The 243793-nt window shown below is 35.0% G+C and overlaps 3 long non-coding RNA genes and 1 pseudogene across 5 annotated transcripts; 1 reads left to right on the forward strand and 3 right to left on the reverse strand.

The window, feature by feature from the left end:
• Positions 1-87813: 87813 nt before the first annotated feature.
• On the reverse strand, positions 87814-160859 carry LOC141450820 (uncharacterized). 2 transcript variants are annotated; one of them, XR_012456340.1, is made up of 4 exons: positions 160500-160859; positions 124955-125087; positions 110027-110091; positions 87814-88786 (listed from the first exon to the last, which is right to left on the reverse strand). It is a non-coding gene; the product is annotated as an uncharacterized lncRNA (long non-coding RNA). The 2 variants fall into 2 exon arrangements; XR_012456341.1 differs by lacking the exon at positions 124955-125087.
• Positions 116684-225362, forward strand: LOC141450819 (uncharacterized). Its single transcript, XR_012456339.1, has 6 exons — positions 116684-117609; positions 192019-192137; positions 219098-219208; positions 219291-219381; positions 224219-224954; positions 225077-225362. It is a non-coding gene; the product is annotated as an uncharacterized lncRNA (long non-coding RNA).
• LOC141451575 (U2 spliceosomal RNA) lies at positions 118827-118949 on the reverse strand (annotated as a pseudogene).
• Positions 220966-240377, reverse strand: LOC141450818 (uncharacterized). Of its 2 annotated transcripts, none has more exons than XR_012456337.1 (5): positions 237922-240377; positions 233663-233875; positions 233471-233586; positions 233252-233393; positions 220966-224004 (listed from the first exon to the last, which is right to left on the reverse strand). It is a non-coding gene; the product is annotated as an uncharacterized lncRNA (long non-coding RNA). The 2 variants fall into 2 exon arrangements; XR_012456338.1 differs by lacking the exon at positions 237922-240377 and adding an exon at positions 234878-235058.
• Between the last annotated feature and the right edge of the window lie 3416 nt (positions 240378-243793).

Below are 243793 nucleotides of genomic sequence, written 5' to 3' on the forward strand. Positions count from 1 at the left end.
CATCATATGGGGAAGATGCCAGTTGATGCAGGGGAAGATGCAACAATATATTAAGATATTAATTGAGAAAGAAAAAATTACAAAATTTAATGTTAGGTAAACTGCAAAATATTCTCATTAATCTTTAAAATTTAGGAAGGAAGAGAGAACAGTGCTTACTTGAGTCACTCTTGTAATGGTGAGCACCCAAAACTAACTTTAACCCACAAAATGTTTATTTAATATGATCTTAATCGTTGTAGAATATTAAAATTTAATTTTGTCGAAAATATTCCCTGTTCTAGATTGTATAGAGGGACAGTGAACCTGATTTGACCTAACAGAACATTTGTTTCAGAGTTTGGGCTTAAATTTAGTAGCGAATGTAAAAATATTAAATATGGTTCAGGTTTTAGCAAATTTTTGAATACAAATTGCGATAATTATAGATCTATCAATTTTTTACTTGAACCAGTTTGATTAGATACTTCGTTTAATGTGGACGGAGCTTTCAGGAAAAGATTAAAAGTTATGCTTGCCTCTAACGTGCTATTTCACTGTGACATAATATCATTTGTACAATAATTATGAGAAGGAAATTATGTAAAGAAAATTTCCAAATTGGATGTAAGTTCACCTGCATTTTTCTTATCGATCGCCAAATGGTTTAATCTCGAGGTCTAGAACATGAAAGTCCTACCTCCTAACGAGGTCCAGGGTATTACCCTGTATTCTTTTCAAGATATCATCTAATTAGGTTTCAGGATGCCAAAGATCTCATTCTATTTACCTAGACTTTTTTTTTGTATTCTATTATTATTATTATTTATCTTTTTTTTTTCCGGCGCATCGTCAGCTTGGTCATTAGAGCCGTCACGTTACATAAAAACCTCTCGTACTCGGATGGCACCTCCTCCTCCCCCCCCGTTACATCCTTTACAGCTTCCATCGGGAAGCTGAGGGACACTGGTTTATTCTATTATTATTACTAATATTATTTTATGCAAGGAGAAATCTCGTCCTGAGGAAACTGCTGAGGAAACAGGTAGCTGCTTCCTTTCTAACTTGGACATAACGTAATTTTGATTTGAAACTTCTGAAATGAACGCTTATTTACTAGTAGGGTCCTAGAGGAGCTGTGAAGTATGCTTCTTTTAATAATATTATTCTACAACAGTGAAGATGTTGAAGTCAACTATCTTTACAGTATAAATTCTGAGCTTAAAGAGAATTTAATTACGTAAAATATGAGATAGTTGTTTTGTTTTAAGATTTGAAAAAGTTTTCTGAGAGTTGGCGCCAGATTTTTGGTTTTCATTTTTTAACAAAATTAAACTGCCATTCAATAATACGCCAACCTCTCTCCTAATAAAGGCTCGGAAAGAATCGAAAATTAAAGTAGGAAATTAGAAAACTTTGTGCAGCTTTTTTTTTTTGGATAAACTAAAAAGTCAAGGGTGGACATTTTTGTAAAGTACAATTAGAACTTACCCTAAATTCTAGGTAGTGGATAGTCAGTTATGTGGGGGGGGGGGGGAAGTCTGGAGGAGACGAACTGCAGGATTAATGAAAGATGTCGCCTCTTTGATTTCCCCAGACGACCACCAGCCAACGATATCCTCTTCGTCCCCTCAGTCACACCCGCACACACCTGGCAGGTATCCCAGTTTCCTGCACTAGGCCGCCCAGTAGGCTAGTGTTATTGCGGAAACTTTCATCAACTACGACCACTTGCCATGCATAAACTTAACCCTAACTCGGAATTGTCGCTTGAATGAGAATAACCCCATCGCTAAAGCTCAGCCTATTCGCTAAGTTATTTTTTTACTCTCTCACTTCAACGAATACTTTTTGATTGGTAAATACGAATTAAAAGTGTTATACTACGAATAAAATTCTGGAATAATCTCCGTTTTGTTGATATGATTAAGCATTCCATGCTAGATATGTTGAACTAATATTAATTGCATATTAGAAGCATTGCATGAGTGAAAATGATTGCCTCATTTCAATAACTGTATGAGTACAATTAGTTGTGATGCATCTAACTATTCGTGCAGATGTTTTGTTTCCCATAGTAACCACACACTGGAGTGTAAACAACGCCCAACCCCAAATATTCCAAATTTGGCGCCCCAAATTAAGTCATTTCTACGGGGCGGCCATACAACCTCCAATCTCATCCTTGATGCAACATTTGCTTCCAGTCTATTATTCCTTCATCAGTTATTCTTACACTAACTATATTTAGTTCATATTCCAGGTAAATGAATGTAGCTATGTAGTACATCTAAATTCTGATCTCTCTGAAATATTTGACAATAGGTTAGGAAATATTTCAAACAAGTACTTAAACAAAACTTCATATAGTTTTGTATTTGCCCCAAATTTTAATTTCACACATAACTGCACTGTTGAAAACTATAAGAATGTGAATAAGCCTTAACAACCCTTTGAACCCACTAACAGATAATTCATATATCTGAATTAGATATTAACCAATACCACTAGGTGTCTTGTAACTTCTAACTTCTCTGATCTATTAGACTTGCTTCTTCAAAATTTTCTACTCTACCATATTTGAAACTAAGCAAATTAACCTTCGATTACAAAAATAGCACTTGTTTAAAATATTTCCTAACGTTTTCTCAAATATTTCAGAGAGATCATAGTGAGTGCAATTTTGAAACCTTTGACTTCCTTATTTTAAGACAATCTACTTTAAAAATTGACTACTGGTCCATCTAAAAGAGTTTTCAATGAATTAAACAACTAGATAAACTAAGCACTCTTGTTGAGTGTTCGTGTACACGTTTTCTTACAAAACAAACGTAATTTCTCATACGAAGATAAAAGGAATCCTGGAAAATGATATACCGTTTGAAAGCCCATTAGGCAAGGAAACTTTTATAAAAAGTGGCCAGCACCTAGGTTTGATAATGATTACGTAAGGGCTGAATGAGTTTTCTTAAAAATTTCGATTACTTTTATTTTTCCAGCATTCGGAGGAAGATTGAGGCTGTTTGGAGAATAACTTATGCTTCAAAATGGTGTCAATTTTTAGAAAATTTATCTGTCTTTCTAACCGTGTCATCGGAATCGAATTCGGACTAAAATTTTCTGAGTAATAACATTTTTATCTCAAAAAAGTAATGGTTTTAGAAAAAAAAAAAAAAATTAATTGACGTCACTCAAGAACAGTGGAAAATATGAAGTTGGCCAATACGTCATTGAACTCCACTTTAGATGTACTACTTAGGCCTATGAACATTACTTACTGATTCACCCTGTACAGATATACTATCCAATGAGTAACTATACTACCAGCATAAGATCTGTGCCTTACAGAATTCCCGAGAGAGAAAATTTTTCTTCTATAGCACAGGATACCTTAAAGAGAATATAATATAAATAGCCCTTATGCTAGCAATATAATACATAATCTTGGAAAAAAACTTCACTTAATGTTTCATAACATTAAGCATAAATGTATGTCAAGTTTTGAATAAAAGAAATCGCAGAAAATGGAAAAATCTATTATGAATGAATGATCGATTTGGGCCTTAATAAAAAAAGATCATCTAAATATATACATTCTTTTGCCTTCCTATTAAAATGTATATTTATTTTACTAGAGCCTAATGTAGTTGTTTTCTGTTGGTATACATTCAAGGAATAGACATTGACGCTCCAGCGTAACAGATGTGTCAGCTAAAAATGGAAGGTAATAAAAGAAATGCTCACCTACGTCATAAATTTTAGTTATTTTATATGCAATCGCCTAAAAATTCGTAAGGCGCTATAACAAGTAGGGTTTTCACTATATGCTACAAAACATTCCACAAATGCATTGCTGACTTTTGCGCCTATTTGTCTCAACATTAAGGATACAAAATGCAGTTAGTAATAACTAAATATCGTTTTATATTAAATGCAGAAATTTAATAAATTCTGTGGTAATATTTTATAAGTAGCAAAAAAAAAAAACTGATTTAAATAAAAAAACTCTGCAGTTTTATTGAATGATGTTTGTAAAATAATAAACAATGATGCGGTGATATGTGATTTAATTGCACCAGTTGGCAGTGCATTTTCCAGCTAGGAACCCTTTATTACTTGGTAAGACAGAAGCTAAAAGTTTAAAGTAAACTGAACAATCACTAGTAAACAACGGTGGCAATAAACGGTTGACGAATAGGGTAAAGTCGGGTGAGATGGCCAATCGGGAGAGATGGCCAACAGCCGAAATTTAACCGAAATGTCGTCCGACGGCGCTGCGTGATCTCTCAAGTGATGGACCTTCATGTCTGACTACAGTGAGTTCATTTTGGTCTGCGTCAAAGCGTTATTAATTAACTCAGAGAATAAAAACATTATTGTCTCAACAAAAAATTTTATGATAGTTGCATATTGCGTGCTGCAGTGAATGTATGTGTAGAAATTTGGTGATGTTTTCCTCATATTAGGGAAGTACAATATACATTAATGAATCCTAACCTCTAAAACTGTCAAAAAGTATGCGTTGAGTTTTGTTTATCATGATGGCCATCTCTTCCTAGCATAAGTTAAAAGAATAGTTAAAAGAACAATGTCCGCCAAGTAGTGAGTGGATTTGGGGTAAGAGTAAAAGTGTTTCCTGAATTATCCTGAAATAGTTTTATTCTAAGGGTTCCACATTCCATTTCCTCCTAAGCTCCAAGTTGAAGCCCCCTCTTAACTATCTCAGAAACGCCAATATTCAGTAAGTATTCAATAGTTCAATTCCCTCGAAAGAGGTTTGAAAGAGAAACAATAAGTATTATAAGTGAAGTAAGGACATGTTATTTCATGAAGGCTTTAAGTCCAATACAGGACGAAGGCATCATTTAATCCAATTGGATACCGTGCAAATTAATTTATTGATTAAATAAATTAATAATATTACTTCCCCATATAATTATAATAAAACAGCATTTGCCCTGTTTAAAAAAAAAAGACAACTGAAACTTAATTAGAAATTGTCTGAAACCCTTCATAGATTTTAGCTTCCCTTTTGTAACACGCGATACATTGTAATTTCGATCCAGTGTTGCCCCTAAACCCTGTTTACCCACCGTCATAATTAAAAGTGGGGATCTACGCAGTTGGTAGAGGAGATTCTGTTTGCTAATGTCAAAACCGTTCCTGCGGTATTGCGACATTGCAGCCTAAAACCATACATCCCTAATAAAATTGCCTCTCTGTCAGATCTACTGTAGGCTTTCATGGGTTATTTAAAGCCGCAGGCAATCTATTTAATATTGGAGTTGTTATAAACTGATCATTGTTTATTATCTAACAAACATCATTCAAGAAAACTGCAGTGTTATTTTTTATTTCAATCAAATATTTTCTTTATTTAATAATAAATTATTAGCTCGGAATTTATTAAATTTCTGTTATAGATATACAGGGTGTACACCGAGGAGAGATCGAAACTTCGGGAGGTGATTCAGCAGCTCGAATGCAACAAAAAGTGTTCTATTCACTTTGGCCCGATTCTCAATAGTGTCCAAGATATTCGCGTTTTTTCGCCCATAAAAACGGCCGGAACTATTCTATCCTTTATCCTACAACAAATCTGCTTATTCCAAACGAAAGAGCATTAAATTTCCTGTAAATCTGCTTAACCAAACGCATCAAAACGTTTCTTATAAACAATGAAATTTTTCTTCTGTCTTAATGATGACTTCTGTTTAAATTTTCAACTATATTTTTTCAATGATTAATGAATCAAGGAGTCCACCGAATTTAAACAGAATTTAAAAGTGTAGAAAATGGTATACAACTGCTGAAAGGGATACTCAAACTTTATAAGCGTCACAATATAAGGATATAGTCAATTCTTTAAAAAGTTGTACGTAGGTAGTGGCAACTGAGAGATTCTCTGAGTTAATCTACTGGAGAGATCTGGAGGTTTCGTGTATCGCTGTTAACATTTTGGGGAAATTTTTAGAATAATTTGGACTAATGTACTTTGCTTGATGCATAAATTATGAAAATTTAGACGCCCGCGATTAGATTAAGAGTTTCTTAGAACACTACAGAATCTACGTAAAGACATATTTTGCTTAAATGTAAAAAGTTATCTTCATATCAAATATGACTTCTATCTTTCTACAATATTCGCGCATAATAGTTAGGCTAGCTGAAGAAACAGAACAGTTGGAGAAAGAAAAAGAAAAATACAGGAATGGCGGGACAGAAAGAGCCAGCAGCAGGAGCAGCAGTAACATCAGCAAGCCCAAATCCTGCCGCGAGTGTACGAGCATATAAAAGGCAAGACAGCCTACTCGTTATTCCAGACATAGCCCGTTATCGCTAAGCCAGCACCCGGACCGCTCCCGTCGCCACAAAAACCCGAACTCTACACCGCCCCCGTGCTACTTATCTCGCTTTGCCTTTTCCTTATTTCTTTCTTTTTATTGCCATAGCAACACTATCTATGTCCCTTTCACTATTAAAATATACAACTTTCATATTGTATTAGAAAATATTGCGGCCATTATCTCATATTATTTTTATTTTCCTTTTCTTTCTAATGACCGGTAGTTTATTAGTATTACAGCTCCTTTTTTTTACGCGAGCTCGCTTGTTACATTTTAACGGGATCCATTCAATCCTAACTAGTAAAATACCTGATCCTGACTGCACATAATTGCATAGATCCAACAAATCATCCCAATTTAATGCTCTCAGCAATAATAACAATGAGAAAGGATATTTCTTCGATAATTTTAAATACATTAAAAGACTTTCCTGTTTTATGATCAACTGCACGATGAGGTCCTCTCCTCTTTGCGTAGATTGCAATGAGGAGGAAGATTTCAAACATGTAATAATGATATGTCCACGTTATGTGGTGAAAAGGAAACGAATGTTTGACGATATATACAGGTATTTAGATGCACCATTTCGCTACGAAGACATTATATTCTCCACCAACAGTTATGTGCTTAAGTCGATAGCAGAGCTAGCAATGAAATATGAATGTATTTAAAAGCTATAGCCGAATTAGAATGAATGGAACAAAATGCTTAGAGAAGGATTACGTGATTTTAATTTCGGTTAAGCGAGAAGGATGGCAGGAGCACAGAGTGCTGCTCCATCCATTAGCAGTAGTTTATGTAAATAGCGGTACACAGTAGATGGATGAAAGTGTGAAGCGAATGTATTTGTAGGTAAGAATGGAGAGTGAGTGATATTCTAGTGATAAGCACCTAGACGATGCTGGCTGTATGGCGGAAGACAATGCCAAAAAAAGAAAACAAAAAAAAAAAACTGCACGATGCGTTAACTTGACGAGTGCAACAGTACAATTAGAAAACGAGTCAACAGTTAAAAATTTACTCAGAATCACCGAAGACAAATTATTGCACAAATGGTACTTTAATTAGATAAACTAATTAATTAATAGGTAATTCTAATTAAATCACTAAGATTTAACAAAGCAATTACTTCGTGTAATTAAAGTATTTACAGCTAAATTTTCAGTTATAATTACAAATTACTGTGATTACAGTCAGGGCCAAATTTTCCTATAGGCTAACTAAGCTTCAGCCTAGGGCCTCAAGAGGGGCCTACATAAAAAATTGTTAGCAAAATTAAAATTACACTATTCTAAAAAAACAGTGAACACTAAAACACTGAACCGAAAATAAGGAGAAATTCTACGCATATCACTTAATAAACAAAGGGCCTCCTCCCTCATAAGTGGAATAGCCTAGGGCCTCTTTTCATCTAAATCCGGCCCCTGATTACAGTAGAATATGGAGGAAACTGTGATAGTATCACGGTAATGAAGCGTCATGTGAATTATCTCTGTAATTAAGCAACTGATTGGTTGAAATCATTAAAATGGTGCAAATTGATTGGCAGTTTATTGGATTTGTGTGAGAGAAATTATCGTATAATAATCTACAAGGGAAGAGATTTAGCTATGCGGTTAGCGTATTGGATGCCAACGCTGAGGTCCCGGGGGTTCGAATCCAGCAGCTGGCCCTAAGATTTTTCTGTTCTTAGGAGCTTCTTACAGCTCTCTCTTCGGTGACTAGTGATAAATCAGTAACGCTCAAATTTTTATAAAATTTATCACTTAAAAGATGAACATTAAAAAACTTATAGCTCATTAAAATTGCTCCCTCTTAAGAGTCAAATGAAGAAGGAAGTGAAAATAGCAAATTAGATGCAACTTTAAAGAGTAGGCGATATCTATGGATCAGTGCAATGGAGCATTTTTCTAGAAGCCAACAGTCCATTGGCGTAACCACTGCAGATAACAACTCACTTACATCAAAAAGAATTAAATTGAAAATAACAGTTTTACAGTGATGACAGACTTTTCCTTAAAAATGAAAAGGCTTTAAATATTTATTTGTGGAGAAAATGGCAATTAAAAAAAAAAACCTAAGGTCAGCAATAATTACTTTCGAGGCCTCTAATTCCCTTAAATACGTAAACGGAAAAGAAAGTAATGTAGACAGATGAGAGCTGTATAAGGAATGTTAATTTAAAATTAAAATTACTCAATAAATTCTGCTTACCACGTATTTATGTTACTTTTCCATTTAAATAAACCTGTTTTTCCTACAAAAAAAATAAATGAAAATACCATCTCAATTTCCAAAGTAAAAAATGGAAATGTATGTAATAAAAAGTAGAATATAATATTCTAATAAATGAAAGGCATAAAGAAGGATAATGATGGGACCAGGCGCTATGGCTGCGGAAAAGTGTACCATTTTCTTTATTCATTCAAGAAAACCAATGTGGGAAATGTATCTGTCATACACACCTGAAGAAAGTTGTAGAGGAGCTCCATTTTTTCTGTTCTACATAGTCACAATGAAATATGCGTTTATTGTATTAAAATATGTTTTATTTCTAAGATGCTTCCTTTTTCATAAAAAATATATATCTTTTCATTGTTTAATGAGATGTATATAAACCCACTGTAAACCCCAATCAGTAATTTTCAGCTAACCTAATCGTATCCTTAAAATTGGGTGACTTTATTCTCACGAAAAATGCCCTTAAAAAGTCAATCTATCTTTAAAAAAATCACGTTTCTCTAATTACCAGTGTTGTCCATAGGAATGTTATTCCCATGGGAAACGTCCATTGGGATGGTATGGGATGGGACAGCACACATTTGTATTTCCCATGGTAGTCGATACTTGATATTGTAAAATAAATTTAGGCTGAAATTTGCAGTTGCGTAAGTGCAACAAAATAGAATTCATTCATCATCTATGTCATCGTCAGCAATAGAGCGTTTATTTAGTGCGACTGGATTGTTGTTGAGTAAGTTACGAAAACGGATGTCACCAGCTGTCGTTATAAACTCTGTGTATATCAGATTTGCATGTAAGATGAAAATTGTGGAAATGGTTCAGGGATTACCTGGATTAACTGAATTATTAGAAACGGTCGATGAGCAGGAAATTGATAGTGTGCTGAATGAGCAGAGTGACTCAGAAATAGAATGAGAGTGTCAGAATAATACTGAATTGTCATACTTAGATTATACTTTTGAGTGTTAAAGTTAATAAAGTTAATAAATTTTGTCGTTTTGCATGTCTCTTTGTACATGTAGTCCTATTTAGTAGACACTAAACGTAAACTTTCATAAATTTAATAATTTTATTTGAACTGTATTCCATATTAATATTATAACGGGAATCCCGTGGGATGGGATGGGACAGAAAAATATGTCCCATGGACAAGCCTGCTAATTACTAACGTAAAGAGGAAGTACTACTATCAGATCAAGTTTTTTTGACGTCAAATTACCACCGGAAATGTCCATTTTGATCGTCTTCTGAGTTCAAAAGAAAGAATGGGTTTTTCACAAACTGTGGTCTGTCTGTCTGTCTGTCCAGTGGTCCAAACTTTATCACGTACACATGTACACACAAAATTGCAGATAGTTCTAACTGTAGAGAAAATTCATGTAGTGTGGACAAAATAAGCTAATAAGAAAAGTGAATTTTCTGTTATCTCTTGACAATTTGTTAACGTTACACGATCAATGTAAGGTCTGCATCATTTGAACACTTATTTTTTTATAACTATCGTCTATTTTAGAAGACGTACCCATATTGAAGCACATAAAGATGTACGGGAACACATTGGACCTTCTTTAAGGTCAAATTATGTTCTCCGCAATAATAACGCATTAATTGTATATCTATAATTGTAATCCATAATAATGCTGGGTTCTATTCCCAGGTCTAGGCCTTGGATTTTATTTAATGGTTAATAAAAGAAATTTACAGTAAAGTGTGTTTGCTAGTCGCCTCCGTCCACGACACCTACTAATTTGGTAGTTGGACGTTAAGACCCGCCTGAAAAAATAGGCGATTACTTTACTTGTTTACTTTACTTTGTTAACGTTACACAAGAATGCAACGAATTGAAGAGGTTTTATTGATGTTATACCCCCTTTTATGGTAACAATTTCAGAATTTTCTACTTCTTTTTCTCCAATTTTCAATGATCAAATCAAAAAGTGAAAATTAGTTTCCATCTATTGATTCATATCTTTAAAACTATTCAATTGATTTTTAAAATAATCTATTAAATGATTAATCCAAATAATTGAATCAAATAATTGGCAATTAAACCCAGTCACTGTTTGTATGCCAAACAGCATCGCTTACTAACGAGATGTTGTTAGTGAGCATTAGTATTCATGTACAGTAGTATTAGTGTAAGCCTAAAGTAGCGGCTCAGCAATAACTGTCTGTCACTATCACCTAATTTTGTTCGTATTACACCTGAAAATTATTTACTTTTGGTAAATTTAAACTAAATCTAACTTTTTCTAAACACTAAAAGTTTTATCACTGAAGTTATAGTTACGCACACAGACATTGAGTGTAGTTTGAGGCGTAAACATAGTTGAAATCAGATTCTCTACATACAAACTGAATAATCAATTTAGAAATGTGATTGAGGGTCCCCAGTACTGGATAATCTCTTTGATTTTATCCTTCTTATCGCGTCGGATACCGGATATCGGATTCGGTGTTTTAATCCAAGCAATTAGTTTGGTGTAGTTTAGTCAGCACTTTTATTCGGAACAATTTCCCCCGAAAATATTATTAAAAGTACTTCTGGGAAAAGGAAAGAATAGATTTCCCTTTAAAGAACAATTTTCCGAGTTGCTAAAATCAAATTCTATAACTGGAATTTTTTTTTTTTTTTGGATTTTACGCATTTGTTTTGAGTTATGCTATTAGATACGTACAGACTGTCCCGAAATCTTGAACAGGCATACCCAAAATATTTACGGAAATCTTTCTTTACCCTCCAGAAAAATCAAAATGAAAAATATTTTACTTCTTATAAGCTTGAGAAATACCGAATTTTTTAAAGGCGGCTTTATGTTTTTGTCTACGAAATTTGGGGTGATGGACGGATACGACTTACAAACATACTTAACTTAATAAATTCTCATAATAACCATTTAAATAAAATCCAAGGCCTAGACCCAGGAAATTGAACCCGCAAACCAACAATTTATTTATTTATTTATTGTCTCACAAACCAACAATACGTCTTAACTTTACGGGCTTATAAATGTTCCAGAAGCAAATTTAACGAAAATATTTGGAGGATGAGTCCAACAAGAACAAAAAGTTAAACTTAATAGCATAGAACAAAGAACAATGTAGGAAAAGGTACAGCTAGTAACAAAAAGAATTGAACAGAATCCCATGCTTGTAATCCCCAAGGCAGGATGCCACACACTACAGCTTCCTGATTCCATTGATTGACAGATGGATCGAAACAAATTTCAGTCTGAATCGTGCGTGGTCTTTTATTTTAACATACACCATGGTATGTGCCAGTGATTTTTTTTTACTTGTTTTAAATTCGTTTTTTCTCCCCTCGCATGGCTTTCCCAACCTGTCTATCGCTACAAACTTGCTATCACAGCCTCCCAAGTAATCTTTGCCTCCCTATTTATTTATTTTAAACAAACCAATGACACAGAAAAAATTCAATATATCTGCAATTTCGAGTTCACCCAAAAAAAAAACCATTAAGTAGACAGAAGTGGTTCTTCCAGCTCCGGATTGTTTATTTATTTTTCTTTGCTAGATTGAAGGAACAATTGAATTGTCAACATAAGAGTGCACGGAAAATTGCACAACCGTTTTTGTTTTTTTCCATGCCTGCCTAACCATGAGATGCACAAAGAAAGAGGGTCGTTGATGGAAAGAAGTAAAGAGCAGAGGGTTTGTAACCAATTGGGAATGAGAGGATCTCTATTTGAGGGGAAGTGTATGTATGATAACACTCTTGGAAATGCAACGAGGGATGCAGTGAAAAACGGAGGGAGTCCCCGTATTGCTCGCCCTAGATAGTGTCATATTATAGGGATGGGACTAAATCTGTTTTTAACACGGAATTGACGAAGATTCAAGGTGTAAGCGCATTGTCACTACAAATATAATACTTTAGACATAAATATCCCGCTGGAGATTTGCGACAAAATGGAATACAAAGAAGTACAACGGCACAAATCTAATGTAATTTCATACAAGACTTCAGGTTACCACAAGTTGCGAAATTAAAAGTATTTGGAAATTAGAATTAAAAAAGATAGTTAACTTTACGATAAATTACAACTGTTGAAGGAAAGATAACTTCTCAGCATCTCCTGAACCATCTTATACTTTATTAAGAAAAGATTTCAAACCAAACTGACTGGTTTGTCTACAACACACGTTTTTATCCATCAAATTTCTATCCAGCATTAATTCATCAAATATGTCGCATTATCGAGACAAGTGTGGAAGTAATCGCATGAAGTCAACAAAATGCAGTCGCTTTAAACAATGATAACAAAACTCTCAACTGAGCAGATCTACCGGATACGAATAGCTAGACTAGCGATCTGTGTCTAATAGGAGGACACTTCCGTATTGAACAGGAATATACTAAGATTTAGCAAGAAATTAGTAAAATGTTAAAAAAAAGAAGAGTTGGCTGAAGCAACAAAATGCAGGTAAATATGCTGGCACTTAAATATGATAAACTTATTGTGAAAGATTTACAATCAAATACAAGTCAACTCAAAAAATTGTTAATTATCAAATGTCCCAAAAAACAAAAAGACTATTCGAGTTACATCAAAGGTTGTTAATTTGAGAAAGAAGATGAATAAAAAAGAACAAGGACCAAAGAATAATTAAATTTAAATACAGATGTCGTCAAAATGTTCGGAGAGCGGTTTAAACTTGAGAAACAAAGTGAGTAATGTAGTGGCAGACGCAGAATGAGATTAGATCATTAGATGAACTGGCTTATAACATCGCAGGTTTTAATGGAGAAATAAACAACCAGGACTTTATCATTTGCAAGTGTTTCAACTTTTCGGAGGCTATTATGGAAGAAATAGGCGATAGAAGTTGTAAAAGACAACTTATTTCGAGAGTATGATCTATAACGGATCTACCACCAGCGGTACGAATGAAGACACAGGGGACTTGCTACAGGGATACGAGTGTAATGCATCAAGGACGGTCATGAAAATTTTTATAACAATTCAGTTATCTTTCAAATTATAGTACAATTAAAATTTTAATCGTGAAGCACTTTACATAATCCCGATATATTTTATGATGTCATTGTTGAAAATAGTAATCTTAATTTGATTTATTGCAGAACTGGCTGCGAGCAAAGATGTGATTGTTTAAAAGGGAATTTAGTTCTAAAAACCAAACGTAATTCAAACTTATGTTAATGCTGACGGCAGAAAAATTATATTTTCTAAATAATTTTGATCTTTATATTTTAAATGGCCGAACTAATAAATGGTGATATTGAAAGCCAGTTCTGTTTTAAACTGTACGTGTGTGAGCCTAAATGATTCAACCAATGACCAACCAGAAGAAGAAACCAAATATGAAAAAACCCTACAAAATTTTTACAAGATCTGATTCAAAGTTTTCTCACTAGAGCTAGCTTGGATTCAGGCAATAAACCCTTCTTTAGGTAAAGTTGTTACAAAAGAGCCAAACGTGGAAATTAACTTTAGCAAATCCAACAGGCTTCCTCTGTTTTAAATGATCTAATAAAAATAAAGAAAAAAGCTGAGTCTAAAATAAATAATAAATTAAACCAATAGATCGCGGTTCAAATAACAAATTTATCGTTCAAGCAAGTTGCAAAGCAATATCCGTATTTTTAGCAACAACCAGCACTGTAAGTTCACTTACATACAAAAGTAAATTTTTAATGTAATGTAAAAACTGTAGATTGTGGAAATCAGTTACAGATTATCTAAATTATTTAATAAAATAAGAAATAATAATCCCACAAAACATGAACTAAGAGTAGACGTGTACAATGGTTCACTTGTTAAGGAGAATAGTTCAAGAGACTAAAAGTTAGTGAAGCACAAAAATCCTTCATTAAAATCTAACAACCAACATGTTTCCAATAATAATAATAAGGCCAATATTTTTGCCAAAACATAGAACTAATTACAACGGGATAGACAAACAGACCGAATAACTTGGACATTTAGACAAAACTATGATAACAACGACCCACAAAATTACATCTCTTCATCAGATAAAACTAATTAGAAAAAAAATCTCTATAAAACAGAAGTTTTCTTGGAGCTGATAAAAGAAATAATAGGATATTTAAAAGAAAAAAAATCTACCAATGAAGGCCGCGGTGGAAGTAATTTAAAATGTAAATACTAAAACTCAGTTAACGTGGAAATTATTTCAACATTATTGCCTCGTATAAGAGCAAATTATTATGCCAAACCAATATAAGACCATTAAATAATCTAATAAATACCGACCCAATTAGCCTTCTAAACACATTGTGTAAGACAGTGGTAAAAGTTATTCTTTATATTAATAAATCAACACCTAAATGAAAAACAAATAATTAATAATGAACAGTTCGAAGTCAAACAAAACTCTTGCACAACTGACAACAGTTATAAACAAATAATTTCAACAGCAAAAACCAAGATAATAATGGCAATACTAGATGTAGAAAAAGCATTTATAACACTGTTATGTTACGTTACTGTTTGTGATAATGGGCTTAAGTATAAATTAATATTATTAAATTTCCCCTTTATGTACTAAGTTGTTCTTTTGTACATAATAAATATTTTTAACAAATAATGTTAGAAGATACTAATTCAAAATATACCTAAATATACTTATATTTTTATATAAATGATATACCACAAAAAAAAGAAGTAATTTTCTTACTTCATATTCACAATATGATACTGCTGCACCTTTACTAAAAGGTTAACAAAAAAATTTAAAAAAAAGGCCACAACAAAATTTGCAAATATTTCCACCAAAATGTAAAATCAAAATCAATGAAACCAAGGCACAAGAAATTCTATTCAAAATAAAGGTAGCAATAATTCAACATAAAGTTCAAATGGTGTACTACTTAGGACTGACACTAGGAAGAAGACTAACATTAATCTCACATGAAAGCAACAAGTTCAGTAAATAATCTAAGGAATTGATTATTTCCATTTCAAAAATCAAAGTTCCAAATTAAGACTCTAACAATAAATATTAAATATATTCAATGGCAGTAAGATCAACTTATACCACTTCAGCACAAAATTTCACTTATTTAACAAATATGTTGACACAACAAAGAATATAGAACAAATCCTTGAAATATGGCACTGATTCTAAGTGCACAATCGCACAACAAAATAAGACAGGTGTGTCTTATATTAAGAATTACATATATAAAGAACTTAACAATGAGGTTCTTTTCAAAAGTCCGAACTAAGCGAAGACGAGCTAATAAAATTAAGTGTAAGTAAATTCAAGCGCTACAGATAAACCCAAAAGAATTATGAATATTATTGCAAGCTAATTTAGTTTAATAATTTATTTTGAATTTTAACATCCTAGTATTAAAACAGTTAAATCTTAATTCAGAAATACATTACAGTGTTTGAGATAAAAATCTGGCACACCAGCTTTTATTTTATATTGTAAATATCTATGACTTAACAGAATCAAAATAACATGAACAATACTGGAAGAGAAGAGTTTACTCAATATTAAGTAAGGAAACAGAGTTATCAGACTGTAATCAAAGTAAGTTTGAGTTGTGGCCAATATTAGAGAGTAAAGAATGAATGAAAAGCATGCAATCAACAAAGCTGTTGTTCAATTCTATTAAACCTTATGATCAATTAAAAGCAATTCCTTTGAAAGCTTCAATATCTCATTAATTACTTAAATGATTTTAAAAACTCTCGAAATATATTCATTACTCAGAGAATATTTTAAAAGAACAAACAAAGTAAGTCAACGACAATTTCTCTAAACTTTCAATTGTCTTAGTAAACGTAGCTCATAGCTTTTATAGGGATTTTAAGAAAGCAAGGTCTGTGATAATTGCAAACAATTACATGCTTTAGCACAAGAGTGCTGACATTGTGGATGAATGTTGAAAGAGTAGAACTGTCAATGGTTTTATATTAAATATTATAGCAGATAAAACTGTTGTAAGATAGTTGAAACTATTTATAAACCATCGAAATAAACGTTACAATTAACTATTTCTGATCGGGTTTTATAAAACTAACCATTGTTAGACGGGCTTAACAATGCAGCTTTTATGTTAATCTGAATACAATATTTTTTTAAAAAAAAAGAACCGCATTTCCCACTTTATAAATTAACGATTACCATTAACTATAAACTTAACCAACCTTCATAATAGAACAAAAGGGCAAATAGACCCAAAACATGCAGCTATTTATATTTCATAGTTTACTGAACTTACTCAGTTATGTTTCGGTTAGTTGTTGAAGTTTTCTTTTTCTCCTCTTCACGTTTCAAACTCTGCTTTGTTGGGCATAGATCCGTACGTAGATAACTCGTCGTAAGTGAGGCACGAACTACGTGGAGTTTATGTACACTGTTGTATTTACAATCAGGTGACTGAATTGGTGGCTGTTGCCATTGTCATCTAGATCAAATTATTATTTATTTGGTTATAAATTTGGATTAAGTTATTTGTGTCTGTTTTGTAATTAATTATTGTAGGATCTTTGAATAATTAATTAGTAAAGGATCTTTGTCGATGGGTATCATCTACAAATGGTACAATAAGCCACTGTGATTAGGGCGCCTGGAAACAAGGCCCGCCCCTTAAATCAAATCTTTAATATACTAACTTTGTGATTGGTAATTTTTTTTTGACTTCCTCAAACCAAGTAAATATTTTAATAAATAATAAATATTATAATACAAATTGCAACTATTTTAGGGAGTAAATCAACTGGCGTATTAAAAATATCCAAAACCAAATATGATGTCTCTTGAAATACTGTACTAAATAGCCAAATAATTAGTGTAAATTGTAAGCAGAAAACTACAGGCAAATCCGAATAGTTTTTTAGTAAAATATCAAAATCATTTGCCTACTTTATAGAAATAATTGCTCTTCATACTTATGAGGCATTCGCTCTTACTGTGTTAGTGCCAGCAAGTAGTTATTCTCCCTATGCTACAGTTTCTTTATTTTATTACATTGATAGTGCAATGAAGAGGTAGCAGGGACTAAAGCAGATAGTTTTCAAGTGTGAGATGCTTTATACTTAATTTCGAAGCCGATGTGACGTAGAGTACTCTCTGTAGCGAGGTAGTCATTCATGCATTCAGCCCAGATGTTTCGAGAGATAAGCCTCTGCTAATCAAGATACGTTACTAAATACCTCCTTGTAAACCTCCCTTAACTGGTCACAGGTCTTGTCCCGGATTATGCTCATGCCATATTAATCAAATAACGGGTTAGGTCCACTCAATTAAGTAGGAAGAGCGATTGGTGGATCTCACTTTGTTCTTCTAAACACTTCTAAGTATTTGGCTAAATTGTTTCAGACAATACCGCAATTTAATAGCTTCAACTGTTTTAATATTAGAGAAAATTGACTGTTACTAATCTTGATTCTAAGGCACAAGAAATGTGAATGCACTTTTAGAATGTAAAGTGCTCTAAGTGCAAGGTGAGTTGTATAAATAGATTTATTCGAATTTTGTTGCGGTTAAATATTCCGCCTACTGCTGGTAAATTGTTTCTTATGCCTTCTAATAAGGCATAATAGGTCAGAAACCTCCTCTGCAGAATATTCTGCCATAGATGCGTGCCATCATTATGAAGAGAACGGAAGAAGAAGTAGAAGCGTTTCTTATATCCGGTCAGATTGTAGAGCAATCGGCATTGTTGGTGGATAGTGCGTTGTATTTGGAGAATAGAAGGTACAATATGCAAAAAATGACTGGTAAGAATGCTTGGGACTTTTGTAACAAGGTAAACAATCCTGAGGTTATAACCAGTGCGGTTACAATGAGTTGAAGTGCAGGAACCGGAGATAATAGCATGCCTGTTTGCTGGTGTTACAAAGTGAGGTTGTGGCATGAAATCTTTGTTATGCTTAGACCAGAGGGGGAGATCATATCGCGAAAAGGAATACTGGGCAAAATCCTGGGACCTTGTGAAGAGGACAGGCTTTATACCTTTAATAGCCTAATAGCTTCAAGAGAGTGGTACAATAAGCCTCTTTGGCGATTTGCTAAATCATTCCTCAAGCTTCTGTAAGTGGATAACACTGTATTCAACCATTTTATGTTTCTCCTAGAAGTGATTTAATTATTTTCCGATTTTAAGGGGTCCTATTTTGTTTTTGCTAGTTTTCCTTTAGGATTATTTTAATCCAGAAGTAAGTAATATCCATTAGCATCAGATTTTTGTTTTAATTATTCCAATTTTGTAATCAGTATCCCATGGGAAGGGAATACTATAAGTAGAACCAATTCTTTTTTTTCCCAAAAAAATTTCCCGTAAATCTTTGTACAAACGAAGGGCTCAAGTCATAATTCCATCAATTTAATCCAAGTGAACAATTTCTGTTTCCACTATATGGCGCTTTCATTCATAAACGATAATTTAATTAATGTCCACCTTGATCTGGCAAACAATTAGGCCCCTGTCCTACCTCGCTAAGTCCATTTAATTAGAAGATAATTGACAAGGAAATTTTACATGTGATTTGGCAACAGACAGGTGTGAATTAATTATACGAGACGTGCTAATTAACGGAGAACGTTATCTCCTAAACATTTTAATAATAAAAAAAGTAATAATTAATTTTTTTTAAAAAAAGAAAAAGTTTAACGGAAGTATTAAATAGATGGCTACTAATGAATTTCAAACAATATTAATCCTTGTTTTAAATATTTTATCAACCATCCCTTCAATTATTTTTTTTTTAGAGAAACAATAGATTAGATTAGATTAGGGCGGCCTCAAGGCCTACGCCACTGCGACCCCTTTGGATCTATTGTGGCTCCCCAACTTTAGAGCTCGCCCTCCCAGACCCGTCCGTTTGATCATTCTCCTAATTCTGGAGAGCGACTCCTGGGTAAAGCTCCTCAGGCCTTGGTTTTTCCTCCCCGAGAAGTAACATTCTTAGCCAACTGAATCTATCATCTACCAGGTCCATGCGATGCATGTGTTTTCTGAGCCTATAGTGCCCTGGTTAATAGGCCTACAATCATCCCCACGGCCTTGGAAGGACTAATTCTGCAATCAGTCTCGGCGAATAGCCTCTAATGAACTCCTTCGCCTGTCTCTGCCCAGTGGTGGCGAGCCACCACTCCTGAGACCTACTCTGCACCCACAAATTAATGGCCGCAGTCTTAACACATTTCGAAACCCCCAAAATAGGGCTCCGGGCCAACGAAGTGTCCCGCAGAGCCTTCCCGGGCCAAAAATCTGCCACTTCGTTTCCCTTGTGTCCTGAATGACCAGGTACCCAAGTCAGAAAGACCTTATTTTGGTCACTAATTTCCTTCAGAGCACCCAGACAGTCCCAAACCAGCCTTGAGTAGGAACTAATAGCTCGTAGAGCAGCCTGACTATCCGAGAAAATTACGACCTTAGAATTAATAATTCCTCGCCCCTTAAGAAACAATAACAAACTAATATTCTAATTCAAAATTTAAATTGTCGATAATATTAGAGTATAAGTAAATGATAAAGTTTGTAAGTGCAAGGAGAATTGAGAATGTTAAGGCTGAAATAGCAACTCTGTTAATGTAAAGACGTATGAAAGTAATAATTCTCAATGCAGTAATTAACGAAACAATTATATATATTTATCCTACACAATCTTACACAGGAGAAGCATGTTGAGCTTATCAATGAACATGCTTAATTGAATAATTAAGATGAGAGCGAAGTCAGTAGGACAATTCTGAATTGGCAAAAAACTGCCGAAAATACTCGTACATACAGATCCAAACGCTACTTATTTTAGTACCCATGATATCAACATACCCTGGGCGACCTAAAAAATGTAACTATAGTTAATCACGTGCTACTACTTTCTGCCGATAGAAAGTATGAACTAAGTTGGGAAATATGGTTCGTAAGCTGGATAATATCTACGATTTTATCCGACTTAGCACGAATGACCGGTTTCGAACTTTGATCCATCATTAGTAGGGGATTAATCAGTTAGATGTATAGATTTCGAACTCAATTATGTTTCTGCCTCACTCTACGATTGCAGACTCACCAAAACGAGATAGAAAAAACATAAGTGAGGTCAAAATCTTGGCACCAAACGGATGAATGTCCGAAACTTGGCGGAATATGATAAACGTGCGTGCTATGGTGGATAAAACCAACGATTCGAGCCCAGTGTTTACCAGTTTACCATTCAACAGTTAAGTTCAGACTTATTAATTCCTTTAATAGAGCCATTTCCATATTATGTGCAGCCGTATCATTTATACTCAAATAGGAAGTGATTAAATTTACTACTGAAGTTGAAATTTTGAAGAAAATTTAAGATTTAGACTCTCATTGAAAAATACTCCGAATTTTTTTTGTTTTCACAATTGAATTTTCTAGTATTTCCTCTACTTTATTTCGTCTCTAAATAAATTAATCATTTATTTAGTTAATTCAATGTAACAAGGTATAATTCACTTGTGTTATTTGTTACAGAATTAGTGTAATAATTTAAACTAGACCACACAGTTCATAATAAATTCTCCTTAGTGTAAAATCTTTAAACCAACACTAATTCTCTTTGATCTGTGCTCCGGTACCACTAACTAAACAGAATAAGTAATCTCTTCCAATTTAATTAAATATTTAATGCGGATGGTTAAAGTTTATTTTTCGTTTATTCAATTTGTGTTGGGTAAATTAATGGCTGAAATTTCCAGCATCATCGTTAAGATGTTTTGGCATTAAGTAAGATTTTCAGAACTAATTATTTCAGTATTATCTTTATTATTATTTGAATAAATAATTATTGTTTTAGATTACTCTTTCAATTTAAATGAAAGAAGAGTTACTTATCTTGTGAAATATTTAATTTTATTTTTTACCATAAGATGTAGATAGTACTAGCAGTTGTTTTTAATCTGCCCACTCAAACAATCGTAAGCCGGAAAAACATTTTATCTTTTCTTATACCAAGTAAAAGGAATTATTTTGAACGCGTTAAATTTTCTATGTTACGTTTTTCTTCTAGAACTCTTCCTGACAACCTAACAAGATGTCTTAAAAGGCAGTGGCTTAGTGATCTCCTCTCTAGTGAAGAGAGTGACTAATAGTTCGGTGTTTTGGAGCGTTACTGCTGGGTAATTTCTACTAGAACTCTTCCTGACAACCCAACAAGATGTCTTAAAAGGCAATGGCTTAGTGATCTCCTCGCTAGTGAAGAGAGTGACTAATAGTTCGGTGTTTTGGAGCGTTACCATTGGGTAACTTCTATTAGAACTCTTCCTGACAACCTAACAAGATGTCTTAAAAGGCAGTGGCTTCGTGATCTCCTCTCAAGTGAAGAGAATCACTAATAGTTCGGTGTTTTGGAGAGTTACCATTGGGTAACTTCTATTAGAACTCTTCCTGACAACCTAACAAGATGTCTTAAAAGGCAGTGGCTTCGTGATCTCCTCTCAAGTGAAGAGAATCACTAATAGTTCGGTGTTTTGGAGCGTTACCATTGGGTAACTTCTATTAGAACTCTTCCTGACAACCTAACAAGATGTCTTAAAAGGCGCTGACCTCGTGGTCTCCTCTCTAGTGAAGAGAGTGACTAATAAAGTTCTGTGTTTTGGTAGTGTTACCACTGAGTAACTTCTCCACTCGTTTGTATCTACTATTCAGGGTTGTCATTGTTACTTATAAAACGCCAATACGTTGATTTTAGCACAACTAAATGATTAACCATATGCACGCTAGATGATGCTAGTGAGCCTAACCACTGTTTTGTAAACTCAAAACTGAAAGGTTTATTCAAGTCTTGTTCGCACAATGTACACAATCATAGAGCCAAAAATGTAGGATATTACAAAGACACAATGTGGTACAAAAGATATAAAACACAATAGACTGAAGCACAACATGTTATAGAGTTACTTTCACGTTATTTATTTTCATTGAATTTTCCTTTAGAACTTGTAAATATGCTTAATATTTAAGAAAATTTTCATAATTTATTGTTTAGTGTATATAGACAGTTGACCAGAAACATTTCTTAATACTGTATTTGTATCAATACATATTTGTAAATAAATAAATTTTACTTTTAACGAGAAATGAAAAAGAAGAGTTTTCATCGTAAAAACGAAAAATTGAAGCGATCTATAACGTTTTCCCTTTGGGATGACCAGTCACAATAACTTGGCGATGAAAATCACTCGACTGATTGTAAAGTTTTTCCACCATTTTTTTTTTTATCCCATTGTTCGCACATTGATTATGTTTGGGAAATTGTTTTTCCACCCAGAAAAACTCAAAGCTGAGGGAAGATATTGGCTACGCAACCTTCTAAAAACCCATTTTAGTAATCATACTTCGACGCATCACTCTTCTTCCTGTCTTTTACAATCTTATTCCTTTACCAGTTGTCAATGTAGTCCGCTACCTTGGGCTTTACCTTGACAAAAGACTTACATGGAATCCTCATACTCGACTTAAGAGAACAGAACTCAACAGACGCTTCTGACAACTGAAAAAAATACTCGACAACAGATCAAAACTCAATCTGGACAACAAAAGACTTAACTATATATGTAAGTATATTAAAGCCAGTCTGGGCTTATGGCATCGAACTGTGGAGGTTCAACCAAACGCATAAATCTGCAAAGGATCCAGTCCTTGTAGTCTAAAATTCTTCGCTCTATAGTAAACGCTCCTTTCTACGTCACCAATCAAAACCATTCACACAGACTTGAACATTCCTTTCGTTACACAAGTTGCAAAAACACGATACAGAAAATTCCATCTTAACATTCAAACACATCACAGTCCACTTGTACAACATCTATCTTCCAGAACATTTCCAGACAACACTTCTAGACGTCTTAAAAGGCAGTGGCCTCGCGAATTTAGAATGTTATGGAGTGTTACCGCTGGGTAACTTCTCCACTCTGATAAGTGTCATATGTTTGTTTATTGATACCCTTGTTGCTTATAACGCAATGTGTTGATTGTAACTAAATAAATGTTTAAAAAACAACTCATAAATGGAAAATAACTATTTTGGCATTATTATCATTGATATTATTTCTCTAGAGTATGGAGAAATTTAGAAGAAGAATAGATAGATGTAATCTTTACAGCGAATATGTAAAAATGTAGTTCCCTTATTTAAGGAATTATTGCAACATTACTTCAGTTCACAAACCATATGTTTTTAGTAGAATCACTGTGTACACCTGGCTTATAATTTGGTCCATCGCTCGCATCACCTAAAGCATTCATTTTTACCTTCCTCTTTTACACACACTCACACACACCCTGAGGGAGAGAGAGAGAGAGTCAGAATATGACTCTGGACCCTGACCGTGATCAGATCTGATTCATACGAACACCTGTTCAACCACCTGCCCGCATCGTTGGTCCGTATTGAACAACACCTGTTTCTGTAGTTCTGTGGAGATCTTTTATTTATTTCATTTTTTAAATATACTTATATTAAAACTGTTTTTAATAATTCATTGTCAGAATTTTAATCGAAGGAATGTTCACAATAAAAGAATTTAATTGGTTTTATTTGTATGACTTTCAGCCCTTTATTTAGCATAATTTAAAATTGAAAACTGTAGAGTTCAAATTGGATATTGCGTTTAAAAGCCCTTAATAAGTTTATGGTCTAAATCGATTATCCAAGCTTTTCTTTGATTTTTCCCCGAAATGACTTTATGATTTCCTTTTTTTTTTTTTAACCCAATAAACTTATGGCATCCTAGTCGATCTAAGTTCATAATACACTTCCAGTATTGCAAAATATTTTTAAGCACGGTGAATTCAAGTGTTATGCTTTTATACTAAAAGGGTTGCGCTGTTGTTTGGAAAAGTGCCAGCCTTAGGGCTTACATCTAATTAAATTAAAATTCATAAACGAGAGAATAAAAAAGGGTTAGGGTCTTCATAAAGCTAGCTTGAAGGGTTTCAAGTTTTTTAGTCCAAGCTTATTTATTTAAAAATGCACTTTCTATAAAATACGCATTTATTTATAGAAAACATTTCTTTTTTTTCCAGAACACTTTTCGATTAGCAATGAGAATCTTGAAGTAACATGCTTTTTAAACAACAATAACTTATTAGAATCCAACTTCTGTGTAATTTTATTCGTAATCTTGAAGTTATGCCTATTTTAAATAAACTGAGGAACTCATTAAAATTTTTCTAAGCAGAACGCCCCTTAATACAAGATTTTGTGTTTTTATTTTTATTTTATTTCTACTTTAAGTAAAGTAAGGAAAATTATAATATATTAATATATTATAGAAGATTCAGGAAACTAAGTAATTAGTAAAAACATAATTTTTTATCTGGTTTTACTTTGGCTTCACTTAATCATCTTACAATTTATAAGATACTTCTTTATGACTGTGACACCTCCGTTAGAAATATTAAATCTAAAATCAGTACGATCGCAATATCTTTTTTTACAGGCGGAAGTAAGGGAGAGTGATAAGACGTTAAGTGTAAGTAAGTAACAAGCTTGTAAGTGTCAATAAACATAAATAAATATTAATTCTCTATTACTAAAAGACTATAGTCTAGTGAAACAAAAAATTTTATAGTGAAATTGAAAGAAAAAAAGTTATAGTATAAAACCTCTCTTTACATGAAATACTGACTGTAGGACAATTTAAGAGCACCAGAGAGGATGCTGAGAATTTACCAGTAAATGTAGTAACTTACAACGGTTCTTAAAAGGTTTAGAATTTACGACAGTTACCGTTGGAGTTACACCCCCAAATAAAGACTTACCATTTTCTGCACATGTGGTTGCGAGCTTATTGCCAGTAAAGTCCGTGAAGTTACAGCTTGTTAACAAATTTCCTACTCACTAAAGCTCAGTTATATTTTATTTTATACTTTTTTTTTTGTGCGCAAGTTAAAAACTTGATTACAAATACAGACAAGATAAAATATCTGTGTGTACGCATTATTGTGGGCTATTTTTTTGAATATGAATCTTACTACAATTGAATATTTATTGTGTGTGTCTTGTAGAAGCATTGCGACTTCTTACAAGTTTCGGAGGGAAAAAAACTCAACTAGTATTTGTGGGAAGGTGGATAGAATTCGAGTTTAAGGCATTGAATATACCAAGCGATGAATGAATATAGCGTACTTCGACCAAATCCAGGCTCCCGTATTAGGCTGGAAACATAGTGGAGCGGCGAACAAAGCGGCGATGATAGCTGCTTCAGATCAAAGAGACCGACGAGCAGCGAACAAATAGTCGCATGCACATAGTGACGAGTTTAGACGCGTTTCTCCATTCGACGAGACTTGATGGAGGAATTAGTAGCAGGAGGCTGCAGTGTTGATGATATTATCAGGACTAGACATGAACATGGTGAATTCCGTCACTTGTACCAACAACTTCGAGAGCATCTTGGCAAGTTTCATTCGTATTTTCGAATGTCTCTTTCAACATTTGATTACATACTAGCCCAGTGTTGAAGGCACGTTAATCAAGAAAAGGACGGATTTCAATGTTAACCCCATTAATCCTGTCCCATTCCTTATCCAACACAAATCGGTTGTGATGTAGAAGATCCTTTTGGTCTCTCAGAGGTTTTTTTAAAAAAACTACTCCAATAAATGCAGCAATATCCATTTTAACCTAGAAAATTGAGCGCGATGAGAGCGAAGAATTCAAACATGCCATAACGCGTTGCTCTATCTTCGCTTTGCTCCCCACTATGCGCGGTCCCATATGCTACCTTGTGCTTGTTTTCGCCGCTTTGCTCTGCGCTATCATCGCCGCTTTACTCGCCGCTCCACTATGTTTCCAGCCTAACTCAGCGGAAGAGAACCATTTTATTTTATTTTTTTTGAAACGGTCAAGCTTACTGTCAATACTGTTTGATGCGTAGTCGAAGTACAACAAAAGATGGGTGCTTCATAAAAATTGCCTATTGCGGCCAAATTACCTATTTCAAAATGTAGCCGTCGCTCTGTTTCGATTATTTACTAGTTAGGACTAACTTCAAACTAGTCTCTAGGTGGTAGGAAGTCCGGAATGTGTGACGGGTGCATTTCTATTGGGCTGCACGGAGGATCAATGGGGTACAACGATTTCACAGGACATTGGAAATAATCCATAATACGCAGAAATCCCAGGCTCGAATCCAGCCCTTAGTTTTTAAATGTTATTTGGGTACTAAAAGACTTCCTTAGTGTTGGCAGTAACAATAGAACCTATTGGTCTCCTTAACAGGATAAATTACCTAATTATATCTAGATTTAGTCTCGCTAAATTCTTTCTAATATTTTGTATAAACATTGAATTTGATTACTTTTTTCCCAATTTACTTTTTTATGGAGGATAAAGATGCTTAGCTTTATGGCAACTCTTCACGTCACGCTATTGGTTGTCAATAATTTCAAACCTTAATTTGAATATGAATTTTTAATTTTGAATTTTAAAATCTCTTGTGATCTCTAGTTTTCGAATATTATATCTTATTTATGGCAAAAATATCCCTAATGTAAAATTTAATGTATTTATTCTGTGTGAGCGAACATTTTCTGAATTTAAAATTCACATCCCAAAATTTTGTAAAACATCTGGGGTAGGTACAAATTATGAACCTGGGAGAGCAGCTTATGGATCCCCATAACTCTGGACGTGACCTTAACATCGAAGCTCATCTATTGTCCTTCTCTCTCCCACCCTTCCTCCAGGCTCGCTATATAGCTTGGCTAGTAATGCATAAAATAATTCTGTTCCTCGTTTAATTCCCGTACCTCTGCCGTCACTACCAGGAAAACGTGATTGGCTAACTATGTTTGTTAATTATGTGGTAGGCATGTCAATGAATATCCAGTAATTTCAAAACATTGCACCCACACAATTTCAAATTTTACAACTGCTCGCTAATGTAGAAATAATAATATTGTTTTCTCGACAAGTTTTCTGAATAAATATTTGGTAATTTGTAATAAGTTGGCTTGCAAACTGTTATTTGTAATTGATGAACCAGAATTGACCCTGTTGTCATAACATTATTTATTCGAATTCTACCTATGAATTAGAAATATTGTTTAAATTTAGTGAAAATTTGGGATGATAAGTTGAGGTATGTTTAAATATTTACTTTGTATGGACATTTTGAATACATTGTCGCCAGCAGGAGCCAAAATCTGAACTCTACTTCTTATAATACACTCAATTGGCTTAAGACAATCTGAGATTGGATAGTTTTTGAAGCTTATAACTCAGTACTTTGTTATTAAGAGGTGAGCAAAAGAAGCCATCCTTAGAAGGTGCTAGAGAGGCAGTATTCAAGGAACTGTTAACCCAGGACTGTCCTAGACAGTCCTAGCATCCTAGAAATTTCCTGGAATGCTTGGGAAAGTGGTTTCATCATCTGGGAGTGCAAACCTGGGGATAGACCTCAGAGGGAAGTGGCCTTCTACAGCAACGACCATCAATTTATTTTTTACTTACCATTCTCCAGCAGAAGAGTCGCATTCCGGGCCAATGGGTGAAATTGGGCAATTTTTTATTTTTAATATCATCAAAAATGCCTTGATCGGGACCAAAAAAAAACTAATAATTATATTTATAATGATGATGGCAAATCATCAATCTCATAGAATCAGTTTCAAGGCTCTCAAGACTGCGAGTAAATCAGAGCCTTCTTTTTCTAATATTAAATATATAAATTGTCATTAATTTATTTTTAGGCGCGTCAAAATGTGAGATCAATGATGCTCCAAGCTGCATTCAGTGCAGTGCCGGACTCTGACAGTGATATCTCGTTGCAAACACTATTAATCATCAGACATTGAGCTGTAAGAAGCTCCAAAGAAGAAAAAAACTCTAAGAGCCAGGAACTGGATTCGAACCCAGAATATTCGTGCGAGAATCCAGTGTATGCTAACCACTGAGATGATTCCCTACTCTCATAAATTATTATTATAATAAAATATGATAGTTTTCCTTATTTGTTTTTTAATCAAGTAGTCCATCTTTCAAAATAATTGCTACTACATCTTTGCTCTAAGAGTTTCAGTAGTATTTCATTTCTATTCTAAAATCGAAGAAGCACTAGAAGAAATAAACGAAGAAATTTTTTTTTTATTTATTATGCATTAATCAAATTATTAAAAGATAATACATAATGGACTTACATGCTAGTGAGTTTTATGCATGCAATAAATTTACCAATCCTCCATAAAAAAAACCCACCGTAGAGCAATTGGTGCAGCTGAAATAAGTCTGCGAAGGCGGAGAGACGCCTTAAAAAGAATGGCTCGTGAAAAACTGCAGATGAAGTAATTGGAAATTTATATTTGGTCCCGTTAATATTTATAGATAACCAATATTGGGAAAATCTAAATAAATAAAAAGTGCTGAGAGGAAGGTTTCAGCTAATTTAAGGTTTTCTCAATAAAATGGGGGGGGAAAAAATCATAGAAATCTCACAATTTATCTGAGGCAATAAAAATAATTCTCATTAAATATAGTGGAGATCTCTGGATTAAAAAAACAGAAGAAAATCCTATAATCCAGAATTGTAATGATTCCAGAAATCTTCCATCTAACCCCATGAATTTGTAACTGAATTGTAATTTAGACTTAACTGGACCTTCCAAAAATATCCCTATTATAACAACCTTGTAGCCCTTGAAAGCAAATAAGTGGCAAAAAAAGTCAAAGGAGAAAGTAAGGAGATATGGTAGCGTGGGAGTTTGAAGATGAAGGATTCTTCTACAAATAGAATGAAATAATTGGGAGAATTTGCGCGGAGGAGATTGTATAAGTGATTAGCGACTGACTAGAGACTGCAGCGCTAAGTCTTCTTGTATGGGAAGTGTGACTTGCGATGAGAAAGCATGTGCATCGCATAGACCTGGCAGATGATAGCCTCTGTAGGTTCTGTCAAGAGAAGGAGGAGGAAACGGGCACTGCACGTGTTGCGTCAGTGTGAGGGGCTAGTCTGGCTAAGGATGTTACTTCTCGGGGAGGAAAAACCATGGCCTGCGAGCTTTACCCAAGAATCGCTCTCCAGAATTAGGAGTCTGATTAAACGTACAGGTTTGGAGGACGACCTCTAGAGTAATGGGAGCCGTAATAGATCCAACTGGTCGTGGTGGCGTAGGCTTTGAAGGCCGCCCTACTGGAATCTAATGCTCTTTGTTCGTTCATTTAAGGGAATTGTTTATCGGAAAATATGTCAGCAAAGAAGTACCAAGCCTTTGGCTGCAAAAAAGGAATAAAGTAATGCCTATTTTTCCGGGCAGCAGTAACATCCAAATTATGTTGTGGACGGAGGCGTCTAGCAAACATACTTAACTATTCAATTATCATATTAACCCATCTGGGCGTATGGAATAGAGCTGTAGGGTTCAACCAAACGCTCCAATCTCCAATGGATTCAATCTCTTCAATCTAAAATACTTCGAACTATTGTACACGCTCCATTTTATGTCTCCAACCTGGACTATTCACATTGACCTTAACATTCCTTTTATCACCGAAGTTGCTGAAAACAAGATACAGAAAACTCCACTTCAGCCTGCAATCTCATAAAAATCCTCTTGCTCAAAATCTTTCTTCTAGAACTCTTCCTGATAACCCGGACAAGACGTCTTAAAAGACAGTGGCCTCGTGATCTCCTCTCCAGTGAAAAGAGTGACTAACCCAAGAGTTACTCTCCAGAATTAGGAGTCTGATTAAACGGACGGGTTTGGAGGACGACCTCTAGGGTAATTGGAGCCGCAATAGATCCAACTGGTCGCGGTGACGTAGTCTTTGAAGGCCGCCCTACTGGAATCTAATCCTCTTAGTTCGTTCATTTAAGGATGCGGTTTATCGGAAAAAATGTCACCAAAGAAATATCAAGCCTTTGGCTGCAAAAAAAAAACTCTGCAAGTGAGAGTTTGGGAGTGTTACCACTGGGGGTAACTTCTCCACTCGTTCCATTATCATTTTTTTACTCTATTATCACTGTTACTTATAGTGCTAACGCGCTGATTGTAGCATAAATAAACGCAAAAAAAAAAAATTATCATATTATCCATTAAATAAAATCCAAAGCCTAGAGACCGGGAATTGAACCCTAAACCTTGATACATCTCTTCTTGGTCTTTGACTTCTTTCAGCGGAAGAGATCTCGTTTATAACCACCTAGATTTTCCATGTAGAAAACTGGCATGTTTTAAAACTATTCATTCTTAAATTATCATTCATTTCTGATGTCTATGATTTAACTAAATATTTCCTTAGAATATTTTCGATTCGTTTTTATTAAAGTAATTTATAATAAACAAATAACTAAAAACTAGGAAGTAAATAAAGTCAAAACTGTTTTGTAAAGTAAATATACTTTGTATATATCTATATATTTTGAAAATAACTTGAAAATGGAGACGTTTTGATTAGGTTTTCTGACTAAATGGTTGGGAAACATGAAACGGCTTTGTACTTTCTTATTCTAGGATAGATGCATGGAGATTAATAATTGTGGGGCACGCAATCTAGTGATCTTAGACGATGACTTTCATCAATTTCTTCTTATTAATACTATATAATACGTATTTTTCTTTATTTTCAGTCAATTATTCATAACTTTAGCAAAAAAAGAGATTTCTTTATGTTATTGTAATATTTTAACTTTATATAATAATAAATTATACATTTTGTTATAACCGGCTGAGAATAATTCGTGAACATCTTAATATTCGTTTATTTATTTGCAGTTAGTCAGATAGACAGCAATGGAAAACTTTCAATTTTTTTTTTTGATTTGGTAGTAAAAAAGTTCGTTCTTATTGTCAATGGGATAAGAATGACTAAGTTAAGGTTATTGTTTTGTTAATGTTAGGGGCAGAGATATGATATTTGTGAGAATTTACATGTTTATTTACTTTCCTAAGGGGCCAATTACCGTACTAAGGGGAGGTTTCTTTTAGTAAAGGGACGGGCTGTTTGGTTAAACAAGGAAAGGGAGAAAGATAATTCTAGAAGGGTGGCCACGGCGTTTCCACCCCTGAAAACTCCCTAAGGGCGTATCCAACTTAACAAAGAATAATAACCTAGCTAGTAGTTACCACAACAGTAACAAACCTTAGCCGATGAACATGCGTACATACATACAGACACACAGCATGGTAATGTCGACATAGCCTGCAGGCTCTTACCAACCAGCGCATCAATTAGCATGGACCTCTACGCTAGAGCGACACAATGAGTATGCCCGCGGCTACAAGACAACTACAACCGCAACGTCCGGCAATTCTGGCTCTTGTAGCTAAATCATCCGCCACAGACGAGCGCCCAACAGCTAAAGGAGGAGCACTCTGCTTCTCCCGTCTAGTGAAAACCAAGTCTATTTCCCCCCTTTTGCTATTTCCCAGTTTGCCCCAGGAAGGACGACAACTCCAATGATAGGAAGCTGTAGCAGGAGCCAACCTTGTGCTGTATCATCCCAACTCACTGATTTTTTTTTTGCTTTAAACTTTACAATCATTTTGCTCCCCTCTCTAGAGTTACAATCTCATTTCCCCTTCCCATTTCCATTAAAATAATAATGGCAATTCGCTGTGAAATCTAGATCAAAATAACTTTGTACAATCCGATGGTGTCATCTTTTTTTAAGGATTGTAAAGATGTATTTTATGTATACCGCGAATTAAATTATTTATTTCTAACAAGACCCTTAAAAATCTTTAACAAAATCATGTATTTCCATGATAACATCCACCGCTGAACGCAATGTTCAACACCAGTTGCGGTTAACACTGCACGGTCGACCACAAACAAAAATTAAGAATACAAAAAACTCTGGAAAAAGTAAGCATTGACACATAGTTTGACTTTCTTTAGTTTGAATTTCTTTTGCTTACATCTAAATTTTAAGCCGTACAAACATGGTAACTTACATTGAGAAATAATAGCTTCAAAATAAAAAAAAAAAAAAATGTAATTGTTTCACAGAATAGCCAAGGATTTTATTGCAAAATTATGGTTTGTTAGGCAAATTATAAAACGAGATTTATGAAACATTGTATCCAAACAAACGTTCATAACTACTGCTGTTTCTATCGTTCACAGACCCAACATTGAATAATGCAAGCAATGTCGGACTATTTATTAAAAGAATCCATTTCGCTACGAAGACACAATATTCTCCACCAACATCTACGTGCTTAAATCTGTAGCAGAGCTAGCACAGAAATATGAGTGTATTTAATAGTTATAGCCGATTAGAATGAATGCAAGAAAATGATTAGAGAAGGATTACTTGATTTTTAATTTCGGTTAAGCTATAAGGATGGCAGGAATACAGAGTACTGATCCATCCATTAGTTGTAAGTTTGTATGTAAATAGTTGGATATAATAGAGGGATGAATGAGTGAAGCGAATGTATTTATAAGTAAGAATGGAGAGTGAGTGATATTCTAGTGATAAGCACCTGGACCAGTGCTGGCTGTATGGCGGAAGTCGATGCCAAAAAAAAGATTCCATTATCCCTCACAATTTGATTAGATTCATTTTATTGTAATTAAAAGTTATGATAAAAAATGTACAGCAAAAGAAGACAGAATGAAAGAACAGCATCAATTTAGGATTCAAGATTTGCGAGGAATCGGTCAAATAAAACAACTCGTCTTTTTGCCAACGTTTCGACAAATATATTGTCCTCTATATACGAGGGTCGTTTGAAAAGTCCGTGCAAAGTCAGAGAGATAGCACTACTGGCGCGTATCGAGGTTATGTTTAGTTAGTAGCATCTCTTGGAAGAACACACACCAAGTTTCAGCCAGATCGGTCTATTTCTTTGTGTTTGGCATTCGTTTGAATCGAGGAAGTCGAGTGATTTTCAAATTTTCGAAATCGTGTGAAGTGTTGCAAGGACGGTTTGCAGCTGTTCCAGAAGAATCCGCAGGACTTTAAGCGTCGTTTCGTCACTGTGGATGAAACATGGATACATCACTACACTCCTGAGACCAAAGAACAATCTAAACAATGGGTTACCAAGGGGGAATCTGCGCCAAAAAAGGCGAAGACCGTTCCTTCGGCCGGAAAGATTATGGCGACTGTCTTTTGGGATTCGCAAGGAATAATCCTCATCGACTATCTGGAAAAGGGTAAAACTATTACAGGTGCATATTATTCATCGTTATTGGACCGTTTGAAAACCGAGCTGCAAGAAAAACGCCCACGATTGGCCCACAAAATAGTCCTTTTCCATCACGACAACGCACCAGCTCACACCTCAGCAGTTGTGGTCGCAAAATTAATGGAAATAGGGTTCCAACTCGTTTCACATCCCCCCCTATTCTCCAGACTTGGCTCCCTCGGACTACTATTTGTTCCCCAATATGAAGAAATGGCTGGCGGGAAAAAGATTTTATTCAAACGAGGAGGTGATTGCAGAAACGAATGGCTATTTTTCAGACTTGGACAAATCCTATTATTCGGAAGGGATCAACAAACTAGAGCAGCGTTGGACGAAGTGTATAAGCCTAAAAGGAGACTATGTTGAAAAATAAAAAAGGTTTACCCCAAAAAATTAAGTAGTTTTTATTTTTGCACGGACTTTTCACACGACCCTCGTATATAGGTCCTCAAATATATAGGCCAGACAAGTCAGTATCTCAAGGCAGGGTATACCAGCATCAGTATGATTGTAAGACAAAAAAAGACTACAATTCCACGGCGCTACTTAGACACCACATTGACAACAAACACAACTTTGACTTTCAGAATGTGACAGTACTCGATAGGGAAAAAAACCAGTATAAGCGAAATTTTCTTGAAATGTGCCACATAGTAAAACAGAACAACACAGATAACTTTAGGACGGACACGTCGAATTTGGCCAACTGCTACAATTCTATCATTAAAAAATAAATAGATATCCAAATTTTGTACATAATTATTGCTGGGTTTGTTTAAATTTACTTCAAATCTTTTGGTTATTTGTTATTTAGTGCATAAGGGTTATTTGGTTTCTCCTGTGTTTTGTGTTTAACGGTTTTTGTTGTTTAAAGGAATTTCCCAATATTTATTGTATTTACTCTTTTGTTGTAATTAGTCTATTGTATCTGTCCAATTGTAATTACCAAAATTCCCGTGTAAGTCCCGCTATATCTGTATATACCTGCTTCTCCATTTCTGGCTCTTAGTTTCTGTAACTCAACCGACCCGCAGAGCCACGTAAGTTTCAATAATTATAAAGAATTTATTGTATTTTACTGTTTATTTTTGTATTACTGATTTTTACTGTTTTTTCTATGTTACTGACTCTGTAAATTGTTTTGTATTTGTAATATCCAGGCCCTGAAAAAGACAATATATTTGTCGAAACGTTGGCAAAAAGACGAGTTGTTTTATTTGACCGATTCCTCGCCAATCTTCCATCCTAAGTTTAACAATTTGCGGTCACGAAAACTATATATTCAGAACAGCATAATTTTAAGGTTATTCTATGTAACGTATTTCTTGATTATATTATTTGGTGTTTAATTCCAGTGATTAAGTGAATAGATTGAGCGAAAGTGGCCAATTTATCATTCAAATTTTGTGTTTTCTGGCAATTTTACCGTCCAAATTCTAATTTTAATTATGTAAATTGTGTAAAAGTCAAAGAGTATTTCAAATTTGTTATAATTTCTTACATAGTCAAAATTTTGATATATATTCAAGTTTTACCGGCCACCGACAATCAGTCTCTTCATTCTTGTGGCTTTATTTTCGTCCATCGTGTGAAAATCTTGAGCAAATGGATGCTTGGAATAGTTGCACTTCCCATGTCAATATCTTGGTAATTGAATCAAAGTCATATCCAATCAGAGTACCTCCAACAATATTCACAGCCGTCCTTTAAGTGCCATCAGAATTATATTCTGGCTGATAACGTCAATCTTAATCTATATTTTCTCTTAGGATAACAAGTTGTCATTCTTCTTGAAAATACCCTGGGATTAGCCAGGATGCTGCTGCTGAAACTTGAATAAAGAAGTCATAACATCAAAAAAAAATTATAATTTTAGATACAAAAAATAAAATAATATAATTATTTGAACATGATAGTTAACACCTGTTAGTTTTGTGAAATATTGCCGGTGAAGATGGTGAAGGAAAAGTGGAACTCTCTTTAATTTTGTGTAAGTATTCGTAAATATTAAACTTTCCTTGGCAATCTCTTGAGGAGATCTTAAATTTTATGGTGCACTTAAGGTGGCCTTAATGAAAGAGGGCAGGGCACTTAACCGCTCGTTAGCACTACTTAACCTTCTCTGCTGAAGTTTTAATAAAAAGCATTGAAGTAAACTGTAAACGGCAATAGAATAAATAGAAAATCTGATTTAATAAAATTATCCTAATTTCTTTAGAATTTTTAAAAAATTATAATTAACAATTTTTTTTTTAAATAAAGAATTTTTACTAAGTTTTAACATCCTTCATCAGCTTCATACAAAGTTACAGACACACTTACATAAAATAGAATCCTGGGCCAAGAAGTGGAGGATTAAAATGAACCCACAGAAATGCCCAGCATGCCACGTTTACTCTAAGGCGGGGCTCCTGTCAAACCTGTCCTCTTCAACACAGTAATCCTCTACCTTGTACAGATCTGGTGCGCTACCTTGAGGCTCTACATAGACAAAAAGACTCACGTGGAACCCACATACTAGACTTAAAAGACAGGCAATGACAAAACGTGCGAAACTGCTTTACAGACTACTTGGACGACGCTCCAAATTACCCATTGAACTCAAACGTTTAGTATACAATACTATTCTTAAACCTATGTGGACTTACGGACTAGAGCTGTGGGAGTTCAGCCAAACCTACAATCAAAACTCTTCAGACAGATAGATGACGCTGCTTTCTACGGTGACTAGCCTCACTCTTCATGAAGACCTCAACATTCCCTTCATAGACCAACTTGCCAAGACTAAATACCAAAAATTCCATACTGCTCTCTCTACTTGCTCAAATCCTCTTGTACATCCCTAACAATCCACCTCGCAGACTGAATCGCCAGTGGCCCCGCGACTTCCTTACAGTCTGAAGAACTAAATCTCTCCTCTCTCCTACTCATATTCTCCTCTTCACATTCCCCTATCTCATCTAGAGAGTGCTACCGCTGGGGAGCTTCTCTCCTCCTGCTCTTCCCGCTCTCCTGTCCCTCGCCTCCTCTGACAATCCTCCTAACAATCCACCTCGCAGTCTGAATCGCCGCGACTTCCTTGAGGTCTGAAAACCTAAAGATCATTACATCCCGTAGAGAGTGCTGCCACTGGCTAGTTTCTCTCCTCCTGCACTTCACGTACCAATTAATCTTAGTACTTCCTTATTTACTTATTGTATATATGAGTATACAGATTGTAGATAACTTGATAAATTATAAGGGAAAAAAAAGTTTTAATTAACTTCACAATAATGGCATTTGAAAACGTATTGCCTAGCTTCAAGGTACACCAAAAAAAAACAAAACTATTTATCAAATTTGAAACTTCAAAATTGCATTTACTAATTTTAAGTGCCCATTAAAATATAGAAATGCAGGCGCATCCTTGCAGAACAATTATTTAAATTGTAAACTTGATTACCCCGTGAACAGTGAAAATCTAAACGATCGCAAGCGGAAAAAAAAATCTCTCGCAAAAAAATTGAAGTAAAAAAAAGTTGGCCAAAATGATAAAGAATAGTGTTTAAAGGAGTTCCTATCTATTTCCTGTGTTAGATAAAAACAGTTGCAAATAAACAGGAGTAAAGGAAATGAATCAATTGCTAGAGCGGAAGTAAAGATATTTAACTCTACTTTTAGTTTTACTCCCTCTAGGAAGAATGATAGTGGAAAGGCAGTGTTCAATTTCCTGCGCCTAATAAGGAAATGTGGTTTTCTTAAATAATATTCCTTATTAAGGAATTAATTTGCCTTTTTCTATTTCTCAGTTTAGTTAATTTTCTCACCGGATATGTTTGTTAAACTTAATAATGCCATTATCATTTCATTGCAGAGATACCGGAATAAACTTATTTCGTAATTATAATGATTTGTTTTGATCTATAAACTGTTCCTTTCTTTAAAAAAAAAATAAAATGCTTAAAGATGTTTAAAAGTTTAGAAATCTGCTGTTTTGTGATCAAAGAAAGGGTCCATCCAGCAGCTGAGCGTCTTTTTTCCGTTTTCTACTTTATTTACTCTTGTCACCTTCAGGAACTTTTTAGAATTTACAAAAACTAAAAGCGATCGAAGCTTCAAAGAAGAAACTTCGAAATGTGGCTCTTGTAAACGCCATCGGTGAGAATTAATTAAAAGCATTTAGTTTACATTTAAATGCGTTCAGATTCATTAAAAAATTCTAAGATATTCTCGTTGAAATTTCACTTACTTTTCGTCTGCACATCGATTTCCGGCTGGTGGGTAAAGTAGTTGATGAGTTTCCATGTATTACTATTATACTAACTTTTGGTAGCTGTCTGCACCAGGAGATCTGTCGATTATTATTGGCCAGTGACCATTCTAGGCCTTAAGTAGGTGACATAGTCTCTCTACGAAATGGTACGACGGGATCGTGAGCCACAGCCCGCTGTGGAGTTCTGTCTCCAGGCTCACCAGAGTTGAGGAAAGGTTTCGGTGGGTGGTCGAGGTACTGCAATGATGATGGTACGAGTCCACATGATCTATTGTGTGGGAGGAGGATGGTTGGTTTGCCTTCAGTAATAGATACGCCACCTTCTAAGTCTCCACAAGAACATGTCGATTATTATTCTCCGTGTGGGACCGGGCGAGAATAGTCCCACGGTATCCCCTGCCGGTCGTAAGAGGCTCGACTAATAGGGGACGTGTACGGAAAAAACCGTCTCACCTGGAATGGTGTAGTAAGCCAAAGCTGACACCAGGAGGGTGTTTAGAGAAACCGTAAGTCATGAGCTGGGCATGACTGGGCTAGTGACCATTCTAGGCCTTAAAATGGGAGACAGAGCCTCCATGAAATGGTACCACGGGATTTGTGAATCGACCCGCTGGAGTTCTGTCTCCAGGTTCACGAGCTGGGGAAGGTTTCGTGGTGGTTGTGGTAAAGCAGGGACGATGGTAGTCCTTGGTCTAATGTGTGGGCAGAGGATGGTCGTTTAGCCTTCAGGAATAGTTGCCCCATCTTCTCATTCACCGCAAGAACATGTCGATTATTATTATTGCCAAAAAATCGGGAATTCATTTGTGAAGTTTCTAGTGATTCATTGGATGAAGTTTTTAAGTTACAGGAACACATTGGTGGATTACCGGTCCTAGAAAAAGGATGCAATCAGGTTAAATTTTTATAGAATTTTCAAAAATTTGTCAAATTTAGGTACATTTTGTTCTTTTTCTAGCTGAATAACCTGGATATGACTGGAACAAGGAAGGATGAGTAGTTCGCCCGAAAGATTAGATTGTCTGGTCAACAACTTGCAATTTTCTGGTAATATCTTCCTTGTGGCAACGCCAAACTGGGCTTGGTTCTGCGTGGGTTCAAACCATAGCGGTCTATAAGGATAACTTCCTTAACAGGAGAATTTGGAAGGCTGTTGACAGCTGATAGCCAACATCCTACCGCTGGCGGTTTACTTAAGATTGTCTCCAAGCCAATAAGGTAAGCTAGGGGTAAAGCTCTTATGTAAGCTGGTTACCCCCAGCTTTGTAAGAAGATAAACAAGAATCACTTAGAAAGCTGGATAGAGTGGCTAGAATATGTTCGCAAGACGTAAACTTGCTTAATCAACTAATTACGAGTCAACAATCACAAAACTGTAGGACTCTATCTTATTCGCACTCAAGAATGAGAAATATTCTACACCCTTCTTTAGGACTGGTGCGGTTCCAGAGACTAGCGTCTTCCAATGAACCTGGAAACTGAACAAATTGTTCAAAAAATATTTTGAAGAAAAATAAAGACAAAAACATTTTACCTCATTATATAATATCAATTCCCTTCTTGGCATTGTACTTCTGAAGGAACGATATTATTAACCAAACTAAAATAATTGGGTAAAAATATTTTGTAATGAAAACAAGATGCAGCGGCATAGATTTTCCCAGAACTTGATGGAAACTCTCGAGACAGAGATCTATTTTCACCTGAAACAGGAGAACATTTTTCTTTCCTCAACCTAACTTTCTTTAAGATATCCTTAAACCCTTATTCTCAAGGGCCAAGGGTTCTCGTTTGCTGCCAATTATACTGCACAAAGTCTTCCGTCTTTCTTTTCTAAAATATTTCTCCGAATGTGATTTGTTTTTCATTGCCACGAAATTTTATTTTAATTTTTCTTTTTGGCGACCGGAGATTTTTTTCCAGTGCTCTGCCGACTTCTGGACCGTGTAATCTCGTTACAGACTACTATGTTACAGACAGTGAGCTGTAAAGAAGCTCCTAGAAAAAGAAAAACTAAGGGCAGCAACTGGATTCGAACCCTAGATCTCCAAGTGGGAATCCAGTATTCGCTAATTACTCAGTTAATCTCTTATTGTTAATCATTCTATCCTCCTAACGAATAGTATTAATTCTTGTTTACAAGTATTTACTCGAGACGCTCTAAAAGCACCTGTACCTTGATTACCTTGATTTACTGTTTTAACCAGTCTTCTTAATCAATTCATCCTTGCCGATCCGCCAACATGACATTCTTTATCGATCTATGACTGCTCTACTGCACAAAATACGATTTTTTAGTGTTTTCAAATCGGAAACATAATTATGGATAACCATTCATTGGTTCTATGTTTGTACGTACCGTAATGATTATTATTGGTTACAAATCTAGAAGTTCTATAAATAATTCAAGGTTAGAATCAGTTTGTTCATTATATAAAATAGTAGAACGGAAGGGTCCAGTTAAGAAATAATTAGAAGCAGAGGTTTAATCACTTACATGCGATATACAGTGTGTGAATACTGGAAACAGACAGGTGTGGGGAATGTGTCCCCAGTGTAAGGCTCAGTGCCTCACCGTCTCCCCAATGGAACAGTTCATTTGTCCACTCCGGTGTCGGCTATGAGGATCCTGTATGAAGATAGTCTTTTCAACTTCGTGGAAGCGGCTGTAGAGTGTCTTTCAAAGGCAACTTAAGCTAGGTGAGACGCTACAGAGCAAAAAAAAGGGATTTACGTGGATTTCACCTCTCTTTGAAAGAAAGAGAACTTCTAGCACAAAAATCAGGTGAGCATGGTACAAACAATAAATTGTTAACAGTGAGGTGAAATGAGATCAAGTAAAACGTTGTAGCATCGTTAAACCCAAATAGTTGCGCACACACTAAATATTGTGTATTGTGAGTTATGTTTTAAGGTGTCACGTGTAAATGTTGTTCATGTTGTAAGGCTGGGGGACGCCTAAAATCCCTGAAGAAATGGCTAGCCCACTTCTCCTCTACGTGGTAACTAGATAGCACAAAAAAAAAAAAAAAAAAAAAGATTTCATGAAAATCCACTCCAAAATTCCCCTGAAGAAGCCACTCGGTTTTATTTTTTGTAAACTCTAATTTAAGAGAACTTGGAGAACACCCTACTTTGGAGCGTTGAACTCATCTTTGTAGTAAGTTCAGTTATCGACCGCAGCTGAAATATTTGTTGGAATACTGAGGGGCGATCATAAATAATATAAGAATTATTAAACACGATTGTCCCCAAAAGTAGCCTCAGTAGAGCCCATATTTGGTTCGACTGAAACCTTGATATAGAATTTGAGTATAGTACTTAAAAGGTGTACCATGTCTTTGAACATATTTCTTATTTTATTTTTTGAAATGTCTATTAAAGCTCGCGAAACTTTTTTTCGTTTTATAGAGTTCTCAAAAACTTGAATTTAAAAAATAAAGCTGGGCCTAAGGGCAATCTAAAAATAAAAATAAACTTCACCGCGATCTGATTACAATATTCCATTAACGAGAGCTTTTTTTCCCCCGTATTTCAAATATTTATTTGCGTATATATATAAAAATATAATACATACAGGATATATATATTTTTTTTTTAACGGAAACCTTATTTTTTATTTCTTCAGTGTAAGCTTCCTAGCCACTTCTTGGGAAAGAGATTTCCTTTTAACGAGCAACTATATAATCCTTAGCAGGAAGCCTTAAAGGCATTATGCATCCTAATGTCTTCATTATCACATATAATGTATAGCTTACTTCTTTGGTTAGCTTTTCATATTAAAATGTTAATAAAGTTCCTGTAGGCTTGAAGAAGGTAGACCAGACCACTCTTTATTCTCTAATTTTGTATTATTTAATGATTTCTCTTTTTTATCATGAATATTACAATTTTTCTCTTCCACCCCTTTATCACGGTTCCTTTTAGTAATAAAATGATTCTCGCTAGTTATAGCAATGGAGTAATCTATTTAATAGCCTTGATGTTGTGAATTTTATTAGGTCACAAAGTTGTCGGCGCATTCTGATTTTAATAACTAATGCAAATGTCTCAAGAAAACTTTTTCTTATTGCAACCTTTACAATTCTAACATTGTCTATTTTCTTTTTTTTCCTTTTGCATTTTAATTAAATTTTAAGAAATCTTACGAAGTGAAATGAAGTCTTAGCGTAGGTAACTCAAGGAAACCATCAAGTAACCAGTTTCCATAAAGGGTCTTCCTTCAAAATATCATCTTTCTTTAGTTCTCAAAAATATCTTGATAAAGTAAGTACAGCTAACGTTTTGTTCGTTAGGCCCATCATTTTCATATTCTGAGCAAATCATTGTATAATTACATCTCTCAATTAAGTTTAAAATTTTTAACTTAAACACTATTGTAAAGTTAATTGAAAGGTGTATAATAGTATGATGGTTTAGGTTATGAGAAAAAGACCGGGCTAGCGGTCAAAACCTGGAACTGGAGTACTTACTTCGTAGATTAAGCACTCAGAACTTACAGGACAATTTCCCATCAACTTCCAGGCGAAGATTCAAGCAATAGGAAGATGCTACCAGTTTAAGCTCCTCAGAAGATTTCAGAACCACAAGATAATCATCTTTTCTGATAGCCAGGCTCTGCGGCCATTAAAACGTCGAGCTCAAACGTTATCAGCTCACAAATAGTTATGGATATGCATTAAATGTAAAAGTAAAGTAAAGTAAATCGCCTATTTTTTCAGGCGGGGCTTAACGTCCAACTACCATTTACTAGGTGTAGTGGACGGAGGCGACTAGCAAACATACTTTACTATTTCTCATTTAACCATTAAATAAAATCCAAGGCCAAAACTGGGAATCGAACCCAGTACCACAATGCATATTAGCTTTGTAGGTCTCGCTATTAACCCGCTCGGCTACCGTGGCGCCAATGGATATGCATTAACAAACTCAGTTACCCGGGAAAAAGAAATTACAGCCAGTCTACCTTTAGGTTCCAGAATATGTTGGCACGTTTGGGAATAAAGAAGCGGACCACACTAGCAAGACAGAGTGCTGCAGCATCCTTGTCTTTACGGGACCCAAACGCTTTTTGGTGTACCTTTAAGGAGAAGCTCTAAAAGTAGGAGCAAAAGTTAAGAGAGCTAAGCTCTGGGAGGACCTTCCAGGAAACAAGAAGACGAAGAACTGACTGGCCAATTATAGCCGGTAAGTGCCAAAACTTACAATAATTTATAGCTATCAATACAGACTTGACTTCAGCGTCTGACAGATGTAAAAATTTAATATTCAATAACCGCTATAAGAATAATCGTTGCCATATTAAAAAAACAAACACAGTTAAACTGTCACTAAAAGTTAATAATGGTTTTAGTTGAAAGTTAATACAGATAAACAGATGTTTGTACTGATTATTTTGTGAACAGGACTGACTTGGGAATCCTGAATCCCCGAGGCAGCTGCCAAAGCTTACATTTTCGTCGTAGGAGCAAGAGGCTCCACGATTCTTGCGGTGTCATACTTGTTCACCTTTTTGGTGTAAATAACCAGCATGTTTTGTAAATAATAAGTGACAATATGGTAGGATTAAATGGAATAGTGTTGTAAAACAGGCTTATACAATCTGTAGGCGTTAATGCTGACAGATGTTGAACGCGCCTTATTTAATGATAATAGTAATAACAAAATAAAAAAAAGGTTAACAATACTCTACAGTAAAAATAATGTTAACTTTGTAAAATTTTGTAATGAACATCCCTAGACTTCCTAATTCAACAAATCGATCGAAAACACTTCCCTCTGACAATAAACTAGGAGCTGAAGTATTTCTAAATCTCATGGGCTTTGAAACAGGGCAACGATCCAGAAAATGAAACGTATCTTGAATTCATTTAAATTGCACATGAAGTAAAAGATAAATCTTGTCTACATCCATGGTGTCTATGCCAAGGTTCATTAGTTTTTCCTTTAATTTTCTCTGGCATTAAAATCAAACTCTGGAAGTTAAAAATTAGTTATTTTTATTAAAACTAGCAAAGATTTCCCATTTTTTCCCTGTTTTATGAACTGCAAATTCCAAAACTAGTCGACCTAATGTATAAGACCTAACCCTGGCATAACAATCAAACTGAGGAAGTTAAAAATAAGGGATTCCTGGTAAAACTATCTAAGGTTTTCTTTTCTTACCTTCATTTCTGGACTTCTCTTTTTCCAGATTAAGTGTAGCACAACATTTTTACTGCAAAGATTAACTAATCCGCTAGATGGTATCTGATTATGATAAACTTTTATGTGTAATATATTAAAAAGAATATATTAATGTCAATAAAAAATATACTAGTTCTGATCACTAGCAGTAAGAGGAAACTGAGGAAGATTGCTCTTCCCTTTGTGAAGATTTTTTCTTCGGCTGCGATGGAGCTGTAATAAGCACTGGCTCCATTTTGCCGCATTCTTGGTTATATGTGGTCCCATATAAGAAAGCTTATAAAGAAATAATAAAAATAGGCGTACATCCCCCTTAAATAATGTTTCTCTCCCTCAGTCCTGCAATAAGAGCCTGTCCATATATTGACAGACAGACACTCTTTCAGCAAAAGTATCAGTGGTGAACCCCTCAGGGCAAGCATCTCTTCCTGTCACCGCCAGATCATACTTTAATGCGATTGAATGTTGAAGTATGATTCATGTGTCACACCATGCGCTCACCGTTGATGTCCTCCACAACTAGCCGGGGCTACTGAATAAACTGTGGTAATACTTTTACCATAGGAGGGGTGGCCCTTCTGTGACGGAAATTTTCTCATTCACATTTGCTCGCTTATTCCTTACTCGAATGTTTTATTTATTTAAAAAAATCTAGTGCGACTTTAGAATTGAGACTTACTCTTGACGCAATTTACTCAATTAATTTGTTTTTGACTCTTATACTTTGTCCAAAAAAGATAAATAGTGAAGTATTAGCGCATTGGGATAGTGTATATGTTATACTGACCTCTTTCAGCTCACTGTCCGGTAGCGGAGAGAGTTGTACGTAAAAAGAGAACGGAAGTCGACAGTGCACTGAGAAAAAGCACCATGCGCCAATGACCTCATCTGTAAGGTCAATGACGTGCCTTAAATTTGAAAAAAAAAATACTAATATTAATTTGAGAATTCGTGACATCACTCAACCATAATCAATATTTTCCGCACCAAAGGTTTTCTTTTTAGACCAAAATGATTGGCCCTACACATTCTTTTATAAATTTATTTTGTAATTTACAATCTGTATAAATATATACAATAAGTAAATAGGAGGTGAATGAGATGAACTGGTGCGGGAAGAGCAGGAGGAGAGAAGCTACCCAGCGGTAGCACTCTCTAGATGAGTGGGGGAGAAACGTGAGGAGGAGAATATGAGTGGGAGAGGGGAGAGATTTAGTTCTTTAGACCTCAAGGAAGTCGCGGAGCCACTGGCGATTCAGTCGGCGAGGAGGATTGTCAGGAAGGGAGAGACTGTACTAGAGGATTGGAGCAAGTAGAAAGAGCAGTATGGAATTTTTGATATTTAGTCTTGGCGAGTTGGTGTACGAAGGTGATGTTGGGGTCGGTGTGAAGGGTGAGTTTAGTCACCGTAGAAAGGAGCGTCAGCTATCTGTCGGAGGAGTTTTGATTGAAATGTCTGTACAGTCCGTCCGTTTGTTGGTTTGTCTGTACCCTACAGCTCTAGTCCGTAAGTCCAAATAGGTTTGAGGATAGTGTTGTATCGTATATTAAGCGTTTGAGTTCAATGGGTAATTTGGAGCGTCGTCCAAGTAGTCTGTAAAGAAGTTTTGCACGTTTTGTCATTACTTGTCTTTTAAGTCTAGTGTGTGGGTTCCACGTGAGTCTTTAGTCTATGTAGAGCCCAAGGTAGTGCACCAGATTTGTACAAGGAAGAGGACAGGTGGACAGGAGCCCCGCCGGAGAGTAAACGTGGCATGCTGGCATTTCTATCGGTTCATTTTAATCCGCCATTTCTTTGCCCAGGATTCTATTTTATGTAAGTGTGTCTGTAACTTGTATGCAGCTGATGAAGGATGTGTACTTGTGGCTAGTATGGCTGTATCGTCTGCATATGTACAGAATATTGTAGAGGGTTGTACAGGTGTATGTCTGATGTGTATACTGTGTAGAGAACGGGGCCAAGTATACTCCATTGGGCCTTACACAAATTTATTTTTGGCCAGCAACTCAAATTCAAAACAATTGTAATATTTATCGATCAAAACACTTAAGTTTACCTTATTTCTGCTTGCAGCATCATCAAGTGATTAATTTAACAATTGTTAAAAAACTTTCACTTCCACGTAGCTCGAAAATTCGTTAACAGGTTAGAAATATAAAAATATATACGTGCTACGGCAGTTATTTTTAACTAGCTTTGCGCACGTTGCTACGTTTTTTACAATAATTTTTTTTTATAAATATACACATTAAAAATAAAGGCAGAAGTAACTGACACTAAAAGTCACCCTCAAAGACAAACATAAATTCTTTGAAACAAATGTGAATTAAAAAGAAAAACAATAATTACTAATGTATTATTCATAAAGTAAATTATCTAAAATAAGAAGCAAATGCAAATAAAATGTTAGAATAAACAGTAATAGCAGTAATTCTACATTCCAAAAATGAGAGAAAATAAAGATAAAAACTTCAATGCATATACGCAAAAATAATGAATGAATAATGTATATATACGTGTATATACACAAATATTGAAAAGTAGTATTACAACATTCATAATTCATAAATTTTAGTTCATTTATTCATTTAAATTCTTTCAGTGATATTTGTCTGTTTGTTTGAGGGGAAAAAATATAATTTTTTTTCATCATAATTAGGCAAAAATAACTCTGAAGAATAAACAGGCAATAACAATTCTCGAATATTTCCTTTTTGGGTTGATTTGTTCATTTTTCTGTAATGGAAGGTCTGCTGGGGTGTTCAAAAATAAAAAAAAAATAGAAAAATCAATGGAAATTAGCAAGCAGTTTGATGATACCCGCTCTTGCATCAAGATTACTAACTAAGAAGCTTCAAAATTCAATCAAAGAAATGAAATTTATTTTCCTGGAAGAACCAAAAAGTTAAGTAAACTTAGGTAAACGGAATATACTTGATACTAAATTAGCTGCAAGTCAAAGAGGGAAGCAATACGACTTTGCTGAGAAAGAACAAGGGGTCAAATTGTATGAAAAAGATCAGATATACTTTTTAACAAATAAAATCCAGAATGGCCGAAATAGATAATCATGATTCAAGACTGAATAGTGTGGGCTAAACTTTACAAGAATTAAATTCAAATTGCTCTGCGGTGAAATTCACGCGGATCACTTCTCTCAAAATGTACATGGAGAAAGACTATACAGCGCTCCGTCTAAATTAGTAGTAAATTAAAAAAGTAATGCCTGTTTTTTTCAGGAGGGCTTTACGTCCAACTACCAATTAGGAGGCTTGGAGAATGTTATCCATCTCCTCCTTGGACCCACATCTATACCGACGGTTCAGCAGAAGGTGCCACTAAAAATGCGGGAGCTGGAGTGTATGGTACCAACTTCCAGTTCTCAAAACCTGTTGCAACGTGGGCATCAAATTTCGATGGGGAGATTCGGGCTATCCTGATAGGTCTAAGATACGTGGTTGAAAGAAAATTGGCCCAAGTAGTCTTTCTTAGTGACTCCCAAGCAGCGTTAATAGCCGTAACGGGAGCTCAGAGTGGAGTTTCCGCTGATGTAAGAGCGTGCCAGGAAATGATTGAAAAGATACTTATAGAAGGGAAGCACCTGGCTTTCCAGTGGATTCCGGCACATTGTAGATTACCAGGGAACGAGCAGGCCAATAAACTTGCGAAACAGGGAAGTCAATGCGATCAGCCGGACCACGCAGTGTGTTACGCATCGGCTAAAAGAGTTATAGGGAACCACATAATGGGGAAATTATACGAGGAATACAGGAGCATGGCCGCTGGAAAGCAGTGGGCAACACTGCTAGAAAAGAAGATACCTGCCGGCCTCCCAAGAAAAGAGTCTGTCGTGCTCTTCCGAGGAATTACAGGGCACGACTACCTACAAGCACACCTCCACAAGATAGGTATTAGGGACTCGCCAGTCTGCCCATTGTGCAATGACGGCTTAATGATTTTTAACCATTTGAACGAGTGCCCGGCACTACAGGGCATGACCACTATGTATGAAAGATATTGGGCTGCCAGACAGAAAATGGCTTAACGCCTTTGTCGCGGGATAAGAAAAAAAAAAAAATTAGGAGGCGTGGACAAAGGCGACTAGCAAACATACTTTACAATTAAATTCTCATATCATTAAATAAAATCCAAGGTCTAGAACGGGGGAATCGAACCCACTAACCAACAATACATATTAGCATTGCGGGTATCGCCTCTAACCGCTCGGCTACCGTGGCGCCTGGTAAATTAGTAGTGAATTTATTTAGAGAACAGTGACTTTAAAAACTGAGGTCTGTTTCCAAAACGAAGTTCTGTTAGCAAAAAAAAAAAAGCAAAAGTTATATATGTATCACGCGATTGTTGCAGTGCACCTCAAGTATTGAACAAAGATTTTGGAACGCTGAATCAAGGACCCCCCCCCAAGAAAAAACCCTGTAAGGTAGAAGAAGAATAACGAATGTGGTTCATGTTTAGCCAATCCTGAACCTACAGTATTAAGAACGTTTCGAAACCTCTTTTAAATGCTTCAGGAACATTCCTACTGTTTCGCGAGAGTCCAAGTGAATATGTAGATCATCCAAAAAAAAGATTGAGCTTGCTAACAATTACCATTGTGAACGATTCCTTCAATATTTAGACCACGGGGCCACCTCACTATCCCTCAGACCATTGGAGGGCCGGGCTATAAAACAAAACTATTTTAAATAGAATATTTCAAATAAAGAACAAGTAAATTTAAATCAACAAACTGCCCAGTATTTCTGTGGGAATTATGGACCTGCTTTTGGCTGAAATGAGATGATCAATGTTCGGTTTAGTTATAGTGCTTTGCCTTTCTTCCTACTTCGGAGCCGTGACGCGTGCGTCCCGCGTCATCGGAAGTAGTACTGTACATGAGCGATGCAGTGCTTTGCGGCACCGCCACATATAGTGCTCCTCTCACTGACCACCAATAAAAGAGATGCCCCTTCCGGAAGTGCGACGGGAGCGGGACAAATGTCCTCAAGAGGTCGTGAAGAAGTTTTAAAATCCTTCAGCTCCTTTAACCAAAAGGGTTTTCACCGTAAGGCAGCAAAACCAAGATTAGGTTTCTGTTGATATTTCCTGTTAAGTTACATCCTTAACGGGATGTCCCATTAACTCAAAAGAATAAGATGCTTCTTTTCCTTCAGTGAACTGCCGGCCTCGTGAACAGTTCTCTCGTTGGACAGGAAATTGGTCACGAATGCAGGATCTTCGCGTGTAAGATGCTGAGTTGATTTGATAACATGCAATCGCAAGTAGAGGCAGGAAACAGTGTGAAGTTTGTTTGGCTTCACTACACAATATTCGTAAGGAGGCAATAATAATTCCTTAACAAGGATATATTTCCTAAATTTTCATGTTACAAAATTAAGTTTTGCGTTTAGCTCAGTAAACAAAATATATAATACTTGAGAAAAGGAGTTTCTAATCAGTTCTTTAGAGATTAAAAAATATCTCTGCTATTCTTTGAAGAATTCAAGTTCCAATGCTTTTGATGCTGACCAATGATTTAATCTGAGTTTAAATCTAATTATCTAACTCAGTTCTCAAAGGAAAAAGAATTTGGGTTTTTAATTTTTTTTTTTATTATGGTATATCACCACCTCAAAAAAAAAAGGAAAAAAGAAAAGCATTTTATTCACAATTTCCCTCTTAAAAAATCTTACGTTTTAAAAGGAAATCTAATGCTTTTTTCATTTTAATTCACTACCCTGAGATCTTTTACTAATTTATTTCAAAAGGGAGTATTTTTCTTTGAAATTTTAATCTGTGTTTACCCTGACAGAAGTAGAATGAATTATTAAAACTCTCCATATTTGGTAAGAGTACGTAAAATATATTTCTCATATCTACATAAATATAATACGTATGCAATGATTTTTACTAGAGAGATTAACCTAATGGAGTGTACGTATTTGGAGATTGAAACATCAAACGGATTTACTATTTTGGAATCAGAGACTGATAAATCCACCGGTTGCTAAAGTTGTAATGTGAACGACATAAAAAAGTAAGGATTTCTGACATCACTTGAAACTGTTGGTTTCACCATGGGCAACATTCTTAGCTTCCGTAATGAATCCCTCCTCTAGAAGCCACCTTCATTGTCAGCCTAAAAAGTAGTGAAACCTATTTTGCGGGTGGCTTTACGATGAACTACAAGAATTAGATTTTGTGGATAGATGTTCAAAACCAATTTTAATGTGATTCTTGCCAGGAACTACATAAAAATTGTTGTTCATTATTTTTGGTGACTGATTCATAGTTACAGTAGGATAAAAAGTAACTGCCAATTTCAGTCATATTTTGTATTTTTTTTTTATTATGCCGAAGTATAATGATGTAAAATATTATATTGTCAAAGCCCTGAAGATGACCTTGTTCCTGAGGTCGAAAGCTCGGCATAATAAAAATATACAAAATATGACGGATTAATTTTTTCATCTTATAGATTCATAAAAATTGTTACAAGTCCTCAATTCATTGCAAAACATTCGTTTTAGGCTAGCACTCAACTACGTACGGTTCAGAATCTTGAGTTCTGTCCAAGTTAGACGAAAAGAGGCTTCAGATCCTCGAGGGAGTTGAGAAAAAAATAAAAAAAGATTCTGCGGTTTATCTATAGTTCTGTGAAAAATGTTAGGACTTGAAGACAACGGAAAATTCTAGGAATTATGTAATAATATAGTAATAATAATAATAGGTCTTTTTTTTTAGGCGGGGCTTAACGTCCAACTACCAATTAGGTGTCGTGGACGGAGGCGACTAGGAAACATACTTTACTGTAAATTTCTAGTATTAACCATTAAATAAAATCCAAGGTCTAGAACGGGGGAATCGAACCCACTAACCAACAATACATATTAGCATTGCGGGTATCGCCTCTAACCGCTCGGCTACCGTGGCGCCTAGATCTAGGAATTAATGTACCTATTCCAAGAAGTCGATGTAGCCAAAGGTTTGCAGACTAAGTTGGGGGGCAGGCTATGTTATCAAAATATCATAGGCAGAGTTCAGAGGTTCCTCAAAATGCTACTGAAAGCTGGGGAAGATCTGAACACTTCGTAGGACTAATGCTGGCATCTGGGATAAGAGAAAAATTAGTGAGATCTGGCGGAAGCTAATTCTAGATGCTAATTAATGGACTCCAGCGCCTAATAATAATATTATAATAACAATTTCAGTTCCTGCTGTAGTTGGTGAGATAGAAATATTTCTTAGATCTACCTAAATTTAATGTGTAAGAAACCTTATTTTGCAAGGCAATTAACCTTTGTCCGAGAATATAGAGCGCAGCGAACAGGTTTATTATAGAAGTGATCAGTGACTGATAAATCCATCAGTGGTTGCCAATGGATACCAGTAATAAGCTTACAAAATGAAGACCAACCCCTCTAAACAATCGGGGATGTCTGACCCCTACGCTAGTTGACACTAACCCAAACCGCTCGTTTCAACTGACCACAATTTCCTTTTGCAATCCCATTCCTCCATGAAGAATCAACCCCATACAGATAGAGGGTAGCCCCTGCTTTTCCCCCTGTAGGGTTTCTTTTTTTTTATTATTATTTTGCTTTTATTTATTTATCTGGGACCATATGAAAAAAGAATGGGTCGCATTAAATAATCATTAGGGCAAACGTTCTCCTTGCACCCCATTTATGGGTGAAAATTTTCTATCTACAACCAGTTTGTTTAGGGTTTAATGTTTCCCCCCTTTTATCATGTTTACTTTTCGTGGGTGTCCCCCTCTAGCTTTCAGTTTAGTGCTGTGCACACCCCTAGCTTTTCCTTCCAGCAGGAGCGATGAAACAGAAAAAGAGCAGTAGATGGTGAAAGAGCGAGACATTGGAGAAAAACCACCAAAAGTCCAATGTGTCTTAGTATTACCCAGATAGAAATTATAGCTGGAGAATAGTATTAGATGGTTCTAGCCAGGAAGTGGGCAAATGGAGGGGAGGCCACATTTGGATAGAGAATGGTTTTATATGGGAAAAAGTTTTCTACTGTTATACAGGGTCGCTCCAATACTGTTGAACATAAAATTAAGGAAAGGTCGAGTGAGATAGTAGGAGCTCTCCCTTTTTTTCCTCCGTAATGACTCTGGGAGTCAGTAATCTAGTTCTAAAAAGGAGACAGCCTCTCTGGCCCTTTCCCATAAACTTAGATCTTCATCGTCCCCAGAAATGGAGTTTTTTTTTTAATACAATACAATGATTTTCTAAAGCTATTTCTCTACTTGGGGGGGGACTCAGTTTTCTGGTTATTATCTGCAGCCACTTTTTTTAATGGCCAAAAATACGCTGTTATCTAAAGAATTTAAAATTCAAATGCCATAAAACAGAATCATAATTATTGAAATTATTCTAGAAATGTAACACCCACGTTAAGATCTGGGGTCTCGTCTAAAGTTATAACAATAACTTGTTTTTCTACAGAAATACTATTTAAATAAAGTATTCTTTGGTATCGTGAATTTTTTGACAATTATGTATATTAGTGTGAAAATATAGGCGCCATTTTCTGCCGCCGCAATTTAAATAATTAAATTTGATTGATTTTTCTATCCACTGGTATTTATTTGCATCGTTCACGGTAGCCGAGCGGTTAGAGGCGAGACCTGCGAAGCTAATATGTATTGTGGTACTGGGTTCGATTCCCGTTCTTAGGTCCTTGGATTTTATTTAATGGTTAATAAAAGAAATTTACTGTAAAGTATGTTAGGCGGTTATAGCCTAGACCCGCAAAGCTAAGATGTATTGTTGGTTTAGTGGGTTCGATTCCCGGTCTTAGGCCTTGGATTTTATTTAATGGTTAATAAAAGAAATTTACAGTAAAGTATGTTAGGCGGTTATAGGCTAGACCCGCAAAGCTAAGATGTATTGTTGGTTTAGTGGGTTCGATTCCCGGTGTCTAGGCCTTGGATTTTATTTAATGGTTAATAAAAGAAATTTACAGTAAAGTATGTTAGGCGGTTATAGCCTAGACCCGCAAAGCTAAGATGTATTGTTGGTTTAGTGGGTTCGATTCCCGGTGTCTAGGCCTTGGATTTTATTTAATGGTTAATAAAAGAAATTTACAGTAAAGTATGTTAGGCGGTTATAGGCTAGACCCGCAAAGCTAAGATGTATTGTTGGTTTAGTGGGTTCGATTCCCGGTGTCTAGGCCTTGGATTTTATTTAATGGTTAATAAAAGAAATTTACTGTAAAGTATGTTAGGCGGTTATAGCCTAGACCCGCAAAGCTAAGATGTATTGTTGGTTTAGTGGGTTCGATTCCCGGTGTCTAGGCCTTGGATTTTATTTAATGGTTAATAAAAGAAATTTACTGTAAAGTATGTTAGGCGGTTATAGCCTAGACCCGCAAAGCTAAGATGTATTGTTGGTTTAGTGGGTTCGATTCCCGGTGTCTAGGCCTTGGATTTTATTTAATGGTTAATAAAAGAAATTTACAGTAAAGTATGTTAGGCGGTTATAGGCTAGACCCGCAAAGCTAAGATGTATTGTTGGTTTAGTGGGTTCGATTCCCGGTGTCTAGGCCTTGGATTTTATTTAATGGTTAATAAAAGAAATTTACAGTAAAGTATGTTAGGCGGTTATAGCCTAGACCCGCAAAGCTAAGATCCAGAGACCAAAGAACCATCTAAACAATGGGTTACCAAGGGGGAATCTGCGCCAAAAAAGGCGAAGAACGTTCCTTCGGCCGGAAAGATTATGGCGACTGTCTTTTGGGATTCGCAAGGAATAATCCTCATCGACTATCTGGAAAAGGGTAAAACTATTACAGGTGCATATTATTCATCGTTATTAGACCGTTTGAAAACCGAGCTGCAAGAAAAACGCCCACGATTGGCCCACAAAAAAGTCCTTTTCCATCACGACAACGCACCAGCTCACACCTCAACAGTTGTGGTCGCAAAATTAATGGAAATAGGGTTCCAACTCGTTTCACATCCCCCCCCTATTCTCCAGACTTGGCTCCCTCGGACTACTATTTGTTCCCCAATATGAAGAAATGGCTGGCGGGAAAAAGATTTTATTCAAACGAGGAGGTGATTGCAGAAACGAATGGCTATTTTTCAAACTTGGACAAATCCTATTATTCGGAAGGGATCAACAAACTAAAGCAGCGTTGGACTAAGTGTATAAGCCTAAAAGGAGACTATGTTGAAAAATAAAAAAGGTTTACCCCAAAAAATTAAGTAGTTTTTATTTTTGCACGGACTTTTCAAACGACCCTCGTATATGGGGGAGTGAGTTCACGGCAGGGGAGTTCACTTGATGCCAGCCTCTTATACTGTTCACGATCAGTCCTTACCCAATCGTCCACCTGCACTTCTCAGAACAATGTGCAAACGATACAGCCACACTTACAGCAACAAGAACATTGGAGGAAAAAAGTGGCGAATCAAAATTGTCATGCAGAAATGTCAACATGCTAAGTTAACTCTTAACAATGCTCTTTCTTGTGCAGATCTGGTTGCGTTTATGCCTATACGCTCTTTATGGACAGATGACTCTTGAGTTTCAAAAAGGCAGATCGGACATATTAAATTGGAATTATACTGTAAACAGAAGTAAAGATTGATGGTTTTGTTCATTATGTAATGTGAAACAAATAGAAAATACGAATCATTTTGTTAGAGTTTGTCCCGTGCTAAACAAATCTAGATTTACGTGTTTCAAAAGCAAAAGTTTAAATAATCAAGAATTTATATTGTATTTAAATGGGAAAAATTGGCAGGCATTGTATAAATTTATAATTATCGCGGGTGGTGGTTACAGACGCTTTAAGAGAGGAGAATTCAATTATGAATTAAGGAATTTTATACACAAAAGTAAAGTAATTTAAAGTAAAAATCTGTATAATTTTGTATAACTAATAGCTTAATGTTTTGTATCTATCTAAATTATAATCATTCAGTTTTTGTAATAGTTTCTATTTGATTACAAATTTAATCATTTAGCTACACCTTCTAAAAGTATTTAATTTAAGTTTAAATTTGTTTTAATTAAAGTCGGTACCTCTCTGATGGTCAATCGACCAAGAGTATTGCTTTAATTTGGTTAAAATTCAATTATATAATCTGAAATTGTATATTGATTTTAATATAGTATATTATTATAGACAAACGATTCACTTGTTACTCAGACAAAAGACTTAAAAGGCAAGCAGTGATTCAACGATGAACTTCTTAAGCGATTTATCGGAAGACAATCAAAATTATCAACGGAACTTAACGAACAGAACAATTCTCAAATCTACGTGGACTTTACAGGCTAGAGCGACAAACGTACGGACCATAAAAAAAAAAACAACAACATTTCAATCTAAGTAATTCTCCTTTCTACATTACACAGTCTTACTCTTCATGCTGATCTCAACATTCCTTACGCACAACAAAATACCATAAATACCTTTCAGGAATCTCTCTCTGTCTCACATACACTGTTATAATCCTTTCATACAATCTCTTACCTCACTTACCATTCCTAGCAATCCAGCTAGCCGACTGTACCGGGCAGTAACCCGAGATTTCCCTCGGGACTGCCCAGTGTCACTGGATCACTTAGAGTGTTACCACTGAGCAGTATCTCTACACTTATTCTCCACAACATACTTCCTTCCTTACATCTTCTTTAATCATTGTATCTCTTTTACAGATTGAGAATTTTTTCATAAATTAAAAATAAATTACTTATCCCTCATCTTACCTCATTAGAGTAATGGTTCAAGAGATGGGCTATTAAGCTTAATGAGACTAAGTCGCAAAACATCACCTCGACTCTTCGTAGCATTACTCTTCCTCCAGTCTTCTATAACCTAACACCTCTACCAGTAGTAAACGTTGCCCGCTACCTTGGGCTTTACTTAGACCGAAGACTTTCTTGGAATCTCCACACTAGTCTAAAAAGAACAGAACTAAACAGACGCTATCGACTACTTAAAAGACTCTTAGACGATTGATCTAAACTCTCTCTGGACAACAAAAGACTGATTTATACTTTTATTTTGAAACCCATCTGGGCGTATGGAATAGAGCTGTGGGGTTCAACCAAACGCTCCAATCTCCAAAGGATTCAATCTCCTTCAATCTAAAATACTTCGAACTATTGTAAACACTCCATTTTATGTCTCCAACCTGGACTATACACACTGACCTTAACATTCCTTTTATCGCACAAGTCGCTAAAACACGACACAGAAAACTCGCACTTCAACCTACAATCTCATTTAAATCCTCTAGCTAAAAATCTTTCTTCAAGAACTCTTCCTGATAACCCGGACAAGACGCCTTAAGAGACAGTGTGGCCTCGTGACCTCCTCTTTAATGAAGAGAGTGACTAACAGCCTAATGTTTTGGAGTGTTACCACTGGGTAACTTCTCCTCTCGTTTGCTTCATTAGTTACTCTGTTATCATTGTTACTCATAGCGCCAACGCGCTGATTGTAGTACAAATAAACGCAAAAAAACTCTTTCTTATTATATTCTTATTAAATAAATTCTTTCACTCAGTTACCTACTTAATGCGTGTGATTCCTGCATCAACATAACTACAACAACCAACCTTCTCCATAATTACAAGTGAAGATTACACCAATAAACAGAGAATTCCACATTAACCTTTATTTGACCAAACTGTTAGTTTCTGTTAGTTACATCTCCTCCGGTCTTCATAAACTGCCATCCACATCACACATTTGGCTAGCCAACACTCTTTAGAAGAGTGAACTTGAGGACCTATCTAGGAAATCTATGATAGGTTTACACTTCGTCTAAATATTATCGTAAAACTCGTAGTGAGTTGGAACTTATATTTTTTTTTTAAATTTATTTTGTAATTTACAATCAGTATACATTGTATACAATAAGTAAATATGGAGAGAGTGATGAACTGGTGCGGGAGGAGAGAAACTACCCAGCGGTAGCACTCTCTGTAGGAGAGAGGAGAATGTGAGGAGGAGAATATGAGTAGGTGAGAGCGATGAACTGGTGCGGGAGGAGAGCAGGAGGAGAGAAACTACCCAGCGGTAGCACTCTCTGTAGGAGAGAGGAGAATGTGAGGAGGAGAATATGAGGAGAAGAGAGCGATGAACTGGTGTAGGAGGAGAGAAAATACCCAGCGGTAGCACTCTCTATAGGAGAGAGGTGAATGTGAGGAGGAGAATATGAGTAGGTGAGAGCGATGAACTGGTGCAGGAGGAGAGCAGGAGGAGAGAAGCTACCCAGCGGTAGCACTCTCTATAGGGGAGAAGAGAATGTGAGGAGGAGAGAGGACAGATAGGAGAATAATGACGTTTAGTTCTTCAGACTGCAAGGAAGTCGCGGGGCCACTGGCGATTCAGTCGGCAAGTAGGATTGTTAGGGATGCCAGAGAAGGCGAGAGACTGTACAAGAGGATTAAAGCTAGTCGAGAGAGAGCAGTATGGAATTTTGGGTATTTAGTCTTGGCGAGTTGGTCTATGAAGGGAATGTTGAGGGCGTTGTGAAGAGTGAGGTTAGTCAACGTAGAAAGGAGCGTCAGCTAACTGTCGGAGGAATTTTGACTGAAATGTTTGTACAGTCCGTAAGTTTGGCTGAACCCCACAGCTCTAGTCCGTAAGACCACATAGTTTTAAGGATAGTGTGGTATATTAAGCGTTTAAGTTCAATGGGTAATTTGGACCATATTTAATTTTTAAATAAATAAGATAAAGTTGTAGTAGGCTAGAAGTTGCAATTAGATTTATAATAATTATGGTAAGAGAATCAGATTTTACTGTAGACTCTAATTCCTTTGATGCACAGGTTCTTAACTGATTCAGAAGTTAAAATCTGAAAATTTGTTACGTATAATCGATAATCTCTCTTCCCCTTCAGGAGATGGGAAGATTGTCCCACAGAATCAAAATATTTCTATGACTGTTGCACTTTGCTTTTGACTTTTATTTTCCAGATCTCATGTCGAGAAATGCAAATAGATACAAATAAAATAAATAAATTATTTCATTTGTTACCACTGGACTTTAATAGAATGTATTATTCTAAACAACAATGCGTAATATCAATTGTATACGACGTGCGTTCTGTTCAATGTGTGCAGAAGGCCTTTATGCTGCTGCCGTTCCCCTAAGGAATACACTCGACGGCTCCCTATTTAATAATGGAACGTCGTCCAGTTTTAACAGCCACGTGTGCCAACTTCTTTCCTAGTCAAACTCTCCCCGCTCACCCTGTTATTCTAACTTTAATTCCCAGCGCCCGTTTGGTCTGATAGTCGATGATATACTAATAATAATCGGGGTTTCTCTGTCTCTCTCTCTGTATGTGTGTGGGTATATGTGGGCAGTAAAAGGGAAGAAAAACAAATCCTAAGGCGATATCGCTAGCTCTTAACAGTGGCGATATTCCAGTGTGCACACGTTCTGGACACAAATGTTTCTCCGCACTCTTATCACTTGTGTAAATACCAACTCTGCTCATTCTACTCCAGCTTCCATCTCTTCCACCCTCCCCATGGACCGGTCCATATCTCTTGTTTATTTTAACCCTTTAAAATCACACGCTTCAAAGCACGAGCTTAATGTTATTGCAGAAGTTCTATTTATCACTCCTCCTTTTTCTTTTTTAATGCAATTATTTATTTAAAATACGTAGTCTACAATTATTTAAATATTATTTAACGTATAACTTTTGTTAAGAAGTTACAAATAATTTAAATATTAATTCATTTTGTAAGTATTCCATTAATAAACATCGTTAATACAATCTAATTCATTAGAGGAACATAGCTCTTTGCTACATAAAATCGCAAATAAACCTACACAGCTTCTCTGATGTGAAAGTACGTATATTTTAATGTATGAAGTATGTATGCTTATATATGTGGGTTTGTTACATGTATTGTATTGTCTGACTAACGGTTTGAATGTGAAGCTAAAGTTTGTTTGTGGATACGCTAGTGGATACAAATAGTTGCACAAACAAACTATTCTTTGTAGACCCTATGTGCCTGTTGAGACTATCTGAGTGTGTTAGACTAGGAACACTCGCAGGGACGCCAAAAATCCCTGAAGAAGTTCCCAATAATAATAATATTAATTATCCAATAATATTAATCGTTTCGTCAGAATTTCTAGAACGTAGCTTCTCTTGCTTTCTTATCTTAGACTGTCCCATAATACAGTGTGATTCAAGAGAGCTGTTCCCTGGTCTAGAAATCTAACATCGTTTTTGGATTTTACCAAACCATAAATACCCATCCCAGGTCTTTTTTTGCCTTCCTCTAGGTTCCCAGAAAAGCTGTGGTAATATATTTCCTATCATCTTGTTCTTAGCACAATTTACAAACACAATAATCTTTCTGTTTTTGGATCAATGAATCAGTCACCAAAAAAGAAAGAAGAATAATATTTTTTTTATTATTGTTATTTCGTCCTTAAGATGTCATACATAACTGACGAATCCAAATCTAAATATAGAAAACTCTTTGACTCTCATCCTTTCTGCACAAATCCTCTTATTCAAAAGCTTGCCTCCACTAGATTCCAGATTATCCTCCACTTCGATTCAAACGCTGATAGCCTCGTGACCATCTCCAGTAATGTGTTGCCGGTAGGCACCTTCAAGATGATCCAGTCATGAAGTCTTCTATCATATTCACGTATTACATTTTATTCTGTTATAGATTGTGAATAGCAAAAAAATAATATTTTAATGTAATTTAACTAACTTTGAGCCCATCTATTGCGGTGAATCGTATCCTAGAAGCAGAACTTAATAAATGCATGTTAATCAGTAAAATAGACGATGATAATTAGCTACTAACAATTAATCTTACGCCAAGAAAAAGAAATAAGTTAATTACTTCAGCCGCGGGCTTAATAAAACATCATGATGTGCTAGGAGATGATGAGAAGGTTCGGTTACCTCTCTAGCTTGAAATTGAATTGACTTTTGGAGAGCAAATCTCAGAAGCGTTCCACTAGTTCTTCAGATCAATATCTTCGTCTACTAGCTTTTAACAGGAAAAGGAAAAAAAAGTATATATCCGGTTAGAAGCTTCAGGCGAAATTTCTTCCGCTTCCTACTCTCAGGACATTCATAGATTCTTGCTATGTGTATTTACACTTTTCTTTTAAGAACCTGAAAGTAATTACTTTTCAAAAAAAAAAAAACACTTTTATTTGTTAGCAAACTTTGTAGAAGAATCATTAAATTGATAATTTTGTACTTGGATCAAATATTGAATGTTCAACTAAAGGATATCCTAGACAATCGTCTTTTATTATACTTTTGGTTCCACATTTGCACTTTTTGGTGGAAGGAATAACTTTTGATTGCCATCTAGCAGGGCTTTCCATAAAACTTTTCCACTTAGAATTCGCGTTTACAATAGAAAACTCTATCGCAACAATGTTTTTCCTGTTTTTAGGTGAATATGTTTGAATTATTTTCTAAAAGTGAAATTTTTTAGTTAAAAAAATGAATTTTCTGCTCGGTTAAAGATGTTCAGCTTCAGTTAAGTGATTTTAGAAGAGGGTTTCGTCCAGCTCAACCTGAAAACTTTGTTGGAAGCAAAAAAGGGAATGGGATAGAAGGTTCGAGTAAAGCAGGGAAAATAATTTATTCTTGGAGTGAAGTTATAATGTAAGAAGCCTAACTTTTTGCGCGACATAGATTCTAGGACAAAGAAGAAGTCAAATTTTGAACGTTAATATGTCTGATGTAGGGTTTCCCTTTCATCTAAGGTCCAGTGTTCAGATTCTAATTCAAAGAAAAAAAAAAGGAAAATTATATTTGAAATTAGAGCAGAGACCTAACGTTTTGTAGGGAAAGTTAAGATATATTGTGGTGTTGGGTTCGATTCCCGGTCTAGACCTTGGATTTTATTTAATGGTAAGTAAAAGAAATTTATAGAGAAGTCCGTTTGCTAGTCTCCTCCGTTTTTAACTCTTAAAATTAAAAATTACTATCAAAACTAGAGAGAATATTATTTTCCCGCAACTAAGATGGTACTTTTCTCTTTTTCTAATTTTTTTGTATGCAGAAACTATGTCCAACGATCTTTAAGATCTATTGTACCCACTTACCAGGCGCATATCTAACAGCAACCCAATCCAAGACCCAGCTATCGAAGAAATCCCAATATCTGAGGAGGTTCCAGATAGGATAAGTCCTCCTTTAGCACCTGGAAGTTTGAATTTACTTGAATAATGATCGCCTACTACCGAGTTGTCTCCATCTGTCAACAGAAATTGCAGGTACCTTCAGATTCTAGAACCAGCTTCTTCAATTATCTTTTGTGTTGTTAAGGCTCTGTATTCATTTTAAACAAAAGCAATTTTATTGTAGACTGATCAAAATAAATGAATTCTAACCTATAGTTTTTTTTCTATTGCACTAAATTCTCTAAATTGAATTTTAAACAAGTTTTAAATTATAATGTAATTAAATTAATGGAAAATATTAATTCAGATATATTGTCTAACAAATTAATTCGGAGGATGAATTTGTTTGAAGCGGAGATAAATCCTTAAATCCTTGATCCCTTGCCTAAATCCCTTGACATAAGGCTTTCAATTCTCTCTCTCTTGCACTGAATTTCCTCTTTCATTCCCTGCCTCAGGAGATAATTACAGCGGAAGGCGGCATGTTATTTCCAAGAGCCCCGGTTTGTATCACACAACAACAACAACAACTAGGGAGAGTACATCAGCCATGCCGACATCCAGACTGGGAAGGTTACCCGTTACTGGTGCTGGTCAAATCAGATTCCCTAAATGATGGTATTAGCCCTTAATTACTGACAGACCTTGGGCCCTTTTACAGATAAACTTTGTATTAGTCTGGCCGACTTCTCACAACCATTACTTAAGTTTACTAGCACGCCCACAGAGAAAATAACAGACGCACTGAATCTTTTGGTCTGCACTGTACAATCTCTGTTCAACAGACTTCCGAAATAACTAACCTATGTTTTTCTAAACAGCTCATTTAGCACTTCCCTTTCTATACTTTATTTCGCACTACTGTGATTCAGTTTTCATCGCACGAACGTTATTTGAGTGTAATCCTCAGATTAATAAGCTTCTTGCTTATTTTTGTTTTATTCTAGATAAAGAATTATTTTGTTCGTTGAAATTATATTTAATCAGTAATTCTTAAAGATCTAAAGTACTGATATTAAACGGGGAACCAGAACAAAGTGTAACAGAATCAGGTGGAAAAGAGAAATAGTGAGAAAGATTTTTTTTGGAGTAGCAAAAGAATATGTGACGGCTACAGAATAAGGGCAAACTGAGAAGTTGCGAAACTGAGAGGAAAATGGTTTTTCGAGAATAAAGACACTTGACGAAGAAGATGGTGAAACAGAGGATAGAAATGTTTGTAAGATTTAAGGAGATGTCTGGAAGAGAAAGGTTGGCTGGGATTAGGATCCTTCAGAATCCCTATAAAACTTTAAAATGTGCTATTTTAAGCATCTCATCATGTGATGCCTACCCAAGAAACACGAATCACATTCTGGCAACAATGGAAGTCTCAAATCTTAAAATTTGTGTGATGATAGATGGACTTTGATGGAGGTGGACAATAGCTCTAAAATTTCGGAGAAGAACGTAGTAATCTAAAACGAGAACCTCCACTCATCATCACAAGTGATTCTTTTCCGAGCTGCGTAATTCGGATAGTGTATACTGTAATAAGAAGTTCAAAAAGTGATGGTAAGTGGAAACAAAAAAAAAAATTTCAGGAATTAGGATACTAATTTTGGCAGATATTTTTGTTTTTTTTTTCCGTTGCTTGCTTTTTTTTTTAGGATAAACTTGTGACAGACAACAATTTAAATGAAAATTACCATAGATCGCCTATATGACCATTCCTTGACCCACATTTAGCGCTGCTTTTCATTTTATGACACTAAAACAAGAATCTAGCTACACAAGAGCAGTTCGCTTAATCATTCATTTTATATTTCATGGCAGGATTTAGGTAAATTGACAAAATAAACTGAGAGGCCGGAAATATCAATTTCAGAGGATGAAAACCCATCATAACTTTTTATTGATCTACCAATCAAAATCTTTTTTTTTTTTTTTTAAGAATAAAAACTCATTAACCAACTCATCATACCATTCTAACCAATCAAAAGAGAGAGAATTGTTCTTGACTGGAGAAATCACCTAAGCCTCTTAAAAACAATTTGGAAACATATTAATTTAAATCATAACAACGTAATTCAAACATTTCATCTAAAGTACAAATCTATACTTTGTTGAAATATCACGTGACGTCTTACTTTGTTTTGTAATTATAATGAGAAATAATTTTGTAGTCGAAATGATGGCAACCAGAGAGAGAGAGAGAGAGAGAGAATAACATTACATGGGCCTCTAGAAGTAAGAAGGAGAATAACAAATCGTTGAGGAAATAACGCTCATCTTGTTATTCAGATCTCGTACAACTGTGCTTACACCTCCCCAGTCCTAACAGATCTACACAATCTACAACTGGAGATAAAATATAATTTTTATGTGAATCCTCACCTTTTGCTAAGTGTTATTGACCATAGTCTTTTTATTATTTAAAAAAAAAACAAAATGACTCTAGTCAAATATTCATAACTATCGGCTTATTACCACCATTTCCTGAATACAATAAGCGCCTCCTTACCTTTCCCGCTCATCCTTATTCCCTCCTTATTACTTTGTCCTAATTTCCTATCTTTCCACGCCCATTTTTTTTTTTGGGTGTGCTTGTGTGTGAAATTCGTAGAATTCTACAAGTACAGCGTCTCCCAAGATGGGTAAGCTTATAGCCCTACTGTTTACCATCTTTTTGTAATGATAATTTTCAGGATTTTTCTCAGACGACACTGTCATAATCTAAAGCAGTAATCCGCAACTTGTTTTTCTTCCCACTCACGGAACACCAAATTCTAACCCAGTTTTCCCCTCTATTGAAAGCTCCAGGAAGTTAGGTCAGTTGGTAAACTGGAAAAGATACAATGAATGAATGATATGAAGTCTTGCTATTTCCGTAACTTGGAAATGAAATGATTTTTCTGTTCAAGAAATTACCTGAAAAACTAACGGAAAACATCTTTCACCAAATAATAATGGTACACCGTTTGTAGAACTCTGAACTCTTTAGATCTAAAATTTCATGGATTTATTATTGCTACAACTTGGAAATTTTTCGCTGATGGCTTAGCTATATAACGACCTAGGTCAATAAGGCGCCACGGTAGCCGAGCGGGTTAAGAGGTGAGACCTGCAAAGCTAATATGTATTGTGGTACTGGGTTCGATTCCCGGTCTTGGCCTTGGATTTTATTTAATGGTTAAATGAGAAATAGTAAAGTAAGTTTTCTAGTCGCCTCCGTTCACAATGGTAGTTGGACGTTAAGCCCCAACCTGAAAAAATTAGGCGATTACTTTCCTTTACTTTTACTATTGCTACAAATATAAACTTCCGATTTTCTCCGGATTTAGGGTTTTTATAAAATGAATGAATCCAACTTCAGCTAAGTACCTCCCTAAGAAAACACTTTCCAGTGTAGATTTGTGAAACTAAAGTTAAGTAAGTGAAGCTGGAAGTCACCTAACCATATCCGTCTAAGTGCACAAATGCAGTGAATCCAATTTGTCTGACGAGAGGCGCCCTTTTCAGGGTACGATAGATTCAAAATAATAATAATAATAATAATAATAATAATACGTAGGGTGCCCCATTTGCCTGTAATATTCTTGGTCCAAATGCTACGCAATAAATTTTTGAAAGATGTGCCCTTTGGCACTTCCAGATCAGAAGATATGATTTGCTGAGTGTAACCCTGGATCTTATAAAAAGGAGAAGACGTTTTCTGACAGAACAGCTCAGCACAGTAAGACACAGTGTCTAGAGAAACAGGACTTGGCCCCTTGGACTTAATCTAACCTAATCTCACCGTAAGGTATAATAAAAGAAAATTGCTGTGAAGAAGAAGAAGAAGAAGAAGAAGAAGAAAAAAAAAGCATCAGATCTAGAGGATCCAAGCTTATTAATGCTTACCTCACGCGCCGGCTACTGTGCTTAACTTAAAGTCACTTTGTAAAATGTGATTGCTTATTAGGCTTGCAACACTTTAAACGCGCAACATAACGCTAAAAAAAAAGCTTCGCCTGCACATTAACAAAGCTCTCTGCTTAAATTTATAACTTAAATATTTAAAATTTAAAGGCCAGAATTAAGAATATTTCGTAAATCAGGTAAGTAACTTTTTTTTTTAATTTTGTGTCACTTTATTTTTTATTTCTTGAAAACTGTTTATTAATTTAATGTTTATGTGTGAAACGAGCGTATATGCAAATTTAGGAGGACGAATTCATTTTCATTTACTACAGCTAGTAATTAGAACTAGGAGCTTTAAGCTCAACATCTGCTTTTATAAGTTTTATTAACCTTTCTAACTGGTAATTTAAAAATACCATTCTCTGATCTCAAAAGCACCAAAACAGATTTTGAGTCATCTTTCCGCACAGTAGCAGTCAAAAGGCGGTAGTTTTTTGGTTTTTTAAACTCATTTTGATGTAATATTTTTTCCCTCTATTTTATTTGTCATCTTGGTGTTTTTTTTTACTTGCAATGTGATCGAAAATTTTAATAAAATTAAGCTATAATAAGTTATAATTTGCTGAGATTATCAAATTCTTTATTTCTGCACCGAATCTGGAGAAGCGTTTACAGAAAATCTCAATATTTTCGCTATTTTGAAATTTGCTTTTTTTCTATTGCATTTTTGAAATGAAAGACCTAGCTAAAACTTCTTCTTTTTTTTGCGTTTATTTATGCTACAATCAGCGCGTTAGCGCTATAAGTAACAGTGATAACAGTGAACAGTAGAAGCAAACGAGTGGAGAAGTTACCTCCAGTGGTAACATTCCCAAATATTAGATGGTTAGTCACTCTCTTCACTTGAGAGGAGATTACGAGGCCACTGTCTTTTAAGGCGTCTTGTCCGGGTTAACAGGAAGAGTTCTAGAAGAAAGATTTTGAGCTAGAGGATTTATATGAGATTGGAGGCTGAAGTGGAGTTTTCTGTATCGTGTTTTACAGCAACTTGTGTGACAAAAGGAATGTTAAGGTCAGAGTGTATAGTCCAGGTTCGAGACATAAAATGGAGCGCTTAACGATAGTTCGAAGTATTTTAGATTGTAGAGATTGAATCCTTTAGAGATGTGGAGCGTTTGGTTGAACCCCACAGCTCTATTGGGTTTCAAAATGGAAGATCAGTCTTTTTGTTGTCCAGAGAGAGTTTTGATCTATCGGCTAAGAGTCTTTTATAAGTAGTCGATAGCGTCTGTTTAGTTCTGTTCTTTTAAGTCTAGTGTGAGGGAAGCTAAAACTTAAAACCTCAATAGCCTCATCGGAGGACTCAAATGTTTATGTACGATTAAAAGAATTCCTTAGGGAACGGTCGTACATTATTGGCAAAGGATATGCTAGTATTATTACTGTAAAGTGTGAGGAATTCTTTAAAATATCATCAAGATAATATTTCAGAATCTTTATTTTTTCCAAATAAAGACGTAAAATTTCCTGAGGGATGTCCTCTAAAAACGGAAAATCCATCCCAGTTATTTAATTAGTGAGTTCCAGATGACCTGAGATATATTGAAAGCTATCCTCTCTTTATCAGATACTTCGTTTTTCCTCCACCTAGGTTTCCCGCTTTTTTTCCATTTTCTTTTTGTTCTAATCCAATAAAAACACCCCGCCGAACTTTTAGTTTATGTTAGGTCCCCCTATCATCTCCTATCCTCACTTAACACTAATGGAATATTTCTGAATTAAAAATAAAAATAGATGGGGCAAAAAACATAGAAAAATAAAGACCTGCTGTTTGGCTATCCAATACTGTAAATTGGTTTTCCAATCTCCTACCATTTTACCTCTATTTCCCAAACTGTTTTTCCCAAAAGTTAGCTCAGAAATCATGAAGAACAATATGAACAAAGAAAATATTTACTTTGTTACAAGTGGAAAATTATAATTGGTCATATTTTCCTTAGAAAAATAAACAGATTTATGGTTTTCCTTTTTTACTTGCTCATGATTCTACAAGAAGAAGTATTGCAATCAATTTTTACCAAATTTATGATTTTTGTGGAGTAATGGTTGGTTCAAATGTTTTGTAGAACATTGACTCTTTCATTCTGCAGCTTTTCCTCTTCCGCACAGTTTGCAGCGGAAAAACTGATAGTTGATGAGGTGCATGTTGTCACTTAGGTACCAAATCAGCAGCCCCAATCTAATCACTCATGAACTAATGAAGTTATACTCTATTATTCTGATAGTTCCAACAGGAGCTGACTGGCCAGTCTGGAACTGAAACTTGGCCCAGGGTTCTCACAGACCAAGGACTCTGCAGGATCATGGTCGTCCAGGCTGAGCTCATTGGAGGATTGGCAAGGAGATTAGGGTGAGTTTTCTAGTTTTTTTTTTTAAAAAAAAAGAGTTGAAGGCGAAACAGATTAGTTTCAGATGAAAACCGCTTGCTCAACAATCGCCCCGAGATGGCCACAAAATGAAAAAGTCAGCCTATTTCAGAGATTTCAGAGATCAGCGGCCTAGCTGCCCTGCCAAGTTATAATCTCTCTAATTCACCACTATTTTTCTTTAAAGTCAGTCTAAATTTTTGTGCAGCCTATTGCTACATACTGGTATACATGAAATATGTAAAATTAAAAGCGACTTTAAAGACATAAAAATTGTTATTTCATTCTCGCCCAATCTAATTGGGAATTAAAAATCAAAAAAATTTGGAGTGGACATTCTGAATATAGTCAGTATAACTTTAGTCTCACGTTTCCCAACTGTTTAATAAAAAGAGTTAAGTATTAAACGTGATGCCTATTTTATTTTAAGGCAGGCTGTACAATAGGTATCGTGGACGGAGACGAACATACTTGACTATAAATTTGTCGTATTAATCATTGGGAATATAGCCAATACGAGGGTCGTTTGAAAAGTCCGTGCAAAGTCAGAGAGATAGCACTACTGGCGCGTATCGAGGTTATGTTTAGTTAGTAGCATCTCTTGGAAGAACACACACCAAGTTCAAGCCAGATCGGTCTATTTCTTTGTGTTTGGCATTCGTTTGAATCGAGGAAGTCGAGTGATTTTCAAAAAATGGACGAAAAAGAATTTCGTGTGTTGATTAAACACTACTTTATGAAAGGCAAAACGCCTCAAGAGACTAAAGAGAAGCTTGATAAACATTATGGTGACTCTGCACCTTCGATTAGAACAGTTTATAAGTGGTTTCAAAATTTTCGGAGTGGCCATATGGGCACAAGTGACGCTGAACGTTCTGGACGCCCTGTTCAGGTTACTACTCCAGAAATCATTGATAAAATCCATGATATGGTGATGGATGACAGAAGAGTGAAGGTGCGTGAGATTGCTAGTGCTGTGGGCATCTCGAATGAACGGGAATGAACATAATATTTTGCATCAACATTTGGACATGACAAAGCTATCCACAAGATGGGTGCCGCGATTGCTCACGCTTGACCAAAAACGAAATCGTGTGAAATGTTGCAAGGACGGTTTGCAGCTGTTCCAGAAGAATCCGCACGACTTTAAGCGTCGTTTCGTCACTGTGGATGAAACATGAATACATCACTACACTCCTGAGACCAAAGAACAATCTAAACAATGGGTTACCAAGGGGGAATCTGCGCCAAAAAAGGCGAAGACCGTTCCTTCGGCCGGAAAGATTATGGCGACTGTCTTTTGGGATTCGCAAGGAATAATCCTCATCGACTATCTGGAAAAGGGTAAAACTATTACAGATGCATGCATATTATTCATCGTTACTGGACCGTTTGAAAACCGAGCTTAGCAGGTATTGCCTCTAACCGCTAAGCTACAGTGACGCCTTACAGTATAATAATATAGACCTAATGGTATCAAAACAGTTTATTCTGGGTTTTGCCGAAGTTATTACAAACTTTAATACGTATATATTGACAAGGCCAAGTGCTACGAGAAGCTGTATTTAATATAGATTTTTAAAAAATAGATTAATAGTTCTAAAACCCCTTCTCTTTCGATTGCAGCGTCTCACGTGTTTGTAGAGAAATCTGTCTGACCGGAACCGTCATTTGTGTAAGAAGTGTTAGTTTCGTTTTGCAGAAAACATGATACTACACATGTAGTAGAGCAACGAACTGTCGTGCAATTTCACATGAAACTTGGTGAAACCGCTACTGAATCTTATCTTCTATTAAAAGAAATTTATGGCGATGAATGTTAATCAGGTGCGCACGTTTTTGGGTGGCTCAAACGTTTCCAAGATGGCCTAGAAGATGTCGGAGGTGATGACCGCCCGGGTTGCCCTTCCACATCCAAAACGGATGAAAATATAGATTGGAGGTGCTTGCTAAACTTCGTGAAAAAGTAAGGTAAAAACGACCCGATTTGTGGAAGAACAATTCACGGGGTTCTCCATCAAGACAACGCGCCGGCACCCACTGCATTTTCTGTCAAGACATTTCTAGCCAAGTACAACATCCCAGTTTTAGGCCATCAGCCTTATTCGCCTGACCTGGCCCCATGTGACTTTTATCTGTTCCCAAAAATCAAATCTGCATTAAAAAGAATCCCGATTTCGGTCCGTTGAAGCTGTGAAAGAAAAAGCGGCACGCGTCACGCAGGAGCTCACAGAAAATTACTTCCAGCACTGTTTCGAACAATGGTAAATTCGCATGGAACGTTGTAGGGATAGGGGAGGGGTGTATATTGAAGGTGATAATAACTAAATATGTATAAATTTAAAATAAAATGTTTTATAGCAATAGTCTCGTTATTTAATAGCCACACCTCGTAAAATGTACAATCTTAAGCAAGATACAGTCTCTGCAGGCGAGCTCTATTGTGACCTTTCCGGTAAGGAGCAATTAAAATAAGCGTATTTAGAGTAAATAAAATCCAGCGAATTGGAGCATGAATTTGTAACCAATCAATTTAAAACTATTTTCAAATTATTGAAACTCAAGAATGAATAATGGCTTAACCATTTTCCTAGTCAAATAAATAACCAGTTTTAATTGAAAATTACAAAATGCCATAAAGAAAACAGTGAATACTTTACACTAAGTTGAGTTTTTTTATATTGTTTTTTCTAATTGAACTCCCACTATGTACAAAGTGTGGATATTCATAAAAGTATAAGAGAATGCTAGTGGTTGAATGGAATTGGAGCTTTAATTAAAGCTAACACTTTACAAAGCTCCATCCAACCCACACAAGCTCTGTCACTTACGCACACGCACAAGCACGCGCACAGACGGAAGGAAGGACTAAGCAAGCAGGGTGGTATGCTAATCGGCCGATTTAATCACAGTTGGAATAGTTGCGATCATGAGGCTTTTAGATTAGTTTGCAATATCCGGTTCTGGGCCCAATGAGAGTGTCATTGTGCCATGGTTTCCTTTCTAGACTAAATAATTAAATAAATGAATTAAATAATAAAAACAAAAGATTTTTTTTGTTTCATTTTGTTAGTTTAAGTAATTGTCTTGTAGTGATCTATATACTGAAGCTGAGGGGCTTCAGTTGGTTTATTGAGAGGATTCTTCAGAAGGAGGATACCCATCAGTAGTAGGCTTTGGCTTCGCGAACACCTGAATACTTTCTTAAGTTGATTTACTTAAGATTAGTGCAGCAAGCAGGGGAAACCTAACTTTAATACTAGTTGTGGATCCAGATCAAATACACGAGATAATGTTCAAATGAGTTTATTCTCACATAACTCGTTTCTGTTAAAACAATAAATATTTGTATATATGTGAATAATAAATGCTTATAAATATTAACAATTTATGTACAAATTGTATTTATATAAATATACAATTTTGTGTATTTACCACAATTTATCTCTTTCTAAACCCAAAACCAAATAACCAAATTAACCTGCGAATTAAACATACAAGTCTAAACACACTAATGTTTTTAAAAACTCAAAAAACCACATGTTAGGCTCTAAAACCAGGCTCTATAAAGGGTTACAGTTATTCCAACGATCTCTGAAGTACTAGAACAAACACTAGTCTCTGTCAAATCTTCGCGAAACCACCACTGGAAATGAAGAAAATAAAATTTGGTCGTAGAAAGAGTTTACTAATATTTTTCTTAAGTTTCAAGGTTTTTTTTTTGGAAGACTTAAGATTGTAGTAGAGGAGAAGGTGGTAATATGGGACGGGGTTGGAATTTGGGACACCCAGTAGTGCTATCTGTTAGTTTTTGGTTCCTTACTACTCTTTTGGGATAGGCTTTGTCTGCTGCAGAAGGCAGCGCCATCAATCGAGTGGCAGCTTTGTCCAAGAGAGAGGACCGTGATGATTTTGTCGATGCTAAAAAGTTTTCTTAAGGTTGATTTTCCTCTGCTTTAGGTTAATACCGAGGAAACTTAGAGTAATTTCCCACTGGCATTAAAAATGTAGAAAGTAGAGAGTTTTAAATGCCACTATTATGGATTTCAAATATGAATGTATATTGGGGAAAAAAATGAGGTTATATTCTACGCGGTTTATGGTGGTATTATGGGACAGAGTTGTCCCATATAACAACCTCGTTAATCGTCTGCCGAATAAGTGTGAAAAGTGGCACTGAGGACGAAACTAGTGTCTTATAAATATTTTTCTTTCTACAGGGCTATAAAGGGCCTAAGATTTCTTGATATTTCTCTAAGAAAACTGATTACACCCTAATTTTTATCCTTAATGTACGATAATTGTGTAAAATATAGTTTTGTGGCCATATTTGAAGGCTTATTTTTACAATTCATGGAGAAACGAGAACATTAACTATAATTATTATATGTGTGTCCCATATTACGACCACATTGACTGAAAATCCAATATTGCACCACAACAGACTCTTTCATTATAACTCCAGACTCCTTGCTGGTGGTGATCCACACAGGACTCCAAATTTACAAAGGCAAATAATGTATGTCTATGATTTCACTTTAGAGTAGATTTTGAATTCTGTAGTGTTCAAAATATGCAAGGTAAAAAAAGATATCCATATTACGATCTTCTCATCAATTTGATGCCGCAAATGCAGCATCCAAAAGTGGTTTTTCTCTCATGTAATTTTTAAGTATTACATTCTTTTAGCCTTGCTAGAGTCAGAGATATCGCAAACTAATGATTGCAATAACAGGATATAAGCTTCTTTCCTCCCTAAATTTAATTGGCACAATTGGCACAGTGGATCCTCCCGCTGAAGAACATTGAGGCTGCCTTGCCTTGAAAAATGTATAAGGATAGACAATTTGTGCGCGTAGCTTGAATCTCGATCCACGTCAAGTGATACAGCTACGAGTCTGTCAAATTGTCTTTTACTTGCAGAGGCTTGTAGTGGAGGAAAAAAAAACAAAAAAAATGGGCATTACTACAGGAGAGAGAAGAAATCTGAACCCTGCCAAAAATGAGAGAGAGAGATTTTTCACACAGAATTGCAAGAGATTGAATCAAAGAACCACTTTTAGATACTGCGCTTTGTGAGACAGGACTACACTCCAATCTGAAACTTCAAAAAAGCCACTTCTCTGCAAAATATCGCAGCCCATATTCTGCACAAAACAAAAATTTATCTTAATTATAAAACAAACATTCATTGTTACAAAATTAATCACTAATTGGAACAGATTTCAATTAGATTTGCATAGGTAATTTGATGAAATCAGTATGCAAATTAATAATTGGTTTTTATAACCGATATGATGATAACACTTTTACCTTTAAAAGTTGCAACCAAAGCGACTAAAATGGGTAATATTCCTTTAGATTTCGAATTTTTATTTCTCATTTCGTTTTATTTGAAGAAATCAAGTTAGCTTTGGAATCATTGAATTCCAGATATTCCTTGCTACATAATCAGGTACAAGGAAAAAAAAGTCCTGTATTATATTCCAATATTGTGAGTTCAATTACTTTGCCTTTTTCTTTCTTATTTTTCTTGTTCTTTAGTAGAACTTCCTTTTACCAGCGAAGCCTATTTTTTAAGAGCGAATATTTCTATAGAAGAGAAATGAAAAACGCTGACGTTTCCATATAACACCTCATTAAGAATAAAGTATCTCTTCTTTCAGAGCAAAAAACCTGAACATTTTTTAAAATAAAGAAAAATAAAAAAAACGTAATTTAGTAAATAAGTAATTAACAAATCTTCAATTAAGTTTTGTGCTTTTTAAGCAGTTTCCAGTTTTTTTAATCAATCTGTAAAATATTGGAAGAAATAAAAAGTAAGTTTGGGTGAACTTTTGCTTTCTCTTAGTCCAAAATTTCTCTTAAATCTGAGAATGAAAAAGTAGTTTTTACTTTGTATGTGTGCGTCTGTTTACTTAAGCTCAAAAAATACAACAAAAAAGTTGCAGAAAGCTTAAATTTTAAATTTATAGTAGGTTACGATAACCGGAAGACCCGATTCTAATTTAAAGGAAATCATTTTTCGACCAGAAGTAGTACTTTTTTTATTAAGGGAAGTTTTAACATTTCTGAGATTTTCTAAAAAATGAACACATTTTTTTTTTTGTTTGAATATTTCCATGAAAATTCGATGTAGGATATTTTGTGTGTGGGGGGGGGGGGAAATGAGTGGATAAATATCCCTCCACATATCCATTTCCTGGGTAGATAGATTGCCGGAAAGGCTAAGCTATGGAACCAGAGGGTTCCACCTCTATTGTTCTAGTTACATGTCGTCTCATTGTCAAGCTAACCAAATAGAGTTAGGATATTCAAGATTGGCGAGGAATCGGTCCAAATAAAAAAACAAACTTTCGTCTTTTTGCCAACGTTTCGACAAATATATTGTCTTCTTCAGGGCCTGGCTATGCGGGTTGGTTGAGTTACAGAAACTGTGAGTTAACAATTTACGGTCACGAAACCTATATATTCATAACCAAATAGACTTGAGGAGACCTAAGCAGTTTATTTTTTCTTTAAAAATTATTTTTTCTTATTCATGGATTTTTTGTTTAATAATAATAAAAAAAATAATAATTGTATTTCCAAAGTTAAATTCGTGAATTTAACTGCATTTTTTTAAATACGAGGGTCGTTTGAAAAGTCCGTGCAAAGTCAGAGAGATAGCACTACTGGCGCGTATCGAGGTTATGTTTAGTTAGTAGCATCTCTTGGAAGAACACACAGCAAGTTTCAGCCAGATCGGTCTATTTCTTTGTGTTTGGCATTCGTTTGAATCGAGGAAGTCGAGTGATTTTCAAAAAATGGACGAAAAAGAATTTCGTGTGTTGATTAAACACTACTTTATGAAAGGCAAAACGCCTCAGGAGACTAAAGAGAAGCTTGATAAACATTATGGTGACTCTGCACCTTCGATTAGAACAGTTTATAAGTGGTTTCAAAATTTTCGGAGTGGCCATATGGGCACAAGTGACGCTGAACGTTCTGGACGCCCTGTTGAGGTTACTACTCCAGAAATCATTGATAAAATCCATGATATGGTGATGGATGACAGAAGAGTGAAGGTGCGTGAGATTGCTAGTGCTGTGGGCATCTCGAATGAACGGGTACATAATATTTTGCATCAACATTTGGACATGACAAAGCTATCGGCAAGATGGGTGCCGCGATTGCTCACGCTTGACCAAAAACGAAATTGTGTGAAGTGTTGCAAGGACGGTTTGCAGCTGTTCCAGAAGAATCCGCAGGACTTTAAGCGTCGTTTCGTCACTGTGGATGAAACATGGATACATCACTACACTCCTGAGACCAAAGAACAATCTAAACAATGGGTTACCAAGGGGGAATCTGCGCCAAAAAAGGCGAAGACCGTTCCTTCGGCCGGAAAGATTATGGCCACTGTCTTTTGGGATTCGCAAGGAATAATCCTCATCGACTATCTGGAAAAGGGTAAAACTATTACAGGTGCATATTATTCATCGTTATTGGACCGTTTGAAAACCGAGCTGCAAGAAAAACGCCCACGATTGGCCCACAAAAAAGTCCTTTTCCATCACGACAACGCACCAGCTCACACCTCAGCAGTTGTGGTCGCAAAATTAATGGAAATAGGGTTCCAACTCGTTTCACATCCCCCCCTATTCTCCAGACTTGGCTCCCTCGGACTACTATTTGTTCCCCAATATGAAGAAATGGCTGGCGGGAAAAAGATTTTATTCAAACGAAGAGGTGATTGCAGAAACGAATGGCTATTTTTCAGACTTGGACAAATCCTATTATTCGGAAGGGATCAACAAACTAGAGGAGCGTTGGACGAAGTGTATAAGCCTAAAAGGAGACTATGTTGAAAAATAAAAAAGGTTTACCCCAAAAAATTAAGTAGTTTTTATTTTTGCACGGACTTTTCAAACGACCCTCGTATATATATATATATATATATTTTTTTTCTAATTTAATGAGAGGTGTAAACTTCAACAAATGAACAATCTCATCGTTGCAGCTGAAAAAAAATAAAATTCTGTCAGCTGACAAGATCCATCTAATGTGCAAATCGTGGTGTATTATTGTCCAGTCACACATATTCTGCGGCGATGAGTGAAATGTGTGGTCATTCTAGCGAGTGAATCCCCATGCTAAATGGTTGAACGAACGCTTTTTCTATTCAGCCAAATTATGCACAAATTAGAACCAGCCATTTTATCCAAACAATTTGATCTCGTCTGCTTTGCTCTATTTCTGACTTTTGATGACTTTTTCTTGTACAGTTTTTTAGAGATCTCAGGTACATTTTTGAATATATACGTATATCTCATTAACTTTGCTTGGAAACGGTCATTAAAAGATTTTTGAGTGATAATACATTAAGTGGAAGGGAGGAAACAAAAAGGAAATCTTAAGAACAAAAGAAGGAAGTTTGAAGCTAAAGAATGCGGATTTTTTTTTGAGCCCATTTTGTCCCGGATTCACATGTCCCATCGGAACTTATTCCCAATAATTAATTCCTAATTTACATAATAGATTTTCCAGTTTTTTGGAGGTTCTGTTTTTTTGGGGGAAAACGGCTTTTTCTCAAGGGATTCTTTCTAACGAGAATATTCTTCAATAGGATGAAAAATTAATGCCAGTTTCAGTCCATTATAAACTTTATTATGCCGAGCTTTCGACCTAGGGACTATGTCATCTTCAGGGCTAATTTACAATATACTGTTTAACATCATTAGAGGGTTGGTGCGTCTTCTGTCTTGTCAGTTCATGAAATCTTTGATCATGGTCTGTCCAAAAGCCCTGTAAATTAGCCCTAAAGATGACCTAGTCCCTAGGACGAAAGCTCGGCATAATAAAGTTTATAATGACTGAAACTGGCATTCATTTTTCGTACTATTGAAACTATGATTCAATCACCGAGAATATTCTCTTCAAATTTTAAAACAAATTCCTCCTCAAAATCACACTTCTCAGAAAAGCTCCCTTGAATTATCGCCACTGTTTGACTTTGTACTCTGGATCTAATGTCTCTCTTGAAACTTACAATCTATGCTGCTGGCAAAGAAAATCTATTTCTTGTGTGGGCGAATATTTTAATTGGTTAAAATCATATTAATTATTAAATAATTATAATAATACGGACAGATGATAAAACATATGTGTGATATATTGAATGTAAAAAAATATTGAAGCTAGAGGTTTTTGTTTTATATTCATATAGCGTTGTGTTCTTTTTGACTGCCTTAACCCATGTTGATGAGAATAAAATAAAATAATAAGAATTCATCATTGTAGTGGTTGTTCTTATTTCTCTTAGTGGATCAACTCCTTCAGCTTCAGGTGTGGGGTTCGAGGCAGATCAAATTGGTACGAGGCAGATAAAGTTGATCAGAGGCAGATAAAGTTATATTGCAAAGAAAAGGAAACGAATTGAACATTGAAAAATAGTGAATAGTTGTCGTATAAACTAATTGATTTGCGAGGAAGTAATAGCAATTCAGATTGTTCATCGGCCGTAAGTAAAACTCAGTTATATACTACATTGGTTTAATTTATTTGCAAATATGACGTCGTTAGGAGAAATTGATAGAATTAACAAAAATATTAGCAATTCTACCATTAACGCTATTCGAGCACTCCACTTATTAATTTTTGAGTGCGAAGGAAATCGTCAGAAAAGGGCTAGACTCAGAAAATTTGAAGGATTTAGTTTTTTGTTGGATTCAGAAGAATATAAGGTCAAACTTAAATTCATACATGAAAATTTAACTGATGGTGACCTTACACTAATCTGCAATATTCTTAACATTGACCATGACGGAAATGCGGACGAACTATCCAAACGTATTTGTACAAGTCTAATGAATTTAGAAAATTTAAAAATATTAAATGAAGAGGTTAATGAGCAAGAATATGAAGATACTGAAGAGCAAGATGTAAAAGAAGAAGAAAATAAAGAAGATGAAGAAAGAAGTAATTCAGAGTTGTGTTACCATCCCAAATTTTTATTAAGAGATATAGAAGATTCTATTCGTCCTTTCACCGGTAGTGACAATTACACCGCTAATCGGTGGATTAAAGAATTTGAAGATATGAGGAAATTATTGAAATGGAACGATTTGGAAACTTTTATATATGCCAAGAAATCGATAAAAGGATTTGCAAAAACAGTAATTAATTGTGAGCCGAATGTAAACAGTTGGGTTAATTTGAAGAGGGTCTTAAGAGCTGAATTTCCAACTACGATAAATAGTGCTACTCTACATCAGATGCTAGTTAACAGAAAAATGAAAAAAGAAGAGACACTTAAAGAATACTTTTGTCACATGCGCGAACTGGCAGGAAGGGGTAGTATCGAAGATGATGCATTAATTAAATATACAATCGACGGCATCAATGATGACATTAGAAACAAAGTTGTTCTTTTTGGCTGTTCTACGGTTGCAGAATTTAAGAAAAGAATTGATATTTATGAAGAAATAAAGTTAAGCAGTAAAGTACATCAAGAGAAATGTCAATCGTTAGCATTCAAGAAATTTCCAGAGTCAGTGCAGGAAAGAAGAGTGAAAAATGCAGGTACTACGAGTGTGGCGAATGTTGTTCGATGTTACAACTGCGGGAAAATGGGTCATGTTTCTTCAGCATGCACGGCTCCGAAACGAGAACCTAATTCCTGTTTCAAATGCGGATCTCAAGGACATCAAAGAAAGGACTGTCCAAGATTACGTCCCACATCGAGAAAGCTCACGGAAGGTACTACGCATAAGGAGATTGGCTGGATTGCAGAGAGCTCATCGTTAGCACCAACCTACGAAGTAAAAATTAAGCTAGAGGTAAACGACGTAGAAATTAGCGCTACTTTAGACAGTGGTAGTCCAATTTCTCTAATTTCTGAACATATTTTGCCTGTCAATGTTATTATAAGTCCGTATACGCGTAAATTTCAATTTGAAGGAGTCAATAAAAGTAAATTAAATATATTAGGAGAGCTTAAACAAAATGTATCTGTTAATTCAATTAAAATTCCAATTACTTTCTATGTTGTTCCGGAAAATACTATAAATTCTATCTGTTTGTTAGGTCGAGATTTTCTTTCATATGATGGACTGCAGGTTAAGTTTCAGGGTAATAATGTTTGTATTGATGTTAAAAGAACATTAGTTGAAGAACCGATACGTGAATGTATTTCTGATATTTTAAATATTGATATTTCCAATAACGTAAAATTTAATGAACCTGATTTGGATATAAATAATGAATTATCATGGGAAATTCAAAGTAAAGTTAAAAATATTATTAAAGAAAATTATAATGATGTTGAAAAACCTAAAGAGCCCGTAACAAATTTAGAGCTAGCACTCACAGTTAAACCCGATTGTCACTTGGGGTATTTAGTGGATGATGAAGGGATTTGTCCCTCCACAGCAAATGTTGCTGCAGTTGCAAATTACCCAATACCCACAAATTTTAGCGAATTGCATAGCTTCCTAGGATTAATTTCTTATTTCCGAAAATTTATTCATAACTTTGCTATTGTCGCCCAGCCACTATATAAGTTGTTGAAATCTAAAATCAATTTCGTATGGTCCGAAGAAGAATCAAATTGTTTTGAGCGACTTAAGAATTTCCTAATATCAGAGCCGCTGTTAGCTATTTATTCACCCACTGCACTTACTGAGTTGCACTGTGATGCAAGTGCACAAGGCTATGGTTCAATCCTTATGCAGAAACAGTTCGACAATAAAAGTTATCCAATGCGTACTGCTAACGCTTATGAAGTTATTAAATGGCAAGCATGCTACTCGTTTTTTTCCCAATACCACAAGCCAGTTAAGTTAGTTTTCGATGGGGGTTCTGGCTTCAATCCCAATGGATTTACTAAATTCCATAAAAGTTCACCTATGAACATGAAACCGTGGTTACCTAATAGTTAGCCAATTGCAGACTATTGAACTTATTTGTTTTAAGTTTGCTTAATTTTTCAAACTTAATGTTTTGTACTTTTCTAATTTCTGTTTTGGATTCTAATGTTATTGTTATTTATTTTCATAATTTTAATTTTAATTTTGCTAAGAATTACTGTTTGATTGTGAGACCAATCAAGGTCAGGTTGGACGAGCTGTGGGCGAATATTTTAATTGGTTAAAATCATATTAATTATTAAATAATTATAATAATACGGACAGATGATAAAACATATGTGTGATATATTGAATGTAAAAAAATATTGAAGCTAGAGGTTTTTGTTTTATATTCATATAGCGTTGTGTTCTTTTTGACTGCCTTAACCCATGTTGATGAGAATAAAATAAAATAATAAGAATTCATCATTGTAGTGGTTGTTCTTATTTCTCTTAGTGGATCAACTCCTTCACTTGTTAGCGTCACTCTCAAGTAGAAATCCCAAATTTTTCCACATTTCATATCACCTTTGCTAACTAAAGATTCGTGTAATCCGTTAATTTAATTTTTTCACTTTATTTGTATATTTACAACTGCAACAATTGTTGCATCAAGTAAATTTGATCTTATTGGTTCAGTTCACTTGTAATGTCATGGTTAGAGCAATCACCCACTGGTGAAACTCTTTCACAATGATTTAATCACAGTAATAGATCTGCAGGCCACTTCCGCTTTAAACGACGAGGAGGATTGTCGAGAAGGTGAGGAGTAAAAAAAATGAAAATAAAGATTTGTATGTAGAATTTTGAGAATATCATTATTTAAAAGAAATTGCGCGAGTTGTAGACACATAATTGATCCCTTGGAATTAATGAAGTTATCCCTAAAACCTTTGAGTGTAAAATAAAATAAAATTTAAAAAATTAAATGTCGCCCTAAAGTACAGAATGGTTGCTAAGTGACGACACGTATGATGCATTAATTATATTTCTAAAAAACTTATGATTGTTTACTGATTCAGTAATGGACGACAGCATTGAGACAACAAACGAAATCTTTTTTTCTTTTCCACCACCTTCAATTCTTGTATTTCTGAATTTAGGAAGCAATCTTCACAATTGTTGTGGGTTTGTGCAAAAGGAGCTTGCTCGCTCCTCCCACTTGAAGTTAACAATCGTCCCAGTTTTATCTTGTTACCAGGACTTATTCGACTAGGAAATCGTTCAGTTGAGGTAACAAGGCTATTCAATGGGTTACATTCAAGATCACACATATAGTATTTTTTTTTTACTTACCTTATTCACCGAATAAAAGGAACGTAGGGATAAAAATATATAGATATAACAATAATAATAAATAAAAATAAAATAAAACTTAGTTTTTCCAGCTGATGTTTGTAAGCGTTGACTTTTCTCTCTCACTGCCTTCGTTCAGGGCATTTCCCAGCTTACATCCTAACACTTACATTGAAATTCAGCTAGGTGCGGTTGGTTGTCTGTCTACGTGACCCAGAGTACAGTACCATCTTCCACTCTGCTGCGACCGATGTAATATCTAATAGCGGTAATTTTGTGCGTACAAATGCAGTAAGGCACGCTATACAATTTCTGTGAACACGTAAACCATTTACAACGCATTACCTTCTTCTTCACCCTGTTATTCTTTTTTTTAGTTTAGTTTTTTTTATCATTTCTTTATCTATTTTTAGTTTTATTTAGACAATAATTTGCTTCCAGTAAACACGATTTATGTCTTCTTTTTCTGGAAAGTTTGCGCTTCTAAAAGTATTTTGCGTGTAATTTATTGCTATAATCAAATCTTTATTTGGAACAAGAAAGAGAAATATTAATCTACAACTTTTCCCTTACTATAATTATTAAAGGGCTGTGGTAAAGGGGCTAAGCCCAACGCTATTCAGAGCCCCTCCAGGATCTTAGAGCGTCCACGTGGCAAAACAAAGGCAAAATAAACCCGAGTTTGGATACAAAAAAAATTCAGTCCCATACATGGAGCCACTTACTAATCACAGCTGTACGAAGAAATTGAACAACAACCATTAATGGAAACAACTTAAGCTCTTTACAATTACTCTGTTCGGAAGTTTTTGAAACTTATTTCCATATACCTTCCCCAAACAAGACGGGACTGGTGTAATTCTCATTTTACCGGATGTGTAATTAATCCTCCTTAAAAAGAATGATGTCAGGTAGAGGATATCCGAGAGAAATATACATGTAGGCTAGGGATGGCCAAAGCAGAGCAGAAGGGCAAAATCAAAGCGAGCCCTTGCCGCTAGGATTCCCTCACCCTTTTTTTTAAAGAGACAATTTAGTTTTAAGCAAGCACTTTCTGTTGTAAAAACAAGTTCTAGTGCATTTACTAAGTTTGAGTGAGGTCCTCTCCTCTTTGATGATATGTCCACGTTATGTAGTAGAAAGGAAACGAATGTTTGACGACATATACAGGTATTTAGATGCACCATTTCGCTACGAAGACATAATATTCTCCACCAACAGTTATGTGCTTAAATCTGTAGCAGAGCTAGCAATGAAATATGAATGTATTTAAAAGCTATAGCCGAATTAGAATGAATGCAAGAAAATGATTAGAGAAGGATTACTGATTTTAATTTAGGTTAAGCTATAAGGATGGCAGGAATATAGAGTACTGATCCATCCATTAGTTGTAAGTTTGTATGTAAATAGTTGTATATAGTAGAGGGATGAATGAGTGAAGCGAATGTATTTATAAGTAAGAATGGAGAGTGAGTGATATTCTAGTGATAAGCACCTAGACGATGCTGGCTGTATGGCGAAAGCCAATGCCAAAAAAAAAGGCAAAAGCAAAAAGTTTGAGTGCTTAAATTTTGGGTCCTTATTACTTGAACAGCTCTATTTACTTTAGGAATTCCCATTAAGATGTCACACTATTGAAAAATGTCTCACAGAATCTACTGTGCAAGCATTTAAGCTACAAACTTAATAGTCAAAGTTTTTCCATCAACTAATCACATTCTTTTACATTGCTATTAACAAGTCTCTGGGCCTAAGCTACTTCAGCCTAGTTAAAGAGGCGGATGGAACCTAGTTAGTCTATAAAAGAATTTAAGGCATTAGACAAGTATTTATAGAACTTAAAGTAACAGACATGGATTTCACCGTTTAAAAGAGGGATCGCAAAAGCAGCACTACAAAAGTGACGGAGTAATGGTAATAAAGGAAGATTCTATAAAACTATGGCAGATCATTTACCTAGACAACCATGGTTTATAAGGGAACTGTCCCTAATAAATGGGTTGTTACGACAATAAGCAGGCTGAGAGCGAACCACGCTGTGTGCGGATCGTACCAAACAGGATCAACAAAAGGTCCTCCTCCTCTTTGCGTAGATTGCAATGAGGAGGAGGATTTCAAACATATAATAATGATATGTCCACATTATGTGGTAGAAAGGAAACGCATGTTTGACGACATATACAGGTATTTAGATGCACCATTTCGCTACGAAGACATGATATTCTCCACCAACATCTATGTGCTTGTCTATAGCAGAGCTAGCAATGAAATATGAATGTATTTAAAAGTTATAGCCGATTAGAATGAATGTAAGAAAATGATTACAGAAGGATTACGAGATTTTAATTTCGGTTAAGCTATAAGGATGGCAGGAGCACAGAGTACTGCTCCATCCATTAGCTGTAAGGTTTATGTAAATAGTTGTATATAGTAGAGGGATGAAAAAAACAAAAAAAAAAATAGAGGGATTCATTGCATGCATTAAAAATATGCATCTACGATTTTGTTTAAAGATCTTGAATTGGGCGATTTGGATGAGAAGTGTGACGGAGCGCTTGGCAGTATCCCATGAGGTTGTGAGTGAGCTTTTGTTTAATTTACATCCAAGAGTTATCACGAAGTCAGCGATTGATGGATTGATGGTGGGATTAATGGCAGGACATGCCCGTTTGCGTAGGGAAAATTTAATGCATATAGGTTTTTTTTTATAGCTAACTTAATACTTTTCCCTTCACCATTTCTCTAAGAAGTTGCGATGTTCCTGTAGACTTCAACAATAAGTGGTCTGAATGAGAGGAAAGGATTGGCTGTTTCATCGGCAAAAGTTGGACTATGTCAATGTATATCTGATAGGAACAACACCAAACAGAGTTTAATAAGGATATTGTATCCCCTGCAAACGCGAAAACCATGAAAGTACTTGCCTTATGTTACGTTACCATAACTTCGATTGTCATAACGTAGTACCAAACACGCTTCTAAATTGCATGCTTTTAAGATCTCAAACCCAGAGATGTTGTTTTCAGACTCTCTTCAATTCATTATGTGCAAACATTTACTCCAAACCAATTTGACCATAATTGCTCATCACGATAACGTTTAGTACAAGTGGAACTTTTGAGCTACTATAGAGAATGAAGACCTGTAAATTTGAATTAAATTGGATTAGGATATAAACAAATTTAGGAGGCATATATTCCAGGATTTCCAGAGAAGATTACAATAAAAGAGATAAGATGTGAAAAAAAAATTAGCCGGAGATGTGACTAACACAATAATATTCCCCCCTTTAGGAATAGGATGGCCAAGATAACAATGTATTTAGCCATAGTAACTAAAAAGCCCCCTTGTAGGAGGATAAGATTTGGGTTTTGTTTATAGAGGGAATTGTACAAAACGAAATGGAGCACGTGTTGGTAATGAAGATTACTAAGCAAGAGGTTAAGGATGTGGCTATAAATTAGCGGAAATGATGGCCAGCTTAAGACAAGCAACCTGGGTACCGCCCCACTATATACATTCAGAAACAGACTACACAATAATATAGTTCACAATAGATGAATATCTTCTGGTATCATTATGGAAATACTCCTCACCCCCCCCCCCAAATACCCTCCAAAATGATAAGGGTTCTTTACAATTTACACAATCATAACTCATGTCTGCCGACAGTGGCTGGGCGTATACGTTGATGAAGTTGAAGAGTCTTTAAAATGGCGGTTTTTTTTCCAAGATTGGCGCTCTTGTATCCAAATAAAATCACGAAAAAATGATTTGTTTCTCTACGATTAAAGAACTACGATATTCATCTCTTATTGGCTAATCAAATATTACATTCATGCTTTAGTTTCTCTAGTATCTTTTTGAAACGGAAACAAGCTTTATTATGAATACTTAGGATTCAAGATTGGCGAGGAATCGGTCAAATAAAACAACTCGTCTTTTTGCCAACGTTTCGACAAATATATTGTCCTCTTCAGTGCCTGGATATTACAAATACAAAACAATTTACAGAGTCAGTAACATAGAAAATCAGTAAAAATCAGTAATACAAAAATAAACAGTAAAATACACTAAATTCTTTATAATATAAGTATTGAAACTTACGTGGCTCTGCGGGTTGGTTGAGTTACAGAAACTAAGAGCTAGAAATGGAGAAGCAGGCATATACTCGTATATACAGATATAGCGGGACTTACACGGGAATTTTGGTAATTACAATTGGACAGATACAATAGACTAGTTACAACAAAAGAGTAAATACAATAAATATTGGGAAATTTCTTTAAACAACAAAAACCGTTAAACACAAAACACAGGAGAATCCAAATAACCCTTATGCACTAAATAACAAATAACCAAAAGATTTGAAGTAAATTTAAACAAACCCAGCAATAATTATGAACAAAATTTGGATATCTATTTATTTTTTAATGATAAAATTGTAGCAATTGGCTAAATTCGACGTGTCCGTCCTAAAATTAACTGCGTTGTTCTGTTTTACTATGTGGCACATTTCAAGAAAATTTCGCTTATACTGGTTTTTTTCCCTATCGAGTACTGTCACATTCTGAAAGTCAAAATTGTGTTTGTTGTCAATGGGGTGACTGAGTAGCGCGGTGGAATTGTCGTCTTTTTTTGTCTTACAATCATACTTGTTGGTTGTACCAGCATCAGTATGCATTCACAATTAGTTTTAACCTTTCTGTAGGCGCGCGAAGACGCCTACACCCAGAAGCGGAAAACGCGAGAGTTTTAGAGAGGGTTAATCTCTAGTGCCCTTAGTGCGTAAGCCCCACCACCTCGTCAAGGTTGGACACCAGGTGGGGTCAAGGCCTGAAGCGCCAGGGCCATAAAGAGGGCAAACACAAAAGACACCGAGACAACCCTCTGCAGTCGAAGATGGAGAAAAACTGATGCTGAAGAGAAGAGTAAGAGTGTGTAATGTAAAGGATACAGGAAGGCGGTTGTTGCTCCTTCTTCTTGCCGATGACGAGATGCACTGTAGCCAAGAAAGAAGAGAAGTGAAAACACTAAGAAGGGTTACAAGATGCGAGGCTGCAGTAGTTTGGCGGGATCCAAAACGCGGGAAAAGCATGGCGCGAAAATTTAAAAAGAGCGGGCGCCGAGAAAAGATTCGACTGAACACTTTCCATTTTCTTTAGGAATAAAATCTCAGCTAGGCTTCTACTAACGGAAGTCACCTTGGTCCTTCTTGTTTTTCCTTCAACTTTTTTTTTGTAATTATTCTATCTCTTTGTTCGGATTTTTCTCTTTTTGTTATGGAAGACTAGGTCCAAGACTAGGAGTGCTAATAATAGGTAGAAATGTTCTGTGTCTATTATTCTTCGTCTGCTTTAATAAATACTTTTTATTGGACTTAATTTTCTACATTATTTTCTTCACTATTTCAGGAAGTTACGTAAATTTTAGTCCCCTTCAAAAAAGTAGAATGAAAAAATGAAGGTTTACCTTTATTTACAAATAAAAAGGTTCACTTTTTTGACTGAAGAACAGTTACATACAAATAAAATTACAAAAAAACTCAATCGATTTAACGAAAAAAAAAAAAAATCTCATCGCAATTTAGACCCGTCAGCCTATATATTGTGCTAAACAAATTAAAGCTTTTGCACGCTGGATTCACTAACACGAACAATATGTTTACGCACTCATATATGTAGATATATATGTAAAAAGAAAAAGAAAATGCACACATATAGTATGTAAAAAAATATATGCAAAATGGGTAATGTTGGCGCGCGAGCCATGTGAGCAATTGCAAAATTCTCTCACCATAGACATTAGTTGTATACATATGGACAAAACGAGGGTATGTTGTCGCATATACATGTACCATTGTATGTATATCTACATAGAATATATCCAGTTCCAGTCAACAGCTGTTTTTCAAATTGTACCTTTTTTTTCGTGTGTGTTTTATGCTATTATTTATTTTCTCTTAGCTTTAATGTGGAATTCTACAATTTTTATTTACTATAGTTTTCATTTAATATATCAAATAAAATAAAAAACACAATCTACGAGGGTCGTTTGAAAAGTCCGTGCAAAAATAAAAACTACTTAATTTTTTGGGGTAAACCTTTTCTATTTTTCAACATAGTCTCCTTTTAGGCTTATACACTTCGTCCAACGCTGCTCTAGTTTGTTGATCCCTTCCGAATAATAGGATTTGTCCAAGTCTGAAAAATAGCCATTCGTTTCTGCAATCACCTCCTCGTTTGAATAAAATCTTTTTCCCGCCAGCCATTTCTTCATATTGGGGAACAAATAGTAGTCCGAGGGAGCCAAGTCTGGAGAATAGGGGGGATGTGAAACGAGTTGGAACCCTATTTCCATTAATTTTGCAACCACAACTGCTGAGGTGTGAGCTGGTGCGTTGTCGTGATGGAAAAGGACTTTTTTGTGGGCCAATCGTGGGCGTTTTTCTTGCAGCTCGGTTTTCAAACGGTTCAATAACGATGAACAATATGCACCTGTAATAGTTTTACCTTTTTCTAGATAGTCGATGAGGATTATTCCTTGCGAATCCCAAAAGACAGTCGCCATAATCTTTCCGGCCGAAGGAACGGTCTTCGCCTTTTTTTTGGCGCAGATTCCCCCATGGTAACCCATTGTTCAGATTGTTCTTTGGTCTCAGGAGTTTAGTGATGTATCCATGTTTCATCCACAGTGACGAAACGACGCTTAAAGTCCTGCGGATTCTTCTGGAACAGCTGCAAACCATCCTTGCAACACTTCACATGATTTCGTTTTTGGTCAAGCGTGAGCAATCGCGGCACCCATCTTGCGGATAGCTTTGTCATGTCCAAATGTTGATGCAAAATATTATGTACCCGTTCATTCGAGATGCCCACAGCACTAGCAATCTCACGCACCTTCACTCTTCTGTCATCCATCACCATATTATGGATTTTATCAATGATTTCTGGAGTAGTAAACTCAACAGGGCGTCCAGAACGTTCAGCGTCACTTGTGCCCATATGGCCACTCCGAAAATTTTGAAACCACTTATAAACTGTTCTAATCGAAGGTGCAGAGTCACCATAATGTTTATCAAGCTTCTCTTTAGTCTCCTGAGGCGTTTTGCCTTTCATAAAGTAGTGTTTAATCAACACACGAAATTCTTTTTCGTCCATTTTTTGAAAATCACTCGACTTCTTCGATTCAAACGAATGCCAAACACAAAGAAATAGACCGATCTGGCTGAAACTTGGTGTATGTTCTTCCAAGACTAACTAAACATAACCTCGATACGCGCCAGTGGTGCTATCTCTCTGACTTTGCACGGACTTTTCAAACGACCCTCGTATATTATTGAGATCTAGACAAATGGTGGATACTACATTTTCATTGGAACAGATAATTAATTATTACGCCAAACATGTTTTAGCTTGTGAAATTTTTAAGTCTACGTGAAGATAGTAAAACATATTATGTAGTGTAAGTGCCTTTAAATGTGAGTATGTGTGTGTGTGTTAGTGTGAGTGATGAGCTGGAGTTTGCCTGTGGGTTCGCTAAGCCCAAATAGTTGCACACAATCAACTATCTCTGCAGGCCCCCCCCTGTGAGGATAGTGGAAGTGTTTTTTTTTTTGTTGTGTGTGTTGTTAGCCTGGGATACCCACAGGGACGCTAAATCCTCTGAAGAAGTGGCTGGTCCTATTTTGGTTTTCGGTTATGGACCAGATTAAATCAACAGTATTGTAGTAAGATTGCCAACATCCAACTAACTAGTCAACAACCTTTCGAGAAGTAAAACAAAATTGTGATTGGGTTTGGGATGCTTTAGATGTTGAAGAAGATCTGTTTTTCCCCCTAACTTAAAAAAAAATCCTCTTTTTCATCTTCCCAGTATTTTACCACCTCCTGAAGCAAGCGTTTTGAGCCTCCATAGTACGCCCACTAGACGTTCCATGCCACGGCAATCCTGTTCACCCTTCAAGATTCTGTAACAGCCACAAGAAGTATCCAATTTAATTGATGTAAAATCAATTTAAGTTAAGATTTTTTAAAACATTGATTAACTTCCGTTTCCGCCACAGCTCCCCCTACAGCTTTGACGTTATGGAGTTGGCCTAATTATAACAATTCTAATTGCCTTCACGCATCATTCATAGGATGTGCATTTCTACTGTTCCAAAGTTCTTTAAACAGAATTATTAATCTAGGGAAGGAACTTCGTTTCAAAAAATTAAGCAGACCTTAAGATTGTATCTTCAGGCATTCTTTCACCTTCAGTAGTTTTTTTTTTTTTTTGAGGAGAGCTCAATGAAATTGTCTCATTATTATAATTATTCCTAATCTAACTTAGTTATATTTTTCAAATGAAATAGAAGCGATTACCACTTCCCTAACTAGCGTTCATAATGTTGACCCATGTTAGAGTTCAAGGTTGGGGGAAGGATGAGGTTGACAGGAATGGTATGAAATAAATTACCAGCAAACAGATGTTGTCCAGACTGAATTTAGTAAATCTCTTAATCTTGTTCCTCTGACAAGGTTGCCACCACTGTTCATCATCCTTCCGCTCCAAGAATGTTCCTTCCCAAATTACTCGTACAACACCAATGCCATGAACCATCATTTTGTTATCAGTGAAAGACGTTAAAATTTATTTTTCCATCATTTTAAAAAAATGTCTTCAAATTAGTCCCACAAAAAAAAGAGTCAAAAGAAATAGATTTTCTCTGCGTGCCTCTGAATGATATAAAGTAAAGTAATCGCCTATTTTTTAAGGCGGCTTTTACGTCGCAACTACCTAATTAGGTGTCGTGAAAGGAGGCGACTAGCAAACATACTTTACTGTAAATTTCTCATATTAACCATTAAATAAAATCCAGGCCTAAGACCGGGAATTGAACCCACTAAACCAGCAATACATCTTAGCTTTGCGGGTCTAGGCTATAACCGCCTAACATACTTGACTGTAAATTTCTCATATTAAACATTAAATAAAATCCAAGGCCTAAGACCGGGAATTGAACCCACTAAACCAGCAATACTTCTTAGCTTTGCGGGTCTAGGCTATAACCGCCTAACATACTTTACTGTAAATTTCTCATATTAAACATTAAATAAAATCCAAGGCCTAAGACCGGGAATTGAACCCACTAAACCAGCAATACATTTTAGCTTTGCGGGTCTAGCCTATAACCGCCTAACATACTTTACTGTAAATTTCTCATATTAACCATTAAATAAAATCCAAGGCCTAGTCACCGGGAATCGAACCCACTAAACCAACAATACATCTTAGCTTTGCGGGTCTAGGCTATAACCGCCTAACATACTTTACTGTAAATTTCTCATATTAAACATTAAATAAAATCCAAGGCCTAAGACCGGGAATTGAACCCAGTGCCCCAATACATTTTAGCATTGTTGTTGCAGTATTTCGGACTAGCGGATGAAGAGCCAAATGCGACAAAAAAAACATCTTCTGTGACTTCCTACTTTAGTGTTCGTTCATGTTGGTGGGAGAAATGTGAAGATGAGCTAAGTTTACAGTGTGTTTACTAAGCCTGAGTTTTTACGAACAACAACTCTACAATCCCCTAAGTCAAGTTGGAGCAGTGTAAGCGCATTGATGGTTGGCTCCCGCTAAGTCCTCAAGACTTCATTCAGATTCAGGAATGGTCAATGCACTTCCTGATAAATGGTACGTCAAAGCTAAAATCAATAGAAACGATCTGATTGTTAGCCACCTTCAGTAATTCAAATTCCTTTTAGGTACTCCAGTAAATATATGGATTTAGGAAATGAGGAATTGGGTTGGTTGGCTAAATTAGGCCACTTCCTCTTTCTCATTTCATGGATCCATACAGGAATTTGGTTCATCTCTGGAGCTATACCTCTCCATGTGTTCGCACCATTCATCTGGCCTAAAGATTAGTGAATAGTTCCAACGTGGGGGCGGTTGTTTGTGTAGTGGTCAAGAGCGTCGCTTTGTAAGTGGGAGATCCCCAGTTCGAATCCCGCGTATGACTACTTTTTATTTGTTAGTAAAAAATTGTTTATTGTAAAGTTAGGACCTGTAAAAAACCGGCAATTACTTTACTTTTACTTTTGTTGCTATGTATTTTTCAGGCTTGTGATTGGATCCTTAATAGGTTATTTAGTTAAAAATAAAGACTCCGCCTATTGCATTAGAACTCCAGATTCCTTGATTGAGTTTCTGAAATGGAGCAAACATCACTAATCCAATATAATGGTTTAAGAGTTTAATTTTTCATTTCTTACGGATGATTTAATCTGAGTGCTTTGGTTCTTAATGGGTTCTAATTTGGGTACTTAATTTTTGCCCTTGATTAGGCTTTATTGTGTAGGCTATATTTGAATAGGTTTGGTCAGTAATAATAGTAAGTAGAAAGACAATTTTTTGGCAATGCAAATTGAAACATATCCACTATAAATTGGCGACTGGATAGCAAAAAGTGTCTTTTTTTTCAGCAGCTTAATAACCCACCTGGATAGCCTTTAAATTCTCAAGAAATTTGAATATAAGATGGTAGATTCTTTATCTACGGTTAGGACAGCCTATTGGGCGGACCATTGATACAGGAATTCAAGAACTCCCAACTATTTGGTCATATCAGGATATCTGGTAAGTAAATCTACTCTTACTTTCAGATGGTAATCTACATTTTGATAAGCGGCAGTGAATTTCAAATTTCTTGAATTTAAATTCTGACATCACTCAGTGTTAGGTGAAACTTGTTCAAAGTTAACAATTTAAGTAAAACTGAACTTTCTGTTTCAATTTGAGCTAGTACACCGATTAACTTATTCTCAAAGTAAACAATGCAAATTTAGTAATAATTACATTAATGTTAGTAAATTCAATCAAATATCAATAATTAATTGTACAATACTAATTGATTGAATAATTGCATTATTAGATGTAAATGTTTATTAATATTGCATGATTCAACTGTCAACGATATATTGGTAAGGGTTGTAGATTTATATGGCAAATATACTCCCATGCTGCATAATATCCAGATAGATTATTTAGATAAGTGATGGCCGAGCATTCAAACTGGTGGCCAGCTGTTAGTCCTCCAGCACTGAACAGTTCAGCTCCCCCAGCGAGCAATTGTCAAGGCTGAACAGCTCGTAGAACTCCGCTGTGCAATCACTCATACATTTGTCACGTTGCAGCAGAGGCAAACAACAACATCAACGCAGGTACTTTATTAGAAAAACATAGCATCTAGGAGCAAACCTTTGGATCAACACACTTCTACTTAGTGAGCTCCACTTAGATGCTATCATGCTCTTGTACTGTCCTACCTAATTGTAGCCTCTGATTTAATCAGTGCTTGTCACTTAGACGGGCGCACTAGCATCACTGTTATTTAAAGGATTCAAACACCCGCATTCGAGACGCCCATGAAGATTTGGCCGAGACGCCTTCTGCCCGAGGCGAGGCCCAGTATAGGATTTACCAAATTTTATCAAAATCGGGCTAAGATTTACAGAGTAATTAGTAATAATAATTTTGGAGGGGGCCTTACATAAAGGGGACTAACTCCTCCCCCATTCCATGTACAGGATCGAGACCCCCAAAAGGCACATCTACATAAAATTCCGAATCGAATGACACCTCATTCATGAAAATCGGTTCGCGCGTTTAGGCGCTACGTTGTTTACAAAAAAGGTAACAAGAACAAGAAGAAGAAGAACAAGAACATTTTTTGAAAAAGCCGTTTTTGCTCATTTTTGGCAACTTTTTTCTCGAAACCTATTAGATCTAGGTTGTTGCAAAAAAATTATAGTTATAAAGGAGGGTTTGCCCTTTATTTTAAAGAAAATTTGGGAATTTTATCTTTTATAGAAAAAGAGAAAAAAATTGTCAAAGTTGGGTGTTTTTCAACGTTACGCTTTTTCGTGCAGTTTTTGACGATCAACCCTTATACAACTGTCCTACCGGACAGTTTTAATCATCTCGCTTCACTCCTTTATCTGCACAGAACTGACTCGACACCACTAATTAACTCACTCTACCATTTAGAGTTGTTCAAGAGCTGAGCTATAAGGCTTTAAGGTTCGAGCTTTGAGCGCTCGAGATCTCAGGTTTCAGCGGGTGGCTCGAGTCAGAGCTCGAGCTGAAGCCTCACAGAGAGCTCGGTGAGCCTCCAAGGCTCGGCTCAAAAAGCTCGAGCTTTTTTTTTTTATATATGAAGCATTTTATTTGTACTATTAATAAATTCATTTATATTTTTGTAAATTAATACTTAAGCTTCACGGCTCCAGCTTCGAGGGCTATAAGCCCTCGAGCTCTGAAGGCTCAAGCCGTAAAGGCTCGAGTCGAAGCTCGACTCGGTTGAACCTTCAGCTCGAACCTCAACTAAACAACTCTACTTCTACAAGTATTGTAAGCCATGGCTACGCCACACGGTACCTCCCAGAGCTGTATCTGTAGAATGTCTACAGAGTTCTTTGAAGTGATAAAATTTGATTTAATTGATTAGAATAACTGGGGGAATACTTTTTATTTGTAATAATATAATATTAGTCATAATAGCCCATTATAGTTCAGGGAATTATTATCACTCTTATGAAAATGATCATTTTTTTAGTTGAACTACAGCGACTACAAACAAAACCTTAGGGTACGTTCACAACGGAGCTGTGAGCATAGATGATAGCGGAGATGATAGCAGTGATGCATCAGCGCTTATAGAATAACCTAGTACATTCTTATGTGAGCGTGCACAACGAAGCTTCGACTAGTGACTCATACGCGCTGCTATAAACGAGCATAGATGATAGAATTGAATTTTTCATTTTTCTGCTAGCTGAACTCCAGTATCGGAGCTTCAAAATGGACGTCGAAAAATTATTTAGTGCTGTCTTTACTCATTATTTTTGGTTATTATTTTATTATTTACTTTTAAACAATATTTTGTTTTTTAAATCGTGCTTACATTTATTTTCATGTGTATTTATTTGTTTTTTTTCAATAAAATCATTACCTAAGAGTAATCACTAGTTTTTCTTCTATGGTTATAGGATTTCCATGACAATTTTTCCAAAGTTTTCATAATTTTGACCTTATTTTTTCTAAAATATAGTCGAATGTGGGTGGACCCATCCTCACATATTCAAAAAAAACGATCCGGATAATTTCTAAGTTCCTTATATAAATGGTGAAATTCACCCAACCCAAAGTACTTCGTTTTTTATTTATGGGATGTACTTGATATTTTCTAAAGCGTTTTTTCTTTAAAATGTACCTTTTTGTTGCTGGTGAACATAAAAACTCTTCTCCACTTCTCGGACATGTTGCATGTATCACAGCTCCGTTGAGCACACTAATCAGCGATTATATTTTACTGTATCAGTTATCATCCCTGCTATCATCTATACTCACAGCTCCGTTGTAAACGTACCCTTAGTCATAAAGAAATAATCTTCAGACCAGGTTATAATTCCGCTTCGCCACAAGAGCACATAACTAAAAGTTTGTCCAATAAAAAGAGATTTTATTTTTTTACTTATTAAAAAGTGCCAACAGCAGGAGACTTTTTTTCTGTATTATAATTTTATTTAATATTACTCAATTGAACCTTTATTTTTAATACATTTCCTTGACTGAATGTAAAATTTAAAAGGACTATTAAAAAAAAGAAGTGGAAGATATTTTTAATAAGACGCAGGAAATATTAAACTGACTCCGGAAAACTTGGTCACAACTATAACTGCAGTTTTACATCATGGTTAGAATAATATCGTATTAAAAGGAAAACTTTTTTTTATAGTTTTAGAAAATCAATTAAAGAAAAGCAGTAGTGCTGTAAAAGAAATGATTTTCAACGCTGCCAACGTTTTTTCTTTGTATAAAGCATTTACTAAATTCCAGTTTATTATTATTTACAAAATCGCCTGCTCTGAATTACGGTTCGTAAAATTAATAAATGTACCCACCATTAATTTTAAAATGAAATAAAAATATTTAAAATTCAATTGTATAAAACGTTATAAAAAATTCAGCACTTTTTTCTGATCAATTTCAGATTAGATCTCGTGTTTCAGATGACCAGCAGTTCTTACTTCAGATCTTGTTTTTAAAGTCTCCTTGCTTTTATCTTTCCTTTCTATCTTTGCTGACGATTCAACCTGATTCTCTTACCGCTACAATTGTACTTGAATCGGTTACAGGTTGAACAAGTGGCAAACTATAAAGCTAACTAAAATCAAATTCTATATTTACAAAAAAGGAAACAGCAATAGATTTATAAAAAAAAAAAAACGTTTTGGCCCAATTTCAGCAACATTATTCTCGAAATGTACTTTTTGATCTGTATTGTTGGAAAACAAAAATTACTCTTATAAATGAGGATTTGCCCTATATTTTTTAAAGAAAATTTGGGAATTTTATCTTTTATAGGGAAAGAGAAAAAAAAAAATTGTCAAAGTTGGATGATTTTCAAAATTCTGCTTTTTTCGTGCAGTTTTTGACGAACAACCTTAAAGAGCAGTTCTTGATTTATTTACCCTGCAACTATCTATCCTACTTCCCATCTTTATCAATCAAACTTCTGTACCAACTGTGGGCAAACTATCTTGGTCTATCCCAGGACAAAACGCTTGGCATAGAATCTCAGTATTCCTTAATAGAATTTCCATACAAGTAACTAACCAACACCACTTTACTACTTCATAGTCTACTCGACAAACGATCAAGCTCAACTTAAACAACAAAAGATTTTTTATATCTTCCATTACGGTGACCAATTTGGTCCATATATCATTGAAGAATGGGGATTGATTAAACGTTTAAATTGTTTAACCAATCCAATCAAATCATGCTATAGCCACAACAACTTCAAAATTCATTTTTGACATTGAACTTGCGCTATACCTATAAGTCGTTTTCCCAAATTTATATTCTTTCCAGCAGCTTACCCTTAATCTAAGGGACATTGATGATGGCACCCTTTCATGTGTTATGCAAAATTTACTTCGTCCAAACTTTGAAACTTATGGTAAACAATTCAGCTGTACTAATTTTTCTGCCTTTGTCTGCAGCAAAAAGAAGAAGTCCCCCTATTAATGGACCTGATTGAAATTCCATTATAATTATCCAAACCATATAAAGTTGGGGCTTAAACAAGATTTTGCTCCTTTTTGAGGAAGCCGTTCACATCACCAAAGCTTAAAAGTCACACTTTCTAATCAAGTTTTTAAGAACATTTTATTCCTTTGCAATATTTGTTATTCCTGAACGAATATGTATGATGAATGCATTCTCATGAAACAATGCAATTCTCATTTTTTTTGTTAATAAAGTTTGTTCTAAATACCTGGGATTTGCGATGCATAAGTATTTGTTTTGTAAAAGTATGCATCTGTAGTAAAGTTTTAAGAGTACAGATATAACATAACCAACTTAATATGAGGAGGTTAGTAGTATCTGTTATAGAAGTTTGAAACAGTGCTATGAGTATTATTAAGCATTAGAACTAGGATGAAGTTTGTATTGGAGTGATATGTAAGTACGCATGTACCAACTTACAACATTTAATCCTGTAACAATTTATAGGAGGAAAATTAACTGAATTTTCAACCATTTAACAATAACAAGTTTTCTCTAGAGATGCAGCTAATAAATAATTATCCTGGAAAAATCATTTTCCAAACATAAGAACGTGCTTTTCCTTTTCCGTAACTTCCTTGGAGGACTTCCTTTTATTGTTAGCCAGAGGGACTCTCTTCTCGTCGTGGCAAATATTGTGATCACGCCAAATTTTAGTATAACTATATATATATTTTTTGCACATACTCTTAAATGATTGTGTGCAGGTAGAACTTAAGATGGGTCCTAAAATTAAGGTGCCAAATAAATATCAGACATTGAAGGCACAATGAGTCGCAGAAATGGAAAACTCTTTCACAGAGGCAGATGTCAAACATTTAATTAGCGACCACTCCCTTTAGTTTTTCTAAGGAGCAACTGAAACCACAGCAGACTGAGAAGAAGATAGATTGCATCGAACGAGTCTGCCGGCAAAGATCTTGTGTACGTTTTCTTAGATCGAAGAGGTTTGCTTCACGTAATTAATTAATTGCAAAGGATGTTGATTGGTTTAGAGTTCGAAACTTTGGGGAAAAAGGAAACTGTTACCTTCATACTTTGCCCGTCTTTAGCTATGGTTGAACTGCAGGTATGGTTCCAATTAGTGGTAGATCCTTTGGGTTGAGATGGCATAGGGTTCCTGCCCAATCGGCAACGGATTGTGTGTGCAACAAGCAGAGGTAACGGCACCGCTACTTCTTATACGGTAAAAGGATGTTACGACTGACTATTCCTACTCTTCAGAAGACTAAAACTCATGCTTCCTCACCGAATTCCCATATGACACCTAAATCTAAGCATGAAAATAAGATGTTTCTCTTCATGGGTGCTACAATGATCCAAAGATTCGGTGGCATAGACTAACTTAACTTGGTCTTATAGGCTAATACAGCAAAACATTCTAAAACTTGGTATCTCTTTTATGCCTCTCTACTGTTACCATACTAACGTTTCGAGAGTAGTATAAAATGAATGATTCTTTCTCAAATTCTCTACCAAAAGTGCCTCCATTAGTAATAATACAGATCTGTACACAATCATTGGGTATTGTGGTGGTTGCTTTTTTGTTTTCTAAGCCTCTCACGTTTTGTTTGATTAAAACAAATTATGAAAACAGCTCTAGGGAATAATTTCCAACTACATGTAGTGAATAATCAGTAAACTATAATATAAAGTAAGTTGAACTTGATTTAACGAGCTAAAATTTAAGTTATAGCAAAAAAAAATTACTATCTCAAACAATAATCTAGGTTTTATTATCAGAATAATAAAACCCCAAAACTACTGTTCACGCTATAGTATACAGTAGTCCAAACAGGTGTTGTGCTACAGTTAAAATATGTAGCTAATTATTATTATTATTTTTTTTGGCATCGTCTTCCGCCAGACAGCCAGCATCCTCTAGGTGCTTATCACTAGAATATCACTCACTCTCCATTCTTATCTACAAATACATTCACTTCACACATTCATCATTCTACTATATACCGCTATTTACATAAACTACTGCTAATGGATAGATCAGTACTCTGTGCTCTTGCCATCCTTATAGCTTAACCGAAATTAAAATCACGTAATCCTTCTCTAAGCATTTTCTTCCATTCATTCTAATTCGGCTATAGCTTTTAAATACATTCAGCTAATTATTACTAAGTGCTGAAATATGCTGTTATAAATGTGTTAATTCCATTTCAAGACGAAGATTTCATCCTATATCGCGTACTTTATTTTAGATTGACTTGGAATTACATAATTTGGAATTCTAAATCATTCCAGTAAATTCATTCTCGCTAAACTATTTCTCAATAATTGCAGTTGCATAAAGTAGGTACATCTTTTTAATTAAGAAGGTGAATTCTGAGAGACATTCTTTTCCACTTCTTGCATTCTTAAACAGTACACTCATTGCATCTAAAAACGTCTCCCCAATTCAGATAAAGTTCCAGATTAAATCTTTCTTGGATTTATTTGATTACATTCAGATAAATTCAACTGGCTAGAAACTCCTCTCTATAAAACAGTGCAGATATCAAGTTTTCCATTTCCCCCTTTTATCAACAGAACTCTCCATTATTTCCTGTCTACCAGGAAGTGCTGTATTAAGGTAGAATTAACGACGTCAAATGAAATCTGATGATTCAAAGTCCTTTAATCCTTTTGAGTAATTTTACTCATCAATGAGCCCACCTATGGATTACATTGCAAACGTTATCACTAAATTAAATGCACAATTTCTCACTGTAGATGATTCAGTTTTGCTATAACTGACAATCTAGAATTCAATCAACATTTATCACTGCTTGTCAGAGGATATTAGAAGTGAATTATTAACATTTAGGTGCACTTTTATTCAGTGATGCAGAGAAGAAAAGTGCACTTAAATGGAAATGCATTCTATGGCGAAACACAAAAATTAAATTTACTACATTATAACAACAAATAAAAGGAGAACTTGACTTAATCATAATACCTGGAGAGGCAATCCCTTTGATTTATTGTAAACCTTTAACAAAACTTAAATCTGAACATAAAATCTATCAAAATCCACTCAATTTTATTTTACGCCAAAAATATTTTACATAAACATGATCTAACATGAATGCTCATAATGCCTGTATCATACTGGGCGGACCACGTTGTCATATCCACCAGAAGATGAACAAAACTCTGGAGCTTATCTCAGGAACCAAGAATAATGTTGAAAAACGTGAATTATTAAAGAAGATCACTTGAACTTTGAATTCTAGGTTAGCGAGGAATCGGTCAAATAAAAAACAAACTCGTCTTCTCGAAACCAACGTTTCGACAAATATATTGTCCTCTTCAGGGCCTGGATATTACAAATACACAAGTACAAACAATTCAGTAATACAGAAAATAAGTAAAAAAGCAGTAATATAAAAATAAAATACAATTAAAAATAAATAAATAAAGTAGGTAAGTGTTTTCAATAATTATAAAGAATTTATTGTATTTTTATATTACTGTTTTTTTACTGATTTTCTGTATTACTAAATTGTTTGTATTTGTGTATTTGTAATATCCCGGCCCTGAAGAGGACAATATATTTGTCGAAACGTTGGCAAGAAGACGAGTTTGTTTTTTATTTGACCGATTCCTCGCCAATCTTGAATTCCAAGTTTAACAATTTACTGTCACGAAACCTATATATTCGAAGATCACTTGTTAATTTTGTTCAAGTCCAGTTGTAAAGCTTGGCAATTTGGTCAGAGGCGAGTAAGGAATTGAGTTTACGAGAAGAGAAGAAGTTGTTCCTTAGGGCAGGATGATTTCGTCCTATTTGTACTAGGGGACATTTCTCATACTTCTGGCACTCCTGAGGGAATGATATTTTCCGCACAGTTTACCCAGACAGGTGGAGGTAATTGATAAATATTAATGATTTTGGTCAATATGCCCATGAACTTACTGGTTGTACTGGGATTCATTCTGAGTTTCCATGTGCAAGTACTGTTTTTGATTATTTGACTAGCGATATAAACCCAACAAATTGACAACCTTAACAGAAACAAACATGAATTCCATGGTTGCAAATGTCGCCCTGTAAGTAACAACGACTAAAACACTGACAGAATTAGATTATTCTATTAGACCAATGGGAATGTGTCACAGTAGGTTTGGAATGAGAGTACGTTACACCCATTAGATGGTTAATTTAGTTGGAGTTGTTTATTTTTCTTTTAATTCCATTCGCTGCAACCCTTTTTTTGTCCCTATAGGTACGATTTTAACAACACAGGGATTGTCAAAGTCTAAGGGAATGTAAATTTTCAAGGTAACCTTTTTAATGATTTTTGATTAGCAAATGCAGAGTAGCCAAATTTGTATAAAATTTAATCAGTTACGCACTTATTTATTTTTATATTTAAAAAGATTAAATTTGAATAAATAAATTCAAATCTTCGTTAAGCGTAGGTTTTGGTGGATATGGAGACTGCAAACAGTATAATCTGAAAAGATGAACGAGTGTTTACTGAATTCAAATAAAAGCACGCTTCAACTTTCATTTTAGGTCCTGTATTGTACATATTTAGATGCATAGATAGAAATGGATATTTAAAAAAATAAATAAATGATACAAATACAAATTTACAAAACTTTAATCAAAACATCGTAGACAATTTTAATCAAACAGTCGGATTGTAAAATAATTCATAGAAAGTACAAAGTGTGGCAAAACCAAACGAGAAAACATTTTAAATAGATAAAAAGAGGAAATAAATCAATCAATCCTAAAAGCTATCAAACCGGGAAACATTGCACAAATACCCGTAAGTAGAATTGCCCTTTATGTAACATAAATAAACTTAGTGTAGAGATCAAATCAAAATACCCCATTAAAACTGTTTAGGAACAGCAAGAAAGTAAATGAACAAAACTAGTAGATATGACTGCTAGTGAATTTCAGTTATATAAAAAAATTAAAAACTTGAATGGTAGTTATTTTTTTAAGAGGTAAGGGTAATGAAGGGAAAATGGCGAAGAGATGCCTAGAATGAAGTAGATGAATGGGAGTATTGGAGAATTACGAAATATTATGTACCCGTTCATTCGAGATGCCCACAGCACTAGCAATCTCACGCACCTTCACTCTTCTGTCATCCATCACCATATCATGGATTTTATCAATGATTTCTGGAGTAGTAACCTCAACAGGGCGTCCAGAACGTTCAGCGTCACTAGTGCCCCATATGGCCACTCCGAAAATTTTGAAACCACTTATAAACTGTTCCAATCGAAGGTGCAGAATCACCATAATGTTTATCAAGCTTCTCTTTAGTCTCCTGAGGCGTTTTGCCTTTCATAAAGTAGTGTTTAATAAACACACGAAATTCTTTTTCGTCCATTTTTTGAAAATCACTCGACTTCCTCGATTCAAACGAATGCCAAACACAAAGAAATAGACCGATCTGGCTGAAACTTGGTGTGTGTTCTTCCAAGAGATGCTACTAACTAAACATAACCTCGATACGCGCCAGTGGTGCTATCTCTCTGACTTTGCACGGACTTTTCAAACGACCCTCGTATATCGGAACGATTGTCGCAGGAAGATGCAGAAATGCAAAGCAAGATATGTTTAGTTTAGGTAAATATCAGAGTGGAAAAAACAAACCTGAATACAACTCAATTTCAAATGGTTATCAATACCAAATATTTTAGATAGATTTGGATTTACTTAGATAAACTGAATATAAAGGTAATGTCACTATAAAGGCAAAGGTCAATTACTCCCTTCAAAGACATTGTTTGTTGATAGAGTATGGACGCCTTAAAAGTTGCAACATCTAAATGTGAATGATTATGATGTGGGGCTCCAGTTTACAAACAGGATCCTTAACTGTAAGTACATCAACTATAAATGTTTGTTACGGATGTAAGTAGAGTATAAGTTAGTAAATCAATTTCTATTGGCGGAACTTAACGTCCAAGTACCTATAATTTTAGGTGTTCTAACAAATGAAAAGAAGCTACTCGCTAAATTCGAACGGGTGACCTCTTTCACTAGTTTCAAAACCACAACCCCTCCAAAAGTGTGAAGGATGTTTAATTCAGGTACTTTTGGCACCAACCTAAATGACTTGAACGACACCAATTTCCTTTTTAAAAAAACCTATTAAGGGAAAAGGAAAAATACATGAATCATTTTCCAATAAAGTTCAGTTGACGTCAAAAATCTTTTCTTATTTTTCTCCTGTTCCAGCGTCCAAAACGAAACATCCAAAATGCTTCTATACTGTTGTATCCCAAGAATTACCAAAAAAAAACAGTCTTTACTTTGACATTTAGAATATTTCTTTGAAATTCAATAGTTTAAGGAATTTAAGAACAGTGCAAGATTTAACAGGTTCCTATCCTAGATTATTTCACAATAGATCCAAAAGGGTCGCAGTGGCGTAGGCCTTGAGGCCGCCCTAGTTTAATCTATCTATCTATCTATCTATCCTAGATTAAAATTCAATTAGGATGGAGTAGTAAATAATAGATTAATCAAACTAAATGGCTAATGCGAAGGGAAAAATCCGACATTGCCCATTAATTAACGAAGAATTTCATCTTCAACCTTAATTATGATAGCTGAGAAAATGAAACGACAAACTAATGCTACAAAATTTGTGGTCATTGGTTAGCAGGTGGTTGTTTTCCTGTAGCCGCCAGTTAGATTGAGGAATGAGGATTTCCTAGTTCGAAGATCTGTTGGCTACCTCATTGTTCTTTCCAGAATAGAATGCGCCTTTCAAATAGTTGTATCTGAAACTGTGAACAACTTTATGAAGCGTACTTTGTATTGTTTATCATCTGTCCATCCATAATTAGAAATGACTGTCGAACTTCAACGCCATTGTTGTGGCGCAGAGGTCTTTTTCTTTTAGACCGTCTTATTTGTCTAATACGCTTCTTCTAATATTACAATATACCAGCTATTCATTTATTGTGTTACATTGGTTCTCTTTTGCCTCCCACTCGAAATATCCATCGCAAATCCAATTAATATTTAAAATTAATGACCTCCCAAAATTTATACTTTCAATGATATCCATGATTTTTCCTCTATCTTCAGTTATTACTCTAGCCCTGTTTACTGTTTTCCACATTACGTAAGAGATATTTGGATCAATACTTTAGAGTCGCAAATTAATGACGTACAACGAGATTATATGTTATACCGGTATACCACCACATACTTCTTCATAAACACTTTTTATTTAAGTATCTTTTTTCTGCTTTCGCAAATCTTTTCTCATCATTTACGTCTTGAATACATTTTATAAATTAATATATTATTTATTTGAAATTCGCTTTTCAATGTTTACTGTTTGATAAATTGTTTTTGTTTTTTTTTATCTTGACAATATTAAAATTCAAAAATTCCCAATAAATATTTTATTTTATAACCAAAAAATAATCCTTGATTAAAAATAAATAAATAATATTGACGAAACGTTGTGGAAAATAATTGTTAAATTATTTTTGGCTCAACCTTTCAACATTTTTTATAAAAACCTCTTCCCATGTTCATTCATATTCCCACATTTTCATGTTATAAAACTGCGATATAATTATTTATTCATTTTTGGCGGATTTGAATCCTTTTACATAATTTACTCTTGAAATTTTTACAAATCTGTTAAAAATATATAAAAAATACATACCAAAAATTGTGCTATCACTAGGGAACGGATTCGTATGTATGTATTTACATATTTTTTTCTAGGCAATTTACAGACGTTTTTCAACTAGAAGTATTCATACTGACACTTTTTAAGCCGTTTGAGTCTACTTTTATTTCACATATTTCCACATATTTGGATGTTATCGCATATTTATACATATTTGATTAAAATAAAAAAATATTTCTACATACGAGGGTCGTTTGAAAAGTCCGTGCAAAGTCAGAGAGACAGCACCACTGGCGCGTATCGAGGTTATGTTTAGTTAGTAGCATCTCTTGGAAGAACACACACCAAGTTTCAGCCAGATCGGTCTATTTCTTTGTGATTGGCATTCGTTTGAATCGAGGAAGTCGAGTGATTTTCAAAAAATGGACGAAAAAGAATTTCGTGTGTTGATTAAACACTACTTTATGAAAGGCAAAACGCTGCAGGAGACTAAAGAGAAGCTTGATAAACATTATGGTGACTCTGCACCTTCGATTAGAACAGTTTATAAGTGGTTTCAAAATTTTCGGAGTGGCCATATGGGCAACAAGTGACGCTGAACGTTCTGGACGCCCTGTTGAGGTTACTACTCCAGAAATCATTGATAAAATCCATGATATGGTGATGGATGACAGAAGAGTGAAGGTGCGTGAGATTGCTAGTGCTGTGGGCATCACGAATGAACGGGTACATAATATTTTGCATCAACATTTGGACATTACAAAGCTATCCGCAAGATGGGTGCCGCGATTGCTCACGCTTGACCAAAAACGAAATCGTGTGAAGTGTTGCAAGGACGGTTTGCAGCTGTTCCAGAAGAATCCGCAGGACTTTAAGCGTCGTTTCGTCACTGTGGATGAAACATGGATACATCACTACACTCCTGAGACCAAAGAACATTTTAAACAATGGGTTACCAAGGGGGAATCTGCGCCAAAAAAGGCGAAGACCGTTCCTTCGGCCGGAAAGATTATGGCGACTGTCTTTTGGGATTCGCAAGGAATAATCCTCATCGACTATATGGAAAAGGGTAAAACTATTACAGGTGCATATTATTCATCGTTATTGGACCGTTTGAAAACCGAGCTGCAAGAAAAACGCCCACGATTGGCCCACAAAAAAGTCCTTTTCCATCACGACAACGCACCAGCTCACACCTCAGCAGTTGTGGTCGCAAAATTAATGGAAATAGGGTTCCAACTCGTTTCACATCCCCCCCTATTCTTGGGGGACTTGGCTCCCTCGGACTACTATTTGTTCCCCAATATGAAGAAATGGCTGGCGGGAAAAAGATTTTATTCAAACGAGGAGGTGATTGCAGAAACGAATGACTATTTTTCAGACTTGCACAAATCCTATTATTCGGAAGGGATCAACAAACTAGAGCAGCGTTGGACGAAGTGTATAAGCCTAAAAGGAGACTATGTTGAAAAATAAAAAAGGTTTACCCCAAAAAATTAAGTAGTTTTTATTTTTGCACGGACTTTTTAAACGACCCTCGTAAATTAATTTCTTTCAAATCCATTCGTTGAGCTTCAGTAATCTAGCGAAGAAGATGGACCCATCTTCTGTTGTCTGATTGAATTCTCTTCTCATTCATTTTTGCATGATTTGGATCGCTGGAAGTTCCTTCAAACCGGAACCACATGCAAGCGAGAAGAATCTAAGAGAACTTTACTCTAGCTGCATTAGATTTTATCTCCTTACTTGGCAAGCCGCTGCGCATGCCAAGTGTACTGCAAATGCACGACAGTAAATTTAGAAAACAAAAATAAAAATCTTCCTCTTTTTAACCCAATCAGTAGTAAATACGGAGAGAAACAGCTGAGTTCATAGAAAAATAAAAATAATAATAATAATATGAAAAGGGAAGGGGTTAGCTATGCGGTTAGCGTACTGGACTCCCACGCGGAGGTCCCAGGTTCGAATCCAGCTGCTCACCCTTAGATTTTCTCTTCCTAGGAGCTTCTTACAGCTCACTGTCCGGTGATGGACAGTGTTATCTGTAACGAGAGAACACTGTCCGGAGGCCGGCAGTGCACTGATAAAAGCTCCGGGCGCCAATAACCTTAGATGTTTAAGCGCCTTAAATCATAAAAAAAAAAAAATAATAATAATATGAAACCTATTGAGCTTAGGCATAAGAAGGTAAATTATGAATTTAGAGGATTCAAAATTGATGTAAAGCGTCAATTTGAACCAAAGAATTTGAACTGTTACTTTTATTTTTGTAAATAACTTTTCTTTTCTTCAACAACTAGATGATTCGAACCCCAGTATCATAATAAATAGAAATATCTCACTGTAGTGAATAAAAAACTCTTAAATTTCTGTGCACTATATACCGCCCTACTTGCCCCAATATGGGCGTATGGAATACAGCTTCTACGGTAGCGCCAAAAAATCGAACATCAACCGATTTCAGACCTCACAATCAAAAATTCTGAGAACAATAGTTACAGCTCCCTTCTACGTCTCCAATCACACAATACACTCTGATCTAAATATTCCTCTCGTCTCTGAAATACCCCTATCTCGCTGCACAAAACTCCACTCAAATCTACACAGTCATTTCAACCCTCTGATCCACAGCATGTCCACTACAACACTTCCTTCAAATCCACACAGCGCAGACTAAAGCGGCTTTTGGCCACGCGATCATCTCAACATATAACGCACTAGGATGGTTGCTGTGTAAGCTTGCCAATCTAGCGAACTAACGGCTTCCATCACTGGATGGTCGTCGTTCACTCCACTCATGTGTGGCACACATGTATGTACGTGCATGTGTATTTGCGCTATCCCTATCTCTCATCTCTTTTGCTTGTTGTAATGGATACAGTTGCAAATTAATAAATACAATTCTGTGCATCTCGTCTCATTTTTTTGTTTTAATCCAACTTTTATTTGTTTCCTGTTTCCGTTAAATATTAAGTAGAGTACGTGGAACGAAAAATAAGCTTAAGAGAAGAAAACACTAAGATAACGGATACAAAGATCTGTCATTAAAAATGGAAATAAACCAAGTACTTGTCGGTAAACAAAAAAGAAAATTTGAATAGAACAATAACTTGAGTCTGAGAGAGATACAAATTAATGTGCTTCATTGCAGCATTCTGAGAGAAATGATCTCGGAGTCACTGGCTAATGAAGTAAAGAACAAGTTATTAATAAAAAATAAGACTGCGACTTTGAGTCATAATTGATCATAATCCTCATTAAAAGGGACCTTTGTCTGTGCAAAGGACACGAAGGAGAAGCAAGTTGACTGAATCTTAGAAATACTAGCAGTTTTAATTAGTGTTAATCTTTTTTTCTTTTTCATCTCTGATATCCATCATATATTTTATCAAACATAAAAATAAAATCTAAGCAAATAAGCTCTAGCGAAGGTAATCCATAAGGTAAATAAGAAAGTAAATATAAATGGCCCTCCTTTCGGAAATGTCAGTATATAACTCTTCGGTCTAAAGTTGTCTTCTGTATCCAGTTTGTTACAACCAGACAGAACTTCTTTGCACCGACACAGTACCTCAATGGAATACACATACTAGCGTAAAACGACAAACGACAAGAACTCACAAAATTACTGCACCAGATTCTTATAACAGCCGTTCAAAACTGACTTTGAACAACAATGAACTTATATAAAACGCGCTACAGGTACTAAATTTAACTTAAGGACTTTGAGTTTGTCAAGTATTTCAACATCTGATTTCGAACATTTGAGTAGAAAATTCTATGCCATATAACTATAATTTCTACTGTTTCTGTCACTGTCATCTACTTTTATGGCCAAGGCCAAAGTAATACAAGGGCTGCCTTCATTTGGAAAATGAAAGGTAAAGTACAAGAGAAAAACATCGAAGTGGCTACCAGATCGTCTAGATTTCTACGGTTTCTGTCCCTGTCACCTAATTTAATGGCCAAGGCTAAAAGTAACACAAAGGGCAGCCTTTTCGATTGGACATGTATTCCTGTATACACATACACCTGTGTTTGCAATAACTCAGATTCAATTTTAAATGTAATAACTGATGCTTTAGAATTTAAATGCATTAACTGTGGCTATAGAATTAACCTTATGCTATAGAATTTACATAAAATCTGCCTTTCAACTTGTATTAGTAACTACAAACTTGATAGTTGTTGTCACCTGGGAGATGATAGGTGCAGAACGCCTTATACGTACTACAATGTCATCAAACTATCTCCGAGTTGAAATGTCTTTTCACCTGAGTCTAGTCTATTCGATGGCAATGGAACTTTGCAATTGGTGAGTGCAACATATACAATACCATGAGTGATATATATTTAGTTGCAAAGTCATCAAATCTATTATCAGATCCACTGATCAATGTGTTATCTAGTGTCTTCTTTTCTTCGTGGTATGGTTTGACAATAATTTGTTCCAAACTAAAATAAAAAATATGCACATGTACATGAAAATATCTATGATACCGCAGGCATGTTGTAAACTGAGAGATGTAAATCACATTTCTTAATGATCTATTCCAGAATTTTCGTTTTTAATAAATTATAATGAACCTTTATGAAGAACTAGAGTTATCAACTAACCTCCTGCAACCGTTTACGTTCGGTACCACCCTTGAAAGAACTGCTCCACGATTTCCAAATGCCATTGTCTTTAAATACATCTTCCAGGAGTAATAGGAATCAAATAATATTCAAAGCTCTGTTTAATCATCAATGGAGTCTAAAGAAATACTTTATAATCGCTACTTTTCATTGATTTCTGATGATGCTCTCAGTTTTTGTTAGGAACCTTCTTCGCAGATAACAAAAGTTATCCAGTTCTCTCGTACAATAATCAACTCATTTCTTAACATTGTTGAGGCCCCAAATCTTAAGCGAATCAACCAGTGTATACGTCAAGAAAAAATTAAACCTGAGTGAACATGTTGGAGCAAAATGTAGTAAAGTCAGATATTAAGATGTCTCCAGGTCATTCCAGATGCTCTGGAGTTTGATCACAAATCTTATTCTAGCAATAAAGTTCTTTTATTGAATAGATATAGTTGATCTAAGGCGCCACGGTAGCCGAGAGGTTAGAGGCGAGACCAGTAAAGCTAATATGTATTGTGGTACTGGGTTTGATTCCTGGTCTTAGGCCTTGGATTTTATTTAAAGGTTAATAAAAGACATTTACAGTAAAGTATGTTTGCTAGTCGCCTCCGTCCACGACACCTAATTGGTAGTTAGACGTAAAGCCTGGCCTGAAAAAGTAGGCGATTACTTTACTTTACTTATAGTTGATCTATGAGAAATTCAGCTCGTCATAAGGATTTGCTAATTTAGTTAAATATCTATAGGATGCAAAATAACTGCCAGTTTCAGTCACTTGTATTTATGTTTTATATTTATTTATGTGTCAAACTGACATGTCCATGTACAGACAAGTCAGAAGACACACCAACCCTTTAACGATGTAAAATATTACATTGTCAATTAGCCCTGAAGATGACCTAGTCCCTAAGTCGAAAGCTCGGCATAATAAAGTTTATCATGACTGAAACTGACATTAATTTTTCATCCTATTGTAACTATGATTCAGTCACCAAAAATGATGAACAGTATAGTTGAATATCTATTTTACCTAATACCTTGTTTAAATCTGTATTTGATAATTAAATTGTCTAAAGGGCTTTGTGGTAATCACTTAGTTATAGACAATTTTGAGGGCTAGTGGACAATTATTCCGAAATTTTTCAACCTAATTGTTGATTTAGAATCAAAAAAGAATCTCGGGCAATCAGAGAACATCCAGACAGAACATTTAAAGGGAACATTATCTTCAGAGTAATTACGTAACAAATGTTTAAGAGTTATTTTCACTTAACTTAAACCATGTACTGGGAAATTCTGCCAGTAAAGCTAGACAACTACCCAACTTGAATTCATTACTTACAGATTGGAAGTTTCCTATAACACAATAATTAGTTTTCGATCGTAAGCATCATTAATTCCCCCTCTCCACACATATAGGAGAATGGTTATTAGATGTTTCATCACTTCAGGCGTATTACTCAAGATTCATGTATGAAATTAAACTGAGAATGCTCTTGTCGAACAATGCTCTGTGAGTTTGGGCCTTTATATCAAAACCTAAGGGAGAACATTCACGAAATTAACAATATCTAAACTAATTTACATAATTATAATTAACAAATTTAAATTGTTCCTTAAATTCGATAAACTGCCTCTCATATCACACTCTAAATTGTTTCTTAGAATCAAATTTAAAAATAAAAAAGATTTAATATTAAAGCTTAAAAAGCCTTGATTAAAAACTTTTCTTGTACCCATATTAAAATAAAAAGTAATGTCCCAAAGTTTCAAAGTGCAGCTTCATCAGAAGTAATTGCTTTTGAAGCTCTCTGTACACGAAAAAAAAAAATTGTACTTACATTTCCTACTGATCTTCTCAGTGTCTTCATTTGGTTTTGAAACATGTGCGTCGCCAGTCTCCAAGCTAGAAAAAAAAGTAGAGATAATAAATAAGATTATTTGAATGGCTAATTAGGATAATTGATAATATTTATTGAAAACTTATAGAAAATGCATCCATAGTTAAGAGCAAATTTTCAACCACTGATCAATAAAGTTACATTTGGTTGTCAAACTACGAGTTGACCCTTTGTTTACTCAGAGCAGCCGGCCCGTTTATCCCAGGGGTTGGTCTACACAACCTTTTGAAGTCAGAGGGGCCAGAATTTGCACACAAATACGTACAAAGGACAGACTATCCCGTCATCCAGTATAACAAAGTTACTAGTGATCAAATAAATACCTAATAATCGATTAATAACTGATAATATTTAAACAGTTTTTTTTAAAATGGGTAGACCATTTTCATTTCTTCGAATGCAATAAGCGAAAGAAAAGTGTGAAAGTGAGAGGAAAAGTGAATGAGTTTGGCGAGGGAAAGCTTGTTTTCCGGTATAGACAACGGCCATTTTAAGCCAGCAGTAAATGTTACAAATGGGATAGACCTTTTTCTTTTCTTTAGGATTTTATGTGAAGTGAAATTAATTTTGAATGCACAAGGCTCCTGTAAATTGTGAGTTCCACACATGATATACGTACACATCAAAGACAATAGCTAGAGATTGAGATATTCGATCGCTGCTGAATTCCGGTATTATTAGAAGATAATGTCCAACCAGTTAACCCTAATATTAACCCTAACCCATTAAAAACTAATCTCAAACATAAATTAAAAAGTAGTTGACATTCCTTTGAGAGTAATTAAATCTCTGTCATTCTTTTTCATTAACTTACATTATCGTTTTTGTATTGCTTGGTTTGTTTCCTAATAAATTAGTAATTTTTTTCTTCTGAGTCTTGGGAAAGATTAGCGTAGAGTAATTACATCTGTTTACACTTTGAACATAGTCAATAAGAAATTAAACAGGATTTAGCTTGCCCGAATTTCTTCTCTCAGATCTATGAAAAAAGCTTTGCAACCAAGTCCATCCTAGTAACTGGCCAAGGTAAATGGTATTCATCCTGTCAGACTGGCAGGTAATTTTACTTCGTTTCTTAAGCCCTAGACTCAGGACACCCACGCTGACATTATCCAGCCTCAGGTCTTTTTATTTATAGAACAGTAAAAGGCACAGAAAATATCTCCAGAGAAGTGTCATTGCAGGAGGATTCAGCCACTGAGTAGGAGGAGATTGGAGGGAACAGATTTAAATTTTTTGGTCTGTTTCTACATAAAAATATTTATGGGTTACTTTGAATTTTGATTAACTACACATTCTATCTTTTTTCATTTACAAAATTCTTTCTCCTGATTCACCTGATTTAAAGCGGATTTTTTAAAAGAGGCCGCAATACTTATATTGTATTTTTCTCTAAAATAACTTTGTATTAGAGAAACCTTTATAATCTTAAAAAGAATTAGTCAAAATTTGGAAGGAGTTACATAACTTCACGAGAAATGTAGCATTTCCCTTTAATTTCTGTTACAGTTCTTAAACTATAGATTACCTAGATGTTAGGAGGTATAAAAATGATAAGTGGAAAGCTCTGAAGAATATTCTACTCAGGAGAGATTGGAGAAGCAAAAACAGGGTGCATTTATCAGGAATGTCTCCTGGAAAGGGCATTAGATACATAAACATGGGTAATCATCCTTGAGTAAAGATTGATAACATCTTTAATCCATTTTAGGTACGATTTGGCCCACACAGTTATCATAGTGGTGCCTTAGACAGTGGGCAGTAATGGAGAAATCTACTGGAATTCTTTTTTTCTTTCTCCAGATTACATTTCATTAGTTAAGGTCTTTTTTTTACTCGGAAAAATATCCGAGTTTCGCATAAGTGATATAACATTATTCAAGGAAAACTCCGCCAACTGAAGGTCTCTGTTACTCTAACGAGCTAATATAATAACACTACAACTTCATAGTCCTCTAAGGTATCCTAATTGCACGTTCTACTCTCTCCTATCCCAGTAATTCCTCTACCTTAGCAAGAACAAAATTCACAACAGAGAAACGTTTTAAAGAAGCTTATAGCCAAAGAAGCTTCGAGTGACTGAAAAGGAAAATCCCTGCATAATTATGTTCATTAAACGAAGAAATGCAAGGATCATAGATGTATTTCTGGATTATGTATGAACAAAATGAAATGCAGAGATGTAAATCATTAAAAATGATAAAAAGTATATAGTCTGTCGCAGCTTATTCGCAAAGATTCTCAAAAAATTATTGAGAACTCACATTTCTCAAATTTTCCCCTTAAAAATAATAAGAGAAAGTTTTTTTTCTCAACAAATACTTTGTATCGATCCCCTAAATTGGTAGAGAATAATCCTAATTTACATTATTTACAGTCACATCAAATATGTAGACATAACACATGGGCTTTGTGAACGATATCAATAAGGGAATGATAGTTTGACATACGTACGTACCTAATAAACACCAAATCAAACAATAAACATCTATTTGATTATTGCGATCAGAAGGACATCAGGATCCAAGCAACAGTGATTGACATCAATTTCAATATCAATATCCATTAGTCAAAATACATTTTAGTAAGATATTCCGCTGTTCGTACAGGCAAATCCAACTACAAGCCCAGAATTGTCTAGATAAGAAATATCACAATTTCAAATGAATACAGCTTTTTTTTAGAGACAAAATAAACTTTAAAAAGAGCAAAAGTGCCCAGTGAGTGAAGGATTTGTGAAAAGACTGAGGGACAATGTGTTAGACTTTCCTAGGTAATTTGGGAGAGCAACACAAATAAAATAAAATAACAAATTAAAGGAAAGGGAAGGGTGGGGGACGCCACCAACACCCAGAACACCTTCACTTAAAAAGAACAAATAGATTTATATTCTCAATTTGGTAAAAGTACAAAGAAAATACCATAAGGTCTAGATCATAATTACTTATTACAACTTACAGTTCAGAACCCTATAACCATACACATAGCTCACATTAGCACGTGCTTGGCCTTTAATGCTCTACAATTTAAACACTGTTGGGAATGACACAGAAAGACGATGGCCATAAAATTTCAATATTACAGTCAGATACAGAACTCTTGGCAGGGAGAGATACTTCGGCGTTTGCGGGGCCACATGGCTTGACTTGGCTGCAACCGTCGTACAAAGTGACACAGACTTTGGATCCTGTGAGAAGCCCCAAGGGCAACTGGCTCGAGCTCCCAGGCACACGCTGGAGCCCCCTCTCCGTTGACTTCTCCAGTGCTGCCAACCGGACAATGCTGCGCTATTAGCACCAACAGATAAATTATATGCCGGGGGGCCGCACATCCCTTTGAGGATCGAACAGTGAGCTTGGTTAAGAATTATTTTTGTGGTGGTTCTTTCAACTGTTTTGGAAGCATATTGCTTCATTAGATGATTACTGAAGGAGACTTGATGTGCGATCTTGAAGAACATATCTTATTGAAGAAGCATGTTTTTAATTAAACAGAGTGATTCCAATAATCGATGATTACTGAAGGAGACTTGATTTGATAAGTGAGACCTTGAAGAACATATTTTATTAAAGGAGCATGATTTTAAAGAGAACGATTTAATAAACATAGTTATATTTCTATCAAAACTTAGTGTGTGACTGTTCTTGCTGAATGGAGTAGAGTTTAGAAGTCAGTGGCTTTATTTTAACTTGACAAAGTCCCACACCTTCGAATAACGCTCATTCGCGTTTTTGCCCACTTAGGGGTTCCACGATGAAGAATATCCCATCTTGTGGAAGAAAGAGAACAATTGTGTGTAGTTCTAATAGAACAACCACGTCTTCTTACAAGGTCTTTAGTTTTCCAACTAGCCGTTTTTGTTCATCACCTTCACTGATTTCTAACTAGCATTTGTAGCATAATCTAACATTTATTCTAAACTTTATAAGAGACGTTTGCTATACTTCTGTCACACGGTGACAACAGGAAATAGTTAAACCCATGCGTACGGTAAGAACATTTTGTAAAGATTAATTCGGGTCATGACCGCTACCAATTAGTAGGACCGCTACCTTGGAATAATCTTGCGAGCCACAAGAAAGCCTAAGTAACCACCATTCTTATTTTCTTCTGAGTAAAGTACCTCTCTACTTCCAAAAGCTCTGAGAACCAGGTGTCACTGGCCAGCAGTAGCTGGCAGTTCTTCGCTATTGTTTTTAAGTGAATGTCTTCGCCCAACGCTAAATGCTCAATGAAATATGCAATGAGAAAGAGACATCGGTCAAAATCTAGGCAACATCCTAGACTAATAATCTAAATCTAAATACATACTAGTTCCTGCTACCTTGGTTCCTTGATACTGGAACGCGGCAAGAGCTACTTTATAGCCTACATGGATTTAGAGATCATTGGAATTTAATATTCAGTTTACTATTGAAGCTGCAATCCTGGATAAAAATAAACAGGATTACGCATGGCAAGAGATAAAATGAACAGTTTAATAATATCTTAGACAAGACTGCCTAGTTCTTTTTATCTACTTTTTTTTTTTAATTCTATTAAAAATCTTTTAAGGTTTAAGGGCGAGTCGAAGAAACCTTTATAATAAGGATGAGCCCTAAATTATTTGGAGTGGATGCGCAGGAGAACAGATTCTTCACTAAGGGTCAAAATAAGAAATTATAGTACAATATTTTTTTTTCTAGTACAGAGGAACAAAACAAGCATAAATAAAATAGATAATATGGTAAAACCCATTTCCGTAAATATTAAATTTTGCAGTACCTATTCTTACTAGATAAAGGAATAATAAAACTTAATTATAGCGTAATAACTTATTGTAATAATGTTTCCGTAACTTAATATTATATTATAAAGCTCTATTGTATAGCTCTCTATGTATACTCTTTCATAAAACGACCCAAGCTGAACAAAATGGAAATTTATCTTAACTGGAATACTTAATTCAAATTGATGATGATAATGCTGTCAGATATATATATATATATATATATCTAGTTAATTAGTTAAATGCTATTGGGTATAATTAATCTAAGAAGGAATTCCAGCTAGCACATGTATGAGAATGGACTTTATAACTAATACAAGCAGAGCATGTAGATCTCATGGGCTTACTACAGCTGCCGCAATACGTTATCAACTTAGAGAAATACATCCTCACCCGGCTAGGATTATTTAATTCTACAATTTGTAATTTGTAAAATAAGCTATTAGGGTAAGGGTATAATAATAGTTATAAACTTTTATTTAGTATGTTACAAGTAGTGGTTTACTCGTAGTTCTACTGGATATTTTGGGTACTGTTGTACCCAGTGATCAGCACCTAGAATCTGGAATCTAAATTTCTCTAATTCTGAGCAATCAAATAATAGAAAAGTTGGTGTTTTCTTCCCATTATAGTCATTGACTCTATCTGGATGAGGCTCCACAAAGATGAGATGCTTCCTTAATACTAAAATAGAATCCCACAGGAGGAGAGATATTCGAGACAAGCTCAGAATTATCTTATTAACCAGGGGATTCCAATTCTACTTCTTGGGTTGACGAGAACTCATCTCATGTCATGCAGAGTGACTGAATGGGTGGGGTGGGAAGAGAACATCATTGCTCTTGAAGAATGTCACCGAATTAATCTTAAATTAAATTTAGATTTTGCGAAGAATATCTCTCATAAGTAAAGTCAATTTCAGAGTTAGAATCTGAGGACAATAGACTAAGAAAATAAAAGAGGATAAAAAAGGTTTATCTGCTGGCTTTTCCCAGTTTTTCTCCTACAGCTGCCAAAAATAAACAAATAAACCTGAAACTCGAATTTCTCTTTTCAGTCAACAAACGTGCAAAGAACTTTTTATATTAGATTAAAAATATTTTTGGCGAAATTAAAAAAAAAAAAAAAACAGTATCAGGGCGTAGAAGGCTCCATATATCAGAACTATTATATTTTGCTGGAATGGAAGGCCTGACTGATGTATAAAAACTTTTGTAAAGAGAGAGAGGCTGAGATGAAAAGAGAAACGTATTTCTTCATTTACTTTACATTAGGACTTTTACGCCAAAAGCTGTCATTATTTTGTATTTTAATTTGTATTTTTTTTTGTTTAAACTTAGTAATTCTTAAATAAATGAAAACTTTACAAAGAGAGAATATGCAAGGATTGCTTGGGGTTTTTTTGTGAGACCAGCTGTGGGTTAATATCCTCGCACCCTTCCAGCACGTGGGAAGCTTTCAACACGGCTTTTCAAGAAGCTGCAATCACGTTCTGTTGCCCTAACAGATTTCTCTCCGTGAAAATCCACGCAATGAGGGCTCCTCCTTCATGTTAGCTTTGTCCTGAAGTGTTTCGGATGTGTCCTTCTTTTTTTGCTTTTCGCGTACTAAGTGAAGCATAAGCTTAAGTTCAAACCAGAAAAGCAAGAAGCTACATTTATATATCTTGCTTAGTCATAAAGTTCAGTAAACTCTAAAACAATATACGATACGTGCAGATTGTTTGTTTTCGGGTGTTTTGGGATAGAACAAGAATTTTTGAAACTGAGAAAATGAATGAAAAATCTACAGCTTGAAGAAGATTTTTTTTTTTTAGATTTTGAAAAGACGGGGCGGGACCCTATCCCCACGGCACCACAGCCACACGAGGCTTATTGTGCCTTCCCCTTAAACCTAATAGGTGAAACCTCCCCTCCTAAGAAGGTCGAGAGCTTTCCCTACTAGTTCCTTCTGCGCTGTTATCTCCTTTGGCCTCAAGGTTCCAAAGATGTCATAGCGCAGTCTCTCAATTGCAACGCAATCGAACAACAGGTGAGAGGCCGTTTCCTCCTCTTCCTGGCACAATCTGCACAAAGGTTCCGAGCTAATAAGCCCTATCTTGTGCAGGTGCTTTCTGAACCTTCCGTGCCCCGTGAGTAGGCCTGTAATCAGAGTAATCTGATTGCTGCCCAAACCTAGAGTCACTTTAGTTCTTTGTTTGCACAACAAGGGCATAACCCTCTTGCTGTGTTTTACCCCTGGAAGCATCACCCAGTACTTTTCGTGTTCTCTCCAGATCCAGTCTCTGAGTGCCTCACGAACTGCACCCCTAGTGATCCCCAGGACTGGTTCCGGACCAGTGAAGGGAGTATTAGCTCCATTCCTGGCCAACTGATCAGCTTGAAGAAAGAATTAAACTCTTTTATCTCTGCAAAGATTAGAAGTTTTTTTTTTTCATGGCAAAGATAAAGAATTAGAATGACGTTTTAAAGTGTAGAGGAGTTTTACTGGATAGTTTTGGGCGAAAGGAATATTGGATCTAGAATGTGATTGGCCGTGCTTAAAAACAACATTAGTGTTCCTCAAAACATTTTTTGTAAGCCTAAGTTGTTTGTTCTGAGAGTCTACAGTTTTTTTTTTATATATATATTTCTGTTACAGGTTAGGCGATTGGTGGAGCAGGAGTAATGTATCATTTACCAGGAAGCGAGAAGGAGTTTGGTTTTGTGAGGTCACCTTGAAGTAGCGAAGCCAATAAGCGGTGGTACTTGCCGTGGTAAGTTCAAATATCAAATAATTGTGTATACAATTTTATCGTGAATGAATTTTAAGGTTTCACTTTGTGCTTTGAAGGAGTGTATAAGAAGACTGAGTAATCCCAGAATAGAACCCATAAGAAACTACCGCTGCCACTAGATACCAGTTATCAGAGGCCTAGTTTAGGTAAATGATTCGGCTTTCTATTAGAGAGAAATGAGAGTGTCAATTTCAAGAGGTAACAAGGTATAAGTTGTAGTTGATTGAGACAAGAGTAAGTTGGCTACATCAAACCAAAACTAAACTGTCATCCTTTGCAAGATTAACAGTAAACTCCCTGATGCCAAATATTATTTAATGATATGATAATCACGACGTGAAGTACGTGGCAATGAGCTAGGTTCGATTTGTGGATGCATTAAATCCAACTAGTTACCCACATCAACTAACTTTGACCGACATTAGAGCTGACATTGAACTCTGAGGCCGAAGCCGCCGCAGGAATGCTAAAGGTCCTTGAGGAAGAAAAAAGAAAAGAAAAATTAACTAATTAATGAGAAATTTTAAATTACCTTCAATTAATTTAATAGCTTAACAAGTAAAACAAATAATTACTGCATATCATTAACTTCATTACCCACAAGTCTGGATGTTCAGTAATTGATGGATAATACCATTTTCTGTATTCAATGTAATGATTAATTATGTAGCATCATAATTAACTATGTATGCAGTATGTTAACAAACATATCAATTATTAATCAACTTTACTAATTGTTGGAATATATTATCTGAAAACCTTCGATTCCTAGTACAGAATCATTCCGTATTTACAGAGTTACTCGATGTTGAAGTTGTTCGTCTAGATGCACGAAGTAGATTAAGGAATGTCCTCTTCCAAGCAGAGACCTTTGATTGTCTTTAACTCACTAATGAGAATCATCCTTCTTGATGTTGAAGATCAATCATATAAAGAACAGAGAATTGAACACTTATACATCAGCAAGATATTATAAGTTATGTAGCAAAGAAAGAAAAACACAATGGTTTTACGTCCGATGACCAAATTAGGTGGACGTGGACGGAGGCGACTAGCCAACATACTTTAACATGGGTTCTTTTATCAACCATTAAATAAAATACAAGGCCTTAGATCAGAAATTGAACCCAATACCACATAGTGAGCCTCGCCTTCAACCGCTCGACTATAGTGGCCGTCTTTTACGACTGAGGTCGAGCAAGTTACTAGCACTCCGTCAGTTTAATCTTCTGGGTCTCCCCAATGGAAGCCGTAACAGAGATTAAGCTGATAAGAACAGATAGTATCCTTTGATCTTAGCCAAAAAGAAGAGAAACGCAGTAAAGAGTTTGCTTCTTTTTTTTTTTTTTAATTTATTTTGTAATTTACAATCTGTATAAATAAATACAATAAGTAAATAGGAGGTGAATGAGATGAACTGGTGCGGGAAGAGCAGGAGGAGAGAAGCTACCCAGCGGTAGCACTCTCTAGATGAGATAGGGGAACGTGAGGAGGAGAATATGAGTAGGAGAGAGTAGAGATTTAGATCTTCAGACTGTAAGGAAGTCGCGGGGCCACTGGCGATTCAGTCGGCGAGAAGTATTAGGGATGTCAGAGAAGGCGAGAGACTGTACAAGAGGATTTGAGCAAGTAGAGAGAGCAGTATGGAATTTTTGATATTTAGTCTGAGCGAGTTGGTCTATGAAGGGAATGTTGAGGTCGTTGTGAGGTTAGTCACCGTAGAAAGGAGCGTCAACTATCTGTTGAAGGAGTTTTGATTGAAATGTTTGTTCAGTCCGTATGTTTGTAGGTTCGGCTAAACCCCACAGCTCTAGTCCGTAAGTCCACATAGGTTTGGGGTAACGTTTAATATGCAGTACCAATAATACCAAAACGCTTTTGTTTCTGTCAAGGCTTGATGGAGAGTGTGTGTGTGAGTAGCTTTTGCAGAATCCCTTTAATGAGATCATTGATGAACTTGATGAAATAGTGACTTAGTGACAAATCTCTTTTGCAAGATATGGCAGTGTTATCTTCTGATTCCTGATTATATCCGGTTGCAGTGTATGCACATCTGTTTGTTTCATTAGACAAAAGTAATTCAGTAGGAAAGAAAATTCAAGTATTTTTCTTTTACTTAATTTAAAATTCTAAAATAAAGTACCAAAAACTTAACAAAAAAAACAATGAAAAAGGTTGTAGTTCGTTTAAAGTAAGTTTTGAACATTGTTGAAAGATAGTCTTGCCCAAAAAATAGAAATACACACAATATTTATACAAGTTGCCGCTAGTATAATTTATGCAGCTAATTACCATAATGAGGTGTATGTATAAAGGGCAAGGATGGGTATTCGGCATGAAGAGCAAACTCGCTTTTCCCCTCGGGGTCATACAACAGACCCGTTTTTCTTCCCATATTCTCCATTCCTTGTTACTAAGAAAACCTCTGAAAACAATCCACTTCCCGTACATTATTAAAGCTTATTTAATTTCCTTTTCTACCCAGTTAATATTTCTTTGGTATCTTTATTAAATTTCTTGGCAATAGTTTAATGTATATACAAGAACTTCTAGACTATGAACTTACAAAAGTTTTTCGAAGTTATTTAGAACTTTATTTTATATTATTTTACTAGGCGATACTAGTTTATGTATCAGTGTATATACTGTGTTCCTCAAGGTTCCATCCTGAGTCCCAATAATGCTCCTTGCAATCAACTTCGTCCTTTCTGCTCATGATGTGACTTTGTATACGACTTATTTTGGCATCAGGCAAACTGACTAAATACTTCACTAAATAGAAAAATCGAAATAAACCAAAGGAGGACCAACACCACACCCTCTACTAAACGTAGACCTAAACAGACAAATTAGACCCAACCATACTCCGATTCCGTGGCCTCTCTCGCATCTCTGCTTAACTTTGGACAAAAGAAAAAAAAAACACCTTCTGAACACACACTCAGGGCTAAGTGAACTCCGCTAACCTGACTACAAGACTAGTTTTTTCCCTTTACTCGAACTTGACAGACTGAAGAACAAACAGTTCCTCTACCAAGTGGCTATTAGGCCGATGTTACTCTTCGCCTAGAACAACAAGAAACAGAACGAATCCCACAGATTAGCGACAGACATCTCCTCGACGTACTCAAATCGACTCACACCATGAAACTCTAGTACACTCCTTTTTTCCAAAACCGTCTGCTGAAACACCTCTTCACTATAGATCAGGGGTCCCTAAACTTTTTACACAGGGGGGGGCCAGTTCACTGCCCCTCAGACCGTTGGAGGGCCGGGCTATAAAAAAAAAAAAAACTATGAACTAATCTCTATGCACACTGCACATATCTCATTTTAAAGTAAAATAACAGAGCGGGAACAAATAGAATATATAAATGAATATATATATAAATGAAGAACAAGTAAATTTAAATCAACCAAACTGCCCCGTATTTCTGTGGGAATTATGGTTCTGCTTTTGGCTAATGAGATGGTCCAATGTCCGGTTTAGTTATAGTGCTTTGCCATTCTTCCTACTTCTGCTGTTATTTTACACTGCTTCCGGAGCCGTGACGCGTGCCTACCGTGTCACCGGAAGTAGTACTGTACGTGAGCGACGCCGCCACATACCACCAATGAAAGTGGTACCCTTCCGGAAGTGTGGCAGGGGCCGGATAAGTGGCCTCAAGGGGCCGCATGTGGCCCGCGGGCCTAAATTTGGGCACCCCTGCTCTAGATTGTCATCCTAACCCCCACGGCCACAAAATAGCCACCATCAGACACTTTCCATTCCTTTGGGCATGCATGTTTGTGTGTTTCTGCCCTTATGTAGGTGAATAAATTCTATTAAATTGTGTAAATATGAGTAAAAGTGAGCTCAAGTTTGCCTATGGGTTCCTTAAACCCGAAAAGTTGCAAATTTCAAAACCACCTTAATCTGCAAACCTTATATATAAATATTGTGCCAGTGCTTGAGGAGACTGTGGAGATGTTGTTCGTATTGTTAGACTGGGATACCCGCAGGGACACCAAGATCCCTGAAAAAGTGGCTAGTCCACTTCTCTCTAAGGGAAGCCATAAACTCCAGAACCATCTTATCTTAGACTAATAATTTCTTAAGACCCAACGCATTGTCTACGAAAATTTTACAGAGTCGTTGGAAAAGTCCGTGCAAAGTCAGAGAGATAGCACCACTGGCGCGTATCGAGGTTATGTTTAGTTAGTAGCATCTCTTGGAAGAACACACACCAAGTTTCAGCCAGATCGGTCTATTTCTTTGTGTTTGGCATTCGTTCGAATCGAGGAAGTCGAGTGATTTTCAAAAAATGGACGAAAAAGAATTTCGTGTGTTGTTGATTAAACACTACTTTATAAAAGGCAAAACGCCTCAGGAGACTAAAGAGAAGCTTGATAAACATTATGGTGACTCTGCACCTTCGATTAGAACAGTTTATAAGTGGTTTCAAAATTTTCGGAGTGGCCATATAGGGCACAAGTGACGCTGAACGTTCTGGACGCCCTGTTGAGGTTACTACTCCAGAAATCATTGATAATATCCATGATATGGTGATGGATGACAGAAGAGTGAAGGTGCGTGAGATTGCTAGTGCTGTGGGCATCTCGAATGAACGGGTACATAATATTTTGCATCAACATTTGGGCCATGACAAAGCTATCCGCAAGATGGGTGCCGCGATTGCTCACGCTTGACCAAAAACGAAATCGTGTGAAGTGTTGCAAGGACGGTTTGCAGCTGTTCCAGAAGAATCCGCAGGACTTTAAGCGTCGTTTCGTCACTGTGGATGAAACATGGATACATCACTACACTCCTGAGACCAAAGAACAATCTAAACAATGGGTTACCAAGGGGGAATCTGCGCCAAAAAAAAAGGCAAAGACCGTTCCTTCGGCCGGAAAGATTATGGCAACTGTCTTTTGGGATTCGCAAGGAATAATCCTCATCGACTATCTGGAAAAGGGTAAAACTATTACAGGTGCATATTATTCATCGTTATTGGACCGTTTGAAAACCGAGCTGCAAGAAAAACGCTCACGATTGGCCCACAAAAAAGTCCTTTTCCATCACGACAACGCACCAGCTCACACCTCAGCAGTTGTGGTCGCAAAATTAATGGAAATAGGGTTCCAACTCGTTTCACATCCCCCCCTATTCTCCAGACTTGGCTCCCTCGGACTACTATTTGTTCCCCAATATGAAGAAATGGCTGGCGGGAAAAAGATTTTATTCAAACGAGGAGGTGATTGCAGAAACGAATGGCTATTTTTCAAACTTGGACAAATCCTATTATTCGGAAGGGATCAACAAACTAGAGCAGCGTTGGACGAAGTGTATAAGCCTAAAAGGAGACTATGTTGAAAAATAAAAAAGGTTTACCCTAAAAAATTAAGTAGTTTTTATTTTTGCACGGACTTTTCAAACGCCCCTCGTATTTTAAGTAAGAACTATATCTAGTAATGGAAAAGATTTATTTAATCGCTTTTTTATTTTAATTTTCTAAAGGAAGAGTAAAAGCTTTCACATTTTAAAGAGGAAGAAAAAAAATTGGGTTAATTTTTATTAAAAAAGTTAAGCTAAATTCAGGGATTATAAAGAATTACAAAAAACAAAAACGAAAGTTAGGTTAATGTTTCAAACTTTGTACATAATCTCCTTTTTTTTTCTCCTCTAAACTCCTGAGGGCAGGCTTTTCTACAGGAAAAAGGGAAAATATGAGCAATCACGTGTATTCGAAACATTGTCCTTAAAAACAAAGAAGAGAAAGATAGAAAATATATATAATTTAGTGTGTTTAGGAAGATTCAGACGTAGTACATAAAACATCATTATGAAGGATTGCTAAAAATGTTTCGTAAAATACATTATTAGTACAAAACATGTACTCAGAATTATAATAATTGCAATAAGAGGTACTTGTGTGCTTGTAACAGCTAAGTTAGTGCTTTCATGGAGGAAACAGAAGAATTTCCAAAAAAAGATTTCTTATATTTTTCTCGAAAACCCTATTTCCTGTTTCCTTTAATTTTTTTTTATATTAACGTAACTAAATGAAACAGTTGACAGTAAAACATTATTTTGGTGAATTGTACGAAAATTACGATCTTGTTGTAAAGTTAGGGAGAATATGTAGCAAACATGCCGAGCGAGTATAATAATCGCTTTAGTGGTAGAGTGAGCACCTTAAACGATCTCTCTTGTTAGCTATACATTTCATGCTCATAAATATTAAACAGGAATTGGCATCGTAAAATATATATGGAATTTGCATTTTAGAGAATTGTTTAACTTCAAAGATGCTTATTAAAAAACAAGGAAAGTTATTTGAAAAATATTACAAATAAATAATACATAATACGCAAGTATAAAGTGTGTTTACAAAGTCCAAAGAGGAAGATTTCAAACATGTAATAATGATACGTCCACGTTATGTGGTAGAAAGGAAACGAATGTTTGACGATATATACAGGTATTTAGATGCACCATTTCGCTACGAAGACATTATATTCTCCACCAACAGTTATGTGCTTAAGTCGATAGCAGAGCTAGCAATGAAATATGAATGTATTTAGAAGCTATAGCCGAATTAGAATGAATGGAACAAAATGCTTAGAGAAGGATTACGTGATTTTAATTTTGGTTAAGCTCGTAGAAGGATGGCAGGAATATAGAGTACTGATCCATCCATTAGCAGTAGTTTATGTAAATAGCGGTATATAGTAGAGGGATGAATGTTTGAAGCGAATGTATTTATAAGTAAGAATGGAGAGTGAGTGATATTCTAGTGATAAGCACCTAGACGATGCTGGCTGTATGGCGGAAGCCAATGCCAAAAAAAGAAAACAAAAAAAAAACAAAAAAAAAGTCCAAAGAGAAATGATTAGAAAATTTTTCGCAAAAACAGAGAAAAACTGGAAAAAAAAATATGAAAAACTGATTGAGAAAAATCGTTGAAGTAAGATTCGAGAATTACCTACAATCTGAAAAATTGATACATTAAAGGTGACATTTCAGGGCTGACTGATTTTGCTCAAGTTTATTGTCGCGTCTGATTTCAGCATCTTAATCTAAGTATGAAATTTGAATGTTCAGTGGTACAAAAAAGTAGAGCTTTGCAAGTTGTTGGATTTGAGAGAGTAAGAACACTCATCTCTGAGAGTGTCAGATCACATATTGCAATCCCAAAAGGGTTTTTTTTACACATTAGCGAGGAAATAACTTAACCGGCGGTGGTTTTGTAGGTTAATCCATATAAATTAAGTACGCTCCATGAAGTCCCTAATAGTACTTTAGATAGGACGATTTTTCATCCATAGATTTTCCACTTACTTTATAATCTCCTTACTGTAACCCCACTGATGTATCAGAGGATGATACCTCATACTACAGCAGTCCTAGATGTTGAATTTTTCAGCTAGAGCCTAGAGCAATCAGGACTTCCCAAGATATTAGAGCAGTTCCCCTGCAATTAGAAAAAAAACAAAAATTAGAAGATTCTAGGGTGTATTCCTCTTTAACATCTGGTAACTACCTAGGCTCTCCAGTGGAGCTCCAGGAAAGCCTAGGTAGAGTAAGTAAAGTAAAGTAATTGCCTATTTTTTCAGCCAGGCTTTACGTCCAACTACCAATTAGGTGTCGCGGACAGAGGCGGCTAGCAAACATACTTTACTATAAATTTCTTTTAATAACCATTAAATAAAATCCAAGGCCTAAGATCGGGGAATCGAACCTGCTAAACCAACAATACATCTTAGCTTTGCGGGCCTCGCCACTAACCGCTCGGCTACCGTGGCGCCTACCCCATTGTCATCGTGTGCAACATTATGATTCATCCAGGAAGGACAAATAGTTGGTAATTAGAGATAGCCATCACACGCCCTCATTCTGAGGATTGTCTAAGCTCAGAGCTGCCTGAAGCTCATCAAGCTAACTCAATGCCATCCACTTCAGTTTAAATACTAGAATTGATTGTATATTCTACCATTTCAAATCTACCATGTCACTGCTCCGCTCAAAATTTCTTTTAGCCGGCAATGACCCATCTGAGAAACCGATTCACTCTTGTTAACTAAAATTAGGGAACCTTTGAGCTAAACATGAGGGCGATTAACTTTTGCTAGAATTCTTTTGCAGAGAAATGTTACAACAGAAAATTCATCATAGCCCAAGGCACGCTGGTTTTTTTTTTGGCATTGGCTTCCGGTATACAGCCAGCATCGTCTAGGTGCTTATCACTAGAATATCACTCACTCTCCATTCTTACCTACAAATACATTCGCTTCACACATTCATCATTCTACTATATACCGCTATTTACATAAACTACTGCTAATGGATGGAGCAGCACTCTGTGCTCCTGCCATCCTTCTCGCTTAACCGAAATTAAAATCACGTAATCCTTCTCTAAGCATTTTCTTCCATTCATTCTAATTCGGCTATAGCTTTTAAATACATTCATATTTCGTTGCTAGCTCTGCTATCGACTTAAGCACGTATATGTTGGTGGAGAATATAATGTCTTCGTAGCGAAATGGTGCATCTAAATACCTGTATACATCGTCAAACATTCGTTTCCTTTCCACTACATAACGGTGGACATATCCATTATTATATTGTCCTGAAATCCTCCTCCTCATAGCAATCTACGCAAAGATTCACGCTGGGTTCATGAAAGAGGTATTTTTTTTTTAAATTTGTAGCCTTCCCGAGCCATTTTATCAGCCCAAATATCCTGCGAGAACATTCAGGACAAAATAAACTTATGCTGCTACCTGCTAATCTCGGTGAAGGACTAATAAGAGTTGTCTTGGTTGGCATTAATAATGATTTTGATTGCTGCCAGACTAGATTTCGTAAAACCTCTTCACAATTTAATTTTTTGTTGTTCTTTTGTTTTAACTTTACCAAATAAATTTAATAGAACAAAACAGGAGTGTTTGTTAAAGAGGTGTAAACAAGAGCATGTTATAACTTGCAGTAACGATGCATGCCTGGACTCTAGCCACAAATAAAGCTGTCTAGTACTGGAATTAATAAATCCTCCAGTAATATATTATATATGTACTGAATAAATATATTAGATACACCCACGTAGAATGTGGCGGAATGAAATGTATCTTCATTATGTAATACATCATTCTGACGCTATCTTTAATGAACACTGAGGTCATCAACATCACACGGCTTTGGCACCGCCCCCGACTGGTGACCATGGATGCCCATTCTTAGAGCCCTTGTTTGGCGATGAAGCAAGAAAGAGGGCATCAACTGTCTGCTGTCTAACAAACAAGAAATGTAACTAGGGTTTTCTATACTGATAATACAGTATATTCAGCGGGGGGAAAAGAACCTTTTTAGCATAAAGGGCCTGTAGCACTACGATAAGTTGCAAGTATGAATTGTAAAAGGGAATAACTCTCCCTTGCATTCGCTCGCCCTTTCTCACCCTATCAGCCTCTTTTGCTTTCTCTTTACTATTTTCAATTTATCTTCGACCTTCACCGGCTCAGTCCAGCATTCCATCCAATTATACTTAAACATCAAAAACTTCTTTTAGATTAAAAACTGACTGCGAACTTTTATGAAAAAAAGAAAGAAAAGTAGATTATATTCTTCTTCTAAAGAGGAAAATATTTAAAATTGCATTCTTTGGTTTGTTGATTAAAATAAGAATATTCTACCAATTATGATTCTGAAAGTAACGAATTCCATTTCTGTTTTTGCTTCCATCCAGCTGACACAATCCACGATTTAGAAAGAAGAAAGAATGAAAATAAATTTATTATCCTGGGACTATTGTCCTCTTAGAATAAATGCATGTACAGTTTGGAGGCCCTGTTGGTTTGGCCTGTATTCTAGATATTTATATACAAAAAAATAGGCAAGTATTTATAAAAATAAGAATCAAAATTATGGAAATAAATGAATTCTATTAAATATTTCGGAGGAAGGTGGGTAGAAAGGAGGTTGAACAGAACGGATTTAAAGATGGAAAGGGTAGAAGCATGACGGATAGATGATGGTAAGAAGTTCTAGAAAGAGGTAGCGCGTATTAGGAAGGATTTATCAAAGGATGTAGTACGGTGTGAGGGAAGGAGAACAGAGTATCAGAGATCTAGTATAACGGGAATGGATCGAGGATTTGGAACTTGAAGAGTTGGAAAATATAAGATGGTCTCTTTGAGATTGGATAACTTGGAATAGGAAATGAAGCCAAAAAAAAATACTGGCGGCGTTAGACCGGGAGGAAAAAGCCACTTTAACTCATCGTAGTAGTGCGAAATGCAAGAGTCTCTGGGAATAAATCTTATGAAGCAGTTTTTACATCACTAGATTTAAAAAGAAAGAATTTCAAAACGCTGCCTCCTGCATAAACGAAGAGCCACTGTTTCTACACAGGATCACTCAAACAAGGAACCCAAAATTTAGGAAGAGTCACAAGATTCTGGGAAGTAAATTTAATGCTCAATCATTAAATTTAAATATTTCCTACGGCCAGTTATGAATTCTTGCAGCAGGATCAGAAAACATTTAGACGGAGTAGATGTGTATAAATATAACAAGAAATGAGATAAATTGTTACCAATTTGTCTTGTCTCATTTTTGTATTGTTTTTGGCCAAGGATTTGGGCATCTGCAGCGCTTACGCTGGTTAATCTTAACGCTAATCGCTTTTTGATTTTCATTTTTAACCAGCACTTCGGCATTGTATTTTTTACATGGTAGCTGATTTAAAAAAGTAAAAGTAAAGTAAAGTAATCGCCTATTTTTTCAGGCGGGGCTTAACGTCCAACTACCAATTAGGTGTCGTGGACGGAGGCGATTAGCAAACATACTTTACTGTAAACTTCTTTCATTAACCATTAAATAAAATCCAAGGACCTAAGACCGGGAATCGAACCCAGTACCACAATACATATTAGCTTCGCAGGTCTCGCCTCTAACCGCTCGGCTACCGTGGCACCGTAGCTGATTTAAAAACTTCATTAACTTTAAATTTTGTTGCAGGTAAATTTCTATTATTGGTACAAAACAAAAGCAGTACTTATAATAGGACCACCGAACTATTACATCATCATTTAAAAACAATCCATCTTGATTTCTTTAAAGAATTCTTTAAACTTTTGAGAAAAACCTGTCACCTGTGCCAGAAACAATTTCTCTAAAAGAAAACTCTAGTGAAATGTTTAACGTCAGTTTTCTCATTTATACTTTATGTAGTTCCTTATTTTGGCAAGAAGTTTCTGTTAGCCCAATAATATTTCTTCAGTTGGTTCATACAGATATTGTATTTTGGAAGACGTGAAAGAGAAGGAAGAGGATGAAGATAAATACAAGAAACGTATGTTAAAAAAAAAAAAAAAAAAAAAATGGCAGATAGTTGGGTGGCACTAAGAAGGCAGTACGATATGAGGAGGCGGCTATACTAAACTGCTGGGTGAATGGAGACGGCAAAATTCTTTCACGACACTCTCTTGGAAAAATAAAAAATAAACCATGCGGAAAGAACCGAGAATCTGTCTCGTGGCTCCATTCCAAGTTATAAGAGAGAAATTTAGAGCAACAGCGTTTTGGAAGAAGGAAATAAGATATTTACCATTTTTTGGCATCAAAAGATGATTTACACCCGCACTCAAAATATATATATACAAGTATATTATAATCTATATAATATAACGTAGAAATGTTAAAAAGATTCGGCTGTAAGGCAACTTTCAGCAGAAGTAAATTTGTTAATATTTAAATTTACAGTAATTCACAATGAATTTTGCAATATTTATGGTTTACGACATAACTGCATTTATATGTATAATTTTCTCTAAAGAACAAAAGAAAAATTAAGATTTCTAATTTCTGAGAAGCTCTCCGAAAGACGAAATCTCAGAATTGTCTCTGACTAAAATGGCAATTCAGTTCATGTATTGTAATTTGTGAAATTGAAATGAATTTGCAGATTATTTTAATTTTAATAGTTCCTCTTATTGCTTTTGCACTGTTCTAAATTCAACGATATTGTGCTTCGTTGATTCGATGGTCGAGAGTTTTTATCTCTCTCACTTTATAAAAAAAATAATTGTTAGATATCTTCAATTCGAAGTTATTCAAATATTAAAATTTCTTGTCTATTTGTAAGGTAGTGATTTGAAGTTGTTTGTGCTTCTTTAATAATTTTTTTTTTCTTTTGCGGTTATTGTGCTACAATCATCGCATTAGCGCTATAAGTAACAATGATACAATAGAGTAATAAATGATAAGCAAACGAGTTGAGAAGTTATCCAGTGGTAACACTCCAAAACATTAGGCTGTTAGTCCACTCTCTTCACTTGAGAAGAGATATCACGAGGCCATTGTCTTTTAAGGCGTCTTGTCCAGGTTATCAGGAAGAGTTCTAGAAGAAAGATTTTGAGCTAGAGGATTTATATGAGATTGCAGGCTGGAGTTTTCTGTATCGTGTTTTAGCAACTTGGGTGACAAAAAAGAATGTTAAGGTCAGTGTGTATAGTCCAGGTTGGAGACATAAAATGGAGCGTTTACTTATAGTTCAAAGTATTTTAGAATGTAGTGATTTGGAGATTTGAGCGTTTGGTTGAACCCCACAGCTCTATTCCATACGCCCAGATGGGTTTCAAAATAGAAGTATAAATCAGTCTTTTTGTTGTCCAGAGAGAGTTTTGATCTATCGTCTAAGAGTCTTTTTAGTAGTCGATAGCGTACTTTAATAATTAAAATCAAATTAAGTATCCTTCAAAGCTTGGTACCCAATATTTTTAATGGTAATGTCCTAATACTAATACTTTTTAATTTTATACGTGCCTTATTTCTGCACAATGTAACTTAAAAATTTTTCTTTAGCAAGGAATATAAAATGGATGGTAATCTGTGATTTGTTTCATCACTTTTTGGAATTGGTAAAGTGGTGTAGCCTCACTTGTTCTTGAATGATATTTCTTTTTGGTCTTAAAGCCGAAAGATACCTTATCAAGAACAAAAACAAAAATGGAAACACAAATGTTATTTAAACTACCCTACAATAAGAACCTATTATTTTTCTTAGGATTTAATAGTTCCAGAAAAACTGGACTAGGTTCTGTACTCTGAGAAGGATTGGACTATCCCGCATTAATTTATCTATCCATTATTTATTCCTATATTAGAACTAGCTGTTCCACATTTATTTGTAGGATCTCAGAAATATTTGCCTTATAAAGGTAACTAACTGAACTTTTCACGCGTGTCTACCAAGGTTTTTTGGTTTTCATTTACAGTGGATCCAAAAACTACCTTTTATTTTAATTTTAATTTTTTGAGGAGGACCTCCAAAATTTAAAATATTATCTTCTCAGAAATTTGTTTTAGAAGTAATATCAAGGAACTGGTAAGCAAAGGAGCTCTAGAGTGGGTAGATAGGTAACATCACACCTGAATAGAGCCTAAATAGTTCACTCCACTCAAGCTCCTACTGTTTTGAATTTAATCACCATCAGTCAAAGCCAATTAGAGATTTGCGCCCAAAAAAAGAAGAGAAACCATAATACCGCAACTTAAAGAAGTAATAACAGAAGTTTAGAATAAATATTGTTCAATAAGACACTGGTACTAGTTAAGTCAACTTAGGTACTGTTTTTTACTTTCTCTTGTAATTACTCTAGCGAATGTTAAGAGTATTATACAGGCGGAAAGACAGTAAATCCTGGAGTGCCAAAGTGGGAGTGAAAAGGATTCTGTTCATAGTGAAGACAACCGCAAGACAATGGTCGGCTGAGAATTGGCACACTTGTGGCCATTTCCTTAACCGATCGATGGACTGTAACTACTCAGTTCTTCCTTTGTCTCTATAGAAATTTTCTCTTATCACTTCCTGTATATTTTATATAGTAGATATATCTTTCCGCTCCATGCAGCACAGTGAAATTATCACACATTTACTTTGTTATCATTCTATTTAATTAATAGTCTTCTAAAATACTTAATTCATGAAGTATTTCTGGAAGTACAATAAAGTTTTATGGCCTCTTAAGATTCGAAATATTTAAAAGCACAAAAAGAAAGCTTCAAGATACCAATCATTAATAGGTGAAGACCCATAAAACATCTAATCAAAGCTCTATGAGTCCGTACTGAAATAAAAATAAAACAAAAACTACACTTAAGCCCAATATAGAACGAAAAATCTCCAGATCCGTATCAAAACACCATCATCATTGTCCAGTTTCATACTGGAGATTCAGAACTGAATCCTCTCAAAAAACCCAAACAACTAGACATGAAATGAATAATTATGTTCAGGATATCATTACGTAGAGAGGCGTCTACACTCGTGATCCGTCCAGAAGTCTTAGAGACCTGAAAGATGGGTGTTAATATTATTGTGATATCTTGATATCAATCCTGTGCAAATCCCTAACCAGGAATTTAGATTTTCCTCATACCTAAAGATGAACGCTGAGAAGCCTTTGTTCTCTATCTCTAGAGTTCTAGAGACAGGCTCCTCGATAACTGAACGGTTTAGAGGCGAGGCCCGCAAAGCTAAGAAGTATTATGGTACTGGGTTTGATTTCCGGTCTTAGGCCTTGGATTTTATTTAATGATTAATCAAAGATCCAGAATTTGTTAGTTGGACGTAAAGTCCGCCTGAAAAAAGAAAAAACGGCATAACTTTACTTTAGATTTAGAGTTCTAGAGACAGCGTATCTCTGGCTTCATTAGGTCTCTCGAGATACAAACAATCTCGGAACCAGATAATTCCCTTTAATCTGTTTTCCAGTCTAGTTCAATCAGTACTTGCAATGGAAAGATTCTTAGTAAAAAGATATTGCACTACCGGAAACTATAATTCTATTCATGAATCATTTTAATCAAAAGGTTTTCCAGCATAAAAGACCTAGGAAAACAAAAGGTTTTATTTCTTATTAAAATATTTAGAAAAAAATAAAATAAAAGGAAAACGGAAAAGCTATAGAAAAAAGGAAAAGCATTCCTTTTTTTTTTTGCTCCTTACAGTCGGTTTCTTACAAATGGGAGATGTCAACTTGGAAATAATATTTCATGGGACTCATTCTTTCATCCGGTCGCCGACCCATTCCCAGGCGTTATATAACTCCCGATCTTCGCTAATCTAAAGTGAATAATGTCCTTTGCGCGACTACCTATTATTCCAGAGGAAAGAGATAAAAAGAATTTCCCCACTTTTCCAAATGATTCAGATTTTTATTTTACATCTCCTTTTATCCTATATATTTTTCCATGCTGACTTTTTTCTTTTCTCATTCTTTAACTTGGGCAAAAATAATTTGAAATATGTTTTCCTTTATTTTACATTATCTTACTCCGTCAGTATTTTTTATTCTTCTTAGTACAGGATCTTAGTAAGGATTTGAAGATTAAATTTTTTCAAGAATTTCAATAAAAATTGGCTTATTGAAATTGCTATTTTAAAATTTAGTTTTTAGCCTTCTTATTTATTACGAAAAATATCGCCCAAAGTTCAAATTTGGTTTATCCTAGAGTTTATCCTGATGATAAACTTTCGGAAAACATCAGTTTGCCGGAAGTGCCACGTTTTCCCGTGGTCCGGTTTCCGCTTAAAATTCGCATCATGATGCTTTTACACGAAACAGGTGCCTGGAGGCTTCTTTTCTCTAGTTCGCATTTTAATGTAATTTGTGAATATTTCCCATTATATTATTATAAACAACTCTACGGAAGCGCCAAAAAATCGAACATCAACCGACCTCAAACCTTACAGTCTAAAATTCTAAGAACAATAGTTAACGCGCTCCCTTCTACGTACGATGTTAGATTTTGAAACTAAGCAAATTAGCCTTCGATTATAAAAATAGCACTTGTTTAAAATACTTTCTAACATTTTGTCAAATATTTCAGTTTAGATTTTTTTTTTTTTTTTATGTGCAATAAGTAACCTTAGACTACCTTATTTTAAGACAATCTACTTTAAAAATTGACTACAGCTCCATCCACAAGAGTTTAATGAATTAAACAACACAATACAATATCACTGCTGTATGCTCGTGAATACGTTCTCTTGCAAAACAAACGCAATTTCTCATACGAAGATAAAAGGAATCCTGGAAAATGATATACCGTTTGAAAGCCCATTAGACAAGGAAACTTTTATAAAAAGTGCCAGCACCTAGGTCTGAAAATGATCACATAAGGGCCTAATGAGTTTTCTTAAAAATTTCGATTACTTTTATTTTCCTAGGTTCCGGTGGAAGATTGAGGCTGTTTGGAGAATAACTTATGCTTCAAAATGGTGTCAATTTTTAGAAAATTTATCTGCTTTTCTAACCGTGTCATCAGAATCGAATTCAGACTAAAACTTTCAGAGTAATAACATTTTTATTGGAAAAAAGTAATGATTTTAGAAAAAAACTTTAAAGTGACGTCACTCAAGAACAGAGGAAAATATGAAGTTGGCCAATACGTCATTGAACTCCACTTTAGATGTACTACACGCAGTAGGCCTATTGACAATACTTACTGGTTCACCCTGTATATATTATTAAGGTAAAACAAATTGTACTATAATTCTAAATTTAAGTAAAACTGGAAACAGGAAATACATTTTACTAAACAGATTTTATAGTTTTATGGCGATTTCTAGGGTACTGTTTCCTTTAAAGTGAACATGCATAATATTGAAGTGAACTACTTTTTATTACAAAATTTAAGTTTCAATAAAATAAAAATTACCTTAACTAAGTTTAGAGACGTGGAAATTTTCCCACCAATGATGAGGAATGTATCCTCACCTAATTGAAAACAAATTAAGTGAACCTTTCCTCATGATCAGGTGACCTCATATTTCGGTGAAAACTTGTACACAGAACTTCGCACGAAATATATATCTTAAGTACCTACTTAGCCTGCTAACAATGAAAGCTTAATATTTATTACTGACTCGCGTGAGATTTGATAATTAAAAATAAATAAATGAAAATAAAATTTTGCATAATTTGTTTAGAAGACTAATAGATATTAGACCCTTATTTGTTAATTAAGGGGGAAAAAAAAACTAATATGTCCATAACAGCTTGCTCACTTGGGAACAATAGGGTTATTTACTCAATCAAAATGTCGTGAGTCATGCGTGACTCTAAGATGTTACTCATAGTAGAGGTTTTTTTGGGGGGGGTACTTTGTATTTTTTCCTTGATATAATGCACGCACGCAAGTCGTTTGTAATAAGAAACTTGGGTCTTTGTCTACAATGTATATATATATATATATATATATATATATATATATATATAGTGTTTGTTGTTAGTCTATGTGTGAATATTGTGTTTGTAGTGTTTAACCACACACAGTGGACGAACTCCAATGAAGTGTTTATATTTGAGAGTGTTGGAAAGGAATAGGAGCCCATTTTAACCCCCAAAGTAAGCGGGCCGGAAGTAAGTAAAACCTTCACATATCCGGTTCTATTGTTTCTATTACAGTTCCATCCCTCTTCTTTATACAGTTCCATTGTTAAAAACCATTAGCCCAAGAAATGTCTCTTAGCTAAGAGTCTATAACACTTCATTATCTCCTATACACTTCTAGGACAATATAACTTTCCAAGCACTGTGTCTATTCATCTGGCATTATCATCCAAACCAATTAAGAACCATTTAGAAAAGGGGTTAAAAGTGTTTGTAAAAAGTAATTTCCCACTAATCATGTTTCTAGTTCATTTTTTGGCTGCAAGTGAAATAATGGTGCTAGTAGGCGCCACGGTAGCCGAGCGGGTTAAGAGGCGAGACCTGCAAAGCTAATATGCATTGTGGTACTGGGTTCGATTCCCGGTCTTGGCCTTGGATTTTATTTAATGGTTAAATGAGAAAATAGTAAAGTACGTTTGCTAGTCGCCTCCGTCCTAGTAAATGGTAGTTGGACGTTAAGCCCCGCCTGAAAAAATAGGCGATTACTTTACTTTACTTACTTTTATAATGGTGCTAGTCTAAATTGTAAGTTAAAAAAACATTACTCAAGAACAGGTATGATCAGCAAATCGATCGCGTAGCTTTTTGTTCGATCAGAGCCGACAGGAGACGATCTCAACGCGCAGTAGTAACGAAGACTATAGATCGCTCTCTACTGATTCATATACTGATGATTCCTTGCCATTATCTTTGTCTGGGTACACACCAAATTATGATTCCTTGGTTAGAAACAAGCAGAAACAAGCTTCTCACTGACGATAGGGCAATAAAATAAAATATAAATCTGTATTTTTCCAGTATGACATATGGAACATCAATGATTAATCTCACAGCAGCCAAAGCAGGCTTGACGGCATGAAATCCAAAAATGAGAAGATCGTAAGATACTGATTGGTGGTTTGCCTAGGCTGATGGTGAAATCCTGGTTAGAATCTCAGGCTAGTTGTTGGACCCTTATCAGGATGTTATGATTTTCGAAAGGTTTAAGCAGGAGGTTTTGTTTTTCAACAAATAAAATGAAGGAAGAATCTCCCATCCATCTCTGGAGAAAATGGAGTAGAAATTAAGTAGATCATCTTTAGATGGGGCAACTTATCTTTCTGGAATCTTAGACAGCTTTTAAAAGTTGTTGTCTAGATCAGTGATGGCGAACCTATGACCCGCGGGTCAGACACTGACCAACGCAAGCTTTTTCACTGACCAATTCAATTGCTAGGCAACAATTTGTTTGTTTGCGCGGGTTGATTTAGTTTTTCTAATTGTGGTGGATAATTTTATATTCTATCTGTATTTTTTCCAATCACGCATTGACACAAAAGCCATTTAAATGCTATTTATAACCTTTTAGTTTGATCATTACAGTTCTAAAACGCAAATAACGACAAAATGCTTTTGTAGTAATTTGAAATAAAGCAAAAGTGTTTACAAAATATCAAATAAAATGTATAATTTTACTCATATTTTGTTTGTTAAAAAAAAAATCGACAACCCAAAGCAAATAACCATATTTAGATTTTTCTTCAGATAAAACACACTTTTGTAAGGTTTTGTTCAGTTATGTTTTGTAAAAAGAGATTTCCATAGCCACTGGTTTCGTCCCGTTTTATCCCGTTAAGCCAACTGAATTTTTACAGATGTTTAGTTTTTGAAAATATTCAGTTTAAAATTTTTAAACTTAACTCTTGTGTGAAATGGGCATTAGTGACCCATGAGCTAGTACTAAAAAAAAAAAAAAAATGAACAAAATTTGACCCACGTCTCAAAAAAGGTTCGCCATCCCTGGTCTAGATCATATAGACTTTTTTGAGTCTTTTGGTGAAGTGTTACAGTATAGTTATCTGTTCTCAACGCCCGAGTGTATAATCTTTTATTTAATTAATTACCCTCTCTGGAGCGAAAACAATATTGCTGTGGGGCCTTTCTCGACGTGGCTCAGGCCTTTGATCGTGTCTGCCACCCAGGACTATTGTGGAAGTTAAAGAGTGCTCTTCCATCAACTTATTACTTGATTATACTATCATTTCTTACCGACCGCTTCTTTAAGATAAGTTGTGGATCTGCCTCTTCCGACTACTCTCTGGCACGGGCTGGTGTACCTCAAGGTAGTATTCTCGGACCGCTTCTCTATACTGTGTACACATCTGACCTACCAACTGACTCTGCACAAACTGCTCTGCACTTACGCTGACGGTACTGCTATTCTCTCTTCTAACTCAGACGCCACTATAGCTTCCTCTCATCTACAATCTCATCTACACAAACTAGAACCCTGGGCCAAAAAGTGGAGAGTCAAATTCAATACACAAAAGTGCGAACAGATAACTTTTTGACTCTGCGTCGTAATTCTTGTCCCTCTATAAGTTTTAACTCAATTCCTCTTCCTTCTGCTAATTTAGTTCGCTACCTTGGGATGTACATCGACAAAAGACTAACGTGGAATCCGCACACTAAACTGAAAAGACTTGAACTCAACCGACGAAACACAATTTACAACTGCGACTAATTGGCAGACAATCTAAGCTGCCACTGGAACATAAAAGACTAATATACAACTGCGTACTCAAACCGATCTGGACTTACGGACTCAAAGTGTGCCAAACTTTCCAATTCACAAAAGATCCAGGTCCTTCCAATCCAAAATACTCCGTCAGATTACGAATTCTCCATTTTATGTCTCCAAACTCCACCCTCCACAACGACCACAAAATCTCATACGTAACTGACGAATCTAAATCTAAATCTAAATATAGAAAATTCTTTGACTCTCTTCCATTCTGTACCAATCCTCTTGTTCGAAATCTCGCCTCTAAAACGATTCCAGATCGTCCTCCACGACGATTAAAACGCTGTTGGCCTCGTGACCAGCTCCAGTAATGTAAGAAATTCCAGCGGGAGTGTTGCCGGTGGGCAGCTTCTCTCCTCAAGCTGATCCTGTCATGTTCTTTTATCGTACGAGGGTCGTTTGAAAAGTCCGTGCAAAGTCAGAGAGATAGCACCACTGGCGCGTATCGAGGTTATGTTTAGTTAGTAGCATCTCTTGGAAGAACACACACCAAGTTTCAGCCAGATCGGTCTATTTCTTTGAGTTTGGCATTCGTTTGAATCGAGGAAGTCGAGTGACTTTCAAAAAATGGACGAAAAAGAATTTAGTGTGTTGATTAAACACTACTTTATGAAAGGCAAAACGCCTCAGGAGACTAAAGAGAAGCTTGATAAACATTATGGTGACTCTGCACCTTCGATTAGAACAGTTTTCAAGTTGTTTCAAACCTCGGAGTGGCCATATGGGCACAAGTGACGCTGAACGTTCTGGACGCCCTGTTGAGGTTACTACTCCAGATATCATTGATAAAATCCATGATATGGTGATGGATGACAGAAGAGTGAAGGTGCGTGAGATTGCTAGTGCTGTGGGCATCTCGAATGAACGGGTACATAATATTTTGCATCAACATTTGGACATGACAAAGCTATCCGCAAGATGGGTGCCGCGATTGCTCACGCTTGACCAAAAACGAAATTGTGTGAAGTGTTGCAAGGACGGTTTGCAGCTGTACCAGAAGAATCCGCAGGAATTTAAGCGTCGTTTCGTCACTGTGGATGAAACATGGATACATCACTACACTCCTGAGACCAAAGAACAATCGAAACAATGGGTTACCAAGGGGGAATCTGCGCCAAAAAAGGCGAAGACCGTTCCTTCGGCCGGAAAGATTATGGCGACTGTCTTTTGGGATTCGCAAGGAATAATCCTCATCGACTATCTGGAAAAGGGTAAAACTATTACAGGTGCATATTATTCATCGTTATTGGACCGTTTGAAAACCGAGCTGCAAGAAAAACGCCCACGATTGGCCCACAAAAAAGTCCTTTTCCATCACGACAACGCACCAGCTCACACCTCAGCAGTTGTGGTCGCAAAATTAATGGAAATAGGGTTCCAACTCGTTTCACATCCCCCCCTATTCTCCAGACTTGGCTCGGACTACTATTTGTTCCCCAATATGAAGAAATGGCTGGCGGGAAAAAGATTTTATTCAAACGAGGAAGGTGATTGCAGAAACGAATGGCTATTTTTCAGACTTGGACAAATCCTATTATTCGGAAGGGATCAACAAACTAGAGCAGCGTTGGATGAAGTGGATAAGCCTAAAAGGAGACTATGTTGAAAAATAAAAAAGGTTTACCCCAAAAAATTAAGTAGTTTTTATTTTTGCACGGACTTTTCAAACGACCCTCGTATTCACTTATTACATTTTATTCTTTGTAGATTGTGAATAGCAAATAAATTAAAAATTAATTAGATAAAACATTGTTAAAAAAGAGGAAATTATTTATTACGTTATTTTAATGAAACAAGTTATTTATGTTCATGTTGAATTCATTATTTTAAGGAAACGTTAATTTTATTATAGCAGCAGCAAACAATATTATTGTAGCGGTTACAATTCATCGCTGAACTAGGATTTCAGAACGAATTCAATATAAATAAATCTGATTTTAGAAGCATTTAATATTTAGAAATAGAAAATTAATTTCTCTCTAAGCCTGCTTACATTTCAAGCGTATTGTTCCATTAATGTTGACGCATGCGTGTAATGATGCTTACTTACGGCCCGACTGAAACAAGATAATTCCAAAATCGACCATCACCCACCTTCATCAAAACATTTATTATCAAATATTTAATGAATATCATTTACTTTGTATTTATAAATAAAAGTTTTGTTTAGAATGGATAGTATATTATATAACATTTGTATGAAAATTAATTTGAATTCAATGTTTATAAATTGCATTTTGCGCTGCATTTGTGCAATATATTGTTTAGTAAGTTTAATTAATGCAATTTATGGAGTATATTTCTAGTGTTTATGGCTACCTATAATATGATTCCCGAAGAGGATAGAGTAAAAAAGTCAGTCAATAAACATCATGATCATGTAGCAGATTCTTGCAATTTATGATTATCATATTGCCAGAAATAAATACGTGGGAATGGATATAAATGATGGAAAAATCCACGGGAAGTAAATAAGAGGTATAGCTTTTGCAGGAGGGTTCTTAAACGTCTTGAGAAAAGAATTTACAGGCAGAATGTCGAAGACATCAGCAGATGTAGGCTAAAGAATATCTTCGAAGAAACAATGATAACACTCATTAAGTTCGAACTAAAATAAACTGCAAAGGAAGTATTCAAAACTCGATTTGGTTATCTGGGCTGCAGTTCCCTCCCCCCCCCTTTTTTGTGGGAAATCTATCCCTTTTTCTCAGTGCACTTAATGGAATTTTCCGGAAAAAGGATTTAAAAGAAAAGTGGTTTATGTTTGTATTGACTATACAGTGATTCAATAAAAATTGTAGAAGCCATTTCTGGAATAATCCTAATAAACTGGGAAATGTAAAATGGTACTTTTGATTGATCGATTTCGACTCAAAACCTCATTTTGTAGACCCACACACACAAACAAAATTTTTCCAGACTCAGGAATCCTTAAAAAAAAACAAAAAAACCCTGATATTTCTAGTGAATACAGAACAGAAAATTGAAAACCTGCAAGATTACAATATCTTCTCTAAGGGAAACTAAAGAACGTAGACCCAAGATGCTAAGAAGGATGTGAAGTGAATAAAAAGAAGACAGAGGAGCCTTGGGAGGGCACCATTAAGAAGGACTTTACAATATGGAGTTAAGACTTGGAATTGTAGGAATTCAAGGAAAGCTGGAAAGAATGTAAGGAGGTAACTGGACATTCAGAGGTAGAGAAAAGGACATATATTAAGAAAATAAGAAGAAGATGGACCTTCCACAACAGAGAGCATAATCAGAACCAAAAATAACCACTGCCGACTAAATGAAGTAGCTCCCTAAGTAGAGCATAAATGTAGCCATCTATGAATTTGCTAAGATCGTAAGATGAACCATTATCTGTAGACCCTATATTGTGTGTCAGTGAAGATTTTTTTTATGCTATTAAAACTGGGATATCCGCAGGGAATGCCAAGATCCCTGGAAAAGTAATGAGTCCACAGTTCTCCCCGACGGAATAACCTAAACCAATTTTATCCAGTATCTTAATGCAATGTGTTGTGAAAAAAAAAAAAAAATGTTAGCGAGCGTGCAGTTTGTAATGTTAGGCTGGGATGCACGTTAGGAAGTGACTAGTTCAGAGACATATGCTATTTTGTCTGTATTTTGAATTTCCTGCTACTAAAATGTAGTGCCTTTAATGCCTTCATTAATGCAACAACTTAATGTTCGTTCAGTTGATTTGATGCAAATCCTCTACGTAAAAAAAATAAGGTAAAAGTTTATGAACATATAATCGTGCAATGTGATTTAGTCTCGTGAAAACTACGTTGTTTTCCAGTCCTTTGTCTTTTCCAATCTGCTGTGACGTCCCACTTTTTGTCCCATTTAATGAGCTGTTTTGATTGGATCGCTCATAACTTTAACGTAGAATAAATTCTAAAAGATTGCAATTAAAACAATCTCCGCTGCACATGAGTTATGATTAATTTCTCTTTAACTATACGTACATAAGAGTTTTAATTTTTAAGTAACAGTTAGTTCTCTTCGTAAGATCACAACTTACTAAATACTAATCATGGCAGAAGCATAAATAACGAGCATGAAAACAACTATTAGATTGTAATCAATTTGATAACACTCATCCGGAATGAATATGCAATGACTATAGCATGTTTTAGTACCATTAAACGGCAATCTCCGCATGTAGGAAACCACAAGTGTCAGCTTATTTCTCTTTTTCTATGACAAACGAGTGATACATACTCGTACATGTATATGCATGATTGAGAAATAAATAGAAAACTATAAATACGTGTTAACGTTAATTTATGATCACGTCACAAACTGAGGGAAAAATTAAAATTAACTTTTCATTAAATTCATACTTGGTCTTGTTAGTCGGAAAAAGATGTTTACAAGACGGTGGCCTTTATCTGTGATTTGGTCTTGGAAAAACTACATTGTATTTCCAATTGTTTGTCTTTTCTTACGCTACTTTACTCTTTGTCTCATTTAATGAGTTATTTTAATTGGAACGAGAGAAGGAGGGAGAGAACAAATGAAGCTCAAATCATTATTTTTTTTGTATGCTTCAGCTTATCATGATTTTCTCAAAGCTATAACGTAGAGGAACAGCGTAAAGTTCATTAATATCGCTTACAAAAATAAAAGGTTACAATTGAAAACTTCATGAAAATCAATTAACCATAAGTATGTAATTGGCTGTGAGGCATAGGTACCTTTCCTTTCCTAATTCTAATGTATCGAAATTTGAGAATTTTACAGAATGCTAAAAGACAACGGAAAGATAACTAGAAAATAATAACGTGCAATTACACCAAAAATTTACTTAAAAACAGAAAACTAGGCAATTATAATACAGTTCCTTTCGTCATCAAAGTACAGGGCACCAGAAATTAGTATTAGCCCTTGAAATTTCAATATTCCTATATCCTGGTGAAAAAATTAAAAATAAAAATCTAGGATATCAAAAATTTACAATTGTAAATATTTACGCAGAGATAACGCCAATAGGACCGGAATTACAACAAAATCGAAAAATGAAGGAAATACAAAACGACCTAACTTTATCACACTTATATCTCCTACAAAAATACATATAGGAAGCTGCTATTACGCTTAATTGTAGAGGTAAACGAGCACTACAGCTGTATGTATTTATGCGGACTTAACACAAATAGTAAGAGAGATACAGCAATTCGAAATTTGAAAGAAATGCAAAAGTGTCTAACATTATCTCACTTATATCTCCTACAAAAATACATTAAGGAAGCTGCTATTATGCTTAATTGTAGAGGTAAACGAGCACTACAACTGTATGTATTTATACGGACTTAACACAAATAGTAAGAGAGATACAGCAATTCGAAATTTGAAAGAAATGCAAAAGTGCCTAACATTATCTCACTTATATCTCCTACAAAAATACATTAAGGAAGCTGCTATTATGCTTAATTGTAGAGGTAAACGAGCACTACAGCTGTATGTATTTATGCGGACTTAACACAAATAGTAAGAGAGATACAGCAATTCGAAATTTGAAAGAAATGCAAAAGTGCCTAACATTATCTCACTTATATCTCCTACAAAAATACATTAAGGAAGCTGCTATTATGCTTAATTGTAGAGGTAAAAGAGCACTACAACTGTATGTATTTATACGGACTTAACACAAATAGTATAAGAGATACAGCAATTCGAAATTTGAAGGAAATGCAAGTCCCTAACTTTTTCCGACTTATATCTCCTACAAATATAACGATAGCAACCTGCAATTATGCTCAATTGTAGAGGTAAACGAGCACTACAACTGTATTTATTTATACGGAGTTAACACAAATAGGATGAGAGATACAGCAATTCAAAATATGAAGGAAATGCAAAAGTCCCTAACATTATCTCACTTATATCTCTTACAAAAATAACGATAGCAAGCTGCAATTATGCACAATTATAGAGGTGAACGAGCACTACAGCTGTATGTATTTATACGGACTTAACACAAATAGTATGAGAGATACAGCAATTCGAAATTTGAAAGAAATGCAAAAGTCCCTAAATTTACCTCACTTATATCTTCTACAAAAATAACGATAGCAAGCTGCAATTATGCTCAATTGTACAGGTAAATGAGCACTCCAATTGTATGTATCTACACGGAGTTAACACAAATGGGACGAGAGATACAGCAATTCGAAATTTCAACGAAATCCAAAAGTCCCTAAATTTACCTCACTTATATCTTCTACAAAAATAACGATAGCAAGCTGCAATTATGCTCAATTGTACAGGTAAATGAGCACCCCAATTGTATGTATCTACACGGAGTTAACACAAATAGGACGAGAGATACAGCAATTCGAAATTTCAACGAAATCCAAAAGTCCCTAAATTTACCTCACTTATATGTCGAACAAAAATAACGATAGCAAGCTGCAATTATGCTCAATTGTACAAGTAAATGAGCACTCCAATTGTATGTATCTACACGGAGTTAACACAAATGGGACCAGAGACAGCAATTCGAAATTTCAACGAAATCCAAAAGTCCCTAACATTATCTCCCTTATATCTCCTACAAAAATAAAGATGGCAAGCTGCAATTATGCTCAATTGTAGAGGTAAATAAGCACTCCAATAGTATGTATTTATACAGAGTTAAGATAAATAGTATGAGAGATACAGAAATTCGAAAATTGAAGGAAATGCAAAAGTCCCTAACATTATCTCACTTATATCTCCAACAAAAATAACGATAGCAAGATGTAATTATGCTCAATTGTACAGGTAAATGAGCACTCCAATTGTATGTATTTATACGGAGTTAACACAAATGGGACGAGAGATACAGCAATTCGAAATTTGAAGGAAATGCAAGTCCGTAACTTTATCCAACGTATATCTCGTACAAATATAATGATAGCAAGCAGCCATTATACTCAATTGTACTGGTATATGAGCACTCCAATTGTATGTATTTATACAGAGTTAAGATAAATAGGATGAGAGATACAGAAATTCGAAAATTGAAGGAAATGTAAAAGTCCCTAACTTTATCTCACTTATATCTTCTACAAAAATAACGATATCAAGATGTAATTATGCTCAATTGTACAGGTAAATGAGCACTCCAATTGTATGTATTTATACGGAGTTATCACAAATGGGATGAGAGATACAGCAATTCGAAAATTGAAGGAAATGGAAAAGTCCCTAAATTTACCTCACTTATATCTCTTACAAAAATAACGATAGCAAGCTGCAATTATGCAGAATTGTAGAGGTGAACGAGCACTACAGCTGTATGTATTTATACGGACTTAACACAAATAGTATGAGAGATACAGCAATTCGAAATTTGAAAGAAATGCAAAAGTGCCTAACATTATCTCACTTATATCTCCTACAAAAATACATTAAGGAAGCTGCTATTACGCTTAATTGTAGAGGTAAACGAGCACTACAACTGTATGTATTTATACGGACTTAACACAAATAGTAAGAGAGATACAGCAATTCGAAATTTGAAAGAAATGCAAAAGTGCCTAACATTATCTCACTTATATCTCCTACAAAAATACATTAAGGAAGCTGCTATTACGCTAAATTGTAGAGGTAAATGAGCACTCCAATTGTATGTATCTACATGGAGTTAACACAAATGGGACGAGAGAAACAGCAATTCGAAATTTGAAGGAAATGCAAGTCCCTAACATTTTCCGACTTATATCTCGTACAAATATAACGATAGCAAGCTGCAATTATGCTCAATTGTAGAGGTAAACGAGCACTACAACTGTATTTATTTATACGGAGTTAACACAAATAGTATGAGAGATACAGCAATTCGAAATTTGAAAGAAATGCAAAAGTGCCTAACATTATCTCACTTATATCTCCTACAAAAATACATTAAGGAAGCTGCTATTACGCTTAATTGTAGAGGTAAACGAGCACTACAACTGTATGTATTTATACGGACTTAACACAAATAGTAAGAGAGATACAGCAATTCGAAATTTGAAAGAAATGCAAAAGTGCCTAACATTATCTCACTTATATCTCCTACAAAAATACATTAAGGAAGCTGCTATTACGCTTAATTGTAGAGGTAAATGAGCACTCCAATTGTATGTATCTACATGGAGTTAACACAAATGGGACGAGAGAAACAGCAATTCGAAATTTGAAGGAAATGCAAGTCCCTAACATTTTCCGACTTATATCTCGTACAAATATAACGATAGCAAGCTGCAATTATGCTCAATTGTAGAGGTAAACGAGCACTACAACTGTATTTATTTATACGGAGTTAACACAAATAGTATGAGAGATACAGCAATTCGAAATTTGAAAGAAATGCAAAAGTGCCTAACATTATCTCACTTATATCTCCTACAAAAATACATTAAGGAAGCTGCTATTACGCTTAATTGTAGAGGTAAATGAGCACTCCAATTGTATGTATCTACATGGAGTTAACACAAATGGGACGAGAGAAACAGCAATTCGAAATTTGAAGGAAATGCAAGTCCCTAACATTTTCCGACTTATATCTCGTACAAATATAACGATAGCAAGCTGCAATTATGCTCAATTGTAGAGGTAAACGAGCACTACAACTGTATTTATTTATACGGAGTTAACACAAATAGTATGAGAGATACAGCAATTCGAAATTTGAAAGAAATGCAAAAGTCCCTAAATTTACCTCACTTATATGTCGAACAAAAATAACGATAGCAAGCTGCAATTATGCTCAATTGTACAGGTAAATAAGCACCCCAATTGTATGTATCTACACGGAGTTAACACAAATGGGACGAGAGATACAGCAATTCGAAATTTCAACGAAATCCAAAAGTCCCTAAATTTACCCCACTTATATGTCGAACAAAAATAACGATAGCAAGCTGCAATTATGCTCAATTGTACAGGTAAATGAGCACTTCAATTGTATGTATTTATACGGACTTAACACAAATAGTATGAGAGATACAGCAATTCGAAATTTCAACGAAATCCAAAAGTCCCTAAATTTACCTCACTTATATGTTGAACAAAAATAACGATAGCAAGCTGCAATTATGCTCAATTGTACAGGTAAATGAGCACTCCAATTGTATGTATCTACATGGAGTTAACACAAATGGGACGAGAGATACAGCAATTCGAAATTTGAAGGAAATGCAAGTCCCTAACTTTTTCCGACTTATATCTCCTACAAATATAACGATAGCAACCTGCAATTATGCTCAATTGTAGAGGTAAACGAGCACTACAACTGTATTTATTTATACGGAGTTAACACAAATAGGATGAGAGATACAGCAATTCAAAATATGAAGGAAATGCAAAAGTCCCTAACATTTTCCGACTTATATCTCGTACAAATATAACGATAGCAAGCTGCAATTATGCTCAATTGTAGAGGTAAACGAGCACTACAACTGTATTTATTTATACGGACTTAACACAAATAGTATGAGAGATACAGCAATTCGAAATTTGAAAGAAATGCAAAAGTCCCTAAATTTACCTCACTTATATCTTCTACAAAAATAACGATAGCAAGCTGCAATTATGCTCAATTGTACAGGTAAATGAGCACTCCAATTGTATGTATCTACACGGAGTTAACACAAATGGGACGAGAGATACAGCAATTCGAAATTTCAACGAAATCCAAAAGTCCCTAAATTTACCTCACTTATATCTTCTACAAAAATAACGATAGCAAGCTGCAATTATGCTCAATTGTACAGGTAAATGAGCACCCCAATTGTATGTATCTACACGGAGTTAACACAAATAGGACGAGAGATACAGCAATTCGAAATTTCAACGAAATCCAAAAGTCCCTAAATTTACCTCACTTATATGTCGAACAAAAATAACGATAGCAAGCTGCAATTATGCTCAATTGTACAAGTAAATGAGCACTCCAATTGTATGTATCTACACGGAGTTAACACAAATGGGACCAGAGACAGCAATTCGAAATTTCAACGAAATCCAAAAGTCCCTAACATTATCTCCCTTATATCTCCTACAAAAATAAAGATGGCAAGCTGCAATTATGCTCAATTGTAGAGGTAAATAAGCACTCCAATAGTATGTATTTATACAGAGTTAAGATAAATAGTATGAGAGATACAGAAATTCGAAAATTGAAGGAAATGCAAAAGTCCCTAACATTATCTCACTTATATCTCAAACAAAAATAACGATAGCAAGATGTAATTATGCTCAATTGTACAGGTAAATGAGCACTCCAATTGTATGTATTTATACGGAGTTAACACAAATGGGACGAGAGATACAGCAATTCGAAATTTGAAGGAAATGCAAGTCCGTAACTTTATCCAACGTATATCTCGTACAAATATAATGATAGCAAGCAGCCATTATACTCAATTGTACTGGTATATGAGCACTCCAATTGTATGTATTTATACAGAGTTAAGATAAATAGGATGAGAGATACAGAAATTCGAAAATTGAAGGAAATGCAAAAGTCCCTAACTTTATCTCACTTATATCTTCTACAAAAATAACGATATCAAGATGTAATTATGCTCAATTGTACAGGTAAATGAGCACTCCAATTGTATGTATTTATACGGAGTTATCACAAATGGGATGAGAGATACAGCAATTCGAAAATTGAAGGAAATGGAAAAGTCCCTAAATTTACCTCACTTATATCTCTTACAAAAATAACGATAGCAAGCTGCAATTATGCAGAATTGTAGAGGTGAACGAGCACTACAGCTGTATGTATTTATACGGACTTAACACAAATAGTATAAGAGATACAGTAATTCGAAATTTGAAGGAAATGCAAGTCCGTAACTTTATCCAACGTATATCTCGTACAAATATAATGATAGCAAGCAGCCATTATACTCAATTGTACTGGTATATGAGCACTCCAATTGTATGTATTTATACAGAGTTAAGATAAATAGGATGAGAGATACAGAAATTCGAAAATTGAAGGAAATGCAAAAGTCCCTAACTTTATCTCACTTATATCTTCTACAAAAATAACGATATCAAGATGTAATTATGCTCAATTGTACAGGTAAATGAGCACTCCAATTGTATGTATTTATACGGAGTTATCACAAATGGGATGAGAGATACAGCAATTCGAAAATTGAAGGAAATGGAAAAGTCCCTAAATTTACCTCACTTATATCTCTTACAAAAATAACGATAGCAAGCTGCAATTATGCAGAATTGTAGAGGTGAACGAGCACTACAGCTGTATGTATTTATACGGACTTAACACAAATAGTATAAGAGATACAGTAATTCGAAATTTGAAGGAAATGCAAGTCCGTAACTTTATCCAACGTATATCTCGTACAAATATAATGATAGCAAGCAGCCATTATACTCAATTGTACTGGTATATGAGCACTCCAATTGTATGTATTTATACAGAGTTAAGATAAATAGGATGAGAGATACAGAAATTCGAAAATTGAAGGAAATGCAAAAGTCCCTAACTTTATCTCACTTATATCTTCTACAAAAATAACGATATCAAGATGTAATTATGCTCAATTGTACAGGTAAATGAGCACTCCAATTGTATGTATTTATACGGAGTTATCACAAATGGGATGAGAGATACAGCAATTCGAAAATTGAAGGAAATGGAAAAGTCCCTAAATTTACCTCACTTATATCTCTTACAAAAATAACGATAGCAAGCTGCAACTATGCAGAATTGTAGAGGTGAACGAGCACTACAGCTGTATATATTTATACGGACTTAACACAAATAGTATGAGAGATACAGCAATTCGAAATTTGAAAGAAATGCAAAAGTGCCTAACATTATCTCACTTATATCTCCTACAAAAATACATTAAGGAAGCTGCTATTACGCTTAATTGTAGAGGTAAACGAGCACTACAACTGTATGTATTTATACGGACTTAACACAAATAGTAAGAGAGATACAGCAATTCGAAATTTGAAAGAAATGCAAAAGTGCCTAACATTATCTCACTTATATCTCCTACAAAAATACATTAAGGAAGCTGCTATTACGCTTAATTGTAGAGGTAAATGAGCACTCCAATTGTATGTATCTACATGGAGTTAACACAAATGGGACGAGAGAAACAGCAATTCGAAATTTGAAGGAAATGCAAGTCCCTAACATTTTCCGACTTATATCTCGTACAAATATAACGATAGCAACCTGCAATTATGCTCAATTGTAGAGGTAAACGAGCACTACAACTGTATTTATTTATACGGAGTTAACACAAATATTATGAGAGATACAGCAATTCGAAATTTGAAAGAAATACATGTCCCTAACATTTCCGACTTATATCTCCTACAAATATAACGATAGCAACCTGCAATTATGCTCAATTGTAGAGGTAAATGAGCACTCCAATTGTATGTATCTACATGGAGTTAACACAAATGGGACGAGAGAAACAGCAATTCGAAATTTGAAGGAAATGCAAGTCCCTAACATTTTCCGACTTATATCTCGTACAAATATAACGATAGCAACCTGCAATTATGCTCAATTGTAGAGGTAAACGAGCACTACAACTGTATTTATTTATACGGAGTTAACACAAATAGTATGAGAGATACAGCAATTCGAAATTTGAAGGAAATACATGTCCCTAACATTTCCGACTTATATCTCCTACAAATATAACGATAGCAACCTGCAATTATGCTCAATTGTAGAGGTAAACGAGCACTACAACTGTATTTATTTATACGGAGTTAACACAAATAGGATGAGAGATACAGCAATTCAAAATATGAAGGAAATGCAAAAGTCCCTAACATTATCTCACTTATATCTCTTACAAAAATAACGATAGCAAGCTGCAATTATGCACAATTGTAGAGGTGAACGAGCACTACAGCTGTATGTATTTATACGGACTTAACACAAATAGTATGAGAGATACAGCAATTCGAAATTTGAAAGAAATGCAAAAGTCCCTAAATTTACCTCACTTATATCTTCTACAAAAATAACGATAGCAAGCTGCAATTATGCTCAATTGTACAGGTAAATGAGCACTCCAATTGTATGTATCTACACGGAGTTAACACAAATGGGACCAGGGATACAGCAATTCGAAATTTCAACGAAATCCAAAAGTCCCTAACATTATCTCCCTTATATCTCCTACAAAAATAAAGATGGCAAGCTGCAATTATGCTCAATTGTAGAGGTAAATAAGCACTCCAATAGTATGTATTTATACGGAGTTAACACAAATGGGATGAGAGATACAGCAATTCGAAATTTGAAGGAAATGCAAGTCCCTAACTTTAACCAACGTATATCTCGTACAAATATAATGATAGCAAGCAGCCATTATACTCAATTGTACTGGTATATGAGCACTCCAATTGTATGTATTTATACAGAGTTAAGATAAATAGGATGAGAGATACAGAAATTCGAAAATTGAAGGAAATGGAAAAGTCCCTAAATTTACCTCACTTATATATCCAACAAAAATAACGATAGCAAACTCCAATTATGCTTTATTGTAGAAGATAATAAGCACTCCAATTTTAAGTATTTATACGGAGTTAACACAAATAGGATGAAAGAAATGGTAATTCGAAATTAGAAGGAAATGCAAGTCCGTAACTTTATCCAACGTATATCTCGTACAAATATAATGATAGCAAGCAGCCATTATACTCAATTGTACTGGTATATGAGCACTCCAATTGTATGTATTTATACGGAGTTATCACAAATGGGATGAGAGATACAGCAATTCGAAAATTGAAGGAAATGGAAAAGTCCCTAAATTTACCTCACTTATATATCCAACAAAAATAACGATAGCAAACTCCAATTATGCTTAATTGTAGAAGTTAATAAGCACTCCAATTTTAAGTATTTATACGGAGTTAACACAAATGGGACGAGAGATACAGCAATTCGAAATTTCAACGAAATCCAAAAGTCCCTAAATTTACCTCACTTATATGTCGAACAAAAATAACGATAGCAACCTGCAATTATGCTCAATTGTAGAGGTAAACGAGCACTACAACTGTATTTATTTATACGGAGTTAACACAAATAGTATGAGAGATACAGCAATTCGAAATTTGAAAGAAATGCAAAAGTCCCTAAATTTACCTCACTTATATGTCGAACAAAAATAACGATAGCAAGCTGCAATTATGCTCAATTGTACAGGTAAATAAGCACCCCAATTGTATGTATCTACACGGAGTTAACACAAATGGGACCAGGGATACAGCAATTCGAAATTTCAACGAAATCCAAAAGTCCCTAACATTATCTCCCTTATATCTCCTACAAAAATAAAGATGGCAAGCTGCAATTATGCTCAATTGTAGAGGTAAATAAGCACTCCAATAGTATGTATTTATACGGAGTTAACACAAATGGGACGAGAGATACAGAAATTCGAAATTTGAAGGAAATGCAAGTCCGTAACTTTATCCAACGTATATCTCGTACAAATATAATGATAGCAAGCAGCCATTATACTCAATTGTACTGGTATATGAGCACTCCAATTGTATGTATTTATACAGAGTTAAGATAAATAGGATGAGAGATACAGAAATTCGAAAATTGAAGGAAATGGAAAAGTCCCTAAATTTACCTCACTTATATATCCAACAAAAATAACGATAGCAAACTCCAATTATGCTTTATTGTAGAAGATAATAAGCACTCCAATTTTAAGTATTTATACGGAGTTAACACAAATAGGATGAAAGAAATGGTAATTCGAAATTTGAAGGAAATGCAAGTCCGTAACTTTATCCAACGTATATCTCGTACAAATATAATGATAGCAAGCAGCCATTATACTCAATTGTACTGGTATATGAGCACTCCAATTGTATGTATTTATACGGAGTTATCACAAATGGGATGAGAGATACAGCAATTCGAAAATTGAAGGAAATGGAAAAGTCCCTAAATTTACCTCACTTATATATCCAACAAAAATAACGATAGCAAACTCCAATTATGCTTAATTGTAGAAGTTAATAAGCACTCCAATTTTAAGTATTTATACGGAGTTAACACAAATGGGACGAGAGATACAGCAATTCGAAATTTCAACGAAATCCAAAAGTCCCTAAATTTACCTCACTTATATGTCGAACAAAAATAACGATAGCAAGCTGCAATTATGCTCAATTGTACAGGTAAATAAGCACCCCAATTGTATGTATCTACACGGAGTTAACACAAATGGGACGAGAGATACAGCAATTCGAAATTTGAACGAAATCCAAAAGTCCCTAAATTTACCCCACTTATATGTCGAACAAAAATAACGATAGCAAGCTGCAATTATGCTCAATTGTACAGGTAAATGAGCACTTCAATTGTATGTATTTATACGGACTTAACACAAATAGTATGAGAGATACAGCAATTCGAAATTTCAACGAAATCCAAAAGTCCCTAAATTTACCTCACTTATATGTTGAACAAAAATAACGATAGCAAGCTGCAATTATGCTCAATTGTACAGGTAAATGAGCACTCCAATTGTATGTATCTACACGGAGTTAACACAAATGGGACCAGGGATACAGCAATTCGAAATTTCAACGAAATCCAAAAGTCCCTAACATTATCTCCCTTATATCTCCTACAAAAATAAAGATGGCAAGCTGCAATTATGCTCAATTGTAGAGGTAAATAAGCACTCCAATAGTATGTATTTATACGGAGTTAACACAAATGGGACGAGAGATACAGCAATTCGAAATTTGAAGGAAATGCAAGTCCCTAACTTTATCCAACGTATATCTCGTACAAATATAATGATAGCAAGCAGCCATTATACTCAATTGTACTGGTATATGAGCACTCCAATTGTATGTATTTATACAGAGTTAAGATAAATAGGATGAGAGATACAGAAATTCGAAAATTGAAGGAAATGGAAAAGTCCCTAAATTTACCTCACTTATATATCCAACAAAAATAACGATAGCAAACTCCAATTATGCTTTATTGTAGAAGATAATAAGCACTCCAATTTTAAGTATTTATACGGAGTTAACACAAATAGGATGAAAGAAATGGTAATTCGAAATTTGAAGGAAATGCAAGTCCGTAACTTTATCCAACGTATATCTCGTACAAATATAATGATAGCAAGCAGCCATTATACTCAATTGTACTGGTATATGAGCACTCCAATTGTATGTATTTATACGGAGTTATCACAAATGGGATGAGAGATACAGCAATTCGAAAATTGAAGGAAATGGAAAAGTCCCTAAATTTACCTCACTTATATAATAATAATAATAATAATAAAATGTTTATTAATTTAAAAAATAATACAGCAATATAAAACATAAAAAACAAAACACAAATAATGCATGGATTTTACTCCGTCTGCATGAATTGCAATGAAATTAAAAATGTTAACCAAAAAATTATAAATGTTTAAATAAAAAAACTTAAAATTCTTTTTTACTATTGAAAAAATAAATTTTATAACTAATATAATGTGGAAGAAACAAAAAATTGAAATTTTGCCAAATTAAATTTTTAAGATTTTACAAAACAAAATAGCGAAAAAAATAAAATTATTTTTCTTTTAAATTAATACAAAGAAAAGAGGTCAATAATCCCATTGTTCCAACAGCCAAGTTCTATACCTGGATGCATCTCTTAGAAATGAACACAGATTATTCCAGTTTTTTCCATTTAAGAACTCACAAAGTTCTACCTCTGTGAGCACCTTTCTATTAAAATATTTAAGTCTGTAAGAAGACAAAATAGGGCAGACTGCGATAAAATGCATAATATTTTCAATTTCTCGCAAATTGCACATAGAGCAAAGCTGACACTCGTCATTATTAAAATGTTTATATTTTAAGTTTAGCGCTTCACATCTGGCCTTTAAAATGAGCTTGGCATCACTAAATGAAAGTGTGCTGATATAATTACACTCATAGCTCAACTTCGAATAAAACCTATGATGTACAGCTTGTCTGGCTTTACATTCGGCACTTAATTTATCATTTTGTTCTATTTGAGAAACTAAACTATTTAAACTGGTCTGCCAAACCTCCAAACAGTTAGAATCAATATTTTCCGCAGGAAATTGAAACTGTGCACACAACAGCTTCCAATCATTAAGCCAATAAAAATTTTTAGAGATTACTTTCGCGGCTATTATTCTAGGCAATCTACATTCTGGCAACTTAAATAACTTTAAAATATAATTGAAATGTAACTTCAGAGTGTAGATAAACATACTAGACATGCCAATCTCTAAATTTAGCACATAGTTAGGCGTATTGGGAGGTAAAGAGAATAACTTTTTGAGGAAAAACCTCTGAAGTTTCTCAACAGTTTCATATCGGTTAAACCCCCAGACCTGGGCTGCATAGCACATAACGGCTCTAGAAGTGGCATAAAAAATCTTGAACTTAGAGTCTAGAGGTATATTTGAATTTGACAGCATCCCGCTCCATGTGCAATTTAAACCAAATTTAGCAGTTCCCAATTTATCTTTTAAATGCTTATCGAAAGACAATGAAGGCGACAGATTTATCCCCAAGTATTTATAACTTTTCACAATCTCTATATTCTGACCATCAAAATGCCATTTTTCAGATACAGCATGTCTTCCCCCTCTTTTTTTACAGATCATAATTTTTGATTTTTCTAAGTTGACCGCCAGCCCCCACATCTTACAGTAGCAATCTAACGAGTTAATCATCTCTTGTAATACCGCCGGTTTATCAGCAATCAACACAATATCATCTGCATATAACAATGCACGAACAATTAAACCTCCGATATTTACACCACCTCCGATTGCATCCGTAATATCATTTATGTAAATGGAGAAGAGGGTAGGAGAAAGTAGGCAGCCTTGCTTGACTCCCGAGGCCGTATAAAACCATTCAGAAATACCTTCTCCGCACCAAACAGCAGCCCGTGTATCACAATACAAACGTTTAATTATATTAATAAATTTAGTTGACAGGCCGATTTGAGAAAGCTTAAAAAACAATAGATGTCGCGAAATAGAGTCGAAAGCAGATTTGAGGTCAACAAAAAACAAATACACTTTTTTCGTAGAACCCTCTTCTAATTTCAGTTTTACCAAATTTACTAAGCTAAAAATGTGGTCAATGGTTGAATAATCTTTCCGAAAGCCTGCCTGGAATTCTGTAATTACATTATGAAAATCGAGCCAGAGAATTAGTCTATTAAGAAGTAAACCAGTAAACAACTTGGCCTCTACATCAATAAAAGAGATGGCTCTGTAGTTTGTTACCAGCTTCGTATCCCCCTTTTTATGTAATGGAAATAATAAAGAATCTTTAAAATTAGAGGGTATACTTCCAGAGTCATAAATCTCATCGAATATAGAAACCAATTTCAACAAAAAAGTATCGGTTGAATTTTTAAAGAATTCATAGGTTACTCTATTTATACCGGGGGCTTTACCGTTCTTTGCTTTATTCAAAACAACCTTTAATTCAGAAACAGTAAATTCTTTATCTAAACAAGGATCAATTACAAGGGGTTCGGCATATAATATAAAGGGAGCACGAGACCACGAATTATACAGCTTCTCAAAGAAAATTTTAAACTGATCTACACTAATATTACTGTTACATATAAAGCTCTGTTTTTTAAATATCTTAATCGCATTCCAAAACTGTTTCGAATCTTTAGCACATTTTAAATTGTTTATTACAGAATCATAATACTCTATTTTTTTAGTTTTACAAAGCTGATCATAATTTTTTTTACATTCCAAATACATATTCTTAATTACTGTACAATTAGTTCGCCTAAAAACTTGTAACAAATTAAAACAATTTTTTCTTTCCTTGAAGCATTGCCAGTCAAACCATTCTTGTTTTTTGAACAGGGGCTTACCGTATTGACTTTTAGGGGCGGCATTTTCAATACATTGAGTGAGGGTCGACATAGACTTTTCGGGGTCACCATTGAAGACACATTTATCTAATTCATTTTGAAGTTTTTGCTTATATTTCAAACCATTTTCTTCACTCCAAAGTAATTTTGGTAAAAGCGGGGTGTTTACAATATCATTTGTATGGGTACCTGAAAGATGAACTGTTAAAGCAATAGGACAGTGATCGGAAAAAAATTCCGGTAACACTGCAAATTGATTAATTGTCGACAAAAGCGAAAAACTGACACAACAAAGATCATTCACTGATGACCCCATAGCTCCGATAAACGTTAACTCCCCCTCTTCATCACCTGTAGTTCTACCATTTAAAATAATTAAATCATTATTGTCACAGAATTCAAGCCATTGTTTACCTCTAGAGTTTAAATTTTTATCTTTAGATTTACGTTCAAAACTAATATTTGTATTCGAAAAAATTAACTCAGATCGCATAACTTGGTGGTTAGCAATACGTACATTACAATCCCCCATAACAATAAAATTATTTACCTCAGCCTCACAAAACAAATTCTCCAAATTTACAAAATCTTGTTCCCAATTATTACAATTGATATAAACTGGCACAATATAAATTACAGTATCAACACTTTGCACAAATTTAATGACCACAGTATGGCTTACTCGTATAAAGCTTATTGCATTACTCTTAAATTTTGATTTTTTGAATCCATAAATATTCCCACCAATTGCCCTACCATAAATATTATGACGTACTGCTGGAATTACAAACAAATTAAAATCTCTTAAATAATTTTCAAATAATTCTGGATCATTTTCCTCTAAAAAAGTCTCGAAGAGTAAACCTCACTTATATATCCAACAAAAATAACGATAGCAAACTCCAATTATGCTTAATTGTAGAAGTTAATAAGCACTCCAATTTTAAGTATTTATACGGAGTTAACACAAATGGGACGAGAGATACAGCAATTCGAAATTTCAACGAAATCCAAAAGTCCCTAAATTTACCTCACTTATATGTCGAACAAAAATAACGATAGCAAGCTGCAATTATGCTCAATTGTACAAGTAAATGAGCACTCCAATTGTATGTATCTACACGGAGTTAACACAAATGGGACCAGGGATACAGCAATTCGAAATTTCAACGAAATCCAAAAGTCCCTAACATTATCTCCCTTATAACTCCTACAAAAATAAAGATGGCAAGCTGCAATTATGCTCAATTGTAGAGGTAAATAAGCACTCCAATAGTATGTATTTATACAGAGTTAAGATAAATAGTATGAGAGATACAGAAATTCGAAAATTGAAGGAAATGCAAAAGTCCCTAACATTATCTCACTTATATCTCCAACAAAAATAACGATAGCAAGATGTAATTATGCTCAATTGTACAGGTAAATGAGCACTCCAATTGTATGTATTTATACGGAGTTAACACAAATGGGACGAGAGATACAGCAATTCGAAATTTGAAGGAAATGCAAGTCCCTAACTTTATCCAACGTATATCTCGTACAAATATAATGATAGCAAGCAGCCATTATACTCAATTGTACTGGTATATGAGCACTCCAATTGTATGTATTTATACAGAGTTAAGATAAATAGGATGAGAGATACAGAAATTCGAAAATTGAAGGAAATGGAAAAGTCCCTAAATTTACCTCACTTATATATCCAACAAAAATAACGATAACAAACTCCAATTATGCTTTATTGTAGAAGATAATAAGCACTCCAATTTTAAGTATTTATACGGAGTTAACACAAATAGGATGAAAGAAATGGTAATTCGAAATTTGAAGGAAATGCAAGTCCGTAACTTTATCCAACTTATATCTCCTACAAATATAACGGTAGCAAGCTGCCATTATGCTCAATCGTAGAGGTGAACGAGGAGTACAATTGTACACATTTGTGCAGAGATAACACAAATAGGATGAGAGATACAGCAATTCGAAAATTGAAGGAAATGGAAAAGTCCCTAAATTTACCTCACTTATATATCCAACAAAAATAACGATAGCAAGCTGCAATTATGCTCAATTGTACAGGTAAATAAGCACCCCAATTGTATGTATCTACACGGAGTTAACACAAATGGGACCAGGGATACAGCAATTCGAAATTTCAACGAAATCCAAAAGTCCCTAACATTATCTCCCTTATAACTCCTACAAAAATAAAGATGGCAAGCTGCAATTATGCTCAATTGTAGAGGTAAATAAGCACTCCAATAGTATGTATTTATACAGAGTTAAGATAAATAGTATGAGAGATACAGAAATTCGAAAATTGAAGGAAATGCAAAAGTCCCTAACATTATCTCACTTATATCTCCAACAAAAATAACGATAGCAAGATGTAATTATGCTCAATTGTACAGGTAAATGAGCACTCCAATTGTGTGTATTTATACGGAGTTAACACAAATGGGACGAGAGATACAGCAATTCGAAATTTGAAGGAAATGCAAGTCCCTAACTTTATCCAACGTATATCTCGTACAAATATAATGATAGCAAGCAGCCATTATACTCAATTGTACTGGTATATGAGCACTCCAATTGTATGTATTTATACAGAGTTAAGATAAATAGGATGAGAGATACAGAAATTCGAAAATTGAAGGAAATGGAAAAGTCCCTAAATTTACCTCACTTATATATCCAACAAAAATAACGATAACAAACTCCAATTATGCTTTATTGTAGAAGATAATAAGCACTCCAATTTTAAGTATTTATACGGAGTTAACACAAATAGGATGAAAGAAATGGTAATTCGAAATTTGAAGGAAATGCAAGTCCGTAACTTTATCCAACTTATATCTCCTACAAATATAACGGTAGCAAGCTGCCATTATGCTCAATCGTAGAGGTGAACGAGGAGTACAATTGTACACATTTGTGCAGAGATAACACAAATAGGATGAGAGATACCGCAATTCGAAATTTGAAAGAAATGTAAAAGTCTTAAACTATATTACTTTTTATCTTTCCAAATTTGTGCTAGTGAGAGGAAATGCTGCACAATGGGAGAGGAAGATGATTTAAATTATTAGAATAAGCTAAATTACGTAGTAAGCAATTTATAAGTTTTAATCTATTATAAGAGGGAATATATGAAACAGATTTTAGAAATCAATTCCAAAAACTATTTGGGAAAACCAGGAATAGTAATTTTGAACATATTACCGATCAAAAAGTATACATTAAAATGGTTTAAGAATCAAATACAAAACACTATTTTGGGAACAAATAATGTTAATTTTGAAAAGAAGTTAGTAAAGAATACATTAGAATGGTGTAGCAATTCATTCCAAAATACATTTTGGGGAAGCAATGGAAAGTACTAGTAATTTTGAACTTTTAATCGATTGAAAAGAGAAGATTAATGAATACATTAAAATCGTTTATAAATGAATTCCAAAAAAACTACTTTGGGGGAAACCAAGAATGTTAATTTTGAACTTATTGGCGATTAAAAATGACACTTTAAAAAAGGTTTAAAAATTTAATTCAAAATCCATTTAGGGAACAAATAATGCTGATTTTAAAATAAATATTAAAGATCACATTAAATAGGTTTAGAAATAAATTAAAAAAAAAAAACCCTACGGAAACAAAAATACTAATTTTGATCTACAGTCGATTGAAAAGAAAAAGCAAAGAATAAATCAAAAAGGTTTTGATCTCAATTCTAGCAAACTATTTGGGGAAACAATGAATGATAATTTTAAACTAATAGTCAATTCAATAGAAAGAAGGCTTAACCAACACTGATTGAGTCGAGACGTAGCACTAATATTAATTTGTAAGTAATAATTGAATGATTACATGCCATCATGCAAGAATATTATAAATATAATTGAAATTTAAAATAAGTAATTGATAATAAAGTCTTACCTTGTTTAAAGAATATCCAAGTTCATCAGCATCTCAGTAGATCACCAGTCCAATAGCACTTGACACTTGACACTTTTTAAAATAATTCACAACACTATTCGCACTAAAACTGGTATATCACGCACTAAGTATAACTTAAACACAATTTATAAAACCGAACTTCATTTTACCACGCACTAATATTCTCTTAAAAAGTCACGTTAATAAACAGACACATGCACCTAGTTAAAGATGGCCGCCGCTAACTGGCCAGCTAGATCAGCTGGTAAATTAAGATTGTCTAAATAAAATATTCATTTATTTTTTCATCACCAAAAATTAAATGTTATAAGTAAATATTTAATTAGCGAATCAGGGATTATTAATTATTAATTTTAAATTTCACTTTTTTATTATTATTTTTATTCTTGTATGCAAATAACATTTTATCATTTCCTCATTACATGCAAATTAATGTTAGTGCTACGTTTTGACCACGTTCAGTGTTGGTTAATTCTTTAATTTTCAATTGATGTTTAAGTAATTTTACTGCATTAAATTTTCATTAAAAGTTTTTAGAATTTATTAGATGTCACAGAACGTTATACTGGCCACTTTTTCATCTATAATTTTTTAGAAGTGAAGAGGTGACGTAATGTTTAATTTACATTGTTTTTAACACGAGTTATCTAACTATCTATTAATAGTTTTTAATAGAACGTGTACAAAACTTTTTAAAAATTGCATTCACCAACGAATTTTAGAAGGGGGGTATTAGATTTACCTGCAAATTTATTACATCAATAGAAAGGTAAAAATAATTGATTTAAGTTCATATCATAAATAAATTTGTTGGCACTACACTTTATCTAGTGTACAGTGTAAAAATAATAGATAATTAATATGTAGTTAATTAGTATTAAATACTACAGTTTTCTTTAATTACTTTCTAATCTGATTACTTTTGTATTATACTACATAATATGGAGCAGGTGCTGTTCTAGTGGTTATGAAGCATGGCTTTGCAAGTGGGAGATTCCCAGTTCGAATTAGTATCTAGAAAAAATGTTAATAGTAAAATGTGCGCTTCCGTCTACGCCACCCAATCGGTAATACTAATTTCACATCATTTTGAATGTTAATGTAATAAATATAGTAATAAAATGGATAAACATATGAATATATTTTTATGGTAGGCAATTATTATAAAAATACTTTACTAATTATTTGATTATAAGTAAAATAACAATTACTCAATTAAGAAACTACATTAAATTAAAATTTGGAAATACACTGTTACAAGCAGGCGAAAGTAGATCCAAAAACGCCTTACAATTGAACTAGATTTCTCAAATTAGAAAACTTTTATTTTGTAACATAAATGTGTTATGAAAATCTATTTTTAAATCTGATGTTTCAAAAAATGTGTTTTAGTTCATTAGGTACATTGTAAGGCCAATTGTTTGGAGATAATAAACAAATAGAATGAATCTCGTTGGCCATAAAATTATTATCAAGGTGGGCCACACACGGCAATTTGTGGCTTCACTTTCCTTCATGGCTTGCTGTGGGAGGGGATAAGTAGAGGAACGCTACGATCATCAATCAATTTTCAATCTAAAAAATCAACATCTTTCTATTGTCGATTGGCCCAAAAGTAACGAAACTCTTTAAAGCTACAATTCACACACAATCTTCAGGTACTAATTGCACATCATCATCTCTAAACTCATTGTTCTCATAAAATCAGCTCGTTCAATGTGCTTAGTTAAGATTGTTTAGCTTTATTTAGCCTCATTTTGACTACTTTTGATGGTTATTATCATCACCGCTATTAATTGACTGTCAAACTGAGACATCACCACCGTAATACTACTTAACCTTTCTTTGACTCCAAACCCTTAACTTGGATATCAGAAATCCTTTTTGAATTTAAGAATGCTTCCTGATTTCGCAAAGCTATTGTTCTGCCTCTCACTGTAACTATGTCCAATTAGAGTTTGACTTACCTTATATATCTTTTATTTATTATTTCTCATCCTACCGAAGAAAGGAAAAGAAAGTCTCAGAAATCATTTCTTGTTTGGTTTATTTAATTCTTTTTTCTTTCTTTTTTGTTACTGTTTTATTAATTCTCTTGAGAATCTTAAATATTTTAGGTTTTTTTATTTTTCAAACATTTCTTTTTTTCATTTATTTTTAAAAAAATCATTCTATACGTAAAAAGACATCTCTCCACCTTTTTTATTTTTGATTTTTCTTGAAAAAACATATTTTAAAAACAAAAAAATACCTTCGAAATTATAAATAATGACTCAAGAGTTGAGCATAGGACCGTACACAGTTGAAGGCTAAATACAATTTCAAATATTCTAAATTTTACTTCTTTTCGCTTGTCTTGCCTGAATTTTTATGTGACGTCGAACGTTGCCGGTCTGTAAATAATTCAAAGCAAGTTCCTGCGTTTTATAAAGGACTTCCTACGTAATAAGAAAGAAATAATAAGATTCATAGGGCAATGAGTAACCAAATAATTATTCCTTCAAATTTTGATTATTTTTTATTTTTTTTTAATTTGTTTATTTATTTTGCAACTGTATCCTGGTACAATAGGCAAAAGTGATGAGAGATAAGGGATGGCGCAAATACACATGCACGCATCTATATGTGTGTACATACATAAACGCGCACATGCATGTGCGCCAAGGGCGTGAGTGGAGTGAACGATGACCATCTAGTGATGGAAGCCGTCAGATTGGCAAGCTTACACAGCAACCATCCTAGGAGGTCGGCGTTAAATGTTAAATAGATGATCGCGTGGCCACCGCCGCTTTAGTCTGCGCTTAGTGGATTTGAAGGAAGTGTTCTGGTAGACATGTTGTGTGGATCAGAGGGTTGTAATGACTGTGTAGATTTGAGTGGAGTTTTGTGTATCCGAGATCAGGGCTATTTCAGAGACGAGAGGAATATTTAGATCAGAGTGTATAGTACGAGGGTCGTTTGAAAAGTCCGTGCAAAAATAAAAACTACTTAATTTTTTGGGGTAAACCTTTTTTATTTTTCAACATAGTCTCCTTTTAGGCTTATACACTTCGTCCAACGCTGCTCTAGTTTGTTGATCCCTTCCGAATAATAGGATTTGTCCAAGTCTGCAAAATAGCCATTCGTTTCTGCAATCACCTCCTCGTTTGAATAAACTCTTTTTCCCGCCAGCCATTTCTTCATATTGGGGAACAAATAGTAGTCCGAGGGAGCCAAGTCTGGAGAATAGGGGGGATGTAAAACGAGTTGGAACCCTATTTCCAATAATTTTGCGACCACAACTGCTGAGGTGTGAGCTGGTGCGTTGTAGTGATGGAAAAGGACTTTTTTGTGGGCCAATCGTGGGCGTTTTTCTTGCAGCTCGGTTTTCAAACGGTCCAATAACGATGAATAATATGCACCTGTAATAGTTTTACCCTTTTCCAGATAGTCGATGAGGATTATTCCTTGCGAATCCCAAAAGACAGTCGCCATAATCTTTCCGGCCGAAGGAACGGTCTTCGCCTTTTTTGGCGCAGATTCCACCTTGGTAACCCATTGTTTAGATTGTTCTTTGGTCTTAGGAGTGTAGTGATGTATCCATGTTTCATCCACAGTGACGAAACGACGCTTAAAGTCCTGCGGATTCTTCTGGAACAGCTGCAAACCGTCCTTGCAACACTTCACACGATTTCGTTTTTAGTCAAGCGTGAGCAATCGCGGCACCCATCTTGCGGATAGCTTTGTCATGTCCAAATGTTGATGCAAAATATTATGTACCCGTTCATTCGAGATGCCCACAGCACTAGCAATCTCACGCACCTTCACTCTTCTGTCATCCATCACCATATCATGGATTTTATCAATGATTTCTGGAGTAGTAATACTCAACAGGGCGTCCAGAACGTTCAGCGTCACTTGTGCCCATATGGCCACTCCGAAAATTTTGAAACCACTTATAAACTGTTCTAATCGAAGGTGCAGAGTCACCATAATGTTTATCAAGCTTCTCTTTAGTCTCCTGAGGCTTTTTGCCTTTCATAAAGTAGTGTTTAATCAACACACGAAATTCTTTTTCGTCCATTTTTTGGAAATCACTCGACTTCCTCGGTTCAAACGAATGCCAAACACAAAGAAATAGACCGATCTGGCTGAAACTTGGTGTGTGTTCTTCCAAGAGATGCTACTAACTAAACATAACCTCGATACGCGCCAGTGGTGCTATCTCTCTGACTTTGCACGGACTTTTCAAACGACCCTCGTATGATTGGTTTATTGTTATTAAATTTAAAAAATAGGAAATATATTCAATTTATTTGGAAAAAGCTAAATAGTCAGCATTCTAAATTCTTTTAGGCAAAATATAAATAAATTTTTCAGAAGGTGTTCTGTCAAAAATTAGAAGATTTCAGGAATTCCTGTCTAGGATAGTAGAGAGCACAGGGCACGCCGCGATAAGTGTATATTGGAGGACTTCATAGGAATTAGTGTTACAGAAAGGTCAGACAGTTGTGGAGTTTAGTGAATAATGTCTTTCAATTATGCGAAGTGAGAAATGATGTGTGTCTGGAAGATATTAAGTGAAATACGTAACCCTCTCTTAGAGACGGAGAATCTCCAATAGTGTTCTGTTCTGAAGGCATTCATATAATAGTAATATGCACTTAAATTTGGACTTATGAAGTATAAGTTTTGGGTTCTTGAGGAGAAGAATGAATAACTGTTACAAATAAGCTACTTTCATCGATACAATCATGCTGGAAAGTAAGTTTGGCTGAACTTTGCTGAGGATTGGCTTAGTATTTTCAAGGCAAGCTCGCGAGCAATTAATCAAGTCCAATATTAAGTAGCCTTAACATCCAGCTGAGGGCTCCTTGTCACTTTAATTGGGTAGTTCCAGTCACAAGACGAACCATGTGTGTTCGGTGTGGTTTACGACGAATTTAGTAGCAATAAACGCTGACATTTTCAAAGCCAATTTTTTGAAATTACTTTAAAAAGTGTTCTTCCTTTAAAAATCTGCAAGAAATTACATGATTTTTCCCACTAACGAGAAAATAGAGAAACATTTAAAATAAGTTTGTTATCTAAAACAATATGAATTTCAACAAAGCAAAAATCAGATAATTTACTGCAAACAATTATAAAAGCAATAACCATCATCCCATAACATGTTCAAAACCACAAGAAGTGGGTGCTTCAGCGTTTAATGTGGCATTTCCTGTGGTGGGAAGTCAGGCACCGAGACGGTAGTTAGTGCTGCTCTCACAGTTATTATTGTCTACCATTGAAGTAGAAAAAGATAGAAACATGGTCTTCTATACACACAGGGAAAAAAATAGAAAAAAAAGACTAGCATTGTTTGTTCAGTACCTGTTCAACACGTGCTCTAGCTGGTTGTGAGTTCAGACCAAAAAATAAAATAAAGAAAAGAATAACTCACAAACGAGCTCCGTCATTCACTCTAAGAACAAACAAGTTACCTTGACACTTCTAGCAGAAGGCACATTCTTCTTTAAAATTAGTAAACTAAATGACTTTAAAGGGCTTCAGGAGATTCCAAGGATTAGGGTTCTTGATTGATCATTTGAAAAAGAGAAGTAGTATGGTAAAAATCTAGTCTTATATGTCTTAAATTTAATCCTAAATCGGGTATTCAGATGTCACAGCTCAGCCCAAATTATTCTAAGCTCTTCTAATATCCTGCTTAATTATTAGGATGTCTAAGAGGCATGAGACCTGAGTAAAATAGGAGTGTCACCCTTAAATACCAACCCAACCAAAACAGTCAAAGGTTCCTCCCTATATAGACAACAAGTATAGTAAATGCCATTGAATAGAACAAACCATAATGTCGGAAGAGGAGACATTTTCATAGGTTTAACACTAAACCTACCGACATTTATGCATAACTATTCCTACCATGAGCGGTCAAATGACCGCACTTTAAAATCACTTAAATTTCTTATTTTAGAATGAAGATAATAATTATTTAACAATGAAAAAGCATAGTTTCTTTTGTTTAAAAATAAATCTCGTAGATTTTACTCTTTTTTGCATCATTTTTTATAATTACAGGCTTCTCAATTGCAAATTTCCCGCATACTTACTTTTTACATTTTAGACAGCATTTTTTAGTCTTATTGCCTTTGCAGTGACTTATTTGGCTATTTTCCGACCACTTGTTCGTGTACTAATATTTGTCGTGCTTTTGCAATGGTAACACAAATTTTGCCTTGAAATTTCACTTCCGGTAGTTTTTGATACAAAATCCATGCATTTATCCCGGGGCTAAGTCTAGGATATTGAAAACTATTTGTTGAGGACATCTCCGAAATTTTCCACGGGTATATTTCTTCCACGAGCTGTATACATTTCTGCTAATTTCAGAGCGACCAACTCCCCAAGCGGAACTGAAGGTTTCTCTGCTTTCACGTTTTTCCAAAAATGGAAAGCCTTTTATTGCATCGAACGCTAGCCAAGATTTGATACCAAATATTTGTCCGGTTTATTTGGCATGTACCGAGTAAATCTGCATCTTGACTTTGTTGGGAACAAATGTCCTTGGAAGAGATATATGCTCTTGGTTAGAACAGTTTTGACTGTTCTCTACGAATTTGTTCCAAAATTTAGAAATCAAAGCAAATTTATCGGTTTGTAAACGATTATTTCTTTGATCCACTCGAATAAACCTCGAAAATTTCCGTCTATACATTTCTGCTCATAGTGTTTGAGAAGAATGCTCGTCCCTATTTTTGTTCCATAGAAAAGGGCAATATCGTACATTTTTCGCCTCATATGCACCACATGCAAAGAATAATCCGATAAATGCATTATCAAATTGAGATTTCGAGAGAATTCTGTTACAAAAATAAATAAAATAAAATATTAAATAATAAGTAAATAAAATGAAAATATTCAGCCGGTCAAATGACCTGTCGCGTTAGTTAAGAGGGACTACAAATTTTTCTCAAAAATCAAATATTAGGAAAAGAAGTGAATATTAAAAAAACAATTGTATACATATTTTAGGAAAAGTCGTGAAGTTTAATGGCGGTATGATGACGCTGTAATTAGAAAATTTAAATCAACTTTAAAAAACAGTCAATTGACCGGTCGTGGTAGGTTTAGTGTTAATCAGGTTGCAAACGTAATGCAACTAGAACTTCAGCTAGAGCACAAATTTTGGGGACTGAAAGGTTTTATTTTGTTCCAGCGCTGTACTGGAATGCTACCACAATAGAATGGATAATATTCATTGACTCCATTTCCACAGGTCGGTCTCAATAAGCAGAGATGAACACCTAATTAAATGATTGACAATCATGGACTTACGAGCACCTGGAAGTGAGAGCATGAAGAAATATATAGCCTTTGCAAAAAGAAATTAAACAGGTTTGAAACCAGCAAAGTGAATGTATCGTCCCGAAGCTCATTTCTTACGCCAAAGAATCTCTTGTACAAATGCGGAGTGAGTATTTGAAACACTTTATCTACCCGAAAGCCTCTACAGAAACACACAGTTGGCTACCTCGTTGAACTCCCAAGTTCTGTCTATAGGTTAGAAGAATAAATGATTAAAAAGCTCTTGGTCTTACCGGTTACTTAATCAAGAAACCATCTGAGTTTAACAGAGAAATAGTAAAAATAAAGGGAGAGCCTAATGTTGGGAAGAGGATAGATAACAAACCGGAGTCGGTTACGGGCGCCAGTTACTTAAAATTTTGACGCAAACTTTGAACATTAGTAACAACAATATCGAAAACTAAGAGGTGAAATTCGCTCGAATATAAATCAAATTGACTTGGTCATGACGTTACTACCAAACGCAATTACATATACAGTAATGAACAAAGGGAAACTTTATATTGAAAAATGTAATTTTGTGCGCACATATACTGCCATATTGTTTGTAATATTATCTGCAGTTATTAGAAAGGTAGAAAGTAATATAGTCAGAATTTGTACCCAGTCAAATAACATGAAAGAGTAAGAGACCATATTAAGGTAAGTGATACTAACGTATAGTAATGTATATACATGTATAAGCTACACATATACACGAGACATGGTATTTATGCCCAGCGAAAAGAGTATTTCCATTCACAAAGAGCATCCATTAATAAATGAATGCATAGGTTAGCTTTACGTTATTATTTTTGGAATACGAGGGAAAATATTTTTTTTGTCTCTCGTTTTTTTAATAGTTAAAAAGAAAAGCGTGTCGACCATTTCCATGAGCTTATCTTGGACGACGGTACCAGCCACACCTTTTGAATATCTAAAAGTATTCTATTCTATCACAACTACAGGACGATGGTTATCACCTCTTATCAGTGTTGCCAACCTGAGGATTAGAGACGTGGTTTTTTTTATCCCCCTTTGAAGTATTCTTAGGGTTTTCTTCTTTCTCCATCTTTTCCTTCTTTGAATATTTATTTATTTTTATACCAGGAAACTTTGATGAAATTTTAATAGACTTTCTTGAATTGGCTACAGTCAACGACATTATTATTTTAACTTTTGCAATCTGAGGCTAAATGTATTTCCTGTCAGCTGAAGACTGATACTACGAGTACATATTCCCTCTAGTTCATTGAATGCTCTGTAGCTTTTACTTAGGGCTTAGATCATGTACTACCCAATGGAACAGTACCTCCAACTCTCTCTGACAATCTTAGAAAATCTCAGAGCTGCTAAAAAGACTGGATAGAAGAGAGAATTAGAGAAGGGAAAACACCACTTCCGCCTCTTGTTCTAGGCTAATAAGAGGTAGGCAATCAGGCAGACGCCTCTTAATCTAGTCTATTAAAAAAAATCTCTTTCAACTATCATAGAGGCTTATTAACACATCAATTCAAAATACGTATTCTTAGCCAACAACTTTGCGTGCCAGCAACCAACTCGAATCTACAGAATTCAACTATTCAAACTAATTGCGACGACTCCGTTTTTTGCTAATTATAATAATCAATAATTAGCATTTGATCTACATACATCAAATCATAAGATTCATTTTAAAAACTAAATAAATCTGGCTCAGTATTTATGTACATAGAGTACAGTATAGTTTCGTATTAATTAGGATTCTGTTAGTAGTTTATCTAGAATAGAAAATTTAGAAAATGGAATAAATATTTATTATAATAAATATATACATAAAATAAATATAGAAGTATAAATGTACGTATAATACATTTCAACCTTCTTAACTAAGTGAAGTAAGAGAAAAGTTAGGTGAAGAGGATTGGAATGCAGGGAAAAAAGGAGAGGAAAAACCTGCAGCTAGTGTAGAGAGTTAGAGTAGGATATGTTTTAGTCTTCTTTGTCTGTATGTTGTAGAAGGATCTGTAGGAGGCTATGTCGCGGCATAGTGGTTTAGGGTGACAGTCTATGATGGAAAGGAGTTTGAGCAGACGATTTTGGATGTAGGAGTGCACGAGAATAATGGACGCAGTCTCCGTGGAGTGAGTCAATTCTAGTGCTTCGTGGAGAGTCTGTTGCGAGTCGGAGAAAAAATTTGTTTTGGGTTATCTGAAGTTTCTTGATTTTGCTACTACAAGTCCAGACTCCAGGCAGAGCAGGCGTAGAGCAACATCGGCCTAATGACTACTGTGTAAAGGAGTAGTTTGTTTTAGTCACAGTCATTTTGGAGTCACGTGAGAGTAGAGGAAATAATAGTCTTGTAGTCCAGTTTGCAGTAGTTTATCTTCGACCTATCTAGACTCACGGCATTGAACTGTAGGGCTCAACTAAGCGTTCCATTTCTATACAAAAAAAATCCTGCCTCTCCAGTACCGTGGCATGTCTCCAGGCTTAACCCAACATACTGGACCTAAATATTCCCTACTTCAATGACCTCTCATCGTTCCCTGTCACGAACATCTCCATTAAAAAAAAAAACCACACTAATTCTCTTATCGGGCAGCTAAACTTCGGCTCACATCCCAAGAAATCCTAGGACGTTGGCTGAAGCTCCATTGTTCTCGGGAACTCCTAAATTAATAGTTGTCACATTGTAGGGGAGATTCACCATTAGATGGCGGACTCCTTCATCTTTTACCTGAAAGTGATGCTGTATCATCATATTTACTAATAAAAACTGAAGCAACCTAATTGAATTTGAATTTTTTTTTTTTTTAATTGAAAATTGATTAAGGATTTCCAGGACTTCACGCTTTTCTCAAATTTTCTTTAACTATAGAGAACTCTTATGTTAATTCCAACATTTAGTGAAAAATTCGAAGCATGAATCCTTACAGCCATTAAGAGTGCACTCTAAAAGTCATGCACCATTTTGGTTTTTTTTGTAAGGAAACTGATTTACAATGATAATCTACAAGAAGTAAATTTACCCTGGAGAATATTGGATTAATGGAACGGGAAGATTAATCGATAGGATACATACGGGACAAATCTTAATCAGATTTAACAGAGACAAATTACAAGGCAAGGAATTCAAGAGTAGTTATAATCTCCATCAGTTATTGCTACAATCCATTTACTTAGGCTATAATAACTTTAACTTCTGTGTGCTTTTTTTTTTAGCAAAGATTTTTCCTGATCATTTTATTAAGTAATTTCCTTTTTATTGGAGCATATTTCCAATAAATTGATCCCATATTTCATTACAGGGTTAAACAAAATCAGTACCGTTTAGTTGAGACTTCAAGCCCTGATTGAAAATCTACATCCCTAGAATTTTTAGAAAAATAATTTGGCAATTTCACCTTTAAAAAAAAGCATTTAGGTTCTGGAAAGATGAAGGCCAGAGTTTTCTGCGTTGCAAAAGAGTTAATTCGCAAGAAAATTGAAAGAATAACTAGGAAATATTGTTGCCAGATTTCTGGAAAGAAAAAATATTTTAGAATTATTGCAAATTAAACTTAAGAAGGTGTTTAGTCAATGGGGGACATCAGAAAGATTTGAAGAATGAAATGGATCCTCTGAACGAATTTCAAGAAATTTATGAACCAAAAAAAGTTTAAGTTCAATGAATAAAGATGTGATAACAGCCAAAGTTAGATCATTTTGCACGCCTTACAGAATAACAACTTCAGGAATAGGAGGACACTGTTCATTAGAAAACTATTTTGCACTGAACTTGTAGATTGTAGATAGTATTAAAAGGGCGGTTCCACCAGAAAGGGGAAGGAACGCAGGCAATCCAAAATGTCCATTGTTCCCCGCCCACCCCTCATCTCATCAGAGATACCGGGGCTTTAAAACAACAAATCCGGCTAAAAGTTGCCAGATTAATAAACTAATAAAGTAGCAACAGGACACTAGGGAGCATGGCGACTCAATCGCCACAGTGCACTGAATAAACCTAGAAAGTTCTGGTAAAGATTACCAGGCACTATAATCTCCAATAGGGAAACATTTAATCTCCCCGAAGACTAGGAATCTAGTTCTTAGAATAAACTGGACACACCTCAACGAAGTGCCGCGCAGTCTCATCGGACTCACCACAGCCAGCACAATTTGGCGACTGGGCAAGGCCGCATTTGAACAGATGATACGCTAAATTGGCATGTCCACTCAAACACCTGAACCAACTGGCGGATCCGGGACTTGTACTGAACTTACAAGTGGGCTTCTAGAAAATTAAATAGTTTTTTTTGAATAAAGAAAGACCGTTAGGCCGAGAATTTCACATTTTGGACCATTTTTTTGGGGGGGAGGTTGTTTCCATTTTGCAGTCTTGGTACTTCGTCCATTCCACATTCAGGCTCTATACAGTATCTTATTTATTTATACTTTAATTTCTTTTATATTACTTCATGTTTGACTTTTATATTTATAATTGTGTAAGATAAGAGAGAACTCCTTCTGAGACAGTCTCACTCCAAGATGGCAGTCTTTTATTGTAATTTATGATAACTAAGACGTTTATTATCACCATTAATTATCTTATTTTTTCTCTCTTTATAGCTTTTCCTTTTTCTTTCTACAAACATAATTTGCACTTATTATTATGTAAATCCACCCTACATTCGGTGAAATATGTCGTGGAAAATAGACCAATATTAAAATTTAAAAAAAGAAGTTTTACAACAATAAAAATATAGCTTGCATGTAATTTTCTTAGCTGATAAGCTACGAGTGTTGTGTTTATCGTAACTGTTCTCTCGTTTATCTACTTAATTTACGAAGTTACTTAAAAACAGAATTTTAGAAAGGTTTGGATGACAAATGTACTTTTCACGCCCGTACACATGTTATTTTAGATCGCTTTGCTATGATTTAGGTGTAAAATATTTAAAAAAGCATTACCAGAGATCATGAGATTGTTGCTTAGAGACAGATTAAACAATTTACTTTTTATTTTCTCTGTCTCTGTTTCTCCGTTAATTCAAAACGAACCCAGAACTAGGCTATGTTTATTACTTGAAACGGGGTTATTTTCCTATTTTGTGATGTTGAGGAATGAGTAAGGACTGTAGTTGTAAATCGATGTATGTAACTTGGGAAAATAAATTAATAACTCCAGAATATTTAAAAAAAAGAAATGCTTTTAGCCAGTCACATTTGTAAGCAAATTATCGCAAATGAGAGCAATTATAAGAGACACAAATTAATTTAACAGAATATTCTGATCAAATATTGTTTGAACATACCCAAATGGTGCCAGGAGAAACTTCTTTCCTTAAAGCAGTAACCTCAGGTGATGAAACAACTCACGCAGGTGGTCTAGGGAAGATTTAGGAGAAGAAGTAGGAGCTGTAGTTAAAGATAACCATTTCTAGGAGCTGCTGCACCCCGAAGTGCCTCCTAGAATAAAGCTCCCCAGTTGAAAAAAAAGACGATTCTAGGTCTCAAGTATATTCCCATCAAATACCCGAGTTCTTCAAGTAGGATCCAAGCTAGGAGTTTGCAGAGAGCGATAACGGCTCTCTGGTACAATTTAAGTCATCTGTTCCAAGCGTTCCAAGGATGGCTTTCCCAAATTAAGAAAGCCAATGTACCCAGAGAAATTCTAGAGGAAAAAAGAGAGAAGTCCTATACACACACACATCTTTCCGCACGCTCTCCTCAAATTTTTCCAAAAATGAAAATTGAAATTGAAGGCCATTCCCAGGTAGTGTAAGAATATTTACTCCTCAGCTCTATCTGCCAGGTGTCTAAGCAAGATTTCCGGGAATGTCCTGCAAAGCCCCCGATTCACCTGGAAAGGTTTACTCAGGGAACTTACTCAGAAAGGGCAAACTCAGTGAGAGATGAAAAGACGCAAATAACTGAAAGGACCCAGCTACAAATCCAACTCAATAAATAAATAAATGAAAATGATTTAGGGATTGGAATGCCCCAACTGTATCGTTTGACAAGGCGCCACTGATCCAAAACCATACGGGCTTCAGAGTTTAGTGCTTCTACCACAGCAATTTTTGTGGATCGAATTTTTATAATCAGACAATCCACCGATTGTCGAGTTGATTGCCTCTTTATGATAGTATCTCGATCGATTTAATCAACTATTTATCTTAACCCTCATGTGCAGTGCATCTCTCTTCTGGTACCAGCGTTTTGAAGAAAAAAAAAGTCTTAAGAAGTTGAGTGAATGCTTCCTACGTGACCGGGAAGTGTAAATAAGTGTTAAGAAGAAATCGGTCTAATGCTCACCTTTGATACGCACGTACTCGTGGAGGGGATCTTGTATGAAGAAGTGTCCCATTGTGGTAGATAATAATTGGGCATGCTTCACTCACCCCCGCAAGCCTGCGCGCGCGTACACACGCACATATTCCCCCTATTTATCCTCCTCTTGTCCTGTTACTAATGAAAGCCTCTCTCTAACAATCCTGTACACACCCAAATGCGTAGGAGGAGTTGTTGGCCCTCTTCAAACTCATTACAAGTTCATGGTCTCCAACCTGTTGACCTTGTACCACACTTCATTCTCTGACCTTCCATCCATCTTTACTAGTTATTTCATAACTTCCAGCACCTTTCAAAACTTTACATCAACATTCTAAAACTTTCATTAACTAACTAAATTGTTGAAGCGAACGAGAAAAGCTTTAATTTGTAATTAATTAAAGACAAAAACATAAACAAAAATAATCTGTACGAAATTAGTTTCAAAACTTTATCTGAGTAATTTTTTTAATCAGATTATAATTAGCAATGTTTCTTCTAAGTTTGAACTTTTAATAAAAGTTTAGTTGGTATTGTGACATGAAGAGGCAACTGAATGATAGCTAAGTTTTAATCTTCGGATAGTTGCTTGGTCATTAGACAGTTCTTTCGAAGCTCGTCGAAGGTAATCAGAAGTCTTTGGTTGCTAAAATGATCATTTAAAGAGATTGCCGCTATTAAAGGATCTTAGCATTACACCCGAAACACAAATTAGGCGTATTGGCGCAGTTACGTATCGCAAAATACTATTTCAGATGAGCTGGATGTGAATTGTAACATTCTTGTTTATAGAACAAATCCGCATCTATCTAAAAGCTCATACTTTGGCTTCCTAAATTATCGATTGTAAAATATTGTATGAAATGTATAGCTTCTTGAGTATTTGAACGTGTTGTTAGGCTGGGCTATCCACAGGGACGCCAAGATTCCTGAAGAAGTGACTATACTACTTCCCTCCCCCCAAAATCCCAACGGGAGTTCCAGAACTCTGCAAGGTTGCTGTAACTTTCAGTTGATCTTGTAGCCGGCCATTCTCTATGAATGTTGAAGCCGTACAATTCTCATGGAATCTACAGTCTCCCTGTATATCTTGTGTTCCATTAAAAACCTCTCGTTATCTCTGTCACGATGAGTATTTTTCTAAAGCAAAGTATTCTATGAAATTAAGGAAACTTAACATAAATCTTGGTATCCGGTATTGAGTAATGAGTGTGTTGCCCGGAGCAATAATTGGTATTTTAATAGAGAAACCCTTTTCATTTATTTATTTATTTATTAGAAAATAGAAAATGACATCAACAAATTTTCTTTAAACGAAGAAAAGCTTTCACTAACATATTTATCAATTTTATTTCGAACACTTTTAAAGCAATGAAAAGCGACGATTCTGGAGAATATAGGACGTATATTCCGCAAGTGTTTATTGTGTTGCCTGCAGAAAACTGTATTAAACAATTTTTTTTTTTTACACTTGGTTTTCTTAGTAGAGATACATAAAAAAGAGAAAAATACCAAATCTTTCTTAATTTTGCTAGAATTTCCTTAATTTCTGTTTCTAAGATTCTACTTTAATGCCAAGCGTATATTATGCACACTTGGTTTTGGTTGTATAGATTCATAAACCAGGGAAAATACCAAATCTTTCTTACTTTTGCTGTAATTTCCTTAATTTCTGTTTCTAACATTATACTTTAATGCCAAGCGTGTATTATACAGACGTGGTCGCCTGGTTTTGGTTTTAGAGTTTCAGAAAAAATGGTCTTCTAAAGAACGAGGGAACAAAATTACAGGTGGCCAAACTCTACCGTAAGATGAGAGGAATTTAATTATCAGTTACTTCAGGTGTGTTCAGTTTTAATTAGGGCTTATTATAAAAAAAATGGTTTTACCGATATTGCGATGAAAAACCAATATTACAACATGAAATTTAGTAAGAGAAAATCTTCTGTAAATCTTACGATTGTTATCCAACAAAGTCATCCTACAAAGAAGAAGAAAAACCCATTTCGAACGTCACAATTGATTTGTTTGTGGAAGTTTATGGCTGTATAAACATTCAATATTTGCGAGGAATCTGGCTGGACCCATTCTATTGTAGGACATTCCAAATCGATTTCTTTGCTTACCTACTGATTTAAAGGCTACAATAAAAAGGCATCAAGTAGATTGTTGAGGTTATTTTATTTCCCCGGTAATTCTTTATTTTCTTTTTGAGGCCCCGCCAAATTTCCTCAATGGTTTCCATATGCTAATGAATTGCCTCTCTGTTTCACTCTAGGATCTCTGAGGCCACTGTTATTCTAATTTCTCTTTTATTACTTCGTTATTCTAATCATTTTGCATCCGCTGTTAAAACTCATCCTTTTTTTATAGTTGGTTTATCCATTCTTTACAATATTTCAGATATAATACTGTAATGTATAATAATGTTTTTAAAGAACCTTTTGTTTTATTGAATCCGTTCTTCCTTTAGTTCATATATCTTAAGGAAGTCCAAAGACACAATAAGGAAGTAACCATTAATTATTTTAAATCAGTACCCCACAATTATTTCTCAACAAATATTCTAAACAGTAAACGTCGATTTCTTTATGGTCTTGTTCCTGCCAATTACCAAAACTAAAGATTAAGTTTCTGTCCAATCTTCATGAAGATATATATCAAAGTATTTGTCTCAGACTTAACTGAGACTAAAGGATAAGTAAAATAAAATTTGATAAAAATAATCACTGTAAGAAATAAACCAAGTTATTGACCCTTAAGTTCTGACGTTTGACGAAGGATGAGTCCCATTGGAACATCAGTACAGCGTGCCTGGTGGCAGGGCCATAATATTTTCATCCGAATGTAAAAAGTTTTGATCTTTATCAAACGTAGATTTCTAGGTGAAAATAAAATGATATCACATTATCGCATTATCATTTAAGAACAGAACAACAAAAAATGACTCTATGTGGATAACAAATATAAATCATAAATAACTTATTATAACTTAAAAAAGAACTTAAATTATGGTAAAATAACTAATTTTTCAAAAATTAAACAAAAATAACTTTAAAGGTATGCAGAAAGAGCAAACTAGAGTTAGAAAAGTTGCAGATAGAGCCGAATTTTGAAGACTGATAGAGAAGAAAAGTGATGAATCTAAAGAGATTAGGGAGTTCTAAAGTGGTGTGGACCCGGATGAGGAAGGAGATTTGTCAAAGGCGGCTGTCCTGCAGGAAGAAATGTGTGGGCGGGTATGATGGGAATGCACAGTGGATTTAAATTGCAGAAGATCTTCATGCTTCTAAACCCCCCAACTTTTCTAGGGGGTAACTGTTGTTCCGATTGGCCACATAATTTGGCTTGACAAGTTGCCGTCTCATCTTCCGCTCTTAAGCCCCAAACATGAGCTGGAAGTAGCGGAATAAGAGAGTCATGAGTTTACACAGGAAAGATGAAACTGGGATGCAATCTCCTCCCGACAAAGAGAACACAAACTTCTACTTAAAAATAAAATGAAATCAATTAATTAAACTTTAATTACTATTTATGGAGGTTATGTTTAATATTAATACGAGGTAAATGTTATATTATGACAGCTGATTATTTTATGACATAACGTCTATTTATATTTGAAGTGAAGGAGAAATTATCTGACAATGCCAGTATATGAGGTGTTTGCGGTGAATTTCATATTAAGTCAAAGTGGAAGCTAGCCACGTAGCTGCACACACAGAAACACATAGACTTTGTAAGCTTAACTCCCTCTTAGACACCTTATTAAAGCTTCCGTTCGCTTAAAGCTCCAACATCATATTATATATGATTCTCTCGGTATTGTTTCCTTTGTACACCCTTGAGGCTGCAACAGCTAAACTTGACGTCAGTCTATCAAGTTCATTAATTATCTACTTTATGAAACAAAAGTTAAGCTTCGCGAGAGACTGGAAGTTTTTTTAAAAAAGCAATTTATTCTAAACAAAGAATGTAAATAAAGGAATAATTTTTAATTTAATTTATAGCATCTCAGGAAATTTTTAAACCATAGTGAATAATTTTTTTCCCCCATCTTTAGACTTCGTATGATCGCTAAAACGCAAACGATTTAAACCAAAATTGAATGACTATACTGAAGTTTTGAAGTTATAACAGTAAAAATATGTGTCAATTATGAAAAATTAAACACATATACAGGGTGTCCCAAGCTATATGGATAACGACTTTTTCTCGGAAACTAAGATAGCTAGAAAGAAACTAAAAAATACGTGTTCCCTTAGTTTTTTTTAGGAATCCAAATTTACTTTGTAATTTTTTTTCGGTGCTTCCAGAAGCGAGATACAGGCACCAACTTCATTTTTTCAAATGGGAAGGTGCAGTTTTTATTTCAGAAATAGATTCCTCTATTTTTTTTAAAGAAAAATTTACTTGAACGGTTTTTTTCTGTGAGCGATATTTTAGAAGTTAAGAATGAAAACATGATTCTTATAAGAAATGTCAAAATGATATTATAACGGTTTTTTGATTGAATAAGAAGAAAAGTACTATTTTATTATAAATTTTACTCCTCATTAATATTACAGATCATGCTCGAACTGGCCTCCACCATTAGAGATGCATAGACATGCTCTTTCTTGCCAATCGTCCCTTACTGCCAAAGAAATAGATTCGGCTTTAACCGAGTTACAGGCATCTATTATTCTCTGCTTTAGTTCGTCTACAGATGCAATTCCGGCTTGATTCTGATGCACCTAGATTTAGAAATGCTTTTAGGTAGGCAGAAATAAGAAAAGAAAGAAAAAAGTTATGAATAATCACCTTGTTTTTCCGGTATCCCCAAAGGAAATAGTCCATAGGTGTCAAGTCCGGTGAGAGAGGTGGCCACTGAATCGCCCCCCGAGTCGATATAACATGCCCATCAAATAGCCTGTCGAGATATCTCTTTACATGCCTGATGGTGTTATATCAACATGCATGTCTATGCATCTCTAATGGTGGAGGCCAGTTCGAGCATGATCTGTAATATTAATGAGGAGTAAAATTTATAATAAAATAGTACTTTTCTTCTTATTCAATCAAAAAACCGTTATAATATCATTTTGACATTTCTTATAAGAATCATGTTTTCATTCATAACTTCTAAAATATCGCTCACAGAAAAAAACCGTTCAAGTAAATTTTTCTTTAAAAAAAATAGAGGAATCTATTTATGAAATAAAAACCCCACCTCCCCATTTGAAAAAATGAAGTTGGTGCCTGTATCTCGCTTCTGGAAGCACCGAAAAAAAATTACAAAGTAAATTTGGATTCCTAAAAAAAAACTAAGGGAACACGTATTTTTTAGTTTTTTTCTAGCTATCTTAGTTTCCGAGAAAAAGTCGTTATCCATATAGCTTGGGACACCCTGTATAGCCAACACACAATGTTATCCTAAACAGTGGCCCCATTTAACAATAATTATTAATAATTCAATTAGAATGGTTTAAATTAGGTCCATAGTTTGATTTTGAAAGTTTAGTTCAACCATATTAATTTTTAATCACTTGGCATTATTACAAAATGCACCCCCTATTTTACAAACAATGAATATCGTACAAACATACATATTTCACTTTCAAAAGCGATTGTGTGTTTGCAGCATGTTAGATAACTAGTAGACTACGCTGTTTTATCAATGATTAGGTTAGATTTTTAACGTTCCCCACCTATAAAGGCAAACCCAATGGGTCTAATTACATCATAATGCTAGTTACATCCCTTCGACAACATTGGCATCTCTCAAATGAGCAGTGTATAATTGTGATTGTTTGTGATGAACTTACTATTTGTCTGTGGTATAGTATACAGTAAACCGAAGATATTGCCAACATCAACAACCTCTTGCGGGCCTAATGTTTATTCAGGTGGCTGTTATCATTGTAAGTATTGTTTGAGTTGTGTTTGGCGTAGATACACTTAAGATGATAATAATACGTGAAGAGTGTTTGCTAAATTTCTCTTACGTGCTTTGACCAAGGAAACCTAACAATCGATTTCCAAAGATTCGGTATAAGCAATATACTGTTATCGATGGTCGTATGGTGTAAAAGGAGGTAAAAATTGTCGAGTACTATTTCCGGTATTCCGATTTGCTGAAATTTTAGATAGCTTAATAAAACTGTAGGTGATAAGATCGTACTCACATTAGAGAGAGACCTGTTCTTCTCTTTATAAATCTTCTTATTGTACCATCACCATTTTCGAGAAAATATAATTTAAAATTCTTTTCCACAAAGTGTAATATTTGAATTCTTATTAACCGGGGGTCATAATCAGCATTTCTCTTTTTAAAAAAAAAGAACTTAATTTCAAACGACTTTGATATTATCATAATAATACTTAATTTTCTGAAATATGATTTCCCGAAGTGACTTCAAAGCAGATTTTTAAAAAAATACTTTTCTTTGAGTAAAGTGGTTGAAATAACGATGTTATATGTTTACACAACTGAATGGGTATTCACCATTCACCCACTAAATAAACCATCTGGACCCAGAAGTTGAAGAATAATGCTAAGAAGAGGTCTTCACCAATATTACCCTGATAAATGGGTTTAGAAGGGCCACCGGCCACCAACCAGTTCGCTTGGTTGATCTCTACCCTCTAAAGAGCACCCTTAAAGAATACGGTTTACTTGTAAACTGTTTTGGTTGAAGATTAGTATTACAAGATGCTAAAAATTTAAGCATAGGAAGCAGAGTTGAGGCAGTTTCTGAAGAAAAGACAAACAGGAAATGATTAAAATCAGATTCTTGTTTTTATAGTGAAATTATTTACTGTCGTATATTACCACTACATCCTTATTTAGTTTTGTGGACTTACAATTCTTTGAATATTGTAGATTTGTACCACCGAGGGTACGGTCAATAAAATATTTCATTTCATTAGTTATCATTTGTTAGAAATTGTAGTAAAGTATGTGCTTCCGTCCCAGACCACGACGCTTAATTTACAAGTTAAGCCAAGCCGGAAAAAATGGGCGATAATTTTTTATTTCAATTTTGAAATGTAAATTGACTTTTTTATAAAAAAAAATGGCTTTTTTTGGTCAACTCCCAATAATATTTACTTTACAAATACTTCAATTTTTCACTCATTTTGTTGTTTTGAGTTTATGTCTGGATTTGCTCGTACTGGACGCAAGTAATAATAACTTTGTCCATCAAAGCATGTTCGTCTGCTGTCAATTCTGTTTGGTTTGATCTGTCCATTCACAGAGATTGCCTTATAATGTCTGTCCAATGGTAGATGTTCTCTGATTAACTATTCTCTTTTTTTCGCGGGGGGGTAAAAAAGATGAAACATCTGTAAGCCGACTCCTGGATTGCATCCAAATCTTTCTAGTCACTGGAACGCTCTAAACCAGTGGTTCCCAAAGTGGTCCCTACGGACCCCCAGGGGTCCCCCCGGTATCATTCAGGGGGTCCGCGTGGAAAATTAAAATTGATTTGGGGGTCCCCTTAAACAACGTCAGAGGGTCCGCCAAGGTTCAATATAAAATAATAAAACTGTGATCCATTTTTATTATTATGGAAATTAGAAACTAACAAGGTGACCAATTAAATTTAATCAAAACTAAAAGCGTTATATGTACGTTTGTTGCGAAACTTTTACTGTAAAAACAAAACTTGGGAAGAGGAGAACGTTCTCAGTTTCCAGGTCTTTCGAAATTGCAAAGTAGAGATGAAGATTTGCTTGCTCACTGTCGAACACTTAACGGCTCTTCATGCAGACCTGAACCAAAGATTACTCGTGGGGATTTGCGGTTGCTACTCACTAACATTGAGCCGGATATAAATACACTCATAACATCTCATCACGTTCATCCAAATTATTAATTTATTTTAAACAAAAGTTATAATTTCAATAAATACTTCTTCAACAAAATGTTTTTTTAAATTTGTAATTTTTATACTATGCATTTATGTAGCTTTTTCACTTGGGGGTCCGTGGGCAAGTTTTGACTATAAAAAGGGGGGTCCATGGGCAAGTTTGACTATAAAAAGGGGTCCATGGGTCAAAAAAGTTTGGGAACCACTGCTCTAAACTAAGCTGATTGTTTGGAATTTTACTTCTCTTTGAGAAGGTGAACAGTCTGGCGATGAAAGCCTGTACAAAATTAAGCTGCGAGCTTTTTCTTTTTTTTGAATGTTCTAGAAGCAACATGGATATTTCAATACTAATCACCAGTTGACATTCCAGATTCCCATTTCAAAATCTTTTTTTTTTTTAAATCTTTTATTGCAATTTACCACTGCAACAGTTGTTGCAACAAGCAAATACGGTGAAAGGGAAAAGAAATAACGGGAAATCATGATTGGAGAAGGCACCCAGTGGTGCCACTCCAGTAACGTGCTTAAGATAAGAGAAGATCACGAGGCCATCTTCTCTTCAATCTCCTTAGAGGATTACCTGGTAATGTGGAGGAAGATAGGTGATTTATGAGAGGGTTAGGATGAGCTGCTGTAGAGGAATGAAATTTGAAGAAACGAGTGTTAGCAAGATCTGTAATGAAAGGAATTTTGAGGTCATTATGGATAGTGAGGTTAGATACATAGAACGGAGCGTTAAGAAGTTTTCGAAGTATTTTTGACTGTAATGTCAGGGAGGCGTAGTGAGTTGGAACGCTTAGTCGATCCCCATACTTCGATGCCGTATGACCAAATGGGTCGCAGTAACATTAGATATAAGAGTCTTTTGTTATGTAGGTTAAGTTTCGAACGTTTGTCAAGTAGTCTGGCGAGAAGTTTGTAGCGTTGGTTAGTTTCTTGTCTTTTCAGTTTTCAAAATCTGATTTGTTAAAGTGACTAGAGATGTCTGCTTTAACGATACGGCCAGTTTAGTAAATTTGTGGTATCTTCTCTTGTAAAATAACAATAATGGTTAAATATGTAACAAAAATGCGAAATGCGAAGAACAGAACTGAAAACTTACAGTGTCGATTTTTTTAGAAGTTTTTCAGCGATTTTCTCGGAAATAGAACACTTTAAATGAACATGTATTAAGCTTAAGCTTAAGCCACTTTTTTTTTTGTTGTATAAATGGTAAGTTTTAGAAAAAGATAATAACAATTACCTAAACTGCAGTATGAGGAAGGCAAGAGAGCGTTCTTTTTTAAACCTTCTAGAATCCACAATAAGTGTAAGATTTATTAGAAATAGAAATAGAAATAGAAAAGAAATTTATTATTCTGGGACAATTGTCCCCTAAGAATAAATACAGGTACAGATAGAGGCCTTAACAGTTTGGCCTGTGATTATAGAGAAATTAAATAAATAAATAAGTATTTACAAAAGTGAAAATATAATAAGTGAAAATGAAAGTAAAAATAAAATAATAAAACAGCAGAAATTAAGGAAATAAATTAAAACAATTAGAATTTCGGAGGAAGCTGAATAGAAAGGAGATAACTGAATAGACGGGATTTAAAGATGGATAGGGTAGGAGCATGGCGGACAGATGAAGGCAAGGAGTTCCATAGAGAGGTAGCACGTATGAGGAAGGACTTGTCAAAGGATGAGGTACGGTGAGAGGGAATATAAAGATCAGATGAGCGAGATCTAGTGTTACGGGAATGGATGGAGGATTTAAACTTAAGGAGTTGAAAAATATAGGAAGGCCTTTGAGACTGGATGACTTGAAAAAGGAAAGAAGCCAAAAAATATTGGCGGCGATAGACAGGAAAAAGCCACTTCCACTCATCGTAGCAGTGCGAATTAATGTGATTATGTGACATTAACAATTTGTTATAATGGTGAATTTAACGTTTTCATCAAAAATAATTATTAATAATTGTACTTTATTATTTATTACATTGATAACTAGTTATAAAGATAACTACGAGTTTTATTGGTTATGTGTCTTTATAAAAAGAAGTTGTTTCTCTTTATTTCCATTTTTTAAGGAATAATTTATAATGAACCAACCAGCCAATCATAAGCCCGTGGGCGTGAATGGAAAAGTTAAGACGGAACCATATTTCTTTTTCCATTGGATTACAATGAATTGGACAAAAACTTATTTAGCGAATGGAAAGTGAATATTTATCTCCCCATTCTCTCCTTCACTCTCTGTCTCTCCCAGTTAGGCCTCTCTTTTCCATCCCCCCCTTAATGTTTTGAATAGAAAGGGGGGAAAAAACAGATTTTCTCCAGCCAAGAAGGTTAAAGTTTTGTTAAAAGACGCAGTTTACAGAAAAGGGAACAATTGTTCCGTGGAATCGGATTATAGGCATGTGAATATAAAGTAATAGCGATGGGAATCAAAGGGAGTTGAAAAGGTATCTTGAGGGAGGAAATGGGGAGCGAACGGAAATGCAAGAGTGTTAAGGGAGAGGAAATAGTTTTGGTTTTTGAGGCGATTACGTATTTGATCAAAATGGATTATAGAATAGTTGATGGTAAAGTTTTAAGAAGGGTGTTCATTTATTTCTGGTGCCAGAAACGCCTTGCCCATTCTTGGATCTCATTTAACTAAAAAGCATAATGCTGGTTAAGTGAAATGTGAGATGGAAACGTAAATGAAAGTCGAAATCTCTTCACCAAATTGATCATTGGAACCAGTCAGGAATACGATAGACATGCCGTTCTACAATCAGAGACTGTTTCGCATATAACTTGTATCGTATTAAGTTGATTAGTACAGCTCCGCAATGTTTCAGAATCTTTCTGGTCCTTGGAGAACGTGTTAGGGAAGGTATATGGAGTTATATGTTTGGTGCAAGGGAGTCTGGTTACAATGAGAATTTCTAGTAAAGGAATTAGTTTTGTAATGTATTGAGATTGATTGCAAGGCAAACGGACAGTACTAGACATCTACATTAAACTAAGGCATGAACGTGATTAAAACAGTAGCACTAACACTATAGCATTGTTGATAGTGTAGGTGTTTTGCTGCTAAGCATATTGGGGGTACTTAGTCACGTTTTCCTGAGAGAGAGTGAATCGAGCCAACCTATAAATCACAGCCAGTACATTAACGCGAAGCGACCTGTCCACTTGGGGGGACATCTCCTGGGTGCAGTCTACCGCTGGTAAAGAGAGCATAACTTCGTCCCTCGTCATACGACCACTTATACAATCTAATCAAATTTAGAGAAATTTCCCTTCTCAGCCACAAACACTTTCTTCACATTCTTGAATAAAAATCTAGTTTGGACACTCTCAACTAAAAATAGACACTTCCGTTGCTGCAAACTGTAAAAAGGGAAAAAGAATAAACGTAATCAAAGTTTGTCGAATAAACGTACAATAAACTAAAAAAAAATAAATAGAGAATATTTGTGGATTCCCATTGACGTTGACAGATCTAGAGCCCTTTATTAATTTTCCATTACTGGAGCTTGTCAATTCCAAACCTAAAACGAATTCAAATTCATTGATGGCCCACAACTAAAAAAAAAAAATATCTAGTCTGAAATGCCAACAAATTTTCAATTACTTCATAAAGATTGTCAAAAATAAGAGCTAAAAGATCTGAACTGTGGATAAGTGTAAAGAAAATTTTTGCACATAAAATGTAGGCGTCCATTACGTGAGGATATTAACATGTAATATGAAACATGTGATACTGAGTGAAGTCTTACCAGTGAAATCGTTAAATCTAAATCTAAAATAAAATAATCTAATCTAAATCTAAGAATAAGAATAAAGTGTCCAGCATTTAACTAATTCTGAAGACTCTTTAAGCGCTGGAAGAATGAATATTTTGGCTGTCAGTGCAAAATTTTTGTTCGTGTTGTTAGATTGGGGTATACGCAGAGTACCCCAAGATCACCTGAAGTCCACTGAGGGGATTCTTAGGTTCTCCGATGGCTTAGCCATCAACGAAATCAAGTGTGTCTAAAGTGACAAACTCTAAAACACCCTGCGATACAAGTACGAGGTATGGCTATTAAATAACGAGACTGATGCTGCTACAGAAAATCTATGCATGCGTCAAATCTTAACGAATCTATAGCTGTGCAGAGTAAAGCCTTCTCTTTCGATTGCAGCGTCTCACGTGTTTGTAGAGAAATCTGTCTGAGAGGTGCTAGTTTCGTTTTGCCGAAAACATGATATTACACAAGTAGTAGAGCAACTAATTGTCGTGAAATTTCACATCAAAACTTGGTAAAACCTCTACTGAAACTTATCTTTTATTAAAAGAAGTTTATGGTGATGAATGTTAATCAAGTGCGCGAGTTTTTGAGTGGTTCAAGCGCTTCCAAGATGGCCAACAAGACGTCGTAGATGATCACTGCCCGGGTTGCCCTTCCACGTCCAAAACGGATGAAAATATCGATTATAATCAATCAACATTACTACCGTGAGGTGCTTGCTCAACTCTGTGAAAGACTAAGGAAAAAAACGACCCGATTAGTGGAAGAACAAGTCATGGAGACAACGCGCCGGCTCACACTGCATTGTCTGTCAAGACGACGTAATAATGATATGTCCACGTTATGTGGTAGAAAGGAAACGAATGTTTGACGATATATACAGGTATTTAGATGCACCATTTCGCTACGAAGACATTATATTCTCCACCAACATTTATGTGCTTAAGTCGATAGCAGAGCTAGCTATCGATATGAATGTATTTAAAAGCTATAGCCGAATTAGAATGAATGGAAGAAAATGCTTAGAGAAGGATTACGTGATTTTAATTTCGGTTAAGCTATAAGGATGGCAGGAGCACAGAGTGCTGCTCCATCCATTAGCAGTAGTTTATGTAAATAGCGGTATATAGTAGAATGATGAATGTGTGAAGCGAATGTATTTGTAGGTAAGAATGGAGAGTGAGTGATATTCTAGTGATAAGCACCTAGACGATGCTGGCTGTATGGCGGAAGCCAATGCCCCCCCCCCCAAAAGTACAGTTTAATGAAATAGCTCTTTAGAGAGAAGGTCCAATTTTCCAAAATTGGCCTAAGGTGGAGGAAAGAAATATAAATTGTAAAATGACCGCAACTTTCCAACGAACATAAAAATGATAAAACTTTACCTTATCTATAAAACCAAAGATGAGAAATCTGGTTTATAAAACTAGCGATAAGACCATGATGTTCATTAATCTTAATTAAAACACTAGCCTGGTGGAATAAAAAAGTAAAAATAAAGGAATAAGGAGAAAGAAGCAGGACGAAGATGTGTAGGGGGTAACAAGTTTAATTGGATTTTCCTTATTATCAGTTTCCGGAACTCTCATCCTGTCTTCATCCTTTTCAGCATCCACACTTTTCAAGAATCAATGATACTATCCCACCATTTTGGTCTGGCTGCAGTGAACAAGAAAAGATTTCTTATTTTACCATCATCTTCAATTAATGGAATTTCTGTTTTAAATAATATTCTAAAGATAACAAGATGGAAAGTGTTATCTATTCATTTCATGGTAAAGAAGAATATTTTCAAGTTAATTCAGGGCTTTTTAATGAAATGAATCTAAAGGCGCCACGATTCCTGAGCTGTTATAGTCTAGACCCGCACAGCTAAGATGTATTGCGGTACGAGTCTATATTCAATCCCCTCCGGCCACGGTAGCCGAGCGGTTATAGGCTAGACCCGCACAGCTAAGAAGTATTGCGGTACTAGTCTATATTCATAATGGTTTATATGGCCCGGTGAGAATGAGAGTGGCGTAAGTCCATTTTGAGCAGTTTTGAGATAAAACGAGTTTTGTGTTTTGCTCTGTAAAAAAATGCAGATAATAAAAATAGCTTTATTATTTTTGTGTTTATTATTATTACATAGAATCAAATTTGTTGGTGTATATTAGAATGTAATGGGATTTTAAATTATTTTGGAAAATGCAAAAATGTGACTTACTTCATTATCATTCTCAACATATTTGGCGTAAGGTTAAACACAACGGCATTTTAAAACCAATGATATGGGTTTTATTTCATTAACTAATGCTTCAAAATGCAGGACTCATCACTGAGACTCATTTTACTAACAGATCTTATTTCAAAGACTCATTTTACTAGCAGATCTTATTTCAACATAACCGACTACACTGTCCACAGAACTGATCACCCTGATGATACTGCCCATAGGAGGCACTGCAATTCTAATAAAAAAAACTGTCTTCAACACAAACTGATCCCAACTACTCCTACCAATTCTCTTCAATCAACAGTCATCTCTCTCCCAATAAACTGAACAGACGATTCAAACTTCTCTCTAGACTTCTCGACAAGCGATCTAAACTCTCACTACAGAATAAATGACTTATCTACACTATGATACTGAAACCTGTCTGGTCTTACGGAATGGAACTTTGGGGCTCAGCCAAAGCTTCCAATATCTACAGAATACAATCCTTCCAGTTAAAAATACTCCATCGAATTGCAAATGCTCCTTACTATGTCCCTAACTCTACCTTGCACCGAGATTTCCTTGTTCCTTATGTTTCAGAAGCTATAAGATCCTGTTATATTAAATTCCACACATCATTCACCTCACATCCTAATCCACTAGTATCCTAACTTACTGCATTGCCTGGAAATACTCCAAGACGGTTGAAGCGCAGGTGGCCACGCGATCTTCTAAATGATGTAAGTGCCAGTGCACAGTAGTAAACTCCTCTTTGGGAGTTTTCTTTGGGAATGAGTGCTCCCCTCATGCTATTCATGTACTTATCTATTAATCAACCCTTATACAACTTTCCTACCGGACAGTTTTAATGATGTTGTATGTATTGTATCAGCTTCACTTATTGCAGAAATACATTGCAGTTGTGAAAGTAAAGAAAGTAATAAAACGAAAAAAAAATCCAAATCATAAAACTAATAACACCAACACTAGGGCTTATTTTTAATTTTTAGCTAACTAAAACCATTTACTAATTAACACCACACGGCAATAAACTTCACCAAGAAAACAGTCATAAAGAAACAAACAATCTGGTGGACTTACGCCACTGTCATTCTCAACAGTATGAGCTTTTGATTAAGTACTAAAACTTTGTGTTTCTCCTGATGGCCAATAAGTGCACTAAGAACTTAGTGCATTGTCACTCTAAACAAAACAGCTGTTGTAGAATGCAAAACTGTCGATAAAAATTAGACTTACGCCACTCTCATTCTCACCGGGCCATATGAGAAATATATTATGGTAAAGTATAGTTAGCTAATCGTCTCCGTCCATTACACCTAATTTGGTAGTTGGACGTTAAGTCTGCCTGGAAAAAATAGGCAATTACTTTACTTTTTAAACTAATTGCTGAACTTAATTAATTTTGATCAATTATTAATATCGAAATTACTATACTTTTTAACTTACTTTTTACTATACTATAACATACTTTTTAAAGAGTATTCTTTAATATATCTAGTAAAAGCTATCGATAGAGTTTCGCATGACGATATATTTTCATAGCACTTTCTTTAAGGACTTCACTTAGGCAAACGATTGTCTGAAAACTTCATACTATACTCAAACGAACTGAACAGAATCTCAGATACAGAATGTAGAAGGAACTATTAGACAAATGTTCCAAACGGACTTTGCGCAACAAGCGACAACTTTATAACACCTTGCTAGCTCCAATATGGGCTTATGGATTTGAACTACATGGGACTGCTACACACATACCTCTATAGCGTTCAATCCTTACAACCCAAAATCCTAAGTACCATAGTCAATGCTCCCTTTTACAGTTCAAACCTCACCATCCATACTGACCAGAAAATTCCTTTCGTTTCCGCTAAAGCCAAACTCCATCGCCCGAAATTTCACTCCAAACTATCCCATCATTCAAATCCACCTATCCAAGGCTCTCTCAACCTCAAAACTTCACACAAATCTTCCTTGAGGCGCAGCAGGCCGCGCGTCCATCTGAATGCCTGATTTCGGCTACCCAGAGAGTCAATAGCACTCTTTGACGCCATAAGAGGCTAATACGGCTGACATCACTGGATGGCAGCCGTTCAAATATGCCTTAAATACAAAAATTCATACTTAATATCCGTTTAAATTGACTATTATTGATTATGGTACTAATTTTTTTTTAGCTGAAATCCGTTAACTATAACTACAATTATACTGAAGCTAAAAAGTAATCTGCATCGTTATTACTATCCGTTGTAGCACGCACGTTTATCGTCTCTCTTTCAGAGGTGGAATAATCAGTTTTTAGAAATAAATTAAAGTATAGAATAAACAAATAATAGTTATAATAGATAAATGAATTCTCCTATGATCTAAAGAAACGGTTTTTTCAAAAATAAATTTTGATTTTCATTCTTCCCTGAAAAAGACTCGATCTTAATAATGGAGGACTCAAATTGCAGCATTGAAAGTTCACCAACTGATATAAGCCTAAGTGGAAAATTTGGAGCTATTCCAATTATTCTAAAAACAAGAAGTGTAATAGATGTGTAATCCAATATCCGCAATGACCTAGTTAACACCAAACTGTCGAAAACTTCATAATACTGCTATCACTTTAAATCCTCTAGTTTCATTAATTCTGTCTTAGCCACTTCTAAGTAGATAATTCATTAGAGATTCACTGGAGTGGTAAACCTTACGAAATTGCGCATTACTTTTGGCTAGCTCTACCATTTCACTTAGTATTTTACTGAATAAGAATAGGGAGATGCCATAGTCAGAAATGGAATAATAATTTTGTTTAATTAAAACTAATGCTTTTCAATAATGTAGCGATCTTAAGAAGAGATCCCAGATAAAAGTGTTATATGAATTAAAAACAGGGAAATGGCAAGAAAACTGGAGGGACTATTTTTTTTAAACACATTTTTAGCGGTTTTAAAATGAAAAGTACGTAAACGGAAGAACAAGAAGAAAAAGAGACGATGAATACAAATAGCAGAGGGGAAAAGGAAAAAAAAGGAAAGTCCTAGATTCAAAATGAAGATTAATTTTCCAGTTGTGTGTGTGTGTGTGTGTGTGTGTGTGTGTTACAGGAACAAAGGGAAAGGGAAAGGTTCGTGATTGTTCAAGATCAGATATGATTTTGGTTTGTAAGCAAGGTGGGGATTATATTCTCCCATGCCTTCCCCAGAACAGAAAGTAACCATAGGGTAGAATGCAAGAAGGAGAAGAAGAAGAAGAGGAAGCAAAAATCCAGAACCATGGTTTTTAACCACCCTCTCTGTCACTCTCTCTCTCTCTCTCCCGCCAAAACCACAACAAAATCGTTTCTCTTTATTACAGACCACCACTGCCTCGGTAGGTTAGTGCTCTGTATTTCTCTGATTGCCGAGTATACCACTAATCTGGGCCTGACGGTACCATGGTTTTTAGAAGGGGGTAAAACTGCTTTTTATTTTCTTTATTCTGCATGCATATACGTTTAGAAGTCTAGTCTAGTGTGTTTGTTTGTGTACACGTAAGGTTGGTTAATAACAGTTGAATGTAAACGTGCCCTCCTGTGACAAAAAGAAATTAATACGTAACTCTGTTGGTACATTGTGGATAATTAGAGTACTAAGGGTGATTTCAGTGTGGAGAAAGGGAGGAGTACTTTACCTTGGAATATAGTAAAACCCTTACTAGGTGGTTGAAAGAACTAACCCAACACAACCAACTCTTTACAAGCCCTTTTCTACTGCGTTAAGTCCCTTTCTACTGACCTCTATAACTTTGCTACGTGAACTTACTCGCTATGCGTACGAAATGAGATTTCTTCTATTCTCTTGACCAGTGATTCTAGATCTACTATATCTCTCAGCATCCCTGTCTGTCCTAATCTCTTATAATAATACAAGAAATAAAAATACACCCTTTGTTCTGTTATACGTAATTCAGGTAAAAATTTTAGTCAAAATTCAAATAAATTTTGTTAAGAAATAATAAAGTTCTCTTAATTTCTTAATCAATTCTAATTTTTTCATTTAATTTCCTTATTTCAGTGGTTGCAGCCTCTTAGGATTAATTTGGCCAGATCCGCTTCACCAATTAGAACGCCATCTGACATACACCAAGCGATATCAACACCTCGACCTCACTTTCCATTACTCGTGCAATCCTGGTGAGTAACCATGTAATCTTCTTTCTTTTATTGTTCCTTAAAACTAGACAGCACAATGGGCAGAAGAAGGCTGAAGTTTCCAGGAGTAAATATGGACAAATAATTCTGCTACAAATAATACTAGAGCTCCTGGTTTGGGTGATAGTGGATTGCTTTCACTCCCTAATTTTACCCTAAGATCCTTTGAAATCTTCAAAGCTTTACCCATTGTAGTACAGTCGTTCTGGAGAATTAGGCCTTGGTGGAGGAGTAAATATCTCCCTTTACTCTGTAAGATAGTACTCTGTAATAGTAGGCTAGCGTTTTGAGGTCGTTAGCGATTGAAGATCAGAAGAGATCATGTTGTGAAAAACTATTTAGTAGTCTTAGAACTCTTAAGGAGAAGTAGCTTACTTAATCAATTAGATCTTTCAAGGAGATGGTAGAATATTGGCAGCAGTGTCTTAAGGTACAGGGCCCTTCAATAAATAAAAATAAAGTAACAATCTATCAGGGAAAAAGGGATGTAATTTTTCAAAATTTTCATGTAGACAGGCAAAACCACACAGCAACCTAAAAGCGCCTGGTCCGCATCCTTCCAACGCCTCCTTAGAATCAGATTGGATTCTCAAGTGAACTTCGTGATTTACAAGGATTGTCCTTCACGGATTGTTGTGCCAATTAGTAAGCAAATAAGTAAGAAGGTGGGGTGAGAGAGAGAAATTTAATAAAATTAGATCCTATTTTTTTAATGCAGCCAACCAAGTTGTACTGCAATGAAATATCCCCAATCAAGTTTGAATTAGATGGTTAGTTCGCCCTCTGTATTGATTGTATAACTAACATAAACCACTAAAGCTGTTTGGTACACAATCCCAAAGTACTTAATCCTTGTTTTACTAACATTACAATGAAGTTATTATACATAATACAACAGTTTCATGTTTCTGGGATAAACTGGGAGACATAGGCGTATTAAATCTGTACAATAGACCACAAAACTTTAAATGTTATAGAAGTATTCTAATGCTGGTTTATGGGCATATTATTAAAAATATATTCTAATGTATTTAAATATTATAAATTTAAACTCACTAAAGAAGATTTATTTAAAGTTTAGCTTGTATAAGAAAAATTAAGTCAAAGTAAAATTCTTTAGGACTAACTGATCAATCAAACTTTACCAAAAAATTAAAATCTGAATTCAAAAAGAAAAGAAACATACTATCTCGGATAAAATCAACAATAATCGATATCTCCTTCAGCATTTTAATGATGAACAACTGTAGCTATATCTACTATTTCTCAAATTTACTACAGACGTATCCATTTTGAGATTCTGTGAAATAGAAAAATTAGTGTTCAGGATAATTAACTGTGTTTTTGTATCTATAAATAGCAAAAATCCGCAAAGAGTTGAAGCCTTTAATTTCGGCAGGACCTGACAAGCCTGTATCAAATAAAAGAACCCGAAAGATTTCTTTAAAATATTGAAATTAGCGAAAGCAGAAATATTAAAAAGTGGTAGAACCCGAATAGTTTTTTGCAAAATACCAGACCATTTAATGATAAGTTTTTTTTAAATCTGCAAATCTGTTGGAGACAATTTAAATATTGACCGAAACAAATCTTAAATCTTATTTTCTGAGATAGTGGACACGTTAACCTAATCAAGTACCTACTCTATAGAAATTATGCAAATGACAAATGGATGGGTTCTGAGAGGATTTGATCAAATCCACTTTTGAGGGTGGTAAACTGAATGGAATAGAGGAGCCTGGGAATCCACACCTGGAGTCAGTCGGGTTCTCAAGATCGAATTTGATAGGGGAGAACTCCTTGGGGAGACCGGCTGGAAGGGTAGGTCCTAATTTTATGGATGGTTGGTTAGTAAGTGGTACGAAACCAGTAGACCAGTCTATCAGGAGAAAGTTAGACTTATCTTCTTTAATAACTCAAACTAAAGACGAAAAAAAGCTAAATTTTGATTAAAGAGCCATTAGTTAAAGTATTGGCAGTAAGTTCATTTTTTGTGGATCTCAGAGTACGAGGACCACATCGAATGGTCTTCACACTTCCCGTTTCTGTAGATTTACGACAACCAAATTAACAATCAGAAGAAAGCCTCTTGGATCGTTCGATGAAACTATCTACAAGGAAGGTGTAATCTGAATTCCATATTTTAATGAATTCATATGTTTTATTTACTCCTTAACAAAAACTTACAGTTTAAAATGTTAAGTATAAGGGTTGATTAAACGCCAAAAGGTACACAAATCAGCTAGTACCCAACATTTCATTGATATTATTTTAAGTAATTTTACTACATTAATTTTCATTAATATTTTTTTGAATTTATTAGATGTTTCACAGACCCTTATGCTGGCCATTTTAATCTACAAAATATTTGTTCAAGTAGAACACCATTTAACTTAGATTGACTGTAATAAGATAAATAAGATATGCATATTTTTATGACAGCTAACATAATTATTCCAGTATTTTACTATAAGTAAAATTAGAGGGACTACATTAAATTACAATTGAGAAATGAATAATTATTGTTGAATAATTTACTTGATATTACCTACGCGTTATTTGTGCTCACAAATACTTCGGAAAGACGAATTCTAGACTGAAATATTGTTTTAAATCCGTGATTCAAATTTAAATAGTAGCCGACTCTGCCTTTGTCTTTTTTTACTTTAACGTGCATGTACATACATACGATATATGTGACTATTCAGAATAAAGAGCATAAATCAGAAGAATAATTTGGAATAAAGCTAAAATAAAGTACCTATTTAATTACGAAAATATAATATACATTTTATCATAATTATAACAAAAAAATAAAATATTATGAATGAACAAAGGGAAGGGATTAGCTATGCGGTTAGCATATTGGATTCTCACGTGGAGGTTCCGGGTTCGAATCCAGCTGCTGACCCTTAGATTTTCTCTTTCTAAGAGCTTCTTACAGCTCACTGTCCGGGTGATGGACAGAGTTGTCTGTAACGAGAGAACACTGTCCGGAGGCCGGCAGTGCACTGAAAAAAGCTCCGGGCGCCAATAACCTTGATGTTGACGCGACTTAAATCATAAAAGAAAATGAATGAACTGGCCAGCATAAGGGTCTGTGAAACATCTAATAAATTCAAAAAAATATTAATGAAAATTAATGTAGTAAAATTACTTAAAATAATATCAATGAAATGTTGGGTACTAGCTGATTTGTGTACCTTTTGGCGTTTAATCAACCCTTATACTTAACTTTTTAAACTGTAAGTTTTTGTTAAGGAGATTTTTGTACCTTTTGGATAGATTTTCTTTTTTGTCTATCTTGCAAAGTTACATATCTGCTTTTCAGATTTTATTAAAATTGGGAATAATAAATTTAATTTTATCATTATAACCTGAAAAGGTGTTAAGTCGGAGTTACTACCACTGGACAGATCTTTTTAAAGAATGATTATAGTTGCGGTCCCCAAACCATCCTCAATAACAATTTTTTTGAGAAAGCGTTTTGAATAAAATAGGAAGGTAATTTGTACGTAAATAGCAAAATTAAACTGCGATTTCAGTACTTCCCTTTAAGAGGAGTAAGAAAAATAAACTGCGATTACAGTACTTCTCCCTAAAAGGCAAAGAGGCAAAGATTTTGAATCGAACTACAATTCATTGATGAAAATCGGTTCACTCATTGAAAATTTTAACGATTGCAATACTTCCTCTTAGTAGGTGTAAGAGCATGATGGCACTTCACAGCCACGTAGAGGAGCTTTAACCACTTCTTCTTACTAAATTTTATCAAAATCGGACTAAGCGTTATAGAAATATTGGTAATAATAGTTTTAGAAAGGGCCTTACTTGGGTGGGGCAAACTCCCCTCCTTTTGAGGCACAGCGTCGAGACTTTTAAAGTGCAAATCTGTACAAAATTTCGATTCGAATGACACTTTATTCATGAAAATCGGTTTACGTTTCGATAATTTGAAACGATTGCTATACTTCCCCTTAACAAGTGTAAGAGCAGATCGTCGCTTTAATGTTACGTAGGGGAGCCCTAACCCTGTCATCCTACCAAATTTTATCAAAATCGGGCTAAGATTTACAGAGTAATTAATGATAATAATTTTGGAGGGGGCCTCACATAAAAGGGGCTAACTCCTCTCCCATTCCATGTACAGCGTCGCGACCCCCAAAAGGCACATCTACATAAAATTCCGAATCGAATGACATCTCATTCATGAAAATCGGTTCACGCGTTTAGGCGCTACGTTGTTTACAAAAAAGGTAACAACAACAAGAAGAACAAGAAGAACAAGAACAAGAACATTTTTTGAAAATGCCGTTTTTGCTCATTTTGAGCATCTTTTTTCTCAATATCTATCAAATCTAGGTTGTTGCAAAAAAATTACAGTCATAAAGGAGGATTTGCCCTATATTTTAAAGAAAATTTGGGAATTTTATCTTTTATAGAAAAAGAGAAAAAAATTGTCAAAGTTGGGTGTTTTTAAACCTAACGCTTTTTCGTGCAGTTTTTGATGATCAACCCTTATACAACTGTCCTACCGGACAGTTTTAATAAGAATAGTGCACACAAAGTTGAATACAAACATAAAAGAGATGGTAATACCGGATATCAGAATGTAAAATTACGCAAGTACCTTAAACGACTGGAAACAATTCAACTACAAAGAAAACCACAAAAATAAAATTGAAACTCTTCAACTTATTAAATATGTACCACTTAAGAAAAACAAAGAGTAAAATAGAATGGAAAAAAATAATATAAATAAACAGAATTACAAATAAGAAAGATTAGAGAATTTAATAGTATAATTCTCTTGAGAGAAACATCCCATAACGCAGAGGATTCGTAAAGTTAACCAATTCTCCGACGACTTGGTAGGAGAATCAATTTAATTTGGATATAACTCCTATTATGAGTGAGGGTTGACTTATTGAAGGATTTCAATCTAAATTCCTGGAAGACCAGACATATTTCCAGAAAATGAGAGGACATTACTCCAAAGATTGTAGCACAAATAGTTCAGCTGGGCAAGCCAAGGTTATTAATTCAAAAATAAGTAAATCTTCATAAACTATCTGGAGTAATTCCTTTTTACAAATTATCTAATGAATTACAGTTCAGTTAAATCAAACTATATGACCTAGTTCCTTAAATAGGAACTTGGAATTCTATTTCCTACTGTTCTGATTTCTAATCAATTACTGAATCAATAACACCAATATCTAGTAATTTGATTGTTCAATTTCATATTTTTAGGAGACCAATTTGTAATGGAAGTAAATTTTATAAGTACTTTCTACGACCCTCGTAGCTACTCTTCAATTCTAACTGAGGTATTTACCTCAATGGTCCAGAACTTCTCATCTTTGCCCTATATTAAAATTAGATTATATTCTACAAGAATTAGACTAAGAAATATTTAAGATCTGTCACATCATATTCCCTAAGGATTCTTCGAAAGAAAGTCCTGAAAAAATTGTCGTCTTAAATGTATTCTAAATGGGAAATGGACAAGGTTTGTTTACTTTGTTAGTTATTTACATTAAAATTTGAGCTATTTCTTGAGGTGCAATTCGAAGGACAAGAAATATCTTCTCTTTTTGGGCCCTGATTCCCAAAACCAGATTAAAGATTACTTTTACCAAGCTTCTATATATAACTTTTTTTTTAAATTTATATTTTAAAATGTAAGAACTAAGCCTCTTTATTGCTTTGATCGTTATGTATTATCTTGCCCAGTTTTATCTCTTGATTACTTTTCTTCAAATTCTGTTTTATTTATTCATTTTCGTAGGTGATTTGCCATTAAAGGATGATGTATCACTTGATACCTTCTTCAAATATCCTTTGCTATTTAAAAAAAAAAAGACTATAAAGATGCTTGCTTGTTAATATGGCCTTTGATCTTATTTTTCTTTGTATTTTTTTGAACTTTGTTTTGTAGGAAGAGAAGTTCTGTAGGTTTAAACTCTGGACCAGAGTCTTCCTGGTTCTAGAGCAGGTGAAAATCTGTTTAGGGAATTTAAAATCGTAACAGATCTGTGCCCTGCATCGGTTTGAATTAAGATAAATTCAGCAATCTGACTGGTTTCTTAACGGAGCATTGTAACTTTTCGGGTTGTTGTAGTCTTTTTTCCAAAAATGTTGGCAAACCTGTCCAGATATTTGTGGCCAAATTACATGAACTAATCAAGTTGGCATAATGCGAATAAGTAGAAAAAAGAAAAGCTTCAAAGAAAACTAAAAAAAGGGAGAAAAATTAATCCTAATTTCTGTGAATAGATTTAGGTATGCATGATCCTACAGGTGTCGAAGTTTATCTAAGCAAAAATATTCAAATCCAGTATATTAGATGTATATAAAGTTAGTGTTAAATATGTAAATTAGGGAGTAAACCTGTACTACTTGATCCTTACTTCTGTTCCAGGCAACAGATAAGAGCCAACTTTGCTAGGCAGCTTCAAGGTATAGCTAGCCTACCGCTTCTCCGTCTTTAATTTATTTCTAGTCACGGACCTAGAGCTCTACCAGTCCACACCAAATTGACCCCTTCAATTTTAGTCGGCGGCCAACTTTGCCGGCCAGCAAGGCTCCTTCCTCCTCTTATCAGGACTAACTAGTTTCCATGCTCATTTAACCCCAACCTCATCAATAACACCTCAGCAATTCAAATATTCCAAACTGTTAACTAATTTGATAATGTTACCATCATTTTTATTAGTTATTCTAATTAGATTTTAGGACCAATTGATAGATTAATTATTAATTAATATTAATTAAAAATCGTAAGACTTTTTTTTTTGCCACAATCGCGACCAGCGATTCTTCAAGATTTAGTTCCTTTTATAAATAAACTGTCGTGGAGGAAACAATTAAGTGGAAATAATATCTTACTTAAAAGATGGAGAAATGGTTGAATTATTCAACAGAATATTTACTGGTGACTACATCATTGTACCAACCGAGACATTACCTTATATTAGTTAATACAAACATTTGAACATGGCGACCAGCTACATGACCAATAATAGTGCCTAATATTCCTTGTTTTTGGAGTATTTGAGTGTTTGTGGTGAGATGAAGTGTATGGCCGACAATGGTCACATCCTAAGTAAATATTCCAGACATGCGGTCGGTCGGTCATGTTCTGTCCCAAGATAAGTTGAGTTTACAATGAACACCGGGGCCAACGATCTGACCCTTAACAACACGACCACTACATATGACCGGTTAGTTTGCAACTGGCAGCGAGTTATTCCAGTTACCGGCAAAACAAGATCTTTGTTTACAGAAATGGGGTACAAATCAAATGCTGCGACTGTATGCTGAAATTTAAAATAAATTTAAGTTTAATCTAGAAAAATTCTTTTTTTCTATTATTTTATTATTAAAACTATGTTTTCAGGATTAGCTTTTCTTATATTTTTTTTTCACCTTGTAATAATTAGGAAAACTTCGCCATATTTTTATTTTTAATGCCCCTTTACCCGAACCTCCGATATTTAACAAAATAGGAATGGATAGTTTCGTAAACAATATTAAATGTTGCGTTTTCCAATGGTCTATTTGTGTGTGTACATGGAATTTTCCGATTTTTTCTTCAAATAGTTTTTCAGGAAAACTCGAAGCGAAACAATTTTCAATCTTTGTACCTCAGAAAATTTGGAACAATACGAGGGTCGTTTGAAAAGTCCGTGCAAAAATAAAAACTACTTAATTTTTGGGGGTAAACCTTTTTTATTTTTCAACATAGTCTCCTTTTAGGCTTATACACGTCGTCCAACGCTGCTCTAGTCTGTTGATCCCTTCCGAATAATAGGATTTGTCCAAGTCTGAAAATTAGCCATTCGTTTCTGCAATCACCTCCTCGTTTGAATAAAATCTTTTTCCCGCCAGCCATTTCTTCATATTGGGGAACAAATAGTAGTCCGAGGGAGCCAAGTCTGGAGAATAGGGGGGATGTGAACCCTATTTCCATTAATTTTGCGACCACAACTGCTGAGGTGTGAGCTGGTGCGTTGTCGTGATGGAAAAGGACTTTTTTTGTGGGCCAATCGTGGGCGTTTTTCTTGCAGCTCGGTTTTCAAACGGTCCAATAACGATGAATAATATGCACCTGTAATAGTTTTACCCTTTTCCAGATAGTCGATGAGGATTATTCCTTGCGAATCCCAAAAGACAGTCGCCATAATCTTTCCAGCCGAAGGAACGGTCTTCGCCTTTTTTGGCGCAGATTCCCCCTTGGTAACCCATTGTTTAGATTGTTCTTTGGTCTCAGGAGTGTAGTGATGTATCCATGTTTCATCCACAGTGACGAAACGACGCTTAAAGTCCTGCGGATTCTTCTGGAACAGCTGCAAACCGTCCTTGCAACACTTCACACGATTTCGTTTTTGGTCAAGCGTGAGCAATCGCGGCACCCATCTTGCGGATAGCTTTGTCATGTCCAAATGTTGATGCAAAATATTTTGTACCCGTTCATTCGAGATGCCCACAGCACTAGCAATCTCACGCACCTTCACTCTTCTGTCATCCATCACCATATCATGGATTTTAGCAATGATTTCTGGAGTAGTAACCTCAACAGGGCGTCCAGAACGTTCAGCGTCACTTGTGCCCATATGGCCACTCCGAAAATTTTGAAACCACTTATAAACTGTTCTAATCGAAGGTGCAGAGTCACCCTAATGTTTATCAAGCTTCTCTTTAGTCTCCTGAGGCGTTTTGCCTTTCATAAAGTAGTGTTTAATCAACACACGAAATTCTTTTTCGTCCATTTTTTTTGAAAATCACTCGACTTCCTCGATTCTAACGAATGCCAAACACAAAGAAATAGACCGATCTGGCTGAAACTTGGTTTGTGTTCTTCCAAGAGATGCTACTAACTAAACATAACCTCGATACGCGCCAGTGGTGCTATCTCTCTGACTTTGCACGGACTTTTCAAACGACCCTCGTAGCTACTCTTCAATTCTAACTGAGGTATTTACCTCAATGGTCCAGAATTTCTCATCTTTGCCCTATATTAAAATTAGATTATATTCTACAAGAATTAGACAGATAGCCAACGCCTTGGCAATCCAAAGGATGTAATATAGCGCAATATGTTTTACGGTTCGCTCTATACAAAAATTTCCCATTTTTATCTTTAAACGAAAAATGGGAAATTTTAGATAATTTATGGGATTTTTTTTAATGTCAATTCTGTGAATGTTTTAAAAAGAGAAAATTAGAAGTTTTTATTTTCAGATTTTGTTTTATTCAAATGAAATTTTTGGACTATTGCTAAACTTGCAAATCCTTATTATATTCAGTTTAATGTTGTAGCTTCTATTATCTTCCGATGTTATCTTAAGCTATATAGAAGTTCATAAATACAGCTATGATGGCGGATAAATAAACCGTCTCCCATTTGTAATGTATTCAATAAATTAGTTGCTAATAAGGACCAGAGCCGTGTGTAGCATGGAGATACCTTCGGGTTATACATGCAGCCATGTTTGGAGCATGCATGTACATGAGCTAACCCCCTCCATTTCCATACCCAAACTTACTAGGGTGAAACCATTTGGTTCACCCTTGGGTATACAAGATACATACTTCAGTCTTGAGAAAGCATATTAATTGCTATCTTAACAATTATTGTAATTAGGTTAGTACACATAACGGATTGTTGATGTTTTATATTTAGAATAACATCATTTTAATGCACATTTCTGTTTCTTTCTCAGTTAGTTGATTTTCTATTATATGTTTATTATATTTTGGTATACAACAATTTTTTACTCTTTTTAATTTTTATGCGATCGTGTTCCAATCAATATAAGGTTTTTACCGAAAGTACAAGTTTTAAGGTTACCTAATTCTAAAAAAATTAAGGGTTTTTAAAAATGGTTACTGAGTGAACAGCAGGTAATAGGAGCTTCTAGTCCTTACAGAAAGTTTTCCGTTTTAGAACTCTATCGAGAGATCCTAAATTGCATACTTACAAGACGATTTGTGATGTACGTTAGCGAAACGTGGGCTCCTTAATAAGAAGGATGAACGCTTTCTCAGTGTCTGGGAACGAAAAATTTTGAGAAGGATATATGGCCCCAATCTGGAAGGGGACAGATGGAGGATAAGAGCCAACAAGGAAGTCCAGTGACCTTTATGCTGAACAGGACCTAGTTGGCCTTATCAAGCTAGGAAGAATTAGATGGTTGGGTCACTTGGATCGAATGGGGGAAGGAAAGAATAGCCAAAAAACTATTTCTTGGACATCCAGGAGGGGCTAGGAGGAGAGGGAGGCCCCGGGTGAGATGGTTGGACATTGTTGAGTAGGATTTGAGAGATTTGGGCTTTAAGAAGATGGAGAAGAGCGGCCCAAGAGAGGGATGAATGGCACAGCATTATTGAGGCGGCCAATCTCCTTCATGGACTGTAGTGCCAAGCAAGAAGAAGAAGAAAAAGAACTGAGTGAACACCCAAAAAAAACGATAAAATCGTACCAAGTTGAAGCTGCATATTTTGATGCACTAAAAACTTTATTTTTGAAACATATTTCTAGGAAGTGCATTTCCACTTATCTGGGTGAGCGGCTAATCCAGAGGAAGAGATATAGCTGGCCATCGCCCTACTTATCAAGCGTTCTTCAGCTTCTTCGGTTTCCGGTAACAACTAAATCGAGACACTACTGTCTTACCTTTATATAGCCTACAAGCAATTAAAGATCTCATCCTTCCCTTGAAAATAAAAAAGAAACTAAATCTAGAAAGAACTTAGAACATTTCTTAAATTAATATTTGGTAAATTAGCTGTGGATATGTGAGTTAAATGGTGTTGATAACTGGCCACGGGAGAAGTAGCATTAAGTTATCTGATAAATGGTTAGGTACAAGTGGTTAATTTAGATTTAATTAGGAAAGATTAAGAGCTAGGGAGGCTGCAAAAAGAAAAATAGAAGCACTATTTAAGACTTTTATGACCGGCATTAACGCTATCTTTATTACAACTATTTCAACATGAAACTAGGAAACGAACTAACTGCAATTTAAGATCAATAGTAAATGGCTAAACGATAAATAACTGTAGTGTTTTTTCCAGAACTAATAATTGTTGGGTCGTAATTGGTGTGTTAGACTGGAGTAACCCGTTAATTTGTGGAGTCCCACCTTTTAAATGAGGCATTTTCTCTACAAAATTCTAAATCACTTTTCAAATTTAAAGTATTTTATACTTTTCTCAGTCCTAAAAATTTTTCTTCAAGTTTAAAATAAAGGAAGATTTCTAAACTAAATGCTAGTCCTAGGGATCACCAAGGATTTAGTTCGTGAGGCTCTCAGAGACTGGGATCTGGAGAGAGAACATGAAAAGAACTGGGTGAAGCTTCCTGGGGTCCAACACGGCAAGAGTGTCATCAGCCCTTGGCTGTGTAAACAAAGAACCAAAGAGGCTCCTGGGGCTTGGACAGAAATCAGATTACTCTGATTTTACAGGCTTATTCACGCGGGGCAGCATGGCAGGTTCAGAAAGCAGTTCTGTACAATATAGGGCTTATCAGCTCGGAACCGTTGTGCAGATTGTGGTCAGGAAGAGGAGGAAACGGCTTCTCACTTGTTATTCGATTGCGTTACAATCTTGAGGCTGCGCTACAGATATCTTTGGAACTCTGAGGCCAAAGGAGATTGTAGAGCAGAAGGAACTGGTAGGGAAAGCTCTCAACCTTCTTAGAAGGGGAGGTTTCACCTACTAGACTTAAAGGCGAAGGCACAATAAGCCTCTTGTGGCTGCGGTCCCGTCCCGCTTTTAAAATCTAAATCTAATCTAATCTAAACGCTAAGTGAATTCTGCATTCTGAGTTGTTGCACATTTTTCTTGTACAACAATCTTGAATAAATCCAAGAATGATTGTACTAAATTGGATTTCAGGTCAATTATTTTTATATTAAATGATTGTTTATAAAAAAAACATTCAAGTTTTCAGTTTAAGATTATCAATCACTCACTGATTAAAATTAAACAAACACAAATCTGATGGACAGGGCATGAAAATAAGTTATTAAAAAAAGATTTCTATTTAATAAAATTTTGGGAACACCTGAGGAAGTTAATTAAAAGAAATCAGCCTGGATAAAGAAAAGAAAGGAAATTTACCAACTGAAATACTGTTGGCTAATGAACAATGAAAGATTAGTAAGCTTTTCCTCCATAGCCGAGAAGCGGAAAATACTAGGAGATCGCCTGAATTTGTTTTCTCCATTTTCCTTTTCTAAACATTGTAAGATACCTGTACTGACTTTATTTATTATTCATTCTTCTCTAGCTAAAACAAAGGGAGAAGGTACAACGAGCCAATTACCTCTTTGTGTTTGGTTCAACGCTGATCTTTCAAAAATTAAAAATGCTTCAAGCATAAAATATTCCGCTAAAAATTCGACTCTTGAACGCTGATTGTTCTGAAAAGATTATTTATTCTCACAAAATTCTACAAACTATTTCTCAAGCATTTTTACACCAACAATGAATTCACCTTTTAGTTCAGATGTTGAAGGTCAGTTTACCAATTTTTGCCCACACTGCAAACTAATGAGTAAAAGTAAAAAAAAAAGTTAAGTAATCGCCTATTTTTTCAGGCGGGGCTTAACGTCCAACTACCAATTAGGTGTCGTGGACGGAGGCGAGTAGCAAACATACTTTACTGTAAATTTCTTTTATTAACCATTAAATAAAATCCAAGCCCTAAGACCGGGAATCGAACCCAGCACCACAATACATATTAGCTTCGCAGGTCTTGCCTCCAACCGCTCGGCTACCGTGGCGCCCTAACTAATGAGTAATTTGTAGCCACCAGCAAGCAATAAGTGTATTGGACTCATCTGCCTCTTTTGGAGTTAAGGAGGAACTTCTAGCTTAATGCTTGAAGTTATGAATTTTCTGCCTATGAAGTTCATTGGCCATTCTTGGCAAGCAGAAGTCTAAAACCAATACGGCAGTGCTGCCTAGGCTTGACAAAAAAACCCTGATATCTCTGAACTAAAAACTAAGAAATTGAAAATTCGACAAGATCACAAAGCTTTCCTGGACCAGCAGTAAGAGAAACTAACATGTTACTGTCATCCATCTTTCACAGCGAGCTCTTGGATTCCTTTCAAAGTATTTATTCTTAAAATTGCAACTATGATTTGCACTAACTTGTGGGTTCCTAAATAAATGAGCCAATGATCCAGAACAAATGATAACCTACGCAAAATGTGGACAGCATTCATCTATTCTCTTGTGAGTTGAATGGAATCAACGATTTGGTCATTTGAGAAAAATGGTTATATCTCTCATATTCACAAGAAAAACGCTCAAAAAAATAACTTCTAAGCGCTGGCTCAAATCCTTGAGCTTAAACTGTAGACAACTCTTACGAAATGCTTAGCAAGCACTTTCTTGTTATTGTTGTATATTGTGAAAGTGCAGTTTATTTACAGATAAATAGCAGCAGTCAGATAACAATTGAGGGGGTTGGGCTTGGTGCAGTTTTTTTTTCCCCCACAACTTCGGACAGAACGTTCTACCGCTGAAGTTCTTAGACAGTGAGTCTTCTTTCTTGGTGTCCCAATTGCTGGAAATGTTTGTTGAAGCCTTCATCAATTCAGAAACTTCGTAAATCTTGCTGGTTACTTTGTCAGCAGATTTTTTTTTTTAAATTTATTTGCTATTCAGAATCTACAAAAATAATAAAATGCAATCTGTGAATATGATAAAAGAAGACTTCATGACTGGATCAGCTTGAAGAGAGAAGCTGCCCACCGGCAACACTCTCGCTGGAGTTTCTTACATTACTGGAGATGGTCACGAGGCCAACAGCGTTTCAATCGTCGTGGAGGACGATCTGGAATCATTTTAGAGGAGAGATTTCGAAGAAGAGGATTGGTACAGAGTGGAAGAGAGTCAAAGAATTTTCTATATTTAGATTTAGATTCGTCAGTTACGTATGAGATCTTGAGGTCGTTATGGAGGGTGGAGTTAGAGACATAAAATGGAATTTTTGATTGGAAGGGCTGGATCGTTTGTGAATTGGAAAGTTTGGCTGAACCCCACAGCTCAAGTCCCTAAGTCCAGATCGGTTTAAGTACGCTGTTGTATATTAGTCTTTTATGTTCCAGTGGTAGCTTGGATTGTCTGCCAATTAGTCGTAACAGTAATTTGTTTCGTCGGTTGAGTTCAAGTCTTTTCAGTTTAGTGTGCGGATTCCATGTTAAGTCTTTTGTCGATGTACTCGTACATCCCAAGGTAGCGAACTAAATTAGCAGAAGGAAGAGGAATTGAGTTAAAACTTATAGAGGGACAAGAATAACAAGACGCAGAGTAAAAGTTATCTGTTCGCACTTTTGAGTATTGAATTTGACTCTCCACTTTTTGGCCCAGAGATCTAGTTTGTGTAGATGAGGCTGTAGATGAGATGTCAGCAGAATTCTATTCCAGGTCTTCATTAAACAAATGAATTTAAATAAGACAGAATTGAAATATTAACATTATATCGAGAACTAATTTATATTAATGCGATATTTTTAATATTTCTTCAAGTTGTATTATATTAATCTAAGGATTCAAATCAGATTTAAGCTCCAAAGCGATTCTAGAGCTATTAGCCAGCTTTGTCACCTAATTAGCCGCCAGTAATCCAAAGCACGCCAGTGAATTCAAAAAAGCTTGGGAAACACAGGGTGTTAAAATTGGAATAATAATAAATTTCATTTAAATAAGCCCTATAAAAACTAAGAAGCCTCTCTTTATTTCTCAATTAAAAATAAATTAACCTATTTCCCAGAGTTAATCACTGTTGTTGAAAAGAATATCGGTTAAAATTAATTAAGGAAGCTTTAAATGAAGTTGAAAGTGTGTTTTAACGAACAGTTTAGGGAAATTATGTTCTACCTAATTATAAAACGAACGAGTAAAATTCCATTTCTCGGGCAAAAGGTAATTTCATTTTCCACCAATTTAAAGCTTTCTTACTGGGCTTGGTAAGTATTTGTTACTGTTTTTGTTTAAAGTAGAAATGTCCACAGGACAATAAATACTGTTTTATATAAAGTGAACGTCACTTACAACCACTTACCAGCTGGTTATCTCCTTAACTACTTTATTCTTTAAGTATTAACATTTATGGAAGAGGGCACTTTGTGTTTTAATTAGAATATTTAAGCGAGTAATTAAAATGAAAAGTGTGGAAAATCATAATCAATAAGAAGAAAGAGAGCAATGCAATAAGAGCGTTCGGATAATTCCGCTGCAGCTTGATGCTGTATTGATGCACTTCCTAACGATTCCAACGCATCATTTGAGTACACCAACTCTGAAAAATGCTAGTTCCAGATCGCTTTGCTCATCAGTTTCAAAGTCTGTCTGGATTTCTCGAGTAAATCCATTCCCTAACTCTTTGTGGATTTTTTTGTCTAGGGAATCCGGAATTGTATACTTACTAAACTTGTTACTGCGGATTGTCATTCTATTTTCGACATTTATATTTACGCATTCTAATTCACGTTTAACCAAAAGTATAGCCACTATAAGTTCTACCCAAGTGTACGAGTACTTGTGTTTGGATTTGACTTGAAAGCTTACCCCATAAAGTCTCAAAGTAATGAATGCATCCCACACACTCTTATATGTAAGTTACATTAAACTTTCGGCAGTAAAAGTACTGTTAAGCCCAATAAAGCAACTTCAAGCACAACGTTGACCAAAAAAAAAAAGACAAGCGGAAGAACATATTTAATCTAACAGACAAAAAGGAAACGGACTGTAAAGAAATAGCTTAATTCCAAAGCTACCAAAGTTCCTTTAAGTGTTAACAGGATTCAAGCTCATGTTTCCGACAGAGCGGTGTTCGTGTATTCCAATAACGCAACTACTTCACTTAAACTCGAAACATTCAGACAGGTTTATACAGGTCCCATTGAAATATAGTTGGGTGCAACTATTTAACTCTTAACTAATCATCACAAATATTTATAACACTTTTTAAAGAGTCTAGGGCAGTGATGGCGAACCTATGACCCGCGGGTCAGTCACTGACCCACGCAAGCTTTTTTTTCTTGCAAGCCCACAATTGCTAGGCAACCATTTGTTTGTTTGCGCGGGTTGATTTAGATTTTCTAATTGTGTGGATAATTTATATTCTATCTATATTTTTTTTCAATCACTCATTGACATAAAAGCATTTTAAATGCTATCTATAATCATTACAGTTCTAAAACGCAAATGACGACAAATGCTTTTGTAGTATTTGAAATAAAGCAAAAGTGTTTACAAAATATCAAAAATAAAATGTATAATTTTACTCATATTTTGTTTGTTAAGAAAATCGAAAACCCAAAGCAAATAACCATATTTAGATTTTTCTTCAGGTAAAACACACTTTTGTAAGGTTTTGTTCAGTTATGTTTGTAAAAAGAGACTTCCATAGCACTTGTTTCGTCCCGTTTTACCCCGTTAAGCCAATTGAATTTTAAAGATGTTTAGTTTTGAAAATATTCAGTTTAAAATTTTTAAACTACCCTTGTGCAAATCGGCATTAGTGACCCAAGAACTAGTACTAAAAACAAAAAATGAACAAAATTTGACCCACGTCTCAAAAAGGTTCGCCATCCCTGGGCCTAGACTAGGGCATAAACGCCGTCGCTTCAGCTAGCCACTATTGGTATTTTAGGTCACAGTGGATTTGATTCTACAAATCTCCTCTGTAATCTACATCTACAACAAGATTCAACTAATTCCAGTTTAAACATTCACTGTGATTACAATAATTTCCTACTTTACACTCGTATCTATTCCATCTAAGCGATGTAAAGCGTAAAGCTAATTGTTTATCAAGAAATTAATTTTAAAGCTATAGAAAAAGACTGTAGTTAATCAGTGTAAGACATGAAGATGACCTAGCTCTTAGCTTGGGCGAAGTAAATAAAAAAATAAAAAAATCTGAAATTCATAAATAATGAAATCTCCCTTTTGGATGAACAAATCAGTCACTGAAAAAAAAGATGAACTCTATAAATAATAGTAAAATTAAGAATATTATATTATAATATTAATAAAGATACTCGCATACATTATACAGTTAGACATACCCAAACGTAGAACTAAATAATGTGCAGAATGTAATAATGTGGGATCAAGTTTTGACGGTTATGGGCAGAAATTTAATATTTAAGGGACGCTCAGTGGGGGGTATATGTTACTGGGATCAACTGTTCATTTAATTAGTTAACTAAAATTACGCAATTTAATACAACGTTTGCTCAAATGCAAGATTCTAAGTTCGATTCTACTTCTAAGTTGTTAACTACATTATATTTGGAAACAATTATACGTACCTTATGTTTATCTTACATTCAACATTGTGCGTTTTTTTTTTTTGCTTTTTTAAGGATGGAAAATTAACATCACGAATACCATCTTACAATTGTAGGAGAAAGCTAAAATTTATTATTATAAAAAAAAATGAAAAATATAGTATATACAAAGAGCTTGAAGTGAAAAAGTGTTTTTTATTATGGCAGCCATGATTTATAGAGGAATTTAGGAGTCACTTTTCCCTCATTATTCAGGGAAGAAGAAAAAGAAGAAGATGAAGATGAAGGGAAGAAGAAAAAAACTTGGTCCCACAGCTCAACAACCTGGCTACCCACCGATCTGACAATTTATCACTGGGTATCATGAGCTAACATACGACTTTATCTAATGATGCTAAGTAGTTTCCTGCATGTTCTACTTCAGATAGCCTAATGCACCTTTTATGTTCATATTTCTTAACTCTGTTTCATCTTGTTGTTGTTGCTCGTTTTAATGATCTCTAAATTAGTAGTACATTATTACGATTATGTACTCGTATATTGAAAGATTGGTACCAAAAGTTGCAAAAGAAGGTACAGTTTTTGTATCAGAATTCAAATATACAGGGTGATCCATTTAAAACGCACCAATCGCTAATAATTTTTTAGGAAAGCGGAATTTCGAAAAAAAAAACCCACGAAGTAAACTATATGTTCTTTTTGGTCTAGTTTACAAATTTTCCACCCCCGATGCTGTATCTTCATTTTTGGCGGAGTTACGGCTAAAAACCTGATTGGGGTTTCCATAAGGACCACTGGTTTTGACAATGATTATGGAAACTTCATAAAAAACTATGAAAAATGATGTTAATCCCGTTTCTATATCCCTAATATTAGTCGAGATATTTAAGATCAAACTTACAATTTTCATCTATTCGTGATCGGTTTTCAATATTAATTTTCCACCAGAACGTATCACAACCATCACATCATTTTAATGCACCCTTATGCTGGGACTTCTTGACCTATGATTACGGTAAGAATATCTAACTAGGGTGTTGGTCTAATGATCAAGAGCGTGACTTTGTACCTGTAAGTGAGAGATCCCCAGTTCGAATACCGCGAGTGCAGTCATTCACAATACTTAATACATCATAGAACTTTTTTAAGTAAAATGTAGTCATACGATTTCGCTTTCCTAAAAAGTTATTAGCGATTGGTGCGTTTTAAATGGAGAAGTAGAGTGGAATTTCCACTATCACAGCTTTTGAGATGGATTTAAGTCTGAGATGTTCGCTGTCGAGACGTTTAGATCATAAGTAGGGTGGCTTGCTGAATAGAGGTGACGCCGGTAACTTCATTTGTTAACAGGGTGTACTATTTCAAACTTCTAGTGATGAAACTAGTTATCTAGATTTACTATAGAAGTTCAAGATCAAGCGAAATGTCAGCCATGAGTTAACAGATCCTCCCCATAGTAAATGCATGATCTCCCAAATCATACATGAAAAAGGCTAACACCCAAATATAGTACAAATAGAGAGAGAGATTCTAAGTAGAGGATATTCAACTCTTGGTAACTATACAATCCCTACCAGCGTCTCTTAAATATTCTGAGGTGGATTTCTTATGGTAAGTGTAATAAGAGCTCTTATTACGGCAGCAGAAACAAATGGCAAACTTGGGAAGTTCGAAGTAGGAATTCTAAAATTATTAAGATGGAGTTCCGGTAAAATCAGCTGGTCGTATTAAGGTCAAAAGTTAGGGTCCTTTTTTCCACTAATAGGACAATTCAGGCAAAGAAAACAATGAAAAGCATCTTGTACACAAATCAGGACTTCGTCAACGAAAAAAGGATGTCTAAATATAACCGATAACCACTGTAACAATAGCAGTTTGTTTGGCCTTCATATTCTTCTAGAAATGTAAACCGCTCGACAATATTCTAGTCATTAAATTAGTTTTTTTTTAAAAAAAATCGTTAATAACTTCTCTTTCCGCTCGTGCAGCGGAAAGAGCGACTACTAAATTCTTCAAGGAGGTTCTTGAAACGGAGTTAAGGTTTTTTACCACTCATAGACACCAGTGCATCCTCCCTAACATCCTTCATGTACCTTTACTGATGGTCTGGACGCGAACCAAGTCTTTTTGCCTTTTTAAATGACAAGCTGGGGGCTCAGAAAAATTTCTCCAAATTCTGACACCAAATCGGCCTTACTGACTTAAAGCATGCAAAGCATTTCAATCATTCTGTTCAACATTTTTTTTGTAGAATAAAGCAACGCTTCATATTATATATCTACCTGACACACCTATATCTACACCTGACCATCCCAGTGCATTGCTCTCATCTCTTACACTTCGTGAAACCTCACTAGACGTTTGAGGCACGATTTCCTCGGCGTTGTAAGTTCATAAATAAAAATAAATATCATTTTTGAGAAAGAACCACTGGTTTATGACATCACTCATGTATCTCTATTGTCAACATATTTAATTATTTTGTAAAAACTTTACTGCGCGGCACTTGTAAATTTCAAATAAATAATTAAAAACATGAATTTTTTAATCAAAGCCTGCGAAGGGTTGGTCCAGACTTGGCTCCAATTTGTGACAGATCTGATAACAGATCTAAATAAATAAATGGATATGCAGAAGTAAGTATTGATGCTGGCTAAGTAACCAAAAAGCATTATTGATAATTTGACATTTGACATTGGGATTGGCATTAGACATTCTTACTGAAACCAAAAAATTTACCCCAGAATTTAATAATTGATTTATTGACGTATTGTGTAGAAAGAATGATTCCAAGGTAAATGTGGTCATTAAATTTGTAAAGGTGCCATTAGCAAAAGGAGAATTCGGGAAGACGAACATTGATTCAACATTCAATTTTAATAAGATTGATTGAGTGACATAGTTCTAAACGGTTTTCCTATGTTTATCACAAAATTTGGATCGATTTCCTGCGTGAACTTGTCAAATATTCTTGGCGAGGGATTCTTGGAAGGGATTAGCTATGCGGTTAGCATACTGGAATCCCACGCGGAGGTCCCGGGTTCGCTTAGATTTTCTTTTCCTAGGAGCTTCTTACAGCTCACTGTCCGGCGATGGACAGTGTTGTCTGTAACGAGAGAACACTGTCCGGAGGCCGGCAGTGCACTGAAAAAAGCTCCGGGCGCCAATAACCTTAGATGTTGACGCGCCTTAAACATTAAAAAAAAAAAATTAAGTAGTATTAAGCATCTGTACCAAGTTGGGGCTTATCAGCTGGGAACCTTTGTTCAGACTGTGTCAGGAAGAGGAGGAAACAACCTCTCCCCTTTTGTACGATTGCGATGCAATCGAGTGTTTGCGCTATGAAATGAAACCTTTGGAACTTTGAGACCAAAGGAGATAGTAGCGCTTAAAGAACTAGTAGGGAAAGTCCTCAACCACTTTAGTAGGGGAGGTTTCGTCTACTAGATCCAGAGGAAAAGGCACAATAAGCCCCTTTTGGCTGCAGTGCCGTGAAGCATAGGTCCCGCCCTGATAATCTAGTAATACTTTATAAAAAAATCGTTACTTTAAAATCAAATTTCTGGTGAAAACGTTTCAAATGAAGAGACTAGCGTTTATGAGAATCAGACTTATTTGAACTTTAACTTTGAAGAAAAACGTTAAAATCATCGTTGAGAGAATTTCCAACAACTTCTCAGTTTTTAGTCCAACATTAGTTGCGCACAAAATATAAAAAAGACGTTTTGTCAAGTTCAATGGTATTTTTGGAAAAAAACTTCTAGTTTGAATTCTTACCATAGCAACATATTTTTCTTAAGAAGAATCAGAAAACGTATTCTTTTGTTTTTGTTTTAAATTGGTCATAAATATACAAAATACTCATTTTTTCTGTGTTAGCAGATCAGAAAGAAATATTCATTAAAATTTCTGTGATAACAGCAGGTACAAATTTTGACTTAGAAAATGTTACACTTTAGACGCTAAGATTAAAACATTAAATATTCATCGCTTAGTTTGGAAATGTTTGCACAGTTAGAGTACAGGGGTTATGTAAGGAGAACAGCAAGCTTGGCTCCAAGATGAAGCATGGAAAACCAACGTTCACTTGTTATTGCTTGAGTTATTGCCCAGAATTTGAAATCAGTTAACATTTCAAAACTTCAATTTTCTGTTTCAACTAAGAAAGAGAAAAAGAAATAATGTATAGAGAATATAATTAGGTAATTTACTTACTAGATTAACCCAAAAACTGGAATTTTAAAATTTTACTCTTACGTTTCTGTTATGGAATATCCTCTCCAAAAAAACTCCACCTCTTCGCTAAAAGCAACTCTTCAAATATCAGAACTTCACCAAAGTTGAGATTGATATCATCTACAATCAGTTTTCTTTCGCAGAAAAGTATGTTTTTCTTTTCTTGTTTTTTTTTTCCATCATATTTGAAACATTTTCATTTCTCATCTAACTTTTCCAACCCTACAAACTGTTCATGCACAATCTGTACCCAAACTATTCTATTCCTCGATTCCTGTCAGCATACTGAAGCGTTGATAGCTTCGCGGCCATCTAATAATGAAGGATATCCTTTGAATACACTTTACCGGCAGTATCCTGAGTTGGTATTATGTTAATCATTGGGATTACCCTGGTTCAATTCTTACAATTATGTTTTCTAGGCCCAGGTGTAAAATATGATAACTTCCAGTGGCCAGAAACAAATCTGATTTTATCTGACATAATCTATTAATAAGACAACACTAATTAATAAATGCATAAAACTATACAACAATTAAATTAAGGAGGATTTTCCCTATATTATAAAGAAAATTTATAGAAAAAGAGAAAAAAATTGTCAAAGTTGGGTGTTTTTCAACGTTACAGCTTTTTCGTGCAGTTTTTGGCAATCAACCCTTATATCGTACAACTGCCCTACCGGACAGTTTTAATAAATCAAAAATCTAATTACAATAATCTGTAAATCTACGTCAGTCAAAAAAATTGTCCTAAACAGCTTCATGTTTTCAGCATGTAAATGAGCATTCTTGTATTCCGTAAAAATAACAGTATTTCTGACAGGTTGTCTTTGCAATTTTTTTGCAGTGCAAAAATCACATTTTGTTCTACACTGTCCTTTTACTTGCAGTTTTTAGTCTAGACCGCCTTAAATAAGTACATAGTTCTGTTTGTCCTTCAGTATTCTGTCCTAAGTTGGGTGCAATGTCGCTAACTGACCTCTAATGATTCTTTCAATTTATTTTGCTTGTGTTCTCTAAGCATTGTTGCCAATAGGTAGTTGTAAATTAAATGTAGAGATAAAGAAAAATAAAATAGCCGAAATAATGAATCATTTCTATTGAAATAGAATTATTTATTTGTAATATACAAAATTTTTGTCTTTTTTCTTGTATTAGTTTTACTGATTACCTTCACCTCTCCTCGTTTGAATAAAATCTTTTTCCCGCCAGCCATTTCTTCATATTGGGGAACAAATAGTAGTCCGAGGGAGCCAAGTCTGGAGAATAGAGGGGGGATGTGAAACGAGTTGGAACACCCTATTTCCACTAATTTTGCGACCACAACTGCTGAGGTGTGAGCTGGTGCGTTGTCGTGATGGTAAAGGACTTTTTTTGTGGGCCAATCGTGGGCGTTTTTCTTGCAGCTCGGTTTTTCAAACGGTCCAATAACGATGAATAATATGCACCTGTTACTAGTTTTACCCTTTTCCAGATAGTCGATCAAGGATTATTCCTTGCGAATCCCAAAAGACAGTCGCCATAATCTTTCCGGCCGAAGGAACGGTCTTCGCCTTTTTTTTTTTGGCGCAGATTCCCCCCTTGGTAACCCATTGTTTAGATTGTTCTTTGGTCTCAGGAGTGTAGTGATGTATCCATGTTTCATCCACAGTGACGAAACGACGCTTAAAGTCCTGCGGATTCTTTTGGAACAGCTGCAAACCGTCCTTGCAACACTTCACACGATTTCGTTTTTGGTCAAGCGTGAGCAATCGCGGCATCCATCTTGCGGATAGCTTTGTCATGTCCAAATGTTGATGCAAAATATTATGTACCCGTTCATTCGAGATGCCCACAGCACTAGCAATCTCACGCACCTTCACTCTTCTGTCATCCATCACCATATAATGGATTTTATCAATGATTTCTGGAGTAGTAACCTCAACAGGGCGTCCAGAACGTTCAGCGTCACTTGTGCCCATATGGCCACTCCGAAAATTTTGAAACCACTTATAAACTATTCTAATCGAAGGTGCAGAGTCACCATAATGTTTATCAAGCTTCTCTTTAGTCTCCTGAGGCGTTTTGCCTTTCATAAAGTAGTGTTTAATCAACACACGAAATTCTTTTTCGTCCATTTTTTGAAAATCACTCGACTTCCTCGATTCAAACGAATGCCAAACACAAAGAAATAGACTGATCTGGCTGAAACTTGGTGTGTGCTCTTCCAAGAGATGCTACTAACTAAACATAACCTCGATACGCGCCAGTGGTACTTTGCACGGACTTTCCAAACGACCCTCGTAGAACATGTAAAAAAAAAATAAATAAAAATAAAAACAAGAGAAGCCATAATAATAAATTGACAAGCCTAAAAATTGAAAATGGAATAAAATGTAAAATGGAATAAAGTTATAAATGAAAATCACACAAAACTAAGAAAAACTGAAAATTTTTAACCTTAAGTCACTCATTAATTACAAAAGATCTCATTTTCATTGCTAGACTTAAAAATCTATAAAAATTTATTTTACAATTGTCATATTGAGAGAGTACAGTCACCAAATTAGGGCAATTTTTTAAATCTGCGGTTCTAAAAGGGTAGTAAATGAAATGTGCTACAATCAGCGCTATAACTAATAATGATAACAGGAGAGTAACAAATGATAAGGTAACGTGTGGAGAAGTTACCTCCAGTGGTAATACTCCCAAAACATTAGACTATTAGTCCACTCTTTTTACTTGAGAGGAGATCACGAGGCCACACTGTCTCTTAAAGCGTCTTGTCCAGGTTATCAGAAAGAGTTCTTGAAGAAAGATTTTAAGCTAGAGGATTTATATGAGAAGTTGCAGGTTGATGTGAAGTTTTCTTGTATAGTGTTTTAGCAACTTCGGTGATAAAAGGAATGTTACAGTCAGTGTGTATAGTCTAGGTTAAAATGGAGCGTGTACCATAGTTCGAAGTATTTTAGATTGAAGGAGATTGAATCCTTTGGAGATTGGAGCGCTTGGTTGAACCCCACAGCTCTATTCCATACTCTCAGATGGGGTTTCAAAATAGAAGTATAAATCAGTCTTTTGTTGTCCAGAGTGAGTTTTGGTCTTTCGTCTAAGAGTCTTTTAAGTAGTCGATAGTGTCTATTTAGTTCTGTTCTTAACCTTCCAGCGGGCGCGCCCAAAAAGTTACAAAAACGGGCGCGCCTATCTCACAGATAAACTTTGGTATTTTTAATTTTTTCTATCAATAGAAGAAATAAAATTAATTAAATAACATCTGTAATTATTAATAACGAAATAACAAATAAAAAAGGCTCAGAAAACGACAGTACTTTTTATTTTTTACAAGCCAATAAGTGTAATAATTACAATCAGCATGTTCAGCCACTAGACCGGTGTTTCCCAACGTGGGGCCCATGCCCCCCAGGGGGGCAATTTGATAGTTAAGGGGGGCAATTCGAAAATGGACTCGACACGACTTTAACCCTTTCGATCCGGGCCATTTAAATGCAATGCTAGATATCGGTGCCAAATTTAACAAAAAAAGCAAATTCTTAAATAATTGCGGTAAATAATTATTAAATATAATTCCGTTTGACGAGACCAATATATCAACTGGGTGATTGGCGTCGTCAAGTAAACTTCGTCTGGGGTTCACCGCGGAGCGTGCAGACTGCCGCGGGGAACCCCGTACGTTTTAAAAACTCGCTAAACAGCGCAGTTGTTGGCACTTAATTGGCCCATCGCTGCATATCAAATATGCAGTATCAAGAAGAACTCGCAGAATTGCAAAATGATGAGTCAGTTAAAACTTTATTTAATATAAAAGGAGCGATGGCATGGCTTTGTGAGGAAACAGAAATCAAATACCTAAATTCAACCAAATGTGCAAGAAAACTATTGCTACCGTTTCCATCTTCATTTTTAGCTGAATGTGGATTTAGTGCTGTAAATGATTTACTGGTAAAAAAAAGAAATCGGCTGGATATAACACAACGTGGAGACTTGAGACTGCAGCTAACCAAATTGGAACCTAATATAAAATCTCTGTGCAGCAAGCATCAAGCGCAAGGATCTCACTAAATTAAAATAATAAATTAATATAGAAAAATCTGTATTAAAATTATTTGGAATTTGAATTTCAGTTTTTCATTATATGTTTTGAAATTTTACTTACTGTGTTTTGTGAACAATTTCAGAGTGATTTCTTCCTAGAACCTATCATTTATGTTTCTTAAGTGAACGAATCAATTTTTTAATGTTAAAAATTATGTATGTTACATAGGGGGGCATAAAAATTTTATAAAGGTTAAGGTGGGGCATGACACAAAAAAGGTTGGGAAACACTGGTTCTAGACTGTCTAAAAGTTTTCGCAGATATTTCCTCCTCGTATCTGAGATATACAATGTCTTTTTCTGTCAGTAGAAAACAATATTCTTATAAACAATGTTGAAAATAGTTCAATTTGATGGACATGCATAAAAAATTTTTATAAATAATTGATAAATCTGGAATCTTACTCGATTGGTCGCTAGTATATGTCAGGTACGAATCGACAATTGCAAAGAAATGTACAACCCCAAGCAAGATGAGATTAGCACTGAAGGAAACTAGTCATGAGGGTGTAGCATTGCTTAAAGGACAGCATCCTCCGCCGCTCCGTCACTAAACTGCGATTATTTTAGGTTCAGTCTGTATCTGTGAGATACTCGCGCACTAAGTTCAGTGTGGGGGTTCCAAGAAAGTCTTCGGTCTAAGTAAAGAAATGGAACATATGAACAAAATATGATGTAAATTTTTGAACGTTACAATTATTTGGAATATATTGGATTCAATTATTGTAATATTTTACAGAGATGTAGTAAGCATAACCTTCTTCGTGCATTAACGTACACATATAGTTATATATATTTCTATTATATATCTGTGTGGGTAAGAATGAGAGCTACCCCTTACACATAATAATATTCTGTATCAAATAAAATCCTGAAGCTTTGTAGAGCGGCCGCTTGAAGCGGTAAAATTTTTCACATGACTTCTTTCACAAGGTTCCCTCTACAGTGAGTTTGAATATTAATATTACAGACCCACACACAGATATATATATATGCGTATTATATATTTACATTCCTTCTAGTTAGGAATTCTGAAATATGGGGGGGAAAAAACATTGCCTGGAATTCCTTGCTGATTTTTAATCAGAACAACCCTTCATTTTTTGCTTTTTATGTATCGTTATTAGATTATTTCTGGAATTTTAAAAATTTAAAAGTTCATTTTGATAAAAGATGATTTTTACTCGCTAAGGAGTGGCTTATTTTGGAGGCAGTACCTAAAATCACATAATCTACCCAAATTTCAGCTCTTTTTTTCATTACAATTAACTGGATTTTATTTTTTTTTCAGATCATCGATTTCTAATTGAAATAAAAAGTATCGACATACTTTAACTGCACGTGAGGAAGTCGCACGAGATAGAAAGAAATAGAATTAAAGATATAGCCTAGTCATTGGACGGTATGTTGCTTGCTAAGAGTTAAATCTATTACAATGAAATAGACACTTTGAAAGGTCGTAATACTGTCAATGTTTTGTGTAGATTGCAATGAGGAGAAGGATTTCAAACATATAATAATGATATGTCCACGTTATGTAGTAGAAAGGAAACGAATGTTTGACGATATATACAGGTATTTAGATGCACCATTTCGCTACGGAGACATTACATTCTCCACCAACATCTATGTGCTTAAATCTATAGCAGAGCTAGCTATGAAATATGAATGTATTTAAAAGTTATAGCCGATTAGAATGAATGCAAGAAAATGATTAGAGAAGGATTACGGTGATTTTAATTTCGGTTAAACTATAAGGATGGCAGGAGCACAGAGTACTGAACCATCCATTAGCTGTAGTTTATGTAAATAGTTGTATACAGGGTGTATACGGAGGAGTGGTCGAAACTTGGGGAGGTGATTCTACAGCTCAAATGCAACTAAAAATATTCTCTTCACTTTGGCCCGATTCTCAATAGTGTCCAAGATATTTGCATTTTTAACTTTTCCGTCGATATTCGCGTTTTTCCGCCATAAAAACGGCCGTAACTTTTCTATCCTTTATCCTACAACAAATCTGCTTATTCCAAACGACAGAGCATTAAATTTCCTATAAATCTGCTTGGTACAGAGCCTCAAAACGTTTCTTATAACAATGAAATTTTTACTTTAATGTCTAAAAAATTCGTTCTCGATGATTTCTGTTAAAATTTTCAACTGCATTTTCTCAATGATTAATGAATCAAGGAATCACATAATTTCAGAAAAAGTTGCGCATTTATTGAGCTTCAAGATCGTATGGATTTTTTTGGTTTTTAATAAAACCCTACCCCGAACAGAGGGGTGTAAATGCAGAAAAATGGGATTTTGCGAACTGACTTTTCATTACTAATTTACTCAAATGCCAATTTTTACCATTTTAGTAACCATTTTAGTTTAGAACAATTATTATTTTATAAAACCGAAGTGAAATAAATAAAGTTAAAGAAATAAAACAAAATTAATTAATAATAATTCAAAACTAATCAATTTTTGGAGAAGGAACAAAAAGAAAATAACCATTTTATTTTTGAATTATTATTAATTAACTTTGATAAAAAAAAACCTCCATTATGTCATTCAAATAAGTTGCAGAAGCAATTGTAGTCAACTACTGCGTTTTATTGCTACTTTATTTTTTACTTCCGTTTTATTAAATAATAATTGTGGAAAACTGAAATGGTTACTTTTCTTTTTGTTCCTTCTCCAAAAATTGACATTTGAGAAAATTAGTAATGAAAAGTCAGTTCGCAAAATCCCACTTTTCTGCATTTACACCCCCTGTTCGGGGTAGGGTTTTATTAAAAACCAAAAAAATTCATATGATCTTGAAGCTCTTGTGTTGAAATTATGTGATTCCTTGATTCATTAATCATTGAGAAAATGCAGTTGAAAATTTTAATAGAAATCATCGAGAACGAATTTTTTAGACATTAAAGTAAAACTTTCATTGTTATAAGAAACGTTTTGAGGCTCTGGGTTAAGCAGATTTATAGGAAATTTAATGCTCTTTCGTTTGGAATAAGCAGATTTGATGTAGGATAAAGGATAGAAAAGTTACGGCCGTTTTTATGGCGGAAAAACGCGAATATCGACGGAAAAGTTAAAAATGCAAATATCTTAGTCACTATTGAGAATCGGGCCAAAGTGAAGAGAATATTTTTTGTTGCATTTGAGCTGTAAAATCACCTCTCCAAGTTTCGACCACTCCTCCGTATACACCCTGTATAGTTAATAGAGGGATGAATGTGTGAAGCGAATGTATTTATAAGTAAGAATGGAGAGTGAGTGATATTCTAGTGATAAGCACCTAGACGATGCTGGCTGTATGGCGAAAGCCAATGCCAAAAAAAGCCAAAAGGCAACACAAAAAAATAAAAAAAGGCGTGTCAAAAGTATGAGTCCGTTAGCATACCAGGACAGGCTATACAGCAGTGTACTGCTGCTGGCTTCTGGACAGAATTCTCTCTGTGTCCATCACTGAACAGTGGAGCTGGAGACGAAAAAATCTAATGGGTATCTGCTGGAATCAAACCCAGTATCCTGTTCGCAATATTGAATTCATTTCGTTTTGTTTTCTTAGATAGTACTCGGCCAAGAATTTTTAAAGTCAGGATGTCATTTATAATTTGGATAATAGCTCAATTAATTATGTCTGTACAATGAACAAGAACATTGTAGATTAATAAAGAGAATGCTTAGAAGCTAAATCTACTGCAACCATTCTATTGTGGCTACCTAATGTAAAACTGTTAGGGCATAAATGTCGGCGAATGTAAACGGTTAAATGTGTTAAGTTGAGTGTGTATGGTTATGAGATAAAGTTTGCCAGTCGGGGCACGCTTAACCCAAGCAATCAAACAACAACCTCTGCAAACTGTTCCGTACATGGTGTGAATGGTTGGGCGTCAATGTCATTATTGTTCATGGTATAAGACTGGTTTTGTTGCTTGCTAAAAGTTAAATCTATTAGATACAGTGAAATAGACACTTTGAAAGGTCGTAATACTTTATTTAAGGCGTGTCAAAGTATGAGTTCGTTAGCATACAGGACAGACTACAACCAACAGGAATGGCTAATATTCCTGAAGAAGTGGCTAGTGCAGTTCCCCCAAAAAAGAATGTACAGGACGTATTACAAAAAAAAAAAAAAGAAGGGATAATGAGGTTCCAAAAAAATTGGAATTAAAATAAAATCTGGAGCTAAAATTAATGATTTCACCGAATGATTTTTTTAAAAAAACTTTTAAAGTTCACATCCGTACTAAAACTTGCCCAAGCACTAAACAATTACTCAACTAATGACGCACCAATAATCAAAAAAATAATAAAATTAATAAAGCAATAAAGCCGTAAGTTTATACTATTACCTATCAAATGTCACCCATGTATACAAAAGTCTTGAATCTTTTAACTTATTCACTTCAGATCTATTACAGTTCTTCTATTCAAAAAATGCAACCCTAGTACGTTTAGACGGTGATAATAAACTCCTTATGCTGGCATATGCGGACGATATAGTCATTTTTGCGAACTCCATAATAGATATTAATGAAAAACTGAATATACTGGAGGAATACTGTAAGCTTAATGAACTTACTGTTAACACTGCTAAAACTAAAATTTTATATTTCTCAAAATCTACCCGTCCAAAAAAATTTAAAAAGATACTCTATGCTGGTCAACATCCAATCGAAATAGTTCAATCATTTCATTATCTTGGCATTCCATTCTCCTCTACTGGAAAATTCTATCAAGCCTCCAAGCACTTTGTGTCAATGGGGAAACTGGCCACTAATAAAGTCAAAAACATTTTAATAAACGCAATAGCCACCCAACATAACTCAAGGTTAAAATTACTAAATTCAATAATAAAACCCACTATGCTGTATACGTGCGAAATCTGGGCATATCGATATTTAGACGAACTGGAAAGAGTTCAGCTTCAATGTATAAAGAGTCTGTATAATCTACCCAAAACAACACCTAACTCATTTGTCCGTATGGAATACAGAATCACACCAATCAGAGTAACCGTACTGAAAGCCATAATTTCTTTTATAATCAATTTACTAGAAATGGATAACTCCCGTTTACTCCGCGTTTGTTACAACACTTTATATTTGAATAATGCTACATCTACTAAAAAATTTGGATTAATAAACTATCTGGAAAAATCTTTAGAATCAATCAATTGTTTGGACACCTTTATAACACAAGACTCGCTGATCATTAAAAAAGAAAAAAACAATATAATAAATAAATTTATTAATAAACTCCATAGCGAAGATGTCGAAAATATTCTAAATAGTAAATACAATAATTTATTTAGGCTTGTTTCAAATTTTGGAGGGGGAGAAATGTATTTAGAAATGAATTGCAAAATAAAGAAAATAAGAGTGATTTCCCAGCTTCGCCTTTCAAATATAAACAATGCCAGGCTACATATTAATAATTCTTTTTATACGTTTGATTCTGATAACGTTTGCTTATTATGTGATTTGAAGCCGCCAGATAATTTGTTTCACTTCCTGTTCCACTGTCAAGCCCTAAACCCAATCAGATCTTTCTTTTTAAAACAATATGGCTCTCCAGCTAATTCAGATAAAGATAGTTTCGAACAACTTTTTGCAATTGACTCAATTCAACAGATAAACAATATCTATAATTTCTGTAATCAATCTGTTAAAATAAGAAGTTTTGTACTTTCAGAATTTTAGAAGTTACTTGTTCTGTTTTCTTGATTTTTTCTTGTGAAAGTTTTCTATATTCATTAATTGGTTCTTTCTATGTATTCCTTATGCAGACACAAATAAATAAAAAAATAAACAAAAGTCTTGAATCAACAATTAATCATAACATTGTTGCAGAACGTCAACAAAAAGATAAATTACCCAACAGTACAGACACAATCGCTAAATATTCAATATTTTCAATTAAAAATACATACAGCTTACAATACAAAAGAGTTGCCAAACATTTAACACCAAGCGAGGTTTAAAACTACAGTAAATTATATCTACGTTTGTCCATCTAATCCAGAAAAAAGAAAAAAAAAACGTGAACAGCAAACTGTTGTTCTGCAGCGACGTTTTCCGTGTAAATCGTCCAATGGTAGGAGGCTGCTTCTCGAACATAATTCTTCTGCAGTCTGATGGCCAGAATTTACAGAAAATTTGTTGATGGATGCACTACTCCATCATCACAGTGTCCTAAAACCTGTAATAAAATTGCTGATGATAAAATAATTAATGAAATCTTTCGGAATATTAGTACAGATTAAAAGGGAACATATTTACATATTGAGGGGGGGGGGAAATAACAAAAAACCCTTAGCTTGATACAGAAATCAAAGCTTTAAGTTTACTGAATTGTTTGGAAATATTTTCAAGTCTGAGCTAACTTTGATTTACCTATTTGATTTTTATTTTAGATATTCTGAAGCAGAGAGGCCTTAGCTAGGAACAAAGTATTCGTTTTCTGGTGACTTCAAGTTCGTACACAGCTGATCTATACTATTTGCTAAATGTCACTCTCAAATCTTTAAGAAATTGGCAACAAAAGAAAATCTCAGTCGAATTGATCATCATCTAGAACCCGTTGAAACTCGTCAACTTACTGGAGGACAACCATTACCAATCAGAATGGAGCACGAATATAGATTTGGTAGTAAACCATTTCGTCTAATTTACAACAAAACTTCTAATAAAAAATAATAAAATAATAATAAAACCCTTTTTATTATTTCAAGAAAAACAGAAAGCTCGGAAAATAGCAAAAAAAGAAATCCCACAACTTTTAAGAAATTGATCAGAACTATGCGAATTGTTGATGTAAACCTAGCCACACAATACATTTCTTTTTGCGCTCTCTGCTGTTGATATAAAAGATTACACAGAATAGAGAAAATATATCCCACAAGGGTTTACAACAATAAAATTCTAACATTCTCGCTGGCGGAAATATTCTTTTATTTCTGAAAGGCAGCCATTTCCTGGCTAGAGGCATGCTGCTTGATTCTCCGGGCATCTTTATTTCATGGCCCATCAACATCACGTCTCAGCCACTTCAACAACCATAAATATTATACCCACTCTACAAATCCAACAATGACTAGCGGAAAATTAACTATAGTGTACTCTTTTCAAATATTATTTCATTTATAACAGGTGAGTAAAACAATCATTAGATATTATTTATTTTAAACCGAACTCATAAACTCTTTAAATACTTTATGCTCTATTTTCTTCTGTTTTTAAAATTTATTTTGTAATTTACAATCTGTATACAGTATACAACAAGTAAATATGAAGAGTATGATGAACTGGTGCGGGAGGAGAGCAGGAGGAGAGAAGCTACCCAGCGGTAGCACTCTCTATAGGAGAGAGGAGAATGTGAGGAGGAGAGAGGAGAGATAGGAGAATAATGGCGTTTAAGCCTTCAGACTACAAGGAAGTCGCGGGGCCACTGGCGATTCAGTTGGCGAGGAGGATTATTAGGAATGTCAGAGGAAGCGAGAGACAGTTACAAGAGGATTAGAGCTAGTCGAGAGAGTAGTATGGAATTTTCGGTATTTTGTCTTTATGCATCTAAATTTAAATAAATGATGATCTTCGTATTTTCTTCTAATTTTCATATCCGCTTACTTATTTATTACTTACATTTTTACTTATTTATATTAATTAAAAGCTCCATTCCTAGCCACGCCCACAGGAAACTACTCTCCAATAGTAGTGCGATTAGTAAGTACATTGATTAGTCGATTTAAAAATGTTTTTGCTAGACCTATATACAGAGTGATCCATTTAAAACGCACTAATCGCTAATAAACCTTTATAGGAAAGCGGAAATCCAGAAAAACCCATTAAAAAACTATGTTTTTTTTGTCTAGTTTTCAAATTTTCCACCCGTGATGCTGTAACTTTATTTTTGGCGGAGTTACGGCCAAGAACCTGATTAGAGTTTCATAAGGACCACTGGTTTTGACAATGATTATGAAAACTACATAAAAAATTGTGAAAAATGACGTTGATCCCGTTTCGATATCCCTAATATTTGTCCAGATATTTATGATCAAAGTTATAATTCCTGATTGGTTTTCAATATTAATTTTCCACCAAAAATACACGTTTTGGGAGGTCCTCTGACTGCGAAAAATGTTATTTGTGACGCAAAGAACAAAAATAATAATAGTAATTAAAGATTTTAAAGAATGAAGTGTAAAGTAATGGTTGTGAGTGAATCAGGATAAATTTGTTTTATCATCAAATAAAAGCAACCATCACATCATTTTAATGTACCCAGTATGCAAGACTTCTTGACCTAACATTACGGTAAGATACAGCATCAGGGGTGGAAAATTTGAAAACTAGACAAACAAAAAACAAAGTTTATTCAATTGGTTCTTCCGGATTTCCGCTTTCCTAAAAAGTTATTAGCGATTGGTGCATTTTAAATGGATCACCCTGTAAATCCTGAAGTACTTCGGCCCGCGTAATCTTTCTACCTATCAATCCGGTCCCATAGTCCCTGTAAAGGTTGCACACGCCTGCCTTACACTGTTCTAAGATTCTGCACATTAGAAAGATGCTTGCCTCCAAACTTGCTCTAAAAGTTTCCTTAAATGGATTTTTCGATGAAAAATATGTTTCAAAGGAAAATTTTGAGACCCACAAGTATTGTATAAGGTTATATTTAGTCCCTATGATGGCATCTAAACTGAAAATATTATTTCTATTTCTATATTCCTTTCAATTTTTATTTTATTTTTTTAATATTCGTTTTTTAATTATTTAGTTACGTTAAATAAGCTTATTAAAGTTTTACAGAAAATATTTATGTTAATATCAAAACTTCTTATATCAAGGAAGCACAATAAAGTTTTTCCACTCACTTGTGCGGAAAGTGACACTAATGGGAATTTCCCCCCACTAGTGTGGGAAGTTGGGCATTACACAGCTGATTTTAATTGAGTAATGAGAACTTCCCTACATGGTTGCAGAAAAAAAACATTTTGACATGCCTCTCAATGCACTATTACTGCGATATTTGGTCAAACATAATTTCTATAAGCGTATATTATTTAGGTTTTATACTTAATCTTTCAATTTTATAATCCCCAAAATACCCAAAAAAAAGTCCCCTTTTTTTAAAGTATCCAATTAATAAATTTTCTTTAAAGTTTTTAGTCATTACTTTTCTTGAAGGAAGTGACTAGATAACGACCATTAAACAATATTAGATTTGAAATTTCATTTGGTAAAACGATATTAGACAACTGGCGAGCCCTTGGACATCCCATTAAATTGCTGAAGTAAGACAATATTCCATTAAGGGCGCCCCTTTGCTATCCAAAACTAAGAACGGCCAGCTTTCCATCCTGAACCGAATAAAGGAAATGACTTTAATACTTTGTGATCCAACGACTTCCCAAATTCTGTTCTAATTACTATAAGTATACTCACGCCTCAAATTTCGAAGAAATATTACTCACTCTGGATATGTTTAAAGATATGGAGACAAGAAAAATAAGTCCTTGCAAGCTTCAATAAACTAGTTACAGCGATTAAAAATGTTGATTCGAATGCTTGTTCTAGTTCAAAAGCTATTGGTGTATTCAAAAAATCGTCAAAATAAAAGAATATGGGACTAGCAGCAGAGTAATCACAATGATTCGAATGTCACACAATGCTTTGAATCACGAAAAGTACCTATGTTTTTTAAATCACAATATGGAAGTTTTAAATGAAATTGTAGGAGTCATTTTCCAAAATAATCTTAAAATACTGGAAAAACAGTAACAATAAAAAATGAACTGATCTAAAGAGAACTCTTTGCAGATTTCCTTAAAGACTAAATTACTTTGAGTAATTAAAAAGAAAAAATAAGCGTTTTTTGTGGTGTGCAGGGAGTCTGCATTAATTTTTTGTGGGTAAGGGGTCATTGTGGTATAAAAGAGAATGAAATTGTTGATATACTTGCAAAGGAAGCCACCAATAGTGGGGAAATGGCTAATTATAAATTACCACACACCGATATCAAAGGGTATAATTGCAAAAGCAGCACTACAAAAATGGCAGACAGATTACAATAATGGTGATAAAGATAGATTCTATAAAACTGTAGCAGATCAGTTACCTAGACAACCATGGTTTAAGGGAACTGTCACTAATAAATGGGTTGTTACGACAATAAGCAGGCTGAGAGCGAACCACGCGGTGTGCGGATCGTATCTACACAGGATCAACAAAAGGTCCTCTCTCCTCTTTGCGTAGATTGCAATGAGGAGGAGGATTTCAAACATATAATAATGATATGTCCACGTTTTGTGGTAGAAAGGAAACGAATGTTTGACGACATTACAGGTATTTAGATGCACCATTTCGCTACGAAGACATAATATTCTCCACCAACATTTATGTGCTTAAGTCGATAGCAGAGCTAGCAATGAAATATGAATGTGTTTAAAAGCTATAGCCGAATTAGAATGAATGGAAGAAAATGCTTAGAGAAGGATTACGTGATTTTAATTTTGGTTAAGCTATAAGGGTGGCAGGAGCACGGAGTACTGATCTATCCATTAGCTGTAAGGTTTATGTAAATAGTTGTATTTAGTAGAGGGATGAATGAGTGAAGCGAATGTATTTATAAGTAAGAATGGAGAGTGAGTGATATTCTAGTGATAAGCACCTAGACGATGCTGGCTGTATGGCGAAAGCCAATGTCAAATAAAAAAAAAAAAAAAAAAAAAAAAGCGTTCAATGGAAGTCACGAAGAAAAGCCTCAAAGAGAGCCTTAATTGAGGTTTTAGGCCTTAGAAAATTTGGCCTTTAATGGTCATTAACCCCTTAACGTGCACAATCGAGTTAACTCGAGCGCGCTAAACTGGCCAAACTGTGCACACTCGAGATAATTCGAGCGGCGTTGCACTTTATGCTACTATAATTTTTCACACTCGAATATAATCGAGAATTGAAAATAATGTGAAAGCAAAGAAAAGCAATCGTTTTATAGATATTTATCATTTACATGGGATTGTAAGCTCTAACAATTACTTAATCAAATATAAAATATAGCGGTTTTTTCAAAAAAAAACTGTGCATTAAGGGGTTAAATCAATAATAATTTCTAATGGATCGCCAAGAATATTAGTAATGATTGAATTAATATTAAAGTGAAATTGAAGAAAATTAAAAATTTGATCAAGTAGCGCCATCAATTTTGCTTGACAAAGTGAAAATCTAGTTCGAACAAAGAAAATGTTTATTTAAACACCCCCCCCCCCCAAATACTGGATTGAATAATCGATGTGGCAAACGCTGGCTCAAATCTATAATCGAACAATAATATTATTATCGACAAGCATCCCCGGTAAAGGATGGTCAAAACAAGAATGGACGGTATAAAGGCGGGAAAAACTGGATATTGTAAAACTAATCGCTCAGGTTATCGCTTCATTTTGGAATATGAAAATGTGAAAGAGAAAGAGAAGTTCCATGAGTTTCTCTTTTATTACTAACAAACATTCACACAAACTGTGAATACATTCACAACAACAACAACAACAAAAAAAAACAAAAAACCTCATCACACAACGACAAAGGAGGAATAGTAGTAGCCCACCAGTACCCCCTTTAATTCGATGCCCGAATAAACGATGACTCCCGGTGGCTACCCCATTTATCTTGGGAGTTAAAATCGATTCAGCGCGCTCTCGAACTGCGCGCGCGTACCTCTTCCAGCTTTTGTATTATATTTGTCCTCTAGCCATTCGCTCTGCTACCTATCAACCGGTTTTCACTATAAAATAAATTGTTCCCAATGATTGTTTTAAAAAAAGTTAGGGGGTGGAGGGAAAGAAGTCTTTTAATGAATGAATATATTGTGTCACTTTTACAGTAATAAGTTTTTTTAAATAAAGATAATAAATTATTAACTTTATTCTGTATATTATTAGATAAGCCAGCAGCCATGAATTTATTTCTTATTATTTAATACAAACAAAAGGAATAAAGTTATTTGAAAAGTTAATACGGCTCTCAAAGTTCTAGCTAATATCATTTCATCCATGAACTAAATTTGAGCCATACTAAATTCTAATTGACTCAATAGTTTGTAGAACTACGTATTAAACTGAAATTACACCTTACAAAGAAAATCCATTCAGTTGTTTTTCAAAGAGAACTCAAAAAGTAAAAATATGGGGAATATGGAAAAACAATACTATTGGATGAGAAATTTCCACCACTAAAGTTGATCCAGTCAGATTTTCTTTCTTAAAAAAATCCTATTTTCTTCCTTAAAAAGCTATCATTTTAAATGATATGGAAAAAAGAAATGGGAATAAAAGAGCTATTTGCATTCTTAAAAGAAGAAGAAGTCGCGAACGAGAAGAACGGTTGCAGAAGATCAAAATTTTTGTGGAAGATAAGGAAAGAAGGAGCCCTTCGGCAAAAGGGCCGATCATTAATCAGGGATAAACAACTAAAAAAAATAGTCAATTGTTTTTAGGACTCACGAACTTATTTCAGAGGCAATTCAGAAGATTATAAAAGGCTATTGTTTTTGAACGCTTAAAAAAAAGTGAGCTTAATAATGAGCAATACAAGGTTTATTTTAAACAAATAAAGGTGTTAGGCGACTCCTTCTGTTGTTCTGTGCTCAGAGTGGATGAAGAGAAATAAAAGCTCTAAAAGAATTCATCATGGACAGAGTATAGCACTTGATTAAGTGCCAACGATCATCACATCCTAATGTCAAGACCTAAAACTTGTGGAAACACAAGATTGCTCTTTTATAGCATCAAACGACAAAAGGAGGAAGAGGACGGCTCTGTTATAACCATAAAGGAAAGCGTAAAAAACCAACCCTTGTAAGAGGAACAGATAATTCACGTGATTGGTAGAGTGTTTAAGCCAACAATGCACGAGTACTACTATATCAGTGGTTCCCAAACATTTTTGACCCATGGACCCCTTCTTATAGTCAAAACTTGCCCAAGGACCCCTTTTTATAGTCAAAACTTGCCCAAGGACCCCTTTTTATAGTCAAAACTTGCCCAAGGACCCCTTTTTATAGTCAAAACTTGCCCAAGGACCCCTTTTTATAGTCAAAACTTGCCCAAGGACCCCTTTTTATAGTCAAAACTTGCCCATGGACCCCCCTTTTTATAGTCAAAACTTGCCCATGGACCCCCAAGTGAAAAAGCTACATAAATGCATAGTATAAAAATTGCAAATTTAAAAAAACATTTTGTTGAAGAAGTATTTATTAAAATTATAACTTTTGTTTAAAATAAAATTTAAAAAAAATTAATAATTCGGATGAACGTGATGAGATGTTATGAGTCTATTTATATCCGGCTCAATGTTTGTGAGTAGCAACCGCAAATCCCCACGAGTAATCTTTGGTTCAGGTCTGCATGAAGAGCCGTTAAGTGTTTGACAGTGAGCAAGCAAATCTTCATCTCTATTTTGCGATTTCGAAAGATTTGGAAACTGAGAACGTTCTTCTCTTCCCAAATTTTGTATTTACAGAAAAAGTTTTGCTACAAACGCAAATATTACGCTTTTAGTTTTGATTAAATTTAATTGGTCACCTTGTTAGTTTCTAATTTCCTTAATAATAAAAATTGATCACAGTTTTATTATTGCATATTGAACCTTGCGCGGACCCTCTGACGTTGTTCAGGGACCCCCAAATAAATTTGAATTTTCCACGGACCCTCTGAATGATACCGGGGACCCCTGGGGGTCTCTTCAGCAAGTCAAAAAACTTGGATAGGTTCTATGAAAGTCGAGTTGTTTTATCGGATAGAAAGCAACACTCTACAGACAAATACGAGAGTAGACAGTGCTGGCTAGATTTTTATCAGGACGAAAAGAAATCACTGGAATTGTTAGATGATTTTCGAAACTCGATTAGAAAAAAATTAGAAGCCATAAGGTTTCTTCATGTTATTGATCAAAGAGCTTAACGACTAATCGATTCTTTAAACAAATTGATTACCTTAGAGATCAACGTTAAGAAAGGCAATCAATCGAAGAAGACACATCTCCTAGTAGAAATCACATACATAATTTTTTATATCTACATACTACATAAAAGTGCATTACATACATCTTTAAATTGGGCTACATAATTACCAAGTTTACTCAAAATATTGGTCAACAGGTGTGGTGTGCACCCATTGGGAATCAAAGTCAAAACAGTTAACGATGGAAACAGTTAGCAATGAATCCACAAGGGAGTTCATTAATTGAACAGAATCAGTACATAATGTATATGTTTAACATTAGGAGTTAATGTGATGGCCATTAACAGAGACAATGGGCGACATTCAACCGTACAACATATCGTAACTAATTACCATAGGAACACCATTTAACTAATTATATACTCCACTAATCCTAAATTAATTAATAGTCAATAAATATAAATAAAATAATGTTTGTTTTAACTGATCTTTGGGCAAGATATAGCTAAATGAATCTGGCGCTCATGGACGTCCTAAATTAAACTCTAGCAGACTAATCACAGAATTTCTCTTTCTGGAAGCGATTTCCAGTGATGGTAACGAGAGAGAACTTTGTACGAAAGTTGGCAGTGAACTCAAAAAAGCTTCGAATGCCAATGATCTCACATGTTTATGATCTTTAAAAAAAATACAGGTTCAAGCTTATTAACATAAAATTTAAAAAGAGTGATGTGAACGATCAATCTTCTTTCGTTACAGTTCTCAACATAATAACTCAAATAACCTTTAGCAAACTTGAAGCATAATAATACTCTTAGTATATAATGCGTAAATCTGGAAAATCCCTAAAAATATCTAGAGGGAAGCGTACACAGGCAGAGCGATCCTAATTTCTAAAAACCATATTAATTAATATTGTTTTTAATTTTAATTTTTGAACTCAGTGGAGCTCAAAATGATTGAGGGCGGCAAAGGCTTTTAAAAGCAGAGAAGATAATGGAGCACTTCGCAGGGCCGCCAGGAATCACATTATCCAGAAATCGGAGATTCCAGGGAGACAATGCGCAGATATTCGCTTACTAGGTCTTAAATTGTTCATGAATTTTGAAAGCAAAAAGCAAATATTATAAAAACAAAATCAACCAACAGAGAAGATAAAATAGATCTGCTCAAAACAATTTCGCAAACGTACAGATAAAATTCCATAATGAACCAACCAAAATACAACCAATGTTGCAATCCAAACACTGCTGAGCAGCAAAACGACAATTGAATTCAATTGGGATCTTATTTTTAAATATAATATATTAAAAAAAACTGACATATTACGAAAAAGTGGTTGTCACGAACTCTAGTAGAATATAGACATTACTACAGCTTTCATGTTTGGCCGCTAGGTAGGCACATACCATTCTGCACACTATCTATACCCAAATCATTCTGATACTTTCAAGGTTTAACGCAAACTAACAAATAGAATTAATAAATTACCATTGTAAAGCGCATGTAAATGAATAAAAGATGCTTTAAATAAATCCTAGTTCATCAGCCAGAAACACTGTGCCATCTACAAGTTACTCTGGTAACTAAACATGTTGCCATTTAATGCCTGTTCAGCTATCTAGTGTCCTTCCTAGAAATTAAATTTCTCTTTTTTATTTTAAGCCCAAACTGTAAATAATATTCTCATGCATTGATGGTCATACTCACATTAAGATAAGATTCCTTGTTAAAGCTATCTGCCCGATAATACAATCAAAACTTCCAGAAGGATTTCTATTTATTTCTTTTGCAGTGATTTTAATTATTGCTCTGCAAGACTGGACCTGAAACGTGTAAATCATTAAGTTTAAACAGCTTTTCATTGATACTATGGTCTGTAAATAATTTGTTTTCTCTTACTTTAAATTTTCTTCTTCAATTTTCTCAAAAACTCTCTTCGATTACGTGGAAAATTTAACTTCATGGGTTAATGAGAAAAATGATTTTAAAAAAACATGAAGAGAACTCGTGATGAATTAAAAAGAAACTAAGTCGAAGAATAAATCCTATTATGTTTCTATCAAATGGAGCATCAAAATTTAATCAAGATATATGATTTGAAAAAAAAGCCACCTGGAATTAAAATGGATTTATTGATGCGCTGCACTTGAATACAAATTTTCTAGTAATAAAGATGAGAAAAAGAAGCTTATTTTTAGCTTTTAAAAAAAGTAAGCTCTACTACCTAGATTTTTCATTTTTTAATGCAATCAACTTGTATAACTGAAGAACTCAGAAAAGAACTCATCTAAGGATCAGACAATGACGAGATCTTTCTGAGAGCCTTGCAGAGATTCTTGATCTAAGAACACCAATCACAGGGTAGGGAATTACTATCATTTTCGGTCTTCTTACTTTTTTAATTTGTTTATGCCAAGCTTTGGGCCCTAGAGTCTAAATTACCTTCAGGCTTACTTTGATTAATTGAAATTTTACATGGGTTTTGATTGCATAATCTAAACTGTACTTATCATAATCAATAGTTAACTATTGTTGTTAACACATACACTTTAAACCAGCAACTATGTAAACAAATTGTTAATGTACAGTTTAAATATTTAACTAAAAACCAGTGAGCACAATTAATTAATCAGCCTTAAAGCCTTAAAGGTATCCTGAACCTTAAAAATTGGCAAGAAAAAAGATTAAAACTAAAAAGGAATTGGCAAGCATTTATCTTCCATCTTACAGCTTCCCTTTATAGTTTCAGTTAAGTGTAATCTTTGCCCTCAATTCATAGGAATTGAATATGTATGAAAAATTACGATATCCACAATTCAGAGAATTATCGTTGATTTTATCCATCGAAACGCGCATGTTTTTTCAGTATAAAGCTAAACGGTTTCAGATTTTTATCCATTATCAGAGTATAATTTATCAATTTGCAGTAGAGAATTTGACTTTAACTGACTCATGTAAAGTGTAAAATGGAAACAATGATAAAGGCAAAGTCATTACGATAAAATGGAGAATCAAGTTCTGGTGATGGATGAAAATCCATCACTGGTCACTTCTTAAGAAGAAAAAATCCAATTTAATTCAAACTACACAACATGAGGCACTTTATTATCACACCTGGTGAACAGTTTGTAGAGGAGTCATAAAGAAAAATGATCTCTTAAAAATCATTTAAGTACTAACAGAAGCGACCATAAAATACAAACTGAATACCAAGTTTGTGCTTTCAAAAGCTTTAAGATTTTTAAAATTCCTGAGACTGCGGCACAATACGATAACAATACTAATAACATGTATTTAAGCATAAGAAAATAAAACAGATGATTAAAAACATTCCTATCACATGCTCTTAGCAAAACATTTATCATAAAATACCCAAGCAGTTCACGTTTCAATAACTACAAAAGAAAGCAGACTGCAGTTCAATTCCGGTGTTTAGTAAAACTAACTGTTTTCTTGATTTATAATTTAGTAAGTCAAGATTACATTGGTTTAAGTTTATAAGTTTTAGTTCATGCAATAAGATAATGTACCAGTAGTAGTTAAAGATGAACTTTATTCAATAATTTTATATAAAATCTATTTTAAATTATAAATATACCATAGAATGCAAATTGTAATTTTAAGTAAAGGCAGCAACACATTGTTCTTACAGGAGACGAAAAAGTTTCTATTTATTATATATTCAATTTAGTTATGATCTATTTTTGATTGAAAATATTCTAATATTAAGGTTTAGGATTATAAGTTTAGTTACAGACGATAAGGAGTTAATCTGTTTGTATTCAAAGAAGTAGTTTCTATCAATTAGTATTCTAAGTATTGACTATATGTATCACATAATTCTTTGGTTAAAGATTATAATTACAAGTGCCTGCAAAAAGATGTTAATTCTAAAATAGTTTATGTTTATAGCCAGTTCTTAAAAGTATAATCATCAACGAAACTATTAGAACATGTATAATCAAAAATATATTATATAAATGTTGAAAATTAATAGATAAAAACTGCTACTTTAACTATTATATGACTTTGAAGCCAATAATTTAAGCAGTAATCTTAAATCCTAATCTTGAACTTTACTATTAAAATATCATTATAAAAAACTAGTTGATAATATAAATTATAAGTTTATATTAGAATTAAAATATGAACTAACCAATAGAAACTACTTCATTGACTATTTTCAAATTAACTTCTTTTATTACTATTTGAACCAAGTCTGATTCCCTGCATTTTTGGTTTAACATGACAATTCTAAGGACAAGCAATTAGATATTATTCTTGTAACAGTAAAAGAAATATCTTGTATTCATTATATTCAATTTATGCAAAATATATTTAAAAAATACATATTCAATTGTGATTAAGATTCTACTTTTAAGTACGGACTATACATTGATATAGTCCTTGTAGTAGACTAAGAAGTAGTTTCTATTTATGGTATGTATAGCAAGTGCTATAGAATACTATACTATAGAAAGTTCACAATTCTTACCTAATAGTCAGGTTGAAGATTATAATTGTAGGTATAAACAACAAGATGTTAATCTTTCAGCAGTCAAAGCAGTAGTTTCTATTTATGGTATGTAAAGCACTTTCACAATACTTATTCTAATAGTTAGGTTGAAGATTATAATTGTAGGTATAAACAACAAGATGTTAATCTTTCAGCAGTCAAAGCAGTAGTTTCTATTTATGGTATGTATAGCACTTTCACAATTCTTACCTAATAGTCAGGTTGAAGATTATAATTGTAGGTATAAATAACAAGATGTTAATCTTTCAGCAGTCAAAGCAGTAGTTTCTATTTATGGTATGTATAGCACTTTCACAATTCTTACCTAATAGTCAGGTTGAAGATTATAATTGTAGGTATAAACAACAAGATGTTAATCTTTCAGCAGTCAAAGCAGTAGTTTCTATTTATAGTATGTAAAGCACTTTCACAATACTTATCCTAATAGTCAGGTTCAAGATTATAAGTATAAGCAACAAGATGTATGTTAATCTTTCAGCAGTCAAAGCAGTAGTTTCTATTTATGGTATGTATAGCACTTTCACAATTCTTACCTAATAGTCAGGTTGAAGATTATAATTGTAGGTATAAACAACAAGATGTTAATCTTTCAGCAGTCAAAGCAGTAGTTTCTATTTATAGTATGTAAAGCACTTTCACAATACTTATCCTAATAGTCAGGTTCAACATTATAATTGTAAGTAAAAGCAACAAGATGTTAATCTTTTAGCAGTCAAAGCAGTAGTTTCTATTTATGGTATGTATAGCACTTTCACAATTCTTACCTAATAGTTAGGTTGAAGATTATAATTGTAGGTATAAACAACAAGATGTTAATCTTTCAGCAGTCAAAGCAGTAGTTTCTATTTATGGTATGTACAGCACTTTTACAATACTTATCCTAATAGTCAGGTTCAAGATTATAAGTATAAGCAACAAGATGTTAATCTTTCAGTAGTCAAAGAAGCAGTTTCTATTTATGGTAAATATAGCACTTTCAAAACACTTATCCTAATAGTGAGGTTGAAGATTATAATTGTAAGTATAAGCAACAAAATGTTAATCTTTCAGGAGTCAAAGAAGTAGCTTCTATTTATTGATAGCAATGTAACTATTTGAATATCCACAATCAACTTTAAATAACACATAAATTGTGTAGTAATAAGTATAATCTACTACTTTGGCTATTATAAGAGTAATATTTAATAGCCTGTGCTTATAATTATGATCTTAAACCTTCCTATCAGAATATGTAGTCTCAAAAATTGAATTAGTTTCTTTTACTAGCCGCTAGAAAGCAGTGCTATGTTCTGGATGGTATGATTCCATTCAGGTTTTTCACTAACATTTCTAACCATCCTATTGGCTGAACACATTCTTTTATTAAAAGGGGTCGAATGAAATTCGTGATAGGAGAGGATTACCTCCCTTGCTTTCATTCATGTATTAAAGGGGATAGAAATTGTTTTGTATCTTTAAAATCTTTAAATGTAAATCGACTTTTGGTTTTCAGTATCTGCCTATCAGAAAATTTGATGAACTTGAAGAAAAGTTTCGTGAAGTTAGAAAATCAGTAAACGAAGTTGTCAATAAAATCTTGTCTGCTATCTGACATTTCATGCGAAATAATGCAAAAGCTTACCTGAGATTTTTTTTTTCAAAGGTTATTCGAACATTGGAATTTTTTTTTTTGTCTGCCAGTATCCTCATTCCTTTCATACCCTCTTTCTTGCATAAAGTTCCTACCAGTGGCGCAGTCAAGGTGCTGGAAGAACGATGATGATCACTCTAGCGAAGTCATACACATGTAGCAGTACCTATTCATAAGAGCCGCCATTACAATCACTGAGCATAGCCTCCACAAAGGTTATAACACCTGATAGATTTCAGCCTACAAATGTTAATTAGGAAATATATGAAAAATGACTTTTCTTTTCAGAAAGAGTATAAAAAAAAAATTTAAATTTAAATAAATAAAAATAAAACAACCCCAGCCAAGGTTTAGTTGAAGTTTTACAGGAAATGTTTTAAATATTGATTTAAATATATAAAATAAGGAGACCTTGTTTACCAAAATTTGTAAAAATCTTATGAATTTGTGGCAATATCAATGAAAGTGACCATTTAATAAAATCAATTTAGTTAAGTGATCATTTTTGATGACCAATTTTGGCTCAAATATTGTTTTCGGTGCTTCTGGTAGTAAATAATGTTAAAATTAACTTTAATTAGACTCAAAGAATCTCTAGTCAAAAATCCGCACAATTGGAGGCACTTCCTTTTTCGAAGAGGTAAGAAAAAGTAACAATTGACTACAGAAATTGCGTTACAAAGGAGCATATTACAATATTTCGAACAATGTTGAGTGAAACTTTGTTCTTATTATGTTAACCTATTTAAAAACATGATTTATTGTAATGATTTTGGTCACACCTGTGGTAATCTAGAAACAAGAAGCTACTTGATCACGCGAGAGGTCAACAGAACTAGCAGCTTAACCTTATTTTAAATATATGTAAAGGTAAAGAGTTTTAAGTTAAGGGTTAAAAATGGTTTAAATTTGCCCATTTAGCTGGCTGGAAATGTAGAAAATATTTTGGGAACCAAAAGTGTAAGTACGCCGAGGGAAATCAAATCAAATTCAAGTCGCAAGTACCTTCAATACTTAATTAAAAAAAATAATTCAACAATACGTATTGATTCTTCTGAGAAGTGATGTGTCTGATTCTACACTAAACAAAGACCAGTTCAGAAATACAGGAATAGCGGCGATACAAAGGAGCATATTACAATGTTATCAAACAAAGGAAGGTGACGCTGCAAGATCTTGCTGATTATGATGGTCCTCACGGAAGTCACTCTGAACTTCCTTACTTAGATTCACTTAAAGCTTGTCTTTTTGGAAGTTGAAACTAAGATTTGATTGCATTTTTACGATTTAAACAACCAGCTCGTGTAATTTTTTTTTTTTTTAAATGTTTAAGGCGCGTCAACATCTAAGGCTTTTTCCAGTGCACTGCCGGCCTCCGGACAGTGTTCTCTCGTTACAGACAACACTGTCCATCACCGGACAGTGAGCTGTAAGAAGCTCCTAGGAAGAGAAATTCTAAGGGCCAGCAGCTGGATTCGAATCCGGAACCTCCGCGTGGGAGTGCAGTAGGCTAACCGCTCTAGCTAATCCCTTCCCTGTGTAATATTTTAAAAATGCATCCTTGTTAGCGCAATAAAAGAGGAATACAAATTCTCAATTATAATCTTCAACCTGACTATTAGGTAAGAATTGTGAAAGTGCTATACGAGGGTCGTTTGAAAAGTCCGTGCAAAAATAAAAACTACTTAATTTTTTGGGGTAAACCTTTTTTATTTTTCAACATAGTCTCCTTTTAGGCTTATACACTTCGTCCAACGCTGCTCTAGTTTGTTGATCCCTTCCGAATAATAGGATTTGTCCAAGTCTGAAAAATAGCCATCCGTTTCTGCAATCACCTCCTCGTTTGAATAAAATCTTTTTCCCGCCAGCCATTTCTTCATATTGGGGAACAAATAGTAGTCCGAGGGAGTCAAGTCTGGAGAATAGGGGGGATGTGAAACGAGTTGGAACCCTATTTCCATTAATTTTGCGACCACAACTGCTGAGGTGTGAGCTGGTGCGTTGTCGTGATGGAAAAGGACTTTTTTGTGGGCCAATCGTGGGCGTTTTTCTTGCAGCTCGGTTTTCAAACGGTCCAATAACGATGAATAATATGCACCTGTAATAGTTTTACCCTTTTCCAGATAGACGATGAGGATTATTCCTTGCGAAGCCTTTTTTTTTGGCGCAGATTCTCCTTTGGTAACCCATTGTTTAGATTGTTCTTTGGTCTCAGGAGTGTAGTGATGTATCCATGTTTCATCCACAGTGACGAAACGACGCTTAAAGTCCTGTGGATTCTTCTGGAACAGCTGCAAACCGTCCTTGCAACACTTCACACGATTTCGTTTTTGGTCAAGCGTGAGCAATCGCGGCACCCATCTTGCGGATAGCTTTGTCATGTCCAAATGTTGATGCAAAATATTATACCCGTTCATTCGAGATGCCCACAGCACTAGCAATCTCACGCACCTTCACCCTTCTGTCATCCATCACCATATCATGGATTTTATCAATGATTTCTGGAGTAGTAACCTCAACAGGGCGTCCAGAACGTTCAGCGTCACTTGTGCCCATATGGCCACTCCGAAAATTTTGAAACCACTTATAAACTGTTCTAATCGAAGGTGCAGAGTCACCATAATGTTTATCAAGCTTCTCTTTAGTCTCCTGAGGCGTTTTGCCTTTCATAAAGTAGTGTTTAATCAACACACGAAATTCTTTTTCGTCCATTTTTTGAAAATCACTCGACTTCCTCGATTCAAACGAATGCCAAACACAAAGAAATAGACCGATCTGGCTGAAACTTGGTGTGTGTTCTTCCAAAGAGATGCTACTAACTAAACATAACCTCGATACGCGCCAGTAGTGCTATCTCTCTGACTTTGCACGGACTTTTCAAACGACCCTCGTACTTCTGAAGATGAAAGCTACCAAACTGGATCGCTCTAACAAAAGAATCGCGTCCTGTGTAACGTCCCCATATCGCAGACCGCCGTGACAGACCGCTTTCTGTATGCCCAAAGCCTTAACTACTCATGCTCCGGGAATATTGATCCTCCAAATATTATAGTAATTGTTACCACAGATAGTATACCATTTAATACGAGTAACTACTTTAAAATATGAAACTTTTTCCAGAATATAGTCGAAAAATTAATTTGTAAAATTAGTTTTCCAAAGTTTTAAGTCGAAAAAACAAAGTTTATTGTAAGAGAAGAAAAGAAGTAAAATACTAAAAATTGAAGTATAACGCCTCGATCAAGTTCAGTACTGCTAGAAAAAGGACTTACAACGTGACTTTACAAAATGAACAGTTCTAGTTCTTCAGCAGCCAGTGTTGGTACTTTTTTCTTTTGGTGAAATATATCAGAGCTTTCCCATTTACCTCTGGGATGGAATAAAAGGGAGCGCACAATATAAACTAGAAGTGAACAAGAAAAATGATCTTCAATTCATCAAAAAGAAGATAGTTTCCATATTGAAATTTCAACCACAGCGACTGTCAGTCTAGATTTATTATCTTCGGTTACCTCTATAATACTTCTGGCTTTTTTCCTTCTTCTTACATTTCTCGACTTCCATTATGGCAAAATTACTGTTTATTTATTTACTCATTGCTGAGTTACAATCCGGTTTGTAAGTGTGGCCCTGAAGAGCAAAATATTATCCATCATCTCACGTTTCCATGGTTGTAGGCTTCGTGTAGCCATTTCTTTCTCCCAAACTATTGTTTGGGGTCTAGCTCATCTTCGTCTTCGGGGAAGAACCCATTGTCTGACACTCTCAGGCCAATTATTCGGGGACATTCAATTATTTGTTTTTCTTTTTTTGAATATTTTCTGTAGCAGTCTCTCTCCATTTATGAAAACCTGTGGACACAATTAGTATTGTAAGATGTCTAGAAATTGATATTAATCACCCTCGTTCATATCCATTACTTCATAGTAGGAACTGCGCTGTTCTACTTTACTTCTTCCAGGATATTTGATATCTGCAGGTCTACCATGCCTAAGAACACTACAAATCCTTTCACGGACACTTTTAAGAACAGACTGTAATGCACAGGAGTCTACAGAGGTCGTTGATTCGTGCATCTATAATTGGATTTACCAAAACGCACAGCCAATCAGTTAACAGATGCCCAAAATCTGTAAATAAGCACGGACATTTAAGAGAGGCACGGTAGATTATTATTATTATTATATTTCAGGCCGCGAGCTTATAACTTTAAAGCCACTTCTACTCAAATCTAATCAACCCACAACCACAACTTTTTTTGTCGAGGATCTGAGGTCGTAGGGTTATAATTCACATCACTAAGTTTGGAAAAAGATATTCTGAATTCTGATTACGCAAAAAAACAATAGACGAACAATTTTTTTTTTTTTTAATTCAGTAGACTTTATTTGACCCGATCATAGTATTTCCTTTTTAGAAGGAGTATGAGAATTCAATTAGACAACTCTGATTGTTAAAATAATTAGCTAAAAGAGTGTACAATTATACTTATCAAAATATGACCCTCACAAAATTATAATATATCATGAAAATCCTCTTTTAAAGTTGAATAATTCTCTGAATACGCTGAATACTTGTCAAAAAAGTTGAATATAACCCATTCTCTTCATGCGCTCTCATGAACTTCTTTCTCCCGTGCGCTTAATTAAACTTCTGGATAAGTTTAAATTAATTCATCAAGTTTAGGTTTTTCGTGAAAGCTACGGATAATCCTACTTTTTATAATATTAACCTCACAACCGCTTATATATTTATTTATACTTCCAGTTTAAATTACTTTTTGGTAAATCATAAATGAATGCCTCCACAAGCGGCTCGCCATTTGTTCACCATTCTGCAAGGGCAAGGTGTCGTATTGAACTGAGTTGGAGAGGGGGCTTTAGAACGGATGTAATTTAGAGCGGCTAGTCATTTGTCTGTGTTGGATTTGAGAAAGAATATGGAAACTAGATTTGCAGGTTTGTAGGTAAACAGTATGACGTACTTGAATACCTAGGCAAATCAAGGCAAGACGATGAGTATATAACTGAGATAGATGGGTGTGGTGGAAGAAAGCATGCCGATAAAGAGGAAAAAACAAGATGTAAAAAGAAAATTTTTGTGAAATCACAGATAAGTAAGGAAACTGGCAGTGTCTCATCCTTTTCGCGGTTGTTATCGTGCAGGAAAGCGCAGCTTTTCCAATAAAGGACAAACCGCTACTAGCAATTTTCCGACCAGTGGATTAAGTCTTGGAGATTTGGATTCTTCTATCTGAAGACAATATTATTAAATAGAAAAACTGTAATAACTAAGAAGAGCAGTCATTCAAAGAAGTTCTCCACTGATACATTGAGTTGAAACAGATTCAATGAGTCCCAGGTCCTTTAAAGAAGAACAAGAAGGATAAGCGATTGTAAAAGGGGGGGGAGTTGCAATATCGTAGAGGATTTATTGAGCAGAACTCAAGAGAGGATAGTAAGCTCCCCCCCCCAAAAAAAAGGGCCTGCAAAGGGGGGACTAGAGCGACAGTCATCGCAGAGCTTCTGAACCAATCGCTGTCTTTCAATTCCTGAATCATTTTTGTCCACTTTTTGCTCTGGCCAGGTTTTAACCAGAGATGCAAAAAGAAAACCCTTTGGTAAAACGTTTGAGGGAGTTTCAAAACTTTCAAGGCAAATAATAAAGTATTTTATCCTCCTAGTAGCCACTTTTTATCTCACATGACATGAGAGAAGCGAAGTTTCGTAAGAATTCTTTTAAATGGCCGAATAAGATCACATTAATATTAATAATAAATAATAAACATTTTTCCCAAATAAATAAATTAAACAAATGTTGCAATAAAGTTTAACCATTAACCCACAAAAAAAAACTTGGTATA

The sequence above is a fragment of the Rhodnius prolixus genome, unplaced genomic scaffold (genome assembly GCF_049639745.1).
Source record: "Rhodnius prolixus isolate KJV_2025 unplaced genomic scaffold, Rpr scaffold_8, whole genome shotgun sequence".
Taxonomy (NCBI): Eukaryota; Metazoa; Arthropoda; class Insecta; order Hemiptera; family Reduviidae; genus Rhodnius; species Rhodnius prolixus.